General features: G+C 37.4%; 2 protein-coding genes across 8 annotated transcripts; both read right to left on the bottom strand.

Annotated features, from left to right (window-relative positions):
• Positions 1 to 69,674: 69,674 nt before the first annotated feature.
• LOC131054237 (peptide chain release factor 1, mitochondrial) lies at positions 69,675 to 220,334 on the bottom strand. Of its 7 annotated transcripts, XM_057988716.2 has the most exons (12): positions 219,910 to 219,925; positions 219,718 to 219,818; positions 195,156 to 195,396; positions 183,818 to 183,920; positions 145,752 to 145,935; positions 145,569 to 145,617; positions 145,347 to 145,425; positions 144,440 to 144,514; positions 144,251 to 144,328; positions 111,212 to 111,370; positions 70,190 to 70,285; positions 69,675 to 70,051 (listed from the first exon to the last, which is right to left on the bottom strand). In XM_057988716.2, the coding sequence occupies exons 3-12, from the start codon at positions 195,191 to 195,193 to the stop codon at positions 69,857 to 69,859; spliced, it is 1,056 nt and encodes a 351-aa protein (XP_057844699.2). In that variant the 5' UTR covers positions 195,194 to 195,396; positions 219,718 to 219,818; positions 219,910 to 219,925; the 3' UTR covers positions 69,675 to 69,856. The 7 variants fall into 7 exon arrangements, with proteins under 7 accessions (XP_057844699.2, XP_057844689.2, XP_057844708.2 ...); XM_057988706.2 differs by lacking the exon at positions 195,156 to 195,396 and having other exon boundaries at positions 183,818 to 183,916; positions 219,910 to 220,334; XM_057988725.2 differs by lacking the exon at positions 195,156 to 195,396 and having other exon boundaries at positions 219,910 to 220,047.
• Positions 220,335 to 264,721: 44,387 nt separating this feature from the next.
• On the bottom strand, positions 264,722 to 266,339 carry LOC131054230 (geranylgeranyl pyrophosphate synthase, chloroplastic). The gene has a single exon (XM_057988688.2). The coding sequence runs from the start codon at positions 266,155 to 266,157 to the stop codon at positions 264,976 to 264,978; it is 1,182 nt and encodes a 393-aa protein (XP_057844671.1). The 5' UTR covers positions 266,158 to 266,339; the 3' UTR covers positions 264,722 to 264,975.
• Between the last annotated feature and the right edge of the window lie 22,019 nt (positions 266,340 to 288,358).

Genomic DNA, 288,358 nt, shown 5'->3' on the forward strand with positions numbered 1-288,358 from the left:
CAAGTCAAAGTTTATAATTGTGTCACATATTTTTTAAGGAATGATCCACACAAATACTAGTTGATGTTATATTTATTTTATCCATATGGTAGATCATAACTTCCAATACAAATTCCTATTTATTGGGTCAACAATTTTAAGTATGCCACAAGGAACACCAAATCAAAATCAAAAGGAATAATGTAAAGGTGTCAATAATTGGTCATTTAGAGACATCTCATGATAAGTACCCAAGTAAGGGGAAGAGGCTAAAATTATGATTCCAATAAAAATTAATTAGTGCAAAAGGTTAGGGAGTGGGGTTTTAGGGAATTGAGGGTATCACACAAAAGATACCTAGGTAGAGGAAAGTATGAAATACTAACAAGTGAAATGAATGGGTAATGGAGAAAGGGATGATGGGATGTAGAAATAGCATGTATTGGGAAGAAAGAGGGGTCAATAATTTGAGCAAAGTCATAATGGGTACTAAGGGAGAGGGATGGATGAAACTAGTGACAAAAGGAAAATGAATAGGTTTTAGAGATGATAGAAAAGAAGAAAATGGTATAAAGGGAAGCCAAGGTATGAAACTCTAACACACAAAGAACTTAAGGTGCATTGTCAAGGTTTCAAGAATCAAGAGAAAGAAGAAAATTTTACATTGGGGAGTGAATGTATAAAAAATTAACAAACAAAGGATTTAAGGTAAATGGTTGTGGTTTCAACGATCAAGGGTGATGGGAAATGGTACCTAAGTATAAGACCCCACTTTGCATGTGATTAATACAACCCTACATTGATATATGCATTTCTTTTGTAGAGGGATAGGTAGATTGTAGGTGATAAATGAGTTGATTGTATGACAATGTGAAGTATAAGTAAGGTTAGGGTTTGGTAGCCCTTAGCTAGGTTTAAAATTTTGATGGACCTTTTTAAGGGTCTTCAAGGAGCGTTGTTTGTTTGATTTCCTTGGTTATAGTACAAAAATAAACCCCTAGGTTCTATGCCTTTGAGGTAGGGGCCTATTGGGCATACAATAATACACCTAGGACATTATTTAACACCTCAAAAGCTCTCATAAATAAAAGAGACAATATTTTGAAATTGGGGTGAGGGTGTAAGGATGGATGGGGTGTCTAGTTGCATGTTCTCCTCTTAAATAAAGAAAAGACCCTCATAATGGAGTGGTGTAGACTCCAAATGTCCCCATCCAAGGCTTTCAAGTTGGAAAATCCTTTATATCTTTCTTGTGAATGAGGATTTGGGTGTTACCCAATTCTCCTATTGGACAATACTTGTTTTAAGTTTTTTGAAGAGAGGAGGGAGTGGATAGAAGGAAGGAGCCCTTGCATATGGAGATGGAGCTCAAAATTCATAGATTTTAGAGAGATAAATTATCCCTCCCTTTATTGTTATCATGTTAATCCTTTGATAGGAAACTTGTTTACCATGTTATTCTTGGTCTTATTTTGAAATTATGTTGAGGCGAGTTCTTTGGGATTTTTACTTGGAGGCGCTGTAAGAAAAATGAGTTTGAGAAAAAGTGTTGAGTGTTATTTTGAGATATGTTTTTTGTGTTGGAAACAACAATCAGTTTTCACTGGATCTACAAACTTAATCACAAAAAACATATATGATAAACTACAACAATAACATAGATAAACAAATTGATAGCACAACACACAACACCAAGATTTTGATGTAGAAAACCCGGTTAAGGGAAAAACCACGGTGGGAACCTACCCACAATAAGATGTTACTCTGCAGTAGTATGTGAAAATATTACAATGGGGAATGCACATGCATTTACGCACACTTCCTAGAGCTCACTGCTCAAAAGATAATGACCCAGAAGGCTACAACCCTCAGGGAAGTCTCAATGACTTACAACAAGATTCAAACTACAATCTAGAAGGAATCAACTGCAATAATAGCATCTCCAAATGCCTGATGACAGTTCCGGTTAAGCACAATTGTTTTCTCTGCAACACCAATCTCTGCTCAGTCACAATGTCGAAGGATGAATTACTTGATCACACATACACCACTCTCTGATAATACAGACACAACCATGACACCTAATTTATATGACTATATCACCTATTTATACAATTCATCAACCCTGACAACAAGGTCGACTAAACCCTCAACTCACAATTACAAAATTACATCAAACGATACAAAGATTGACAACCAAACCAATATAATGATATACATGACATAACATGGACCTAATTCAAGTCTCCAAACATGCAACACCACCAGAAATCATGCCAAGATCAACTGCAACACGCTACACTACCAGGAAAAACCGCATAACACAAATAACATCACCGGTTCAACAAAGTCACCAACAACTCGCACAATGATTAATTCATATTATCAAAACAAATAGGACATGATTAGGAAATACCAACAAGCATGTTAGAATCATCAGTATCAGTTGCACCAACACCACTTATCAAATCTTCATTTGTCAACGTCTGGAACTTAGGAACACTCACATAGTAGCAACTCTCACGAAGAAAGATAGCTTGTGGAGCACCAAATCATGAACCATATGAAATGAAGATACACAAGACCATCCCAAACAACATCCCAAAATCTTGGCTCAACATTTGATCACATCAGAATTTACCAGAGGAAATATTGAACTCTACAAAGCACTGATCAAAAAAACAAACTGCAAAACCGGATCATTTGATATGATCAATTAAGATTCCTGGATCACCAACACCAATACAGATTAATATAATGATACTAAAGATACTCCATACACCAAACCATGATCACAATAAACCAATTTGCAATCACTGGAGCAGGAATATGTTGACATCAATGACAACAACATATACTAGCAACAACAATGTCCAACAATATCCCCCTTTGGCATTGATGGAAACATATGAATGTGAAAACAATCAAGACAAAGAAAGAAATATCTCCAAAAGACTCCCCCTAAGATCAAGAGAAATATCTCCAATAGACTCCCCCTAAGATCAAGCAGATAAAATAGTTTTTCACATGCATCTCCCCCCCTTTGATAGCAATGCCAAAGATCTCAAATTCACTATCATAGATCGGAAAATCATGATTCTCTCCCCCTAAAACACATAACTAGACTACTCCACCAGAGAAGGATCACCAACTCATCAATCTGGATAAAGAGATAAGACTGTGAAGTCCACCAGATTGATGCAACCCAATGCATCTAGTTCTCATCAAGAGGGGTGGATACCCCTAACTTGTCTCTCAAGTAGACAAATGTATCTGTAGGCAAAGGCTTAGTGAAATATCAACAATCTTTTCCTTTCTAGACACATACTCCAACTTCACTTCCTCTTCACTGATTTTCTCTCTCAAGTAATGATATTTGATTGACACATGTTTAGTCTTTAAATGTTGCACCGGATTCTTTGACATGTTAATAGCACTGGAATTGTCACAATATATGACATTAGGCTCATCATAGATAACTCTGATGTCCTTCAACATTTGTTTCATCCAAACTACCTGAGTACAACTACCAACAACAACAATGTACTCAGCTTCAATAGTAGATAAGGACATTGAATCTTGTTTCTTACTAGCCCATGAAACCAATTTCTTACCCAAAAAGAAAGCACCACCGGATGTAATCTTCTGGTCATCAACATCACCAGCCCAATCAACATCAGTGTAAGAACATAACCTGAAATCATCATTCCTCGGATACCACAAATCATAATCCATAGTTCCCTTCAAGTATCTGAATATTCTCTTAACAACAGTGACATGACTCTTTTGGATCAGCTTGATATCTAGCAGCCATGCACAAAACATGCATAATGTCCGACCTAGTCTGAGTAAGATATAGCAGTCCATCAACCATAGACTTGTATAAACTTTGATTAGCTTTCGAAGATTCATCATTGTTAGATAATTTTCAGCTAGTCACCATAGGAGTTCCAATTGGTTTGGAGTCATCTAACCCAAACTTCTTCAACAATTCCTTCAAATATTTAGTTTGAGATATAAAAATACCTTTTCCAGTTTGTGAAATCTACAAGCCTTAGAAAAATTTCATCTCTCCAATCATAGACATCTCAAATTCTTTATGCCTATCATCATAAAACTTCATGATCAAGTCATCATCACCTCCAAAGATAATATCATCAACAAAGACTTCAACAATTAAGATGTTATCATTTTCAATCTTAAATTACAGATTAGTGTCAATAGTCCCTTTATTAAATCCCAATTTCAACAAATACTTATCCAATATAGCATATCAGGCTCTAAGGGCTTGTTTCAATCCATAAAAAGCTTTCTTCAGTTTACATACCATGTCTCCATCATCTGATAATGAAAATCCACCAGGTTGCTCAATGTAGACTTCCTCCTCAAGATCACCATTCAAAAAGGCAAATTTGACATCCATCTGATATACCTTGAAATCTTTATAAGCAACATATGCAAGAAACAGTCTAACAACTTCAAGTTTGACTATTGGAGCAAAGGTCTCCTCATAATCAATTCCTTCTTTCTGTGAATATCCTTTGCATACCAGTCTTGCTTTATTTCTGACAACTTCACCAACTTCATTCAATTTATTCTTGAATACCCATTTAGTACCAATCGCATTATATCTTTGGGTCTAGGCACAAGCTCCCATGTGTTATTCTTCTCAATCTGATCTAATTCTTCTTCCACAACTCTCATCCAATTTTAATCTTTGCAAGCTTCAACAACATCTTTAGATTCAACTTTAGAAATCAAACACACCTCTTCAACAACTAACCTTCTTCTACTCATCACACATTTATTTTTATCTCCAATAATCTGATTTTCTGAATGATTCAATCTAACATACCTCAAAGTCTTTTGATTGTTCTGATTTTCAGGTTCCTGCACCTCTCCATTGACAATAACAACATCTAAATTAACAGTTTCTACCAGATTAGTCTTCTTCAATTTGAATAAGATTTAGAATGATGTGCTGACCATCATCATATCCACAAGATTTGATCTCTTTCCTAAGGTTCTCATCCACCTTCACATTTGCACTTTCCACTATCTTTCTCAGTCTCTTATTGTAGCACCAGTAGGCTTTTCTCTTTGTTGAATATCCCAAGAAAATTCCTTCATCACTTCTTGCATCAAACTTTCCTATGTCCTCATCTCGCTTGATATAACATTTACTACCAAATACTCTGAAATATCTCATAGTAGGAACATGACCAAACCATAACTCATAAGGAGTCTTACCAGTATCACCTTTGATATAAACTTAGTTGAATGTGTAAACAACAGTGCTAATAGCTTCTCTCCAATAGATCTTCGGAACATTCCCTTCAATCATCATAGTCCTTGTAGCATCCAAAACAACCATGTTCTTCCTTTCAACAACTCCATTCTGCTGAGGGGTTCTAGGAGCAGATAATTGTCTTCTAATCCCATGCTTCTCACATAATGATTCACACTCACCGAAACAAAATTCTCCACCTCTGTCAAATCTCAAACATTTCACCTTCAATCCTGACTCAGTCTCAACCTTTGCTTTGAATATCTTCAAATTTTTCTAATGCTTCATATTTTTCCTTCAAAAAGACAACCCACATCATCCTAAAATAATCATCAATTATCAACATAAAATATCTATCTCCATGCACACTTCTAACATTTGTAGGTCCACATAGGTCAGTATAGACAAGATCTAGCAATCCATTAAATTTATAATGTTTTCTCTTGAAAGAAATCCTTGTTTGCTTACCCAACTAACATTCCTTACATACCGAATTAGCAGGCTTAAAAATTTTAGGCAGATCTCTAACAACTTGAATAGAATTGATCTTAATCAGTGAATCAAAGTTAACATGACACATTATCCCATGCCACTACCAACTTTCATCAATATGAGAAATCAAACAACTTTTCTCACCATCATTCAAATGAAAAATATTACCTTCAGTCTTAGTACCAGATGCAATCTCTATACCAGAGGCATTTAGGATCTTGCATTTACCATTCTTGAATTACAAATCATAACCGTTATCAACCATTTGTCCAACACTCAAAATATTATGCTTCAAACCTTCAACATATAGAGCATCATTAGTATTATGCTTACCATCAAAAGAAATAGAACCTCTACCATGGATCACATAGGCTTTGTCATCTCCAAATCTCACTATTCCACCATCATACCTTTCCATACTCACAAATTTTCTTTTATCACCGGTCGTATGATGTGAACAACCACTATTTATTACCCATTCATCTCTTTCCTCAACTTTAGTAGCTAAAGCTTTCTCCTCAATAGTCTAGCTAGTGGGATCAACAAGTACTGGTCCATCTTCCTTAATGGCAAGAAACACAACTTCATCTCTTTTTGATTCTTCATCTGTAACACCTTCATCAACAACATAATAACAGTTCTTCTGATTCCTATACTTTTGGTTAGACTTGTAAGGCTTATCATACTTCTCATGCTTCTCATATGTATCATTTGTCATGCTTATCAAATTTATCATGTCTGTCATATTTAGCCACTCTCTGGGCACCTAGAAGAAAAATGGCCTACCTTATTGCAAGAGAAACATTTCAAGGGCAATTTTTCATCAGACTTACCAGCTCCTTTATGCAATCTTTGAGAAATCAATGATTCAAGCTCATCCAGTTCTCTTTCTTGCTCTTCCATCTCTCTCCTTTCTCTTTCATATTTGGATATTCTTCATTCTTCAAATTCATACTCCTGCTTACCAGATACAGATGCTCTAAATGTTGTCTTAGACTTTCCATGTGATTCACCAAATTCGCTTAGCTCAAATGGATCAATCTTTCCAACCAACATATCTCTTGTCACTGTAGTCACACTCAGGATCTCATCAATAGGAACTACCTTATGTTTATAAGTAGGAGGCAAAGATCTCAGCACCTTAGCAACAATTTCATCTTCTTCAAGGGTTCCATCAACACATCTGATACCTAGGACAAGGTCATATACCTTAGCCATAAAGGTATTTATGTTCTCATCTTCTCATGTCTTCAGCATCTCATATTTTCATTTCAAACTCTGCAACTTAGCAACTTTGACTTGTTTATCTCCTTCATACAGGGTCTCAATCTTCTTCCAAATCTCATGTGCTGTCTGAAGTCCCATTACATTTGTCATTTCTAAATCAGTTAGGGTACTCAATAATGCTTCCTTTGCTCTAATTTTATGTTCAACTTCCTTGATCTCATCTACAGTAACCGGTCCATTCGGAGGAACATAATAAGCATTCTTTGTAATCTTCCAGTAATCCTCTCCAAGATATCTCAAGTGCACTTCCATCCAGTTCTTCCATATAGAATAGTTACTACCATCAAATATCAAACTCTCCTTCTTAAAGATAACACCTCTAGTTATAGTTGCCATCTTGGATCTCCTCAAGTGGATAAGATTCTTCTAGAGGATCTAGCTCTGATACCAATTGTTGGCAACAAAAATGAGGGAAAACTGAGGGGGGGGGGGGTGAATCAGTTTTCATCGGACCTACAAACTTAATCACAAAAATAGATCTGATAAACTGCAGCAATGACAAAGATAAGCAAATTGATAGCACAACACACAACACCAAGATTTTGATGTGGAAAACTCAGTTAAGGGAAAAACCAAGGTGGGAACCTACCCACAATAAGATGATACTCTACAGTAGTATGTGAAAATATTACAATGGCGAATGCACATGCATTCAAGCACACTGCCTAGAGATCACTGCTCAAAAGATAATGACCCGGAAGGGTATGACCCTTAGGGAAGTCTCAATGATTTACAACAAGATTCGGACTACAATCCAGAAGGAATGAACTGCAATAATAGCATCTCCTAATGCTTGATGATAGTTTCGGTTAAGCACAATTGTCTGCTCTCCAACACCAATCTCTGCTAAGTCACAATGTCGAAGGATGATTCAATTGATCACACATAAACCACTATTTGATAATGCAGACACAACCACGACACCTAATTTACATGACTATATCACCTATTTATAAAATTCATCAACCCTGACAACACAGTCGGCTAAACCCTCAACTCACAATTACAAAATTACATCACACGATACAAAGATCAACCACCAGACCAATATAATAATATACATGACATAATATGGACATAATTGAAGTCTCCAAACACGCAACACCACCGAAAATCATGCCAAGATCAACCACAACATGCTACACTACTAGGAAAAACCACATAACACAAATAACATCACCGGTTCAACAATGCCAAAGATCTCAAATTCACTATCATAGATAGGAAAATCGTGATTCTCTCCCCCTAAAAGACTACTCCACTAGAGGAGCAACACTAACTCATCAATATGGATAAAGAGATAAGATTGTGAAGTCCATCGGATTGATGCAACTAAATGCATCTAGTTCTCATCAGGAGGGGTGGATACCCCTAACTTGTCTCTGAAGTAGACAAATGTATCTGTAGGCAAAGGCTTAGTGAAAATATCAGCAATGTGTTCCTTTGTAGACACATACTCCAACTTCACTTCCTCTTCACTAAATTTCTCTCTCAAGTAATTATATTTTATTGACACATGTTTAGTATTTGAATGTTGCACCAGATTCTTTGACATGTTAACAACACTGGAATCGTCATTGTATATGACAATAGGCTCATCATAGATAACTCTGATATCCTTCAACATTTGTTTCATCCAAACCATCTGAGTGCAAATACCAACAACAATAATCTACTAAACTTCAATAGTAGATAAGGACACTGAATCTTGTTTCTTACTAGCACATGAAACCGATTTCTTACACAAAAAGAAAGCACCACTGGATGTACTCTTCCTGTCATCAACATCACCAACCCAATCAGTATCAGTGTAAGCACATAACATGAAATTATATGTTAAGTGTTTTAGAAGGATTAACATCTTGTTTAAGAAATATTTGACTCATTCATGCAGTTGGCAAGAAGAAGAAAAAAGTTGGCAGTTGTCACAATGAAGCTATTGACTGGAAGTGCAAAAAAAGTCAAAACTCAGTTTTAGTAAAATGGGCATATCTCCCTTGTTTCCTAATAAAATTTAGATGTTCAAAATGATTTGAAAGGATAAAAATGAGGTGCATCAAATTGTTTGAAGATATTCATAGTAATGAAGGAGCACCATTCACTATAAGTTTATAGAGACAGAACTAGCGTGGCAACATGAAAGGCAATAGACATAGTCAAACCTCTTTCATTTATTTTAATTTAAGTTTCAATTTGAAAGGAGGTTGTATATGAATTGTAAAGTATTTATGTACACCAAAATCCCCAGCAAATCAAATTTTCCATAAAAAGAGTCTAAACAAACTCTTCTTCAATCAATCAAAAGACAAGTTGTAATAGGACTTTAATTCTTAGTCATTGTCTTGTTGTCACTTAGAAGAATATGTCTCTACCATGTTTAAAGGAATCAAGGGGCACATATTAGATATTTGTTAGAAATTCAATTAGCTTGTATATTTGAATTTGTAATCAAATAAAAAGTAGTAGATAGTAATTAGGATTAGAGAGTCGTCATTCTGTAGCAACACAGATTTTTATAGAAGCAACAAACTATATTTTCAATTAAGCAAGTTACTTGTGTATGAGTTTTGAGCATTTGTCCAAGAGTGTGAATTATATAGGCAAGGGACACTTAAGATATATTTTTTTACCTTTGATGGTTATAGTAGCGATACCCACAACAATCTATTGTGTTATTACACAGTTTCTTGTAGCCACTACTGTACAATTAGATTTATTTTCAGCATTGTTATAATTTTAGTTTTATTTCTTTCATTTAATTTCCTATACACAGATAGAATAGTTTAGAGAATCCCTTAATGCACGTACAATGTTAACCCATTTTAAGTACACGTTCTTGGGTTGACAACTAAATGTAGCTTCTTGTCTATGAAGGGTTGCTCAAATTGGATAACTATCCCTGAGTTAGGAAAGATATTAGGCTATCATCAAATCTCAAGTGGAATTAGAAGCCTCAACATTTTTGGCACTGTTACCAAGATGGTGTCAACCTATGAGAGTCTCTAAGTTTCTTAGAAGTTATTTGTTATTTTTATAGAATCATAGTTTTCGTTCAAAGCACTTAGGATTATTAGAAAGTTTGTAAAAGTACCACAAGAAACAAAAAAATATGGATTTTGGACCCATGGAGAATAACAACCAAGAGCCAATATCATTTGTAGGAAGTTTGAAAACCTTTGAGGACAAGTTCACTAGAATCATAGAGGAATTTTGTTCATGTATTGATGACAAGGTGCTAGTTTATGAGGAGGCAAATGAAGACCACGTTGTTTTTAAAAATGAAGAAGTTAACATACACAAGGTTGCTAGTCAGATTGAATATGATATCAAATCAGAACTCCTACTTCAAGAAGAGAGCTTCCATAAAGTGAAAATCAATCCTCCCATGTAGAAAAGTAAAGAAGATATTGAAGAAGACCAATTTTGGGATGATTTGGAGGTATTTTACTCAACTTTAGATGCTAAAGCAATATCCTTTATTGAGAAAAAATATGAGCAACATGAAGATGGTGCACAATTTTTTGTACTTCTATCAAATCAGTCACACAAAATGGTGTTTACAAATCAAGAAGAGGACAAAGAGGAAACCCATTAGCACAAAAGAAACAAAGAGGGTTCTAAATTTTTCTTTCACGAGGATATCCTATTAGTCATCTAGATGAGAAGGAGACAAATAATGTGTCACAAGTTATGTTTGCAACAAAGAAAGAAGTTACAATTGAAAATGAAGTTGAATATGTAGTTGTTGTTGAAGGGGAACTATTGTAGCTTACCCATGCAATTCAAAACAATAGTATGTATTGTCAAGATGAAGTAGTATATATGTAGGTCTATTTATGTCTTTCCAAAAGTATTATAGTTGGTTATTAAATTTCTACTTGTGTTGCAAGTCTTTTTGGTTGCTCATAAAGATGTGAAACATTGTAAGTTGTTGAGTAAAGGAAGCTATTTTAAAGAACTAGTCAATGGTTTTGTTTGAGAAATTTATTTTTGCTGGTTAGTGTAGGTTAGGGTAGGTTAGTATAGGTTTTTCATTCAATAAGTTCTCTTGCACAATATCTTAGATGTCTTTTTCTTCATTGTTGAAGCATAGTTAGTTAGATATTGTCTAGTGTAGTTTGCTTCCCTAGTTCTTCTTGTTTAAATGACTTATATTTTTGGAGGTGTGCATAACTAGTTGGACATATTGCATAAATTTGTATTCCAAGTGGTTCATGTTATCATTTTTGAAAGGGAATCTTAGCACGTGTTATCAAAAAAATAAAAAAATATGTAAGATGGTTTTGTCTTTAGAAGATAAAAAATGTCTATCCAAATGCCATTTTCTAGTTAACCACCATCTATGGTTGTATCAAAGGTCATTGGATAAAGAGAATTTCTTATAATAACCACTTACCTATGTTTCTTATTATATCATTGCAGCAAAACAATCAACAATTTCTATAGTTGTTGACTATTCCTACAAATATTGACAAAAAAATTGAGACTGTACCTATAGTTGTTAACAACAATACTTGAGAGAGTTACTGCAGATGTTGACAACAATGCTTGAGATAGTTCCTAAAACTAAAGGAAACAGAATGCAAAGTCCTTTATTACTTTTTGACTTAGGTTAAACTTAGGTGCTTTATTGTTATCTAGATTTTTCTTTTCGAGTTGTAGTTGAGCTTAATTTAGCTCATACTTTTCATTGCTTTAGTTATCCTAATTTTAGCATTAGGATTTTGCACTTAGGGTTTCATTCATCCTTTATAAAGATACACTTATTCATTATAATTGTATCATTATTCATTCTTGTGTGCAATAGTAAAAAATTATGAAGTTGTTATAGAGCATACAATCTTTGCTTGATCTATTTGTTACACATTTGGATGTCACTGTGGTCATTGATGTCAAACCTTTTTCAATCTCATATTGCCCCGATTGTTATTGCTGATTTAGATTTTGGATAGGATCAGTTGGTGGTCCAAATTTTTTTTCTCTTGACATTATGCTAATGAGAAGATATGGAATGATATTCTTCATCTGGTCCGGAAGTACTTCTATTGATTGCTCTCGAGAAACTTATTGTGGACCATAATTAGTATTTGTTTTTGATATATCTTATGAGATTATAAGTTATTGTTTTATTAAGATAAATGTCACGGTTCACTTGAATGAACTGCTTTATTTGTTTTTGGTTAGGGATAAGCATTGCATTGCATAGCACAAATTTTTGATATCGGTTTGTTCTTTTTGGTTCAAGCGGTTGGGTATAAAATATTTTTGATATTAGTTGGAAGGAGTGCTGACTTGGTATGTATTCCTTTTACCTTTCGAATAATATTTTTATGGGTTGATGCTATATACACATTACATACATGCCTGGCCGACCTAGTGATGGTTGTTTTTGGATCTGATTGGTATATATATTGGTTGTAATTGATGCCCTCCTAAATGGCAAAATGTTAGTTCTTGATCAAACAACACAAAACACACAAAACGTTAGAGTTAGTCAATCAAGAACTAAAACATATGAAGGCATTCCAAGAGAGATACTAAAAACACATGCTAATGAATCTAACTAAAGAAGTAAGACAATGAGATATCTCCAACTATCTCTTAACATGATATTAGCTCCTTTCTCCCTTGTTCCTCTCCTCTCCAAGTTCCAAAATAGTGTAGCTCTCAGCAGCTTTTTGCACTATGGATGCTTATGGAGGATTGAGATTTGTAAAATAGCTCCCAAACATGAAATGAAAAGCTATTTTTAATGCTAAAATGATTGATTTTACCAAAAAGACAAGATTTAGTTATGCTATGCTAAATGCTCTCTAAAATGGGTATAGTCTAAATGCTTACAAGTTTTCAGGATCTGGATTATGAAGGAATGGGCTCTATTTATAGGAAAAATGGAGCAATGGATGGCCAGGATTGAAAGGTTTAATCAAGGGTCAAGCTTGAAAGTTGGGGATCCATGTGCATAATTGGCACCAATAAAATAGTGACAAGTGTCAACACAGGATTGAGTTGAAAGAAGAGGTTGGAGGCATTAAAGGCCTGAGAGGACCTCATGGTTATCTAAAGGCTAAGGGTCAAGTCTAAATTAGGATTACCCACTGGATTTAGGAGTTAATGCAAGGATAAACCTTTGTGCAAATGATTAAGAGATAATCATGGTCAAAGCATTAAAGGCTTGATGAGACCTTTGTGGTTGGATAGAGGTTGAGTCAAACAAATGTTTTAACCATGTGGGAGGGTTGAATTAACCATTAATGGTTATTGGAGACTTTGGGGAATTAAGTGGTTGAAAGTTGGAAGCCTTTAATGGTTTTCAAAGACTTTGAGGAATTAAGTGGTTGAAAGTTGGAAGCCTTTAATGGTTATAAAAGACTTTGGGGTCTTTGAGAAGTGACTCCATTTTGCTTAGGAATGTGACAATATTTAGGGGATGGATTAGGCTAATTAGGAAGGGGTTAGAAGAATCTAGAAGGTGATTAGATTTTGCAAGTGGATTTGGTGGGTGAGGGAAAATAGGATTTTATTAAAATGAAAATTCATTTATTTCAAAATGTGTGCAAGTTGCATTTGTAGGAAAATGCAAGTGGGGGGGGGATAATGATTTAAATAAATGTTTTATTTAATTTATTTAAAAGAGGAAAAGGGAATTTAATTAAATAAATATATTTTATTTATTTAATTGATTTGTATTTGATTTAATGAATTAATTAAAATAAATTGAATAATTTATTTAATTAATAGAAGAATGTTTGGGGATGAATTAATTAAATATTAATTTAATTAATTGATGGTTAGTGGATTTTTAATCAAATAAATACGAAATATTCATTTAATTAAAATGGATAGATTTATGTGACTACATTTGCCCCTCTTTGAGACCGTGCAGTTTATCGCATCGTTTCAAAGAAAGAAAAACTGGTGTGAAGAGATGCCCCATAAAATGTAAATTTAATGGGTGGTATGCCCCCTCGAGAGATGGGCCGAAAAATTTCGAAAAATCGGGTGATCTCTCGAAAAAGAATGAAAATTGGCAGGGTGATAGAAGAGAAGAAGTTAGGTATACTGGTGAAAAATAGAAGAAATCGGGGGAAACTGGGAGAAATGGGAGGCTCGGGAAGTTCACGGAGACCACGGCGATGAGCGGGGCGAAGTTACGGTGACGGCGGGGGGTATAAATGGGGTGAAAGGGGTGAAAATAGGATCATTTGTGACCGCGACTAGTTGAAAACGAGAGCTCTGACAGTGACATTTGGAGGAGCAAGGAGGAGCGAAGATGCCGTTTCCGATTATCGAGCACCGATTTGAGCGAGTCCGCCAGTTCCAGCGCCCAGCCGACTATGGACCAGCGGTACGCAAATTCGAAAACTTTCTTTTCATGCATTTTTGATATGTTTTTAGCTGAGTCCAAGTCAAGTCGGAGCAAGAGCGCTGGAACTAGGTTTTTAGCGCTTTTGCGCCATGAATTAGCGCTATTGTGCCGCAATAGCACTTTTGTAAGCTAGTTTGCGCGCTTTGCTATTAATTAGTGCTTTTGCAGGCAAGTTTTAGCGCTTTTGACAAATTAGCGCTATCGTATGGTTAATTGAGCACTTTTGATGTTTAATAGCGCTATTGTATAGCGATTTTAGCGCTTTTGGTTTTTAGTGCTATTGTAGAGTTGTTTGAGCGCTTTTGATGTTGTTGTAGCGCTATTGTGTATAACTAGCACTATTGTAGATAAAATAGCGCGTTTGCCTTAGGATAACGAGATGCCCCAATGTCGAACAAAATAAATCTCCTGATGCCGAACGATTGATGGATGGCGAGGTGAAGTGGGAGTTGTTTTGAACCATAGCAGCCCGATGAGACTTAGGTCATTTGTTAGGATAAATGCCGGTTGAAGTCTAGGCGGCCATGATTGCTTACCTGTTGAGACCCGAAGATACTTGATCAAAGTATCTGATGATAGTCTAGGTTTAAACTTAAGAAAGTTTGATAACAAAACAACTAATGGTGGTTGGATGAATGTCTATGTGCAGGAAGATCTGCGCGTGTTGCAGTTACGCGAGCGCCACCCCGCGACACAGGGATTGCGGGATCGATTGACGTAGATAGAGATTGATTCTATTGCGGCTACTGGCCTCTACGAGGTGATGCATATGCCCGTGATTCGAATGAATCACGGCCTAATCACAGCATTGGCAGAGCGATGGCACAGTGAGACGTGCACGTTCCATCTGGCCCAGGGCGAGATGACGGTGACTTTAGAGGACGTGTGGCGTATCCTTCGGATTTCGATTCGGGGGCAGCTGGTGACATATAATCGATCTTGGGGGACGGTGTCTTGCCAGAGGATATTTGATGAGGACGTATATATTGATGATGGCTCGATCGCATGGGAGGATATAGCGGCACTATATGAGCCCCTTCCAGCAGTTTTGTTAGGGATTGTGGGAGGACTTCTGTGTCCCGACAGGCGGTCACATGGATTGGCGGTGGGATGGGGACAGGTGATAGAGATGATGGTGACTGAGGGGACCCGATATGCCTGGGGGCCGTGCGTGTTAGCGCACATGTATCAGGAGTTACATGAGGTAGTGTACAGAGGGCGGGGGTCTCTAGCAGTGGGCATGACGCTGCTGCATGTGTGGGCATGGGAGCACTTACCAGTGACTCGACCAGTGAGTCTGAGATTCCGAGCCGTGGACCAGCCCTATATGTTTATGTATAGCGGTATGATGAGCCAGCCCCACTTGGGGAAGCTAGAGTGGTGGCGGCGGAGATTAGATGATTTGGATGCAGTGATCTGGCGGCCATACTTGGAGTGTGAGCCATGGGAGGATGATGCGGAGGCACTACCGTATTGCTTCATGACCCGATTCCTCATTGGGAGGACCTCGTATCATGTGGAGAGACAGGTGCCGGGACGGGTGATGAGGCAGTTTGGACGGCAGCAGGGACTGCCGAGTGGATCAGGGGAGTATGCACGAGTGATCCGAGAGCGATATGCATGGGGTCCAGTGCTACCGTATGATCAGGCACTGGCAGAGTTCCGGACACTGCAGGCGAGGCCATGGGACCTACGACCGAGGGTCGTGGATGCAGGGGTTACAGCAGAGTATACACAGTATCGGGCGGCGCACCCGATCCTACGGATATCAGACCCGGCAGAGCCGATCCCAGCTTTTGAGGATGAGAGGGGACGAGGACGAGGACGGAGAGCAGGAGGTCGAGGAGGAGGAGGAGGAGGAGGAGGAGGTGGAGATGGAGGTGACGGAGGAGATGGAGGGGGAGGTGGAGGAGGTGGAGATGGAGGTGGCGGAGGAGATGGAGGGGGAGGTGGAGGAGGTTTGGGGATGCTGAGGCAGCGGAGAGGGAGAGGTGGACTACCTCTTCAGATATCACAGGGACCGTTGATGCAGGGAGGAGTGCAGCTAAGTGGGAGGGGGATGGAGAGAGAGATCCCGACGGCTACAGGTGCAGGGGAGGGTGGTGCAGGGGAGGGACCTAGTGGAGGGGGTGACACAGGTGCGGCAGCCATGGACATGGGGGAGGGAGCTACTGGGGATCTGCGGGAGCATATGATAGGTTATTTGCAGACCCGGGTAGAGAGATTAGAGGCGGAGGTAGCAGCTAGGGATGTGCAGCTATTTGCATGTGAGTCAGAGCTGACAGTGGTGCTGCGGGAGAGAGATACTGCAGTGGAGAGATTGGCGGAGCTGCAGGAGAGAGTCCAAGCTGGAGTAGGAGCACATGGGCCGTCAGGGGATGTTATGAGGCAGTTTGGGCGAGCACAGGATGAGATAGAGTATTGGCGAGGTTTATATGAGTAGGTTGTGCCATTCAGTCAGCGAGCTCTCAGTTATACCCAGATGCGGCATACGAGATCAGAGCGATCTCAGAGGATGCAGAGCAGTGGGGGAGTGATGGGTCCTTTGAGGCGGGAGAGATCAGGAGATGCAGGAGGGAGTGGGGGTTCGATGAGGCCTCCACGGAGAGATGGATCAGGTGGGGCCGATACCAGTGGTGGAGTAGGTAGGGGTGGTGCAGGTACAGCATCTGGCCAGAGTGGCATTTGAGAGAGCATTTTTGCATACATGTATTGTATCATTGTCGATTTTTGGACTGTATCTTGGATGGCTCTTGATAGCCGATTTTGTAGACTTCTTTGTACTCTGATATATGAGATGATATATATGAGGAGATCCCATATTTGTGATGATTATGCATGTGATTATGGATGGATGTTTATGCATGATTATGTTTGCTTGCATAGATGGATATGTGTACATGTATGCATTTGATGAGATGTTTCTTTTATGCATGTTTTTATGATGATTTATGATGTGAGATACTGACATATGAATGCAGGTTTACATATATATGATGTATTTGATTTGTGATGTAATGCTTTATGTATGGAATGCCTTGATGATATATGCTTATGCTATGATGTATGAACAGGATTTTTGATGTTTCCTATTGTGATGCAATGATAAGATGATTTAGGTGATGATGTTTGAATGAATGATGTTATGTATGAATATGCATCTAGATGTGTTTTTAGATGAATGTAATATGGATAAACAAAATGTAAAGTGCACATGTTTATATGATACTGTGGTAAATGAATGTAAATGGATAAACAAATGTAAAGTACAAATGTTCATATGATGATGCCTAAAATGAATGCAGACGGATAAACAAATGTAAAGTACAAATGTTTATATGATGATGCCTAAAATGAATGCATACGGATAAACAAATGTAAAGTACAAATGTTTATATGATGATGCCTAAAATGGATATATGAAATGGTATGAACCAATGTTTTGTAAACAAATGGGCTTATGAATCTAAAATGCGTTTAAAATATGTTTGTAACTACAAATGATAATGGGATGATACTATAACTAATGAGTATAATAACTGCACCTTAATGTAATGATAATGAATGCCATGTGAATGAATCTTACAATGAGCATAAGAAGATACTTAGTAATGAATGAATGCATCTTTTCAACTATAAAGAAATGTATGCAAATGATAAATGGTGAAAAGATTAATAACATGATAATGGATAATTGACACTGGATGAAATGCTTAGTAAATGATTTAAAACAAACAAAGACAATTTGATCTCATGAACGAATCTATTTATTTATGATTGATGCAATGATGAAAATGATTTTTAATGAAAAACTAATGTCAATAATGAACTATATGCAATGTTTTAAGTTTTAAAAAATGACATGAATGGACATAATGCAAGATGCACCTAAATGTAATGATGATATGATCATGAAGAATGCAAGGTTTTTAAGACTTTGCATGATGCATTGATGATGTATCAGAGTACTCGGTAGTGATTTGTATCCAAGACCAGCGTTATTAGTCATTTTTGCATGGAAAAGCCTACATATGAATGAATGGATGGGTGATATGCAATGGAATGCAATATATAAACAGATGAGGTGAAATGACGATCCATAGTGCTCTTTTTTTTTTTTTTTTTCATCATTGAGCTTTAAAATGTTGGAAGAGAATACAAGCATCTTGACACAATAATTCAAGATGACCTGAGTATTTCTTTCATGGATTTTAATATAGAAAGTTAATACAAACGACTTGATATAAGGGTCAAGTCGACCAGAGTATTGCTTGCGGAACAGACAAGGATTATCTCCTTTCGTGCATGACTTGGATCGTCCTCCTTGATCTTAGGCTGATCAGATTCTGAGACAAGTGCATACCGTACTAAGAAAATAAAACCTTTATCCAAATTGGAGGAAGAGGAACCAAAGAATGAGCATTGTACCTGCAACCAAACAGTATATACATAAAGAATAAAGAATATGGATCCTTGGTAATGGTTCATGTCCATATGGTCGAGGTATACGCTGTAGTCAGCAAGCCATAGTGATCTATGACTGCATTTTGCATAAGATCACGTAGCTTGGTGAACTTCCCACGTAGACACCATTAGTATATGCCCCAGAACTTCATCGGAAATAATGCACAAACGATTCAAAACAATGCTGAAAGATCCCGATACAGATAAACAAATGAATTACTCACGAATCAACCAAGCATTTGATAGCTTAACATAATTTTCTTGTCAAAGAAAACGTCACTTTTGTCTTTGTTTTGGTAAGGAAGGATGCATCCTTGTTTTAAAGACAGTTTGGATTTGTTGATGTCGATTGTTTTGGTTTGATTGGTAAATGGTCATTGTGTGAGTATTTTGTCAATGTTTGTTTTGCATCTGCTTGAATGAATATGTACAAGATGTTGCCATGTTTTTGTGTGATTTTCGATGAGTTTTTTGATGTTTTTGGGTTTTGTATAATAGTTTTTGAATGTTTTTGGATTTTGTGAGTCATTTTTGAATGTTTTTGTATTTTGCGAGACATTTTTGAATGTTTTTGCCAATGAATCACCAGTAATGTAGAATCCACTTCCATCATCTAGATTGTAAGGGCATTGCCCCCAAATCGGACATGATTTATGAAAAAGCGGGATGCCAGACGCATGAAGTACTTTCTTGGATTACAGATCAAATAACAAGCCATGGTTAGATGGATGGATGTGTGTATGTATGAATGTGATCGGAACGAGCCTGAAAGATACTGGAGCCATTGCCTTTACGAGTGGCACCTGTTTGCCAGGTTTTCACCACCGTACTTACCCAAGGTGCCACCGAAGTGGTTGTTCACCGTTTGGATGCATGATTTTTTCTTTACTTTTTGGAATGTTTTTGTATTTTTGTCAGGACATTTTCTGAATGTTTTTGGTATTTTTCTGATATGTAGGGGAGCCTGATGCCTTGTACACCTTAGGTATAAAACTGTTTGAGGTGCATGCTGTTGATTGGATCTGCGAGTGGTTCTCCATCTGATGTAGCCAACTGATATGCCTCGGACCCGAACACAGCAGTGACAACATATGGGCCCAGCCAATTTGATTCAAACTTGCCTTGATGTTCTCTATTTGGTTGGTTGCGAGGATTTTCTCGAAGAACAAGATCACCTACCTCAAATGTACGAGATCTAACTCGGTGATTGTAACTTCTACTCATGCGCTGCTGATAGGCTTTGACGTGATTGTATGCAGCTTGTCGCTTCTCATCAAGTAACTCTAAGTCCTGAAGACAGGATACTCTGTATGCTTCATCATCGATGAGATTATGCAATGAAACCCGTAATGATGGTATCTCAACCTCAATGGGTAAGATAGCTTCAGCACCATAGACCAATGAATAAGGAGTTGCACCTGTAGGAGTTCGAATGCTAGTTCGATATGCCCATAATGCTGGATTCAATTGAACATGCCAATCACGACCGGCATCATTGACTGTCTTCTTTAGGATTCTCAGTATGTTTTTATTGGATGCTTCAGCCTGACCATTGCCTTGTGGGTAATAGGGGGTGGAAAAGCGATGTTGGATATGAAATTTCTCACAAAGCTCACGGACATCCTGATTTTTGAAAGGAAGACCATTATCTGTGATGATGGACATGGGTACACCATACCGGCAGATGATGTAGTTGAGGATGAATGAGGCGATCTGCTTGCCGGTGACTTGGGTAAGTGGAACAGCTTCGATCCACTTTGTGAAATATTCGGTGGCGGTAATAATGAATTTATGGCCATTGGATGAAGATGGATGAATCTTACCCACAAGGTCAAGGCCCCATTGACAAAAAGGCCATGGTGTTGTGAATGGTTGCAGTTCCTGTGCTGGTGCATGTATCAGGTCACCATGAACTTGACATTTCTTGCATTTCCTGACAAAGTAGTAGGAATCCTTTTCCATAGATGGCCAATAGTATCCAGCTCGCATGATCTTCTTGGCTAGTGATGGACCACTTGAGTGAGTCCCGCAAATTCCTTCATGTACCTCTTCCAAAACCTTTGTTATCTCATCTTGTTCCAGACATCGAAGGAGAGTACCATCAAGACTACGTCGGTATAGGGTTTCGGCAATAATGGTATATCGAGCAGTTTGGCGAATGAAGGTTTTTCATTGGTTATTTGATTGGTTGTGAGGAAGGGTATGATCGCGGAGATAGGTGTAGAACTCACCATACCATAGGGATTCGGAACCAACAAGGCGACATATCATTTCGGATTCGGGGAGATCATAAGCGGGGATCCAAAGCTGTTCTACCAAGAACTCATAGCGTGTTGAATTATGTGGAAGATCTAAGAGAGATGCGATGGTAGCCATAGCGTCAGCAGCTCGATTCTGATCTCTTGGTATTTGCTCAAAAGTGATAGTAGTAAATGATGTCTTTAGAGTGTCCACCATTTGCTTGTATGGCATGAGTTTATCATCTTTGGTCTGATATTCATCAGTTGCTTGTCGAATGACTAGTTGGGAATCGCCATATACTTGTAGTTCTTGTAATTTCCACTGTACGGCTAACCTGAGTCCTGTGATCAAGGCCTCATACTCTGCTATGTTGTTTGTGCATGGAAATGTGAGCCTGTAAGACTTCGGGATGCTGTCACCTTGAGGTGTGATAAACAGAATACCTGCCCCCGAGCCGTGCCTAGTGTATGAACCATCAAAATATAGTTTCCATGGTTGTACTGTGGTGATCATGAATATCTCTTCATCTGGAAAATTGGAAATAAGAGGATGATCGCCTATGAGTGGTGCATCGGCCAACTGATCTGCAATGACCTTCCCTTTGATAGCTTTACGGTCCACATACTCGATGTCAAATTCACTTAGAATCATTACCCATTTGGCCAAGTGACCTGTCAATGCTGCTTTGCTGAGTAAATACTTGAGTGGATCAATCTTTGCGATGAGTTGTACCTTGTGTGTCAACAGATAGTGTCGCAATTTAGTGGCTGCCAAGATTACTGCTAGGCAAGCTCGCTCAATAGGTGTGTAATTGAGTTCATAGCCAACCAGTGTGCGAGAGATGTAGTAAACAGAACACTCTTTACCTTCTGCATTATGTTGTGCCAGTAGTACACCCAATGCTGTACTTGTCGCTGAGATATAAAGTAACAACGGTCTACTTGGATCTGGTGGCATCAACAATGGTGGATTCATGAGATAGTCTTTAAGCGTCTGAAATGCTTGCTGGCATCTGTCATCCCATTGAAAGCGGATGTTCTTGTGTAGCAGATGTGTGAATGGGTGACACTTATCAGCCAATTGTGCAATGAATCTGCGGATGGATTGAAGCCGTCCTTGTAGTGTTCTTAGCTGACTGATATTCCTTGGAGGTGGCATGTCCATGATTGCCTTTACCTTCGCTGGATCGACCTCAATGCCTTTGCTTGAGACAATATATCCTAGAAGCTTCCCGGAGGTTACTCCAAAGACAAATTTCTTTGGGTTGAGTCGAACATGGTATTGTTCCAGTCTATCAAAGATTTGATCTAAGATGTGAAGATGTCCTTCTCGAGTAAGTGATTTTGCTAGTAAGTCATCCACATAATCTTCCATCATAGTATGCATCATGTCATGGAAGATGGTGGTCATTGCTCGTTGATAGGTCGCTCCTGCATTCTTTAGACCAAAAGGCATTACATTCCAGCAGTATGTGCCCCATGGACATGTGAAGGCTGTCTTATGTTGATCTTCGGGTGAGATCTTTATCTGATTATATCCTGAAAATCCATCCATGAGTGAAAGCATGGCATGTCCTGCTGTCAGATCCACTATGATGTCGATATTTGGTAGGGGAAAGTCATCCTTAGGACATGCCTTATTCAGATCTCTGAAGTCTGTACAAATGCGGATGCCCCCTTTTGGTTTGCCGACAGGCACAATATTGGAGATCCATTCTGCATAATCAATTGGTCTAATGAAACCAACATCTAGGAGTTTCTTGAGTTCTGTTTTGACTAGCACAGCAATCTGAGGATGCATTTTACGAAGCTTTTGCTTGACAGGTTTGGCTCCTTCTGCTACTGTGAGATGATGTATAACTAAATCCGGATCAAGCCCAGGCATGTCTGCATATGACCATGCGAAGTTGATCTGACGCTTCTGGAAGAATTCTATGAATTGAGGCTGTTCCTCTGTAGTGAGAAGAGATGCTAGATGTATGATATGAGGGTTTTCAGGAGTCCCCACATTGTATTCTTTGGTTTCCTCGATAAGAATCGTTGATTGTTCCTGTTGTGTGCTTGCAGGGAGAATGTCAAACCCTTCATCCTCAGGCGCCTCAGAGAGGTTTTCACCATTGGATACGCTCTTTCTTTTTACTGTTGTCGGATCAAACAGTGCCACAGTGTGGTTTTCACTAGAAGATCCATGTTTCAATGTTATATTTTTGCAGCTGAAGGGTTTGGCATCCACCCCGAAGTATGCTGCGCTATTAAGTTGAATGGTGAATCCATCTTTGTGATCCCCGCTTGGTAGATTATCCCTTAATTCCAAAAAGTCAATGATAGCCTCATCGTTCTGGAAGAGGTCAAGACATGGGGGATTTGGTTGGTTCCATTCAATGAGTTCAGGGTGGATAATGGGCATTACTTCATCGATTAGGTTAAGTTCGTTAGAGGTATCAGTGAGGGTTAAGACAATGTGGTGAAGGTCGTTGCTGGTACTCTCCCTGTCAGAATCAGGCATAGGATGAGACGTAGGGTCTGTGGAAGATGTTTCCAGCTCAGGTACCCAAGTGGTCTTTATCTGTGCTTCTCCGTAAACAGGAATGTCTTTGCGTGGTGGAGGTGGTGATGTGTCTTCCTCATCTGAAGTGTTAAGCTGTACAGAATAAAATTCCCACTCATGTGAGTCGGTCTCTGAATCACTCTCCAGCATCCGATTGCTATACCATACTGGGATGTCTTTAGAGTTAAACACGGCAGGTGTGATGGGTTTATGTATCTTTGTAGTGATCGGTGCTACAGGAAGTTTGATGGGGATAAAAGAATCTGGCACAGGAAGTATCGGCAGTGTTGACTCAGTGGCTTCTGCAGGAACTGCTGGTACCATAGATGCTGCTGCGGATTCTGATACAGTTGCTGCTGCTAATGGTACTATGGATGTAATGGCTGTTGCGAATGGGATTACTGGTTTGATTGGTGGGATGATTGGTATTGTAGATGGTGGAGTTGTGAGCCTCGATGGGGCAGTGGGGATAGTGCTTGATGGTGCTTTGATTATGAAAGGTGTCCTCTTTGCAGTAGGTGGGCAAAATGGTTTGCTGGGTTTTCCTTTGAATCTGAGTTTAGGAAGGACCTCTTTTTCAAAACCGAGGCCCGTATTACCTTTGGGCTTGAATTCTGGTAGCAGAGGTTCGTGTCATCCTTGTTTGCAGTATCCCAAAGCACTCTGACCATCATATCCCATTCTTTGCATAATGAGGAGGCCTTTGCCATATTGTTTCGTAGGAAGTGTAACTTGTGGTTTATCAGTGGTGATGGGATCTTTATAGATCCAGTCTGCTAGGTCCTCATCTTGTGTCTCTTCCTCTTGACTCTTTCCAAGGATGAAAGGCGTCAAGGCACATGCTGGTGTGATTAGTGGTTGCTGGAGTAACTGTTGTGGCTTACCATGTGTTCTAGGAGAAGTGGGCATTTGTCCCACACAAAAGAGCTGACTCAAGTTGTATTCTCCAGGACCTTCCTCTGCTACTTTCATCTTAAGCTTTTCTTGCTTGGGTATAGGAGTGTTCGAACTGGCGAGAGAGGCGGGACTTACATATGATGTGGAGGAAATGGCTTCCCTATTATTAGGAACAGTAATTTCTGGTTGATGGCTGATATTATGGCAAAATGCAAAGGGATTTGCATCGCCCAGGATTGTGATCTCTACACCGTTATGTGGGAACTTGATACATTGATGGTAGGTAGATGGAACAGCTTGCATGGCATGTATCCAAGGTCTCCCTAATAATAGATTATATGGCAGAGGAAGGTCCAGAACCTGACAAATTATGTGCTTTACCACAGGGCCCACTCGGATTGGTAGTACCACAGCTCCTTTGGATGAACGCTCTGCATCATCATAGGCCTTGATGGTGATCTTCTTGCGAGGATCCACTGATTCTATTGCATATCCCAATGTTGTGACCAACTGTAGTGTGCAAATGTTTAGGCCTGCTCCATTATCTATCAAGACTCACTTGATCCTGTGTTGGTTGATAAAGCCTTCAATGTGTAGCGAAGCATTATGAGGTTGTTGGAAAGAAGAGTTGTCACTTTCGGAAAAAGTGAGACAAGGTGATTACTTTAGATTTCCAACCATGGCTTGAAATTGGTCCGTGTTCAGGTTTGCAGGGACTGACGCCTCTTAGAGTGCTTGATCCAAGATTGTTTTATGAGAGGGTGACAGGCGCAATAGCTCTAAAATGGATATAAGCGCAGGGGTTTTGTCTAATTGTTCCACAAGATTGTACTGCTTTGGGATGGAGGTGGTGCCTTGTGGAGCTGCCTTTATGGTGACCTTGCCACGACGTGTAACAACATTGCAATTTGAGGTGGGATTTTTGAAGGTGATAGTCGCAATTTGTTCACTGGCATCATACAGGTGATTGACAGTGTAATTATACGCAGCCTGCGTATAATCAGTGGTATCAGGACCTCGTCTGGAAGTGGAAGGACCCCTTTGATCTTGTGATGGAAGTGGATTCTTGAACATCTGATGATCATTATTGGTTGTTTTTGGGTCATGCCCTTCAATTTCAATTTCTCCTCGGTCAATAAGATCCTGAATGAGATCTTTCAATCGGTGACAATTACTTGTCTTGTGTCCTCTTCCTTGATGGAACTCACAATGTTCAGTATCTCTCCACCATGCCGGTTTGACTTGAGGCTCATAATTTGATAACTTAGGTAAAGTGATCAAATTCTGAGAAATGAGTTGTCGCATCACTGTTTCAATGGGTTCCCCTAAGGGAGTGTATGTGCGTTTTTGTTTTTGTGGACGAGGTCTTGGTTCATCATGAGATGTGATGCGACCTTGATTAGGAAGAACATTTGTGTTATTTTGAGGTGGAGGATTTTGTCCTGCAAATCGAACCACAGGTTGTGCATTTTGGATAGTCCGAGCATCCACAACTCCATCGTTAACGATATTCTTATTCTTGTTCCAGAAGTTCGGTTTATCGCTATTGAAGCGCGGGCGAGGACCATCTTTGGGTTCATTAAAGATTTTGATGAGTCCTTTCTTGATGAGTGCCCATTCACATTTTATACCCTTGGTGATCATATCATTAAAAGAATCTGTATCTTTGACATCCAGGTGAAATTCCATTTCTTCGTTTAAGTTGGAAATGAAAATTTCCACTAGTTCTCGTTCAGGTAACTGAAGAGAACGTCTGCTAGACATTTGGCGCCATCGTTGCAGAAATACTGAGAATAATTCACCTGGTTTTTGTTTGGTGTTGCATAGATCAGCCATGGTGATGTCGCGTTCAATATTATAAGAATAATGAGATAGGAACTTCTGGATGAGTTCCTCAAATGTTCTAATGCCACCTGGTAGTCGGGAAAACCATGATGTGGTTGTTCCTCCCAAGCTTTGGGGAAAAAGGCGCATTAAGTATGTGTCTTCATATGCAACTTTGAGACAAGCGGAATGAAATTCTCGGACATGATCGCGGGGATCTCCCTTTCCTCTATATTTTTCGAATTTTGGTGTTTCGAATCCGCGTGGAAAGGGTGGCATATAAAGATTCCTATCAAACGGATAGGGACAGATGTCGTTAAGTGAGAATTGATTGGTCTTAACACCACTATGAAGTTGTTGGGCGAGATTCTCAACTTGTTGCCGCAACATCTCTATTTCATTAGGAGGAGGAGGTGGTGGGTTACCTCGAGGGATGTTATATCTGATGGGATCTCTACGCCTTTCCTCCTCATGGCGGCTTTGTCTTTCTGATGCTTGTCTTAATTGGGCAAGATCAAAGTCTGAGGGGAGTTTGGCTCCTTCTTGAGCGAGTTTTAAGAAGTGAGCATCTGCGTTGCTCCTTAGTATTTCATCAAATAATCTGTTAAAATGAGGGTTATGCTGAACCCTTTCGATTGTTGAAGGAGTGGGTGTACCTGGGTTTTCATCATTCCCATTTCCTCCAAGTGCTTCTTGAAATTCATTGAGGTTGTCCTCTTCTTCCTCAATTTCTATTTCTCGTTGCCTTGATCGTGATCGGGTTTGAGCCATTTTGTTTGCAAGTTTGTTTTGAAGTTGATTGAAGATGATGATGAGTGGTGATGAAATGAAAGATTGATGATTGGTGATTTGTGTTGTATGGGGATCTCTAGCACTTTAAGGTAAATGTAACCGAAATTCCTTCTTTGAATTGCTTGTTTGTTTTGATAAGATTTGATGTGAGAAGGTGTAGAGAAATCTGAGATGTGTTACAGATTTTGACTACCTAGCAATGAGAGGATTCACTCATGAACTAGTTTTAACCTGCGTAGATGTGTCTCTTAGGATGAGCTTATCCTAGATGTAGAAACAATCTAAAAAGTGATGTGATGTGTTTGATTTCAAGCAATATCTAAAAAGGAATCTTGGGACAAGAACCTCTTAATGTTTTGAGAGTTTTGGGATGGATTGATGATGAAGTGATGATGTATGAATGAGATGATGGATGTTTTGTTTCAACTTTAATAAAAACTTTGTGTTACAAATGGAACAAACGCTACCTCTTCCCTTTCAGGCGTTGGTGGCACTTCTCGAGCTGTGTTGTAGGTGATACAGATGTTTGGGAAGAAGTTGGGATTAATCTTTCCTCCTTGATTTTTGTGATAACTCAGAGCTCTATATTGCATAAAAGCTCTGCGGTTCAATGATTCTGAATCAAACTCGTTTGTTTTACCTTGAAGATAGAGATGCATGTGATGTAGAAAGACTCTATGTGAGACAAAGATTTGTCTATTGAGATAGAAGAATTTCCTCCTTTTGATCAAAGCCTTTGAGCTTAGTGGTCTCCTTTTCAAGGTGATATTCTGATGACACTTCTTCTTTCGCAAGATGTGAAGAATGGTCATAAAAGTTATGACTCTGTGTTGTTTGCACTTTGTTTTTGGTATTTTTGGTTGTGTTGACAGAGGTTGGATGAATACTTTGTTTTTGGGATTGATTCTCTGATTTTTCTTTTGACAAGAAAACAAAGCAAGCACACAAACACAAAATTGTAGCCTCAAAAGGCACAAATGAGTATGGGTCTAGATCAACCCAATCCCTGGACTTGTTTTTGACCCTTCTTTTAGATTTATTTTAAGGTGTAATTCCAAAGCCTGAAGTCGGCTCAATTTGCACTAGGTCTGTAAAACGAACACACTTCAAACACTCTTTATCCCTAAGGTCAAATGGCCAGTTGTGATAAATTTAGCCCACATCTTGATATTTCTTCGACTTTGGTACTACATACCTTATGAATCCCGCCATGGCAGGTAAGGATGTGATATACTAAGTCTTGCACGAGCATAACAAATAGATGATCCCTATGATGGGGGAGTCACCACTTTTATCAAGCCACAAGTGACCTTTCAAAAAGCTATGTTTCTACTCAAGGAAATATGTATGGTGAGTATCTTGGGAGCAAAACCTTCTATGCTCTTGCACTAAAATATACCTCAAATATGCTCAATCAATAGAACGGGTGGGCTACTACTTAAAGGTGTTTAGTCATGTTCGATGTTTTTGGACATAAGTTCATTCTGCAGTGACTCACTTAAGAGCCTTGTAACTGGTGGTGGGGCCCATTTCTCCTTTCGGCCAGTTACACTGTAGGAACAGCTATACCCAAGGCTACAGCTTTCGCTCTCACCTGATTTCTATAGCGGCTCGAAGGATTTACCGCTCGAGGTCGTTCCCAAGAGTATCGATCCCTTGGCAGGCCTCTCTTAAAAAGATAAAATTTGAGCGTTACTAACACTTTTCTCTTGCACCTAGGACCACGAGAGCCAAGGGAGAGGATAGTGTGTGTTAGAAGTAGGACCACTCGACTAACTTTTGTGCACAAGCGTGCCAAACACGAAATTCACTTGTTCTTTTTAATCCAACATTTGCAAAGATGATCTAACTATTTGGAGATGTTGCTCCAACAGCCATGGTGTTCATTTTAACTTCAAAGCAATATGTTTTGTAATCTAGAAGTTGAAAATCCCGGTCAACTTAATGAAAAACATGATTGCATGAAGGAAAATTTGTTTTTGCCAAAAAGAAAGACAAGTGGATTGTTCTTTTTACTGCACCAAAAATTTGAAGTGTGGATTGTGATTTTTTTAAGTCCCAATTGATGCAAGAAAGAAAGTTTGTTTTGTTGATTTTAAGCACCAAAACAAAATGTATCCCTAACTAGAAAAGAAACAAGTTCTTTTTAAGTTCTTTTTAAGCACTAAATAAAAAAAAAATTTCGTGATTTTTGTTGTGTTGTTAACCTGCACCAAGAAAAGAAACAAGTTAAGAAAATTAATGCTTAAAGGGGGGGCTTCCACAAGCCTAATTTTTGATTTTTCGGTTACAAGTCCATTTGGGCAACATTCTGTCGCAATAGCGCTATTCTGTGTTTTTGCAGAAGCGCTGATTTATACGATAGCGCTAGTCTGCGTGAGCAGAAGCGCTAATTTAAACGGTAGCGTTGAAACAAAACAGAATCCCGAGTAGACAAACGCGCTGAAAGTATGTCAATAGCACTGAAACGGGGACAATAGCGCTGAAATGTTGTCAATAGCGCTGGAACATTTTCAATAGCGCTATCTTAGTGTCAATAGCGCTAAAAGAAATCGTTGCAACAGCGCTAAAACGCGTTCAATAGCGCCGAAGCGCGACCTATGTGGTAATTTCAACAAGAAAAATGTTAATTTCAAAAAAAATCATCAGAAGGTTGCGTGTTCGATTCACGTCGGGTTCACCAAATGATGCCCTCCTAAATGGCAAAATGTTAGTTCTTGATCAAACAACACAAAACACACAAAACGTTAGAGTTAGTCAATCAAGAACTAAAACATATGAAGGCATTCCAAGAGAGATACTAAAAACACATGCTAATGAATCTAACTAAAGAAGTAAGACAATGAGATATCTCCAACTATCTCTTAACATGATATTAGCTCCTTTCTCCCTTGTTCCTCTCCTCTCCAAGTTCCAAAATAGTGTAGCTCTCAGCAGCTTTTTGCACTATGGATGCTTATGGAGGATTGAGATTTGTAGAATAGCTCCCAAACATGAAATGAAAAGCTATTTTTAATGCTAAAATGATTGATTTTACCAAAAAGACAAGATTTAGTTATGCTATGCTAAATGCTCTCTAAAATGGGTATAGTCTAAATGCTTACAAGTTTTCAGGATCTGGATTATGAAGGAATGGGCTCTATTTATAGGAAAAATGGAGCAATGGATGGCCAGGATTGAAAGGTTTAATCAAGGGTCAAGCTTGAAAGTTGGGGATCCATGTGCATAATTGGCACCAATAAAATAGTGACAAGTGTCAACACAGGATTGAGTTGAAAGAAGAGGTTGGAGGCATTAAAGGCCTGAGAGGACCTCATGGTTATCTAAAGGCTAAGGGTCAAGTCTAAATTAGGATTACCCACTGGATTTAGGAGTTAATGCAAGGATAAACCTTTGTGCAAATGATTAAGAGATAATCATGGTCAAAGCATTAAAGGCTTGATGAGACCTTTGTGGTTGGATAGAGGTTGAGTCAAACAAATGTTTTAACCATGTGGGAGGGTTGAATTAACCATTAATGGTTATTGGAGACTTTGGGGAATTAAGTGGTTGAAAGTTGGAAGCCTTTAATGGTTTTCAAAGACTTTGAGGAATTAAGTGGTTGAAAGTTGGAAGCCTTTAATGGTTATAAAAGACTTTGGGGTCTTTGAGAAGTGACTCCATTTTGCTTAGGAATGTGACAATATTTAGGGGATGGATTAGGCTAATTAGGAAGGGGTTAGAAGAATCTAGAAGGTGATTAGATTTTGCAAGTGGATTTGGTGGGTGAGGGAAAATAGGATTTTATTAAAATAAAAATTCATTTATTTCAAAATGTGTGCAAGTTGCATTTGTAGGAAAATGCAAGTGGGGGGGGATAATGATTTAAATAAATGTTTTATTTAATTTATTTAAAAGAGGAAAAGGGAATTTAATTAAATAAATATATTTTATTTATTTAATTGATTTGTATTTGATTTAATGAATTAATTAAAATAAATTGAATAATTTATTTAATTAATAGAAGAATGTTTGGGGATGAATTAATTAAATATTAATTTAATTAATTGATGGTTAGTGGATTTTTAATCAAATAAATACGAAATATTCATTTAATTAAAATGGACAGATTTATGTGACTACAGTAATAGATGTGAAAAATATACAAAGAAGACATAAAAAAAAAGAAAAAGTGATGTGGTTGCAGGATGGATAGATGGTCATTAGATGAAAAGTGAATCAGAGTTGTGGTTCAGAGGTATATAGAGAAGTAACATGAGTATATTTAGGGAATTGTTATTTGCATTTTAACAAATGCTTTTTGTATATAGTTCAATCTATTTTTCTTATTGCTTTATAAGATCAATTTTGTATCTTGCCCTGAAGAAGTGATTTTCAGTAGAGCAAGTCTCTTTTGTATCTTGCCTGAGGTTGTGCATCTCAATCTGCAAGTCCAGAGTAGTAAGCTATTTTGGAAAGAAACCTTTTCTATTGTAAAATTGTTACTATATATTGTGAGTTTAATCCTCACCGTGGTTTCCAAATAAAAAAACTTACAATTATTTAACTATTAAGTAATTGTTAATTGTGAACAGTTTGAGTTTAATAAATAGTTGCCTATTAAATTAATGTATTGTCCTTTAAAATGCCATCTTAATTCATATAATGGGAGACGTTTTAAATCATTCCATCCTAAAAAAATGTTTTAACAATAATTTTGGATTCCTTTTTAACAAATCGAAAGCTAGTCTAAAATAAATGATTAGTTGGAGTTGAGTGAGTAGTTCTACTTTAGCTGTATTGTTTATGTAAGAAGTGCCTTACCTTGAGAATCTCTAATTATTCCACTTATTCCTACTTTGTCAAAGATGTTTTGTGAAGCTTCATAAAAAATGTATTTGAATTCACCTAGTTGGGTTGGGTCCCAATGTGTTATTCTTGAAATCATAAAAATAAGGCTTTGTTAACGGACACGGACTTGGTAGTTGTTGGCAACCAACCAAAAGATCCTTCACATTAGATAAGGTGTGCCTATGGCCAATATTTTATTGTAGATTAGAGTTGTGTTTTGAATGTGGCCATGAGTTTGTCTAAAGTTTCATTTTATATTTTTGAACACTTTCATTATGGGACCTATATGTTCTGCTGACAAAACGTAGGGTAAGCTAGTGTGGACACTTCTATGGTAATAGTTGATCATTCTTTGAGCATTACCTTGGGGGATGGATCATAGATTGATTTCTTAAAAGTGGTTGGCAATTTTGGTCCACATTATTTTGATCATTGGGCATTGAAAAGATAATATGTCCTCTTACCATCAAGAGTATATATATATATATAAAAGGAATATTTTGGTAGTCAGTTAAATATAAGTATTTTATAGTTGGTTCCAAGCTTCCTATGGGAAACCAAGTGCTCTTAAGAATGTGCAAGCATTGGGAGTAGTGTATTAGCTATGTTAGCGTAAGGTCATATAATTGTATCTTAATCTATTTTGCAATTTACCTAGAGATGTTTATAACATTCTAATTCTCGTTTAAAACCATATCTTAACTTTGCAAGTTGTATGTGGTCTTGGGTAGTTAATACATCCTATATCTAGGTGGGGGTTGGAATTTGAAGAAGATACCTCCAACCCCATGATCTTTAAACAAATGTACTTTGTGTTGTTCTTATTCTTGTTCTTGTTGTCAATAAGTCATGTGAAGCATGTTAGAAGATCTCCCATTTTTATTAGAGGTTGCACAAAGTAAGATTTTTTGTTCTAGCTTTTATTTTATACCAATTTAGGAAGTTTATCCCAATTTTAAAGTGGATAGTTGAATTGTAATGGACCTCTCATAAAACATATTGAATCAAATGGACTCAACCTATCCCCATTTAGGAGGGCATCACATATGGTTATGAGTAGTCAACTTGTGGCTACTTTAACTCTTAATTAAGTCATATTATCATTATTACATTGCTATCTAGTTAGTTGGGTTGGCCTTAGGACTAAATAATCATATTTAGGCTAGACAAGTTGATATACTAGGCAAACATAGGATATATATAGGAGGTATTGAGTCGTATTTTATCATCATATTGTGAAGTGTGTTCTCATTAGAGACATTTGGAGGTCTGCCGCCTCGAAGTGGCTTATTATTTATGATATTATATATCATTCTCAACATATTTCATATTTTATTTATCATTGCGTAAGTTATTTCATTACAAATGGTATCAAAGCATGATCTTGGCACCGTGAAGGCAATGAATTCTTCTTCAAAATTGAAGGTCGTTTTGGAAATCACATATCTCTTAAATTTGTGCGAATTGTTTTTCGATTTTTTAAGGGTTTTTGAAGAATGTATTGAAGCACCTTCACTCTAGTTTTTAGACAAATTGAAGTTTAATTGAAAGATTTAATACAGAATTATTGTTTCTATCCTAATTTTTTCTAAACACCATAGCTCACAAATTGGAGTGAATTTCTTCATAATTTTTGAAGGGTTTTTGAGGAGGTCGTTGAAGATTCTACAATCCAAGTTTTAGAGACATTGAAACATAAATAAGGGATTTATTGAAAATTTTGGGTCTCTAATAATTTTTCTCTCAAGGTTGAAAATCTACCTATTTCATACATTTTTTTCTAGGTAAGTGTTATTTTTACTCTAGAAAGTTACAATAAAAGTTTCACATAATTTAAATTTCATTTCTGAGATTTATTGCAAAATTATTATTTTCTATCATGACGAGGCCTTCTACAAGAGGCAAAAAGAATTTTTCCACATTGGAAAAAACTCTTGATAAGGATGAGGGAACAATTGAGGATGTTATCCCTAATGAAGTAATAAATAAGATTAACGAATAATTATCATCAGTGAAGGGGGATACATATCGACTACAAGGAGATATCCAAAACCCGGGAGCAAATTTATCCGACATAAAGAGCATGTTAACTTCTTATATGAATGGGTCAAGAAAGGATGTCTCAAACAACTAAGTTGAATCATACAAGTCATTGAGTTTTGATTCAAATTATAATACTCATTTGGGATCTAGGAACTAGATACCAAAAGTTGATATGCACAAGTTTGATAGTAATGATCCACTAACATGGATAAATCAAATGGAGAATTTTTTTTATGTGTATCAAATATCAAGTGGACAAAAGGTGACTATGGCATCATTATATCTAGAGCCAAATAAATTTATTTGGTATCAATTGCTATTTACTCAATGACAAAAAAGGGTCTCACAATCTCATGGTTAGTTTTTATAGAGGGGCTACAAGTGAAATATAGCAATAGTGTGACCAACAACTTCTTCAATCAACTTGCTAAACCTCAACAACTGGGATTTATAAAGGATTACATTCAAAATTTTCAAAATCTATCCATGAGAGAGGATACAATCACAGAGGAGAACTTGAATGACTTATTTTTGTGAGGTCTCAAAAAGAACATTGAACGTGAGGTAGGCATGTTTAATCCTACCTCTACAAATGAGTCTTTTGTCTTAACAAACATGGTAGAAGAGAAATGTTCAATTTTTGGAAAGCAAGTGGTTAGTGGTATAAGAAAGGGTTATCAATGCCTCATTATCAACCCACTGGATTAACGCCACAATAAATTAAGGAGAACAAAGAAAAAGGATTATATTTTAATTGTGATAGTAAATGTAGTTGAGGGCATAAATGCATTGAAAATAAGTTGTTCTATATTGAAGGTCCAAGTGAGGAAGAGGAAGAATCAATACTAAAAAGTAACAAGGAATTAGATGAGGAATCACATGATTCCCAAGTGATCATTTCTTGTCATGCACTTGGTAGTTTATTACCCCACAAACACTCAAAATAATGGGTTTCTTAAAGAAGGAGAAAATAACAATGTTAATAGGCTCGGATAGTACTCATAACTTCATCAACAAAAAGTTGGTTACATGTTTGAATTGTTTTATATATCCAGTTCCGATTTTTCAAGCTTTGATTGCAGATGGTGGTACAGTTAGTTGTTCCAAAAAATGCCATAGTATTAAGTTAGCCATGGGAGATTATCATCTTGATTACGCAATGCATGCTATCTCCATGGGTGCAACATATATTGTTTTGGGAATCCAATGGCTTACTACCTTGGGAACAATTTAGATTAACTTTCAAGAACTATTTATGAGATTTAAATCATAAGAAAAGAAAGTGAAGCTAAGGGTTGCGTGCAAAATCTCCACAAATAATGAGCTCTCATCAAATGCAAAAGTTGCTTAAGAAAGGAGCTAATGGATTTGTGGCTCAATTATGTTCATTGGAAGCCTATCAACTAAATGCCCTAATCAAATCCAAATTTATAAGAAATTATAGTATGTCACCTTGTGGTTTTTGGAGAGATGCCTAAAGGACTTCCCCCTATAAGGGATCATGATCATGCCATACATCTAGTGCTAGGATGGAAACCACCCAACATGAAGCCCTATTGGTACCCATATATACAAAAAAAGTGAAATTGAAAAGATTGTTCAAGAGATGTTAGAAGCATGAATTATCAGGCATAGCCAAAGTGCTTACTCCTCCCTAGTTGTAATAGTGCATAATAAGGATGCCACATGATGCATGTGCCCCAACTATAGAATGTTCAACATGTACACCATTAAAAATAAGTTTCCTATGCTATACTTTGATGATTTATTAGATGAATTGAATGAAGCTATGTTTTAAACAAAGTTAGATCTTAGATCAAGTTATCCCTAAATTTGAATCAAAGAAGACATTTTCAAGGCAACATTTAGGACTCATGAGGGTCATTATAAGTTCTTGGTGATGCCTTTTGGTCTTACTAATGTACGATCTACATTTCAAAATTTGTTGTACTCCATCTTTAAGAAATTGTTGAGGAAGTTGCTATTAGTGTTCTTTGAGGATATATTTTAATTTATAATAAGACATGAGAAGAACATTTATATCATGTTGATATAGTACTACAAGCTCTTCAAGATTGCCAACTATATGCTAATCCTTTCAAGTGTTATTTTGGTCTCAAGGAGGTGGAGTACTTGGGGCATAGTTTCACATGAAGGAGTAAAGGTCGATCCTAACAAAATTGAGGCTATCATGGAATGGTTTGTTCCAAAAACCATTAAGAAACCAAGGTTTTTGGGGGGGTTGACTGGGTACCACAAAATATTTGTGAAGAACTATTGTTGTATAGAAACACCACTCACATCTCTATTGAAGAAGGATTCATTTAAATAAAATGAGTTAGCTAATGTAGCATTTGAGACATTGAAAGAGGCTATGTGCAATACTCTAGTCCTCGCTACAACTGACTTTAAGGATTGTATTATGGAATGTGAAGCATTAGGTAATGGTATTGGAGTTGTTCTCATGCAGGATGATCAACCCATTACTTTTGAGAGTCATCAATTAAAGGGTGAGAATTAACTCAAGCCTATTTATGAGGAGATGTTAGCTATTCTTCATGCAATCAAACAATGGAGGCTATATCTAATGGCAAGACACTTGAAAGTTAAGACTGGTCATGATAATGTAAAATATTTTTGGAACAAAGATTATCTTCTAAAGAGAAACAAAAATGGGTAACTAAGATGTTGGGGTATGACTTTGAGATCATATACAAGAAAGAAAAGGAAAATATTGTGGCAAATGCATTATCCATGAAGGATGAAAAAGAATAAACTCTATAGTGTGTCATTTCAATTTTACAAGAAAATTGGGTAGAAGAAGCTAAAGAAGAGTGGAAAAATGATGTTGCTACAAGTAATCTCATTAAAAAATTAAAGTCATCCAAGTAGTTTAGATAAAATTTGTTGGAAGGCAGATGCTTAGCAGTATAAAGATTGATTATACATGTGCAAGAATTCCACTCTTAAACAAAATATTCTCATAGAATTTCATGAGTCTCCAATAGGTGGTCCTTCAAGATTTTCAAAGACATATCATTGAGTCAAGCAAGACTTCTTTTGGGAAGAACTAAAAGGGAATATTCAAAATTTATGGTTAAGTGTTTGGTTTGTCAAAGAATTAAAGGGGAGACAATTAAGACACTAGGCCTTTTGTAACCCTTAGTTATTCCTAGCTAGCCTTGGGAAGAGATTTGCATGTATTTCATTGTTGGTCTCCCAAGATCTATAAGTAAAAGTGTCATCATGCTCGTGGTGGATTGCCTCACTAAATATGCTCATTTTATTGCATTATCACATCCGTTTACAACAAGTACAATGGAAAACACATTTTTGGAGAATATACAAAAGCTACATGGTACAACTAAAGTTATTGTTAGTAACTGTGATCCTATCTTTACTAGTAACTTTTGGATGGATTTATTCTCATGTTTTGGAACTCAATTGGCCAATAGTTCTTCATGTCATCCTCAATCTGATGGACGAATTGAGGTCATTAACAAATGTTTGGAAGGTGTTGGAACCCTAAAATTTGAATTTTTTTAGAGTTATAGATTCATTCCAAAAAGAGGATTTCGCAATGCAATTGTATGCACTACTTATGACCAGCTCTTGAAAACCTATGAACACAAGAGATTGATTTCTAGGTATGTATATGTATTCAAAACTTGAATTTTCAGGTACACTCTTCTGAACCAAAATTCATTTCATTTGAGTGTAATTATGTCAAGTTATTGATTTCTTTGCATTTAGTGTACATTCAAGCACTACCATGTCAAATTTTAGAGCCTTATGATATTATTTACTATATCATTTTTAAGTAAATTTAAATAAGTCCATTATGTATCATTTTGATTTTTTTTTAAATAATGGCATTTGGATATCAACGGTTCTCTTTCTTGCAGGATCATTACACTAAGCCAACCATTTCCTTGAAATGATTATGATTTATTCAACCTAATGCAAAATTTTGGAACCATATGTGTTCATGTCATATGAAAGTCATTTTATTCACATCTTATTTTATTTTTTCCTGCATAAAATTATTAATTTTGATATATTAATTTAGATATTTTTATTTTTTTTGGCAAGGTGGCAATGCCACTTGATATATTTTATTAATAATAAATCATTTTTACAATATATTTCAAAACTGGTTCAAATTGAGCTCCCAGAGAAAAGAACCAGCAAGAAAAACTCTAGTCATTGCTCATCAACATGATTATAGAAGAGAAGTAGTGAACAATCCTCTAGCCGGAGCTAGTTACAAAATAGAGATCAACAAAGGAGCATACAGGCTCTTTTACACATAGGAGCATGCAAGCTCGTTTTACATAATAGGAGCATGCAAGCTTATTTACAAAATAAGTTCCTGTGATACCTTGAATTCCTTGCAACAAAGAACTCTGCAATCAAAATTGACATGCCCCTGCACCAAAAAACAACTGCAACCAAAAAATATATATACTACAATTAACAGAGAATTTACAAGAAACGCAAGGTTCCAAAACATGACTAACACCAACAACATGAGATATGTGGTCTTCCATTATAGACAAATGCCAAAGGAGAAGAGGTGAATGCGGAAATGCTAGAGAGAAATGAAGCCCAAAATTTTTATGTCGTAAATGAAAAGAAAGAGGAGATATATCATAAAAAACTGACAAACCAAAAGAAGCGGTGTACAAAGATAATCATGAAAACAACGCTACGTCAAACTTTAAATGACATATGTAGGATGGATTCCCAATGTGAAAATAAATATCTCCAGATTTTGCACCAAAAGAGAGTACCAAACACACGAACAACATCAATAACAACCAACTCATCATTAATGAGTGCCAAGTGATGATCAAGTAAAGCAAAGTACCTCAAATCAAAACCAAATGGAATTATGAAAATAAATACCTCACCAAGAGAAGAGAATATCAACTCGTATAAACGAGCAATCATATAATAAGAAAGATTAAATCCTTAACTCTCGATAGGCTATAATTAATAGGTTTGGGAAGCTCATCAAATCACCCCCCAATCGAGAGGAATCAATAACAGTTTTGTCACAACCCATATTAGCGAGGCAATCAGCCAATGCATTACCTTCACGATAAACATGTGAGATGATGAGGTGCTCAAACGTATCAAGAAGAGTCCATATTTGTTCAAGAATATACCAGAAATGCCAATTATCAGCTTTTCTTGCCTTGCAAGCATTAATGACAATAGCTAAATCACCTTCAATATGAAGGTATTTGAAATTCAAATCCTTAGCCATAACAAGACCTTCTAAAAGAGCACAAGCCTCAGCCATATTATTTGTGCCAGGAGAAATTGGCATAGCTTTTAATGCTAATAAAGAACCCAAATGATCACGAAAAACTATCCCTATTCCTGAATCACCAAGATTTCCATGGGAGGATCCATCAAAATTCAATTTACAAATAGAGGCATTAGGAGGATGCCATTTTATGGAATTTCTGTCTACAGGTGTTTTCTGAATCCTTGGAAAGGTGGGTGATACAGGAATAATGATACTTTTCCAAGAAGAGATCATAAAATTGTCCCAAGAAGAGAACTCTGAATTCATGTTAAAATATTTCTGGACATGAGCATTAACTTGCTCAATAATACTTCTTTCCAAAATCCCAAGAACAACCGATAAATCCGATGAGTCACATCTAAAAATGTGCTTGTTTCTTTCCCACCAAATGACCCATATGACTGAAGAGGAAATTATAAACCACAAACAAGCAAATAGAGAAGATGAATACAAAACTAGCCAAGACTGAAACATGTCCCATAAAGATAAAGGTAAAAGGAATGAAAGAGATAACTTTTCTAGAACAAAATGCCAACAACTACTCGCAAACTCACAATGAAGAAAAAGATGATTGACATCTTCAAGAGCTTTACCACATAAGACACAAGAAAAGGAGGCTACAATATTAAATTTGACTACACAATCACTAGTCAAAATTCTATTTTGCAGCGCGAGCCAAGAAAAAACACCAGCTTTTACTGAGTTATTCCAATAGAACAAAAAGGCATGATGAGGAGCATTTTGATTGGCCATTTGTTGAACAACAAAATATCCTTCTTTAACAGAGTAGTTTCCCGATTTAGAAGGGCACCAAATAAGTTGATCTTTGATGTTAGAAAGGAAAGCCACTCGATCTTGCAAAACAGATTTAAAATTTTGAATTTCCTACAAGGACAATGGCAGAGTAGAGGGATCCTTCCATGAGACCTTGTGAGAAAACAAATCAACACTATCTACATAATCAACCAATCTAACTCCCCATGATTGAGAAAGAACAACTGAAACAAAAGCAAGAGAATCATGCTACCAAAGAGGGGGAAAGCCATTCCAGGAGTCTTTCCAAAAAAGAATATTCTCCCCCAAATGGACCTGCCAAGAGAGAAAATTAGAGACCACTTCCCTACATGAGATCATAAAGTTCCAAATAGCAGACCCCTGTGGAGGATTAGAAATTGTGAAGATCCTAGCAGGGTTCTGGGAATCCAAATACTTAGCCTGCATAATTTGGCACCACAAAGATTGAGGCTTAGTATACATAGACCAAACTAGTTTGCCCCCAAAAGCCCTATTTCTTTTAGATAAGTCATGAATCCCAACACCACCAACTTGCTTGGAAAGAGACATCTTGGTCAAAGAAATCAGTGGAATCTTTTTATCTTCTGTCATGTTGTTTTTCCAAAGAAAAGATCGAATAATCTTTTCAATTTGGGAGATGACTGATTTGGGAGCTTGAAGAACTGAGATATAGTAATTGGGAATGGCAGATAGGACCATTTTAATGAGAAGTATCCTACCTGAAAGAGACAACCACCTAGCCTTCCAAGCAGAAATACAAGATTTAAGTCTCTCAATAACCGAATTCCAAATAGAAGACTTAGTAGATCCCATAAAGAAAGGAATCCCCAAATAGGTAGAAGGAAGAGAGTCTACTAGGAAACCTAAGATATTCACAAGTCTATTACCCACCAACTGAGGAGTATTAAAAATGAAGATCTTGGATTTATGGGGGCTAATCTGTTGGCCAGATCCAGCAGTATAAGTATCCAGAATAAATTTAATTTGAGTGGCCTCTTATCATCGGCAAAAAGGTTATCAGTGATTGACATATCAGAGTTGGGAATTAATACCCCTTGCCAAAAGCCCAGATCCCTTTGCTTAATAACCAATCGACTAAAAGCTTCTGCCATAATGATAAATAAGAAAGGAGATAAAGGATCTCCTTGTCTAACACCTTGGGTTGAAGAAAAGTATCCAGAGGGAGCTCCATTAATGATGACAGAAAATGAAGCAGTAGAAATACAACTCTTGATCCATTTACACCAGCTTTTAGAGAAACCAAATTTTCTCAAAACTTTGAGCAAAAAAGCCCAACAAACTTTATCATAAGCCTTCATCATATCAAGTTTGACCACAAAAGCTAGGATATTGGACGAATTTATGGAATGTAAAGTTTCATGAGAAACAATTGCTCCCTCATGAGTTTCCCGACCCGGAACAAAACCTCCTTGTTGAGGAGAGATGATATGAGGAAGGAGAATTTTAAGTCTTAAATAAATAGCCTTGGTGAAGATTTTGTAAATAGAGTTGCACAAAGAAATGGGTCTAAATTCAACAAAAGTTTGGGGATTCTTAGATTTCGGGATAAGGGCAATATAAGTGATGTTAAAATTTTTAAGGATATACCCACCCCTCCTAGACTCTTCCAAAGCCATTAATAAGTCAAAATCAATAAAATCCCAACATTTCTGAAAGAACAAGATAGTAAACCCATTAGGACCTGGAGCTTTGTCAGGGGCCATGGAAAAAACAACAGAATGAAGCTCATCTAAAGAAAAAGGCCTCATAAGAAAGTCATTATCCTCATGGAAAACAAGGGAGGAGATAGAATCTAAAAGAAAATCCACATGATGATCCATGGAGGAAGAAGAAAAAGAAGGAGATAACAATTCCTTAAAAAAAGACACCCCCTCCTCTCTAATCTGCTGATTTGAATTAAGGACATAACCAGACTTAGAATCCTTAATACTAAAAATTGTAGAAGCAACTCTTTTAAGCTTGGCTTCATCTTGAAAGAAGGTAGTATTCCTGTCACCTTCTTTAAGCCAAACCTCACGAGACTTTTGCTACCAATAGATTTCAACCCGGGAGCAAAGGATCTCCCAGTAAGCTTGCAATTTCTTTTGAGCATCATTAGTGGAGGAATTAGTGCCATGTCTAATAATCTCCTCATTAACAACCTTCAAATCATTGGCAACTGCCTCTTTTTCATGAAAAATATTCTTAAAGACCAATTTATTCCAAGCCATAATTTGAGATTTCATTAATTTCGGTTTGGAATAAAACTGGAACATCTTGGTCCCTTTGCAAAACGGAGCACTTATCCACCATTTCTTTAAAAAAGAAAGAAAATGAGGATGAGTGAACCACATTTTCTCAAACTTAAAAGAAGGTCTAACAGAGGGAACATGATCCAATTTATCAAAATTGAGCATAATTGGGAAATGGTCAAAATCTGAGGAGGTAAGAATCTCAGAGGAAAAGGAAAAGTTGCTCAAACGTAGGTTTAGGGAAATAAGAAAACTGTCAAGGCAAGAGGCAATCTGGCATTTAGATCTCCTATTAGTCCAAGTGAAAGAACCATTAGAAGGGAAAATATCGAATAACGCACTGTTTTGTACAAAGGAAGAAAACTCATTAATAACCTTATGAGTTGTAGGATTACCCCCTCTTTTTTCATTCGAGGAAAGGAGAGCATTAAAATCACCCCCAAGCACAATAAAAAAAATCATCATATCATAAAAATAATTCAGATAAGGAATCCCCTAAGTCAGTTTTATCTGAAGGAGAAGTCGGACCATAAATATTAAACAGAACAAAAGAGACTTCAAACTAGTCAACCTTTAACAACTGCCAATGAGAAGCAAAAGATAACATCTCAACTTTGACTTATTTAGGATTCCACAAAGTTATAAGACCACCAGAAGCACCCAAAGAAGGAACATGAACAGCTTTCCAAAGGGTTCATTTGGAAATTATGTTATCAAAAGAATCCTGAGAAAGTTTAGACTCTTGCAATAAGATGATGTCCACTTTTGAAGAATCAAGAAATTTCTTGATCCTTCCCCTTTTGTCACGGGCATTTAAGCCCCTGACATTCCAAGATAAAATCCTCATTTATCACAAGGAGAGCAACATGCCCTCCTTATTTTGACATGGGAAGAAAATTTCTCTACAATAGTGGATAGAATACCAGCCGCAATCTCCTCCTTGATTTTAACCAATTTTGGTTTTCGACCCCTCTTCTTAGGAGTTTTAACAATAGGGGGAAATGGAAGGAGATTGGTCCAAGGCTAGCTTCTGAGAAATCAAATCGATACATATTAGAAACAGTTGAAGAAGGACTATCAATAAGATTCGCATCCACACCTTCAACTGAATTTGGCTGAGAAGAGGAAACGTGACAACCATCCTGGACAGGCCTCCAAGAGGCAAAAGCAGAAGAAAAAGAAAATTCAAGAAATTCCTTTGCAACAATCTCATCAAATAGATCAGAAGAAACTGAAAATAAAATATCTGAAGCGATAAGCTGAATCTTCTCTTTAGAAATGGACAGAGAAGAAGGGGACCTTGGAATGGGCAAAAAAGAATCACTATCAAAAATCAAACTATGAACAATTTTGGTATCATCTGCTAGACCCACAAAAGAAGAACAAAGAGAAGAATTAATAGAACAATGGTTTGTGCAACCATTCGAAGGTAACAACAATTTTGGAAACGGAACCAAAGGACAAGAAATTTGAAAAAAACTCGCAAAGGAGAACAGAAAAGGTTTAAAACGAAATTCAGAAGACCAATAATCCTTGAAAGGACTAGGAAGAAACTTAACAGAACAAAACTGATGAATGGCAGACAAGACAGAGAAGAACACAGCCAAAGAGTAGAGAAAAATAAAATCCATCAAAGACACATCACATACTGTATATCCAGAAAAAGGAATGAGAGATGTAACAGAAAGAGGTAAAGGAGAAAAATCCTTAACATTATGATCCTTTAAAGACTGACGATCATTACTTTTAAAAAGGGAACATTGGCGAAAATCAGATGAAAAATCTAAACAAACTTGTACAGGTGCATCAAAATCACCACAACATTGAGAGGTGAAATGGCCAAGTAACAAAGCACAAGAATGAATAGTGATTGAATCTTGAATCACCACAGGCTGAATCCATGCACCATATTTGGAGCAAATAGTAATCTTAGAGGGAATGGGTTTAGACAGATTTAATAACAAGCAAACAGTAACCGAAAGATGAGGTCGTTCGAAAGGAACTAAATCATACCTAATAAAAATGCCCAATTTGTTTGCCAAGATTTCAACCATATACATATCACGATACTCCAAAGGAAGAACTGGGAAAGTTACCCAGAAGGGCATAAACTGTGGCTTCGCCAATTGAATATCAAAATGAGGAGACCAAGCATAGGTAAAAACTCCTATCCCAAAACAAAACCACCCTTTAAATTTATGCACACAATCCCTATACTTTTTTTAGAATCGAAAATCAGAGTGAAATATAGAGAATCTTTATCAAACAGAAATAAATCCTTCATACCATCCCAATTAGACTTTGCCCATGTTAACAGTTTACCAAAAGAAACTAGAGAAAGAAGCTTACCAATGAGGGCAGTAGAATGCAATAATTTCATAGAGTCCTGAATCATGTAATCAGGGAATATAACCTTATACTGCACAGAAGAATGCGGATTACCCCTTATCAAATTTGAAAATGCAAAGGGAGAGTTATGGGAAAGTGGATTTGGATGGAAGGGAGCTCGTTTAGCAACATGAATGTCATTCGGGGAAGAAAGGAAGTGAGGGTTCGAAAGCAAAGTGTTATTTGGCCAAGTGACATAAGATGGGAGGGAAGGATTACAATCCTGGGAGGGAGATCCAGAAGAAGCTAATGGGGAAAAACCATCAAGACGCGGGGAGCCATCATAGATGTCGAATGGCGGTTGAAGCGAAACATATCTATGCTTCCTAGGTTTTTTAGAACCAAAAAAGGAATGAAAATGCTTAAAAGGAGTCTTTGGGTGATCAACAGGATGAGGACCCAAAATGCCCTAAAATATTAATGCCTTGGGAACATAAGATTTATAATAAGAACGCGAAGGTTTTGGAACAAAATTACTTGTAAATTTGCAAAAATATGACTAAGCCGACAGGAATTTGTCATAAGCCAAGTCACCCCAGCGACCATCCTTGACAACCCATTGAGGAGAATGATCAGAAGTTTGTAATTGAGCCAAATCATGATCGTCAAATGGCACATCTGCCTGTTCGCCATTCCTAGAGGTTTCTTTGAATATCCCTGGATGCCATCACCATCCACCATCCTCTGTGTGTCCTTGTGATCCAGATCTTTTATATTGAAAGTGAAGATGTAACCGACCTCAACTTTTGCCTAAAGGTCAAATATTGGCGAAGGAAGTTCCCAAAATCTCTAGATCTCTGCGGCTTCGTTGCTACTTCCTTCCCTTTCCCTGTGTTTAGCCTGTGAGACGTAGAAGACATGCAGCAATTGCTCGGCTTCCAAACTCATGCTTGAGAGACACCCATGCATCTGTGCCCTAGGCTTCCCCACAATCGTCCCCTAGGCTTCCCTTCGACCGCCCCTTTCCTTAAAAAGATGCAGTCTCATGGAATTCAATGATTGCGGGATATGTACAGAATGGAAGCCTTGATGAGGCTCTGCAATTTTCTCATGCAACTCCCCAACGAGATGTGGCTTCATGGAACACCATGATTTCAGCTTATACCAAGCATTGGTTTTTTGAGGCGGCCTTGAAAGTGTATTATAAAATGCACAGTGAGGGAGTAGGCTGTCAATCCAACACTTCTACTTTTGCAAACATTCTTCCACAAATAGTTGTGAATGCCAAATTAATCTATGCGTCTGGTCATTCGGATCCATGCCCTAGGCTTCCCCGCAGTCGTGCATTATCAAATAAATGTTTCTTGGATATGTGACTGTTACGAGCAATGTGTTGAAAATTAGTGTTATATGCAGGGTTACTATAAAAGTTTATAAAATTAGTATTATATGCAGGGTTATTTGTAATTATTTTTCAAACCAAAGGGTGTGTCCTTTCATATTTGCCTTTTGATTCATATATTTAAAGGGAGTCAGTTTTGTAGAAGGGAGGAGATATTTTCATAGAACATGATGCTACTGTAAGGACTGAAAGTCATTTGTACTAGGGAAGTCTATAGGAAGAAGAAGTGTGATTTTGTGCAAGCAATTTGTAATGGAGTATCTACAAGTGCAACTTATGTATGCAATCATTTCCTGAAGGTTAATATACAAGGTTCGTTGTTTCTTTTCCAAATATTGTGTACACTTTTGTGTTGATGAATATCTTTGTCCTCTTGATAAATCTGTGTATAGATTTGCTATGATGTGGATCACATGTTGTTGCATTAAGTGAAAGATTAAGTTCTTATTGTTTGTGTAACACATACTGAACCTTCATAGTTGATGAGAAATTGTCTCTTGAGTTGATAAGATATTTTATCCACAAAGTGTCATATATATCCCTGGATAGAGGCACTGGTTTGTTATTGATTCTTCAAGATTTTGATCCGTATGCATTCAAGGTCCTTGACACAAAACATTCTTCCCAAATCCTATACGATCTTATCTATGCAAATTTCATTCATGTCCTGAAAGCAATTTCATTTTCAATATACATTTACAATCATTTTCTTTTCAAAACATTCAGTTAAAGCACATAATAAAGCATAATTGCAGAACAATTATTTGCCAGTTTTCCATTTGTTAACCATAAAGCTTAAATCCACTTTAAATAACTCTTATTGTGCTTGAGAGGGAGAGGTATACCCACCTAGGTTCAGTGGAGCCTTAAGAGCAGAGAGATTTGGTCTTCGACCACCCCTGTTCGTTGGCCAAAGCTAGTTGGATCAGTTGAGGATTTGGTAAACCCTTAAGTTTTCCAATCTGTGGTTTTGGGCACCAACAAAAGGATATTGTTGTCTCACTTCAGATAAGCAATCACAATGGATATATTGGCTACCACTAGCAGGAATGGTAGTATAACACTTCCATAGCTCATAAAAATTGTCTCCTTTTATAGCACTATATGGATATCGACCTCCTTCCATCACATCATCATTGAATATGTCACCAAAAGTTCAATCTATGGAGGACCACATGTTCCAAAAACAACAAGTACTTTCAAGACTCAAAGAGAATTTGGCCATGGCACAAAATTGAACAAACATGAAACGCATCAACATCGTAGCAAAAGAAGCTTTGGAGTAGGGAATTGGGTGTTTTATCATTGAACCAACAAACAAAGAATAATAAGATGTCACAAAAATATTATGGCCCATAACAAATCATGCAAAAGATAGGTAGTGTGGCCTACAAGCTCGAATTGCTGCCAACAACCAAGATACATCAAGTTTTTCATGTTTCTTGTATGAAGAAAGTAATAAGGAATAACATCCTTGCACAAACAATGTTACTAGAGCTTGATGAAGAAGGAAGATTCATATTAGAACCAGAGGCCATTCTCGAAACATGTACAAAGAAGCTGAGGACTAGAACACTCAATGAATATCTCATTCAACAGAAGAATCTACTAGTTGAAGATGCCACATGGGAAGATGAAGAGTTTGTTGAGAACAATCCACACTTAAAATTACCATTGAGAACAATGCTTATTTCAAGAGGGGGGGCATGTGTTGTGTTTTTTCATAACATGCCCCATTTTAATCAAACTAAAATCAAGTTCCCCTTCTTGTAATTTAAATCGGCCCTTTAAAAAGCTTAGGAAGCTCTACAACCAATAGCACACTTCCATGCTTGAAGAGGCTTGCATAGTCCCTTGAGCGTCATCTTGACAAGTGGCACATTTTGTGCTAAGGTAGATTATAAAGTCCCACAACCTCCTTTATTTCAAACCCCACCTTCACACTTGCCACATGGTGTGCATACACACTTTTTACAGGGGTTGATGGTTCACAATGCTCAGATTTTCCACCATGTTGCCACATCTCTCTCTTTTGATCAAGCTTGCACCTAATACTCTGATTTAATTCTCGCTTGTGCTCTAATTGCCACGCCTTTTGAATGTTGACCCTCCACAACAAGAAATGTAAAACCAAGCCACGATGAAGCTCATGGTGGCCATATTTGTCCAATCCTAACCAAAACTATTGTAGAAGTCCTTTATTCTGCCCAAAAGCTTTCTAGATCACTTTTAATGTTTAAAATAAAAGGAATTTTGGTTCACTTTGTGTAGCATCGTAAATTATACACCTGCATTAGTGTGTGCAATTTCACACTCTCTTAGCACCTATTTTAGTATCTCCCTTTCCTCTATGCATAGGACCTTTATTGTAATTAATCAATATTTAAATTAATATTATGGGTCTTATTCCACTTTATTACATCATCACACTCTTATTTGGGCCCTTAATTCTAAGTGTTCCCTTCATCATTTTATACTGATTTATCCTTAACCTTACCCCAATTTCAACTTTCAAAACGTGTTTTGCATACCTATGCATTGTGGTTTGAGCCATCGACCTGGATTTTACATTATAACCCCATTATCTCGCATCTTTCGAAATTTAAAAAAAAAAGCTAATAGGACTAGGTCGGTGGAGCTACCTGGTCCCACATTTCTTTCCCCAAATTTCAGGAGGATAATTTAGCAGTCTTATCTAATTCAAATCCCACTCCATGTGAAAATATATCAAATCTAAGTTGGCCTAAAGGTGATTTTAATTATGAAATCCTAATATTAGGAATCCCGCTCAATTCATTTTGATCATCTTATCTTATGCTAACATTATCATCCAATTCAAGAGCAATTCTTCTTCTGCAAGAGAAAATCCGATTCAAAGAGCAACAAACTACATCAAGGCATCTTCTATTCATGTTTTATCTATTGTTTCATGATGGATTTTATGTGATTTATCATAAGATCATTGCATCACCTATTGAAGGTATAATCATCTACATTCAAGCATTTCAATTCATTGCCCTCAAAAGACAAGCTTTCCAATTCAAACCAAGTTCAATTTTTATTTCAATTAGGGTTAATTTGAAACCCGGGGTTTGACCTAAGGCAAACCCCTATCCACAACCCCCTTCCTTTCCTCTTGTGTGTTGCTAAAGGTACCCGACGAAGTCAAAAGAACTCAGGAAGCATCAAAATCCTTATACAGATCCAATCCTAGAATTTGGACTTGGTTTTCAGCGACCAAGGACGTTGAGTTGCCATGTCCCAAGACCAAGTCATTGAGAAGCCCTACTTCTCAACATTTTTGAGCAGTTTTAAAGGGTGGATTCCATGCAACTTCAAGTTCTAGATTTTCTAATAGCAAATCAACCTCAAAAGACCAAGGTGTTCTGGTGCCCTGGTCCTGCTAGATCAGCATCAAATTTCAATCACAGGTGCACAATTAGATTTTCTACTCAATTTCGTGTTTTTTACAATATTTTTTTATTATTTGTCAGTTGTTTACAGTAACTTAAGTGTTTACTTTCTTCATACCCTAGCCATAATTTTGCATTACTTCAACATATCTCCATAGTTCATTCACTTTCTATATCAAAGAAGGGATAGAAACCCTAGAACTGTCATTTGACTTTCTTTTACAAGAGTTAATCATTTCTCTCTTTTCTAAGTTTGCTCCCCTGCATTTTGATGTTTATTAGAATTTAAGAGTACTATTAGCACATAATTGAAAATCTAATCTAGAAGATCATCAAGAAATTTGAAATAATTGGAGGCCTAAAATTTGCAAACCAGTACACCCCATTTACCCCTTGTGTGTTACCAACAAATGCACATCAATGGCACTAAGTTATCTAACATTGTCATGACCCGAATTTCAGGAGCCTTGGGATAAATGCTTCTTAGCTCATATGGTACATTTGTCTTTCAAGCTAGATAACATTACTCGACATATTTTTTATCTGCATTGATGGGTGTGTCAAAACTAATCGCTCAACAAATTGGTACTAGAAGGAGGGCTCAAGCTAAAGCAGATTAATCATTTCTTCCCCAAAAAGCTTCAAATAATCCTTAGCTCGACTCCTTAGCTTAGCTCCAGAGTGAGTTAGACTTCCCATCTAGACCAAGGAGAAATATAATAATAAAAGTGTTGAATAAGTCTAGTCCCTCAAATCTTTTCAATCTTTGCAACCCATCATTTAACCAATCCCAACTCAGCAAGTTCTAGTTCAACCTAGAAACCAACTGATGGCTTAGTTCACCATGAACCCTACCCCAGTTAAATTTTTCGTATACAATGTTATCCCAAAGAACTCTCATACATGTTTTTCCAAATTTTATATCAAGGATCCTAATAAAATAGCCAAAGAGCATATCATGATTTTGTAAGATGTGTTGCACTATTGGAGGACAGAGCATCAGGATGTTGCATGTAGGCTTTTCACTTGAGACAGGAAGCCTTCTATTAGTTTACTCATTTTACCTATGAGATTTGTTACTTCGTGGCGGATTTTGAAAGATGCTTCGGTAGCCAAATTTAAGATACCCATTAATTCCTTAGATTTATACAGAAAATTTGTGGAAGTCAAAAGACAAGATAATGAACCAATAGGCTTGTTTAATAACGCTTACACTTTGTTGCAAGATCCATAACTTATAGCAGATGAGCCTGCCCGTTAGATTTACTATTTAGACTTGGATAACCTCACTTCTATATTTGAAAGAGCAAACCCCATGCCCAACGATCTTCTTGCAAATTATGTAGAAGCCATTAAGGTTAATTCAAAATTAGGATGATCAGAAGTTGGTTTGGTTAATCATTTGGGGATGTCTAGAGTATCTAGCCAAGTCCAAGGTATTAACCAAGCCTTACAACATCATACCCCTATAATGAATCCTATTCCTATAGCTTTTGAAGCTATGGTTCTACACCCAAGAATGCCAATATCTCAAGCATTGGCCTCAAAACCCACTTTCCTATAGAATGTCAAGCCAAGCACCTCAAGATCCTAAGAGGATCAAGAGGAATTCAAAATGTTATTAGATCAAATGAGGAAACTCTCTCGCGAGGTAACCCACCTTTGAAATCAAAATCATTATCTATAGAATGCTCACCAGAATCAAGCACCTACTCAGAGTTATCAACAAAGACCTCAAAGGACTTGGAATACTAGAGCTAACAATGGAGGGGTTCCTACTCCTTTTGATAGCAACAATACATTAGATCTACGTCCTCCAAATAATAGTTATCTGGACGAAGCGACATTGTCTAGTTGGTGTAGGTTGCATGACACAGATCAACATTAAAGTTGAATTGCAAAGAGTTCCACGTAGCAACCAATATACTCTAGAGAGAAATGCAAAACATAGAAGTACAAGAGGTTCATGTACCTACTAGTTATGAGTTCGTGTTGAATAGTGGTTATGATACCACTTTGGTTTTGGATAGCTATGTTTTTTCCATGAAAGGAGAAAATTCACCAAAGGAAGAAATTGACGAGGTACAAACCTATCAGCAATACAATGGTAACAGCAGAGCAGAGCCCCATACAACTTAAGGAGTAATATGCAGACGGGCCCATTCACTTCTTCCATTCGTCCAAACAATTATAAGGTGCCTCTCGACCTAAATACAAGCAATAATCCTAGTTTCCCTAAAGCTTATACTCCTTTCCCTGATAGTAACCAACATGAAGTTGTGGGAAAGCAAGGTAGATCTGAGTTGGAAAGAATGGTCAATATGTCATCAAGGAGTTTAAGAAAATTATGGTAAGCGTCTCTATCCTTAAATTAATGAAAGTTCCCCAAGTTAAAAATTCTTTCTTCGAAGTTTCTGGGCAATCATGTAAGCCACATAAGCCTGTCAATTAGGAAGTCCTAAGGAACCCTTAGTAAAGTTTAAAGAAAAGGGCCAGGCATCCCAAATAGATGCTCCCATGTTTACTACGATGGTTGAGTCCCCTCCCTTTTTGTTAACTTTGAGGATTTTTGGCAAAAATTTACACAATTGTTTATTTGACTTTGGTGCTTCAACGAATGTTATGCCTTTGGTAGTATGCAAGGCCTTAGGTATCACCTCTGCTAAGTCTACCTGAAAACTAACTTAGCTAGATAAAATTGAGGTGGTAGTCATACTAGGGGAGTTGAATACTATTCAAATGCAACTAGCCTCTGACCCCCACATTCAACAATACATGGTTATATAGGTAGTGGGTATACCTAAATGATACATGATGTTGCTAATCAAAGATTGGTCTAAAACACCGAACGGGTATGTGCATACTAATTTTTCACATATGTGGCTATCTTGGAGAGGAGTATCAAATCAAATAAGAATTGAGAGTAATCCAAGAGTGAAGCACACTATAATAGAATACAACTAAGATAACGAAATCCTTTACTGAGAAGTGGATTTAGGTGTCTATTGCCCATTAGCTTTCTAAGAAATACTAATGTTGCAAGAAGAATCAATAAAATTGTTGTTGGTATGTAAGGATAAAAAGCCTCACATTGAGCCCTTCCCATAGTTGCTCGTTGAACCAAAAGAAGAAGAATGCTCATAGAGATTTTATGAACATTTGCCAAGATCTATCAAAGAAAGCCTTAAAAGTGAAAAGAAATTTAGGATAGAGGATTTCCTTCTCACCTCATGGTGCTACATACATAATAGCACACATTCAGAAGCCATTTGCCTTTGTTGTAAAATGAAAATTAATCGAGTGATGAAAGAACAACTAGAGTCTTCCAAGTATTTCTAAACGAAGCAAGAGAAAGAATCGAGGAACAAAACTAACCTTGTAGAGAAAAAGATTTAAGAAAATGGAAAAGTTCATGTGGAGGAAAATAAAGAAGAAAAGTGGAATGATGGAGCAAAGTAGATGTAGACCCTCAAGTTCGATGGTTCCAAATCTAAGCAAGGACCAAGAGTCGGTTTTCAATTGGTAATTCCTAGAAATGAAACCCATGTTTCAGCATATAGGCTACAATTTTCTTGCACAAATAATATGGCTAAGTGTGAATCCTTGGTACATGGTCTCCTCACTGCCATAAGAAAAGGAACCAAGCAAATCCTAGCCTATGGTGATTCTGAGTTGGTCATAAAATAGATAAAAAGGCAATATTCTCGTTATGACAAGAGATTAGGAAGCTACTACAATCGAGTATGGGATCTGATTAAAAGCTTTGATGCTTTCAATATTCAAACTATCCCCAAAGCCTAAAATGAAATAGTTAATGGCTTAGCCCAAACTGCTAGTTCCCTTAAACCTTCCTTGCCTGATGAACTACAAAAAATTACAATTGAGTTAGTTTCAATACCTTTTGTCCCTGATAGTGTCACCTATTTTCAAGTCTTCACTAATGATAAGCATATCATTTATTTCCTTACCAGCTCAAAAGGGTTTTCTTCCCAAATCATTGATGAGGGAGACTTGGTGGAAGTTGAAATAGACCTGGAAGGGGTCATAAATCTAAAGACTAATACTATTCCTTGCAGGATGGTCCAATTGGAAATAATTTTTGATTGGGATAATTTGCAGTCCCAGAAGCGGTCCATAGATGTAGAAGGAAAGTGTGACAAGGTAAACCTCGATGGAACTAGAGATATAAAAAAGCGTTTTTATTAGTAAAGCTTCCACCCTAGAGGAAAAAAATAAGATAACTAATAGTATGAAAGTGTATCCCAACATTATTGCTTAGAGTTACGAGGACCTCAAAACTTATGATACCTCTATTATTACCCACACAATCTCGCACAAGCCAGGGGCAAAGGCCTGTGAATGCCTTGATAGAAGCTTTGATCTATCAAGAAGTTAAAAAGTTGTCATTAGCAAGAATAATTTTTCCAATCCAACATTCTTCTTGGGTGGCAAACTTGGTCCCAGTCCAGAAGAAAAATGGAGAAATCAGACTGTGCGTTGATTTGCAAAACTTAATTAAAGTTTTGGAGAAAGACAATTATCCTTTGCCTTCATTGGATGATGTGTTCCAAATAGTCAATGGTTCACAAATGATGTCCTTCCTAGATGGTTATTCACGATATAACCAAGTAATGGTGCAACAAGAGGATCGATTGAAAACAACCTTTACTACCAACTACAAGATTTTTGCTTATAAACGTATGCCCTTTAGGTTGATCAACACTGGTGCCACCTTTTAGTTGTCCATGGATGTAGCTTTCAAGGACTTGATCTAGAAGTGCATTATCATCTACATTGTTGATCTAACAATGTTATCCAAGAAAAGGGAAGACCATGTTTCGAACTTAAGGAAAGTTTTTCAAGGTGTAGAGAATATAATATTTCCTTAAATCCAAAAAAATCATATTTGGAGAAACTAAGGGAAAATTAATCAAACATCATTTCTGAAGAGGGAATTGATGTTGATTTGGGAAGAGTTGAGGAAATCTTAAAGATTCAACCCCCGACAAGTAAGAAACAGATCAAATCTTACTTTGGTAGGATAAATTTTGTAAGAAAAATTGTCACCGAGTTTACCAAAAATTGTCAAACCCCCCAATGCATGCTAAAGCAAGATGCAAAAATTGAATGGACCGAAGAAGCAAAGAAGGCTTTCACGTAAATAAAAAAATCTATTCCAAAGGCACATGTCTTGGCAACTCTAGATTACAATCTTCCTTTTTTGATCTACTCTTTTGCTTCCACCCATACATATGTTGCCATGCTAACTCAAAGGAGAGAACCTAGAGATGAAAGGCCCATTGCCTTTATGACTACCCCATGAAAGAATGTAGATCTTAAGTACCCCAAAGAAGAGAAACAAGCTTATACATTGGTTAACGCAATGCAAATGTTCTAGCATTACATTTTAAGGAGTAAAATTTATGTCGTAGTGCCTAAAGTAGTAGTTAAAATCCTCCTAATGTAGAATGAGTTAGGAGAGAAAAGAGGAAAGTGGGTTACAAGCTTCCAAGAGTATGATATGGAAATCCAACCCATGAGGCCGGTAAGAGGACATAGGCTAACACAATCAATGGGTGATATTGATTTCATGTCAATATAATGTATATGCGGTGTCACCTAATGAATCGTATATTGATGTTGTTTATTACCTAATTCATCAATGATGCCCTTCCCACCTCAATGTAGTTTAGAGAAGGTCCCTAAGATTAAAGAGTGGAAGCTTCATGCTTCAAGGTTTTGTGTTATATAAGAGAAATCACAAAAGAATATACCTTTGCTATTTAGGGAAGGAAGGAGTCAATCAAAATCTATTGCAGTTCCACGAGAAATTTGGGATGGGACATGGTTCAAGATTAGCTACAGATCCTTTGAGCTAGATATTATTGGCCAACATTGTTTCGCAATACTCATACGCACACAAGGAAGTGCCACATTTGCCAAATCACAACGACAAGAGAGAAACATGTGCCCATGCCCGTACAACTAGTGATCAAGGTGCGACCCTTTGCCAAATGGGGTCTAGACTTTATTGGTATGATCAACCCTCCTTCATCATCAGGCCAAAGGTATATTCTTACTGCTACCGACTACTATACTCGATGGACAAAGTCCCTATATTTAAAGAAATAAACTGTAGAGATAGTCATTAAGTTTGTTAAAGAGTACATTTTAACTAGGTTTGGTACTCCTCTATTGGTTTGTGATAATGACCCTACTTTTGCTTCTTTAAAATTGTCTCTTTGATTTTTTGATCAAACAATTATGCTTAAGTTATTGTCTCATTACCATCCCCAAGGTAACAGAGTAGCGAAGTCTACTAACAAGAACCTGTTAATGATGATCAAAAGACTCCTACATAAGAACCCAAAAGAATGACATTCATAACTTAGATTTGCTTTATAGTCTGATAGAACTCGTATTAAGAGTTCCGTAGAAACTTCCTCGTACCATCTAGTGTATGGTTTGAACCCAATTTTTCTTATGAATTTGCGAATACCAACACTCCAATTCATGAAGTATTATCTAGATACTAATGACAAATTAGAAAACAAAATGCACCTATTGATGTCATTAGAAGAAAAATGAGACCAAGCCATAGATAATTTTGCAAAACACCAAGGAGTAGTTAAACGCTAGTTCGATAAGCGAGCTAGGATCAAAACAATTCATATTTTCAATTTAGTCTTTGTTGGGACAAAGCCCATGAGAAACGAGAGCATGGAAATTTTGATAATTATGGTTAGGACCTTTTCAAATTGCAGCAATCTTAGAGAATAACACTTTGTGTTCACGAACGCTAATTGGTGAGGATTTACCATTACAAGTTAATGGTTAGTTCTTAAAACATTATTTGCAAACTTGAATGAAAGACTTGCAATTAAAATTGTAAATTATGTAAATTTGAAAAATCATGTAAATGCGTACATTCATGTATACTCGGTGCTCAAACTTTGCAAAGAATTGGTCGAAATTGCTATAAGCTATATTCATTATATTTGAGAAAAAAATTTACAATATAGTCTTTGACCCTTGAGATAAGTGCAAAATTCTAAATGGGTCTTAATTTTAGTGAAGTTGCATAAGGCAAAAAAAGAGGACTAAGTTCATCACAGGTCTTTGTCACCCTTGAGCATGGTCACTCGCAATTTTTTACTGTCTATTTCTTCTATGGCAATCGCCAGCGGATTCACCATAATAGCTTCGGTAAGATAAATGATTGAATGCGAGATAAATGAAGTCTCTCATTCAATCATTTATCATATCGATAACTATGATAAAACCATCAAGCAATTAATTCATCCTTGATAGCCATTCTATATTTGCATATGGACAAACTATTGATTAATCATACTATGTATCTTCCTCATGTTCATCTAGCTAATGAATCTTGTATTTAGATGAATATCGATTAAACATAATTAATGATGACACTGATTAATATATTATTAGATTGCATATTATATTAGATCGGGTTGCATATTATATCGGGGTGCATATAATATATATCGGAATGCATATCGGGTGGTATTATGTTAGTCACCGATAGTTATCAGTGTGTTAGTCTACACCGATAGTTATCGGTTGTCAAGGCTAACACACTGATAAATATCAGTTGTTAGCATTGACAGTCACCGATATACTATCAGGTGTTAGCACTTGGTAAACACCGATAATCTTCGATCATACTCCACACCGATTGGCATTTATGTAACATGTTGTTTGTTAGTATAAACAAAAAGGCACGATCAAGTAATGTCTTGATCGGTCATGACCGATCAAGGCATTGCTTGACCGTGCCTCATTTGTCATATACTTATAGTAAGTGGCATTCTTGAGATAGGACAAAGAAAAAATTAAATGTTCCTCTCATCTGCCACAAGCAAGAAGATAATTAGATATATACAATAAGAAACTAATAATACCAAATTAGATAATAGAATATAACTTGCATATTGAATGTAAATTGAACATCATTTACAAGGTATCAGAGCTATAGTTAAATCAAACTTGAGGTTGTTCAATTTTACGTAAAATTCAAATCAAGTATATATTCAACATCACAATCCTATCAATGGCCAGCGCTATCAGATTTGAAGACAAACTTGCAGGAGGTGACGATTTCTCCGCATGGAAATTCAGAATTCAGATGATGCTAAAAGATAACAAAGTTGAATTATTCGTAAAGACTGAATCCAAAGAACTTGAGACTGAACCTGATCAAGCAATTTGGAGAGAAGGAAATGATAAGGCTATCAAAATAATAGTTGATGGGGTAAGGAACAATATTATGCCCATTATAAAGAAACACGAATCAGCCTTCAACATGTTCAAAGCACTTGAAGATGCTTTTGAGATATCCAATGCCAGTAGAACCTTGGTTTTAAAAAGAGAGATAAATCATATAACCATGATGAAAGGAGAATCAATCAATGCCTACTTCATGCGGATATCAAACTTAAAGGATGAACTAGCAACCCTTGGATATGAGATCCAAAGCAAAGAATTAACCCTCATTGCTTTAGATGGGTTACCTAGTATCTGGGAAACGTTCGTCCAAGGCATCAGTGCAAAGGACAACTTTCCAAAATTCGATAGACTAAAGGCTGACTGTCTCCAAGAGGAATCAAGGCAAAATAAGAAAGGAATCAAACAAAAGAATATAGATGAAGATCTTCAAGTTTTAACTACGAACTCAGATAGAAAGGGCAAGAAGAAGCAATTCAGGAAGAGAAAGAGTCGTCATGGCAAGAACTCTTTCAAAAAGGACCTCTCTCAAATTCAATGTTACAGATGTGACAAATTTGGGCACTATGTTGTCAAATGTCCAGAAAGAGCTAAACAAGCCACATTTGCCAAATCAGGAAAATCAAAAAGGGAAGAGGACTCTGAGAAGTATGTGTTGTATTCAACACTCACACATCAAACATCAAACAAAGTGAACTCCTGGGTAATCGACAGTGGCTCATCCAGACACATCACAGGATTCAGAGAAGTACTAGACTTTATGAGAGAGGAAAATGATGAAGAGTTAACCATTGGAAATGACTCTACACACCCTGTCAAAGGAGTTGGAAACTGCACCATCAAACTGAAGTCGGGTGTATCATTACAACTTGAAGGAGTACTATATGTTCCAGGCATTAAGAGGAATCTTGTCTCAATATTAGCACTGGAGGACAATGGATATAGAGTGACATTCATGGACAACAAAGTGTTGGCTTGGCCAAAGAACTCATCTATCAAAAAAGCTAGTACAATTGGTCAAAGACAAGGCTACCTATATGAGCTATGCACTGAGCCCAATTTAGCCCTAATTCATGAAACTACAGATGCTAATGAAATATAGCATAGAAGACCAGGCCACCTAAATTTTCGAGCTTTATCATCAATGGGAGACCTTGTCACAGGTCTACCTAAGCTAAAGCAATATCATTCAGGGGCATGCACAGGATGTGCCCTAGGCAAAAATACTAAGGGTGCTTTTCAGAGTAGTACTAGGAAAACAAGTAAAGTCTTAGAATTAATTCATTATGATGTATGTGGACCTATGTCTGTAAATTCATTGGGGGGGTTTTTGTATTATGTGATATTTGTCGATGACTACTCTAGGAAAACCTAGATCTACTTTCTGAAATGCAAAGAATCAGAAGAGATCCTTAATAGGTTTAAAGAATTCAAATCATTAACAGAAAACTACCCAAGAAACAAAATTAAAACCCTTAGAACTAATAGTGGGGGGGAATACACATCAGAATTATTTAAAGAGTTTTGTAAAAATTCAGGGATTAAGAGGGACTTAACAATACCTTACAACCCTCAACAAAATGGGATAGTAGAAAGGAAAAATAGGACAATCGTTGAAGCTGCCAAAGCTATGATCCTTGATCATAATCTAAATATCAATCTTTGGGCAAAAGCAACCAGCACTGCAGTATACATTCAAAACAGATGTCCTCACTCTCATCTTGAAGACAAGACCCCTGAAGAAGTCTTTACAAAATCAAAACCAGATATAAGCCACCTTAGGATTTTTGGATGTCCAGTGTATATTCATGTACCTAAGGAGAAAAGATTAAAATTAGAACCCTCTGGAAAGAGAGGAATCTTTGTAGGATACAGTGAAACCTCCAAAGCCTACATAATATATATACCCGGCCAAAAGAACATTGAACTAAGTAGGGATGTGATCTTTGAGGAAAACTAAGCCTTCAAAAGAGCCCAAAGCTCTCTAGATCCTGAAGTCCATATTCCTAACCCTGGCTTAGATAGAGATCCTACTCCCAAGCTTCAGAGGGAGAATCGTGAGGAAACTATGAGTGAAACTTTAAGTCCACCTAGAGAAAACCTCAAGAAAAGACCACTATGGGCCACCAAAACTGTAGAAGAAGCTCAGAAGTTTGTTGCTCCCTTAGGAACCTTCAGAGAAAGCAAAAGGCCTAATAAATTTGCTAGTTATGTTGCCCTTATGAATGACCTCTCTAAAGCTGAACCAAGCAATGTATCAGATGCACTTCAACATCAAGTATGGAAGGATGCCATGTCTGAAGAGTATCAATCCATTATGAAGAACGATGTTTGGGAGATTGTTCCTAGACCAACCAAGAAATCTGTGGTTTCATCTAAATGGTTGTTCAAAATCAAACATGCTATAGACGACAGTATTGAAAAACACAAGGCCAGATTTGTAGCTAGAGGCTTCTCACAAAGGGAAGGAATAGATTATGAAGAAACCTTTGCACCAGTTGCCAGGTATACCTCAGTAAGAGCTATATTAGCCATTGCAGTAGCAAAGGGATGGAAGGTACACCAAAATGGACGTTAAGACAACTTTCCTAAATGGCGAGATCTGAGAAGAAGTCTACCTAGAGCAACCTGAAGGCTTTGAAATTCATGACACAGAGTCTCATGTGTGTAGACTCAAGAAAGCCCTCTATGGGCTCAAACAGGCTCCCAGGGCATGGTATGAAAGAATAGACACCTATCTCTCAGCACTAGGTTTTTCCAAAAATGATGCAGACCCTAATCTCTACTACAAAAGAAATAGAGATGATATGCCAATGTTGATCTTATATGTTGATGACTTATTAATCACAAGAAGTGATCAACTTATAAAACAATGCAAGAATGATCTATCTAAAGAATTTGATATGAAGGACTTGGGATTCCTTCATTACTTCCTAGGATTAGAAGTATGGCAGAATTTTGACAACATCATACTAAACCAAGGAAAGTACACTTTGCATATTTTGAAGAGATTCAGAATGCTAAATTGTAGACCCGTGACCTCTTCTACGGAAACCAACTTACATAAACTTAAAGAAGCAGCAGCATAGTCACAACCCACTGATTCTACTCAATAGAGACAGATGATTGGGTCCCTGATGTATCTAGTAAATACAAGACCAGATATATGTTATGCAGTCAATGCTCTAAGTCAGTTTATATGTGAACCAAAGGAGATACACTTGGTTGCAGTGAAGCACATTATGAGGTACCTACAAGGTACTCTAAACCTTGGTCTCAAATACAAGAAGGTTGAGATAGACTTACATGGATTTACAGAATCAAATTGGGCTGGAAGTGTAACAGACAGGAAAAGCACTTCAGGGTGTTGCTTCAGTCTAGGTTCAGCTATGATATCTTGGATCAGCAAGAAGCAGTCTTCTGTAGCTCAAAGTTCCACCAAGGCAGAATACATTGCAGCTTCTATGGCTGCTCGAGAGGCAGTATGGCTTAGGAAGTTGCTTGTAGGATTGTTTGGAGAACCTATGAAACCCACTGTTATACACTGTGACAATCAAAGTTGCATAAAACTTTCAGTAAACCCAATGTTTCATGACAGATCCAAACATATTGAGATTCCATACCACTATGTGCGAGATATGGTAGATAGTAATGCAATCCAACTGGAATATGTTTGTACAGGAGATCAAACTGCAGACATTCTGACCAAACCCCTTTCCAGAGTGAAGGTTGATCACTTCAGAAAAGGTTTAGGTATGACAGAAAGGTAAATTGCTATGTAATCTATATTTGAATACCCATAAGATGTTTAATGTGTAAACCTCTTTGTCATGTTAGGACAAATTTTTGGATTCTATCCCCTGGGTTCACATCTAAGAGATGATGATCTCTCAAGATAGTGAACGCTTGTATGGGGACATTATAAGGTGACAATCTTATAGTGTCCAAACCAGTTATTATGTTGGATCTCTGGTATGTCATGGATGTGCCATGATTGTATTGTGATAAAACATTTGTATAGAAGTGTTAGTGCACTTATCACAACTAGGATAAGGTGAGAAATTAATCTTTCTCATATGATTATCCTTAGGTATTGCGTGTAGGCAATACTAATATCACATGCTTAGGTGATATCCTGTCAATTGCAAGATTGATATAATGAACTCTAGTATCACGTGTTTAGGTGATACTTCATACCAAATGATTAGGTGGTATGATTCCCATGGATGACTAAAACAATCACTATCAATTAAATTATGATGCTTGAATATATTGTCTACATTCATCTTACCTAGCTAGGAGGGAGTGTTAATGCATAATAGCTTTGGTAAGATAAATGATTGAATGAGAGATAAATTAAGTCTCTCATTCAATCATTTATCATATCGATAACTATGATAAAACCATCAAGCAATTAATTCATCCTTGATAGCCATTCTATATTTGCATATGGACAAACTATTGATTAATCATACTATGTATCTTCCCCATGTTCATCTATCTAATAAATCTTGTATTTAGATGAATATCGATTAAACATAATTAATGATGGCACTGATTAATATATTATCAGATTGCATACTATATTAGATCGGGTTGCATATTATATCGGGGTGCATGTAATATATATCGGAATGCATATCGGGTGGTATTATGTTAGTCATCGATAGTTATCAGTGTGTTAGTCTACACCAATAGTTATCGGTTGTCAAGGCTAACACACCGATAACTATTGGTTGTTAGCATTGACAGTCACCGATATACTATCGGGTGTTAGTACTTGGTAAACACTGATAATCTTCGGTCATACTCCACACCGATTGGCATTTACGTAACATGTTGTTTGTTAGTATAAATAAAAAAGGCACGATCAAGTAATGTCTTGATCGGTCATGATCGATCAAGGCATTGCTTGACCGTGCCTCATTTGTCATATACTTATAGTAAGTGGCATTCTTGAGATAGGACATAGAAAAAATTAAATGTTCCTCTCATCTGCCACAAGCAAGAAGATAGTTAGATATATACAATAAGAAAGTAATAATACCAAATTAGATAATAGAATATAACTTGCATATTGAATGTAAATTGAACATCATTTACACTAAGGAATAAGCAAACAGGGGCAAATCTTTCTCGGTGCTCTTCAACCGTGGTGGTTTTGAAATTTGACAAAAAAGGAAGCCACAACATCACAATGTCTTTGTCCACAAAGGCCCTTAGGCATGTAGCACTTGGAATGCTAACCCCTGGTAGAGCTACTTCTAGAATTTCCTCCAGGCTGCCCATGTAATCATTCCAAAAAAAGAGCTTTGGTGAGTTTGGCAATATTGGGATTTGGTTCGCCTAAATATAGGAGAAAGACCAGGAAACGGGAAACAATGTATATGTTTACTCTTACCTATCGTCACAAACTAAAAAATCCTCTCCTAGAACCGATTTAACGGTAGAAATGACTAGGTTATTCCTCATGTTTTTCATGCACTATAGGTGCAAGTCGGAAATTAAACCCAAGAAAGCTAGTTGATGCTTGATTGCGGTGAGCCTAATGGGAGTATCCATCAAGACTAGGGTATCTGTAGTTGAACTTAGACTCTAAATTTGGAATGTCGTGCTTAGCGAAATGCCTTAGCTTTATAGACTATTCAGGCTATTTCCACACGAATGAATAATTAATCGCTTGAAGATTGACCTGGGTAATCATTCTGCAAGATAAAGCTACAAGGTAATAAAATGGCATGCATGATGCATCCATACTTAGCAAGGATTTAATTTGAGAGTCTCATCGAATGATAGCAAGGATTACAGGAGGCAAAATTTGCTTCTCGAGGTAAGAAATTAATGCATCAATACTTCAATTTGTAGTATGAGATTTGGTGTAAGATTAACTTTGATTTTAGTTTTCTTTTTTAGTACACCCCATGTCATGAGTTGCCATGTCATAGCAAGTGAAAGGCCTCTATTAAATTCAATAATTATAGCCAACATTAAATACTTTCCTTAGAGGGAATCTCATAGAGGTGTGCATTTTTGTAAGTGAAAAATCTTAAGGTTGACCTTGCTACCACTATGATTTTTAACTTGGCAACCTAACTTCATTTTCAGTGGATTGAAATGTGAAAACATGAGTACAAAAGACAAAATTTTGAGCAAAAGGAAAGAATAAAAACCGACAAATCACTTATGCTCAGGTGGTACGCACAACTCTACCGAAGCTAAGGATGCTCGACAGGCAGTAGAGCTATGTTTGGTAGAAATCAAAGAGATATTCTTGTCATGGTTATGGATGTCTATCTAGCAACAAAGCACTATCTTGGTTGGCTATAAGGGATGAGCCCAATTATGTAGCTTAATGAGGACTCAACTTTTGCTTTATTCATCTTTGGGAAAGAGTGGAAAACAAATTCATATTGCACACACTAGAATCATTATCTCTGAGAACATTTCTAAAATTCTCATTTCATAAGTCGAAGTAACAAATGCACAAATTTCCTTCTTGGGTGGCAATTTGTTGTGGTTTTTCCACAACACATCCCATTTTAATCAAACTCAAATTGGGACCCCCTTCTTGCAATTTAAATTGGCCATTTAAAAAGCTTAGGAAGCTTTGCAACCAATAGTGCGCTTTTGCGCTTAAAGAGGCTTGCACACTCCCTTGAGTGTGCACCATCTTGACAAGTGACACATTCTATGCTAAGGCGGATTGTAAAACCTTAGGACATCCTTTATTTTGAACCCCAACTCCAAACTTGCCACATGGTGTGCCTGTGCACTTTCTAGAGGGGGTGACAGTTCAAATGCTTAGAATTTTCACCATGCCACTACGCGTCTCCCTTTCGATCAAGCTTGCGCCTGATACTTCAATTTGATTCTCACTCATGCTCTAATCATCATGCCTTTTGAATGTTGACCTTGTGAATGCTACAAAATGTAAAACCAAGCCACAATGAAGCTCATGGAGGACATATATGTCTAATCCTAGCTAAAACCATTGTAGAAGCCCTCTATTTTGCCTAGAAGCCTTTTAGAGCACTTTTAATGTTTGAAATAAAGAAAATTTTGACTTGTGTTGCTATGATTGTTTGAATGTGCAAGAGAGCATATTCACACAAGTAATTTCAACCCGAAATGAATGATGATCATAGTTCTAACAATTGAAATATTTTATCTGTACGAATCAAGGAGGCAGCGAAATGAAGTGACCATATAAAGTCAATGGTGGATTGATGTAAAGAAGACAGTTGTCTTTCATCCACGTCCCTAAGGAGGAAAGGAACTACCACTGAATCGCTTGCTCGATTGGGTAAAGCTTAAAATCAAGTGGGGATTCCAAGAAAAGATGCCAAGTGTCTCCAAGACTATAATCAATTGCAAAGCAAGGATTTCCACTGGACCAAAGAATGAAGAAAAAATGAAGATTCCCCACTACTTCATTCAGATGCGAGTAGTTATGATACTCGTGTACAAGGCCAAATTAATCATGCATATGAAGAAGGCGACACAGTGTTCATGATTAATCATTCCCTCTCCACCAGCCTAATTGTTTCTTTGTAGAAGTAGGGAATGGTGATCGTTTCTCTTGTTGGTTGTTTGAGTCATTGGTGTTGAGATGAAATCTATTGTCAATTGTTTCTAGGGTTTTCGCTAGCTTTCCCTTTAAAAGTCAATCTCTTTCCTTGTTTAGTTGTGATTGAGATATTGTTGAAAAACTTGTAATGAACTAGCAAATGAAACTTAGATGAAGTTTTGTGTCATCTTGTTCTCAGAGTGCTCATTCCAACAATAAAAGTAGTGTTAGAAGTTGATGAATTAAATAATATTTGATGAATTCCTAAGTCATTTCATGTATGTTTCATGATTTGTGAAGTAGATATGGATGTTGATTCAATTTTATGGTGCTTAATATGAAGATCTTTAAGTTTTCCCTTTGAAGCTTGCATCCCTTTGCCTTGAGCTATGAAGTTATTTTCGTTGAAGGCTAAGTGGGTTTTCAAAGAGTTTGTCTATGCAAATGTTTGTTTTATCTGGAGTTAAATCTTTTAGCCTAGTTTCCTTTACAGTCCCTTCTATCATCTCTATTTTTACTCCCTTGCCTTTTGATTTTGATTGGAATGTAAGAGTACTACAAGCACATAATTGAAAATCTAATCTAAAAGATCGACTAAAAGTTTCCAAGTATTGGAGGCTTAAAATTTGTAAACCAGTACACCCCCTTTACCCTTTGTGTGTTACCAACAAATGCACATCAATGTCGCTAAGTTATCTAATGAAGTCACGACCTGACTTTCAAGAGCCTTGGGATAAATGCTTCATAGCTCATAAGGTACATTTATCTTTCAAGAGGGATAACGATACTTGATGTATTCTTTATTTGTGTTGACAGGTGCGTCAAAACTGCTCGATCAACAACATGCTATGCACTTAACCCTAGAGTATACATATGGTTATAAGTACTAGGCTTGTGGCTACCTTAACCCCTAATTAAGTCATATCATCATTATTACACTGCTATTTAGTTAGTTAGGTTGGCCTTAGGCCTATAAAGTCATATTTAGGTTGGTCAAGGTGATATACTAGGCATAAATAGGGTATGTATAGGAAGAGTGAGTCTTATTTTATCATCATATTGTGAAGTGTGTTCTCATTAGAGATATTTGGAGATCTGCCCCCTCGAAGTGACTTATTATTTTTTGATATTATATATCATTCTCAGCATATTTCATATTTTATTTATCGTTTGTGCAAGTTATTTCATTACATCATTGCAAGAACTTTCCCTGTATTTGGGATAGTATTGGGTCCCTTATAGTTATAGCGTATTTCTAGTACAGTGGTTACCCCAAGTGTCAACAGAAGTGTTCCCATGTCAAATCCAATGATATTTTGTATTTTCCTTTGTTTCTAAGTTGTTATATTGACAAGGTAATACTAGATTTGAAGATCTTCGCTGAGGCTAGTTGGTAAAGGTTGAGCAGCTTATCAAGATGTATATGATCTTTGACAATTAATGTGCAGAATACAATGGCATCATCTCCAAATGGAAAGCTCATGCATCATTGGTATCTTATCATTGTTAGAAGCCTGTGGATTTTCACTGCTCCTTGGTTTTACTAGATAAATCTATTAAACGTTCTCCTGTAATGATGAAAAGATTGGAATGTGTAAAGTCATCATTTGCAAACTGAAAGTTCTTGTATTGTTGTTCTCTTTCTAATGTTAGAACCCTACGAATGATTCCCGCTTGTTAGGTTTGCTAAATAAGTTTATTAAGGAGTTCTCCCATTATGATGAAGAGATATGGGTTTGGTAATGACATTGTCTGCAAACTGAATTCTTGTGTGTCATTGTTCTCTTCCCATTGTCAGAAGCACGTGGATATTTCCTGCTCCTTTGTTTTATTGGACAACTCTATTAAGGAGTTCAGAAAAGATAGGTTGAGTAATGACATTGTTTGCAAGCTTAAAGATTGTGTATAATTGTTCTCTTTCCATTGCTAGAAGCCCGAGGATATTTCCAGCTTCTTTGTTTTCCTGGATAGGACTGTTACGGAGTTCTCTTGCTTTGATGAAGAGACATAGGTAAAGCGGGGCTCCCCTTCTCTAAGTCCACATGAGGGAAAAAGACCTGACCTCGTTCAAGGATATGGATGATGGCAAAGTTGAGATGCAAGTGCTAAACCTAACTGATATGGAGTCCCAAAATCAAGAGATAACTATAGTATCTTTTAGTGGGGTCCAATCACCTGTCAAAGACCTTTAAAATGTTATTTTGATGATAACTCCCATCTTGTTTGCTGTTTCAATGGAATGGAAGATTTCATGGAAGCCAATCATGTTGTACAATGCTTGCCTACCCAGGATGAATGTACATTCAGAGTTGGAAATTACTTTAAGCAGAATGCTCTTAATCTTGAGTTCCAGTATTTTGCACTGGATTTTATAAACTCTGTTGCATAGTGCTAGAGAATGCTATGGGTCCACTAATTCAACTTTTGCCTGTTTGGGAACAAAGAATAATGGCATCTCATTTTAATTTTAATCATTCTTTGGTTGTTGTCTGATTCCTCAATAACACCAATGGTATCTTCCTTGAGCAGAGCCTAAAAGTGTTGATGAAAGCAACAACAATTTATGAGAAGCCATTAGGTCCTGAATCTTTATCTCTTTGGAAGGAGATCATGTTTTGAGCTCGATAAATAATAACTGGGTGCATAATATTAGCTTCCTCTGAGGTTCAGGATGATAGGCAAAGGAAGTTATGTAGCTTGTGAATTTGGTAGATTGTTGGGGTTGCTTGAAGAGGAACTTTAAAATATATGTTGGATGTTCAATCTGTTAATGAGCAATGTGTTGTTTTTGATGTTTTGGTCAGTATTTATATATTTCCTATTTTTTGTTATGTGGAAAAAATAGTGTTAAAGATCTCCTTGGGAAATACAGGTTTTGTTTAGACTATTGGTCCTTGTAAGCTTCTGATGGTGTTGCAACGAGTGCTTGGATGGTTTCTTGTTATTGATGTACTAGCTCATTGATGAAAGCCCTCATCATTACCATGGTTGTTTTAGATTTGAGAGAAGAACTCCCAAAGACTTTCAATTTGGACTTCAAATGGGAAATTTAACCTATTAATTTATGCATTTCATGTCCTAATACCGTATGCCTCCTCCCACTACTGCTCCAATTTTGGCAGGAAGCTAGGATTTGTTAGTCTAGTATTTTCCAATCTGAACTATTGTTTTGTTTGTTATGTTGTTGGAGTGATTTCCAATTAAAATGGCCTATCGTCTGATAGCCTGGTATCAATGACTTTATCCTTCAACCGTAGATTGCATATTTGCCAATTGTCTGAAATGGCAACTCTATCCATTTATTCAGCAATGTAATGTTTTCTTCTCTGCTTGCTGGTCCATGTTATAACTATCCCTGAGTGAATTCTATGCTGATTGGTTGCACTACAGAAATTAAATCAATCAAATCACAAGCCTCTATGTGATTAAACATATGCCCATTGTTTTTCCTTTGGGGATTCAATTGCATTGAACTCCCCAAATAGGATGATTTTCCAGTCTAGATTATTGTTTGCCCAATTCTGCAGTTGTAGAGTTCTCTATGGTGGTAACATTCTGAGGATGAAATATATACAATTTTTATATATAGAAGTTCCTGTAACTTTCTGAGAAAATAACTTTGTAGCCATCCTCTAAGAGTGGAAGTTATGATGATGTAAGACATGCCTGATTGGATCCTACTGGATCTTGGGCTTTTTTTAATAGCAGACTGTCATTTGTTCGCTACCCTAAAACCCTCACCATCAAAATTAAAGTGAAAAGGGTGCCCCCTGTGGTTTACTTAAGGAACACCATATCGACCTTCTCCTTGTTTAAAATTTCATAAAAAGGCATTTATTACGAGTGCCGATAACCTTGAACAACTGCTTCAGATTTGTCCATGTTCAGATGTGCTTGCCTTTGTAGTGTTCTGATTCTATGGATTGTTATTATTTTGGTCCAGTTCTGTCTCAGCTTACAATCCCTAGTCTAATTCCATGGTTTAAGCTAAAGGTATACTCTTTTAAAGGGCTTATAGAGAACCTGGGCTCACAGATGCCTGTGAATAAGGACATTGTCCATTTGGGGCCCTCGCCTTGACTTTTTTTTTCCACTTCTATCTGCAGATATAGATGGTTTACAGAAATAAGTGAACAGTATTGAATTCTTTGTGTGTGCTTGAAGGCATCAAATGGATTTCCAGGAGATTTACTTTCTATATTTTCCTGTATATTGGAGACTATTTTCATATCCTCCATTACTGAGTCTGCGAGGGCAGCAAAAGAAATGATAAGATTAAGATGATGCATTTACTAATAATAAAATCAAAAGCTAACTCATTAAAGAGGAAATATTTAGTGATACGGTAAATGCTACAAAAAATTGAAAATACAGCATTGTACAAGCCAGTGCCAAGCAATTGATTTGATCCTCAAAATATTGCTGAATCTATTGATGATTGTAGCTTGGTGATGCAATATCTGAGAAGAATTTACTGTTTGTGTCAAGAGGTATCAGTAAAAGATGCAATTGCATCCATTTCCAGTTTCAACACAAGAGCATCAACAAAATCATCCAAGCCTTCACCCAGCATAATATCTTCAATAGAATGAAGAGTTATCCCAACCCGGTGATCTGTTACACGGCCCTGAGGAAAATTATATGTTCGAATTCTTTCTGACCTGTCTCCACTACCAATCTGTTGACAGGAATGATTTAAAAGTAAATGTGGAGACCTTGTTAAAGGAGGAAAATACCCAGAATAAAGCATAGTGTTTAAGTTAAAGTCATGCCCAATGAAAGATGATGATATAATTAGAAGTAAAAATAAGCTTACTTGATCTGATCGGAGCTTAGACCGGCTTGCATGAAGTCTCTGTCTTTCCCGTTCATACAATTTTGCACATAAAACTTTCAATGCTTTAGCTTTGTTCTGACAAGATCACACCAGAAAAGAGTATCAGCACTTTGGGTTGTTTGTCCTGCAATGGCATGTATCAGATACTATACTTTCCTATATACATACAGAGTGCAAGATGTAAAAAATTAAAATACAAGTTTTTTAGCCTGAACTAAAACCTATTATGTATAATAGCTTTGGTCATATACACTGAAGAATGTAAGACATGAAAATGAAGAAATTGAAAAAAGAGTGAGTGTTGAAATTTTTAGATTTCTCTTTCTTGAGTTAAAAAGAAAGATTGCTAAGTTCATCGTGGGCCAAACAATGCATTTAATCATAATTTTTGTTTGCTTGAGGGTTTTCAAACAGTTTTTCATATATGCTTGTTGCTTTATCCTTGCCATGGCTGGCAAGGATTTCAATAAAAACCAACCTCAACAAAGTAATTCCCAAGCTAGCCAACCATGGCAAAGATCTTCTTGGACAAGTAGTAAAGATAGGAATAACCAAGGTGGGCATGGTCCTTCCCCTCTTTGCTAGTCAAATAACTTGATCTCTAATCAACCTTTCCTTATCAAATAGCTTGTACAAAGCCTTGGGAGTCAAACTCGAGTGTTATTTCACTTCAGAGTCCATCAATCTTGGTTCTGTAAGTTAAAAGATGATGATAAACAAGGGTGGTTCAACCAACCTTTGAGGGCTTACATGTTCCACAAGCTTCTAGTTCTGTTACAAGCCATTACACATGGCCTCCTGATTTGCTTGTAGCCCAAAATGCTGCAAGGGTTCATTTGACACCAGATCCCATCCCTTTGAATGGAGTTGGTCAGAACATTGTTGATAAAAATATTGTTTTGTTGCTAGAAAATTGTTGCTCATACTACTGCATCACCTTCTACTTGTTCCTCTTTCCCATCAAAAAGGGCAGTCTTCCTCATTGTCCGTATCTCCACTAGAATGACAGAAAATTAAAGTAGAAATGGGGAAATGATAGAAATGTATAACACACCAAATTAGACATGGTTCCTTATGTCATGAGAGTGCATAGGATATTTTGTTTGTTGCATTGGTAGATGAGGTAGATAAACACAAATGGTAAAATGGTCAGTGTTTGATGATACTTGTAGAATATCATAAGACATGATGTACTAACATAGACTCCTATGATTTTCAGTTTACATTATGTCTCCGTTTTGATATATTAGAATGCATAGTAATTTTTTTTGGAATAATATCTAAATGTTCATATGTTTGTTTCATCCAAGAGACAGTGTTTGAGATTCAATGGATGGACTACTAGAAATTTTGTTGAACGTTACATCACATTCTCTTCAAAATGGAATAGTTTGAATTTTGAAAGTGGGCATTATCTCTTTGTTTCATCATTTGGAAAACACGATGAATTTCTTATGTACGTGGCTTTATATTTTCCAAAATAGTGTTGAATTTACTATAAAATTATAAATGATTTTTTGTTAAAATAGATAGAGTATATGTGAGTTTCATGTTGTTGTTCTTGGTTTAAAGATATGAAGGTTGCTGATGTGCTTTTCTATCTTGATTCATTGTCTTTGGTGGTTACGTGTTATAGATATTTGGAAATCGAAAAGAGGAAATCAACACCACCTATAAGTCTTTAAACTTTGGCTTTAGCAGCTGACAGTCTTTCATAATTCCTAAGATGTCCCAAGGCTGCAATGTATGTATCTCTGGGTTTTGAAGGCAACATTCCAGTTTGGGAAAGAGATGGGCTCATGCTTACCCTTTATAACACCTACTTTTCTAGTTCACATTGAACTTTGGAAGTGACTAAGTTTGTAGGGGAGAAAAGGGTACCCTTGCCCATTTTCCTCTAAATGTTTTGGACTCACTTTGGTACTCTCCTAAATACAATGTTCTAAATTCTAATGCTTGATCTAGCTCTATTTTAGTAAATTCTGACCCCAGCCAACCTTTCTACCACTTCAAATTACTCTTTCCCAAGCCATAGATTCTGATCAACCCATTTCCTTAGTTTCCCCTTTTCAAGTCAAGATCATCGAGGCAACTTCAACTTCTAACTTCAAATTCCTTTCTCCCATCTATTGAGTAGAGCCTTTCAGATCCAACTCCTTGCAACTTGTATGCAAATCTGCCATTTGGGTCTGATTTGAGAGTTTGGGGATTTGTACATGTTTGCATTTTAATTCATACCAATTTGTGTGACATAAAATAGAACAAATGTGAAATAGAACCACTCTTCAACGTACAAGGCGAAGCTCACTGTAAATAAAAATTCAACTAAAACTAGATGATGTGTACTTGATATTTATAATTTTTTGTTTTACAATGTTTTCTTTGGGTGGTTCATGATCATATAAATAAAATTTAACTGTGTATCTTTATGGGGTATTTCTAGGGTAAAAAAGTTAACATGCTCTTTCAACTCAAGGCAACGGATTTTGAACTTTCTTTTACTGAAAACAAATCCTACAACTACATGCTTACACTGTTCAAAATAGAGACTAAGGCAAGTATACATAGAATGGATAGGTTTAAACACATACACAAGATGTTATAAGCTAAACAGGACAGCTGCACTCAAAGCTACAACTATCAACATAACATTTACTACAATGCAAATTTTATTAATTATTAAATTTCAACTTATACAAACAAAATAGCTCAATAAAACACTTCAACAGTAATTTAGAAGCAAAATAGACATACTAAATTCTATTAAATGACAGATTTTTAATTTGACAATAACACTAGATGAAAATCTATTTCAAAATAGGCAAACTCGAGAATTACTAGTAGTACAACTAAGTACAAAAAGGCACTTATTTATACTATTTACAAAGTATTGGTTGAAAATAAATGAAATAAATTGTGTTGTTGTATGTAACTAGGTCGGATCCCTTCTAGGGCCGACCTAACACACTTAGCATATGTGTGGCCCTACCGTCCTTAGAAGACCTAAATAACTTGTGATTAGCCGAGCCCTAAATTGGGCGGTATATGTAACTTATGACTAAACATGACCTATTCATATTGACGCCAAGCTTAAAGTTTTGTATTGCTCTCATTGTAAAGCCGACCTAAGGTAAATTGAAAGGCTAGAGTCTCCTATATATGTGAAGTCTATCTCATTGTTAAAACACATTCAGCGATTACATTCATACTTCGGTATCCTACAGCAAAGCATCTCTGTGTTTAGCGAATCATATTCAGAAGACAGCGAATCATCATTAGAAGTCAGCAAACTTTAGTAGATGCACAGCGAATTCCCTTGAAAGCACAGCGAACTCTCTTGAACGACTGCGAACTGGTCTAAAGGGGCAGCGAACATCATCCAAGTGGCAGCAATCATCATCTCTGTGACAGCGAGCTAATCTTGAAGACAGCAACCTCACTCTGCCATCCTTCTTGTGACAGCAACATCTGTACCTCAGATAAGTTTATGATTGCGGTCTGCCCTAGGTTACTGTGCATAGTTTGCTGATAGCTTCTAGTGTTGAAGTTCATTGTAAAGATTTAATTGGTTATTGCCTAATAAAGATCTGATATTTGTTGCTGGGTTTTTCCTCCAAGAGGGAGGTTTTCCCAGGGTATATTGTGTTATGTGTGTGTATTTTGTCTCTATCTATGTTTTATGTTAATCTGATCGCTAAAATTAACAAATTGGCTAAACTTTGACTCTAGCTACGACTACTCGCATGGTGTGCAAGTTTTATTACAAATTATCTCATTCACTGAAACCAAAATCTAAAACATTAATCAATCAATCAAACAGGAGGTTAAATTTATTACAAACTAACACTTGAAGCCCGTGTCTCTCGCATGATTGGATAGATGATCTAACAATAGCTAACTCTGAGCTATAAATAAACTTATCCCACAAATACCTCTATATGATTATTCTAATGAAATTCCTCAAATCTTTGAATTGTCCAAACCTTTGATATTTATCAACACCGTTCACAATGACATCAAAAATACTTCACAAATTTGATGCAATCATAACTTGAGGCTACTTGGATAGGCACAATTTATTCATCAAATCACCAATTTTCTTGGGGATGATTTTTACTATTGCAACCTCACCTTGTTTGGGCTGACAAAATTTTCTAAAAAGTGCAACTTATTCAAATTTTACACAAGCACAATCTTTGCTTGTTGACATCACTTTTACAAAAGCTAACATCCTTTAAAAAGTGCACTAGACTAATCTTATCAAACACGACTCTACTCTTTTGACCACCACTTTAGTAAAGATAAACCAATGAGAACAGTATGCTGACTTTTAACTTTTTCCCAAGTGTTATTTTACTTATTCCATTCTCAATTTCGAAAAAATAACACAATAATGAAGTGTGCTTTATTCCTAGCAGAAATCACTTATGCTGGAAATTGTTTTTACTTGTTAATTGGATATCACTTGTCTTTTCCTGATTTGTCTGCCATGGGTTGTCTTTTTATTGCACTCTCTTACATCTAATTCCCACCCTTTGTATGATTTGGCACTTTAAAAGGTTCATTTGATTTGAAGTTTCCTCACAGGTGTGGTTCACTATGCTAATTGATTATTGGACTGCCACCTTACAAATCAAGACAAAATAATTTGTGCACCTTTGTTTCTTTCTACTTTAGGCATGGTTTACTCTAGCTAGACCACCTCTTTGCAAAAGACAAGGTACAATTTTCTTAATCTGGACAAATAAAAACTACACTTAGATGAATCTGTCTTATTGGTATAATTCCTTTTGGTCACTGACCACAAACAAAGACTCCTAACATGTATTAAGTTGAATTTCATATTTGTCCGAGCTATCATCATGCTAAAAAGATGTTCTTATAATTATTTCACTATCATTCTCTCGCCAACATATTCTTCGACAGCTCCAAGTTGCACACATCATAATTGAAAACTTCATTTTTAACTCAGACTATTGCAACCATAATCAATCGGCAAGAACTTTTTAGTAGACATAATAAAATTTGACACGACAATTTGCAACTCAAGTGGAAATACCTATTAATAACTTTCACTTCACACAAACAATTGATAATTTGACAAGTATCATGTAACACGATCATTGAGTTTGGATTAGTTAGAGCAATTGGCTCTATTTGAGGGACATGGCATATACTTATGGCGTAGGACTTCAAAATATTTGGTTTTAAGTAGAACAATGGTTTATCAGATGGGCAATAGAGTCAAACTATTACTAAATCACCTAAAATATGAATAGTTGATGAACAAAAAAATATAACAATTTACCTCGTTGAAAAGGGAAATACTATAATACATAACAAAAAATGTTACAAATTGGGAAACACGATACAAAATAAATCACCTAAAATATGAATAGTTGATGAACAAAAAAATATAACAATTTACCTCGTTGAAAAGGGAAATACTATAATACATAACAAAAAAATGTTACAAATTGGGAAACACGATACAACATAACATAGAAAACAAAAGGAACAAGTTCACTTGTGATAGCATATCGAATGAAAAAACTCTAAAAACATTTTCCAAAGATTTGGGATTCAAGTGGGTAGGAATTATCATGCAATGAAAAATTTAGCATGAATTGATTGATAGGCATCAATCCTACATGATCTTCTTTCATAACAATAAACCTCTCTAAAAAGTGAAAATATTGTGCCTCCTAAACATATATAACAAGATCCTACGGTTGTAGTACATCTATAGGAATAATGACCACCACATATCTGATATGATCCTCTTCACCCATCTCTTGGACATATGCCATCTTGAGCTTAGTCCAAGTATCATCCTTTACGAAGGCCAGGAGCTATTGAAAGAAAAATTTACTAACTAACTCTTTACTATATCCACAATTGATATCAACAAGGCACCTTGTCATGGGAACATTTCTTGACCATCTTCATCAATTGAATCTTTATCTCATATTTACAAGACTCAGACTTGTCTCAAACTTTGCAAGCTGATTTTCAACTCGAACTCCAAATGAAAATACCATGAAACATAAATATTTTTAAAGATTTAACACTTGATTCATGCACTATTTAATAAATAGACTTTAAAGACACAATAAACTAATCAAATAGAAGCTACTTTGACCACATACACAAGTATACATCAATATGTTGATGTTTGTAGCTATGGTCGGAAATTCGGAATTCTTCTATAGCCAACATAGCCAATATAATTGTCTAATTGGCCTATCAGCCTTAGACAATTATAGAGCCGATTTTATATATCAATTATACATTTGGTATATGCCGACTTGCATAACCAATTTACTTATTATTAAATAAATATGATTATAAAAGGGGAGGACTTTTGGCAAAAGTCCACCACCCCTTATTGGAAGGATAAGTTGCATTATGTGAAGTCGAGTCTCCTTGAAGGGAGCCAACTCTTGGAGAATAGCTTCTATCGGTGGATATAAATGAAGACTATACCTCCCTTCCTTGGAATCGATAACTGATATACAATAAGCAGATTGGCATCCTTACATAACAGATCAAATCCTTTTTTGTGGCAGACCGAATACATTCTGTGGCAAATCAAATCACAAGAAGTAGATCGAACATCCTTCAGCAAGAGTGAATTTATATCTCAGCATAGTGAAGTCATCCTACAGCAGATCGGGTCATTGCATCAGCAGATTGCACAGTTCGGACACCCTAGTGCAGTTCGCATTTCACATACAGCCGTGTATAGTGAATTGATGTGTTCATATAGCTTCAAGGAGTGAAGCCATCTTGTAATATCATATCCAGATTTGATAAATATAATCAGAATTTTTGTTGCTGGGTTTTTCACCTTCAAGAGGAAGGTTTTCCCAGGGTATCTTGGTGTATTTATTGTTCACTGTGTTGAATTGTCTAATTGCTATTAATCTGATCACTATAGCTTAAATCATGAGTATAAAAACGAATTTTAATTTGTCGCTACAGAAAACAACAGTTCTAGATATATAAAATTTAAAATTATAAATATTGTCAAATGTATACAGGGCTCATGGATTATGATATCCATGGCATCAAAACAAATATCAAAACTAAAATAATAAGTCCATGACTCAAAGAAACCTACATCATTTGTCCCAACATCAAAGTCCTACATTGGCGTCTAACATAGGTCCTATATGATGATGCAGCCATGATATTTGCATGTGTCTTAGTAACACCAATATCCAAGGGGTGTCCTTGTGCTCTATTTGTTCATGCTCTATCCTCCCTGCCATGGCTACTTCACTGCCTTTGGGTACCACGTTTTATGGCTAACAACAAATAGTAGGTTGTAAATATGAAGACATGGTTTGAATTTATGTGATTTTTATTTCTGCCCCATTATCAAAAGTTGAACATCTAACAATGTATTTATTTGAAATAACATTTCCAAGGAATGACAATGCTACAGAATATTCTAATGCCATATCATTTACTTGCGGTATGTACCTAGTGTTCAACATTGTCGACTGTTAGAAACTAATATTGCCTAACAAACTATCTCAAAAGAAGGAAGGGATGGTACCATTAAGTACTTAATTATTGGTTTTTCAACATCTCCAAACTATATTTTATAAAGATGAGAATTATCAGCTTAAAATTTACTCTTGAACTGAGTTCCTAGTGTTGTGAGTTTGTCCTGGGCATTCTTAATGGTGAATGGTATATGGTATAAATATAGATTAGGATTATCACCTATCCATTATGAAAGAAAGAGTACCTTCATTAGATAGCACTTGGTGAACAGGTGGAGAATATACTGCTTTACAAACTTCAACATTAATGAGTATGAAACTATAGCGAGTACCCATTTATAAATCCTTTGCAATTGGTTTCTTATATTTGAGACCCAAAATTATTGTGTTGTTATGGCTTAACATCACAGTAGGTAACACAAAAACTCTTTATAAAATTCTGAAGAGTATACACAATAATTATACCAGTGTCCCTGTTTGTCTCTCAACTTATTTTAAAATATCATTTGACAATAAAGCAGATGTCAAACTCTCATCTGGTATGTTTGGCACTACATAGTTAACAAATTTAGAAAGATTGAACCCGTCATTCACTCAAGTATTTGATACTGGCTTACAAAAATTATCTGCCTGAGTCTAGCCCGCGGGACTCGTCGGATACCCGAGTCTCAAGCCCCAAGTCACTCGCCTCGAGACTTGCCAAGTTTTGGGAAGTCCAGACGAGTCTTGTAACATTGCTTTATCTATCCAACCCTCAAAGTCTAAATTTGGGAGAGCATCAAAGTCTGAATCTTCAATCGCTAGGTCATTATCAAAATATACATGTTGATAAGTGTCATTTTCTGGTGGCAAATGTTGGCCATCCATCATCTCATAATGGCAGGTCTTTGGTCAAAGTGGATCTTCTTGAGTTTCATCAAAGCAATTGGATTCAATGAATTTGTCATTAGGAGGGAGAAACAATTAGGTTCCTCATTATCAATCATCCAATCAGTTCCTCCTATCAATTGGGTTGGAGAGAGAATAAAAATCTGACAACATTTCTTTTCTTCTTTGGTCCACCATCCTTATTCCATTCATATGCATGGGATATATTGAGGAAGACCCAAGCCTCGACAGAAAAGTCATTGTGTCCTTCACAAAAATCTCACACTCAAGGAGTTGTAGTAAACTCTCCAAATCTGGTGCAAAATCCTTCTCATGAACTTATGATCTGACGAGTGTCTCTAAAGCTAAATTATTGTCAAGAAGAAGAAAGTGTTCTCAATCTAACTATAAAAAACCTAAGTTGCTGGTTCGGGTTCGGGCACCCGTTTGGGTTCGAAGAACTGGTATGCAGGTACGGCAAAATTTTGAAAAGGGGTTTGGGTTTGTTGTACAAAAACATATATATATATATATATATATACAGCCCATAAGCATGAATTAAGATTAGCATGTCACATAGCATCATATAAACAACAAAACCAACATAAACTTGTAATCATAGCATCATGATCATACCTTAACAGCATCATATACATCAAGTTTAATCTCAAAATGACAAAATATTCAAGTCTCATTGTTTCAACTTTCAACAATTATTAGTTTAGTTTATTAATATTTAAGTATCATTGTTTCAACTTTTCCCTTGCTTGTAGTCCTGTTGCTTGTGTAAAATGAGCAAGTTAATGTTTTAAAACTCACTTTTATGGTTATATTTTAATTTTTTATGTGGTGGATTTCAAAAAAAAATTAAATTTTGCCAAAAAAACACCATTTTTGGGCCATCAGACCCTTGGGTTCAACCTGGATCCTCTTGGGTTTGACTTGGTGCGAACTAGGCCTGTGAATCACGGACCGTGTCCGGACTACAGGTGGACTGGACCAAGACCCCGGACCAGTACCAAGGGTCTAGGGGGGCGAACCCTGCAACATAGTTAAAAACCTAGGTTACCGGGTTCGCCTCTGGGCCCCCCTGGTACGGGTCCGGGTTCGACCGGGTCCGTGGTACGGGTCCGGTTCAACCTGGGTTCGACCAGGGTTCGAAAAACCCAGAGTGGGTTCGACCCTGGTCGAACCCAATCGAACCCGGGCGGACCCAGTCAAACCTGGGCGGCTGGGCGGCTCGTAAAATCAAAAAACAATGCAAATTTAATTTTTTTTTCAATTCTGCCTTGTAAAAAGTGAAAGTTATAACCTTAAAAAGCAAAAAATTAGACGTCTTAAAAAAACAGAAAACTGATGCATGCCATGGAGTTCCGTGTGGGTTTGAAGGTTGTGATTTGGTGTTGGCGGCGGGGGCGCTGCCCCTCAACCCCACAAGGGGCTCTGCCCCTTGACCCCGCTGGGGGCACTGCCCCCAGACCCCCGCAAGGGGCGCTGCCCCTTGACCCCGTTGGGGGCGCTACCCCCAAACCCCTGCAAGGGGCGCTGCCCCTTGACCCCGTTGGGGGCGTTGCCGGCAAAATCCAGGTCCTCAGTTTGAAAAATTAAACTTGGATGTTCTTAGTTTGAATCCATTTAATGATCAAACTTTAAATTGTTGAAAGTTGAAACAATGATACTTGAATATTTTATCATTTTGATATTAGACTTGATGTATATGATGCTGTTATGGTATGATCATGATGCTACGATTACAAGTTTATGTTGGTTTTGTTGTTTATATGATGCTATGTGACATGCTAATCTTAATTCATGCTTATAGGTTGCATATATATATATAATTTACATGTTTTTGTACTAACGAACCCAAACGAACCCAAACCCCTTTTCAAAATTTTGCTGTACCAGCGTACCGGGTTCTTCGAACCCGAACCGGTACCCGAACCCGAACCAGTAACTTAGTTAAAAACCAATCCTTGGTGACCAATTCTTGGTCTCTCCAATCGACATTGATTGAGCTTTTTCATCATTAGGTTCTTAGAGACTACTAAACTTGAAGTTGTAAATTATTGAGAAAAAGAAAGAAAAATATCTTGCTCTTCTTCTTTCATTACATCCACTATAAGCTCTTCAAACAACCCTTTGAATGAAGAAAAGAAATTATTGGACTCGTTGTGGTCTCTAGTGCAACTAATTCTTCATTTCAACAACTTGGCTCCTTTAACATTTGCATGCTTACTAATAATCTTGTTCTAATTTTCATTCCTACTTATGTGAACATGTCATCATTCAATATATGATTATGAAAATTATTCCTTCCCTTCTCAAGTTCAAATTGGGTATATCCCATCAAAAAGCTGCCCTCAGATTCATCTAAAAGACATTTAAGATCACCGAACAACAAAGTTGATACAAATACAGATACAATATCGGATACGGATACAGCGATTTTTTAAGAACCCCAATATGGATACAACTGGATATGACATTCATAAAAAACACATACACATATATTTAACAAAATTTTCTAAGTTATTAGAGGACATTTCCATTACTTCAAAAGCAATATAGATACATAATTGTTACATAAATAATTATAAGTTGATTTAACAATTTACAATATGCAAAAATAGTAGAATTGCATTGGAAGATAACCCAAAAAAAAAGGGTTGCTGAATTATGAAAACATTTTATTTGTCTTTCTCATTTGGTGTTGGTTTTGTTTATACCAATTATGAATGAAGTTTTTTTAAATTAAATTTAGGAAGATTTACATCAACAATTAAAAAAATCAAATCACGTCGTATTTGGCATGGTTGAAAAAACAATGTTTTTGGGGCACACATGGGTACAATATCTGACGTGTATCCAAGCTGTATCGGATGTATATCTGTTTTGGATATGCATGCCCAGGGAGGGACAAAGAAGTATCCAGCTACTCTGCTGAAGACCCTTGATTTTTATTTGAAGCTATCAAAATCTATGTAAATCTTTATATCTCTAGGTAATTTCTTTTATGATACTCATTAATTTCATGAAACATGCAATATGTGCATACAAAAGGTATCTTTTGCTACTTGTTTTGTTGTAGAAGTAGGTTAATTAGAGCTATCACTATATAATTCATGAGCAAATCATTTTGCTCAAACGAAGTGGATACTACTAAAGTGATAGGACGTTTAAATAAGTAAATGACCTAATCGAATATTTCTAAATCTTTCCTAAAGTGCTCATACGATCCTCCAATTGAATGGCATGTTCTCGAGCATCCTTCAATTTTGTAGCATCAGCTATCATAAGAAACAAGCCAATTTCACAAGATAGAGCATTGATGATGAAACAAAATCTCAAAAGGATTTAAAGTGGCATCAATCTTGGTAACAAGATAGTTGAATCTTATTTAGTTGAGAATTGTACGAACAAAATACAATCTTATTTAGTTGAGAATTGTACAAACAAAATACAACTATCTTATTTAGTTTGAAGTGTGCAAGAAAGTTCTCACTCATTGACTCTTTACTCATGATCGAACTAGTAGCAAGGTGAATCATTTGTAACATTGCAAGGCACAATAGATGATTGGTTTTATCACCTTGCTACCGTTTCAATCACAAGTTGGAAGTCAACAAGTAAGAATTTCTTGCACACTTCATACTACTTGAAGATAGTCATATTATGTTTGTACAACTCTCAACTTCCAAAAACAATAATGGCAAACCAATAAGGGAGTTTGTTGCAAGATTCAACTACCTTGTTGCCAAGATTGATACTAGATTAAATCCCTCTTTTGAGATTCTTCTATGTTGCTTCATCTATGCTCCATCTTCGGAAATTGTTTCCTTTCTTAAGACAAGTAAATCTACAAAATTGAAGGATGCTCAATAACATGCTTTGTAGTTAGAGTATCATATGATCACTTCAAGAAAGATTTAGAAATATTAAATCAGGTCATTGGTTCCTTTAAATGTCCTACCAGTTCAATAGTATCCACCTCATCTAAGCAAAAATGGTTCATTCATCAATTATATAAGTGATAGCTATAATTTACCTACCTCTCCAACAAAGAAAGTAGCAAGAGATACTTTGTTTGTATGCAGATACTACATGTTGCATGATTTTACTCTTTGACCACTACTTAAGAAAAGATAAACCAATCAGAAAAGTGCAATGACTTCTAACTTTTTTCCCAAGTGTGATTTTACTTATTCCACCATCAATTTCATAAAATAGAAAACAAAATCAAGAAGTGAATTTACTCCTAGAACGAATCACTTATGCTGGAAATTGTTTTGCTTGCTGACTAGATATCACTTGTTTTTTCCTGATTTATCTGTTATGAGTTGTATTCTCATGGCACCTCTCTTACATCTGATTGCCACCTTTCATTTGCTTTCACACTTTAAAAGTTCATTCAGTTTGAAGTTTCCTCATAGGTGTGGCTCACTATGCTAACTAGACTACCACCTTAGAAATCAAGACAAACTAATTTGTGCATCTTCAAGTCTTCGATGTGTTGTGACGTATTCACACATCGCTCCATTGCAAATGGGGACCTCTACTTTGTGCTTTCTAGGGTTTTCTTTTTAGGTCTTTTTAGGTTCTTGTCTATTGACCTTTCACATTTGAAGGGTCGCCAGGGGGGTCATTAGGGTAGCAGGCTCTGCTTGAGACAGGTGGATCTCCTCAAGAGGTCAGGTCAATTGAGTGATTAGGGGTAATTTAGATCATTCCTAAGGTGTTTTTTTGTGTACTATCTGGTCGCACTTCAAGTTGCTAAATCAAACCTTGTTTGAATGCATAATGTCCTCCTAGGTCCTGTTTGCCCTCTCGGGTAAACGGTTAAATGCAGAAAGTAAATGCACAGAACATAATGGAAATATATTAAATAACCAGCCTCTATATTAATTCCACAGTCCATGTACAATAAGTGCTTATAACATTACATCTGACACGACTAACATGATCCTTTCGAAGAAAAGGTACACAATATATAATACCCGAAGGGGTGCGACACAACCGTCGCGACTCCAACTACCTACCTGTCGGCCAGCTAACTGACCGCCGTAACTCATTATTACCGACGACAACATAACATAATATAACAACATAACATAATGATTATTCCCGGCAACATCATCCCCCCCAAGAAAAGAAGTTGACTCCGACAACTTAATACAAAAATAGAGATGAACGGCAGGAACTACTGACGCCTGTCGGGCCCGGATCTTATACACTTCCTGCGTCCTCGCCTGAAAACCCTTTTCTGCTACCATCCGATGCTCAAGTGCGGATTTCACCAATATTGCTTCCTTTGCCATCATAGTCCTCCTGTGCCTAACCCAAACTTGTCTGCAAAACACGTTTTTCAGTCTCAACTTCCACCAACTGCTACTCAAATGATACTGTCTCCCTAGCCAATTTGTCCTCGATAGCCACCCGTGCTGCTCTCCCGGCATCCAACTCCTGGGTACGTTGAACTAAGTCTCACGTGACTATTGCCTCCAACCTGGTGGTCAGCTCCTCCCGAGCCCTCTGTGCATCCACCAAGGCAACCTCACGTCCAGCCGAGACATACTCCGAGTTCCTCAAAGCGTACCAGTCATGCCTGGAGGTGGCCACAATCCGCTAGCACAAATGCTAGGAGACACCTCAAATCCTCCATCACACTCCCCAAAGGCCAAAAACTGAACTGAATAACTCCCTGGTGTCATACAATTGCGCGGACCTGCAATGCCTTCCCTCAAACTCTGTTTGTTCGCAACCTCCAAATCCATCTCCCTCTACGGCTTATGGCTTCCTTGCCAATGTTTAGCTGCGGGCTTCTTTCTCACAATACGAACAACCACAACACTTCCCGTGGTCTTCTGTAGCTCAAAAATAAACTGGGGGTCTGGGGGCAACGCCCCCAGCGGGGTTGAGGGGCAGCGCCCCTCGCGGGGTCTGGGGAAGCGCCCCAGCAGGGTTGAGGGGCAGCACCCCTACCGCCAACACCAATTTACAACCTTCAGAACCCCACGAAAGTCCATGGCGCGCATCATTTCTGTGATATTTTATGATGGCAAAAGCCTTCTTCTACACTCCAATATTTTCAGTGTCTAGGCTCCAGATGTCATCGAATCATTTTTCAATCTGGTCGTCGTCGTTTTTTTTCTTTTTTTTTGGCACTGTAATGTCCCCGATGGCAACCCGGCCAGACAACCGCCCTGTACGGTCAACAACAACACTGGCACCTCCGATCGTGCGGTCAACACCCTCCACTGTACGACTGTGTTTGTTTGTGCGAGGGCTGCGTTTATGTCTTCGTGCTCCGCGACAGCAGTGGTTTCCACCGCACAGTGGTGGACGTGCTACCGTACGATGGTTCCACCGCACGGTGGTCCCACCGTCGGTGTTGCCACCGCATGGTGGTTCCACCGCCGGTGGCCCCACCATCGGTGTTGCCACCACACAGTGGTTCCACCGCCGGTGTTGCCACCGCACGGTGGTGCTACCATATGGTGGTTCCACCGTGGCTTTCTTCTCCTTTTTTTCCGTACGGTCAGTTGACCCGTACGGCCATACGATTTTATTTTTTTTTTTCTTTTTTTTTTTCTTCTAGAGAGTCTTCTGCTGGGGTCCCCTGTCTCTGAGATCGCCCTTCATTCTTCTCAGTTTTCCTTGCCCAAGGGTCTCCTGTTGTGGTCCTGTGCCTCTTGAGTCGCCTGCCTCGCCTCTCAGGTCCCCTTCCATCCGCTCAGGTCCCCCTCCGGGCTCTCGAGTGTCTGTCCGGCCTCTCGGGTCCCCTGCGCGCTTCGCGTGGTAGGGTTTCAATTTGTACCCATTGATAGCCAATCTATTTTCAATGGCCATCGAAAGACCAGGGACCACAAATTCTACAGGGACCATGACCTCCTTCCCGTACATAAGAAGAAGAAGAAGAATAAAGATTTTGAAGACTGCGGTCTTCCACACAGGGTTCCAATCGTTGCCGACACTCTTCGGATTATCTACGTCGCCAGGGTTTGGAGCATCTCCCTTCCAATATTCTTTCTATTCCGGCAGGTACACCTCTGTTGGTTGCTCTGGTTCCTCTACTTCGAGCCTGTAGCTTTGGAACATTTCATAATCCTCCATTCGCCAGTGGAAGAGCCCGTTAAGTGAGCATACCTCATCTTCAGAACATCCCTCCAATTCGAGCACCCCTTCACTATTCGGCTCCATCGCGTTCTTGCCCTTGCTTTCATCGGGACCCCTTCCCCTTTATTAAAGTCCTCTAAGTCTGAGTTGGAAGACGCGAGCTCTTCGCCAACATCTTGGGTGTGTAGGTCAATGGTATATTTCCGCCCTCCCTTCTCCATGGAAAGTGTATTTTTCTTCCAGTTGTGGTTTACCCTCGCGTTGATCAACCACGCTCACCCCAGGATGGCGTCATAGCCTTTCTTCTTCGAGGGAATAACCACGAAATCTAACAAGAATGGTTGCGTACCAATTGTCACTTGCTGGGCCATCAACAGGCCGAGTGGCTTAATGTCGTGTTGGTCCGCTCCCACCAGGTTGAATGTGGGTGGCCACAGGGTGGGCTTCCCCAGCCGCTTCCATGTTTCTTCTAGTAGTACATTCACCCTAGATCCACCGTCCACAATGGTGTCCTTCAGAATGGTCCCATGGATACCCATTTCTACCACAGCTGGGTGTTGTTGTGACCATTTCACACATCGCCCCATCGCAAATGGGGACCCCCTCTTTTTGCTTGTCTTTTGTTCGTTTTCGCTTTCGTCTTTAGGATTTTGTTAGTCAGTTACTTGTCTGGATTTAGGGTCAAGCCTTAGGGTTTTTATTTTTGTCTTTTCAGGCCAAAATCCAGTCGTTTTTGAGAGCTTTTGAGCTTCCTTTTCTAGGATGCAAATTTTGAATGCAATGAGTTCGCCAGAATGGTCTAATGTTCAAATGGAATGTTGATGCAGAGCTTAAATTTGTCTAAGTGTTGAGAGTGAAGTGTGAATTTTTGTCCGATTGAATATTTTGACTAAATTTTGACCTTTTTGATTTTTGATCCTGGGCATTGGAAATGATTTGTTTTCGCCTTGTGAAGTGTTAAAATGTGAAAAATCATGTTATTTTGGCCTGTAGGAGCAAAATCGCTCCTGTCCCTCAGTGAAGGACGGGAGCTCATTTTCAAATATCTCACTATTCCTGCCGAGTCAAGACGAATTTCAAATTGGAAGTGATGGAGAACGGCGAAATCTTTCCATTGAATATAAATTGAAGATTTTCATGAGCACCGAAATGCCTCCAGGAGGAAAATCGCTCCTTTCCCTCAGTGAAGGACCGGAGCTACAAATCAAATTTTGCCTTGTCCTTGTCAAATTTCGACGACTTGATGATTTGAAGAGGTCCAAAGGAAGATGCTTTACCAAATGAATATAATTTGAAGTGCTAACACAAAGGAGAATGGTCCAGAATGCAAAGTTCGCTCCTGTCCCTCTCCAGGGGACCAGGGCGAAGTACCTTATAGCTCCCGTCCCTCTCCCAGGGACCAGAGCGATGTCCTTCATTGGGCAAAATCCAGGCAAAAATCAAGACAAGTTTACGTCCAAAGGCAAGGAAGAGCGTGAGATGAACTCATTGAATACGAATTGAAGATTTTTAAACGTCCACAAGGGTCCCAAAATGTCCAGTTCGCTCCTGTCCCTCAGGAAGGGACCAGAGCGATTTTTGTTATAATTAATTTTCTTGCCAAGTTGCAGACGATATCAAGGCATGGATGAATGGAGTAGAGCATGACGAATCCGTTGAATATAAATTTGGAACCTGACAAAATGAAATGAAGGCCACAAGAGATGGATCGCTCCTGTCCCTCTCCAAGGGACCAGGGCGATACAATGGTTATATTGCCTTTTACTTAAGTCTGAAATCGATCTAAGTCAAGACGAAGGGTGGCAAGAACATCTTAAGGCATCTTCATCGAGCACAAGCACTTAAAGGTCATCACAATGAAGAAATTTGTACCCTAAGACCTAGTTCGCTCCTGTCCCTCAGGAAGGGACCAGGGCGATGTTGGATATATTGGCCATTTCATGCAAGATTTACGTAAGATCAAGGGTTCGCAAGGTCTTAGAGGGTCCATGGTGCCTTTTGAAGGTAATACACAAAGATTTTGAACGTAAAATGATCACCAAGATGTACATAGGGACCATATCGCTCCTGTCCCTCTCCAAGGGACCAGGGCGATTTGCCTTGGACTCTTCGTTTTGTTTCGAGTTCATGCCAAGTCAAATACTCCACAAGATCATACAAGGTTCGAGACATCGTTTGAAGATCACATGCAAGAGTCTTGAACGTCCAAACATCGTCAAACATGCTAAAATGCTCACATCGCTCCTGTCCTTTGAACAAGGACCAAGGCGATCCCATCAAAAGCACTCATAATCCTTCACAGTCAAGGCAAGGCGAAGATGAACAAGGTAAAGGACGGCGTTTGGAAGACATCACAACGAAGATTGAAGTTTAAAGTTGCTAAGATTATGGAGAAAGACATGGATCGCTCCTATCCCTCTCCAAGGGACAAGGGCGATGATCCCTCTAAATGTCCAAACACCGCATGCAAACAAATGGAACGAGCATAGAAAGAACGAACAAAGATGTTATTCGCTCTACAATGAAGGATCGAAGATCAAAAATGCAAGGTCTACGTGAAAACATGGAGATCGCTCCTGTCCTTTGGACAAGGACCAGGGCGATGAACACCCAAAGGCACTTATGCGCACATGCAAGGCAATCAAATTCGAAGGACCCATCAAAATGATCGATATTGAACGTGGAAAGGAAGGAGATGAACGTTGAAAACATGACAAAATCATGGATCGCTCCTGTCCCTCTCCAAGGGACCAGGGCGATGAGGTACGTCCCTTTCGTTTTCATAATTTTGGCGCCAAATAAACATTTCAAATTTTCCTTAAATGCTAAGTTCGATAAAATTGAAAATCCTATTTAAATTAGCATTTAATATGGCATTGATTATTTATTAATTATTTTGCCTTTATTAAAAAATCGAAATTTATAAATTAAAACGAAAGGCATTTAATTAATCATCAATTAATTAATAAAAAAATCGAATTTGAGCGCTCATATATGGAGGTCGGCCTTGCTATTTAATTAAAAAATCATTTTAAAAAATTGTTTTATCTCCACGTCGGCCTAAGGGCATGGAGAGGTGCAAGCGCTATATATGGAGGGTGAAAACTATTGTTTTCACATCATTATTTTTATCCCTCTACATGCGAATTAAGGAGAAGGAAGGAAGTGCGAAGTGTGGGGTGCGAATTCCATTCAAATCCAAGGTGGCACTATTACATCAAAGGTGGTGCGATACTTCATTTGAGCGAATTTGAAGACCACGCCAAAGGTGAACTTGAAGATCACGTTCAATCCAAAGGTGGCGAAGTTGATCTTTTGAGGAGATAACTTTGAAGATCATTTATACATCAATTTTGCCTAGGCGATCTTTTGTCTTTTTGCATTCTAGAGCTAGCTCTCTATTGAGGTATGGCGATTTCATTTTATTGCTTTATTTATTCATCGTCATATTTTAAGTTTTGAAGTTTTGAATTTTGAATTTCATTGCTCAATCTTTTGTTTTTAGGAAATGATAACTCTAGGGACTTATCATGAGGTTTCCTAAAAACTTTATCTCTCTAATCAGCGTTATTCATTGCAAAATATGGTTCTCATAATGAAATGTTGTGTAGGTATGGCGACCCCAAAGGCGGGAGCATCCACCAGTCGCTCAGCTCTCATGAAAGAAGATCAGAAGACCGAAGAAGTGGAGACCAAGATCGTGTCGAAGTGGAGCAACATTGGAGATACAAACTTGGGGAACTTTAGCACGAAGAAGTTTCGAGAGGTCCCCTACATTGGCAAGCCATCACCTGTCGCCCGGAGAATAATAGAGAGTGGCATCATTAAGGCGGTCGGTTTTTCTCCAGCTATTCAGTGCAACGAGTTGATGATCGAGTGTGCCCGTCACTACAATCCACAGTCCAGGACAATTGTGTCCAATGAGGGAAACACTTTGGCGTACCTTTCAGAGGAAGCTATAAGTGAAGCTTTCCATCTTCCAGAGCACAGGGACATGATATATAAGAGCATTGAAGGAGCCAGATCAGTGTACGATGATGATCCAGATGCTTGCCTAAGCATAATCAACAAGAACTGGCTACTCAAGAGTCGTCCCCGTCTAAGCAAGGTACCGAACACACCGCACCGGATTGATTTCCAGGAGGAGTACAGAGATTTGATTACTATGCTCAACCGAGTTACAGGAGCACCTCATGCCTTCTATTTTGAGAAGTGGATGTTTTACTTCATCCAGGTGATTGTTCAAGGAAAGGGTACGATACATTGGGCTAGGATGATTAGCCATTGCTTAGACGTACAGTTGAGGAGACTCAGGGCTACTAAGTCCTTCCACATGAGTTCATACGTCATCTATGCTTTGATCAGGAGTGTTGAGTACGCAGGACTACCTCACAGAGGAATGATTGGAGGAGGACCCGGCGAGGTCAGAGCTTGTGATTCCTATGCCTACTTGCATCATCCGCCAGGGAAAAACTATAAGTTAGTTAATGATACTTTCACGATGAACATCACAAGGACGTTGCAAGGAGGGATTCACAATAGATTATCTCAGGATGCCCAGGAATTCATCAAAAGGTACGGTGCTTGGTTCATTCAGTTTCCCAAGTTCACTTACATTAGAGTGCATGGATGTCCTTTACCTCCATACATGTTGCCGAGGTATCCGACAGACAGAATTGTGTTACTTGAGGTAACAAGGTAGTTGGCAGCATATGTGAAGGCATTCAGACACAGACATCAGAATGGAGTTTAGGTACCTATTATTTTGGGTAATTCAGTTGAGGTATGTCCTAATGTCTTAGCCATGGATGACGCAGAGAAGGAGTTAGCCTTGTATTCTTTTTCATCTTTTGCTTGGAGAAATAGTTTTGATCCACATGGACATTTAGAGGAGACGGTCGGTAGAAGATTTAAACATGAGCACCAAATTGAAGATTTTATGATGAACCTCCTAGATGATCTTGAAGTGAAACGAAAGATACATTCTAGATTGCCTTTGGATTTCATCAGGAAATGCAGGATTTACAGAGTGGCCGACCAAGCTCGGGACAATGGCAGGCACATCCAGTCTTCCTATGATAGAGAAAGCAAAACAATAAGGTTGGATTGGAATGAGCCCGAGGTCGTGGATTTAGATGATTTGATGGCACCAGTCTTGTCTTGTACTCGCAGATGGGTAGACGTTCAGCATCAGAAGTTGAGAGAACAAGGCATAGCTATGTCTTTTACTTTGGAAGAGAAACCAGCCGAAGGTGGAGCAAGTGTGAGTGAAGGCAATCCTAATCCTAGGAATTCAGGTGAAGGTAACCTTCGATGTGCCAGTGAGGGCAATCTCCATCCGAGAGGTTCGAAGAGAAAGGAAAGATCAGAAAAGAAAGAGCCTTCCAAGAAAAAGCAAGGTGCCAACAAAGATCAAACACCAGGTACTTCTTCCAGACCAGAGGATAGAACAATTCGAGTGGAAGAGTCCATGGAGTCGATGGTACAGAATGACAGGCAGGAGGAAGGACAGGCACAGCATGTTTCATCAGATGGATCTCTCCAAGACTATGATTTAGAAGAAGATAATGAAATAACATCTCCTCCCAGACAAGAAGAAATAGTACATAAAGAGATTCAAGTTCAAGAAACAAGATCGATTATCCCAGATTGGTTGAAGGAAAGATTAACTAAGGTGATCGTAGTAGAGGACGAGGACAATGCAATTGATTTAGAGAGCCTTGTTGGACGCTCACATGAAGTAACAGAAAAGAAGAAGGCTACCAAGATGTCCAAGATGATTCGAGATGAGACTGGATCCAGGAAATTGCAGATAGCTACACCGGCAGCAGACAAATATGAAGGTGAGATCCTAGCAGAAGAATATGATATACAGACTTTTGAGTTAGGACCATCTACTGCAGAACAGACTTTAGATGATGCTACCGATTCATTTGAAGCATTGAAAGACAAGCTTAGAGAAGAAATGGAGAAGAATAGGAAGCTTGAGCGAGAGGTCGGTGCATGGAGGACATATTTCAGTCACATCAATGAACCTTTGGGACGTCAGGATCCAGTTAGATCACCAGTACAAGCATTACCGCTTCAATCAATCAATGAAGCAGAAAGATTCAGGAACATGGTCCAGCGTACATGTAGTTGGATGGATAGATCTCATACAGTGGCCATAGAGTTTGTTACAAGGATAACGAAGATTATTCATCAGGCTATCCAAGTTCTTGAGATAATCCACAGATTGATGGTAACAGTAGCTGCATTTGCCCATACCAAGGACGTTATCATCCCTGTCTTGAAAGTAATAAGACATACATCCAGAAGAATTTTAGCGCAGGAGAGGATCTTGGAAGGTGATTCTCACAGTTTATTTCAATGGTCAACCTTACTCCATATAAAGAGTGTTCTCTTCGAGGACATCAGTGTTAGATGTAGTCAAGTTGAGGAGGTGATCAATCCGATCCAGGACAGAGTATTTGAGGTACTTCGTACCATTCTTGGCAGAAGGATCGAGGTCGAGACAGATGTGGATATGCAGGAATTTGAGGATAGAATCAAGATCATCTTTCGCAAGGACGCAGATGTTACAGATGAGCAATATGATCAGATGTTTGCCACCATGCTCCTGATTGATAGAACGAAGGAACTTGAACCTACTTGGGACGCAGCTCTTCTAGATGCATTCGATCAAGTCATCCACTTAGAAGAGAGTATCAAGAATCTTCCCGAGATTCCAATCACAGAAATCGAAGGAATCGTGACAAAATTCATTGCATATGCTAAGAAAGAGAATTGGAAAGGGAATAAGATTCTAGATGAAAGGTTGTTACAGATGACGTGACATCTTATTTCTCATTGGTTTATACCTCCTAGGTTTTTGTGCCAAATTTAATATTTGGCTATGTATTTAATATTGTTCAGTAAAAAGGAGGTCATTTGTAACAAACCCTAATTAGGGTTTAGGTGTCATGATCTTGTCCGTTGATTTACTTTCAATCTGGACCTTTCATTGTAACTGGGGATGCTATTTATACCCCCATTTTTCATTTCATTGGGTAATAGATAATAGAGTAATAGTCAGATAATAGTCAATAGTTGATGTAAGAGAGATTAGAGTTAGAAGCAATTTTATTTTGTAGCAAGATTGAGTCTTGAAGAGAGAAATTCAAGCAATTGTTGTACATGATGACTTGGAAATCAATAAAATATTGAAGTTATGGTGTTTTGTTGCAAATTTCTTGAGTTATCTTCATGGTTGTTTGATACACTTGAATCGGGCTCAATCGAAGTAGTTTGTTAATTTGAAAGACTAAGTGTGAGATTTGATATTTGGTAGGATTCGTAATCCAAACCACTAGCTTCTTGCTGATTGTAGGAACGCCTTGTGTGGTCGACTGGAGAACACTTTGAGTCCTTAATCTTCAATTATCATTGTGTCTTGGATATGTACCTTCGTAGTAGTGTCCTTGATCTTTGATGCATTGAACACCATTATATTACCTTAGAAGATCGCACTAATTTCAATTGAGTTGTTATCTTATGGCAAAATTGAAGTTGGTTGAGTCTTGCCAAATCTCGTCCATACTAAGTCATTCATAGGGTTAGGCTAGATTAGACCTCTTTAAACCCTATCTTTTTGCTATTTTTTTTTTGAAAGTTCCTTTTAGTTTAGTAAAATCTTCGAGCTTTAGAATGCGTAAGACCCCTTGGAGGAAACAGCAAATCACATCATACCACTAAAAAGCTTGTCCACACGTAGAGACCCTACTAAAAGAACCTTGGAGTCTACCTAACTGATCCTTTTTGCAGATCTTCAGCAGTTAGAGACTATTTTCTCAAGAGAGGATAAGATGCCTTTAGGTATTTTATTCTGTGTATGATTGTGTATAAAATACACGTCAACAGGTGTCTACCACTGCTCAAGGCTAGTAACATCGGGTCAGTCGAAGGGCTGACGGAAACCTCCACCTGTGGTGTACTCTTCGAAGCGGTGGCGGGAACCCCTACCTGTGGTGCACTCGACGATGCGGTGGCGGGAACCCCAACCTGTGGTGCACTCGACGATGCGGTGGCGGGAACCCCTACCTGTGGTGCACTCGACACTGCGGTGCTTTGCACATTGGTGAGGATGGCAGTCCTCAATTGTGGCATAGAGTCTAGAAGGTCTTTTACCTTTATCGGCACCTCCATCTGCAAGATTTGCCCAATGATGTTCTTTTCCGCTTCCGTACGGGATGATGTACTCACCACCTCGTTGTCTCGTCGTTCGGTCGTCATCTCACGTTCAATATTGGCCTTTGCCTCCCGTAATCTCTCCTTCTCCGTACGGGGGTCGGGATAAGTGGCTTTTTTCGTCTGGGCGCGGGTGATCGCCAGTACTTCTTTCTCACCAGTCTTCTTAGCCTTCTCAATGTTAAGGAGATAAACCCCTGCCTGCGGGCAATTTGCGTCCTCATGGTCGCCTGGCCCACACCAACGGCAGAGGTGCTGAGGGGTGGCTTCCTTCGTGCAATCACGGGCAAAGTGCCCCCACTGATTACAGGCCCTACATTGGATAATTGGCCGGCCCTTGGCGTCATACTGGATACGGCTTCCGTTATTGTTATGGTTGCTATTCCTTCTGCCACCGCGTCTGTTGTCTTGGTATCCTCCAGATGATGCCGTTGTGTTAGTATGTTGGCCGGTACCCGCTGGTGCAGATGTTGTGGCCTGCTCCATGAACAGCACCTGGTTCATTTGCATACCTCGGGTTTTCATGTTGTATGGGCACTCCTTGGTGGAGTGTCCCATCACTTGGCAAATCTCACAGAATGCCTTCTTTTGGCAAGTACCCTTTGTGTGCCCTTCCTCTTTGCACTCAGTGCACCATATGTCCCCTTCGCTCCGACCAGTGCTTCTCATTATTTTGAATTCCTTTCTCATTCGCTCCATGTCTTTCTGGAGCGCTTGCACCCGTTTGCCAGCCTCGTCGTCGCTGCTTCTTTCCTGTGAAGAGTCATCGTCCTCGGATGAGGATTTATTACTCTTCTTCTTCTTTGATGTTTTGTGTTCGCTCTCCAGGTCCATCGCCCTATTATAAGCGTCGTCATATGACGTCGGGGGTACAATTTTCATCTTCCTCCGTAGGGAGGATTTCAACCCTTCAACGAACCATCGTTTCTTCAACCCATCTGCGGGTTGGCTTTCCATTTTACCCAATAGTTCTTTCAGCCTCTGACTGTATGCCCGTACTGTCTCCCTGGTACCTTGTTTGGTACTGTATATCTCCGTTACAATTTCATTGTCATCACAGAGCAACCGAAACTCCCCCGTGAATTCCTTCTGTAGATTGGCCCACGTGGCCACTTTTTGCTTGTCCACATCAGAGTACCAATCTATGGCAACTCCTCGTAACGTGGCTGGGAACTGCTGTACCCAGTCATCCTGGTCTGTTACTCCGTTGGCGGACCAAATGGTTTCACATGTACGGCAGTGCCGTAAGGGGTCTTCCTTGCCCTCCCCTGTGAACTTAGGCAATTTTTGTTTACTCGCCATCCCACCGCTGGGTCTCGCTCCTCTAATTCCTTGTGTGCTTGTACCTGGAGATCCTCCGCCTCCTGCAACTGAACCTCCACTCGTGGGTCCTCCGGAAAAAGTTGCTGACACCAAACCAAACAAATTGCCTCCCGTACGGTACCCTTGTGCTCCCTCGGCACCTTCGGTCGTACCGTCACCTTCTGTTGTCTCCCTCCAGTTGTCCTCTGAAATGGACAAATTTTTTTTGCAAGTCTCTGGTAGCGTCGATCAGGTTTAGACTTCGCCTTGTTTGTTCCACCAACTCTTCGCGGCTTCTTACCCTACAGTGGTATTCTAGCGAACTGTAGAGTTCTCCTTCGGCACCCTCCGTGACTCCTTCTGGCAGCCCTACAACAGTGTAGACAGTGTAGTTCTCTCCGTCTATCTCTGCCTCCGCAACCTCCGTGACACCTCGTGGGTTCCCTTCGGGCAACCCCTCGGCCAGTCGTCCCTCGACAAGCTGCCTTAGCCTACGCCTTCGTTCTATCTGCTGTCTGAGATTCAACACGGTTTGTGCCACTTACCATTCGTCACTCTGTATCTTTTTATTTTTGTCCTTATTTAGTCTATTGGGCATAAGTCAAAGGTTCAATTTCCTCCTGGCCTGGCGCCATCTCGTTCTGTTTCCCGTCAGCTGTTCTCTTCGTAGCGTTGCAGGATTTGTTGTCGTCGCTCTTCCTAGGCAATCTCCTCCAGGCGGGCCTGTTGTGCCAGCGATGCCTGTGCAAGCAACCGGGGGAGGTGGTTCATCGACCGGTTTACCTCCAGCGCTGTCCACACGGCACTTGGTGGGATTTCTGCCTCCGCCGCTTCTCGTCGAACGTATGTCTGAATGGCTACCTGGAGCAAAATTGAAAATTCTTGCGTTGCCGTGTCTTCTCCTGTATAAAGTTTTGTCCGCGCGTCGTCGGCCTCCGGGTTTACTTCACCAACAGGTAGGCCCATTGTGTCTGTGCGCCATCCGTGTCTTCCGTTCCCGAGTTCGTCTAGGCAGCGGCGCCAAATGTTTGCCCTCTCGGGTAAACGGTTAAATGCAGAAAGTAAATGCACAGAACATAATGGAAATATATTAAATAACCAGCCTCTATATTAATTCCACAATCCATGTACAATAAGTGCTTATAACATTACATCTGACACGACTAACATGATCCTTTCGAAGAAAAGGTACAAAATATATAATACCCGAAGCGGTGCGACACAACCGTCGCGACTCCAACTACCTACCCGTCGGCCAACTAACTGACCGCTGTAACTCATTATTACCGACGACAACATAACATAATATAACAACATAACATAATGATTATTCCCGGCAACAGGTCCCATCCCTTACATCAAGGACAGAGTGAATTCCCCTTGAGAAGTCTAGAATGTCATCCTGATCCTCAAATGTCCTAAAATTTGGCTAAGTCTGGAATGTCATCCCGATCCTGAAATTTGACTAAGTCTGGAAAATTGAAGAATCCTCGAAAAACTAGATTTTGCATTATAAATTCTGGACGTCTGAAACCACTCTCAAACATCCTAACAGTATATATGGAATATAACTTAAAGTATAAGAACTTATACTTAAATGTTATATTCCATATATGAATCCTGATGGAGAGACCAAAATTTCAAATTTCGCTCCTGACCCTTCCAAAGGGTCCAAAGCGAATTTCAATTTGGCCCCTGACCCTTCCAAAGGGTCCAGAGCGAATTCCTCTATAAGACACTCTACATTGCCCAAAGCCATGAACTAGCTCATTCCCAGGCATTTGTGAAGGCAAAACACTTATTTCGAGTGAAGAAATGTGAAAATGAAGTCAAAATTTGAGCCCAAGGAGGAATTTCGCTCCTCACCCTTCCAAAGGGTCCAGAACGATATTCATATAAAACCCTATTTTTCACAAAATCTTGAGCTATGTGTCAACTTAAAGAGCAAATTTGCATGGTCATGATGGAAGGAAGCCTAACAAAGTGTGTTCAAGGCATGAAAAGGAGAAAGGAAGTAAGAAATTAGCTCAAAATGAGAATTTCGCTCCTGACCCTTCCAAAGGGTCTAGAGCGAAATCCTCATTTGACCCTCAATTTTGGCCCAAGGAATTGAAAATGAAGATATTTGAGCCAAGTGGATGGCAAGTGGACTTGAATATGGCGAGAGGAGGGTGAGTTTGATCAATTTTGAAGATGGATTGAATGAAAGAGGTGAGAAATCAATCAAGAATGTGAATTTCGCTCCTGGCCCTTCCAAAGGGTCCAGAGCGAAATTCTTAGAAGACACCTTTTTCTTCCTTGTTTGCACTAAAAGTCTTGTTCTTTGGGCATGGTGGGGGTAGGTTGATATGTTCTTGCCTTAGGAAGTGATTGAAAGTGTTGAAAAGTGAGGATCTTGTCCAAGATTGTGAATTTCGCTCCTAACCCTTCCAAAGGGTCCAAAGTGAAATTCTTCATAAGCCTCATTTGCTTCCTTGTTTAGACTACCAACCTTGTTCCTTTTGCGTGTTTGGAAGGGAAATGACATGTCTTTGCCTTTTGAAGTGATAGAATGTGAAGAAGTGAAGGATTTTGGCCTAAAACTAGAATTTCGCTCCTGACCCTTCCAAAGGGTCCAGAGCGAAATTCCTAAAATCTATCTTTTCCTCTCAATTTTGTGTCTAGCCAAGTGTGGATCAAGATTGAAGAGGTCCTTAGGCATGGTTTTGAGTTGCTTATGATCACCAAACGTGAAGGAATTGAGCTAAAACTAGAATTTTGCTCCTGATCCTTCCAAAGGATCCAGAGTGAAATTCTTGAAGGATACCTATTTTCCCTTGGAGATGGTCAAATCTTTGGTTTTTATGGCATAGATAGGTGTGGAGTAACGTGTCCTTGCCTTTTGAGGTGGTTTGGAGTTGAAAGATTGAAGAAATGTGCTCAAAACTAGAATTTCACTCCTGACCCTACCAAAGGCTCCAGAGTGAAATTCTCAATTTCACCTAATTTACTCATGATGAAGGTCAAGTGGTGGATTCCTAGGCTTTGGTGGAGAGAAGGCTAGCATATGCTTGTCTTGGAGGCATTTTGGAGTAGAGAAATTATAGAATTTGTCCTAGAATGAGAATTTCGCTCCTGACTCTTCCAAAGGGTCCATAGCGAAATCCTTAAAAACTCCATTTTGCTGCAATTTTGCATCAAACTTGGTATGGGTTGAGATTGAGGGCCTCCTTAGACATGCATCTGAGTGAGTATGGTCACAAAGTGAGAAGAATTTGAGCCAAGAATGCAAATTTCGCTCCTGACCCTTCCAAAGGGTCTAGAGCGAAATTCCTAAGTGGTTTAATATTTTGCCTAGGTCTTTGAGCAAAACCTATTCCTTGGCAATTTTGGAGGTTACTGACTTGATCTTGGTGAGGTAATGTTGAGAATGACTTCTGATTGAGCAACTTTGTCAAAATTCGCTCCTGACCCTTCCAAAGGGTCCTGAGCGAAATTCTTATAGGGCCTGTCCCTGGGAAGGATTCTAGGGCAAATTCTATCTCGATGCCTTCTTGTTAATAATTTAAGGTAAGAAATTCTATGAACAGGATAAATATATCATGTGTACTTGATCATCTTTTGGTTTGTGTTGCAGGTGAAAGAAGACCAAGCCAAGACAAAGACGACCTATTCCAATCAATCATCATCAAGGACATTCCAAAGGCATAACGGTGGACTCAAGGTGTTTTGAAGCGTTGGAAGACTACAGGTGTTCAAGAAGTTGCCAGCCATCTCCAAAACCTTCACTTCGCCACACTAAGGAACCACAAGATGACAAAGAAAGGCTTTGCCAGCACTTCAAGGTGAGATATGCTACCGAAGGAAAGAACACTTGACAATGAGGAAGCCTCATCAAGCATATGGGAGTCAAGGAGGTACATCATTCATCGCGTCAAAAGACAAAGGAGGATCAACCAAGACACAGACGTCAGACAAAGTGGCATCCTAGTCATCATTCCTCCAGCCAGATTGGTCCACCTTAGCATGTCCAAATTCAATGTACCTGACTCATCGGAGACGGCACAAACTTCGATGTACCTACCCCCGCTTCCTATTGGTCCTCACTCCTGGAATGTAATTTTCTCATTGGCTAAGGAAGTTTGTTATAACAAACCCTAATTAGGGTTTCTATCTTGTAATCCTAGCCATTGATTCTAAGTCAATCAGAGCCATCAATTTGTAAAGGGCTCTCTATATAAAGCCTTGGCTCCTCATTTGTAATAGTTAATAGTCAGAGAATAATTAGGAGTTAGCAAAAGAGAGATAGTCAATAATTAGTAGCTCAATAGTAGATAGCATTTTAGAGTAGAGTAGAAAGAGAAGGCAAAGATTGTTGCCAAGAGATTGTTGCAAAAGACATGTAAACTTCATTGAAGGAATGGTGAATTCTATGTGTCGATTCTACAATTTGCATGGTCTCTATACCTCTCAAATTTAATTTCACGTTATTAGATGAATGGAAGAAATTTGTATGATCAATGGTGAAATTTGTATATCCATACTACTAGCGGTTTGTTGATTGCAAACTTGCCTTGTGTAGTCAACTGGAATCATTCAACTTAAGCTTAACTTCAATTATCGCTTCTTCATTGATATGCATCAACCTGGCGGTGTCTATGCTTGTAGCGGTGATCTAAACATCATAAAGCCTTCCTTAGAAGATCACACTAACCTTGTGGAGATGATCCTGGCATGTCAAAGCAAGACTAGATTAAAGTTTCATCAAAGGTCATCCATCACTCCTACATTCTTAGTGTTAGAATTAGATCCTTCTCCAACCCTTATCCTTTTCTCTTTTTGAAAAATCAAGGATCAATAAAGACCCACGTTCCAGTGATATCCAAAGCAAATCAGACGCTCAGGTCATCAAATGTAAGTCCCCTTGTGATTCCAACAAAATCACATCATACCACAAGAGCTTATCCACACGTAGAGAACCTACAATCAAAACCTTGAAGCTACTCCGATTGATCCTTCTGCGAGATCTTCAGCATTCGGGGAAGCTTTGTTCAAGAGAGGATAAGATACCTTGGTATTTTATTTTTTGTTCGCATGTGCATGAAAAACACATCAATAGTATGGTAGGCAGGATTTACTCCAGCTAGATTGACTCTTTGCATAAGACAAGGCACATTTTTTTCAATCTAGATGTGTAAAAACTGCAGTTTATTAATCTTTCTTATTGGTACAATTCTTTTTGGTGACTAGCTGCAAACTAAGACTCCAATGCCATGATCTGAGCTGAATTTCATGTTTGTTGGAGCTATCATCATGCTAAAAAGGATGGTTTTATGCTTATTTCACTGCCTTTCACTCACCAATATATCCTTTAACAGGTCCAAGATGCAACCATCATAATTGAAAACTTCATTTTTAACTCAAATGATTGCAACCATGATTTCTCTACAAGAAATCATTAGTAGAAATAATAGACTTTGACATGACAACCTGCAACTTGACTCGAAATGACTATTACTAACTTTGAATTGACACAAACAATTGATAGTTTGACAACAAATAAGTCTCATATAACACAATCATCCAGTTTCAGATTTAAGTACAACACTATATAAAGGTAAGTCCTAGCCTCCTAGGTCATTTTATAGGATGCAAAGTAAAAAAACAATCAAGTCACTTAGCAAGCAATAGCAAAGAGCATAGAGAAAAAAAAGCATTCATGACTGCATTAACACTACATTTAGCATCAGACATCACAGCATGACTGCTGCTTTAAGTGTCTTCAATCTTGTTCAAAATTGTTATATCAAATATTACATGGCTTGACTGCAATTGTGACAGGTTGTAGATTTCCCCACTCAATAACAAGCCCTTAAAGGTGCTTATAAGCACCACATTTTTAAATAACACAGGTATGAAGAAGCAAATCTATTTATAAAAGTTACTGGGACAAGAATCAGGACTGCACACAGACAGATGAATGTCATTGGTATGGTCATGAATCGGATATTCACCATAGTCTAACAGATTAGATTTTGAGCACTAGGATGAGGCCACATTCAAAGGACAAGGCTACACTTTTGTAGTCAAGACTGCCCATGTGGTTGTAATCTAGACAATCATTACAATCAGTTTTCACATCAGCTACAGTCATAGATCTGATATCCAGTAGCAGATTCAGAAACAAGTATCCCAACAGTCAATTGTAGTCATGTCAAAGATCAATATATAGATACACAAATCTCTTATTCCTTCTTTGTCATTTTATATAAATGTTTGATTAAAAATTACCAATCTCAGTTTGGCTCTGAAATCTAGGGATTGATATCGTTTATCATTGAAACAAATTGATTGACACTAGATGCATTGTATAGAAAGAATTTTGATTTACTCAACATAAATCAGTGAACCTCTAAGTTGCACACTTATCCTTTTAGGGTACTGTTGATGAGGAAGTTTGCACTTCTAACAATGCAGAATAAAATATACCAAGTATATCCTATCCTCTCTTGAATAAGGAAATCTCATATGATATCTGAGCTGATCAAATAAGACTACCTCAACGTTCTGAATGTCAGGTCTTTACTGTACTTGGATAACTCGGTGAATGATGTGATTTACTGCTAATCACAAAGGGACTTATGCTTCTGGCAAGCTGGTTAACATCTGATATGGCAATCTGAGTGATGCTTTCTTCCTAAACTAATTGAAAATATAGGTTAAAAGATAGGGTTAAGAGAATATAAACTAACACCTATGGACAATGACAGTATTGGCTGATGCTTCAATTGATAAATTTCATAAACTAATTCCTGATTAACCAGAGACAACTCACAGTGCCACAAAAATAGTGCAATCTTCAAAGGAATGAAAGATTTTTGGATTGTAAACATGCATTCAAGTACCAAATTTTGGTGCAACTCAAATAAATATTCACAATTGAACTAAGATGATAGTCAGGTTCAAACTAACCATGTACTGTAGCTTACAATCAGCAAACAACAAATGGTATGAACCAGAGATCTATCAAATATCCTCACACTTGACCATTAAGATCACTGAACTTTAACTAATATTGATGAAAGGAACCATGCAAACAAGATAAAACAATTGGTAAAACACCACACTTCAATGCTTTTATTTTTATTCATTTGCTTCAAATGTTGGTTCAACAATCCCTGTTCAGCAACAACTACTCTATTCTATCCTACTCTAAGAACTACTGCTGCTAACTTTACATTGAGAGAGGCATTGGCCTTTTATAGATTTTACAATTTCAATCAATGGCCAGGATCAAATCCTTTCAAAGGCCTAGATTTGCCTTCTAGAAGTTGTAACAACTTTTATTCAATGATTTCAACCACCTCTAACCACTTTCTAACCATTCCCACTAAAAGACGAAATTTACATGTCTCTTGCCACAAAAAGACAAAATAACAACTTTTTGTCGCAAGGACAAAATAACTAACTTTTGGCTTTATTGTATTATATTAAATTTAGCCAAAAAGTTGTTATTTTTACAATAAATTAATTCCCATTTTACAATAAATCATTTCCATTTCAAGTCCAGTTATCTTTTTCCTGTTTCTATATGTTCCTATAGCATTGCTCTGGTAATCAGTCATTGTTTTCCCGATTTCTAGAAATGGCATCCCTTGGATTTCAACACTGTGATAGTAGTCCTCAATCTCCATCCCTTATCTCCATCTTTGTAGCACTTTCTTCATTGGCACATGTTTGTTGATATTTCCAGATTTTATAGAATTCTCTATCAGAACACCTCGTAGAGCCATTTTTCTGAGCATGTTACTCTTGATCTTCTTTAGAAAGACATCATCTTCAGAATTTTGATATTGCATTTCCCCATTTCATCTCAGTAACCATGTAGAACATTTGGAAATGATATCTTGAAGTCTTCAAATCATCAGCTGGTTTGGATGATCCTTCAACCTTGGCTCTTCTTCAGTGGCATTCATCATTTGATCACAAGTCAGCCATAATTACCATTATGAAGCTTAAGAGTTTAGTATTTCAAACATTCTCATATCCACTTCACATATTCCACTTGAGCATATGTCATAAGATTCCATCACTCGGCTTCCTCACTCATTGAAGGGTTTGTCTATATTGCTTTGAGGGAAGCTTGGTTTATGGATTTCCTTAAAGAACCTTGGCCTGCATACATAGATTGTGAAAGACAACTCGGGCACATAAGGATCCTAAGGAAACTTGAACTTTGGAAAGTCCTTTGGACACTTAGCATTTGGAATTTGGAATGTCATTGTGTCAAAACTTGGCCTATTTAGCATAATCGAGAGACTTAAGTCATGGTCACGACTTTGAAGTTAGGATCTCGGAAGATCCTTGGGAGACTTGGACTTGGTCTTAGAAAAGATGCTTGGAAATGAGGCACTTATACATAAAGTTCGGCCTTAGGAAAGTCTATTAGATTTTCTGCTTTGGAGCTTGCAGCTTGGAAAGATGCTAGGAAACTCAGTTTTGGCAAGAGTATGTGCACAACTTGGTTCAAGATATGTATTTTGGATTCTGCCCTTTGTTGTTCCATGAACTCAGACTTGAGACAACTATGTAGAAACTCAGCATAAGGATTGCATTTGGATCTTTGGTTCTTAGAAAATTACTTGGAGTTCTTGCCTGGAAACTCAGATTTAGGATTAGAAACTTGATGCTTGGACAGCATTTTGGAACTTGGCCATTAGAAACTCTGGTCTAGGGCTGCTGCAAGGAAATTCAGTTTGAAATCGCCACCTAGAAACTTGGACCTTGACTTGGATTTGGAAGATCTCATGGAACATTGGCTCATTCTCAGCACTATGTACTAAGTCCTTGTGTATTCAAACTCCAACCAAGGATAGCTGTGTGTAAAACTTTGGCTCAAGGACTGTTATGTGGATATTCTGACTTAGGACAGCACTTAGGAAGTTCTACTTATGAAACTCTTGACTTTGGAATGCAAATTGGATATTCTACCTTGGAACCCGATTAAGGGAAGACCTTTTGGATCTTTTCTCATTATCAACACTTTTTGCAAACTCGGAAATAGGAACTTGATTGGGAATTCTGGCATTGGAGAACTGTAACTCGGACCTTGGAGCACAAAATGGAGTGTCTTCCCAAACTCGGATCTCTGACTGTATTTTAGAAATTTTGTCATGAAACTCAGACATAGGACAGCTATGTGGAAACTTGGCCTTAGGAAGGTAAAGTAGAAACTTGAGTCATGGACACCTTTCAAGACTTTAATCTCTGATTTGCACAAAACTCGGCCTTCAGACAACAAAGTGGAATTTCTGCCACTTGAGGACTACTTGGAGAGTTTGATTAGGAATTTGGACTGCAACTTGGTCAAAGGAAGGCTTCAAGGACACTCGGACAGGAGAAGATGATTTCGAATTTGGTGCATTTGAGACAAACTCGGCCCTTGGAAGCTAAATTGGAAACTCCTTTTCAAACTCGGACCTTGGCATATTGCTACGATTTGTTCCCAAACTCAGGTCTAGGAAGGTAAAAAAGGAATCTTGGCTTTAGGAAGGTCTTTAGGACAAAGTCCTGATTCCTTTCCCTTGGCCAAATTTGTGTCTTTCTTGTTGAAGTTTGGCCAAAGGAATATGTTCTAGAATTCGAGCTCAGGAACAAGTTTTAGATGAAATCTGAGTTGCTTTCCCTCAGTCGAGTTTGCTTCTAATCTTGCATTGCTTCTTCGTTCTAAGGCAACTTTCTTAAGCTGAGTTTGATTATGATTTTGCATTTTGCTCAATGATGTTTCAACTCACCAATAATCTGTTGTAGATTTTTTCATTGATGTCAAGGAGATTAGAAAGTTTTCAAGTTGTTTTTTGAGTAAGTTTTTGGTTGAGCTGCTTTGACCTGTAGTTGAGCTAGTTGGTTGTTAGGTTGAGCAGCTTGAGCTACTTGGTTATTTTCTTGAGCTGCTTGGTTGCCTGCTCCAGCTATTGGTTGGTTGAGGTGCTTGGGTACTTGGTTGAGCTGGTTGGTTGTGTGCTCCAGCTTCTTGCTTGCTTCAGCTGCTTGGTTGTGTTGATGGCGAAAGTTTGCACTTTCGGTCAATGCAGAATAAAATACTGAATGTATCCTAGCCTCTCTTGAATAAGGAAATCTCTAATGCTATTCGGATTGCTCATAGGAGATAACCTCAAGGTTTCAATTCTCAAGTCTTGACTTGCTTAGGATAACTCGGTAATTGATGTGATTTGTTGGTAATCACAAGGGTACTTACGCATTTGACAAGCTGGCCTAAATCCGGTAGGGGAATCTGGTGATGCTTTACTTCTCAAACTGGGGAAAATAAAAGGCAAAGGGACAGGGTTTGGAGGTCCTAGGGACAATGATATCAATGGTTGGTGTTGTTTGTAGACAGATTTCAAATAAAACAACTTCCTGCTCAGCCAAAGATAAACTCACAACTCTACAGGAATAGTGCAAGCTCCAAGGGGAAGTAAAATATTTTCAAACCACCAATATTCAGTGGGATACCCAATTCTGGAGCAATCCAAAACAAGCAGTCACAGTTGAACTAAGAGCAACAATAGGCTCAGACTAACCATGCATAGAGACATATAGTCAGCAGGCCTCCAATGGTATGAACCTGAAATCAAATCATATACCGTCACACTTTGCCATTAAGATCACTGAACTTTATCTAACTTGATGAAAAGAAACCATACAAACAAGTTAGGGCAACTGGCAAAAAACCATGAGTCAATGCTTTATTCATTTGTTCTAATTGCTATTACAACAATTTATGTCCAACAATTCCTACTCTTATTCTACTTCTAACTACTGCTACTTCTAACCTACTAAAACTCTAACTGTCTAACCCTTCTAACCCTAAAACTCTAACCGTTTACAACAAGAGAGGCACTGGCCTTTTATAGATTTGACATTCTAAATCAATGGCTAGGATTCAATTCATCCAACGGCCCAAATCTGCCTTCCAGAAACCTTGACAGCTTTTTGGTTAATGATTTCAACAACCATCAACCACTTTTTCAACTACTTTCAACTGTTTTCATTAATCCCACTAGAAGACAAGATTTCACGGAGCTCAAGGCACAAAAGGTAAATTTGGTAGTTGGGAAATAACTAACTTGTGGCCCCTTTTTGAATTGCATTAAATAGGGCCAAAAGTAGTCATTTTACAATAAAATAATTGTTATTACAATAAATCCAAATTCTGTCATTCTTAGCTGTTTATTTTTTGTTTCTGCATACTCCTCTAGCATTCTATGTGTCCTGCCATTGTTTTCCAGAATTCTGGGAATAGCACAAATTGGCCTTGCAACACACTGCTCTATGATCCTTGCTTCAATCTCATACCCTAGCCTTCATCTTGTTGCCTTGCTAGTGGTGGTAGTGGTCTTCGCTCATCCAATCCCTCCTACTTTGTCTTTGGCTCTATTCATTGACATCTTTAGGGTGCTGACATGGAATTCTTTCTCTTTTTAAAGGGTGATCCTTTTGGCATATTTAGGTAAAGCCATGGACCCTTGGCTTCTCCATATGGTCGCTTCCTCTATTCGTGCTTAGATTGTAGTGTTGCAGAGCCTCCCATTGTCCTAGGAATCTACACACGACCTCCTTTGTGCACTTCATCCTGCATGGACACATAAGTTCAAGGATCAATCGTTGTTTCATTTAGTTATCCATTCTCACCATTACATTCCATCATGTGTCATCACTCATTTCTTATTCATCCCCTGAAGGATTTGAACATTACCTTGCCATCGTATCTACAAGGGTCTTTTGTCTTTGAGAATGTGATTCGAGTAGAGAAAAGGATCCAACTTGGCATAAGGAAGTCCTGGAAGGGTAAAGTCAAACCAAGTTCTACACTCCTACCCCAAATTTGGAGATCTTGCGCAAACTCCGGCCTGAACTTAGGCATTTGAAAGGTAAGAGTTGTTTCTTATTTTTGAGTAAATGCCGAACTTCATAAATTTGGGATGAACTTCGGCCTAAACCTCGGCCTACAAAGCACCTTGGGAATGAAGACTATCCCTGATTTTGAGCTTCAATCAACACTGATTTTGAAATACCACTTTGTTTGCCTAGGAAAGGTCCTTGATGTCCCTAAATCCCACCTCTTTTTGACTGCAAAATCCAACTTTGAGAAGCAAACTTGAAAATGAACCTCGACATTTGGAGAGTATTAAGAACATCACTGAATTTTTGGCACAAAATGAGAAAGTTCGGCCTTGGAAGGATCATTGGAAACAAGGTTTATTCCCACCTCTTTGAAAACACTGAAGTTTGGAAAGCTTGGATGAATTTTGGCCTTTTCAAGGGGATTGGAATGCCAAAAATTCTGAAAACACCAAACTTTTCTCATGAATTGGTTAACTTCGGCCTTTTCAAGCATTTTGGGAAAAAGGACTTATTCCTCACTTCATTGCTCACACCGAAGTTTGGAACGTCAAATGAAATTTGGCCTTATCTTAGGCATTTCCAAGCACTTTTTGGGACAAGTTTTATTCCTTGTGCTAGTGAAAATACCGAACTTTTCTCTCCAGATCAGATTTCAAGGAACATCAAAATTCCTTGTCATTACTCTGCTTGGCCTCTAGCCTGGGCTAGCCTATAGTTTAGGGGAGGATTTAGGTCTCGTTCCTTGCCTCTCCTCTTCACTTGCTTTGATCTTTTGATGTCTAAGCCCTCAAGCTCCTACGTTGCAGTACAAATACAAGTCCATGGGGCCAAGTTCACCCCATTTCCTCATGCTTGGACTTCACCTTGACTCCCTATATCCCCAAAGCTCTCTCTCTCTCTCTCTCTCTCTCTCTCGGCTAGCAAGGAAAAAAGGAAGGGGGTCCCTGTCGGAGACCAGGAGTGTGTGCATAGCACAAGTTGCCTGCTTGAGCTGCATGAGTGTCTACTTCAGCTGGTTATGTGTCTACTTAAGCTTGCTGTAAGCTTACTTGTCAATATGTCACTGCTATATTAGATTTTTTGCCATCTCAACATTTGGACTTTCAAAAGTATCAAGTTTTATGTATTTTTTAACATGGTGGCCAAGTTTAATGCATTGAACATCCTTCTATGCCATGGTTTAAATGTTTAGACTTATTTGCAAAGTATGGGTTGAAGTGGCAACAATGTTCTCCATAACGTATTCAGCATTAACTTGTCTCAACTCTATTTGAATGTGTTATGTCGATTGCTGTGTGGATGAACAATGTGATTTAGTTAGGACATATTTATAGCGCAGAGGTATGAAGTTATTAAATAATGCATTCAGAATGAATTCATTTTCAAGGCCAAAATTGGGCTTTGAGCATTCTTGGCAAGCTCCCAAACAGTCCCAACCATCTTTCCCTTCCCTACCTAAAAGTAATTGAAAGACAATTTTACTCCCTTTTCCCCTTTCTTGTCATTTCATTTTTTTATTCATTTTAATTAATTTACTTTCATTTTTATACCATCTAGTTCTCTCTCATTTGTTGTCCTTGTCTGTGTTTTTGGTTGTACAAGTGAATTTGAAATCTAACAGATATTTCCACTTTTGCAATTCTTTCGGACAACGGCAAAATATCATTATGGTGTCCTGGACAAAGAGCTCCATCTTTGGGTCACAGGTTCCTTCCCTTCTGCTCTTTACAATTCTATATTCAATTTTTCAATTTTACGGCTCAGTTTGTTGGTGTTGGAACTAAGCCACACCCGGACCGACGATGGACTGGTCCAAGAGGGGCCAGTAGCTTAGTGGTAGAGCACTCCAGCAGCATATGGAAGGTCCTAGGTTCGAGTCCTAGCTGGTCCATGTCTCAGCTTGGTATCAGAGCCAGGTCCAGGTTAGGAGCCCCAAGCACCAAGGGGTGTGGCTTAAGGGGGGGTTGTTGGTGTTGGAACTAAGCCACACCCGGACAAACGATGGACTGGTCCAAGAGGGGCCAGTAGCTTAGTGGTAGAGCACTCCAGCAGCATATGGAAGGTCCTAGGTTCGAGTCCTAGCTGGTCCATGTCTCAACACAATTTCCTATATTTGAGCATTCTCCAACCCAACTCTATATTTTAGCTTGATAAAAGATGTTTGCAAGTTAAAACTGTTGAAAACCGATAGCTAGATCGGATTATATGAGCATATGCATTTACATTGGGCTGGGCCCAAAATTGTTTTATTGTAACTTGTAAAAGCACTTAACTTGGGCCTCTTCTTGGTGCGCTAAGTTAAAACAAAACGTGGTCATTATGCATTGTAAACCAAGCCCCAAATTTGGGCGCTAAAATAAAATATGAATTGTATCCTAGCCGACTTAAAGGAAATGTAAAAGATGAATCTTGTATATAACAATATTCATCTTAGATCTCAATTCATTCATTCATCACTCAAGCAAAATCTCTTAGATAGCCAATTCCGGTTATGCAACACAGCGACAGACTTTGCTCTTCAAGGTCAGTGAATTGTCTTCAGGTCTTCCAAGTGTAGCGAATTGATCTTCAAACTAGCGATTCAAGTCCTCAAGGTTGGCGATGTGATTCTTAAGGCTAGTGAACTGATTCTCATGCTCATCGAAGCCATCTCCAACCCTTCACTGTTATATCCTGTGTACTGAAGTCTGAAACAGCAACATCACTTGGCAGATGTGCTCCAGCACTTCAGCGATCTGACTTGGTTGAATTGTGCCCTATCTGATTGACTAAATCAGATGAGTGATACTTGTAATCTTGCTCATATAGATAAGGATTTATCTGGATCCTTGATGCTGGGTTTTTCCTCCAAGGGAGATTTTCCCAGGGTTTCCTTTGCGTTTTGTATGTTCATTTCATTTATTTTCTGTTGTTTAAGTTAAATCTGATCACTAAATTAACAAAAACATTCTAAAACAGTAGCAAAAACTTTATTCCAAAGAAAGAAAAAAACTAGTTTTGTCCTAGTCTAATGTTCAAAGACATTAACTTAGATAACAGATTACATTTCTTGGTAAAACGAATTTTCGCCATTACAACGGTGCTTATTGACTTACATTATTGCCAAAGTACATTTCTCTCATATGTCAGTCTTAAAATTTTGGTGACTTTGACGGCCGCATTTTCCCCCAAAATCAATTAACGGGAGAGTGCAATGGGGAGCAGAGCCCCTTTTAAGACCAGTGGGGGTCCGAGGGCAGAGCCAAAGGTAGGGGTCTGGTGCAACGCCCTCGAAGCAAAAATTGTCCATTATTTAATAAAGGATTCAGTTGTTATTTTGGTATGTAAACCTACCTTTGTAAACCACTAAAACGGCTTGATAAATAAGTGGTTGCAGAATGTGAAAAGCCCTGAGCTTGTAATTTGTTTCTTCGCTGGATAATATAAAAAAGAGGTCAGTTGTTTCTTTGTGGATGCAGCCCACATTGGTTGAACCATCTGTGTGTTATTGTGAATTGTTATTTTTGTGTTTTACCCTGCAATGTGCATTATACTTAATATTGTTTATTGTTCTGGTCTGCCTAAACCCTTACAAAAATATATAGGGAGAGGGAGAGGGAGAGAGTGGAAAGAAGCATCACATGAAGAAACCCATGATACAAAGGCAAGAAGCTAATTTAGCATATAAAGAAAAACTAGGACAGAAATATCATGTAAGTTTAGAAGAATATACAGCTTCAAGAGATAAAGATAAGTGAAACGTAAATCCTCAGTTAGCCACATATAAGCTGACATTGTATGGGTAACTATGAGAAATGCAATTTCGCTTTCCATTTTTTGTTTTTCGTGAACAAAAGATGCAAGCTATAGTGTAGCAAATTGAGGTAAACCCTGTAACCAGATTATTTGAAACAGTTTATTCATTCTGACCTCACAGAGAACAATAAAGCTCTATCTCTCTCTCTCTCTCTCTCTCTCTCTCTCTCTCTCTCTCTCTCTCTCTCTGCGTGCTAGGTTTTATAAATGAATGGAGGTCAAAAAGAACCTTATAAAAGATCTGAACTGAAATTTGCAGACTACTTATAAGTAGACAGGATGGACAATTAATTACCTGGTGTTGAGACCGCTCATCTTGAATACTTATCACAATACCTGTAGGAATGTGAGTCACCCGAACAGCACTGCTTGTTGTATTTACACTTTGGCCACCTGCCCCACCTGATCGAAAAGTATCGATTCTCAAGTCCTCATGGCGCAATTTTACATCCACCTGTTCATCCAAGAAATCAACAACTGAGCCTTATGTTGACAAATAATTAAATGAATCACAAAGTCCCTGTTCTAAGCGCTTAAAAATACCAAAGAATTGTGCAGTACAGAAACCATTATATATAAGATACATCAACTCAAATGCATCTGGAGTTTAAGAAGCTTTTGTTAAGTTTGTAATTATAAGTATGATTCTCTCATATTCACCAATGCAATAAATAAAGCCATGGTATAAGGCCCAAAGAGGTCTGTGTAACCTGTCCAGGAACCAAATCCCCACTGTGCCAGTGAAACTTCACTTAGTACACTCCTGCATTTTAACTAGCAATTAACACACTGCAATTCAAGGGTATTAATGAAAATGAGCATTGTCTAATTCTGTCAATGACAACATCAGGTAATTTAGTTCACCATTAACCTATATCCACAGGTCATTATATACAAATCAAGGGGCAACTCAAACTCCTGGGTCGTTATATAAAATGATGTTAGCTATAATTTTTCAATAGCTTAAACATTGAATCTTCCATTTCCACAATCAACTTTAGCTTTTTGAGTGACAACATATCTTAGCCAGTGGCATAACAATCATTTTCATTATTGGTTAAGTCATATTGACACGGTACCACAGGGTGCCTTTGCATCATTATATCATCATTGAAACATTTGATATTTTATTAGGTACAGAAAAGACTCAATGACACCCAACTCCAAAGTTGTGTCCCATTGATAAGAAATGACCTTGAAAGCTATATTATGGTAGTTGAAAAATAAAAAATTATTAGCACTTGAAGTTTGAGCAGTGAACGAAAAATAAAAAAATATTATAATACCTTGAAACAAAAATATCATGACTGCAACACGACAACCAACATGTGAAAATCAGTACATGGTTTAGAAGAGTCTATTTAACAAATTCATGATGTCACATAATTGTTGAATAAAATGTAATGTCTCCTTTTTAAATTCCCTAGATTTTTCCCTAAAATCCTACAAGGGTGATGAACATTAACTTAATCATAAGATATTTCTAATTTATTGGGGAAATTTCAACCATAGGGAAGCTTGAATAAGGTGACTTGATAGGGTACCCTAGAGATCCTCTACCTTGGCCCAAGAGCGGATATACCATCCCTCTTGGCCTCATGTGGCCCTTGTCATCCATATGAGGTGGTGTACCTAGTGAGGTGTCCTATAACCATTCCCCTTCAATGCCATCTTATTCCCCTTCCTATGATTGGACTCCTTGGTATATTGAGCCACCATGATAGAGGGTTTGGGTGCATTTACAATAGGGTGGCATGAAAGCCCTTCCCTTCTAAGCCCAAGGGCAGTACTTGTTGTACCCCCTTAGCCTCATGGGGCCCTTGATCTACCACCATGAGGTCACGTACTTAGAACAGGACCTCATCGCTGTTTCCACTCCTTGTAATCCCTTACTACCCATGTCATGGCTGATTGAATCATTTATACAACATATAGAGAATTTCATATGATGGTGTGTGTGTGTGTGTGAGTAATATATATATATATATATATATGTATGTATGTATGTATGTATGTAAATATATATAATGAACAATCATAATCAAGATCCACTATGCTATATATATCACAAGAAAACCCATACCAAATCACCAATATAATATCAACTGCTGTATGCCTGAATTTATTATCAATATCAGATTCTGATACCTTCATTACTCCCCTCTCATTCAAATCTCCATAGTAATCTTATATTTTCGCAAAGGGAAAATTAATTTAGAGTCATCTCTTTTCATCAACGATCATAACCCAAAGACAGGTTGGGCCCTTTAACTTATGCAATGTTAACATATCTTAACATACTATTACAAAGTCGCATCTCCTCAAGGTTTAATCGTTGTTTTTAGTTTTAACATAAGTCACTTGTAATTAGATATTTCTTTAATCAAACAAACCATTTCTTTTAATTGCTGTTTAAGGGAGCGTTGTCTTGTCAATATAATCACTTCCTTTGTAAATTGCTTGCCCATACTTGTTGTTAATTAAAACTGTAAATTGCTGTGTAATCTTGGGAAAGTCGGCACCTTTATTAATAGTTGTTTGTCTTCAACATGAAATACTGTCATGATTGCTCTTGTGGCTGCAATCGGGTTTAGGGGCAGGACATAAAATCTGTTCGTCATAATAGAATTATGCATACTCATGCTGATTAAAAATAGACATAGAGATTAAAAAAAATGAAAAGGCATAGAAAACAATATGCAAAACATAGAAGAAATATCTCAAGTGATATTGGTTGGTTAAGACATCATTGTTTGGGACTGGGAGTAATCTTTGTGATTAGTTGGTGATTATGACATCATTTTCAAAGATTTTGGAATGTGCTTGATAAGTTGGAAGTGATATTCAAGGCTATGCTCAATTTGGGTGTGTTAAACAAGATGTTAGTGAGATTTTTGGAGCGGTTTGTTTCCTGTTCAGACCTTTAGCAGTGAGTTTCTAGTGCATTTTCAAACCTGTACCAACATATAAAATTCATCATGATTAAGGTATATAGTTGTTACAAGCTGGGTGGGTTTGTTCATGAATTTGGGCACCATTTGGTGTATTACAGCAGTTTGGTTTTAAATAAGCAGCAAATCCTCTTATTTGGTGTTCACAATGCTTCAAATATTTTTATTGCTAAGAGATTTCATTTCTATACACTTTATTTTGTAAGCACTGGATGGTAGTACTACCGATGGGTTTAAATTTGTTGTTGCTGATGTACTTACCCCACCGAACAAGTGGTTTCAAAGTATATTGTTTTCCCACTATATAAGTGGATGTGCCCCTCACGCTCACCACTAAATAAGTGGAAGACACTTGTCTATTATTTTCAGTATTGTATAAGGGGCTTCTTCTCTTTGTGGGGGAGGGGAATTCTTTGTACATGGGTACCTAATATGGCCTCACTTGCCGGGACTCATTGTCTTTTACCCACCTAAGTTGCGCTTAAGGGGAGGTGTTAGTGTAGGTTTTTATTTCCTAGTTGGTTATTTATTTTCTTATTCCTAGGTTTTTCCTACACTTTTAATTAAGCCTGCTTAGGATTAATTAAATATTAGTGAATGTGTGCAAGGTGCCGTCATTTTCCATGGAAGTTACACTTGCCTTTTTTTAGGCTATTGTGGTGGTCTTTAACAATTGGTCATATTTGCCACCTCTCCCCTATATCATTTCCTATATATACTCACTCCTAGCTAGTCTTTGCATTCCATTCTATTGCATTGTAATTGCATTCTGCAACTTTTTGCTCTTGCATTCTCCTAATGCTATTTTGTTTTTGCAGCATTTGCATTTCTCTCTTGGACACTAACTTTGTGTTGTTATTTTGATATTGTATCATTTACATTCACAATTTTGTTTGCACTAGTTATTCTAGGTTATTCATCTTTTCAAATTCTAACATTCTTTTACCATGTTCACAATAAGGGGGAGAATGTTAGGATATATATTGTTACTGTGATAGTTACGAGTTGTTTTAACCAAAGAAGCATTAATCGTTTGGGGAATTAATCGGCAAACCAAAAGTATAAGATTTTTTGAAAAAATTAGGAAAAAATCGAGAAAAAATCAGATCTATATAAAAAGTAAAAAATTTGAACAAAAATAATAAAAAAATTAATTATTTTTTTTGTATCCAGGGGTATTTCCATAGTATAGAGATATTATAAGCAAATAAAACTAAGTTGCCAGTTGAGATACGACAATTTTTTTTTCTATTAATGATAATACGACAATGTTTTGGAGGTTGGGTACACCGGTACAAAAAACATATAAAAATAATAAATATATACATTTTACAACCTAAAAGCAAGAATTGAAAAAATGTAATTATAATATAATTACTTTATATAATTTAATAAATTAATAATCTAATAAGAAATAATAAATATAAATCAAAACATTATATATTATATAATATTAGTATATCTTAATTTGAATGAACAATATGATATTAATAATGACTTATTATACTATAAATATAATCCATTCTGAACATGTATAATAATCATATATTATTAAACATTTATATTTGTAAATTTAAATTATAAAATATTAAATATTAAACTATTATATTTATATTAAACATCTATATTTATTATAATTTAAATTATAAATTATAAAATATTAAACTATTAATCTATTAAAATGTATATTTAATATTTTAAACATTATAAATTAAATTATGTATATTATTATAATTACAATAATAAATTAAAATTATCTATATAATAAGAATTAATAAAAATAAATTAAAATATTATGTATTAAATAATATTAACATATGTTAATTTGACAATATAATATTAATAATTAGTTATTATACTATTAATATAATCTATTTGAACATATATAATTATCATATATTATTAAACATTTATATTTATTATAATTTACATTATAAACTATAAAACATTAATCTATTACAATGTATATTAATATTTTAAACATTCATTAAACATTATAAATTAAATTATTATAATATATAATAATTATATTAATAAATTAAAGAAAAGATGCAAGAAGGGCAGAGGCGGAAAGACTTTTTTAGACAAGAGGAGGATGGACGGGGAGGCAGAAGGGCAAGTAAAGATAACCACTCTCCTTTGCTCGGGGAAAGAGAATCTCCCCCCCCGTAGAGCAGTAAACATTCTAACTTGGAATGTTAGGGTGCCCCTAATAAGCAACGCTTGATCAAGCGCAGCATCATGAAATCTTAGGTTGACATAGTGATGTTGCAAGAAACTAAACTATGTTTAAGCGAGTTATCCAATTTTGGGAGGAAACTCACTAATTGGCAAATGGAGGATGTTGATTCTATTGGGGCTTCTGGGGGTCTAGCTATATTATGGACGAAAGGCACAATCTCCTACACTAGTAGCGTCAAAATGCAACACTGGATGGTTGGCTCAGTTAGATCCCTCACTCATAAATTGGAATTCACCCTTTTGAATGTTTATGGGCCAATCCCTATGAATAAAAAGAGATTGGTATGGCAAGAAATCAGTCAATATCTGTGTGGTCAGCCCTCCCAATACTGCATAATCGGGGGGGATTTCAACACTATCCTTTATCAATCCGATAAACGTGGGGGAATTAAAACCATACAACAACCTCAAATTGAATTTATAAACTGGGTTTGTGACAATAACTTGCTGGAAATAAAAACAGAGGAAGGGGGTCACACTTGGAACAACAGAAGACTTGGATTCTGCAACATTGCAGAGACACTAGACAATTTTTTCTTCAAAGGTGACGTTTCCACCTTTTCATCTGGAATGAAACCCTCTGTTCTGCCATGGTCTGGATCTAAGCATTACCCAGTATTCCGGGAAATAATGGGAGAAGTTAAAACAATTGGCCGCCCCTTTAAGTTTGAATTAATGTGGCTTAAACATGAGGACTTCTTCCCTAACATTTAGAATTGGTGGACGGCTCGGCATTTCTCTAGATCTAAGATGTATTGCCTAGCATCAAAATTGAAAATGATCAAACATAGATTATTGGATTGGAACAAGGAGATATTTACAGACATTTTCAAGGAAAAAGCCAGAATTAAAATGAAATTAGAAGGTGTGAATCAGGAGGTGATGCTCAATGGTATGGTTCAAGAGACTTATATGGCGGAAGACAAACAGTTATCTGAATATGAAAATATCCTAAACTTATAAAAAACATTCCTAAACTTATGGACAAGGAGGATAATGAACTGCTGAATGTCAAGTTTATAAAGGCTGAGGTGGAGTTTGCCCTGTCACAATTTCATGCTGATAGGGCACCCGAGCCAGACGGTTTCCATGTGGGCTTTATCAGAAATGTTGACACATAATTGGTGATGAGGTAACAGTGGCCCTTGAATCTGCCCAGAACACAAGGACATTCCTGAAAGAAATAAATAATACATTTATCGCGTTATTGCCCAAAAAGGAAAACCCTTCAAAATGGGATGATTTCGGACCCATAGCCTTATACAACATCCTATATAAACTACTAGCCAAAGTTATGGCAAATAGATTAAAAAAACTACTCCCTAATATAATCTCAGAAGAACAAACACGATCCATTCGAAATAGATCGATATTGGATGGGATTGTCATAGTCCAAGAAGCTATACACTCCATACAATCCTAGAGGAAGCCCAGCATGTTGATCAAATTAGATATCAAGAAGGCCTATGATAAAGTCGATTGGCACTTCTTATGCAGCTTCCTGAGAGCCTTTGGTTTTGACAAACAATGGGTGGGGTGGGTATTCTACTGCATCTCAAGCCCCAGATTCTCAATTTTAATCAATGGGAAACCTGAGGGACTCTTTGAGATATCAAGAGGTTTACGGCAGGGCGATCCTCTATCTCCCTTCCTATTCATAATTATGTCTGAAGCCTTGGGAAGGAGCTTAAAAGCACTTTGTAGGCTAGGGAAACTGGATGGTATTAGAATCACCAACGGGGTGGATCCCTACATACACCAACAATTCGCAGATGACACAATGCTCTTAGGGAAAGGGGATGTTAAAGAGGCACATGAGCTAAAAAATGTGCTGAATCAATATGGTCAGGCTTCAAGTGAGATTGTCAACGCTGAAAAATCTGAGATATTCTTCTTCAACACAAAGCCAATTGAGGAGACACGAATTGCTTCGACCCTTGGCATTAGGATTGGACACCTTCCCAGCATTTATCTTGGTATGCCTATTGACAATGGAACCAGGACAAGCAAACTTTAGGACCCTCTGACTGAGAAATTGCTAAAAAAGTTATCTACTTGGAAGGGGTGTTGGTTGTCCAATGCAGGAAGAGTTACACTAATTAAATCAGTCCTAGCTGCCATGCCCATATATCTTCTATCTTGCATCCCACTCTCTTCAAGGGAACACATAAGGTCGATTAAGATTATTAGGAATTTTTATTGGCAAGGTTCAGTAGAGAAGAAGAAGATGGCTTCAATTTCTTGGGATAAAATTTGTAGAGACAGGCAAGATGGAGGTACGGGGATTAGAAACCTTCTTTGGCAAAAAAGGGCTCTCGGGGCAAAACTGGTTTGGAGGGCCTACATTCACTCAGAGGCCAAATGGGCAAAGATCCTTAGACACAAATATGTTATGAGCAATTGTAGAGAATCGTTTTTTAGACTCTCTAACCCCCCTAGAGGGTCTAGAATATGGAACTTTATGCTAGATTGCAGAAGGCACATAACTCAATACCTGTCCTCTAAGTCACCGGGTTCGACCGAATTTGAACCTTGAAGTTCGAAATTCAGCGAACTTGAAAAACTATGCAAAAAATCGATTAAATTCGAAAAAAAAATTAGGGTTTGTTAAAGTGTTTTTTATTTTTTGGGTTTGCATTTTAGGGTTTTTTCTTGAATTTTATAAAAGGGCGGCCGCAGGAGTTGCAATCACACCCACGCGAGTTGCTAATGGAGCCCACTCTGCTCGACCGCCACGCAAGTTGCCAAAGGAGCCTTGTCTGCTCGGCCGCAGGAGTTGCTCGGCCGCCACCAGTCCGCGACACCACTAGCTCGCGTCGCCACCAGTCCGCGACGCCACCTGCAGTCCGCGACGCCACCAGCTCGCGTCACCACCAATCCGCGACGCCACCGTCAAGCATTGACACGTCCGCGACCAGTCCGCAACCTGCACAGGTAGGCCGCCATTTTTTTTAAGTTTATTATATTTTTTTTTTGTTTATAATGTTAATGTTTAAAAAATTATGATTTTATATTAATAGTTTGTAATATTATATTATATATTTTTATATTTTTTTAATTTTTTTTAGGTTTAATATTTTTATAAACAATTTAATAATGCTTATTATAAATTTTATTATTATTTATTTAATATTTTTTTAGGTTTATTATTTATTTATAATGTTTATAATATTGTTTATTAAATGTTTATAAATTTATAATGTTGTTTATTTAATATTTTTTTAGGTTTATTATTATTTAATAATGTTGTTTATTTAATATTTTTTTAGGTTAATTAATAGTTTATAATTTATAATGTTTATTTTTTATAATGTTGTTTAATATTGTTATTATATAATTTATAAATTTATATTAATGGTTTTTTATTATATTGTTTAATATTATATATTTTTATTATATATTTTTAAAAGGTTGAAATAAAAGTAGTGTGTTTTTTAATTTTTCTTTCCAAACATGCAGATTTTCATTTAATGGCTCCTCCCAAATCAACTTCTGAGGCATGGAAGCATGTGACTCGAAATGGAACTCACATCAAATGTAACATATGTCAGGCAAATATTATTGGAACTTTAACAAGGCTTAGGGACCACTTCCTTGCTAATACAGGGGGTCCAGGTGGAGGTGTTCAAGCATGCATAGGTGCGACTCTAGAACTTAAAGCTATTCTAGAGAAAGAGTTGGCTGCTTCAACGGTAGGTAAAATGAAGAAGGCACAAAAGAAATAGAGAATTGAAGGAGATATATCTAGATTCACATCTGCCATGTCTTCCTCTTCTGTGCAATCCAAAGCGGCGAGTGTACCAAAACAGAGTGGAACACTGAACAACTTTTGGAAACCAATAGAGAAACAACAGGTGGATGATGCAGTTGCTGATTTGTTTTACACAAGTGCTATTCCATTCAATGTTGCGAGAAATCCTCATTTCCGTAATGCAATTCAGAAAATTGCAGAGTTTGGCAAAGGGTACACACCCCCAGGTTCAGAGGCTATCAGGACAACTCTTTTGCAGAGGTCAAAAGACAGAGTGACTGAAAAATTAGCTAATGTCAAAGCCACTTGGAAGGAAACAGGTTGCACTATATTGAGTGATGGATGGTCAAATATGTGTCAAAGGCCATTGATTAATGTTTTGGTGTCTTGTCTTGAAGGTGTTGTGTTTTTGAAAGTCATTGACACCATGAACCACAAAAAAACTTCAGAGTATATTTTTCAAATATTAGAGGAAGCCATTCTTGAAGTAGGGATGGAAAATGTGGTTCAAGTGGTAACTGATAGTGCAGCAAATTGTGTGGGAGCTGGGAGGCTGATTGTAGAGAAGTACCCACAGATATATTGGAGCCCATGTGCAGCCCATTGTCTCGATTTGTTGCTTCATGACTTAGCTAAATTCCCATGGGTAAATGAAGCTATTCATAGAGGGAGAGCAATTGCAAATTTCATACGGAATCATCGTCTCACATTGAGTATTTATAGGCAACATGCATCAAAGGAATTGTTGAGGCCTTGTGAAACAAGATTTGCTTCATATTATATCACTTTGAAAAGAGTGGTTGAAGAAAAAGCAGCTTTGAGGTCTGTTATATGTTCCAATCAGTGGGAAAGTTCAGTGCTTTCTAAATGCCCCAAGGGGAAGAACATAGAGCAAATCATCCTAAACAGCAATTTCTGGGAAAGTGCAGCAAAAGTCTTGCTTGTATGTGAACCAATTGTTGACGTGCTTCGTATGGTTGATGGTGACACTCCTTGCCTTGGCATGCTTTACGAAAGCATGGACCGGTGTAAGGAATCTATTCAAAAAGCACTAAATAATGAAGAAGCAGAATATATGCAAATATGGGAGACAGTTGATTGCAAATGGAAAATGATGCACACACCTTTACATGCAGCAGCTTGCTTTTTGGAGCCTAAATTGTTTTCTATTGATAGAAGGGGTGATAATGAAATCATGGCAAGGCTTTAACAAGCCATTGGTAGGTATGTACCAAATCCAAAAATGGCAGCACTAATCAGAGATCAAAGTTGGCAATACAAGAGAGGAGAAGGGATGTTTGGAGGGGCAGAAGCCAAATATGACTCGCCACGTATGTCTGGATATAGATGGTGGATCTCTTATGGATCATCAGCTCCTGAATTGCAAGAGTTTGCTATTCGAATTTTGAGTCAAGGAGCAAGTTCATCAGCTTCTGAGAGGAACTAGAGTTGCTTTGACCACATCCATTCCAAAAAGAGGAACAAATTGCTGACTGGAAAGTTGGGAGATCTTGTCTATGTTCGCAGCAATTTGAAATTGCTGATGAACAAATCAGCAAAGAACACTTCTTTACAACAAACTCTTGAAGGCATAGCAATGCCAGATGCAGATGAGCCTGACTTTGCAGATGATGAACTGAGTAGTGATACAGATGATGATGATTTGGCATCCCAGCCAAGTGCTCTTGATGACTTAGAGTTATTTTAAAGTTCTAAAGTTTTTTACTGTTATTGTACCTTTTTGACAAAAGAACATCTTTGCAATAGTGAAAGCATATGTTTCCTACGGTTTATATTTTATAAATGTGTCATCTTTTTGTAATGATTTCAAATCTATTTATCAATGTTAAACTATTTACGCAAATTTATAGATATATTACATATATTTATTAAAAAAAAAATTTAAAATTACATATGGCGAATTTAATTCGAATTTTATACATTTCGAATTTTTTCCGCATCGAACTTCATTCGAATTTCAAAGCTGTCGAACTTCGAATTCGAACCTGAATTCGAACCTGGTGACTTAGCCTGTCCTGGGATATTCATGATGGCAGGTTTGCCCTATTCTGGGAGGACTCATTGGGGAGGCATCCACCAATAGAAAAATTAATGGACACCAGAGGTATCAAAGATCACCTTATCCAACTTTGGGGCAAGTATGTCAGGGATTATGTTGTATTTGACCCTAATCTAATCGTTGGAAGGAAATGAAAAGTACTGAGCAATCACATGGATGATAGCAGAGCTTTGAAACTACAACAAATTTTGAGGAACAGGTTAATCATATTTAGGCAAGAGTCAGACAAACTTGTATGGTTGAAGGCCAAAGGCAGGCAATACAATTGCAAAGATGGCTTTAAAATAGTATATAATGAAGCAAGGATAGTCAAAGACAGCATTCCATTCAGACTCTGCTGGGACAAATATTGCCTTCCTAAGGCTGGGGTCATATTGTCTTCCTATGGCTGGAGTCTTCGCTTGGACTGCCATTCAAGGAAGGGTTCTGGCAGTAGAACAATTCAGGAAAAGAGGATTTGAAGGTCCCTCAATCTGCCTTCTATGCAAACAAGATAAAGAAACAAACTCACATCTATTCATGACTTGCAATTACACCCAAAAATGTTGGAAATGGTTAATGGGGCAATTGGGTTGGTCTAGTGCCCTTCTCCCCAATCTGATCAGAAAACAAATCATCAAAACTATGATAAAGTCTTCACGGATTGGGACAATCTGATCAGAAAACAGTGGTGAGGGATCAAGATTCCCCCTTTCTCAGGTAGAGATGACATTGATAAAAGGGCATTAAGATTGGCATGCAAATGGATACCTCCAAAATATGGTTGGCATAAATTGAATTTTGATGGGGCTTCTCATGGGAATCCAGGCAAGGCTGGTGTTGGATGCATTATTCATGAGGATAATGGGGTATGGATTGGATCCAAAACAATTCACTTAGGCCACTGCACCAACAATATGGTTGAGCTCTTTGGATTAATCAAAGGTTTGAATCTATGCATAATACTCAAAATTAACAGTTTAGAAGTGGAAGGGGACTCTGCAATCATAATTAATGCCCTGAGATCTAATCATATGCCAAACTGGGAGTTGAGATGCTTGTTGGACAGAGCTTTATCTTTGTTAACAAATTTCAACGATTATAATGTGAATCATATATATAGGGAGGCTAACACTATGGCAGACTAACTGGCAAACGATGGTGCGGATGGGGCAAATAGGGCCTTATTCAATCAGTCTCTTTGAGGAGATCGAGCTTAGGATGAACTAGAGGTAGTGATAATCATATTCGCCTACAAATCTATATCAACACTTACACATATTTGGCGTATATACACCTTCAGACAGTTAAGTATTCATTTGCATCTTAGACATTAGGTGCTTCTCAGACTAACTAAGGCACTTTGCATCATATATCCTTGTATCTATTTTCTTTAGACCTTTCTGGATTTATACTGGCATCATTTATATGTAATTTGAACTGGGATGCATATAGAGTATATATAGACTAAATACACCTGGCACACACACTTTAATTGGTTGATTATGGCATTTGTTGATGATTGTACAGTTCTTATTTATACTATATATATATAGTTTGCAATTCGAATTGGCAGATATAAATATAGTATACATATATAGACTGTATATTTGTTGATTTACACATTTATTCAGACTAATGTCAATATACAGTATATATATCAACTATATATAGCATTGGCATACTCTGCCCTTGGTTACTTACTTCTCAGTATCCGATTTGTCATGGTGACCTGTCATTGTATAGTGGCATACAGTTATAGTAACATGGTCGTATCAGAAAAGGCATATTGTATGTTATGACAATGTTAGCATTTTACTAATGTTTTAATATTCTAGTGATTCTAGCTATCTCAATCTTGCCTATCATATGTATAATCAAATTACAAAAAGCGCTTGTGAAATTTTCATAGGGACAGACTAACATATCATGGAAGATTGGTTTAGATTGCATTGTGAGTGCAGGTGAAATTTGGACTAGCCTAGGGCTGAGATGGTGAGCAGGCTCTATAATTCAGAGCAATTAATTCAAGCAGCAGATCCAGAAAATGAACAGTACCAATGGGTTAGTGGTATAGGATGACAAATGTCTATAACAAATGTATGTAATTAATTTGGTCAAATGTATAATATGGGACAATGTATGTCACCTCAATGCAATGTAATCCGTATGATTAGTAAGGAATTTGTAACATATATTCTGGCATGGCCAACTCCTTTGTAAACCCGTGACTTGACGGGTCTAGATTGTATCTTATTTTTCTTTTCTCTTCATGAGGCTGGACAGGAGGTTTTCTTTGCCCGACACTTTCCTACATGTGCCCCTAGTGAGTCGAGTTGTAATAGGTTTAAAATTATTTCAATAAATTTTCGGTTATGGCCCATTATCGAGCAAAAAAAATAAAATTAAATATTCTAATTAACAAATAAAAATTTTAAAACCTAAAACTATTAAAAAAATCTATTTAAAACAATTAAATCTAATGTTAAAATCAGTCAAGTAAATTAAAAAAAAACTATTGCTCGAGGAATTTACAAGGGGCAACATTGAAAGTGGTGACCGGAAAAAATGAAAACCATGCTCAAACCGTCGAATCATGGAAACCCCATCCCACGTCTTAAAAAAAAACAGTCGATTTTTCATTCTTTCTCCTCTGCAATGAATCAAATGGTCTATCTCTTGCCGCGCGACATGATAAGTAGCAGATTCATGGCCTAAATCTGCAACTTTACAAGCATTTTAGGGTTTTCGCGAGCTATTTAGGGATACCTTGCATGTTCACGATTTTTTTCCAATTAGACACGTGATTTTTTCGCGAGTAAAACATGGTAAAATCATTGACAATCGTTGACCCAATTTTGGCGATTTTTTGGGGGAAAAAATCCAGACTAGTGATGATTCCCGATTAATCACGTCTAATCGCGATTTTTTCCAGATTTATGATTCTTTGGTTTTAACAATTCACCAATCTTAGAATAGTAGAATTGATCTTAGAATAGTAGAATTGTATCGGAGAAATTTAAGGAAGACTCCTTCCTTTATAAATGTATTATCTCAAACAATCAATATTTAAGCAATATTGTTATTTGTGTGTAGCTCTCTGTACCATCATAAATTGTAATCGATACAATTTACACCTCATGTTTGGGCTCCCACTTTAGTGTGTCCTATCCCCTCTCCTCTCTAGGTCCGTTTAGGTCCTATTCTCCAGCTTTGAGGCCATGAACACCCATTGGTGGATCCCATCGTGAGGTACCCTTTCCCTAAGCACCTTATTTTGGTCTTGTTTGCAGAGGAAATGCCCTGGTTTGGACCATGGCACCCTAAAACGCCATGGATGCTCTCAAAGGGGCCCCAATTTGAATTAGGGCAGGTGTTATATCTCCTCGATGGTTTTTGATCCTCGTGGCTATACATGACCGTTGGAGGTAGGCCTAATCAGTAATTAACCTAGGGAACCTCATATAAAGACATCCTATCAATTCATTTAAACCTAGAACATCAATCATATCATTCGTGCATCCGTGAAGCATTCATATTCAAGCATATTCAAAGATTCAAGGCTGCATATTCATCCTTCAAAAGTATTGTGGAGCAAAGTTACATCAATCTTCATGCAAGCATGTGTGTGTGATTAGGGTTTTTCATGTTCATGTGTTTGTCATGCGATTACATTCAACATCTGTGATTACATTAAAAGAGCATTGTGTCATCATCAACAATTGCATATATGAGGTATATCTCCCTAACATTTATTTCTATTTGTATTATTTCATTCATGGTTAATTCCAAAATTGGGGTTTGACCTAAGGCAATATTACTGAGAAGTAATTGGTAAAATTTTAGATTGTATTTACAAATGATCACATGATCATTAAATAATGTAGAAGGGGACGATGTTTCTAAATAAGAAACAATTGTTATTAGAAAGAATCTAAAAATTACAATATTTCATTATTGACCATTAATTAACAATAAAGAATATTATTCTAATACCCTCCCTTAATGGTCAATCTATCAACAACACCAAGCTGCCATCTGAATTTAGCAAACTTATCTGGATTGAGCAACTTGGTGAGAATATTTGTTGTCTGCTCCGTTGTTGGAACATACAACAACTGAACTAAACCGTCTTCAACAAGCTTTCTGATGAAATGACAGTGAGTTTCCACGTGCTTGGTTCTTTCATGGAAGACAGGATTCTTGGCAAGTTTGAGCACTCACTGATTATCACAGAACAAGGGAGTTGAACCTGCTTGAGATATCTGCATATCCGACGAAGCCAAACTGTCTCACATGCTGCCTTAACTACTCCTCGATACTCTAATTATGTCGAGGAGAGAGCCACTACCTGCTCCTTTTTACTAGTCCATGTGATTGCACCAGATCCCAAATTGAACACATATCCAGAGGTTGACTTCCTGTCATCAACCGAACCTACCCAATCTGAATATGTGAACCCACTGAGTCTAGGATCATGACTCCTAGTATAAAGAAGTCCATAATCAGAGGTGCCCTTCACATAACGTAGCACACACTTCATTGCTACCCAATGATCAGCCTTTGGGGCTGTCATGAAGCATTAAATGTAGCTCACTGCAAAACTGAGATTAGGTCTAGTAGCAGTAAGATAGATGAGACTGCCCACTAGTTGCCTGAATTGTGCTTCATCCATAGAAACAAGACTCGGACTCGGCAAGGCCGACCCGTTCTCGGACTCGGGACTTAGAGTCAGACTCAGCTGGACTCGGGAAAGTGAGAAAGTCAAGAAATTTAGAGATTTTTAAAGATTTAAAACTTGTTTCATGCACCCTTTATTGAATACACCTTAAAGACACAATAACATAATCAAACTCGGCTCATTTGATTACATACACAAGTATACATCAATCACATAAGCATAAACGCAAATTGTAGCTGAAGGAAATAACAAACATAGATATATAAATATTGTCAAATGTATACGATATTACAAAACTCATGAAATAAAAAATCCATGTCAACATATGATCATCATCAAATGTTCCATACAAATACAAAAGGTAAATACAACTACAAGCATATGGCTCAAAGGAGCCTGCACCCTCCGGCCCCGACCCCGGCTCCCTGCAAAGGCGTCTAAGGTAGGTCCTAGATGATTTGACAACCATAGCTGCCCCCCGTGACACCATGTTATGCTCACCAACATCAGGAACATCTATGTCACTGTCTACCTTTGAATCTCAAGTCTATGCTCGTGCTCTCCGCTCCTCCTTTGCCATGGCTACAGTCTTAGCCTCTATATCTACTTGGTCGATCCAATTAGTGTCAGACTCGGAGGTTAAATTTTCCCAACTTCTATCGATGCAATTTCCCCCCATAGTTTTTGACGGGGGTTTGGGGGCAGTGCCCCCAAGGTGGGGTCAAGGGGCAGCGCCAAAAAGACTTATTATTTAATAAAGGCGTCTGGTGTTATTTTTCTATTGGTCAGTATGTTGTAACCCTAATTTTTCTCATTCTCAGGCGGAGGTTGTAGTGAACAAAGACAAGATCATTCATTTAAAAAAACTTTTTAAAATGTATTTTTTTGTCATTTTATTTAACCAAGCTAGCGGCCGAGTTTCAAGCACTGGACTCGCCGAGTTTGGCGATTTTAGGCCAAACTCGCCAACTCGGAAAGTCTGGCGAGTTCGCCCCCTGGACTCGAACGAGTCCGAGTCCGAGCTCTCCAGACTCGGGGGCATAAATCGTACTCGGGCTCGCCGAGTTTGGCGAGTCCTGGGCAATTTTCTGATCTTTGGTTTCATCTACAGGAGGAGAATCAAACTTGGCTGACAACTTCAGTCATGTCTCCATAGGCGTGGAAGCAGGTTTACAATCTTGCATTCGGAACCTGTCAAGCAAGTTCCTTGCATACTTAGACTGAGAAATAAAAATACTACCATCAATCTGCCAAACCTCAACACCTAAACAATAATGGAGAAGCCCCAAATCTGTAATCATCAACAGAAAGAAAGAAATAACTGCACCCAGTAATAGGAGTATTCATTGGACCACATACATCAACGTGGGCCAACTACAGTACTTTAGATGCTCGCCATGAATCACCATCCTTGAACGGTTTCCTGTGCTGCTTCCCAACCTGACAAGCTTCACAAACTCACTGATTATGAGTTTGAATTTTAGGTAGGCTACGTACTAAATCTTCTTGAACAAGTTGAGCAAGGTAATGAATGTTTAGGTGACCATATCGTTGATGCCATAGTCTAGTAATAGAAGAGGATTTTGCTTCGAAGGCATGCTCAAGAGAATCACCCGTATCCACAAGTCGGTAAAGACCATGATCCTCAATGCCAACAGCTACAGTAGTGTGATAGACTTATAAAGCACTGAGAGGGGGGGTGAATCAGTGACAGTAAAAACAATACCACATTAAACACTGACCGGTTGAGATACTTAACAAGTTTACTAAACACTATGCATGCAATCCAAAATGATATTAAAGCATCCACAATAAGTAAAACATCCACCATAACACAAGTGTTTATACGTGAATAACCCAAATGGGAAAAACCACGGTGAGATGAGACTCACAAGTTAACTATCTGCAGTAATAGATAACTGACCGGTTAGGGTCTACAAAAATGCTCTACTAGGAGTGATTCCTGTTAAAGATCCCAAAGCTCTGTTAGGAGCTATACCCTGTTAAAGGTAGTACCCTGTTAGGAGTAACCTCGGTAGAGGATTTCTGAATCCAAACTAATGGATCACCTTGTTAGAGGATTTGTACATTGAAGCTTGTTAGAGCTTACCCGGTTAGAGGATTTGACTGTTCTAGTGATTAGAAAACAACAAGTGGTGTGATCTAGAAGTAGCACAACTTGCTTGAATAGATCCTCTTCTGCTCGCTCAAAACTGTATCACCAACTTCATCACCAACATATTTTGCAATGCCTTCAATAACTTAGCAGTTAGCACTTCTATATTGCATCATACCATGTCTCAAAACAGTTCAGCATAATGTCATTATATAGACATTTAGATTTCACGTAGGCTTAGAAATCATATCACAATTTCCTAGGTGCAATGTATCTGGACAATCAAACATAACTCATCACAAATTGCCACTAAATTTGTCAATTAGGGGTAGCTCATCACGACCGATGATAACTCATCACACAATCAATGAATACCGGTTGGAACATGGATACCGGTTAGGAGTTGACCACTATCAACATATAAATCAATTCTCCTCCATTTGCTTCTTTGATGGTTTCCACTAAAACTCCAAGTTGGTGTCAAGTCATTTCTGCATGTACCGGTTGTCTATATATACCAGTTAGACACCCTTTGAAACCATCATAAACTAAACATCAATACCAGTTGCAATACAAGTAACTTTAGAAGTAATACCGGTTTGTCTTAACAAAGATGACAATGAGAACATGTGTGTGTGTGTATACATGTTCCATCAATGACAACACATGAAATCATCCATTACAATCATCATCAAGCCAACATAGTGCGTGTCGCACGATCAACAATCAAACACTTATGTGCACTGAAGATGACATCAAGCTGAGGAGAATGCCGCATAATCTGACTCAAAGAGAGAAGATTTAGTTCCATGCCAGGAACGTAGTATACATTGATGAATATGAGATTCCTCCCACCGGACTGTATCTGAACGTTGCCCTTGCCGACAACAATATACTCTTCACCTCCTCCAAAAATAACTGAATCGGTATACGGAGTGAATTCTATAAACCAATCACGCTTGTGAGTGAAATGCCGAGAAGCACCAAAATCTATATACCAAGCAGAAGATTTCACGTGGTCTACAGGTCTTTTAGCCATGAAGGTGTAAAGGCAGACTCTTTCTGCTCTGTGTGCTCAACAACATTAGCTTTAGGCTGAGATCCCCCCTGCTTCCGTTGTTCGAAAGTTATCCGATTGCGACAATCCTTGATCATATGGCCATATTTGTGACAATACTTGCATTGAACCTTCTTCTTCGAACCTTCCTGTGACTGATTAGAGCCCTTTTGCTAAGATGATGAGATGACTGAGCTTTGCCTTTATCCTTGTGAAAGGATTTGGCTGTCAAGCCTTGTTCTGAGGAGGATGAAGTGGCACCGCTACCAAACTGTTGTTTCCAACGATCCTACTACAGACGTTTGGTGCACAACTCCGGAAATTTCAAATCAACATTCATAGATGTAATGTTGAGAGTCTCTATTAAGTGCTCGTAGGATTTTGGCAGACTCTTCAAGGTTATGACTACCATATCCTCTTCCTCCATTTTTTGACCAATAGCTTCAAGTTGATCTCGAATGTCCTTAATCTTTGTGAGATGCTCCTGTAAGGACATGCGTTCATCCATCATGATGGAGAACAACTGGTTCTTTAAGAAAGCTCGACTTTTGTCAGATGTCTCATGCAACTCCTTCAGATGCTTCCAAATTTCTAAGGCCGACTTGCCAGAAGGAATCTGAGGTAACTGGTCATCTATGATAGAGAGCTTGAGAAGCATAACAGCTTCCCTATTGCGGTCATCAAATTTGTCCTGATCTACTTCGGTTGCGGAAGGACGAGATTATTTTCCCAAAACTAGATCATCTAGGCGGCGATATTCAAATATAGTCAGCATGCGCTACTTCCAAGTGTTTAATTTTTGCCATTGAATCGTTGACTTTCTTCCAACATCAAGTTGGTCAACGACGCCATTGTGCACGCTTCCCAATGCACATAAAATGAGAAATTTTTAAGGGCATGAGTCTAAAATAAAGGCAAAATAAGGTACAGACTTCAAAAAATACGTATGGCTAGCACGGAATTCGAGAAAAAAATTATGGCTCACCCAGAAAAATCCAACAGACCCAAAAAAGAGAATAAAAAACCCAAAAGGAATCTGGTATCTGATTTTCAAAAGCAGCAATAAACAAAGGGTTTTCTATAAAACCCTAGCCACAAGTCAAAAAAATCATCTACCAACAAAAGGTATGAGCATACAATCTTCTCCTTAGAACACTACAATCAACTTTGTTCGCCTAAGAACGAGAAATAAATCTATGCTAAGTGAGAAAAGTGAAACCATGCAAACTAAGAAATAACACAAGTGTAGACCATCAGAGATCAATGTATCACAGTTTATTACTTCAATAGCTTATCGCAACAATTTCACACAATCTCCTTTGTTTACAAATGAAGGGGTCACCTCCTTCTATAGGCCTCCAACCTTAATTACATGCAAACCCTAATTAGGGTTTAACCAAAAGATTCCACATGCATGATGCAACAAGGTGGGAATAAACATTAATGACCCATTATGTCCACTATCAATAAATTCCTTTCTGCCAAGAATGGCGTCCATTGTGCATTAAATGCACCACTTCTTTCAAATTCGCCCAATATGTAATAAATGCTCCATCATGCTAAAAACTGACCATTAAGCAATAAATGCACCATCACCTCCAAAAACGGTTGCATGCAAAAGATTCTCCACTATCTCATTAAGTATGATGGCTGCCATACATTCTACCGCCACTTGGTCAAATATTCTAGCAATGAATGCACCACTACCTCATGCGGTCAAAAGATTCTCTTCCATAATTGGTTGACCATTATCTCGCTCATTAATGGCAATTGCAATGGATCTCGTAATGACAGCCTCTAATTCTCCTATGGAGACACTTTGCAGATTCTCCATCTTGAACCGCAGCAAGGAAATATCCTCTTTGCACTAGGAGAAAAACTTCTCCCAATCCGCTGCTACCTTCTAAGTCTTTCGCACCGTGCTGGAGAATAACGAAACAATTTCCAAATGTGCCTTGAAAAATGATTCCACAAAGAAATATTCATGTAACTTGTCCTTCAAGAAATCAACTATCAACTCCTACTCAATCAACCTTCTGGCAAATAATGTTTCAACTGCATTGAGGACTTCTCCTTGTATCTTCCTGATTGAGTCCTTCAAAGATGTAGACTCCTTGCTGAATCTTTCAAAAGATTCCTTTCCAGTGCAAACGGCATAAAACCACCGCGAGAAGTCAAATTTCATTCACCTAAACAACCTTCCCATCAATCAATGTTTGCCTAGGAATTCTCATTATTGCTCTAAGTCGCGGAATAGTCAAGCCTTGGTAAATGTGCACATCCTTGCATGAACTATCCGCATTCTCCAACATGTTCAAATAGAAAGAATTCTACAGTGAAGGCGAGTTGGGCCTTCAATGAATTTCTTGGCTGAAGTGAAAACCTCTTCTACCCACTCCTTAGAGCATTGAGCTCTTTTCCTGACTTCTTCAGCACCATTAATAGATTCCTTAGGAAGAGAGGAGGGGCGTACAAAGAATAGATCTTCCTCTCTTAGTGGATGTTTAACACACTGCACCTATTCACACAAGGCCCTATTTTCACTTTTCAACCTCTTATTCTTTTCCTTCATCCTTTTCATTTTCTCCTTCATTGCAAAGGAAGATTCATCAAAATCTTCCACCACCTGTGCTATGGAAGCACACCCTAAATTGACTTCTTTGATTACATACTCATCGGGCGTGATTTCACTTCTATCTTTATCTACTCTAGGTTCAGCCAAATGCAATTTTCTGGATCCTGACTCGTCCCTTGTAATCTTTGAAAACTTCCCAACTGTCGTCTTCTCTGCTGGTTTGTCCATTTTGCTTTTAAGTTTTTTCAATTTCTGCACAAGATCCATTTCTTCTTCTGACTCTCTTCTCATCCTTTCATTCAACCAGTTTGGAGCGATTGCTGGCTTATCCTAAACTTCCATGTGCACCTATTCCTATGAAACTTCCTCCAAGTCTTCCAGAATTGTTTCTATGAAACCATCCTGCTCTTGCTGCTTTGGACTCGGTTGCAATTCCTGTCTTTGGATTTCCAGCTGAACCGTTCTATGAGATGCACTGATGTTAAGCATGTATTGTGCTTTCACATTATCAGGAACATTGTCTTGTGGCTGATTCCTTGGGACTTCATGTGTGAAAATTTCAACTTCTTGCAGATTGGAGGAACTAGCTAGCGATTGTGCCTCCTCCACACTTGGCCTTTTCTGTCGAGGCTCTTCTAGCTAGGCTTCTTTTTTCTTCTTCGTTCGAGCCTTCTTAGGAGCATTCTGAAAAATAATTGAATGAATGATTCAATAATCGGATAATTAGATTGAACGATATACACACGTATATAAAGAGTCTACAAGACGATGTTCTATAAATAGAACAAAACCTTAAAGTAAAAGACTAAAGAGCTAAACGCTAATTTAAGCGTAAAAGCTAAATTAAGCTTAAAAGCTAATTACATTAAAAAAGTAAATGACCATTAAACAAAGAACTAAAAATAGGTGACTAACGTAGAATTAAATATTCTAATACCCTCCCTTAATGGTCATGCTATCTATCACACCAAGTTGCCCTCTAAACTTGAGAAACTTTGTCGGGCTCAAGGACTTGGTGAGGATGTCTGCAGTCTGATCTTCCATAGGAATGTACTGCAATATCATTGATCCATCTTCAACATGCTGGCGGATGAAATGACAATGAAGCTCCACATGCTTTGTCCGCTCATGGAAGACTAGATTTTTGGCTAATTTCAAAACCCCTTGATTATCATAAAACAAGGGAGTAGGTCCTGGTTGAGACATTTGCATGTCTGGAAGCATCCTACGTAGCCAAATTGCCTCACATGTTGCCTTAACAGTTCCCCGATACTCTGCTTCGGTCGAGGAAAGAGCTATTGCCTGTTGCTTCTTGCTGGTCCAAGTGACTACACCTGTACCCAAGCTGAAAACATACCCAGAAGTTGACTTTCTGTCATCAACACAACCTGCCCAATCTGAGTCTGTGAAACCAACCAGCCTAGGATCTTTGCTTCTGCTATACAGAATGCCAAAATCAGGAGTGCCCTTCACATATCTAAGCACGCGCTTTGCTGCATCTCAACAAAACGTATATAAAGAGTCTGCAAGACAATGTTCTATAAATAGAACAAAACGTTAAGGTAAAAGACTAAAGAGCTAAACGCTAAATTAAGCGTAAAAGCTAAATTAAGCTTAAAAGCTAATTACATAAAAAAAGTAAATGACCATTAAACAAGGAACTAAAAATAGGTGACTAACATTGAATTAAATATTCTAATACATTCTTCTCTATACTTTGCCCATCTCCTTCCTACAGAATTCTTCAGCTTGGGCTTGTGATGACCCCTTTGTGGCTTCTCTATGGGAATCAAGGTTTCCCATCAATTGGTAACATAAGCGAATATTTCCTGCCTTCATCCTCGTGATGTGTTGATCAACCCAATGCTTGATGAATTTTAGGACTGGTCTAGTTAAAACATCCAGATCATTAACTTCTTGTTCCAACCAATCTAGAGGCTGAATAGGCCTATCCTTCAAATTTTCAAATTCTCGTTGAACTACATTCCCATCCCCCTTGATCTGATTCGAAAGCTGAATTACTTCACAAAGTTTGATCATGTCAAGGGGCAACCTGAAGAACATCCTCTTTCTGATTTCAAGATCATCCCTAGCATTAGCCCAGGAGTCCTCCAGGTGGAATTTGTGCTTGAACTTCACTCAAACAACCATCCTTATTTTGTTGTATGAATCAAAGTAGTATCTGGTTGTATGGGGTGTCGGGTGATAAAATGCCAATTCATCTATGGAATTCTTAGCTACTGCCAATGTTGGACACATTTCTATATAATCACCTACGACAACAAGAAATTCAACAGACAACTTCTAAATTTTGTCGCAGGCGGTCAATTGTCTGGTGAGCTCCAACAGCACCATTTTGTTCGTTGGATACCTCGGTAGCTTATGCGGCTGAAAAGAAAACCCTTGGACCCAAAAGTAGGTAAACTTTGGAAATTGAATATACCAGGCTCCGTATTTCTGTATCAACGTTTTGGTTGCCTACAACAACCTTGTGTGGGGTTCTGTTGTGACGTTTTCACACATCGCCCCATTTAAATGGGGACCCCCTCTTGTTCGCTTTTGTTTTGCCTGTTCTTCTCCTGCTTTTAGGGTTTTGAGTGAGTGAGTGAGTTGTCTGGGCTAAGGCTAAACCTTAAGGGTTTCTTTTATATATTTTTCAAGCTGAGTCCAGTCAAATTTTGAAAGTTATTAAGCGTCCTTCCGAGGGTTGATTATTGAAGTAAGATAACTCTGTCAGGAAGTCAGATATGTCTCAAGTTAGGTCTAGTTAGGGTTTTTTGAGGGAAAATTCAAATTTTGTCTAAGTGTTAGCTAGCATTTTGAAGATGAAATTGTGTATTCTTGCCTAGGTAAATTTTGATCATTTTTCGGAGGCAAGATGATACCTGAAACAGCAAAAGTGCTCCTGTCCCTCTCCAAGGGACCAGGGCGAATTTCATTCTAAGTGCAATTTCATATTTTGCGAGGGCTTGCCAACTAATTCCTAGCCTTGAAGATGACCTAACTCTGCCTTGTGAAATGATTGGAGACCTAAATTTTGAATATTTTAGCCAGAAAGGACAAAAGTGCTCCCGTCCCTCTCCAAGGGACTAGAGCACAAATGTTATTTTATGCATATTTGTCACTAACTTTTCTATTTTGTTTTGTGCAGGATCTTCCGGAATGATAATTGGACATGACTAGATACTTCTGAAGATTTTGAAGGCACAAAAAATGGTGAATTTTGAAGGTTAAAGGAAAAAGTGCTCCCGTCCCTCACCAAGGGACCAGGGCGAAATTTTGAATTCCCTCATCTCGCAGTGAAAATAGGCTAAGTGTTGGATATGAATGGAAAACAAGTGATTTTCTCCACCTGCCTGAAGAGGTTTTAGCTTGGAAAGGTGAAAGATTTTGTTTGAATCATCAAAAGTGCTCCCGTCCCTCTCCAAGGGACCAAGGCAAAGTGCTCCCGTCCCTCACTGAAGGACAAAGGCGAAAAGACTTATTGGAGCCATTCCTGACCTTGTTTGGTTAAATTGAGACATCAAAGGCATGGTGGAGGACGAAATGAACATGATAAAGCATCTAGACTTGATCGAAAACGATGAAATGATGAAGTTTTGGCCTAGAAGGTCAAAAAGTGCTCCCATCCCTCATTGAAGGACCAGAGCACTTTTCTTTATATGCACAATCTTAGACCTTTATTGGACATTAACTTCTATTCATAGCATCAAGTAAGATGAAATCTTCCCTAGCAAAGGAATTTCAAGAAGGAAAGTGAGAAAATTTGGCTTAGAACGCAAAAAGTGCTCCCATCCCTCACTAAAGGACCGTGCCACTTTTTTCAAAATTGCACTATCTTTGCAAGGTTAAGGTATTTTATGATTTGAAGAGGTTAAGGGAAGCATGTTTTGTCCATTGAATATAATTTAAGTAGTCTACAAAGGAGAAAATCAACCCAAATGACAAAAAGTGCTCCCGTCCCTCACTGAAGGACCGTGCCACTTTTTCAAATTTCTCTTCACTGTTTGATATTTCATGATAAAACTTGACTTGGATGGGAAAGACGAATGATGTTTTATGCCTTGGACGCAATTGAGAGGTTTAAAGAGCAAAGAGTATGCCAAAATGACAAAAAGTGCTCCCGTCCCTCACCAAGGGACCAAGACAAAGTGCTCCCGTCCCTCACTGAAGGACCATCCCACTTTTCTAAAAATACAAATTTCTTGCAAAGGCAAGGCAAGTTGCGTGATTGAAATGAATGAGAGAAGGCAAGATTCATCCATTGAAGATAATTTCAAAGGCTAGCAAAGGACAGATAAGCTTGTAATTGCAAAAGTGGTCTCGTCCCTCACTGAAGGACCATGCCACTTTTTCAAAGTGCTCCTGTCCCTCACTGAAGGACCATGCCACTTAATGTGTTATCTTCCCTTTCTCACCAATTTTGGACAAATTGAGACCAAGGCGCAAGTTTGAAAAACTGTTTAAAATGCCTTGAAGTTGAATTGAGATGCGAGAGTTGCAAATTTTGACGACAACTGGCAAAAGTGCTCCCATCCCTCACTGAAGGACCGTGCCACTTTTTCCAAATATGACCTTTTACCTTGCATTTTGAAAGGATATTTTTATTACCAAGGCTCAAGATGGAGTGAAATGTGATATTCTACGCCTTGAGGGTAAATTGAAGATTAATGTGATCAAGAATTTGCACATGGACTCAAAAGTGCTCCCATCCCTCACTGAAGGACCAGAGCACTTTTTATGAAAACAACTAATTCCCTCCGAGATTATGCTAAGGCAAAGTTGTGTGAGATAGGAAAGAACTTCTAAAGCATGGTGAACAAAGGTTTGACTTTAAAAAATTGAGAATCCTAGCCTAAAAATGAAAAAGTGCTGCTGTCCCTCTCCAAGGGACCAGAGCGCTTAACATGTGCATTCTTTATTTTTTTGCCATATCCCAACATTACTATCCTCCAAATCGCATGAAATGCCAAAATCACCAATTTCAAAATATTTGAAAAAATTTAAATTAAATTGGCATTTAATAAAGGCGCATGGCATTTAATAAATTAATTTTCAGCCTCAAAAAATCGATTTTTTTATTATTAAGGCATTTAAAATTAATTTTTATTAAATTAAAATTGAAAATGGGGCGCTTGAGGTATCATGTTTTATTATTTTATTAGGTCGGCCTCTTGTTTTTGCAAATTTATTTATTTTTTGGCCTATTTTGCCAAGTCGGCCTATGAGGAGATGAAATGGTGAGCGCCCTATATAATGGGGGGTATTTTGAGCAATTTTAATCATTCATTCATTATTTCAAGTGCGATTTGAGGAGCAAGGAAGGAGGTGCGAAAGCTAGCCTATTTGGAGCGAATTATCTTAAGTGTTGAAGACTAAAGGTGGTGGAATTGATGCTTGAGAAGATTAAAGGAGGCGCATTTTGCTAAAGGACGGACTTCAATCTACATTTCGCCTAGCCAAAATTCACCTTATTTTTGCATCATTTTTTAGAATTAATTCTCAAGTGGAGGTATGGCGAGATCATCCTAGTCCCAATGTTGAGATTTTGAATTTTGAACTTCAAGTTTTTGAAAATTACATGGTTAATTAGGAAATGATAACTCAAGATTTATCATGAAGTTTCCTAATTAAAATCTTAAATCTTCCTTTTGAATCCTAATTTCTACACTTCAAGATATATTACTAATTTTGAAATGTTGTGTAGGTATCAAGATGGCGACTCCAAAGCCCGGAGGATCTACAAGTCGGCAGGTTCTCATCAAGGACAATCAAGCAAGGACAAGGGCGACCTCCTCCAGTCAACCATCGACAAGGACGGCCTTTTTCGGACTAACATCATCAAGGGTGACCTCTTCCAATCCAGCATTCCAAGGCGAGGTACATCATCATCCTGCAAATCAGAGACAAAAGAAGTCAGAGCAAAGGGTTCGTTGAAGAAGCAGATAATTTCAGAAGAGTTAATTAAAGATAGCTTCTCAACAACATCAAATTGAATATCTACCAAGCTACAAGTGTCAGACGAGGTGGCATCCTAGTCATCACTTCTCCAGTCAGTGTGGTCCACCTCAGCATGTCCAGATTCAATGTACCTAACTCATGGAAGGTGGCACAAACTTCGATGTACCTACCTCGGCTATCCATTGGTCGATTTTTCCAAAGAGGACATGTGTCCAAGCAATACAATTTTATCATTGGTCGAGCATTAAATGTTATGTAATGGTTGTAACAAACCCTAATTAGGGTTTTCATTGTAAAATCTTGGCCATTGATCTCAAATTGATCTCAGCCATCGAATTGTATTATGGGCACTATATAAACCCCGACTCTTCATTTTGTAAAGGAGAGAAATAGATAAGAGATATAGTTGGAAGCAGTTAGAAGATAGATAGAGAGTAGTTAGAAGGTGATTAGCTAGTTGATAGAATAGCAATTAAAGTAGAGTAGAGAGAGAAGGCAAAGATTGTTGCCAAGATGTTGTTGTAAAAGACTTGTAACTTCATTGAAGAAATGGTGAAATTTATGGGTCGATTCGACAATTTGCATGGTCTTTATACTTCTCATATTTGATTTCATGTTATTAGATGAGTGGAAGAAATGTGCTTGATTGATGGTGAAATTCGTATATCCATACTACTAGCAGTTTGTTGATTGCAGACTTGCCTTGCGTAGTCAACTGGAATCATTCAGCTTAAGCTTAACTTCAATTGTCGCTTCTTCATTGATATGCATCAACCTGATGGTGTCTATGCCTGCAGTGATGATTTGAACATCATAAAGCTTTCCTTCGAAGATCGCACTAACCTTGTGGAGATGGTCCTGGGATGTCAAAACAAGACTTAGTTAGAATTTCATCAAAGATCATTCATTGCTCTTACATTCTTAGTGTTAGGATTAGATCTTTTCCTCGCCCTCATCTTTTTTCCTTTTTTCAAGTCAAAGCTAGTAAGAGCCTGTGTTCCAACAATATTCAAAGCAAATCAGAAGTTCAATCATCAAGTGTGAGTCCCCTTGTGATTCCAGCAAATCACATCATACCACAGAGAGCTTATCCACACGTAGAGATCCTACATCGAAGAACCTTGGAGTCATCCTGATTGATCCTTTTTCGCGACATCTTCAGCAATCAGAGGCTTTATTCAAGAGAGGATAAGGTACCCTTGGGTATTTTATTCTGTGTTTGATAGTGTACAAAATACACGTCAACAGGTTCATCTAGTAATAATCTGGTTAAATGCATGGTGAGGGTGTCACTAACTAACTTGAAAGATGCAATGTTGTACAGGTGTAATTGTGGATAACATTAGTGAACCTTCAATTGACCTAGTCCACATCCCATGGGTCTCTTTCTTGGCAAGCCATTGAATTTGTCCATTCTTGCCAACGGATAGATGACATATGAACTCATGTAAAAAGATTGGGTACACTTCTGCTTTAAATTCTTCAGTTGCTCATGCAAGTAGTGGCTGATCAATCTTGCCCAATCTACTATCCCATTGCCTTCCATTACTTCACTGATGAAAAAAAACATCCATGTTCTGAACATGAAGGCATGTGGACATCCCATAATCCTACTTAACATCATCATGAGGTCAGCATACTCCCACTTGAAGTCAAAACTGGTGATTAGTTTGGGCATCTTGGAAAAATATGTGGCCTTGACTTTTGCATCCAGACTTTGTTGATTATTTCAACACATTTTTCCACACCAGCATCATATATCATCGCAGCTCTATCCTTGGTTCGGTTAGTCATGGATTGGTATGTTGGAATCCCGAATGTCTGCTCAATAGCTTTAGCTGTCAGGTTAGCTAGAAGCTTTCCATCTAATGCCGAAATTGCTCTTCTTTAAGGATTAAAATGCTTTGCACACTCCAAAATCAGCTCTGGGCATCGAATGGCTAGAGGGAAGCTGACAGTTGAGACAATTCCGCTCTTGACAAATTTGATAGCAATGGCTAACGAAGCACATCTAGCTGTTCCAAAAATTCTATTCCGGAATGCTTCCTGCTGGAAAGTTCCTAAGTTGGTGTCACTAATATCCTTCTACTTTGAAATAATCTTGGACTCTAGAAGGAATCCTTTCATTTCATTATTGATCTATTGCTGCCGAGAAGTGCTTGCAACCTTGTTGGATTCTGCCATTCCTACAAAACAACATAAATTAACATTAAAATCATCATAAGGAATTTAATAAATTGATGAAGGAATTCCAACGTGTAAATTCCAAATTTGGAATAAAATAGAACCTCCGCGAACAACTTCTTAGAAATAAATAAATTCTTCGCTTCTGATTATTCTCCACCTCTCTCTAACTTCAAATTTCTCCAAAAACCTACATGACAAATGAATTCCAATCTATTGTTTAAATAAAATTTCCTTACCAAGTTGCTCAGTTGGTGAAAGTTTAAAATTGGCAGTTGCATTCAAAATGTGTCATGTTTCTCTTGACAACTTGCCATGCAAACAGGCCCCATCACCAACATTGAGTTCAAAAATGGAAATTTCCATAAATTCTTAAGTTATGTGCCATAAATGTGGAATATTCTCTTTGCATGATGCCAACTCACTAATTGTGAAAAAATTTCTATTTTGGATTCAAAAGGACATCTTGAAAGATTTTCCTTCCTTGAAAGAATTTTGACAAATTTATCCACTTCGGCAGGAATCCTGGTCATCTCGATTTTTGGAGAGAGAAAATTCTTGTAGAGAGAATTTTTTATCTTGAAGGAACTTTTTTGTGCTTTTAAGTTCATCTTGTCCTAAAGGAGATTTTTGATCAATCAATCACTTTTCCTATTTTTAAGAAACTTTTTCCATTCTGACTCTGGAATTCAGGAGAGAAAATTCTCTTTTGGCCAATTTTTTCCTGTGCCAATTCAAGAGAGGAAATACAAGAGCAAGGAAAGAAAAACAAAATCTAAGTAAGTTTATTGATGAAGTAAATGTTACCAAGAGAAATGCAGAAGCCTTGGAGCAATCACCCAAATGTGAAGGAGGCACAAGAACTTTTGAAAGGGGAAAAGCAAAGAAAAACCCCTTGTGATATTATGAATGAGGCAATGCCTAAAATGAGAGAGAGAGAGAGAGAGAGAAGCTCTTTTCAATAACATCATTAAGAAGAAATAAGAAAGGAGACATCTCTTTAATAGAGATGAGGAGGGGAGTTACAAAGTAACTCCCAAATCTATGAATGCCACCATTCATAAAATATGTGTGCCATGTGTCCACATCCTCTTAAGGAGGAAATCTAAAATTCCTTAATAAAGGAAAATAAAAGAAATGACTTGTACTCACACATGTACAAGAGGACAAATTACATGTAGGGATTCCAAAGGAATATCCCAAATTAAATACAAATAAACCTAAGCCAAGTAAAGATTAAATATTCTAACACCTGGACATAATTCTTCCCCTTGTGGAGGAATTTTGAATTTCTTCCTTGCTTTGAATTTTGTTTTCAATTTTATCCTTGGGAAAAAAAAAATTGGGAACTTTGAATTTTTCCTTCTACACCACTTCCTAGCGCTCCATCCCTGACCTTGAGCATTGTTTTAACCCTATGGAAGAATTTGTCTTTGGAAGGAAATTTCCTCCTCCACCTACGTTTGGCACCCATTCACTGACTTGGGCGCAATTTAGACCCTATGGAGGATTTTTGACATTTCACGCTTTTCCTCCTTGACTCTCATTTGGTGCTCCTAGCTTTACCTTGGGCGCAAATTTCCTATGGAGGAGGAATTTATCCTTGGGAGAAAATTCCTCCATAACCCTTGCCTGGCGCCATGACTCCAAGTCGGGCGCTAAAACCACTATGTGCAGGATTTTTGTGCTTGGGAGGAAAATCCTCCATCACCTAATTCTGGCACTCTCTTCCTGATTTGGGCGGATTGATAGATTTAGAATGAAAACTAGTGGATCCTTTAGTGTATAGGCAATTGATAGGTTCCCTCATGTATTTGGTGAACAACTAACATGATATTTGCTTTGCAAGAATACAATGAGCTAGTTCATCGTTGAGCCAAGGCAGATTCACTAGATTGCTACAAAGCACATGCTCTGATACTTTAGGGGCACAATTTGTTATGGGTTGAGGCATGTCGAAGATGGAGAGATGATGTTGCATGGCTTTGTGGATTCAAACTAGGTACATGATGCTAGTGCTAAAATGAGCACTTTAGGATTTTTGTTTCAACTTGGGATAAGGTATTATATCTTGGTTCAACAAGAAGCAAGCAACAATGAAATTGAATTCAACAGAGGTAGAGCACATGGTAGTTTCTTCTACTAGTTGCAACACTATCTAGCTTTGCAAATTAATAGCTAAAGTTATTGATGAGATGTTGGAGTTACCAGTTGTGTACAGTTATCAAAGTTGAATCATGCTCTCTAAGAATCTAGTGTTTCACAAATGCTCCAAGCATATAAACATTTGATACCATTTTCCCAAAGATAAGTTGAAAAAGGAGTAGTGGTTCTCAAGTATATTCCCTTAGATTCTCTAGGTTGCGGATATTTTGGCAAAGCCATTGGCAAAAGGTAAGTTTGAGATACTAGGAGAGAGAATGGGTGTAATGGAGAACGCTTTCCTCTCAATGAAGGAGTGTTAGTTTTCTGTAGTTGTTGCTTGGCATCTGTTCTCCTTTAACAGGGCACACAACTTTTTCCAGCCTTTCCTATATTTAGCTGGGTGCAAATATCTTTATTTCTTTGTAAAAGCATGTTGTTTGCTTTTCTTATTTTAGATTAGATTATGTCAATTAGCTGCTGTTCTTATTTTAAAACAAAGTGTTTCTTTTTTAAACTTTAGTTTTTTTAAGTTAAGATTCCTCTCTTCTAGCCTAGGCACTCCACTGAGATTAAGATTTATTCATTATAGACCCTAATGTTCTCTTGTTCTTAAAAAAGGAACTAGGGCACACCACTGAAATATATACGAAGAGCAAATTTGGATGTTGAGCTAGTGCAATGTCATTCTTCTTTCAGTTTTACTAGAAGGTTGAAGCAGCTTTGCGAGTTCAGATCTGCAAGTATGTACAGTTCATATTTTCAGCAGTATGTATTTCTAGAGTACTCAGATTTGTTGTTTTGATTAGATCTTTTGTTTAAAGCTACTTAGAAGTCAAGGTTTAAATTTCTAAATGCTAAATCTGCTTACCATGTTCTGAAATTTTAAAAGTACTATCAGCATTTTTTCTTCAATTACTGGAGAGTAATGATGATCTATGAAGCTATTCTACCCCTTAAGGAATCATCTTTTTTATTGTGTGATTTTTGTTTTAATTTTGTTTCACTTGTCCAACTATTATATTTGTATTGTAGTTGCATTACTACAGTTTGGAATTCCAATTCTCAGTTCCAATGCTTTACACTAATTCTTTTATAAAATCCCAACTGACCGTTCTTTTGATCATTAGAAAATACTAAGTATTAATAAATATTTTTTATAGTGGCCTTTCCTACCACAGCACAACATTCTTTTAACCACAATTATTCATTTATGTTTGTTTACAATTGAATTTACGTTCCAAACCCCTATTTGTCAGAGAGGCCCCATCAATTAAAAAATACCAAAGTACCCAGGTACAAGTCTTAAAGTTCAAAGTTCTGATATGTTCTTTGCCAAAAGTCTTAAAGTTGAAAGTTCTGATATGTTCTTTGCCAAAATATCATTTTATAACTGGGAAACATTAGTTCTGAATTCCTTTGAAAAAAACATAAAAGGTATAAATTCTTTTAAGAGCTTCTTCATTCTTGATAAGCTGCTATCAAAGCATTTCATCAACCAAGATTTAGTTCTGAGAAAGGCCATTCACATTGCAATTTGTTCCAGGAAATTTGTATAACAGTACAATCATTGCAATAGTGTAAGTAATATTGGAGTCTCACTATAGAAAACGCACATCATCAGCCTGAGGGAGAATGGCAACAGATGCAGCACTAGTGTGGATACGACCTGCTTTTTCTGTCACTGGAATGCGCTGCAAAATTAATCATGACAAATATTATTAGTTCGTTATTACCAAAACCAATGTCTGTGAAATCAGGAATTCTTCACCGAACATAATGGCAAGACATATATCCATGCAAACCTGGACACGGTGCACTCCACTTTCAAATTTGAGTTTTCCATAAACTCCAGCCCCAGATATTGCTGCACATGCTTCCTGTAATATAGAGTATTCAATATGAAATTATTTCACCAATTACTTGTAAACTTTTGCAGTTTTTAACTTTTAAGTACAACATGTGAACAATATTTGTAATAAACTTTGTAAATATAGGATGCCAGTTTCAATTTTCCTTATAGGTATGTCATAGATTACACAAGAAAATCAAAGTGGGTTCAACTTTGCAAGAAAATCAAAGTGGGTTCAACTTTGCAGTGATCCATGCAAGTTCTTAATCATCAATAAACTGTAAAAGTTTCATACTGGGCCGTAACAACAAAATGAGTGTATAAAGTGAACACATACAAGCCATTTCTAAGTTCCAAATTGTAGAATTCAGTACCCAACATTAATTGGAGCAAACAAGGATGAGCATAATCTTGATGATGGGTCATTGTAATCCAAAATGTCAGTGCAAAAAATCTTCTACAGTATCTAAGAAAATTTTTGTTCTATTACTTTCATGGACTGTTAAAACCTTATATTCTTAATTAGTATAATCATGCTTCTTGAACCATGCTGGGGCTTGATCAGGCATATATGTAAAGCTCAAAATTAGATATCTCTGTTTGTTGAATAGAAAACGTTGAGCTAGAATTGGTGTAAGCGATTTTGTACGAGAAAAATGAAGCAAAATATTTTGAAGCTATCACTGTGACAATAAGCTGGTTACCCTAAAGAACATGGTTATAGTACATAAAAAAAATGTACTTAAGCTTTCCATATCTCCCATTTCGAGTTTAATCCTGCTTTCTATCCCAGATCTATCTGGTAAGTATTGGATTACATGCCTCAAAAAATTCAACTCAAATTTGAATAGTAATTGTACCTTGTACCCTCGAAGATCTGACTCAGTCACATCAACAACTTCAAACTTCCATCGCCTTTTCTGGGCATATCGTTCATACCTGTATCTCTTCACCTCATTATCATCTGAACTATTTGTGCTAAAAAATAACTATAAGAAATGGACTGATGCTTAAAAATTAAGTAAACCTAGAATATGAATACAGAAAACAATGGATAGCATATTACATACGCAGATACACACATTTTAAATAAATCCATAGCAAACAATGATGCTTCCTCCCCTCCCGTGCCTGTTCAATACAAGCTCAATATAAACACTAAAATCAGTGACACACACAACAATATGAATGTCTTCAAATTTGTTTTTTTCAGAACAAATGTGCTTGTCCTATTCATGGATGGATATCAACTTGGGTAGTCTTACCTGCTCTGACCTCCAGGATGCAATCTCTTCCATCTGCATCATCTTTTGGAAGCAAACACTGAAGCAGCTTATACTGAAGATTTCTTTCCTCTTCTAACATCACTGGAAGTTCTGCAACTGCTAGATCACGCATTTCTTTTTCTTCAAGAGAGTCACTTGCCATTACTCTCAAACCATCAATCTCCTGCATAAGAAAAACAAAATTCTTAGATAATGTCAAAGTTAAAGTTGATAAAAGCACATTAAAATCAACTAAAGGTTATATTTTAGTAGCCTGCCAATTTAACGCTCTTGGATAGAGGCTAGAAAGAGTCAGTTTACAAAACATCTTTTAGCAAGTATCATGAAGAGCCAGATAATTGAATGTACTGTTTACCAGCTACAGCATAGGTGAACTATTAACTAATCATGACTCATGTACAACAGAATAAGGTATTCTTATAAATCTACTTAAGGAAGGTGTAATGTTCCCAACAATAATTTTATGTAAAAAATACTTCAGACTTGAAAATGTTACAAATATGTTGCCAAGACTCAATCTACCTTCCCAATTTTTTCACGAAATATGTACCCAAAATTGACAATTTTACTCCTTGTCAACTAGAATCTTTATGTATATTCAAGGACAATTTCTTCACAAACTATGTACCCAGAATTGGCAATTTTACTCCTTATCAATTGGAATCTTTTTTTATATTCAGGAGCTAATCAATAAGCATGAATTACACAACAAAATACAAAGCAACTTGCTGGAAAATAACAGTCTCACAACTGAGCATAAACTCTAGAAATTAATCCTTAGAGCATACAAACAACATTGACTATTTTTGTACCAAATAACTTAGGAAACTCCCCATATGCAAGCTGTTATTAAAAATATGAAAGAAATTACTAATGGTAGACTGCCACCTGATCCTCCAGATTATAAATCTCCAGGTAAGAAATCTCAATGCCATTTTGGGATTCAAACACCAAAAATTAATTAAATATTTAATATTCAATTTGGCCCCTGAATATAACATAATTTTTTTGCAAGTCCAAAATAATGAAATATTAAATAAAAAAGTTCCCTTTCACCTTCCCTAAGTCCAAACCCCCACAAGGGTTGCTGCCACCAAACCCCCATGAGGGGCACTACCCCTCAACCTCATTGGGGTCTCCACTCCCAAATCCCCATTACTTATAGGAATCTGTAAATAAAAAACTTGATTACAATGAGGGGGTGATGGGGAATCAAGATATAACTCTTGAGTATACCTACTTAAATGTTATCATTGCAAAACTTGCTAAAAACCTCTTTACATGAGGCAACTTCTACATATGACATGGCTAGTGTTGCATTTAAAGTTGAACTTGTTTTTTGGTCTATGGTATGTATTAAATTCTAAATTTGATTTATATATGATAAAATTTAGTAATATGCTCAACAAATTTATTAATATGTGTGTTTTTGAAGAATATTTTTAAACATCTATCTACATAAAATGTTCAGTAAAATTGTTGAGTTATTGCCGAGTTTCTGGCGAGTCCTGAGTTCTAAAAAAATTTGGGCCTACCAAGTTTTTCAACTATGGATGATAGCTTGAACTCATGAAGCTCCAAAATCAAATTGCTTTTGTCATCAAGTTATGGCAGCTCCAAAATGGGAGAAATATGTTGTCCGAGCACCCTTTTAAGGTATGATACATGAAACACATTGTGAATTCTGTAAAGTTATTTCAATTTTAATTAAAGAACAAGTTATGAACTATGAATGCTATATATGGATATGAGGAATTATGTCAATGTCTAATAGTTCTGATTTTTATCTGCAGGTCTGAAGGAGAGAGATCATTTAATATTTTCTATGTCTTCTCCAAATGAATTCAATTGGCATATATATCATTTAGGCAACCGGTCAATTGGTGTATTGACCGGTCATGCCTTTTAGGCATGACCGATCAATGCACCCATTGATCGGTGCCTTTACAAATATACCATTAACACAATGCTGATTATCGGTTCAAAAACCCCCGATAGCATATTGTAATATCATAATATAATGACTGATCAATTTAATGAATCGGTTCATATAAACACCGATGATTCAAAGTGCACGATGAATATAATCCAACCGGTGCATTTGTTAACCAATGTTAATGCCAAATGAAGCGGTGTATTCATTAAACCCGATAACAAATATGCTCAATATAATTAAGCCCGATAACAGATGTGAATCGGTGCCAATGTTTATGCATCCGATAGCAAGTATGTATCGGCGAATTTAACCCGATAACTTATAGCATTTAATATGCTATTGGGTTAATACCCCGATAGCATATTAATGCCAATTAACAATTGACATTAATATGCTATCGGGTTGTTAGCCCGATAGCATAATGATAAGCAATGTTTGTACAATCCAATAATCATATGCAATATAAATCAAACATGAAGCATGTAGATAAATAACAGAACAAGGAAGGTTAGGAAGATCTTATCTTGCATAAGCTACCATGCATTAACACTCCCTCTTAGCTTTGGAAGATAGATAAGGCAACCTGCATCACATTTCCTTTTCATAACTAAGATAATGTCAGTCAGCAAAAATCATTTATACATGAGAAGTACCATCAAGACATATGATACAAAATAGAAGAACATCACTTGAGCATGTGACATAAAGTATTATTTTAACATGTGATAAAAGTAAGAGAATCATCACCTGATCATGTGAGAAATCACCAAAACATGTGATCTGTAAGATTCATCAAGATATCACCTAACACATGATATCAATATTGCCTAACACGCAATACTTAAGGATAAGTCTATGAGAAAGGTTAGTTTCTCATCATATCCAAGTTGTGATAAGTGCAATAACATTTATAAATGTTTATCACAACATAGTCATGGCACATCCATGACTTACTAGAGATCCAACATGATCAATGGTTGAGATATCACCTACACGTGATATCAGTATTGCCTAACACGCAATAAAAGGATAACCATATGAGAAGTGCTTAAGTTTTCATCATATCCAAGTTGTGATAATGCAATAACATTTGTACAAATGTTGTATCACAACATAGTCATGGCACATCCATGACTTACCAATGATCCAACATGATTACTGGTTTGACTATCATAAGATCGTCACCTTATGATGTCTACATACAAGTGTTCAGTATCTGAGAGATCGTCACCTCTTAGATATGAACACAGGTGGCAACAAGCCAAGAGATAGTCCAAACATGACAAAGAAGTTTACACCTTAAACATCTTAAATATATGTAAGTATAGATTACAAAGCAGATTACCTTTCTATCATACCTAAACCCTTTCTGAAGTGATCAACCTTCACTCTGGAAAGTGGTTTGGTCAGAATACCTACAGTCTAATATCCTGTACACACATATTCTAACTTTATCACATTCCTGTCAACCATATCTCGTACATAGTGATATGGAATCTCAATATGTTTGGACCTGTCATGAAATACTGGATTTACAGAGAGTTTTATACAGCTTTGATTATCACACTGAATGACTGTAGGTTTCATAGGTTCTCCAAATAATCCCATGAGCAATTTCCTTAGCCATACTGCTTCTCGGGCAGCCATTGAAGCTGCAATATATTCAGCCTCTGTGGAACTCTGAGATACTGAAGATTGTTTTCTGCCGATCCAGGATATCATGGCTGACCCTAAACTGAAGCAGCACCTTGAAGTGCTCTTTCTGTCAGTCACACTACAAGCCCAATCTGAATCTGTAAATCCATGTAGATCTATGTCAACCTTTTCATATTTAAGACCAAGCTTTAGGGTACCTTGTAGATATCTCATTATATGCTTTACTGCAACCAGGTGTATCTCCTTAGGTTCACACATGAACTGACTTAAGGCATTAACAACATAGCAGATATCTGGCCTTGTATTTACTAGATACATCAGGGACCCAATCATCTGCCTGTATTGAGTGGGGTCAGTAGGTCTTGATTCTGTTGTTGCTTCTTTAAGTTTATGGAAGTTGGTTTCCATAGGAGAGGTCATGGGTCTGCAGTTTAGCATTCCAAATCTTGTCAATATGTCCAAGGTGTACTTCCCTTGGTTCAGTACAATATTATCAGAATTCTGCCATACTTCCAATCCTAGGAAGTAATGAAGAAGCCCCAAGTCTTTCATATCAAATTCTGTGGATAGATCTTTCTTGCATTGATCTATTAGGTGATCATCTCCTGTAATTAATAAGTCATCAACATATAAAATTAATATTAACATATCACCTTTATTTCTTTTGAGGTAGAGATTAGGATCTGCATCATTCTTAGAGAAACTTAGCTTTGAGAGATAGGTGTCAATTCTTTCATACCAAACTCTAGGAGCCTGTTTGAGCCCATAAAGAGCTTTCTTGAGTCTACACACATGAGACTTTGCATCATGAATTTCAAACCCTTCAGGTTGCTCTAAGTAGACTTCTTCCACGATCTCGCCATTTAGGAATGTTGTCTTAACATCCATCTGATGTACCTTCCACCCCTTTGCTGCTGTAATGGCTAGGACAGCTCTTACTGATGTGTACCTGGCAACAGGTGCAAATGTTTCTTCGTAATCTATTCCTTCCTTCTGTGAGAACCCTCTAGCTACAAATCTGGCCTTGTATTTTTCAATACTGCCATCTGCAGCATGCTTGATTTTAAGCAACCATTTAGAAGACACGATAGACTTCTTGGTTGGCCTAGGAACAATCTCCCAAACATCATTCTTCATAATGGACTGATATTCTTCAGTCATGGCATCTATCCATACTTGATGTTTGAGTGCATCTGAAACATTGTTAGGTTCAGCTTTAGAGAGATCATTCATAAGTGCAACATAGTTGATGAATTTATTAGGCCTCTTGCTTTCCCTGAAGGTTCTTGAAGGAGCAGCGAACTTCTGAGCTTCTGCTATAGTTTTGGTGGCCCATAGTGGTCTTTTCTTGCGATTATCTGTAGGTGGGTCTTGTGTTTCACTTATAGTTTCCTCAAGATACTCCCTCTGAAGCTCAGGAGTAGGTTCTTCTTCTAGGTTAGGAGTAGGATTATGAATTTCAGGTTCTATTGTATTTTGGGCCCTTTTGAAAGCTAAATCTTCTTCGAAGATTACATCCCTACTGAGTTCAATATTTCTCTGCCCTTGTACATAGATTTTGTAGGCTTTAGAAGTTTCACTGTATCGTACAAGTATTCCCCTTTTTCCAGAGGGTTCTAGTTTTAGTCTTTTCTCTTTAGGTACATGAATATAGACCGGACACCCAAATATCCTAAGATGGCTGATATCTGGTTTTGTCTTGGTAAAGACTTCCTCGGGAGTTTTATCTTCAAGGTGTGAATGAGGACATCTATTTTGTATGTACACAATAGTGTTAGTTGCTTCTGCCCAAAGGTTCAAGTTTAGATTTTGATCTAGTATCATGGCTTTGGTAGCTTCTACTATGGTCCTATTTTTCCTTTCAGCTACTCCATTTTGTTGTGGATTATAAGGTATTGTCAACTCCCTCTTAATCCCAGAATTTTTACAAAAGTCTTTAAATAGTCCTGATGTGTATTCCCCCCCATTGTTAGTTCTTAAGGTTTTAATTTTGTTTTCAGAGAGATTTTTTGTTAATGTTTTAAACTCTTTAAACCTACTTAGGATCTCTTCTGATTCTTTACATTTCAGAAAGTAGATCCACGTCTTCCTAGAGTAGTCATCAACAAAAGTTACATAGTACCAAAATCCCCCTAGCGAGGGTACGGACATAGGTCCACATACATCAGAATGAATTAACTCCAAAACTTTGCTAGTTTTCCTAGTACTATTCTTAAATGCATTTTTGGTATTTTTACCTAAGACACACCCTATGCATGCCTCTGAATGATATTGCTTCAACTTAGGTAGACCTGTGACAAGGTTTCCCATGGTTGACAAAGCTCTATAATTCAGATGGCCTAATCTCCTGTGCCATACTTCATTTGCATTAGTTGCTTCATGGATCAATGCTAGATTGGGCTCTGTACATAGCTCATACAAATAGCCTTGTCTTCGACCAATGACCTTAGCGTCTTTGATGGAGGATCTCTTTGGCCAAGCCAACACCTTGTTTTCCATGAAGGTCACTCTGTATCCTTGATCTTCTAATGCTGATATGGAGATTAGATTTCTTTTGATGCCTGAAACATATAGTACTTCTTCAAGTCGTAGTGACATGCCTGTCTTCAGTTTGATGGTGCAGGTTCCAATTCCTCTGACTGGATGTGAAGAATCGTCTCCGATGGTTACTTCCTCATCATCTTTCTCTATCATGGAGTCTAGTATTTCTCTAAAACCGGTGATGTGTCTGGATGAACCACTGTCGATCACCCATGAGTTAGATTTGTTTGAAGCATGGCTTGTAAGTGCTGAGTAGAGGACATAGTTCTCGGAGTCATTTTCTAGTTGTGCACTTTCAGTTTGGACATATGAATCAACTTTGATTTCTCTTAAAATCATTTTGATTCTAAACTTCCAAGCTGAAAAATCTTCGCTACCTCCGAGTCTATCTTCGAATCTGATAGCGTTGGCCATTATGGAAATGTGATGTAGTTTGTAACTTAGTCCTTGAATTTTATCAAAATTGAATAGCCTTAGGTTCGATTACCTTGGCTCTGACACCATGTAAAGTTATTTCAATTTTAATTAAAGAACAAGTTATGAACTATGAATGCTATATATGGATATGAGGAATTATGTCAATGTCTAATAATTCTGATTTTTATCTGCAGGTTTGAAGAAGAGAGATCATTTAATATTTTCTATGTCTTCTCCAAATGAATTCAATTGGCATATATATCATTTAGGCAACCGGTCAATTGGTGTATTGACCGGTCATGCCTTTTAGGCATGACCGATCAATGCACCCATTGATCGGTGCCTTTACAATTATACCATTAACACAATGCTGATTATCGGTTCAAAAACCCCCGATAGCATATTGTAATATCATAATATAATGACTGATCAATTTAATGAATCGGTTCATATAAACACCGATGATTCAAAGTGCACAATGAATATAATCCAACCGGTGCATTTGTTAACCAATGTTAATGCCAAATGAAGCGGTGTATTCATTAAACCTGATAACAAATATGCTCGATATAATTAAGCCCGATAACAGATGTGAATCGGTGCCAATGTTTATGCATCCGATAGCAAGTATGTATTGGCGAATTTAACCCGATAACTTATAGCATTTAATATGCTATTGGGTTAATACCCCGATAGCATACTAATGCCAATTAACAATTGACATTAATATGCTATCGGGTTGTTAGCCCGATAGCATAATGATAAGCAATGTTTGTACAATCCGATAATCATATGCAATATAAATCAGACATGAAGCATGTAGATAAATAACAGAACAAGGAAGGTTAGGAAAATCTTATCTTGCATAAGCTACCATGCATTAACAAATTCTACTATTCTCTGGTAGTTCTAATTTGTATGCAAATTCTATTCTCCTTAAGACCTTGTAAGGTCAATAAATTGTGGCTTAATATTTTTCACTCCACTCCCCTTACAAGAAGATTGCCTATAGGGTTGTAAGTGTAACATTGAAAATACCATGTCTCCCACCTCAAATGTCCTCTTTAAATAGTGGCAGTTAGCATACATACTTTGCTAAGTTTGAGCCTCATGTAGGCTCTCCTTGAGTGCATTCAAAATGTCCAAACTTTGTTGAAGCAAATCCCTAGCTCCTAATACTCTATTGTCCAAAATAATCAAATCCACAAAAGAAAATGCATCATATCTATAAAGTGCCTTGACAGGAGTCATACCTGTAGACATATTATATGTGGAATTGTAGCAATTCTTCCCAAGATAAAGCGACTTAATCCATGTTGTTTGCTGCCCTATAATATAATTCCTCAAATAACCTTCAATCCATTTATTCACAATCTCCATTTGTCCATCTATTTGAGGGTGATAACTAGTACTTGAAGCAAAGTTGCATGGACATGTATACGCATACAAATATGGATACGGTATCGGATACGAATATGGCCATTTTTTAAGACCCCCAATATGGATACGGCTGGATAGGACATTCATAAAAAAACACATACACATATATTTAACAAAAATTTCTCTGCTATTAGAGGACATTTCCATTACTTTAAAAGCAATATAGACACATAATTGCTACATAAATAATTATAAGTTGAGTTAACAATTTAAAATATGCAAAAATCGTAGAATTGCATTGGAAGATAACCCAAAAAAATGGGTCGCTGAACTATGAAAACATTTCATTTGTCTTTCTCATTTGGTGTTGATTTTGTTTATACCATCTTTTTTTTTTAAAATTGCATGAAGTTTTTTTAAATTAAATTTAGGAAGATTTACATCAAAAATTAAAAAAAATCAAATCACATAGTATTTGGCACGGTTGAAAAATCAATGTTTTTTGGGCACACATGGGTACAGTATCTGACGTGTTTCCAAGCCGTATCGGATATGTATCTGTTTGGGATACAGGGATACGTGTGCCCAAGGAGGGATAGAGGAGTATCCGGCTACTTTGGCTTGGAGTCAACTATGTCCCTATCAACCATAAAAACTCTTGCTAAAACAAATTAATGAACTTGTCATTGTTACTCAATGTTTGTAGGCAGCCCGTGTGGTCTAAACACCTCTCTAAAAAAAAATCAGCCACTTGTGGAGCCTTAAATTCTGAAGATATAGCATAAAAATGAGCATACTTAGTGATTTGTCCACAATCACCAAAATTCAAACCTTACTGTGTACCCACGAAAGACCCATGACAAAATCCATAGAAAAGCTCTCCCATTTCTGATTTGGAATGGGTAAAGTCTGCAACTGTCCAACTATAAAAGTCTCTTTTGCTGACAAGCCAAACACTCCTAACATGCTTCAACACATCTATCCTGAGTCCCTTCCATGAAAAGCGCTCACTTGCTTGTAGATCTTGTAGTATCCCAAATGACTTGCTAATGGTGTCATGACATGCCCTCAATATCTTCTACTTTGTGATCAATTTTGGAACAAGATACACCCAATCCTTATAGAGAGTGAGTTCAATAGCCACCTTGTACATGTCATCTTGTAGTTTACCATCCAATATGTCAGTAGCAATTGTGTTTTCAGCATACTCAGCTATTATGGAAACCCTCAAATCAACAAATATATCAATCATGGAACACAAATAGCGCTTCCTAGATAATGCACCAGCCACAACATTATTCTTCACCTTAACAAACTCAATATCAAAATCGTAAGCCCATAACTTAGCCACTTCTGTTGTCTATCATTCAAATCCTTCTAATTGAGGAAGAACTTCAATCTATTATGATTTGTCTTCACCACAAACCAAATACTACCTCAACTTGGCCAATGCATGCATTATGACTGACAATTCAATATCATAGATACAGAAGCTCCTTTCTATCTCCTTGAGCTTCCTCCTCTTAAATGCAATGGGATGTTTGTTTTTCTTCAAATTGCTCCAGTTCCCTCTCCTGAAGCATCACACTCCAAAATAAAAGTTGAAAATCTAAAACAACCAAAACAAGACATTAGCTCGTTACCTCCTTGAGCCAGTCAAAAACGTTTTGTGTTAAACCACCCCAAGAGAAGTCCTTTTCTTCGTCAAATTTGTCTCACCAATCTCACCACATGAAAATCATCCCGCACTTTATGTCTCCTTAAAATCATATCAAGATGCTAAATCCTCTTGTTGCACAAAATCATAAACCCATCAGCCACAATAACATTGAATCCCTCAAAATCCTTTGTCCACAATCCCAACCTAATTACCAAACCCTGATCAATGAAGCTGTGAGTAGCCCCACTATCAATCAATAGTAATACTATTAGTCTATGACCCTACAAGATCATACTTGAAAAGGACGAGACCTAGGTGGGTTTGAAAGAGTGGCAAGTGCACCTCCTACAAAACCTCCTTCCATGCCCTCTTGCTCTCTCAATAGCTCCAACCTCAAGCTCTAGTTCTTCTACCTCAAAATCCTCATCAGAAACCACTTCTATGTGGTGTACCTATCCCTTTCTTAAGCATTTGTGCCTTGACTCCATGGCTCTCTAAATGAAAAGCATATTTTTTTCCTTTTGAAGTTTTTCTTGGTTTTGGTAGTAGTGCCTTAGGTTGAAGACCGACCTTTTGAAAAGACTTTTTATGCCATCCTATTGGTGGGACCTTAAAGTAGATTTTGTTCTTGCCCATTGAGTCCTACAAATTCAGCATTCTCTTGATGGCCACCTGTACAAATACTAGATGAAAAGCCTTGACCAAATTCTTGAGTGGTTCGGTTAGTTCCTCCACATCTAAGACAATGAGTCTCCTCTCTATCACATCGTGAACCATAACTAATACTTGCTAAAATTTTGCTACATAATCATCCACTATGTCATGCTATCTCCACTAGGCCAACTCCATGAAATGTATCTTAGGGTCCATCCTATCAAATCTATCCATGAGTTTCTACTCAAAATCAACATAGTTAGCAATATAATTATGCCCTTTTGTAATAAACCGATGATGCCAACACTAATGACCTATGCCCGATTGAAAATTCGATGGCTTCCCCCTCCAATATAGGGCTGAGTGAAAGATATGTCTCCAACTTTGGACCCAAGAACATGTAGTACGTTTTCCTGAACCATCAAAAGCAGGGAGAGTCAACTTGCTCAATCTTTACTACAAATCTCTATGGGGTTGTTGTGTAGGAAATTTTCTTTCTGTTCTTGATCCATTCCTTTATCTAAAATTATAGTAGTTTGCAAATGAAATATGATTTCTGATATCTGGGTCAAGGACCCGTATTCATCCATGAGAGCATTGATGACATAAGTTACTATTTTTTGCTCCTCTTCTTCCAATGGTGAATCCACTCCAGTTGAAAAGGTAGGCTGAAAAGACGTAGCTACTGACTCAATTGAGACTCAGTTATTATTTGTGTGATTTGCAAGACCATTCTAATTTGAATTGCTCACCTCATGCAGCATACACCCCTGAATTTTCATTTTTATTTTGGTATGTTTTGCCAAACAACTTAGCAACAATCAACATGTGATATGATGTCACTTCTGTAGCAATAGTTATATCATTTGATAAGGCAAACAAGGGGTCCCTACCGATGCAATTTTCTGATTTTGATGTTTATTCAATTGCTCATGCAATATGCTGACTATAAAGCTCTTAAAAAAAGAGAAGTTTTCTCAATCATTCATTGCAACTTGAAAGGGTCATACATCAATCAACAATACTAACAAAAATACCTTGAAAATGCGAGCTATTACAACCATTCAAACCCGTTGCAGTGACTCTGGGAAGTGGAAAGTCATCAGCTCTGATATATCAGTCTTCCATGATTAATTTGCAAGGTCTCCAAGGCGGCAACAAGGTTATAAGGCCTCCTCACACATAAACCAACACTCTTGAAGTGCTCAGATTTGCACTTTTACCACCTACCAGTCTGAAATCTGCTCAGAAAACTCCTGCAATAGGAACTGAGCACTGATAGAAGTCTGCTACAGCTGCTACAGTCTTGAAATAATGAAAATCTGCACAACGCTTTGACTGGTAACTTATTTAATGCTCACCCAACAGGAATACACTTTCCAAGCAGCAGTTTAAATTTTAAACCACTGCAATGAAAGATATGAAATCCCCAAGCAGATATGACCACACTTCACAAGGCATAGACTGTCTTCCTAAACCTGTAACAGGGACAGCAAGGCATTAAAATCTCCAAACTCAATCCAGATTTTCCAAAACACCCTTAGAAAGGATCTTCAGTAGGCCAAAGCTTCTGATCGGCCTCATATATGGCAGAAATCATCACCCCAAACACCTTATGATGCAACAAACAGTCCATACATGTGACCTCTGATACAGGATGGCTTGCAAACTGGGCGACTTCACCTAGAAATCCAGAAACACCTGAAACCCTTCAAAAAAACACATGGAAGTATTTGCCTAGCCTGGGAAAATACTTTGGAGCAATACCCATAAACATGGGATCAATTCACCAACCAGGGCATCAAAATTGGAGGTGTACAGCCACCCTGAATAAAGGGTTTGACCAGCCCAACTTAGCCTGCAAAACCTTAAACCAAACACACAAAAAAAATGCCATAAGCAGAAGATTTACCAAAATATGATTCCAAAAAGCTATCAAAAACCCATGAAGATTTCATCTTTCTGAAACCTTGAATCACCAAAAACTCTGTGAAACTCAACATATTTCATGAATGAAAATACCAGACCAGCTAGGGTGGGCCTCTCACCACCAAAACTAGCAAGATTGAAGAGTGTTTACATCCTCTACAACACCAAGAAAAATTCCAAAGCTCATTCCAACATCATCTCTATGTGTGCAAACTCTAAATGAAGAAATGAGAGACAAAACTCCAATTTATAGAGTTTGGAGGGAATTAAAGCACTTTTGAAATTCAAATATTTTATTTTCCCTCAAAAAGCTCTCAATATGTTTTAAACAACTTAAGTCTTGTTATGCCCTACATACACACCCCCATGTTTTGCTGGCTAAAGTGGGGTCCCCCTCTGTCTTTTTGTTCCTTTTTTCCTTTCCTCTTTCTTTTTCATTGCATTTCCTTTCTTTCGTTTCCTTTGTTTTCTGCTTCTCCTTTGTTGCCCTACGGGATTTTGCATCCCACAGGGATCTTAGGACTCTGCCCTAAGATCCTTGCTAACCCCAAAGCCCCGCTTCTCTGCTCTTTCCTTCTTTTTTTCCTTGCCTTCTCTTCGAGATTTTGGGGCGAAGAGGCTCTTAGGACTTTGTCCTAAATTTTCCCTTGTTCCGAAGTTCCTCCCTTTTGACCTTTTTCTTGTTTTTCTTTGTCGACCTTGTGGGACTAGGAGACCCACAAGAATCTTAGGATTTTTATCCTAAGATCATTGTCCGTCCTAGGTTCCTGCCCCCCACTCCTAGTGGCTAGCTCTTTCAAGATTTTGGGGTTTCTAGGAAAGGATGGATGTTTGGACTCTGTTTGAACACTTGGTCTTTTTTGCAACCCCAATCTCATCTACTGCATTAATGGTGATCTGACAAATTGGAAAACAATACCATTTAACAGATTTTGTTTTGCATTTTGATCACTTTGCATTCGATAGAGACCAAAAAGCTTAGAGGTGATCAAATTCTAAAAACCTCGGGCTTTGGAGATTACAAACATCGACTTCCCATGCCCTAGTTGCTTCCTCTTCCACTCTTGATGTCTTTCGTGCACATCATCATTGTGTGTTTCCTTCATGTTTTCGAGCTCTGACAGCAAGTAGGGTTTCTTGCTTGCTTCCCACACTCTCCTATTTTAATCATTGTTTAATGTTTTGCTCATTGTTTCTGTTTGTTTCCTGCTTTTCCTATTTAGGTTTACTTTGATTTGCTTCTTGCTCATAGCTTAGTCAATAAATTGGACCTCTTGCTGAAATGTATGTGCCCTAGCTTAGAATTGGCACTAGTACCTAAAAATTTGCCTCGTGGGAGTTCGGACCCCACATTACCCATAGAATTGACATGAAAACCAGAAGAATTGTGACCTAAATGTCAAAATGGATAAGTATGAAAAGCCTAAAGAACACCCCTTCCACACTTTGGATCATTTTAGTGCTCTCTCCTCGGGACTTTGAGCCCTGCAAGAGCTTTAAACTCTTTAAGATGCATTTAACTCACACACAAAACATCCATGCGGAACTTTTAGTCCCAAAGGGATCTAAGGATAAAACCCCAAGAACCATAAGTCTTCCGTGAACCCAACATCTGAAGTAATTCATTCAAAAGAGCATCCTTGTGTGACTTAGGTCCCAAAGGGATCTAGGAACTTAGACTGAAAAACCCTAAGGCTCCCAACAATCCATTTTACAAATTAAAACATGAACTTTCATAGTACATCCTTACAGCCTACAGGACTTCAAGTCTTGAAGGGATACAAGGATCTAACCTTAAAACCATCAACTACCTAAGAACCGGTTTCCGAGGCAAAACACAACAAACTTCAATGCATCCCTGCAAAACTTTGAGTCCCGAAGGGATTCACAAATAAAACCTTCAAACCTTAACCCTCTAAAGACTTGCTTCTCGAGTAAGATATATGCAAGAAGAGACTATCTTTGCGGGATTTTGGGTCCCGCAAGGATCTTTCAACCAGATCCCAAGAACCTTGATCCACATGCAATACCGGTCCTTGAACCTCTTGTCTCCCAAAACCCAAAATTGCACAATTGATTAGAAATGATAGTGAACACCAAGTTAATAGATTTTAATGGTTTTTCTTGGTATATAACAATAGCCTTTGACCCTATAGGTGTCTTCATTGTCTCAGGAAGAGGATATTGTTGTAGAAGCGACACAAGATATTTCTCAAGTCACAAAGAAAGGAAAGGCTTCCAAAGTTGACAAAATCCCCCCTACAATGAAGTATAAGTTCCAAGATATGCAGAAAGCATCAAAGTTCAATTTTGAGGTTCAAAACATTACAAATGCAGAGATTAACATATAGACATTGAGGCCCTCAAAAAAGACATCTTTGGAGATAATGCTTCCTCCAAGTACTAGAAGACCGCCAATTCAGACTTGGCACATGTAACAAATTTTCCTATGGCAATCCGGAGTCCTCAATTGATCCTCAGCTTTGCCCAACAATATGACCAAAGAGAAAATGCATTGATCCCAATGGCACAATCGTAGTAGACCTCACCCCTAAGATCATCTCCTTGACCTTTAATCTGCCTCCATACCAACAAATGATCATGATCTCTGAGAATATGGCTCAAATAACCTTTGAGAAAGACGAGACCAATAATGTTAGGCATTTGAATAGACACTAGCTGAAAATAGAGAGGAAGTCAGTGGCCAAAATTCACACCAAGTTGCAAAGGTCAGAATTTATCCCTGAAGTGGCAGATTTGATCACCATGCTAAACAAAGCAATGAGCAAGGAGTAGTCCACACCTAGATGTTCCATTATATCCATACTATTTTCAAGGAGAAGGATCACATTGATTGGGAAAGGTAGTCTAAAATAACAATCATAAGCAATTGATCAATGTGGAGGAGACAAAGAAGTTTTATATGACCTCTTCAGTGGTTTACCTACCAGCCAAAATGGGGAACTTCCCTGTCTTGCCTATAGAAGGAATCAGAGGAGGACCTGGGATGAATAAAGTATGGATTTCTATTCCCAAATTGGAGCATAAGGCAATTGAAATCCATGTCAAGAGACTAAATGATGCATTCCTGCATGCCATCATTAACCAGCTAACAGGGGGCACTAGATATGGAATGTCAAAGGATACTATGGATCTAATCAAAGGATGGGGATATTGGTTCATCCAATTTCCCAAGTCTACCTACATTAGATTTTTTGGATTCCATAAAGCACCATCTCTACTTCACTAGGAAAACCAAGGTACATGCAATCCTCACTACCAAGCACAAGCCAAGGGTCACATTCCCTTTCAAGTTGGGATATTATGAATGCCACTCACTACAGGTGGCAAGGACAGCAATAGATGAGCTACAGGCATTGAATCTCAAAACATTTGATGCCAAAGATAACTTTGATCCTGCTGAAAAGTTAAAAGGAATAATGTCTAACACTTTCTCTGACCATAAGCATGCCCTAGAAGACTTTTGGGCTAATTTGCAGGATGATTTTGAAATCAAACAGAGAAGATACTGCAAATTAATAACATATCAGATGCCAAGCTATGGGCTTAGGGATGATATTCCCAAGAAATTCTCAGATGATGGGGAAATTCTTGATCTTGTGTATGAACAGAAGAAGATGGCTGGTAGACCTCTTAGCCCAATTAAATGGTCTCCAAAAGAAGATGTGCCAATAGACACAATCTCAAAGAAAGTCATTGATAGGAACATGGCCTAGATAGACCTGAGGCAGCCAACTCATCCAAATCTACATCACGAGGTGACCATTATCAGTCACACCAAAGGGAATAACCGCTACACAGCCTCCAAGGGTACAATGCCCTTGATGTGTTAGAGAGTGCACCATAAATTTTATTTATATATCCACATTCCTTTATTATCTTTAATGCAATGCAATCTCTTACGAAAGTCTAAGCAAGTTGCCAATCCTCCTAATAGGGTTAAACTGAAGTCAAAGGACCCATCTGAAACTTCTCCCACAAGAGAATGTAAAAGACAGAGGACCAAAGGTAAAGGGGAGAAGAAACTTGAGGAAGAAATACAGGACAAGCCACTGCCAGATCTCATGTCACAATTAAAAGACAAACTGAAACATTCTAAATATTTGGCTAAGGCAGCAAGTGCAAGGGTAACATTTGGTTTGCACGCAAACCCATTGGCAAAAGTGATTCCTGCAAAAATAGCAATTAGAATGACTCGTAGAGAAGGGGAAAAAGATCGGTTGCTCAGGATACCTCAGTACCCTACCCCCCTCATCAAACACTAGTGCAGGTTTCTGCTTTCAGCTTGAGTTCTCCTAAGCATGCAAGGCACAATATCCACATTTCTAGTATGAACTAGAGTTTCCTTCCTGGTGGCGTCATGTTTCCTTTGTTCAAACTGAAGTATTGTTGACACACATCTTCCAAATTTGAATTGTTAATGCTAAAATGAGATGTCAAGGGCATGGCAGCTTGCATGTTGACCACAACCTGTAAACTAGTTTTAGGAAGGAATTCTTCCCTCTCTTTTCATACAATTGCCTATAAATGTAAAATTCAAACTCTTTTCAAGAGTTCGAAGGTTGAAGTTTGGTTCGATGTCTTGGCATAATTTATTTTTCCAAGCATTTTCTCGCATTCCTAGATAGGTAGATAAAATTCTGAAGTTGTAAACTTTGAGACAAAGAAATGGGACTCGGACTCGGCTCGGCAAGGCCGACCCGGACTCGGACTCGGCTTCAAACTCGGCTGGACTCAGGAAAGTGAAAAACTCAAGAAATTTAGAGATTTTTAAAGATTTAAAACTTGTTTCATGCACCCTTTATTGAATACACCTTAAAGACACAATAACATCATCAAACTCGGCTCATTTGATTACATACACAAATATACATCAATCACATAAGCATAAACGCAAATTGTAGCTAAAAGAAATAACAAACATAGATATATAAATATTGTAAAATGTATACAATATTACAAAACTCATGGAATAAAAAATCCATGTCATCATATGATCATCATCAAATGTTCCATACAAATACCAAAGGTAAATACAACTACATGCCTATGGCTCAGAGGAGCCTGCACCCTCCGGCCCCAGCCCCGGCCCCCTGCGAAGGCATCTAAGGCAGGTCTTGGATGATTCAACAGCCATAGCCGCTCCCCGTGACACCATGCCATGCTCACCAACATTAGGAACATCTGTGTCACTATATGCCTCTGAATCTCCTGTCTCTGCTCGTTCTCTCTGCTCCTCCTCTGCCATGGCTACAGTCTCAACCTCTATATCTACTTGGTCGATCCAATCAGTGTCAGACTCTGAGGTTAAATTTTCCCTACTTCTATCGACGCAGTTTCCCCCCATATTTTTCGACGGGGGTTTGGGGGCAGCGCCCCCAAGGTGGGGTCAAGGGGCACCGCCCCTTGCGTGCTCCCTGTTTTTCTCATTCTCAGGCGAAGGTTGTAGTGAACAAAGACGAGATCATTCATTTTAAAAAAACTTTTTAAATGCTTTTTTCTTGTCATTTTATTTAACCCAACTGGCGGCCGAGTTTCAGGCACTAGACTCGCCGAGTTTAGCGATTTTAGGCCAAACTCGCCAACCTGACGAGTCTGGCGATTTTTCCTCCTGGACTTGGCCGAGTCCGAGTCCAAGTCCGAGCTCTACAGACTCGGGAGGCATGACTCTGACCCAAACTCGCCGAGTTTGGGTGAGTCCAGGCAATTCTCGTTTCTCTGCTTGAGATATCAATGAATTTATGTTGGTATTCATCCCATTTTGAAGAATTAATGAAGAAAAGCAGTTGTTGAAGAAATGTTGTTTAGTTTTGGTGAATGCATCTATTTCTGGAAGTATCCCATAGAATCTTACATCATCAATAATTCAAATTGGATTGTTAATTGATCTAAATGTTAATGGTAAAATTGTTTTACATTTCTATCTCTGGATTTGGTAAATTTAATTGATGAAAGTTTGGTATTAATCATTCACTTTCTTGCATCCCTGATCTATCTTTTTTCGTTTCTTTTAAAACCCAGTTAAAATAGGAGTAGGTTTAAACATGTTCTTAGTTTGTCGATCGTAAAACCAACATGCCCCTTGAACAAATAGACCTCATTGACCACCTAGCTACACAATATCGTTGTGACCCGACTCTCAAGACCTCGAGAAGTCATAAGATTCTACAAGTTGTTTCTTTCAAGAGAGGTTAGGTAGAAATACTTAGCCTGTATTGCACTGTGTCACTTAGGCCATCAACATGTCTTCCCCCCACACACCAAGGCATCCAATTCAGGGGTCAAAACACAACATTGTAATATTCAAACACTAAAGTGAATAATTAAATATCACTTTGTTACTTTAGTGCAAATATTAAAAAAATATCCATCACCTTACAAAAACTTGCCAAGACATTGAAAACAAAAAGTTGATCATGTTGAAACATAACTGATACTGAAAGATGATAATTGGTGCCAACGTGGGCACTTAATATAAATACCAGTGTTCTCCAAGGACTAGTGAGAACAAACCCAGAAAAACCCAGAACTATCGGTGCCAAATGAGAAATTACTATGAATAGCAGTGTTCTTTGAGGACTGAGAACAAACACAAAAACCCCAAAAAGAGCAATGTAAGATGAGTACTTAATATAGATAGCAGTGTTTTCTAAGGACTAAAGAGAACAAACCCAAAACCTAGAAAGATCTAGAAAAACCTAAAATGCTACAAAGAGTGTTTTCACCAACACCCAAACTATTGTCAAAAACCAAGGAATCGTAACATGAGCTCTCCAAGAACATTACACTTCCCACAGACCTAGGAACTTAAGGAACTTAAGGAAAACCCCGAAAAACTAGCCAACACTTGTAGAACAAGATGGCGTAAACATGGAGACATTACACTTCACTTGTGAAATTCTTTGTATACCTAGTGGAATCCAAAGTGGCATTCAAATTCTACATTTGTTGCATCATCTAGATGAGCAACTAATTTATTTACTCCTCTTTCTGGATGAAAATACCAAGTTTATCTCCCTGATCTACCATATTTCTCTCAACTTTGCCTCCTATTCCAACACTAATTTCTATTTGTGCTAATTCCACCTTTTTCCTTTCCCTTTCTAAAGATCTCAAGTCTCTTTGACTCAACTACATGCATTCATTAATTGCACCCATATGCTAGCAGGATTGATGGCTCTAATACCAATGTAATGTCCCCAATCAGGGGTTTTACAATCTTCTAATTTTTATTTTTATTTTTCCTGAATTTTGAAAACTGAAATCAACTGGAACAAGAATGGAAAGCTTTGAATAGCTATCTAGAATTAATTTTTGAACCCTTAAATGCAATGTCACAACCACATATGCCAAATCTGAATCAAATCTCATTATCTAATACAAACCCTAGATAATCAAAATGAACTCATCTAAATCAACATCAATGCGCAAACTCTTAAATACTGAATCTATTTATTGAAACTGCTGTTTACATTTTAAAAGATAAAAAAAGTGGTATTTATGATGAACAAATGCATTCACCAATATGCAAATCTAAATTTATTTGTAAAATCTAAATTTTATGGCCCTGCACTTGATTGGTACGACTGGTAAATGACTGGTACAGCGACTATATGGCTGCTGCAGACTTCAAGAAAGCAAATTTAATATTTTTTTTGTCCACCTGCTGATGGCATATGCAAGCCTAAACCTGGAACTAATCCTCCAACATGTACAGCCATCCAGAATGCTATTTCAGACCTATACTGCTTCAATAAATGTTGGTACAGCTGGTATGAGTGTGTTGTACGGCTGGATCTGGGGTTAGGTGTCTGGACATGATCCCAAATTCTCCTCAATGCTAGTGCCCAGCTCCAGTTTGATTTCCGAAACAGCATCAGGGTGTGAAGATGGCAGTGGATTTGGGGTTAGTTGTACTGTTAACTTCGCTCCAGATTTGTTAAGAATGGTCTATATACTACAGCGATCAATGAACTCTTATCCCACAGCTAAGGCAATCCCTCTCCTTAATGAATAGAAATCACAATTGTCGGCACCACACCTCAAATACTAGTTGATGCCTCATAGATGGCACACCCAACAGTGTTGAGACTTAATGAGCACAATCTAACTGATTATCCTCTAGCACCCCCCAAAAAAAACCATATAAATTTGAACAAGTTACCAATCAGTGCAAACTACAATCACTTATAGAATTGCCAAGTGAGAGGTATGGGGTTTTCGTCCTAACCTCAATGGTTTGCAGTCAAGGGGATATCGTCCCTAAATGCACACTTAAAGTGGAACTCAAAACTGAATGTCAGAAAAATGAGGATTCGGATGCTCAAACTTGAAAATATACCTGGCCTATTTAGGACCCATGGACCCAAGGTTGGCACCAGGATTTGAATTTGATTTTATTATTATATATTTTATATTTTATTTTAATATGTGTGTGTATATATATTTTTAAATTTTCTGTTGAAAAACACTCTTAATTAATAAATTAATGGAGTTAAGGTCAGTGGTAGAAAAGGGATATGAAAGTATTTTTTGAAGTAAAAATTCTGCAGAGTCGCAAGGAATGCAGCCAAAATTCTACGTTGTTGAGTTTTAGCTTGACCTCTATATTGTAATAACTTTGCCAGAGAAATCCCCCCGTTTATGGGGTCAGATAGGGTAATCTGTCTTCGAATGTGCAAAAGGACATTAAGCAGAATCCACCTGATGTCGATGGATCAAGGTTAATTTTGACAGGGCTGCTCGGGGCTACCCAAAGCCTATCGGACCCAGATGTGTAGTAAGGAACCACAAGGGATGGGTATTGCGAACTTTCAGAGGTAGAATAGGGTTAGCAATGAACAACGAAACAGAGTTCCATGCAGCCTTATTAGGCCTATGAGCAAGACGAATGTAATGTCCCCACTTTGAAATGGAATTTCATAATAAATAATAATAATGAAATTAAAATATTAAAAATTAAATTGTAATATAAAGAATATAATTAAATATAATTAATTAAAATTTAATTAAGTTAATGAATGGTTAAAAGACATGGAAGGAAAAGTTGTGACTCCCTCAACAATAAGATATAAAAGGGAGAAGAGAACCTGATCTGATTTAAATAAGTGCAGGTCTGATTATGAAAGGCTGTGTCCCTTTCAAAGGGCAGAAATAATGAAGAGTTGCACACTTTTAAAGGGTGTTAATGGTGAAAGGGTTTGTCTCTTGCTAAAGGGCATACATGATGGAGAGGTATGACCTCTCCCTCACATTGAGAGATATAAAGAAAAAGGAATCAAAGCATCCAGTAACATCACTATGGATCAGATCAGATCAGAACTGCTATTAAGTTAAAGGCAATAACATCCTTGTTCTTGGTGGTATGCATGGAATTTGTTTAAAGAAACAAAAAAAAAAAAAAAAAGGGGCAACAGCAGGCTGCGGACTGCGACAGGTAAGTGAGGTCCACAATTCACAGAGTATATATATGTGTGTGGACGTGTGTGCCACACACACACATATATAGTAATGAATATTTTTAATATAGTTAATGAATAGTTCTAGATATATGTTAATGCATAGTTCTGAAAATATGTTAATGAATATTTGTGAATATATGATAATGAATAGTTTTTGAATATATGTTACCGAATACATGTTAATATTGGAATATGTAAATGTAGATTATGGAATGAAAAATAATAATGAATTGTAGATGGTAATATGAATGATGTAGCTATATGATGGAGGCTATTGGGAGGAAATTCCCTTAGCCTAATGAAGGGATTATGATAATCCCTAGTAGGCAGTATATACTAAATATATATATGCATATATGTTATGGCTTGGGTGACAAAGGGTCATCCAAGAAGAAACGGATCTGGCTGTTCCTCTCTGGTAGACTTGGATGATGAGATGCATCATCCAAGGCAAAGAATTGATCATATATGATGGTCTTCCTTGGTATGGCTTGGGTGTAAGAAATTACATCCAAGACAGGAATCGGATTAACCTTCGATTTCCTGGTATGGCTTGGGTGTAAGAAATTACACCCAAGATAGGAATCGATTTAACCTTCGATTTCCTGGTATGGCTTGGAACCAAGATGGGTTCCAAGAAGGCGAGCTTCACAACCGCCTAAGGACATGTCCCAGTACTGCACTCGTATCCTTTTTATTAAATAAGAATTGAGATTAGTGTTAATTAAGTAATTGAAGTTTAATTGCAAATTAGACTAGTTATATATATATATATATATTTGTTGTATTCTAACAATCTGTTTTACAGGGGAGTGATCTCTAACTAGTAGGGACATTACAGTGGTTTGTCTCTTTCGAAGGGCAGAAATAATGAAGAGTTGCACACTTTCAAAGGGTGTTAATAGTGAAAGGGTTTGTCTGGGAACTGCTATTAAGTTACAGGAAGTAACATCCTTGTTCTTGGTGGTATGCATGGAATGTGTTTAATAAGTATGCTTAATATATGAAGCCCAATATTGTTCTTTTGTGGAATTGATAGTAATTTTAATATGGACTGCAATATGTATGACAGTCATACATAATTTCACATAACATATATATTCATAATACATAAGAAAAATTAAAACTTAGTCTAAATCATGTTATTACTGTCCGTATTTAAGAAGATGGGAATGAGATGTTCCAAAGAGGGGCAGTCTAAATCCAAGCAATAGATTAAGTCCCAAGATAGGGTGGGGATCAGTGACCCATAAGCCTTGAGGGTATAGACCCAAGATAGGTAAGGGCTTGGATCTGTAAACTTTGAGGGAACCTATTGTAGTTGGTCTCTAAGCACTTTGGTAACATACGTAAACCCTTCTCCCTTTAAAACTGAAGTAGTAGCAAGGTTTGATATCTATATTAAGAACTATGAATAATGAGATTAATCATCTAATGAGGAAAATAGATAAGCACTTGATAATAACTAATTGAAGAATAACAATCAATTTTAATATATTGAAATAGATCAGGTAGGGGACATTACAAAGAATTATCCAATGTGATAAAATCCACCTAGAGGGTGATTCTTAGATTGTGGTGAATGTTATCCATACTGGAAAAATGCCATATTGGAAATTAATGAAGAGGTTGCATCAAAGTTGGAGGAGATCAAACAATACAATGAGTTCACGGTATTGCATGTGTATTGTGAGGGCAATGACATCGTGGGAGACACTGCCGAGTCTATGGTTGCTTTGACAACAGAGGTCTAGACAGTCACTTCAATGGAAGATCGGCACACTCAGGTGCCACCTAAACCACCCTTAAGCATCATCACACACATGAACTTTCAGATCAAGACGGCTTCGAATTATGTGGGAGCATTACAAAGTTAGAAGGGTATGTAGGCATTAATTCACTTGATATGAGGTGGCTTTTTTAAACCGAATGCAAGTGGCTATCGCCGCATTGTAACAAGTGGTAGGTAAGAATGTACACTAGTACTTGCTTGCTAGTAAAGAAGAGGTGGATGGCATTTTTGGAGACATCTTGCAAAGGCGACTAATGGAAGTCTTCAAGTCGCGAGCTAGGGTGGTTTTGCTTTCACTTTGAATGGTGTTCGAGTACAAATACTTGTGCGAGAATGGATGCTACCACATCAACTCAGTTGTAGCATCCATATTTGTGGCTATGCTCCTACAAGCTAGGGAGTTGAAGAGAATGGTGGAGGTGCTTATGGCGAAGCGCTATGGAAACAATGGTGCAGCAGGCTGAAAGGATATCTCCAAAGGGTTATCTCGAGACAAGGCTTAATTCTGAACGAAAATATGCGGATCAAGCTTGGGCAAGGAGACAATGACCCGCTGCAAGTACTTGTCTAGGGTGTGGACATGGATGTCACGGCAAGGAGGAGAAAGGCCAAGACAAGCATTAACTTCCTCAAGGGTTGCATTGAAGGGGTGCCAGTCGCGGACATCAGATGGGCATTCTCTTTGGTTGAGGATGTCGAGGATGAAACGAAGGGTGACAAGGCTGGGCAATGTTTGGAATCCACGCAATGTTTTTGGCTGCAATGGTATTTTTTGTAGTTTCAGCATGCTAGTATAGTAGTTGGGCATGGGTCTATAACTAGTATTTTGGACTCCAAAATTCGTCCGTTAATCGTTAATGTTGAACCGGTTTTGTTATGTTGGCTCGCTCTGTGAAGGGGATCTCTGCTCTATCTTTTTGCCTAATCAAGGTCTGCAATGTATAAACTTTTTTGATATTAATATTCGAGTGTGGCCCTATGGTACCACATTAACTTATCAAAAAAAAAAAATTACCAGAGAAATTTTGTCAGGCTTTTAAATGAGAAGAAACATAAAAGCTTTGCCAAAGTTCCAACTACCATATATCATTTAACAATGCCAGCATGTGTGAACATATAGAAGTTCCTAAGGATTTTATCTCTAATATCAATTGCAATATGCATCTACCATAACAAATAACCATAGCACATGGTAGAGATGCAAATACTCACAGAAAAAGAATTAGTTGCATTGCAAAAAATAAAAATATCTTCATGAAAATCAACAAAAGGAATAAAGTTCAACAACAAGTAATTAAGAAAATCAAGGGTTTACGCCTATATTCCACAGATTTCATGGACAAGGTGGTACCAAATCACACATCGCCCCATTAAAAATGGGGACCCCTCTCTTTCGCTCTAGTAGTTGTAGAATAGGATGTCTTAGTTTAGCATAGTATAAATTTAGAGTCTTTAAATTCAAAAATGCAAATAAATTCAAAAAATCAAAATTTCAAACAAAAAAATCAAAAAATTAGAAAATATAAAAAAAAATTCAAAAATTCAAAAATTTAGAAAATTGAAAAATCAATAAATTTGACTAAGGCATGGAGAAGCACATGTTGCGCATTGCTTTCGCACTTGTCACGCATTGCCTTCGCGCATTGCTTCCGCACTTAGCTTTCGCATTTGTCATGCATTGCCTTCGCACATTGCCTTCGCACATTGCTTTCGCACTCGTCATGCGTTGCTTTCGCACTCGTCATACGAAGCTCTCGCGCGTATCATTGATTTTTATATACATCGTGCAAATCTCTCACATAAAGCGTTAGCTTTGCACTCGTCATGCCTTACTTGCGCACATGTCACGCGTAAAGCTTTGATCAATATTGATTGCAACAAAGAGGAAGTCACGTCATGAACGTAGAATGAAGAAGCATATAAGGTATGGAAATCAAACGAGGAGGCTCCACACAATGCAAGTCGTTGAGTCAGCGCGATGAATCAAGAGATGATTGTGATTTGCGAGCGCTTCACGAACACTATCCCCACACTTGTATTACATGACGTATCCTTCACATCACAACTCAAAGAGTCGATGAAGAAACATTTAATGAGACACATTTGGTGTTTGAGTTTGATGCGGGGCTCACAAAGTGCAAAGCGGCAAACCCATAAAGTTTTGAACTAAGTGATTTTCGAAGCATCTTAAATGGTGATCGATTTAAGGATATTTAACAAAGGTGGTGAACTATGCAACGTGAGCGTTCAACGATTCAACTTATCAAATTGACACAGCAAACTAAGGGATAGGCGTAAGCACTCAATGACGTCGCCACAACACGAGCTCCCATGATGAAATCACTATGCCATATTCAAAAGCGAGTTCAAAATTCAAAGAAGACATTAAATAAGAGTGATCACGTGAATGCAAGCATTTAAAATCAATGCCTCTGGTGCTGTTAAGTTCGATGTATATCATTCAATTTAAGGCAGGTCAGTGCTATCACAATGCTAAGGGACATTTAAATATGGTAAGCTTTGCAAACTCGATGAAGATGAAGGATTGTATTCAACGATGTGGTATCAATTGCACTAAAGTGGTTCGATTTATGAAATCGAAATCTTACACAAGAGAATCAATCAATCGTATTTTCATCAATCAATTATAAGATGATATGATTTAAGGAGCAAAGCTCGATGTTCTGATGAAGTGCATTTAAAAAATGATGCCTCTCATTTAAAATCAATATCAACACATTGAATGAAGTTCTCCAACAGCTGTGATGAGGTACTCATTTTTTTTATAAACGATCATAACTTTTGATTTGATCATTCCATTTGATCAAATTGTAATCAACGTTGCTTATATGCTTGTGAATCGATCAAAGAAATCACCAGGCAATAGCGATTCATCTTTAGCTCATGCGATCTTGTTGTAAATGTCACCATATTTGTCCTGCAAACTAATTTCATTATTAGGGAATCTGCCTTCAACGAATTGAGGAAGGTGATCTAATAAATGTCATTTTATTTGTCACAGCGAATTCACCTCAGAACACAGTAATTTCATTTTCTGGTGATTATGTTCATGGCATCGAATCTCTTATACACGCTGCAACTCTTTGACATTAGCAACTTCAATTTGACATTGGCAGATTGATATCAGCGAATTCCCAAGTTGTATGATCTGCGATTCACATCTGTAGGAGGGTGTTGATGCTGTTCAAACTTTGTACGCACAAGTGATTTTGGCACCAATATTGCACAGCGCATTCATCTCCATATACAACGAATTTAACAAAGGCGATTTTCAGTGATAGATTTGTAGAGGAAGGCAATTCTCATTCAGGACGCGGCTATTCATACTGAACATAGAGGCAGATTCGATCTCATCAAATCATTAAGACAAAATGCCTTATCATTAGCGAGTCCTTCTGTCAAGAGTGGTGATATTATTTATTTCAGATCAGCAAAGTTGGTGAGTTGTACAGTGATACTCAAATGATTAATATGTCCAAATCTGATCATAACATACAGTAATTCATATTTGAGTGTGACTGCAGGTCATCATTGGGGTAGTGAAATTAACTTTATTAATAAAACTCCCCTAATAGGTTGTTGATTATCAGAGATCTTAATCAGAAAAAAAAGGAAGACAGTGAATTCGTATAGAGTGGACAGCACTGTTTGTTCAATGGCAGTGAAGTTTCATCTATTTTGATCACTGCGTTTGATCAAAATAAGTGATTAGATCAGTATATCAGTAATCTCGGGTCTGAAATAAGTTTGTTCGAACATCTTTTGATCAGATTGCGTCTTAGGTGGATGTGGTTTGTCTCATTCGATTATTGCATTGTCTTGATTGCAATGTCTTTCTTTATGTCACTATGGTCATCTTAGAATTTTTGAAAGGATAGTTGTTAGCTTTAGATGATTATGTTCAATCAATCGTTGAAGGCGTAACTTAGAATGACAAGATTTTCATTAAGGTTTTCATGCCTAGATAATCAATTACATATTCGCAAGCAAATGCCATTACGTGACACTAACTTAGCCAATTTCTCACAGGTGCATAATGGTGGGATCGCGACAAGCGCTTATCAAGGAAGACTCGAAGAACGTCTGTGTAGTCAAGGACCACATCATATTGGGGCACTATAGGCGACACCAACCATGGACGCATTGACATGAAGAAATTTCAAGGCACGCTTTACACCACCAAACCAACAAGATGCGCAAGAGCGATGATTGAAAGTGGCATTGTCAAGGCAGTCGGCTTCCCTTTAGCAGTGCAATGCAACAAGCTCATCATTGAGTGTGCAAGACATTATGATCCCAATAGAAAAGTGATTACCACACCAAGTGGGAGAGGGATAGCTTATCTCTCCAAGGAAGCAATCAGCGAAGCATTTCACATACCTCAATTCACGAACATGATATACAAAAGTCGTGACAACACGATAGCAGTTGACAACAACAATCTAGATAAATGTCTTGGCATAGTCAACAAGTATTGGTTATCGAAGAGCAAGGAGAGCTCTCATCAAGAAGGAAGATATTGTATCACATCACGTCCAAGCCAAGAACAAGGCATCCAAGGCAATGATAGGGTCTAATGCACTTCAAGGCACGATGAAGAGCAACTATTAACATCAAGGCAAAAGCAAAGTCATCAACACATCAAGCACTTGCAAAAGTTGAGTATCAAGAGATATGCCTTATTCAATTACAACTTGTGATGAGTTATAGAGATCGAGCAAGCTAAGGTGGCGCCTAGTCATCACTCATCCAATCACATCTAATCAAGATAAGGCGTTCGGGTTCAATGTATCTAGCCAATTCAAAAAATAAGATAACTACCACATGGGCACAGAGTTTGATGTACCATCCGTCATCATCTATTGATTGAATTTTCTAGAAAAGACGTGCCCCATCAAATGTAATTTTGTCATTGGTCAAGCATTAAATGCTTTGCAATAGGGTTTCTATCTTGTAATCTTGGCCATTGATCTCAAATCAATCTGAGCTAATGAATTGTAAGGAGAGCACTATATAAGACTCCACTTCTTCATTTGTAAGGTTAATAGTGAATAGCGAATAGTGGATAGTTAGTAGTTCAAGAACAGTTAGTAGCTAGAGTAGAATAGGAAGAGAAGACAGAAATTGTTACCAAAGTTGTAAATAAACTTCCTTTTCATTGAAGTTATGGTGGAATGTGTTGTTTCTTCTACAATTATATGATTTCTTGTTGGGTCTTCATGTTGGATATTGATAATTAGATGAATGGAAGAAATTTGTATGATCAATGGTGAAATTCGTATATCCATACTACTAAAACTTTGTCGATGGTAAAGTGCCTTGCATGGTCAACTGGAATCATTCAGCTAAAGCTTGACTTCAATTATTGCTTCTTCATTGATATGCATCAACTTGATGGTGTCTATGCTTGTGGTGATGATTTGAAAATCACAAAGCTATCCTTTGAAGATTGTACTAGCCTTGTGGAGATGTTCGTTGCATGTCAAAGCAAGACTTAGAGTTTCATCAAAGATCATCCATTGCTCTTACATTCTTAGAGTTAGACTAGCCTTCTCAACCCTTATCCTTTTTTCCTTTTTTTAATCAAGTCAAGTGGATTCCACGTTCCAGCATCATTCGAGCATTCAAGCATTCAACATAAGTCCACCTTGTGATACCAACAAAATCACATCATACACCATTGAAGCTATCCAACAAGTCAAGACTTGACATAAAAGAACCTTGAAGTCATCTCAAGTGATCCTTATGCGAATCTTTAGCATTTGAGAGTTTTTACTCAAGAGAGGATAGAGTATTCAATACTTTATTCTATGTTCAATAGTGCATCAAAACACCATCAACACTTTCTAGGGGGATGGCTAAGGGATGGCAATGTATAAAGATATATGTAGGATTTTTTTTAATATATATATGTATACTCACATTTTTACAAGTATATAAGGATACTAAATCAAAAAGATGCATTAAAAATATTAATGTGTCTTTCTGATTTATTATCCCTACACACTTGGATTTTTTTTATGTGTCTTTATGATTTAGTATCCTCTGTGTGTGTGGGGTGGTTGGGCAAGGCCAGTGGGGGGATTTTAATGTGTCCTTTTTATTTTCGAATGATGATAATTAGGGTATAGCCTGCTACTCTTCCCACTCAAGTACCTGTTGGTGTTTGTTTTATCATCTACCAAACATTAGAATAAAGTGCCCAAAGAGAATTTTTCCTCTCTTGAAAAATCACCGCGTATGCAAAGATTGCAAGAAGATCATATGGCGATTCCAAGGTTTCTTTTGTCAGGTCTTGACGTGTGGATAAGCTCAATGGGCGTTGTGATTTGCTAGTAATACACAAAGGGACTTACACTTGAATTGTTCAATTCACAATGAAGGTTTAGACAATGAAGCTCTATCATTTGGTACTTGGATCATGGAAAACTAGAAAAAGAGACGAGAGTTTAGAAATTCTAATCTATTCCTAGGAATTCAAGAGACAGTATTGATTAGGTGATCTCAATAACCACACTTTGCTTCGCCTCACTTAGGACAACTACACAAAGTGGATGCAATCTTCAAGGGATGCGCTTATGATCGGAAGTTAAGCATACACAAAGGAAAGCTCATACTAACTTTACACAATGAACAAAAATCATCTGTCCATCAAAAGTATGAGCAGAGATACACCACAAATCAATACGTATCAAATCTTGCATTCAATCAAACAACATGAAATAAAATCTAAACTATTGTGTTGAGGAAATTGAAAACCTTGCTAATCATTCAAATAAAAGAGATTACAAGGCCTTAAGAGAAAGCACACAAGCAATGTATTATCCAAAAATGACCTCCTTGAAACAATATTTCAAAAAAACCTCACCACATTCTCCAAATGAGAGGAGGCAACCTTATATAGGAGTCCAGAAATTTTGAATGGACGAGATTGAACAGTGATCAAGGGCCCAGATTGAAAGATCAAAACCCTAATTAGGGTTTCCTAAAACTAACTACCCTCGACCAATGAGAAGATTACATTTGGGGACACCTATTCTTCTTTCTAAATATGAACCAACAATAAAAATAGAAGGTTGTTGCATTGTGAAGTGTGCCCTCTAGAAGCTTATGTGGATAAGTCAGGTTCATTGAACCTGAACATGTTGACTTGGAACAATCTGATTGGTTGGAAGATGACGAGGCACCACCTCAACGTGTTGGATGTCCTCTCTGAATTCTCCAATGTGTCAAGAAATTGTCTAAGTATGGAAATTTGTTTCTGCTTGTCACCATCAATTTTGATTGGGCGCTTGTCTTTAATTCTTAAGGAGAGGAAATTTATTTAATTTTTTCATATCTTCACCAAGTCTGAGAACCCTTCTTTCTTGATATCTTGAAATTCTTTCGAGTGCCTTGAATTTGGAGAAGAACTCCTCTATGCCTTCGCCATAATGGAGGAATTTGGAATTTTTCCTATAAAATAGTTTTTCCCATACTTAGCCAAATTTTGGCCATCTCTATGCTTGGATGAACCTTGCTCGTGGACTTATCTTCAATTATGAATTTGGCTTGAAACTCCATTTGTGCTTTCTGTGATGATCCCGCCTTAGCTCTCATCCAAAACCTACAAAACCAAAAGAAATTAAGTTAGAGTCCTCACTTTGAGCGTGAATTTCGAAGGTTAGCAGCCAAGTGTATCACAATTTTACTCTTTCTCCCACACTAAGCACTTTAAAGGGGATTTTTCAGCACTTGGATATTTTGAAAATCTCAAGAAAATCCCTTGATTATAACCAAACTCAGGAAGCTGCATGTCTGATTTCAATTGAAAATCAGAACTAAGTCCAAGACAACTTGATTGAGATCATACTGACTTGCTCACAAGGCAGAAAATGAGAAAGAAAAGAAGGAAAATCTGTTGGATTCATTCTTTCTTTTTAAAACTTTGAAGAAAAACCAGGTTGAGAACCCAATACTCTGCGCATAGAATCCATTTTCACCTTTGGAAGAATGAGGAAGAAGGGAAAAGAAGCTGCCAAGGAGGTAAAATCAGAAGTTTAACTCAGAAAATCAATGAATTTGCCCCCCAATCAATCAACGTGCAAACTCGTGAAAAATGGTTGAAAACTCAGACTTATACTTGAAATTTTCTTGAAATCTTCTTTCAACCTGCAAAACTCTTTAAAAATTCTCTCAAAATGTCCTTCGCCTGCATAAAACTTCTTAGAAACTCTCTCCACTTGCTCCAGAAAGTTTGAAATTCAAATGAAGAAATGAAGAATGAAGAAGGTATTTGTGTTAGAGTTTGAATTCTCAATTAAGAAACTCAAAAATCTCTTTAAAATTTGTTTCTATTTAGATCTCAGTCCTTCGAATCTGCAAAGAAAGTTTCCAATTTGATCTTTAGTTGACTTGTCATCTCTATCAAGTTTGAACTCTTCATCTTAGCTCAACAATGCAGCTTTCTAAATCCTTTCCAGTTGTGGCTCGAAGTTGATCCGCAATATTCTCTTTTTTTTTTTAAACTTTCTATTCTTCCTTAGTTCGAACTTGGATGGTGAATCTTTGCTGACATCACTTCTTCTCTTCCATTTTAGCAAGTACCCTTGACTGATTTTGTTCTCCAAACTTGGGTGGACTTTGCTTGAGTTAGTTTCCACTTCAACTAGGATAGGGCAGCCTTTCCTTGAGTTAGGATTAGGAACCATGATGTGCTGATGTAGGGCAGACTTGGTAGCACTTAGTAACCTCAAGTTGCGAGGTAGGGCGGACTTTAATGATGTGCTGCACCATTACTCTTCTCTTGGGCGGACTTTGCTCAAGTCATGACCCATCACCTTCATGATGCGATGTCTTCTAGGGCAAATTTTGCTTAGCCCATGCACCATCACCTTGCAGATTGGGCGGACTTAGAGAGACTTAGGCACCAAAATTCATGTCTTTGGGCGGACTTTGCTGAGTTCATGCCCCTTGACTTAGCCATATTTCTTCATCCTCAAGGTAAACTTCACTTGATTCTTTTCTCAACACCTCCAAGGCGGACTTTACATGTTTCAAGTACCTTGTAATCACTTCCCTAGGATGGACTTCACCAAGGTTGTGCACCAAAACTCATGGCGGACTTTACTGATCTTAAGCTTCATGAAGGCAGACTTTGTTCTTTATGTGACCAAGGAGGGAGGACTTCCTTGTGTTTGTGCACTCAACCTCTTGATAGGGCGGACTTTGTCAAATTCATGATCTTAGGAGGGCAGACTTTACTTACTTCATGCCACATTGCTTCATAACCTAAGGCGGACTTCATGATGTTTAGGAACCAAGGAGAGCAGACCTCAAGAAATCCACGTACCATGAGATCAAAACTTCGAATCTTCATAACTTGAACAATACTCCTCGGATTGCCTTGAAATTTGAAAACCATACTTCAATCATGTTGATTTTATGATCAGACTAATAACAAAGAACATAAAACAATAAACGCAATACACATAACACAGTAGTACCCTGGGAAAACCTCCCTCTTTGAGGTGAAAAACCCAGCAACAATTATCTCAATTCATATTAGATCAAACACAGTAGCACAATTACAACATTCCCATGCTAGGGCAGACTTATCTGAAATGCTATGACCTTGACAATCCTTCAAATTCAGATCGCTATCAGTGTAACTTCATTCGGCAACACTGAAGGATGTTCACTCAGCTTGGAATACAAGTTCGCTAGCCTTTAGACAAATTCAAGAACCCTTGGTGATTTGCTGATTGCAGAGATAGGAAATTCGCTGATTGTGTTGATGTTAGAATGATTGTATATATATGAATTAATGCCTCCAATAGATCATAGTCGGCCTTGTAGTTTTGGCGCCAAGAATAGGATCAGACCTTTAATTACAAGTTACATATAGGTCGGCCCTAATTACAAGTTACATAATTGCACGAGGGGCTCACCCATTTAGGGTCAGACCTAAATGCTTTACAAGTTACACAAATTACATGTTGCCGCCCATAATTACATAAATAACTTAAACTAGAATCCGATTCTAGCTACATATTTCAACACTCCCTCTTAGCTAGAGAGGATTTTATGAATAATCAAGTCACATAGAGGCTACTACCATGGATGAAACACATGATACGTTCACCATAGCTACTCCCAGAGGGTGAACGAACTCATCATGGAATTTCTTCCATGATACCCACCACACCTACTCGTAGAGGGTGGGACCACCATGCCTACTCGCAGAGGGTGGAACGAGGGCTTTCACCTCAAACTTCTCCCAGAGAAGAACGCATCACCACCATGCCTACTTGCAGAGGGTGGATCCACCATGCCTACTCGCAGAGGGTGGAACGAAAACTATTACACAAAAGATGAGTCTTCCTCTGAAGCTGAAAGAAACTGGCTCCCTCTGAGCCTAACAAGCTCCCTCTGAATGTTATAGCCTTCTTTTTCTGAGAAAACATCTTCAGCCACCAACTTAGTCTCATGGCAGCAAGCTCCATCTCCATTCTTCAGCCTACGTGACTTTCCCACAAGATGTATAAAGCTCATCCACCCTAGAATGCAATCTCCGTCCTAAAAACATTCGAGAGAGGTTACCAATAGTTTAAGACTATCATACATGATTCGCTCTCCAATGAATTGATAATAGCATGAAAAAATCAAAAATATACTTAACTCTTTATAAGTTAGTTTTCAACATAACCATCCACTTAGATCACACTGAATCATCTGATGATGGTTGCATGGCCTTCGGCCCTCGCCATCACTCAGAATCCATTCTTATCTATAAGCACTTCATAAATACCCTCGCCACATGAGTGTGAATTTAGTTTGAAGTTTGGACACTGCTCTGATCTCTCGGTCTGCAAAAAGGATACGGGATCTACCTTCAAGCTGTTAGGCTTTATAGAAGGAACCCGCTCTGATACCATGTTGATTTTATGATCAGACTGATAACAAAGAACATAAAACAATATACGCAATACACATAACACAGTAGTACCCTGGGAAAACCTCCCTCTTGGAGGTGAAAAACCCCAGCAACAATTATCTCAGTTTATATTAGATCAAACACAGCAGCACAATTACAGCATTCCCATGCTAGGGTAGACTTATCTGAAATGCTATGACCTTGACAATCCTTCAAATGTAGATCGTTGTCACTGTAACTCATTCGGCAGCACTGAAGGATGTTCGCTCAGCTTGGAATACAAGTTCGCCAGCCTTTAGACAGATTCAGGAACCCTCGGTGATTTGCTGATTGCAGAGATAGGAAATTCGCTGATTGTGTTGATGTTAGAATGATCACAAATCATCTTGTATATATATGAATTAATGCCTCCAATAGATCATAGTCAGCCTTTTAGTTTTGGCACCAAGAATAGGATCAGATCTTTAATTACAAGTTACATATAGGTTGGCCCTAATTACAAGTTACACATAGGTCAGCCCTAATTACAAGTTACATAATTGCACAAGGGGTTCACCCATTTAGGGTCTGACCTAAATGCTTTACAAGTTACACAAATTACATGTTGCCGCCCATAATTACATAAATAACTTAAACTAGAATCGGATTCTAGCTACATATTTCAACAAATCATCCCTTGAGTTCCTCATGATCCCTAAAATTTAGGAATTTAGCTTTTTCAGACAAACTTGAATTTTGAAGGAATTCTCAATCATTTTCAATGTAACTTAGAGTCGACAATGCAAACACTAGATCCCCCTTCCAAAAATAAAAAAAGCAAGCATCCCTAAAAAATAGGAAAAACTTTCTAAAAATAGCCAAGTCGGAGATCATGCTTAAAGTGCCAAAAACGAAACTTCCTAAAAAATAGGAAAAGGCAAAAAAAGCAAACTTTTCAAAAATAGAAAGTTGTCCAAATCCACTCAAATCAATTGCGATCTTCGTCCTTCGGTCTTTCTAGGCACTCTGACGGTGTCTAGACTCTGTTATAACCATGGCTTGCACAAACTGACTGATGACTTCCAAAACTCAAACCTTTCAAAACTGACAAAATTGGCAATATTGATGCCAGAAGGTCACAAGGCTCTAATAAAAACCTTAGAAAGCAGGAAAAAGGGAGGGTCCCCATTCTCAATGGGGTGATGTGTGAAAAAGGTCACAACAGTACCAAACACCAAGATGCACATCATGGAGCAGGTACCCCACACCACTACCTCCATAATCTCTTTCAAAGTCAACTCCAACATTTTGCTTGACAGCCAAGAGTTTTTGCAAGCATATACCAAGATTGAGACTACATAAATATTCATGTCACGCCCCACTAGTCCACATCTTTGCACTCCATCTCACAGGAGCTTGCCTCACTGCCCTTGCTCACACCACAACCTTCCAAACTCACTGGAGTGGAAATATACCCACTCAACCCTATGCTACATAGCTTCAACTTCAATCACAATGATGGAGGGGAGCTGCAAGATGGGCAGCCTGCACCAGTCCAACTTTAGACCATCCAATGCCTAATGCTGCAGCCCTCATAGGGGAATATGCCACTCTTCTCAATTTTTTTTAAACAGCCGCCCAAAAAATCTGTCCAAGATGCTTGACATCACCAAGACAATCAAAAGACATCTCAGATGTCCCCAACCATCTCAAGAATCACCTAATGTCCCACAGACATTCCACAAAGTTTTTTCAACATCCCAAGGGTGTTCTAGGGTTTTGTTAAAAATTGGGGACCGCAAAGGTGTTAATTTTGGATCAGACTGTAGCAATATAGATAGCAATAACAGATAATCAAATCAATGCACACAAAGAACACCAAAATACCCTGGGAAAAACCTCCCTCTTGGAGGTGAAAAACCCAACTATAAATCTTAGATCTTATTATGCAATAATCAATAAGTATCTTTACAATTTGGCTTCAACACTTGAAGCATTTAGAACCAGCAAACTATGCACAGTAGTATTATGTCTTCAAACTAGGGCGAACACAACAATGAAGAACTTATCTGCAATACACAAGATGTTTGCTGCCACAAGGAAGTTTGCTGTCTCTTAAATGGAGTTCGCTGTTTCTAGGATGAAGTTCGCTGTCCCCAAAAGTAGTTCGCTGACTCTAGAAGATGATTCACTGAACACTGCTGAAAAGATCGCTGAATGAAGATATTGGCTGATCATAGGATGTATTCGCTGTATGAATGATTGTGTTGATCCAATGATTGATGCCTTGTATATATAGGAGACTTAGCCTTCTAATTCACCTAAGTCGGCTTGCAAGGAGAGCACATTTAATTACAATTCAATGCATTAAGATTGGCACCAAAACAGAATGAGCCCCACACGTTACAAGTGACCTCAACATAGGTCAGCCCCAACACGTTTTGATACAAATTATGATTATGCATATGAGACGTGACTAAGGCCAAGGGCCAATTAGTCACTTAAACGTGCTAAGTCGGCCCTAGAAGGGATCTGACCTAGCTATAACATCAACAAAAGGAACATCCACTTCCATCCTACCATTTTGGAAACACAGTCAGTAATGGGGACACCGATGAGGATGTAGGTTTCAAAGGAAAGGACACATCCCTATGTAATCTTGGTTTAAGCAGATTATCCACAAGCATGTTTTAACTATTGAATGCCACCTATGAACTTGTAGTGACTTATGGTAGTATGTAGCACAATCTGAGTGCACTAACCGTATAGATAGAGCCTTCAGCTTTGTAGGTAGGATCTTTTTACAATTCTCTTAGGACTAGTTTTAGCCTTGCAATTTTCTTTTATAAAAGCTCCTACCCTTTGAAGCTAAATGTGATTGTGTATATCTTGAAGTGTTTCATAAAATGCGTTGTGGCTTGTTTGAGCTCTAAGCATGATGTTATAAGTGAATATTCAATCTGAAGCAGTGTTGAAATTTTTACCTCTTGCATTTGTGGTGATTGCATTAGTTTAAAGTTATTTCAAAAGCAATTTTCTTTAAACTAATTTGTTAAGGTTGATTTGAAGGATCAGACTAGTCCAGCCCATCACCCCCTTTTTTCTGCATTACTGCATTTAGTCTCTCCCTTTCCTCCCCTTCCCCCCCATTATTAGTTAATGTTACAATAGGGAAGCCATCCTGATTCAGAAGTTGATCTGAGCTCAAAACATTTAAGATATTCTCCACTGTCACGATCTGACTATGGATACAATATAAATCAGATGGCCAGAACTTAGAATCATAAATACTAAGCAAAAATATTAAACTTCTTGCTGGCTTGCATCTCAGAGTGCTTGATTTCTAAGTAGTGAGAGAAAATACAAAATAGGTCATCTATCTGATTCTTCCATGATTATTCTATGATTGTTAGCAAACAGTGAAGAATAAATACGTTTAATACCACAGTTTTCTTGTAAAAAAAACTGATTCTGGATAAGTCGATAAAAATGTCTTTTGCTTTCCTAGAATTTATCTTTTACTGAATCCAAAATAAAGGTTTCACTTTCTAACACAGTATATTGCAAAAATGAGGAAAAAAAACATCTCTCCTACATGCTCACATTTAAGATTTTAACAATCTGGAAATATTGTTCCCAAAGTCTAAATCCAACTACAGAACACTTTAATATCAATCCAATACCTTCTTCTTTACCCTCAAATTTTTGATCAAAGAAATGCAATCTTCCAACTTTTTGAACTCTTTGTTAGCTCTGGCAAACTCTTCTGGCATTACTGCTGGCTGTCTTCAAGTGAAGAAGAAACAATCAGAATCATGACATATAGCATTAAGCTTCTTTGATAAGCAACAAGAGACATCTGAGATAGAATTCACACAAATGCATGATTGCAAAAAATTTGAACTTTTTGGCCAGTTAAATGGCTTTAAGAGCTCATATATATCATAATTTCCAGTCTTTTATTAATATAAGATGGCCCAATAAAGCAGTTTCTGTTTTTTACCAATAAGGAAGAAGTAATGGGAGGACAAATAAGTACATGAAAATCAATAGGTATCAAGAAACACTTTTGCAAAGTAATTTTAATCAAATAGGAATATCAATGTCCAAACCTATAAGATTATATCTACAACTTAACCTTAAATTATAGAGATAGGTAAAACAAAAGATATGGTACGGAAATCGAAACATGTCAGTGTAACAACGGAACATGTCAGAACTAACCTAACCCAAAGCTGTAAAGTTTAAAAACAGAGTTTAGAAACAACTGTTGAACCAAAACAAAGTTTACAAACAACTGTTGAACTAATTAGAAAGCATCAGCATAGTGATTTCTTTTGCAATTTTATCCTGCTGTTCAGAGTCATTTACAGATGCAAAATATTCTGTAAGTTGAATGCCCTAAGAATTGTTTGATTTGGAGTGTTACAGTAGCATTTTAAATGACATTTTATTCAAAATGAGGAAATTTGTGCCTCTTGGTTTCAACTTAATTTTAAAGATATATTGATGATCATTATAGTTTTCAAGTATTCTGTATTTCAAATGATTCTATGGATGGAACTCCAATAGAATATCAATAATCAAAACAACTCCCTGCAATCTAAGGAAACGTAAGCTCAATGTTGCAACTGATGTCATGGGTACCCATATAAGTTAGCAACAATACATGCCCAATAAAGAAAAGGGTAAAGAAAAATCACTACCAAATATCAAGAAACAACCAGCTTTTTAAAACAGAGCATCAAGCAATAGTAATCTTGAGAAACTAATGGCAGAAAACTTTTAATATAACCAGAATCTGATTTAGCAATTATTCTACAGAACATAACCAAAATTTGGTTTACCAATATTATACAAAAAATAATCAAAATCTGATTTAGAAATTATTCTACAAAAAAAAGGCTTGCTACAAGAGTAAGAAATGTGGAGTTTGAAAGCATTCAGAGAAGATTTGAGATAAATGGATTTAATATATCATTTTCTCAATTGTACCATTGAAATTATAGCTTCAAGAACAATTAATTAGCCGGCCACAAACCACAGTCCCATAACTTGGACTTGGCCATGCAGAAAGTCAAAAGGTCAGGCTTCAGGAAAAACATGCCAATAACTCCAGCTAGTACTATATTTATACATATCAGCCCACACATATAGATATATATTAAAATAATTCAAATCCTTTTACATTTTCTGATTTTTCATGCCCTGAAATATTGCCAATCTAGACAAGTCTTTTTGAGTTTTTAAAAATTCATCCAAGTCAAATCATGTCTTTGTTCATTTAAATCTTTATTAGAAAAAAATTGTGATTCAAATTTTCACCAAATTTTCTAATTTTTTTTGTGCTTGGCATGAATTTTCCATGAGAAGTTTGAGTAGCAAGCAAAAATTGCAAGTCAAACTCAAGTAATGTTACTATATATGCTCTAAAAATGTTTTACTAACTCTTTCTATTGTCAAGGACTTGTTGGTTCATCAACATCCCACTAGTATTTAAGGTGCACTGACTGAATAATAATCTCACAAAAATCACACCAAGGTTCACCTTCCTTCCTGCCTTCCTTTATGCCTTAGCACATCCTGCCATCATCCTTTAGCCACTCTCATAGGTCCTCGTGTATTCTACTTTAGGCATCCACGCAAGATCTTCCACCCGTCAGAGTTTAGCAAATATATTCAGCCAGGGTAAGGCTTGTCCACTTGCATTTTTCGCCTTGAATCAAGCCAATACACTTGGCCCAGCCAAGTGTATTAGCATTATTGGAATATAGACTTGAACTCGAAATATGTTATGCACATATATATATATAGTTAATCCCTATTCTAATTCCCAAAAACCACCAAATAATTTGTATTCCTCTATGCACTTATAGTAGATTCCTCCATGGACACTATAAAGAGAAATATGGAAAAGAAGCTTACAAAGGAATATTGTTTGTCAAGTTAGGACTTAAAACCAAGTGTAGAGGAACACCAACGACATATACCAACTCTTAGGCAACCCCTGCCATGGACTAGTATGTCTTCTCTATACTTTGGCTTATGTTGTCAAAGGTAGTAAATGCACCAAGAAGTTGCCTTGGGTAGCTAGTGTTGTGACGTTTTCACACATCGCCCCATTGCAAATGGGGACCCCCCAACTTTTTTTTTCTTTCTAGGTTACTTGTAGAGTCGTTAGCTATTAGCCTTTCACTTGAAAGAGGTGTAATATCTTAGGTGGCCAAGAGGTAATCAAGTCAAGTCTCTCTCTTTAGGATGAAATGAGATCAGTTAGTTTTCAACGCTTAGGAAGTGAACGATTCATGATGATCATTCCATTTGATCCATAGTTACAAGTGTAGGATTTGAGAAATACAAATCCACAGAACCCAAAGAAACCTGCATGCAAGAAACCTGTCACAGAGAAAGAGAGAGAACGAATACAAGGGTTTTGGCTCTGACAAAGTGAAAAGATTTCTTATCAGAGAAAAATGAATCAAGAGTATCACAATAATACAAGAGATCAATCCTTATAAAGGAGATCAACACCGAAAGGAAAACCTAACCCTAAGGTGTGAGCATTTAATAATTAAATATTAATTATTTAATGACTAATGTATGCATAAAGAGAAATCTTAAGAGGAGAGTAAAGTTAATTAATTACTTTACTCTAACACCCCCCCTTAAGATGAGCTACAATGCAGCTACAAACAATGCAGAAGAAAGCAAAGGAACTACAATGCAAAAGAGGGTCCCGGCAACAAGGCCTGATCAGGTACCCGAATACAAGAAAATCTCTATAAAGCGGAGTAAAGGAGAAAACCCAGTGGGAAAAAACTCCTCTCCAAAAAGAGATAAGAAACATGCTGAAAAGAAAACATGAAGGAAGGAAGGAAGGCCTCACTGAGACCCCCCAAGGACAACTTCCTTCACCCCAAGCATGGAGCGCAACTGAAGATAGCACGGAGATGCCAAAGGTTTAGTGAAGATGTCAGCAACCTGCTCCTCTGTAGGAATGTACTCCAAGATGAGAGAACCATCCTGAATCAACTGCCTGATGAAGTGCATGTGGATTTCAATATGCTTTGTCCGCTGATGCTCCACTGGGTTGCAAGAAATGTGAATGGCACTCTGATTGTTGCACCAAAGAGTAGTGGGACAATCTGGAGGAAACCCAAACTCTGTCATCGACTGCCGAAGCCATAAAACCTCCTGACTGGCTAACACTGCTGCACGGTACTCAGCCTCTGTAGATGATCATGCAATAGCAAACTGCTTCTTGCAAGACCATGTAATAGGACCAGAACCAAGGCAAAAAACGAAGCCAGAAGTAGACTTCCGATCATTGACATCACCAGCCCAATCGGAGTCAGTGAAGCCAATGATGTGAGGGGATCCTGAAGTGTAGTGAATGCCATAATGAGTGGTGCCCCGAATGTACCTTAAAATACGTTTGGCTGCTTGCCAATGGCTCTCATGAGGATCATGGGAGAACCGAGAGACAAGGCCAACCGCAAAGGAAAGATCCGGACGAGAATGTGTCAGGTACAACAAACTACCAACCAACTGCCTGTATAAAGTGGGGTCTACTGAAGGAGTAGATCAAGTGGAAGACAAAACAACACCTGACTGAAATGGAGTGGGAGCAGACTTGCAATCAAGCATGCCAAATCGCTGAAGCATATCAAGAGCATACTTCTCCTGAAATATGGAAATCCCATCTGAAGACTGAATAACCTGTAGACCCAGAAAGAAGTGCAAGAGACCAAGATCTGTCATCTCAAACTGCTCAATCAAAGCTCTCTGAACACTCTGAATCATGGAGGATGAGCTACCTGTAAGAATGAGATCATCTACATATAGCACAAGAATCAAAAGATCACCCTCCTGACGCTGAATATACACAGTGTGATCGGAATGACAGTGTGTGAAGTGAGAGGAAAGCAGGAAAGAGTCCATCTTCTCATACCAAGCCCTGGGGGCTTGTTTGAGACCATACAATGAACGACGAAGTCTGCAAACCAAAGAAGTGTCCTGCACAAATCCCTGAGGCTGCTCCATATAGATCTCCTCATGTAGGTCTCCATGCAAGAAGGCACTCTTCACATCCATCTGAAACACTGTCCATCCCTGTGAAGCTGCAAGTGAAAGTACCAGGCGTATAGAATTCATCTTGGCGACAGGAGCAAAGGTCTCAGAGTAGTCAATACCCTCTACCTGAAAAAACCCCTTCGCAACAAGACGGGCCTTATACTTATCAATAGAACCATCTGCAGCATACTTGGTACGATACACCCACTTGCACCGAACCAACTTTCTTCCCTTAGGAAGAGGACAAAGATCCCAAGTATGATTCTTCATCAAAGAAGAATACTCCTCATCCATGGCCCTATCCCACTCAAGGTGTCCTGTCGCCTCTGAAAACTTTTGAGGATCATCTGAAAGGGCATGACTCAAAAGACTAGAACCAGATGTCTGAGCACGAGTGCGACGAGTATCTGAAGGATCACCTGCCAAAGAACCAGCTGCATCAACAGTATCACGGGCCCACTTCAGCAAAGACGGAGCAACTAGTGGTGGTGGAGATGGTGGATCATCATCTACATCATCCTCAAGAGATAAGTAATCCTCAAGAGATGAAGAGGAAGGAGTAGGCAATGAGGGAGAAGCTGGTGATGGAGAATCCATCTGAGGATAGCACTCATCAAACTGGACATCCCGCCGAAACAAGACCCCTCTGGAATCAGGATCAAACAACCTGTATGCCTTAACATCCTCACAGTAGCCAACAAATATGAGTGGTCGGCTCTTCCTCTCCATGGCGTTCCGCTGAGCATCAGGAATAAATGACCAAGCCTCACTACCAAAAACTCGGAATGTAGAAACATCAGGCTTGACATGGGTCCAAGCCTCCTCAGGAGTCATATGTCGCAATGCCTTATGAGGCATCCGATTCTAAATATAATTGGCACAATTGACTGCCTCAGCCCAAAATGAAGAACTCATAGCTCGAGACTATATCATACAATTTGCCACTACCGTAAGGTTCTGTTCTTTCTCTCAGCAACACCATTCTGCTGAGGGGTGTAAGGAACTGTAAACTGATGCTATAAACCATGCTCAGTGCAAAAATCTCTAAAAGCCTGATTTACATACTCCCCCCCATTATCTGTGCGTATCCGCCTGATAGAAAGTCTAGATTGCTTCTCCACAAATGTCTTAAAAATCCTGAATGAATCAAAGACATCAGACTTGTACTTAAGAAAGTACACCCATGTACGTCTGGAGAAGTCATCAATAAAAGTGAGTACATTACGGGCCCCTGAAAAGGAAGGAGTCGGAAAGGACATAAGATCACTGTGTACCAACTCTAGGGCTGCCCTAGCACGAGAGGCTCGACCCTTAGGAAAAGGATCTCGATGATGTTTGCCAAGGACACAACCACGACATACACCATCCGTACAAGAAATCTGTGGAAGCCCAATCACAAGTGCCTGTGTACTCATCTGCTGTAGATATTTGTAATTGACATGGCCAAAACGCTCATGCCAAAGCCTGCTCACTGAATCTGCATGTGCTATAAGAGAGGAACCAACAGTGTCTGAACTCTCAAAGCCATCAAAACTATATAAGTGAGATGCAGAATCCACACTCCCAGTAGCCACAACCAAGTCAGGATCATGAAGATCTCGAAGAACCACATCATGAGGTGAGAACTCAACTGTCTTACCAGAGCCAGAGTGGCAAATCTGATAAACGGATAGAAGGTTTGTCGAAATGTCAGGAACCAAAAGCACATCCTGAAGACAACCACCATCCAATGAAACAGTACCAGAACCCTGAACGGAAAGTTGTGCTAAGTCACCAACTGCAATATGTCTAGTGTCGGTAGGGGCAAGAGCGATGACCAAATCCTCTGTGTGTGTCATATGGTGAGAGGCACCAGAATCTAGAATCCAAGTGGATGCGGAGGACAATGCTCGTGCAGAAAGAGCATGACCTTTCCCTGTGGGCTGTGAAGGAGGCTATGGTGCACTGATATTATGTTGTTGCATGGCTTCCTCCAAAGCCTCTAAACGTTTCCAACACCTGGAAACGGGATGTCCTTCCTTGCCACAAAAACTGCAAGGATCACCTGATTTCTTCTTAGTCTTGGAGGAAGACTCACCAGACTTTGAGCCCAAACGGACCTCACCTGATAGCTCAACGGTGAGGTCCGTTTGGGCTCAAAGTGCACCGAAAAAAAAATACCCCCCTATTCCAAAATAAAAAACAAAAGACAAACACAGATCTGATGCAACCAAAACCTGGATCTCAAAATCTTTCAAAAGTCTGAACAAGCTGCAGCAGATCTGGCTCTGATACCATGTAGGATTTGAGAAATACAAATCCACAGAACCCAAAGAAACCTGCATGCAAGAAACCTGTCACAGAGAAAGAGAGAGAACGAATACAAGGGTTTTGGCTCTGACAAAGTGAAAAGATTTCTTATCAGAGAAAAATGAATCAAGAGTATCACAATAATACAAGAGATCAATCCTTATAAAGGAGATCAAAACCGAAAGGAAAACCTAACCCTAAGGTGTGAGCATTTAATAATTAAATATTAATTATTAAATGACTAATGTATGCATAAAGAGAAATCTTAAGAGGAGAGTAAAGTTAATTAATTACTTTACTCTAACAACAAGACTCGAACTTGGCAAGCTGATTTTTGACTCGGACTCAAACTTGGCGCCCAGACTCAGCCAAGACCCGACAAATTGAAAAACCCAACAAATTCAATTTTTTTTGAGGATTTAAAACCTGTTTCATGCATCCTTTAAGAAATAAACATTAAAGACACAATAATCTCATCAAATAGCACATACACAAGTTTACATTGATCACATAAGTATAAATGAAAAATTTTAGGCTTGAGCTGAAGGAAATAAGCTAAACTAAATAACACATTAGAAATATGGATAGTGTCAAATGTCTACAAAATTCATGGGATATGAAATCCATGTCATCAAAAGTTCAAAACATATATCAAGTTCAACATAAAAGCTAGATCCTAGAAGTCTAAGGCTTGGAGGAGCCAATATCAATGATCACTCGACTCCACAACTATCCTACGTGTGTGCCTAAGATAGGTCCTAGAATGTTCCATAGCCATGATCTTTGCCTGTGTCTCAGGCTCATGCTCAGCCTCAGTGACATCCACATCCTCATCCACATCATCCTCGGTCTCGAGGTCCTCCAATGGGTCTCCTCGTGCTCTAGCCTCCTCTACCGTCTCTACTACCTCTGCCTCTCAATCCACCTCATCAACCCGTTCCAAGTCTTCATCACTGAAGACAAGATCGTCAACCTCAGTGTTCCACTCTACTTGTGGATCAACCTCCTCTAAAGTGATAGATGTGTCAATGCCCAAAATCCGTCTGTGATGGAAGCGAAGGTTGTAATGAACAAACACAAGATCATTAAACCTTTGCACTACCAACCTATTGCGCTTTTTGGAGTAAATGTGCTCGAACATGCTCCAATAGCACTCACATCCTAAAGCACTACATGGCTGGCAGAAGATACAAGCTACAATCTTCTGTAGATTTGGCACCTTATTACCAAACATCTCCCACCATGCATCTAAAACAAAAAATAGTAAGAATAATTTATATTCTATAACTTTGTGTTTATGATAATGGTAATAGAATCATAGATAGAAAAGTTTAAGATTTAAATTTTAAACTATGCCCTGATTAGATTTTTACCTGGCATCATTTGTGTCCGGTTTTGCTTGCATATGTCTCGTGAGAAGAAGTCTCCTTGTGCATTCCTAAACATCTCTATCTCACAGACTATGTGTACTCCAATTGATGAATTAGGTGACACTCGCTCTACAACTTCGTAGAGCCCACTCCACACCTCATCATCGGCCTTAAAATCTAGGTGAAATTGGAACGCCGGATTAAGGTAGTAGGCAACTACATGTATAGGCCTATGAAGCAAATTGTGCCGTCATCGATCAATGACCTCCCATATGGGACCATACTTAGCATGATTCCCTAAATAAATGGCTCTAATGGCCTCCTTCACCCTATCCATGCCCTCATAAATGTATCCCATTGCAAGCTTCTCTCCATCAACAACTCGTAGAACAACAAGAGGCTCTATGAACTGTGATCACAAGTTGAAAGTTGCAACATTAAGCTTTAAGTTTTAAGTTTTACATAAACAAGTGTGAATAAAACTAAGGAAATGAAATGGACATGAGAACAAAAATGAAAAATATAATAGATAATTACCCGCACAATCTCCTTCGTCAGTTGCCAAAAGCTATGCTCATCAAAAACTTAATCAGTCGCCTCAATCCTTGCAATAGTCTTTGCATATGATGATGCGGTCCATTCCTCACTTACAAACATGCATTTCAATCTGGCCTTGGACTGAAGCCAGGATTGCAAAGTGATAAAATTTAATGCAAATCAGGTAATTCCTGGACGAGACAACTTTTTCTTATTTGTGAAATTTCTCATGAGGTTGAGGACCCAAGCATGATTATATATGTATTTACAAATATTCCTTCCAGTCTCTACACATATTTTAATCCGTGGAATTTTACCAAGATCCTCCAATATGAGGTCAATGCAATGAGCAGCACAAGGGGTCCAAAACAAGGTGGGCTGCTTCTCCATATGAAGTTTACCTGCAGCAACATAATTTGCTGCATTATCTGTCACTATTTGCACCACATTCTCCTCACTCACATCCTCCAACACTTTCTCCAACACCCCACCGAGATACTCAACATTCTTTATATTCTCTAAAGCATCAATTGACTTCAAGAACACTGTGCTACCTAAGAAAGAAAAAAAAAGAGATTCAGTAAAATAAAAATCAAAAAACTTAAACAGTAAATCAATAATAAATATACTTTACTCAATACAAAGTACAATATACCTAATGAGGAGACAAGAAAATTCAGTAGTGCTCTATTTCTTCTGTTGATCCAACCATCAGTCATGATGGTGCAACCCTTCCTTCTCCATATGTCACACTGCTCAACAATTTTGGCTTTAACATCAGCCACCTTTTGACTCAAAATAGGGCCTTTTATCTCCTCATCATTAGAGGCTTTAAAGCCCTGACCGCAAACAATAATGGCATCTACCATAATTTTCTAGTATGGAGACCTAAAACAAACTAAATAAACGGAATAAGTATTTACTATTAACAATTAAGTTTCATTTGTAACTTTAAAAATTTAAATAATGAATGTGGCATACTCTTAAATTCTCAATTTCTGAAAAGAAAAAAAAATTAAGACATAGAAATCAAAATACTAATGAATACCTCGCTACATGAAATGGAACGATGTTGTAGAACCAAAAGTCTCCTATTGCAATTTTTGTAACATCATGCTTCTCCTTATTCCAACCCATGCTCTCAAACGATGGTTGGGCACCCGGAGTCGTGCATGGAACAAAAAGTGAATCTAATGTGGATTTATTTTTACGAATCTGAGGCCCAATGCTCACACTCGCACTAACACTACTTGTAGATGTAGGAAATGGAGGCCGAGGATTTGAAGAAGCCTCTCCACCAATGGGTGTCATTTCTTCCATTTGCTTCCTTTTTAATTCTTTTTTCTCTTCAAATTCTTCTAGTTGAGCTTGTACTTCACATATAGCCTCAGGAGGTGCTAATTTGCATGGTTTGGCATCATGGCATTCTATTTGTGCAATGTGATATTTCAGCCGTTTAATACCTCCCCCATTATATTTTGTTTTGAAATGAATACATGTTACTTCTCCTTTTTTTGAACCAACGATGCCATGTTTCCAAGCCTTATCCTTTCTAATTAGGGCTGCCTTTGGGGCACCACTTCCACTAGGCTAAGACATTATGCTGTAATATTTTATAAATGAAAAAAATCAATAATGACTCTTATTCTAATTAAGTTAAAACTTAAAATTAAATAATAGAAAGAAAAAACAAAACTAGGGTTTCAACTTTCATATTATTTCCATCAATATAAAATAAAACAAAAAAATGTAACTTACCTCGTTAAATTTGCTAAAAACCTTTTCTGAATCCTTCTTTAACACCTTTAAATGCTTGAATGCAAGCTACTACCTTGCACAAACAATCAACAATTGCAATCTCCTCTTCAATATATCTGCTGGTCTGCTCTTCAGTGCCTCTATTTTTTGGCTCAAAACCCTCTTTTTCTCTCCTCCTTGTGTTTGCAAACAAAAAAAAGATTTTTTAGGGTAGGAGAGAAAATATATTGACCTTCTCTTTCACTTTAAACACTAACTTTTTAATTTTTTTTTGCCCTTTTCTTACTTGCTGGGCGGCAGAGTCTGGGGCTCAGAACTCGCCAAGTCTGCCAAGTCTGACAGACTCGCGAGTTTGCACAGACCCGACCAGACTCAGCCGAGTCCGAATACAGGGTCCTCTGGCCTCAGCAGAGGTCACCCGCCTCAGGAATCACCGAGTCTGGGCCAAACTCTGCGAGTCCTATAACTCTGATTTGATCATCATCTACTTGCTGAATCAGGTATAAAGTGCTAAATTTGGCTAAGACAAATCGTTTTAGAGTCAATGCTTGGAAGAAGGGTAGGCTGGAGTTCAAATCATCATGAAATGGCTCAAGGCAAAGTGATTAAGCTAGTAAAGTTGACATTTGAGATCACTTCCAGTTGAACCTAAAATCAGCGAACTTCCAGTTGGGCTCCAAATGTGTGAACTTTGCTTTGTCACTTCCAGTTGGACCTGAAATGTGTGAACTTTACCTTGTACATTTCCGGTGCTTGAGGATGGTCATAATCTTGCTAGAATGTTGCTAAGAGGTTATCAAAGGCTTGATCCATGGTAAGATAAGAGAGGGAATGAAGTAGCAAGTCAATAAACCAATGAAGAAATCACTTCCGGTACCCCTCCAAATGTGCAAACTTCTTGTGGCAGTCTAAAAGCGCGATCTTCTACTTGCAACTTCCAATGTCCATGCAAAAGTGCGAACTTCTAGTATCCCCCCTAAAGCGCAAACTTTACCTTAGCATTTCCAGTTGCCTCCTCAAAACGTGACCCATCACTTCTAGTGCTCAAGCAAAAGTGTGACCCATCACTTCCAATGCTCAAGCAAATGCACAACCTGTCACTTCCAATACCCTTGCAAATCAGCGAACTTCCAGTACGGGTCCAAAAGTGCAACCTTTCACTTTAGCATTTCCTTTGATGCTCCAAAAGAACAAACTTCATGTGCCTCCCAAAATGTGCAAACTTCCTTTGCCACCTGAAACCAACACAATTCAGGCTTGTCACAGATCTGAAACCTATCAAATCAGGCACATATAAAAGTGAGAAATCAGACATAAAGCAGGCCTGAGACACAAAATCAGACTCAAAATGATGAAGAATTAAGTCAAAAGAAAGGAAATCAGACCTTTTGGAAAAATATTTACAACATTTTTTCAAATATTACAAGCAAACAGAGGGTGAATCAAGTGCAGAAATTGAACCAGACCTGAAAGAGGATAGTTCACATCAAGAGCAGAGATGAAATCAGACCTGGAAAGGAACACAAATTCAAACCTAAAGATCAAATTTTCAGATCTGATCTTTTATTTCATACTTAACAGTTTAAGATGGAAGATTTACTATGAGTTCTTTCTTTTTCCATTTCCTAATGTTTTGATTCAATATCTATTTGATAGTAGGTCTAAGACAAGAAGTGCAACATCAATTCAGACCAGCGTCAAGACCGCATTGCATGAGGAGGTGGATTTCAATCGAATCAAGAGTCTTCAAAATGGGAAGCAGATTGTTCCCTACAATGAACATGAAGACAACATTGTACAAGGAAGGAAATCTTCACAATGTTGAATTTCCTGAAATTCTAGAATCATTGTCAGTATAGCAAGATAGAAGCTCTAGGGCAGAGGTAATCAAAGTCAAAAGATAATACAAATTGGGAATATCTCCTACCTTCATCTCATTCATGGTTGAGCTTGGAAATGTTGATTATCAAGAGATATGCCTTATTCATTTACAACTTCATGATGAGTTACAAGGATCAGCTAGCTAAGGCGGCATCTAGTCATCTTATCCAATCACATTATTTCAAGCTAAGACGTCCAAATTCAATGTACCTGACTCATCCATCAAAGAGGATAACTACCACATGTGGGCACAAAGTTCGATACACCTACCGTCGTCATCTATTGGTCAAAATTCAAGGAAGGACATGTGTCCCATAAAATGTAATTTTATCATTGGTCAAGCATTAAAGGCTTTGTAATGGGTGTAAAAAACCCTAATTAGGGTTTCTATCTTTCAATCTTGGCCATTGATGAGGATTTCAATCTAAGCCACTCAATTGTAATGAGAGCACTATATAAGGCTCCACTCTTTCATTTGTAAAGGTTAGTAGTTCAGCAATAGTGAATAGTTAGTAGAAAGTAGCAAATAGCTAGAATAGAGTAGGAAGAGAAGGCAAAGATTGTTGCCAAGACATTGTTGGAAGAAGCATGTAAACTTCATTGAAGATATGGTGAAATTCATATGTTGATTAAGCAATTTGCATGGTCTCAACTTGTTTAATTTTCATGTTGTTTAGATGAATGGAAGAACTTTGTGCATGATGAATGGTGAAATTTGTATATCCATACTACTAACACTTTATTGATTGTAAAGTGTCTTGCGTAGTCGACTAGATCCATCTTAGCCAAGCTCAACTTCAATTATCACTCCTTCATTGATATGCTTCACCTTGAGGGTATACATGCTTGTAGTGGTGATTTGAAAATCATTAGCTATCCCTAGAAGATTGCACTAGCCTTGTGGAGATGTTCGCTTAGTTGATTTTCACCAAAGATTGTCCATTGTTCTTACACTCCTAGGATTATATTAGCTCTCTCAACCCTCATCCCTTTTCCTTTATTATAAGTTGAGTCCCACATTCCAGCGACATCCAACTTTGTGCCCACGTGTGGTAGTTATCCTATTTGATGGATGAGTCAAGTACATTGAATCTAGACATAAGAATGAAGTGATTGGATAGGTGATTACTTGGCGCCACCTCCGCTTGCCTTTGTAACTCATCACAAGTGTTGTAGGTGATTGAGGCATATCTCTTGATACTCAACATTATCCAAGCGCCTACAGTGAAGAATAGGGTGATGGTGGGAGATACTCCTAAATCACATCATCTTCCTCAATCACCTCCACCCTAGAGCTTCCATCTTGCTATATTGGCAATGATTCTTGGATTTCTGGAGGAAATTCAAGATTGTGAAAATTTTCTTCCTTTAGCACGTTTCACTCTCATGCTCGAATTTTGTGATTCCTTGATCTCTTCTCCTTGCCTTGTATTGCTTTGTGTTTGATCCTTCGAGCCTTGAAGATGCTGAAGACGATCCTATCTTTGTGTTGCCCTTGTTGCTTGCTCGTCATCCATGCCTTGATTCGCCCTCTTGCAAGTAAGTGTGATATTCCTTCCATGCCCTGAAGTCTTGACTTTCTCACATTCCTTTGTATGTTCATCACACTTGCATCAAACCTGAAACAAACATAATTTGAATCAAAACACTGTAGAAAGTACTACTATCAATTCACAAATCAAGCCTCCCACTACCCTTCCTAAATCTGGAAATGAATTTTCTGATCATGGAAACATCTGATTTTAAGTCTGATTTCCCTTCTTTTTTGTCTTAATTCTCATCAATTTGAGTCTGATTTTGTGTCTCGGGCCTGATTTATGTCTGATTTCTCACTTTTATATGACTGATTTGATAGGTTTCAGGTCTGAGACATGCCTGATTTGCATTGGTCTCAGGTCTGAATCTGCTACCACTCATGGATTTGGGAAGTAACCTCTCAGGAAGTTTGGGCTTTTCAACACCCATTGACAATCAGCATGAGCAGGTCGGACTTTTCGGGTGGCAAAGGAAGTTTGTGGATTTCATAGGGCAAAGGAAGTTCGTGGATTTCATGGGGCAAAGGAAGTGACATCTTCCTTTCTCCTTTGCATCCTTTTCATCATTTGATCACTTGCATGGTATGCTTGATCTACAAAATCATTCACCTTTCAACAGCATGAAAGATCATTTAAGTGTTCACTAGAAGTCTCTAAAGAAGTTCAGGGTTTTGTGAGGGCATTTGCACTGATCGGGCTTTTGAGGGAGCATTGACACTGATCGGGCTTTACATAGTCATAGGAAGTGCATCAACTTGACTGGGGTTTTGACTAGGCAAAGGAAGTGCCTATGAGCAAGTCAGAGATTTAGGAGGGCAAAGGAAGTGCCTATAAGATGTCAGCTTCTCTAGCTCAATTAGCTGGTTCAAGGCATTCCCATTAATTGCAGGAAGATTTGACTTATCCCAATCATCATCTCCTCACTCAAAGTTCATCTTGCTGAATATAAAGATCTCATCACCTTGATCGGGCTTTCAAGGGGTCAAAAGAAGTTGATTGAGAACTGGTCGGACTTTCAAGTGGGCAATGACAATGACCTCAAGCCTGATCGGGCTTTCAAGGGGTCAAAGGAAGTGACATCAAATGTTCAATTCCGCTCCTTCAATTACCATGTTTTAAGCCAATTCACGATTGTTTAGGCCTTAACTTATCCTTTCAAGCATTCCATTCTCCTTTGACGATTCTCCATATTCTAACTCAGCACTTCATCTCTGACTTTGCAAGCCAATGATGATGATCAAATGGAATAATCATTATATATCGTTCATTTCTAAGGTATTGAAAAGCTATATTGACTCAATTCCACTTAAAGGGAGAGAAATGACCTGATCACCTCTTGTCAACCTGAGACACTATACTTCCTCGAGTGAAATTTTAACAGCTAAAGACACTACAACTAGCCTAGAAAGCAGAAAAAGTGGGGGTCTCCATTTGCAATGGGGCGATGTGTGGAAACGTCACAACATGTGTGAAGAAGAAGGTGAATTTGCATCAGGTTTCAAGGCAAATTCTAAGGATCAAGTGTGAGTTCCAGCAGGTTGAAGACGATCCGAATCCAAAGAAATCAGGTTTCAAAGTGAATTTCCTAAGAGCAAGTTTTATGAAAAGGCAATCAAATTCCAAGCAAATGTTAAAGGAGAATGAAGGAAATGTTGCAGATTTGAGCTCATTTTCAGAATTTTCAATTTCTAGAAATGACATTTCCAGGTTGTAAAGGAGAAATCAGAAGATCTTAACATTCATTTTTTTTGTGGAAATGGGGTCAAAGTGAGGGTTTGTAAGTTATTTTGTGAGGTATTGTTTGATGGTGTTGTGCAAATCCAAGGAGGTTTGAGATACAATTCATTTCACAAAGTTTTGAAAGATAATGATGCATTATTTGAAATTTTGTTTCCTTATCCAAATTTCTTGCATTTCACTAACATAGGATTTAATTTATAATCATGATTCAAAGTGTTTTCTTTGTCTAATCAGGTTTGATGCAAAGAATGATGCAAGGGAACACATGGAATGAACATGTGGAGTGATGAAGATCAATGCGAGGAAGGATAAGATCAAAACTTCAAGATGAGGAAAATGAACATTACTTTATGATGAAGGATTCTACAACGACCTTCGATTTCCTTTGGAAATCCAAGATTAAAGGAAGGAACTCAACAATGCGAAGGAGGAAAACCACATGGAATATATTACAACAAGAGGGAGATCCAGATCAGAGTCATTGAATAAGTGATGGACTCAACAAGATCAATGCAAGACGACAAGAAGATACAACTACAACAAGAAGATCAAGGTCAAAGATTTCCAAGGAGAAGATAGCCAAAGATAAAGATGGAGGAGAAATGCAAAGCATCACAAAAAATTCCAAACATGAAGGAGGAGTATGACGAAAGATGAAAAAGAAAAATGCATAATGAAGCCTAAGGACAAGATAGTTTCAAAAGAGTTAATCAAAGTTAGAACTCATCCGGTGGGAGACATGTTGAGTATCAAGAGGTATTGTTGAAAATGAAGGATGAAAAGATTACAAGGCAAATGCAAGCTGAGGTGGTGCTCATTCATCATCAACCAATCAAACAGTGAGAAGTCAAAATATCCGAATTCATTGAGCTCAACTAATCTTATGAAGAAGAAGTGGACATGTGATTGCATTGAATGAAATGTCATCATCTACTCCTTGTAGATTGTGCCATTGAGGCTATATGTTAATTTTAATTGGTCCTTTTCTTTAAAAGGATGTACATTCAAAGCTTGTAATTTTCTCATTAGTAGACATTAAATGTAAGGAGGTGGTTGTTGTAACTACCTCACTTTGGGATTTCTTTGAGTTATCTTTGCCATTGATTTAGAATCAATCTAGGCCCCCCACTTTGTAACTCAAGGTCTATATAAAGGCTTAGCCTTCTCATTTGTAAGGTTAATAATCAGAAGTTAGGAGAAGCAATTAGCAAGTAGAAGTATTAAGAGGAGGAGGAGGAGATCAGAAATTGTTGCCAAGACTATGATGGAATAAATGCATGATTTTCATTGAAGATATGGTGGATCTTTGTGTGTTGTTTCAACATTTTGCATTGTTTATGCTTCTCAATTTTAGTTGAAGTTCATTGATTGTAATGGAGAAATGCAATGATATTTGATGGAATTCCTTGGTTCATACCATTTGCACTTTGTTGATTGCAAATTGCAGTGTATGGTTAGTCTGACTATAAAAATAATATTGTAATGGTTCTATAATGGTCATCTTAACCTTAGTTGTTTTGTTTCTTTTTAGAATGTTTCTTTCGTGTTTCTATTCTCAATCATTTCTTGATGGAAGAATCGTCATGTATTCTCTATTTAAGGAGCCTATCGTCACCTTTTGTAATTATCAATTTAATCAATAATATTTACATGTGTAATGTCCCCATTCTTAAACCAATCATACTAAAGCAGTCAAGTACTTTTGTGATCAAAGAGTGGCAGTCCTTGAACACCAATAGCTAATAAAAGTTAGTAGGAATAGTTAGAAGTAGCTGTGCTTATATGTTAGCAGAAGAATAAGATATTGGGAAACTGTGAAGTCTTATAAATAAGACAGTTTCCTAGTTACATTAGGTGGAATAAGGGTTGGTTCCAGTTGATGATCACCTTCAAGAAGGATGATGAACATCTTCATTATCATAGAGTACTCTATGTTGTATTGATCAATCGTTGAAGAGGGACAGTCAGCATGACATCTTCAAGTTAGCCATCAAGTAAAGCAATAACAAAGATCATCCATGATCACTTGACAAAGGATTCCCAGCATAGATAGAGGAAAGTAATAATAACAGAGAAACAGAGAACTATAATCAATTACAAGATCAGGATTGGTCCAAGAGATCAAAGAAAACAAGCATCACTAATCATTAATGAACCAATAACTATAAGGCAAGACCATCATGATATGGAAATCAATAAATAAGGAATTAGTAATGAAGAACGATAGCTCCTAGAAAATACGAAGGTCAAGCTGTAAGTAATCAATGATCCCCGGTCATAATGATTAATATGCAACAAGACACTATGTGGATCAGTAAATCAAGAAAGAAGTATAACCATTCATATATTGTTAATAATCATAGACAACATCAATATCAATCTGATTGATAATTGATTAGTTAATCAATAATTGATTGTTTGTCAATAAAGAGACACGATGATAAACTAATTATCATTGGTTGGAATAACAAAGGAGTGCATTGCCTTATCATGTGATTATCATAAGATATCCAATTAAATTATAAGCAAACAAACCACTAATCAAGAAATGCGATGAAAAGGCACGATTAAGGAAAGAAAGAGATAAACGATTTCAAGAGACAAGAGACGTGTCTCTTGTGACTCCTCCTTCAACATATATAATGATCATCCCATACATTTGGAATGCATTGATTGAGTTTTATTATTTATTGCCTCATCCATTATTGGATCGGCTCTTCAAGAGCAATTGCCGTGGGCATTTTGGTTGCAAGATTAATATTGCAGATCAGAAACAGCACCGTGGTTGCATGTATAGAAAGTATAATCAGAAATAGCATCAATATTGGAGTTGCAAGCACATAAATTCGAATCTGAAAGAGCAACATATCGTTCATAAGTGATAACACCATATTTTGCATGACTGCATTGTCATATCAGATAGAGCAAATGTATTGCTGCTAGCAATACCTTCAGTACTGCATATCTTGTTGATTATATCAGACATAGCAGAAACAACAGAGTTCATTGCATAGTTCTACCATTATAATTGGAAGGGCAGTTGAATCAAGTTGCAGATTGGAATATTACAAATAGCATATTCTTCAAAGATCAGATTAGAAACAACTTCTATCCAATCAACCCATCCCTAATCAGCATTGGTGAAAGGGAAAGTTTAAAGACATTATTCACTTAGCATTGGTTATAATAGAAAGAGCAAGTGACATTGAAAGTGTCAATATCTCTATATATTTGTATTCAGACTATTGATCGTACAATTCATAATCTTAACTTGATATTATAATCTATAGTAAGCTAAGGATTTGAAATAATTGTCTCTTACTAGCCAATAATCATAGAAGGGACATTACAAGTGGTATCAAAGCATTACATTTTGTGGTTATATTGCTTTGTTCCTAAAAAGGGGCATTACAACATGGTATCAAAGCCAGCTATAATTTTTTGGTGAATTTTTTTTAATAAGATTAGTGGTTTCATTACCTAGAATTTATTTCCAAAAGTTTTTTGAGACATTTTTTTAATGAAAAATCATGGTTTTCTCAGACCGAGGGTTTTAGGCTTGGTTTTTTTTATAAAATCATGGTGAGTTTTTTTGTTTTTTTTCCACAAAAAATCATGGAAAGGTTTTGCTTTATTTTTTCCACAAAACTCAGGGAATTTTATTTCTGTTTACTACTCATGATGGCCGCAAGTAAAAAAATTTGGACAAACTGGGGGGTTTTGTACACTTTTCTCCTTGAAAACCGGGGCTGGGTTTTCTAATTTTTCTCCACAAAAAAAATCATTGAGGGTTTTGCATGATTTTCTCTTCAAAAATCGTGGTTTCTCTATTGTTTTTTGCACGATTTTTTCACACAAAAATTGTGGGTTCTTTCTCTGCTGGAGGGTTTTCTGATTTTTTCCACAAAAAATCATGAAGGGTGTTGTTTTCTGGGTTTTCTGATTGTTTTCCACAAAAAATCATGATGGGTTTTTTGCGTGAGTTTTGAGAAGCCGATCTCGATGTCTCTAGATAAAGGGAGGGATGGCTTTGTTACCTATTGTGACCTTTTCACACATCACCCCATTGAGAATGGGGACCCTTTTAGGGTTTTTGTTAGAGCCTCGCAACCTTCTCGATGCCCATTTTTGTCAATTTTGAAAGATCGGAGTTTTGGAAGTTAGAAGGCAGTTTGTGCAACCATGGTCAGAACAAAGTCAAGACATCATCAATGTGCTTAGAATGTCCGAAAGACGAAGATTGCAATTAATTTGGGTCAATTTGGACAGCTGTCTATTTTTTGTAAAGTGTTGGTTTTTCTCTTTTTCCTATTTTTTAGGAAGTTTCGTTTTGGGCACTTTAAGCACGATCACCGAAATGGCTATTTTTAGAAAGTTTTTCCTATTTTTTAGGGAACCTTGCTTTTTCTATTTTTGGAAAGGGGGTCTAGGGTTCACATTGTTGGCTCTGAGTTAAATTGGAAATGATTGAGAATTTCACCCAAAATTCAATTTTTTGTCTAGAAAAGCTAAGTTCCTAAATTTTAGAGATCCAGAGGGATTCAAGAGTAAAATGGTGTGTGATTTTCAAATTTCAAGATGATCCGAGTAAAATTGCACAAGTTATGAAGGTTTTGAATCTGGTTATCATGGGGATCAACTCTCTTCAAGTCCGCCTAGCAAGGATGTTCTTGATGTTCACATGGTCAAAAATTTATCAAGTCTGCCTTGGATTGGTCATGAAGTCAAGGAAGTCCGCCCATACAAAGGGTAACAAGTCCTATGAACTTCGCCAAGAAAGAGTGCACAGAATGAAGGAAGTCTACCCATGCATAAAGGTGCAGAACTCCCCTCAAGTCCGCCATGTAGTTGTTGGCATTTTTGATGATTATGTTGTGATTGTCATTGATGGACACACACTTGCTATGAGATCACTTTTTGTATGTATGAGCTATGCTCAACCGGTATTTGTTTCAAACCGGTATTATGTTATAGTCTTTAGACTATAGGTGTCTTGCAGAAAGCGTTTACCGATCTCAAGCGGCATGAGGACCTCAAGCGGTTCGAGGATCTCAAGCGGAACGGAGCAAAGGAACTAGAAGCGACAGTTATCATTTTCCCAGTCTTCATTTCTGTCAACCGGTAATCTGTTTAATAGTTAAACCGGTAATCGGTAAAGTTGTATAAACCGGTAATACTCTGTGATGAGTTATCAACCGGTATATCTTTGTGATGAGTTACCATCCACCGACACTTTGACGATGATTTTGTGTCGTGTTACCAAATGTGTCTAGATACAATGAACCTAGGAACTTGCAATGTAATCCTATTGGACCGACATGAAATCAGATTCCTTTTAAGGACATCATGTCTAGGGTTTTAATGTGTGCATGTGTGTAGCTATTAGGGTTTGTGGTGGTTGAAGAGTTCTTGTATGTGCGATCTTAACAAAAAAGATCAAGTCTGTATGCTGTAACAGAGTGTGGATTTACTGAAGATTGAAGTAATGCTGAAATGCATTAGCAATGAGCTATCATGGATCTAACCAAGCAGACTGTGCTATTTGCTAGATCATTCACTTGATGATTACTCACATCTTTGACAAGTTAGAAACCCTTAACCGGGTAGGCCCAGAAAAGCCTTTGTAAACCCTCTAACAAGGTGATTCACATCTGTGGATCTAAAATCCTCTCACAAGGTAGTCTTTAATCGGACTTATCTCCTAACAGAGATTGAGATTCCTAACAGGATCTGTTCTGGTAAAGAACATTGTATGACCTTAACCGGTATGGTTACTATTCTGCAGATAGTTACTTGTGAGTTTCATCTCACCGTGGTTTTTCCCATTTGGGTTTCCACGTCAAAATCTCGTGTTATGGTGATTGTGCTTCTGTGGGTGAATGCCTTACTTGCTGTTTGGTTTGCATTTGTGTTAACCGGTTTGTTAGTTAAACTGTTATACCGGTTTACTACTAGACTGATAAAGTGTTTAAGTTCAGTATTTTTTGGTATACTAATTCACCCCCCCCTCTTAGTATTCATCAATAGTAAGAGCAAAGATATGTCTAAGTCTGCCTTAAAGTATAGTAGGAGGGAATGAAACAAACCAAATCCGCCCTAGGGAGAGGGTGTGGTGAAGTCCGCCCTAGAATGAAAGAAGCAGCAAGTTAGGAGGTGTAAAGAGTCAAGGAAGTCTGCCCAAGGGTTGAGGAAACAATAAGTTAAGGAAGCAAGCCACGTGAAGTCCGACTTACCTAAAGGGCATGAAGCCACATGAAGTCCGACTTACCTAAAGGGCATGAAGCCTATGAAGTCCGCTCTCATTGGGAGGAGAATCAACCAAGTCCGCCCTACAACTTGCAAATGGAAACAACACTCATGAAGTCCGCCTAGATACAAAGGCAAGAACCTCCTCAAGTCCGCCTTCATGAACTTAAGAAACTTGCTAAATTGGGAGTGAAAGAATATTCTCATGGCTGTCAACGAGATATTTTATCAAAGTACGAACTAAGGATCGATTTTAGAACGTTTTTAAAATTGAAAGATTGAAGATTAAGTTCGATCCATGAGCTTGGAATCAAAATAGAAACTTTCTTTTGGACTGAAACTCACAGTTCGAACCTGCCCAAAGGATTCCAACTCAACTAAAATCAAAATAGAAACTTTCTTTTGGAACTCAAAAGACTAAAGAGCAATTAGAAGCAAATCAAGAAAGAATTTATGTGTTTCTAACTTGGAAGTTCGAACTTCATGAGGTTTTTATACAAATAGACTTTCATTCTCTCATTCATTCACAATAGAGTTCAAACTTGAGAGACATTTGAGAAGGTTTTTGAAGGGTTTTATGCAGGTTTGAAGGATTTCAACAAGATTTCGAAGATTTTAACACAGTTTGGAAAAGGATTTTGACACTTTTGAGGATTATTTACACAATATTTCAAAGTGCAACCTCTGATTTTTCATCACAAGCAGCATTTTCCCTTCTTTCTTATCTTTTCTGAAGGTGAAATTTGGTTTCAAGGACAGATTATCAGGTTTCCTAACTTGATTTTTTTTCAAGATTTTTCAAGAGAAAGAACTAATATTCTACGAATTCCTTCCATTCTTTCTTATTTTCTTCCCCTTGAACTAGATATTGATACATACTTAGTCAAGTTTTGGACTTACTTTCTCATTCTCAGGTCTGATTTTGATGTTCCTAAATTTGGTTGTATTTCAGGGTTTTCGTAAGATTTTTAACATCTGAGTATTGAAAACCTCTTCAAGATGCTAAGTGTTGGGAAAAAGTGAAAAAAACAGAATTTACTTAGCTGCTAAAACTTCCAAATTCACACCCAAAATGAAGGTTTTGATTTAATCTTCTTTAATTTTTGCAGATTTGGATGACCTCAGAAGCCGGATCATCACGAAAAGATCAAATGAAGTTTCAGGTAGACAAGGATTCCCCTCTGGAATCCAAGATGAACTCAAAGTGGAAGCAGGTTGGAGACACCAACCTTGGACACATCAATCTTCATGAGTTCAAGAAGAGAATGCATGGCACAGACACACAACTACCCACTCCAATTGCTCAGAGAATGATGAGAAACAGAATTGTGCAGGCTGCTGGTTTCCTTCCGGCAGTCTACTGTAATGAGCTGATCACTGAGTGTTCCGAACACTACAACCCTATGGATAGAGAGATTGTAGCCCCTGATGGTAGAGTGCTCGCCAATATAGGAGAACTGGCAATAAGAGAGGCCTTTCGTATTCCCAAATAACACAACACGGTCTATATGACCAAAGAGGAGGCAACCAAACTATATGAAGACAACACAGAAGAGTATGAAGCTAACATCAACCACTCCTGGTTGGAGAAGCCAAGGAAGAGTGTGTCAACGATGCCTAAGACCCTTCTCAAATCGTATTTTAAGGAGGATTATCGCGAAATTATTGTCTTGTTGAACAGAGTTATGGGTAGCCAGCAAGGTGCTCCCTTCGAGCCATGGATGTACTACTTTATCCATAAAGTTACAGCTAGCATGATGATGATCAACTGGGCTAGGATCATCAATGATAACTTGGATTATCAACTTAGTAACCTAGAGAAGAATGGAACATTTTACATGAGTTCCTACTTGATCTATTCCTTGGCTAGAACATATAGATACGGAGGCTTAGTGTGTAGAGGAGCAGTGGGAAACAAGGAGAACCAATTCGTTGTTTATGATTACTACCCACAGTTGCACCTAAAGGAGAAATTTCATTTTAAGAGGGTTAATGATGCATTCCTTATGCATATCACAAGAACCCTTCAAGGAGGCCTTCATCAGCGACTCTCTCAGGAGTCGAAGGATTTGATTAGCAGATTTGGATATTGATATATCCAATACCCCAGGTACACATATTTGCGAATCCAAGGATTCGCCGGATCCCCGTACAAGTTGCCCATGTTTCCCACAAACAGGATGGTTTTACTCGAGGTAATAAGGCAATTGGAGACTTTTATAATTGTGCAGAGAGGAAAGCAAAACACAGGAGCGTTTTTTCCTCTTAATGTTGGAAAAGGATTAGAATCTTGTCCATCATCCCAAGCTGCCACACATGCCGACAAAGAGATTCAATGCTACCCATTCCTGCAGTATCAAGCAAGGAGTCATTTTGATCCTTTTCATCAGATGGGAATGGTTGATGGAGTGAAGTTTGAGCATAGGCCAAACCTTGAAGATTATTGGCCCAACGCTGCTGACAACTTTGAGATAAGGAAGAGATTCTAGTCTAGAATCCCATTGAATTTGATCAAGTCATCTGAAGTCTTTCGAGTGGCAGATCAACTTGAGGAAGAAAATGAATACGAGCAGCCACAATATGCCAACCTGAAGAACAAGCCTCTCACCCTGGTTGACTGGACAGATTCTAAGAGATCCAATTTGGGTGATCTCATGAGACCCGTGATTGAATACTCTAAGTGGTGGGCAGCTCAAAGAACAAAAGAGCTCAAAGCAAGGAATATCACCCTCACTTATGATCTCATGGGGACTGATGAGTCCATGTCTTCTAATCACGGTGTGACATCTAGCAGTCCAAGGAATCTAAAAAGTGTTGGATCAAGGAAGAGGAAGGAGCCCACTGAAAATTCAGTAAGAGCAAAGGGAAAGAAAGTTGTTGGAGAAGAGGATGTGAACAAGTGGCAGAAGTCTAATGAAGGCCATTCAACTATCAACGCCTCATCCACAGCTCCAATCAGAATTTTGATTGATGAATAAGAGCTAGACAATGAAATGGGAGGCAATGAGATGGAGATTTCTTCTCCCATCATTGAGGAACCAATTCAAGAGCCCATTCCCACAAAAGTTGTACAAGCAGAGAACCCTGAACCTGAAGGAGAATTCCTAGATGGCATAATCTTTGTATCGAAAGGAGTTGAAGATAATTTTAATGATAGTGGCATGGAACAACCAACCATCCCTGATTGGTTGAAGGAGCCAAGGTTCCTCAGGAAGTTCATCAAGAAGATAATGCAGCAGCACTCTTCGCTGAGTTGAATAAGCCAGATGAAAAGAGACTATTTAAGCCAGCCAAGAAGTTTTCTTTGATCCATAGGGGCAGTGTGGGATTTAAATCCATTCAGGTGGCAGTGCCAACAGTAGATAAAGCTCAAGACAGTATCACTCCTGAGGAATATGAGATCACTACCATAAGTCTGGGTAAAACCACCAAAATCCAAGAAGTCCAAGAGTTTGATGATTCTTGCAACACCCTCAAGATGAGATTGAACAAGGAAGTTGATAAGAGAAAAGCTAGAGCCTGAAAATGAGTAGTGTAAGAAGTACGTTCAGCACTTGACAAACCCTATTAATCGAGAGGGGGTGCTAGTTACTCCACCCATGCCCCTTCCACAAGAATCAATGAAAGACTATGAGGATATGAGAACAACTTTCAGAGAAGTTAAAGGATGGACTTTTGATGCCTCAAAGCGTGTTGATATACTTGTTGAGAATTTAGTATCAGCATATGACTCCACCTCATCCCTCTTAAGCAGAATCCAGGATATATCCGAAACTTGGGAAGATATTGAAGACATTCAAAACAAAATAATCCCATGTTTGAAGACCATTAGAGGGCTTCCCCAGCAAGATTTAATTGATAGGAAGGTTATTCAACCTGGTGACATATATGACTTCAGCACTTGGTACTTTGCTTTGACTACCAGAGTTGAATCCCTGAAGAAATCAGAGCTAAGTGTGTGGAGATAGAGAAGATCATCAGGGGTATTTAGGAAAAGGTTTTCCTTGTGGCGACTAAAGTACTGCGGCAAGATGAGGTGCACGAGAAGCATTTACGTGCAGAGAATCTAAAGGCCAAGATTCAGAGAAATTTCTTTAATTTCACAGGTTCAATTCTTAAAGATGATATCACCAAAGTCTAGAGCTTCTTGCTCATTGATGAGAACTCTTTAGCATAGGTTGTTGACTGGGAGAGTACTCTCGCCACATGTACCGATGACGTGGACATGATTGATTACCAAATTAGCAGCTTGCCACATGTCACCATGGAGGAGATTAAACTGCTAGAATCCAGATACATTGAATTTGCAGCTTCCAAAAAGGAAATTGGATGCCCACTTCAATAAAAATAGCAACTGTGCCACTTGTCTTGATCTCTTTTGTCTAAACTAGTTGAGTTTTGGGAAACCCTAATTAGGGTTTTGATCTTTCAATCTAGGCCCTTGATCACTGTTTGATCTCGGTCGTTCAAAACTTTTGTGTTCCTATATAAGGTTTCCTCCTCTCATTTGAAGAGTGTGAGGTTTTTGATAAATTGTTGTGAGAGGTCATTTTGGATAATACATTGCTTGTGTGCTTCTAGGCCTTGTAATCTCTTTTATCTGAATGATTGGCATGGTTTACAGTTTCTTCAACACAATAGATTACAATTTGCTTTTAAGTAGTTAAATGGAATGCGAGATTTGATAAGTGTTGATTCAAGATGAGGTTATTTGCTCATACTTTTGATGAGTGGATGATTTTCATTCATCGTGCAAAGTTATCCTGAGCTATTTTATGTGGATGCTCAAATTTTGTCTAAGTCTATATCAATGGTATTTACTTCAGGCGTGAAAACTACAAACGCATTCCCCTTGAAGATTGCACCCTACTTTGTCTAGTTGATTTGGCGAACCAAAGTGAGGTTTCCCTTTGCCTTGGTCAACACCGTCTCTCAAGTTTCCTAGGAGTAGAATAGACCTCCTGAACCCTTATCCCTTTTATCATTTTTTTTTAAAGTCTAAATCCGAAAATCCAAAAAAAAAAGAGAAGAAAAGAGCATTTATTGACAAATTTGTCTAAGTCCTAAACTTGTGAACCATTCTACATAAGTCCCCCTTGTATTTCAGCAATACATAACCAAGGTAGCTACCCAACACAAATTCGCTTGTTCGCATATATAAACCTTGGAGTCGTCTTGTGGTCTTTCTTGTGCAATCTTGGCATACGTCGCGATTTTGATTAAGAGAGGGTAGAGTGTCCTTGACATTTTATTCTAATGTTCGGTGAATGATAAACATCAACATTACCCAACATCATGTTGGAAGGATTGTGGTAGAAGGATTATAGTAAACTTGGTCATATCCAGAAGTTTTACAGAACTAGGGAGGGTCTCAACAGCAAACTCATGTCATAGAGCGTTTTGAGGAGAAGGGGGCAGCCTTCTATGCATTTGTGGCCAAATGACATAGAGATTATACATCACATCTTTTGTAGGGTAGTTAGTAGAATGACCATTAAGGGAGGGTATTAAAATAATATTGTAATGTTTCTATAATGGTCATCTTAGCCTTAGTTGTTTTGTTTCATTTTAGAAGGTGTCTTCCGTCTTGTATTCTCTACTTAAGGAGCCTATCATATTCTTTTGTAATTATCAATTTAATCAATAATATTTACATGAACCTAATTTAGCACTAGTTCGATTGTGGATGCTCATTTGGATTGCACCAGTGTTGGGTGTTTGGATGAATATTTAAAATTTGAAAATTCTTCGTTACCATTGAAGATTGCATCAGTTTTGTGTAGTTGTTTCCTCATGGCGAAGCAAAGCTTGATTTGTGGGATCCATCTATCAAAGCACTATCCATTTTCATCCTTGTCCTTAGGTTTTAGATTAGATTTCTCTAACCACAACAACTGCATGGATGCACTGATTGCAGCAACTTCTATAGCAGAGTTTGCCATAATATTGGGTATGCCAAGGATATATCCTATTAGAGAGTTCACCATGGAGTTCAACCTCGAGGCAGATAGGAATGAGGTGATACTTCTAGGAATATTGAATGGAAAACCCAAGCATGCTAGAAGTTAAAAAAGTGAAGGTGAGTGCTCGGGCAAGATCACTCAATGCATAGAGATAATCAAGAAACCACTCCAAGGATGGAATTCATCCATTATAAATTTTGCTTTGGCTTCTTGGAGTTGTTCTTTCTCCATACGAGGATCTAGGTGTATGGCCTTCTTCGTTTGTGCTCTAGTGATCCACAAAATTGCCTCATCTTGTTCTTTCACATCCAACAAATTAATACCCTTTTCCTTCCAAGAGTCAATGTCTTCATGGTCACGCAGTCCACACCATTTGCAAAACATCTCTACTTTATTCAGGTTGCTTTGGCACTCCCTAGTAAGTGTCCCCATTAGTTACATTTATGACATTGGATCATTGGCTTTCCTTTGGCATCATATTGGATTATACTCCTTGGTCCACTATTGTTGAACCAAGTATTGTTTCCCCGTCTATTACGATACCCACCAAGAGATGCATTTTCCTTATTATTTTGTGGTTTTGGTGGTGTGGTTGGTGGCGTTGATTGTTCTCCCTAAGTAGAGAGCACTTGTGTGCTTCTTGTCTTAAGGTTGTATGGGCATTCTTTGATAAAATGCCCCACCACTTGGCAGATGTCACAGAACAAATTTTTCGACAATTTACTTAAGTGTGTCCTTCCTTTGTAGTCGGTACACCATAATTACTTACTCTCCTTTGTAATTTTTTTCTCAACTTTGAGCTCTTTCTTCACTCTCATCATATCTCTTCTTGAATTGTCTTTGCTTCACTATCACAATTGTCTTTTGTACTCTCATCATCATTCATATTCTACTTCCCTCAAGAGGATGTCTCGTCTTCACTCTCAATGTCCATCACAAGATTATTGGCATTAGCATACGAGGACAGAGAGACGACTTTCGTTTTCTTACACAATGAAGGGAGTGATCCTTAATGAACCATCTTTTCTTCAATACGTCTGCCAGTTGATTCTCCAACTTCACCAATAGTTTTGTGAGCCTACATAAGCTCTTACAATCTCATGTTTTCCCTACTTAGTGTTGTAAATTTTTGTTATGATCTCATTATCATCTCGTAACAATTTAAATTCTACCACAAACACTTTCTTCAATGCCTCCCATGAGGTTGTGGATTGTGCATCAAGTTCCATGAACTAATCTATAGCTATGCCCCATAGTGTTGTTGGGAACACTCTCAGCCAATAATATTTCTCCTCGCAACCACTCACTATCCATATAGTCACATGTTTTACATTCTCAAACAGGATCCTCAAACCCATTCCATGTAAACTTTGAGATTTTTTGTCTTTCAATACTTGGACTCGCTAGGGGAGTCACCACTCTCCTTATTGTCTGGTGCTTGACTTGCACTCTTGGCCACATATGAGTCCTCTACATTTCCTCCTTCAACATTCTTTGCACTCTAATTATCTTCATAATTGTTTATGTACTCCTATCGTCCAGGGTTCTTCAACTCACTTCCTCCAATTCTTAGTTCTTCCGAAATGAATAGCTCTTTGATACGACATATGTTATTCAATAAGTTGTTGGTTCAGGTTCAGGTTTTGCAAATTGAGTTCCAATTCGGATAAATTTTTTTTAGGGGTTTCAATTTGTTTCATATACATATACATATATATCACATAATTAAATCTAAATAAAATAATATAAATATTAAATTTAAAATTAATATAAATATTTCACTTATTAAATTTAAATTATTAAAAATAAAACAATATTATTAAAATTAATATATATGTTTCCTAGTCCAAACATCTAGTCAAAAACTCTGTAATGCTCTAGTGGAGATAGATGAGCTTCTGAAGATGAAAGATTCACATTTTCCTAAGAATGGAGACCTAGGAGAGCCTCCAGAAACACTGCTGCAGCCAATAGGGAAGGAGCTAAATCAGCTAATTGATACATTTGTTCAGGAGAAGTTGTCAGAGCTACAAACATGGGTGTTGGAAGATGACTCTAATCTTGTCATTGGTGTCTATGGAATGCGCAGAGGATGCAAGCTAAAAGGGAAAAGGCACATGAGAGAAAAAAAGCACACAGTACAAAGCTGGCAAACCCAAACGCATATTGAACCGATAAGTGGATCCGGTGTGAACCGAACCCAAATCCGACCAAGTAACTAGCAAACCCAATAACTTACATTATTCTCAAATGTTTCGGTTAATTCATATTTGGGGTCTCCTCCCTCCTCTTCATCCAATATTGACTCTACAAACAAATTTCCCACTTGGTCAACGAGCTCTTTGTATGTTTCGTCAAGGAGTGGTAGATGTCTAGCTATCTCCTCCCACTCTCCCTTCATATAATCTTCAATGAAAGTTTTCCTCTCCTCCCAACTACAACTTTGGTTGACATTTCGACTTTTGCTCCTAGGTGGACTTGAACTTTTTGTCAGAAATCCTTTAGTTTCTTTGGTAATTCTCTTTAATCTCCTTCGTCATTCTCCTTGCTCTCTAAGCTAAAGGGATCTTCTCACCCTTCCGTCGTTTGCTTTGTGACTCCTTGGAATATGTTTCTTGTCTTTGTTGGGCTGCACAAGCATTAATTCTCAGAAGTATGTCTCCGGCTGGTGTCATATTTAAAGCTATCAAATTTCCACAATCCATACTATAAATTTCTTGATGCTTCTGGATTAGATTGTGTGCAATTTTTTATCATCAACGTTTCGAATCACACTCCGTGTGAAATTTTGGTGTCACATTCCTCACCCTCCCTTCGGTTCCTCTCTTCATAACGCTACAATATTTGTTGTGTGCACAATTCTTGATCCCTCTCAAACCAAAGGTCTTGCAAAATGATGAAATGGCATAAAATGATCCTTGGTAGTTTGTGCAATAGACGATCAACCTCTTTGTTGACAATTAAGTTGTCCTAAATGGCATCCTGAGGGGCGTTCCTCCTAAGAACTTCCCTCCGAACATGTTCTTTTAACAAAATATCCCACAACTTCACAAGTATTGTGTAAGCTGGTATTCCCTTTCTTTGATGGCTTGCACAGACTCATCTATGGGCTATCCCATTACATCACCATGATTCTTGTCAATAAGTTATATTTGCCAAGGTTCGAAGAGGTAATTATGTCAAATGTTTACTTGATAACTTTACTTGAATGAGTAACAAGAAGTAAACAGATAATAGAATAACAAAATATGGTAATCGTTCACAACAATGTTTCCAAAAAGATATGTCATTCCATTCACTCATTCATAAAATATGCAATTGACATAGGGGTTCATACATGCTGTCCCAACTAAGTGTACAATGAGAAATATATATAGAATAGCAAACGATGGTTGAGAATGCCAACCATCAATAGCTACCAACAACAGTTTGTCAGGAACTAACTTTCTAATTACAAAGCAACTTATTTTATTATTTACGAACTACAATGACTTGGTGTTTGTTCACCACAACCTCTACCTATGGCTCAAGAAAATTTGAGTTTAGAAAAAAACAAGTTAAACTATTATATTTTGATTGTTGCAACTTGCACATTTAATATCATTTTGAATTTCATGAACAACATACACATCATCTTCTTCCCGTTGAGTGTCTATCAAACGCTAACCTCCATGCACATCTCCAGGAGCTAATATAACAAAGAGTTGTATGAAGTTCCTTGGTAATTCTTATTGATTCCCTATGCAATTCAAGATAGGAACAAACATATTCTAATCATGGTGCATCCCCATCCTTTCATTTTCTGCGATTTTCTCTTCCTTTTTCCCCCTGCAAATTAAAAGAATAGAGTTAGTTCTAGAGTTGCATCTAGGTTAGAAAGGAAGCAGCCTTCCCTGAAAGTTTGATCTCATCTGCAAGGTCCCACACCTTGAGATCATTCCCATGGTTCTGTTGGGTCTCAAATCAACAGATTGGATAAGTTCTAAGGAAATGCCAACTCCTATGATCAAACCCTCCAATTGACTAGGCCAACTTATAGAGTGAACCTATTTGGTTACTAACTCTCTCACTTTAGGCTCTGCAGGACCTAGGCGGGTATACCTACTCACTAGTTGTTCCTTCAACCAATGCTTTTTATAGCAGATTTAGTGTCTTAATCTGATATCTCCTAGTCTCAGAATGGCATAAGTTTCTTAAACAGACTGATTTCAGATGTGTGTATTGATCTATGTATCTTACAAAAGTATATATATTACACTTTGGCTAAATTACCTACTATACCTACTCTACTAATCCTAATGCTTAAAATTAAAGGGTAACTAGTATGGTTAAAGGGTTTGTTTACAAATGATCAGTGTCTTTCCTCTTATTTGGGCTACAGAGTCTTATATTTCGTCAGGACTTATTGTGTAAATTTATGAGACAGTTTTTAAACCCACCCCTCTCGGCGAGTCTGTCAGTTACTATTTCTTATGAGCTCTACTTCAATGTCTATATTGTAAACCGCTTGAATGAATTTAACCCTAATTTTAAGAGACCATCCAAGGAAGAAATACATGGAACAATTACAATTCACAAGTAAATCTTTTTTTATCCAAATCTACAATATGAAACACAAAATTTCACTGGAAGAACACAATAACCTTATCTCCTTTAGATAATATCACAAGCAACTGCCTTCTAAAAATATGTTAACTCTCAACACATATGAGAAAGAAAATGCAACTGGTTATTTCTGATAAAAAGTTTAAAAGTACAAAATTGCCTCCACCTCTTGTATCTCTATTCCCCCTCCTCTCTCTTTACATTTTACATCACACATATATATGTGTTTGAATGGTTTTCATACCCCTTTGGGTGAAAAGACACCCCCTTTTTAAATAAAAATAATTCAAAATCCCGAAATTGCCTTAGTTTATGTAATTAATTGTCACTTTACAAGTTGTTTAGGCATATTAGAGGTATTTTAAGGCTATTTTATGGGTATATAATGGATAAATGGTCTTTAAATGATGTAAATACCCCCTTTGGTGCTTCACACTCCATTTTTTATGCCCATTATTGTGTTTATGTTATGGTTTCATATTGTGCAACAAATATAAAATATATTACTTGTACCTATTCAATATATATATATATATATATGTATATATATATTTAGAATTTTTCTTGCTCCTTGTCTTGGAATTTGGAATTCTAAAAATTGCAAATTTTAGGGTTCCAACAGGTTCATTGGAGTGTTCAACAAGAAGTTCAGCGGGGATGAAATCCCAAGTGACAACAATTTTTGGCATATGGTGTTGTTCTCAACATATTCAAGCTTGAAGAGGCATTCGACAAGTACCTTGCGACCATACTAGCAAATCCAGCAATCTTTACACACTCTGGTTTAGATAAGACCTGCAAATTTCATGCCAAGAATTCATACCAGTGTGTCTTCAAGAGGTAATTTCCAATTTATTGAAATGTCCTTTATCACTTCAAGAAGAAGCAGACATTCCATATCTATGGTCAGAGGAACTAGAGATTCTACATCACCATCCTTTCATTTTTTGCAATCCTCTCTTCCTTCTTAGCTGCAAATTGATATTATAGGGTTAGTTCTATTGTTATTCGGTTTGGGTTGGACCAACACTGCTGCATCTAGGTTAGAAAGGAATCCAACCTTCTCCAAAGGTTTGATCTCATCTGCAAGGTCCCACACCTTGAAATCATTCTCATGTTTCACTAGAGTGCTGAACAGCAATTTCAGGAGGGATGCAATTCCAAAAGACAACAATAAACATGAGCGCCAACCTATGTGCAAGAATCAAAACATGTTTAATTAACTATATGCCCACTTCCCAAGGCTGGAGGCATGCAAAACAATTCATAGAAGTGGAAATGAACAGAAAAAACCCTTTGAATTACTATTTTTAAACACACATGAACAAATTTGCCAATCCTTAGAGATGAGATCACCACTTCATAGTGCATTTGTGATGACCAATGGCCTATTTACCAAGGCGTTTTGCCTGTTTTCTGTCATAACTGACATATTTACACTGTCCAATCAGCATATCCACTAAAAATGAAAAAAAACACTCAATTATGTCACTTGCACTCAAACTCATTTTCTTAGCCATGATGCTCTAGATCATCCCAAGTCTTTAAAACTGATGAAAACCAATTCTCTCTGTGAACTCCTTGTCACTTTGACAAGCTTTCCTTTTAATGAGAAGATGAAAAAAAAAACAACTAAACAATCATGACCAAGACCAAATTTTTGGATCAAATTTGTTAAGTTAAGCAACAGAATTTTAGCAAATACCAGTCTTTACACGTGCCAGAAGCGCAAAGGTAGTCTTTTCCTGTGCCAGATGCACTAAGGTAGCACATAAGCATGGATTTTGTGTTGGATTTTGTGTTGGGGTTACCTTTAACTTTAAGAGATTATGGTAATTTTTTTGTTGTTGTTGATAGATTTTAGTTTTTTGAAGATGATGTATTTCATTTCTTACAATAAACATGGAGACACCTCACATGTTGCAAAATTATTTTTCAAAGAAGTAGTGTAATTGCATGGCCTGCCATTTTCTCACTTCTGATGGAGATACCAAAGTTTTGCGTCATTTCTGGAATACATTTTAAAAGATGTTGGAAACAAAACTGTAGTATAGCCCTGCATACCTTCCTCAAATAGATGGGTAGATGGAAGTGGTGAATTATTCTCTTGGGAAGTTACTGCAATGCTTGGCACAAGATGAGCCAAAGCAATGGGATTTGGGACTTCTTAAGCTGAAATTGCTCTTAATTATTTTGCATATTGAACTTATTGGCACACACATTTCATCAGATACAAAACAATTTGTTGAGTGAATGATGGATTCCCTTAGGCACATTAAAAGGAATATTGAGCAACATAATGCAGAATTAAAGAACAAAAGAAACTCTAAAAAGAGAAATTTTGGGGACACAGTGGTGATATAATTGCAAACAGATTGTTTTCCAAAGAGGGAGCATAACAAATTGAAGATGAAGAAATTTGGCCCTTGCCCAATCTTGAATAAGTTGGATGATAATGCTTATCTATTGGGATGGTCTCCAAAATTGGATATTTCACCAATCTTCACTGTTGCTGATATAGAGGATTTTAAAGGTGAAGATTCAGAACAAGCAGACAGGCAAACACAACTTCTAAGCTGGGCAACAGGGTTGCCAAGAAAGGCCTCTGAAAATATCAAGAAAATTTGGTAGATGAACGTGAGCACACTATGATCTTGGCACAGGTCTAAAGAATGGTAGATCGTGATATAAAATATCCAACAATCAACTGAGGCCGCTTAAATATCTGAATCAGAATTGAAGAGAATGGCGCCTGAATTGTTAGGCTAAATTGCCAACAAAACCTTCTTTGTGTTGAACATGGAATCAGGGGGATCAATTATTTTCTGCTACGAGGGTTTTTATGCAGGAGCATCATATGACAATTGACAAATTTATTTAATGTAGCTCGTTAGGTGTCTAGGGTTTTGTGTTAGGTCAAAGGAAGGTAGGTGTCAAATATTAAATATGTGGTGAGTGATTTTAGAGTTCCAGATTTTATAGAGCATAATTTTGTAAACCAGCAATGTTAGTAGACCTGGGACCATGCTTTTAGTCGTAAAATTATATATTAAGGGAAGATGTTTGGTGTGGAGGCGGGAAGGTAGATGTAAACTAATATAGTAAGAATAGCAAATTAAATATTCTAGTAATCTAATTAAGCAAACTGAACATGCCCAAAACTAAATGTTCACTTCTTACAGTCTATTGAAATCTGATCTGTTTTTAACCTTTTCCATATGCATTCCGACTTCTGTTTTCTCTGTTGTACCTTTGTCCGGCTCAAGAAGAAGTTACCAAATAGCGAAAAAAATCATAATCGGGATTTAGAGTGCATACAGCATTTAGAGCTTTTAGCTTATGCAGGGTTTAGGGTTTAGATGGTATACATAATAAATCATAAAAATCGCAGCTAAAAATAACATGCGAGAGCTGAAAGAAGTACACAACTGCAGCGTGCACATGCTTCATTAGGGTTTCCAAGATATGATACAGAATCAAGAGCATTGTGTTCCAGGAACCAGAAAAAATGCTCAAATATGCAAACGTTTATTGCATGCTCCCAAGAAAAAAGAAGGGTAAATAAATAGATGTATAAATTGGGTACCTTTGAAAGAGTTTGCTCAAGATGGGCATAGCGTGCTTCGATTCCGCTCATCCTTTTCTCCATTACATTTATGAGGCTTGGTGTCAGAACAGATTCACTGTCTGCCAATGGCATTCCAAGGTGTATAAATTAGCTTACCAGTACACACAGAAAAAAATCATAGATGGAGTTGATGAGTATTTGGAAAATTACCAGTAGAAAATGAATGCTTTGCATAATAAAAGCAATGTGGGTGGGTCTTGAAAAGTGAAAAGTTCAGTTGATTTTGCTGTTTTCCGCTGTCTATACGAGAATGGTTAAGTATAACATTCCTCAAGCGCCTCAATGGGTGCAAATGGGAGGAAATCTTCATCATTGCAGATCTTGATACAATCATTTTAGTCTCTCTCTGTAATTTATATACAGATGTTTTGGATGCTGGACATTGCGTTTGATATTATATTAAAAATGGGATCTTCTCTGATATTTACATAACATATTCAATTTTCAAACCATGTAAAATGGAATTAGTTGCAATTCAATATCAGCCCATGAGAGGCAGTGGCGGAAGTTCTTGCCGTGATTTTAAAGTCAAGTTTCTGGATGTTGTAGGCATTGCGGATTTGATCGGGTGTTCTCGGCGCTGCTGTTTAACGCAATTTATTTTATTTTATTTTTTGAATATTATTTATACAATTGTTAAAAAATGTAATTTCTATATACATTTCTAGTATATTAGTAAAAGTATTTAAAAATAGGGCATGTTAATGGGCTTCTTAGGATTGATCCTCCTCAATGTTTAAGAAAGTGTGACTTGGATGTGTTGGCATTTTTGATGTTCATGTTGTGATTGTCATTGATGGACACACACTTGCATTAAGATCCTCTTCATATGTGTGAGGTAGAGCACAACCGGTATTTGTTCCAACCGGTATGTTGTATTATTGTCTTTAGACTATTGATGTTTTGCAGAGTGTGTTTACCGGTCTGAAGCGGCATGTCGACCCCAAGCGGTTCGTGGATACCAAGCGGTACGAGGGATTAAAGCGGCATAACACATTTTTACCAGTCTTCATTTTGACAAACTGGCAACCGGTATTTTGTATGAACCGGTAATACTCTGTAATGAGTTACCAATCGGCATTTTGTGATGAGTTACCATCCATCGATCATTTGACAGTGCCGACTCTCTGCCGGTGTTTTTTGTGTCGTGTTACCAAATATGTCCAGATGCATTGAACCTAGGAAATTGTATTGTAATCCTATTGGATGAAATCAGATTCCTTTATAAGGACATCATGTCTAGGGTTCTAAGGTTGTTGTTGTTAAGGTTGATGTTATTGCTAGGGTTCAAGGTAACTGAAGAGTTAGAGAGAGTATGAATGTGTAGAAGACTGAAGTAATGTTGTAATGCATTAAGATCGAGCTATTAAGGATCTAACCAAGCAATTTGTGCTATTTTCTAGATCACTCACTTGTTGATTACTCACATCTTCGACAAGTCTATAGCCCTTAACTAGGCAGGCCCAAAAGCCTCTTGTAAATCCTCTAACAAGGTGGTTCACATCTTTGGATCTAAAATCCTCTAGCAAGGTAGTCTTCAATCGGACTTATCTCCTAACAGAGATTGAGATTCCTAATAGGATCGGTTCTGGTAAAGAACGTTGTAAGACCTTAACCGGTCTGACCTTAACCAGTCTGGTTTCTATTCTGCAGATAGTTACTTGTGAGTTCCATCTCACCATGGTTTTTCCCATTTGGGTTTCCACGTCAAAATCTCTTGTGTTATGGTGTTTGTGCTTCTGTGGGTGAATGCATTATTAGCTATTTGGTTTGCATGTTTGTTAACCGGTTTGTTTGCTAAATTGTTTTACCGGTTTACTGTCAGTCTTACAAAGTGTTTAAGTGCAAAGATTTTTGGCATACTAATTCACACCCGCCCCCCCCCCCTCTTAGTATTCATCAATTGGTATCAGAGCCTACCTTTCTATAAGTTTAACCACTTGGAAAGAGATATGGGGGAATACACCTTGAGGGAACTTACTCAACGGCTCACTCAGTCTAAGCAAGTCTATGATGATCTTATGGTCAAATACAAGGCATCTCAAGCAAAAAGGAGAGAACATGCAGAAAAGCTGATGGAGCTATCTGAAAATAGTTCTGCAGATGAAGCAGACATGGAAGCCCTAATTGCAAAAGTAAACAAGTTGAATGAATCAAACTCCAACCTGAGAAAGGAGTTGGAAGGACTGACTATCCAAATGTGTCAAGAGCTTGAGAACCGAAGGAAAGCTGAAGATCTGGTGAAAGAAATAGATCATGAGATCTCCAAGCTGAAACAAGAGATCAGTGCCCTAACTGCTCAACTCCATGCTAGCAAAGTGGAAAAGGATGACATGCAAGGTGAACTGAACAGTGCCATCTCTGAGAATGAAAACCTGATGGAAGCAAATGTTGTTATTTCCAAAGAACTCTCTGAGTCAAAGGAAATACTTGCTAAGTTCAACAAGAGTACTGTCAAGCTTGAGCAAAAGCTTGAATCTATCAAACCGGTCAAGAATACCAATGGACTTGGTTATTCCAGTCATGAGGAAGGTGAGACCTCTGGTACAAATGTTGGAGCATCAAAGAAACAACCGGCATCAAAGGATAAAGGTAAGCAAAAGTTTAAACCTGTTTGCTTTAACTGTCTTAAAGAAGGACATACTGCAAATGTGTGTAAGAGTAAGGCTTACAACAATTTTCCTTATTTCCTAAATGATAAGCCTGGATCCTATAGATTCAGTGGTAACTGTTATGCATGCAACAAGTATGGGTATAGAGCATTTGAATGTAGGTCTGTCATGAATGACACTGGAAGACATCCTGAGAGGACCCAAGGAGTTGGTCCTGAACCTTTTGTGAACTGGAATCACAACCGGTTTAATGTCTTCAATCATCAGCCAAGAAGTGGTGGCTATCAAGCAGCAACCGGATGGATAGCAAATTGTATGATCTGTCATGGTCATGGTCACACTGCTGCAACATGCAGAAGGAAGAATAGAAACATGAACAATGGACCTTGGAGAGCACTTGGATTGGTCTGCTATCACTGCAACAAACTAGGTCACATTGCCAGATTTTGTAGATCAAGAAAGAACATATCTGATGATATATCGGTCACTCCGGAAGGAGACATTGATGTTGACACCATTCAAGCGAATATGAACAAAACCTGGAAGAAGAAACCAGTGGTGTTGCAAGAGGAACCAGTTTCTGCACCTAGTGTGGAAATATCAGAACCGGCAAACTAAGCCTCAGAAAAGCTTAGGGGGAGCAAACGGCGAAATGTTTCGAACCCCCGGTTTACACCGGTAAAAGACCTTAACCGGTATGTGATACATGTCACTTGATAGAAGACCGGAAATGGTAAAAAGGCAAATTAAGGTTTACACCCTAATTGAGGAGCATTAAAGAGATATGTTTAAAGGCATTTTTCAAATCATTTCTCACTATCTGTTTTCGAGCGAAGAAAAGTTTTTCAAAGAGCAGAGCGACGAAAAGGCGATTTGAGCTGAGATCTTGAGAAATTGACAAACCGCGAAGGAGATTCCAATTCAAACTGCAAATGGTCAAGTGGAGAACATAAAGCGGTGATTCAGCAACCAACGGAGTGTGGAGTGAAGGAGAATCGGAAAGCCCTAAATTCACGTGTTTTAAAAAGGTATTTCTCGAAGTTCTTAAAGTTTCTATCATGGCTTCCACATCTCATACCAGTTCTAATGCATCTATTGAATCTGAAAGTTTTATTCAACAAAATTCCAAGTATAATGCTCTATCACAAGTTCCAGCTAGTGTGATAGTAGAAGAGGGAATTTCTGACTACATAGACTGCAAGATTGAAGACCTAGGGTCTCTAGCTATCCACTCCTAGTTAGGTTTGTTTTGTGGCAAGGATAAGAAAATCAAACCAGGGTATAATATCTTGGAGAAGAAGAAACTCCACAATGTTGTCTACTTCCTGGAAGATTTTGCAGAAGATCACATAAGGATCATTTTGAGCAGAGTCCATGGTGACAAGATGTACCTAGAGAGGACGCATGATATTACGTCGCAGGCAATTCATGCAGTCACCGATTTCTGCAACACAGGGGAAGTGTCAGCCCTAAAGACAATAAGCAAAACTGAAACGACAAGGCTCACTGGTTCAGTGAGCGACTCACGAGGCATGACAATCAACTCCATCAAGGATGATCTGGTTAAGTATGCCTGCATGGTGATAGGCTACAAGGCATTCTCTGCTAGTAGAATTAACTTTGTATCTGCTGCAGCAGTAAATGCCGCTTACCGGATGATTAAAGAGGACACATCATTTGACATGTGCACCGGTATGCAAAGGCAACTCCTATCAAACCTGAAGTCAATCAAACAGGATAATGCACAAAGGTTTAAGTTCAGACAACTACTGATCAGGTTGTTCTTTTACTTTCAAGGATATTTTCCAAGAGTAGGAGATGTCCAGTGGTCTCCTGACCAACCGATAACCAAGCAAATCAAGGAGAGCATTCAATCAATTGGAACCGGTTACCCTGATGTTCTGAACAAATATTTTGATGAGTTCAGACAAAAAATGAGTCAAAGGATGAGGATTTCAGGTGATATCGTCAAGAAATATGAAGATGACATCTACTTCACCATCCAAGTAGATAAATGTATAATGGAGGTTGTTGAGCCTAGATAGGAAGAAGTAGAGCCAATGGGCTATGAGGTGATGTACGATATGCTGGAAGGGTATGCCTCTACCCTTATTGCCTCACCGCTTGATCCTAAGGCGAAGAGAACCGACACCTACCTAGAGAGGATAGCACCGGTTGAGGAACCACCAACAAAGAAAGGAAAAGAACCTGCAGTAAAGAAGGCAAAGACAGTGCCTGCAGCATCCACACCAGTTACTACTGCAACTCCAAAAGTGACCAAGCGGTCACCAGCCAAAAAGAAACCGGAAGTAGCACCGGCTAAAGTCTTCGAGAGGAAAAGGAAGACAAAAAGCAACTCTCTGGACTCAGAGGAAACTGTGTCTAAGGAGCAGTCCAAGAAGGCAAGACAGACAAGTAAGAAAACAAGAATGAACCAACAGCGTCTGCACCAGTAAATATTGATATCTCCTCATATAAACCTTTGACACATTGTCAAAGAACAATAAAGAATATTAGGAGAAAATTATTACATGATTTAGTAGACTACTATGATGATTTTAGTGATGAGGAGAAAGAAGAAGTACTATAGGAGATTATTGTTTATTTGTGTACAAATGACCGGTTGCCATCAAAGATTAAATCTCAGACACCGGATTCTTTGTATAAGGCATTAGATAATAAATGGTGCATTGCCATGGAAAAGGAATAGGAAATTAAGGAGAAAGTTTTTACTCAGTACTTTCTCGACCTGTCAAATTCTGAATTATTTGATGTTATTGACCAAAATAAAGGTCTCTTCTTCACTAGAAGAAGAAGACTCTGGCTGTTAGAAGGAAGAGTTGATGATGTCAAAAAGGATACTCATCAGTATATGGTAACCATTGTCCAGACTCACAAAGCGCGTCTAGCCAACCGGCAAGCTGAGAAAGAACCGGTTATATCCAAACCGGATGAAGCATTTGATGATGAAGGAAATCTGGTTGTTGAACCAATCTACACCATTGATGTCGATGCTTTGGATGCTGAGGATGTTACCCAAGAGATACCATCTGAGGCAATAGGACATGAGCATTAGGCTGAACAGGAGAAGAAATCCGAGGACAAAAAGGAAGCGGTGAAGGAAGAGGCCGAGCAGAGGAAGAAGGATGAAGAAGAGAAGCGGAAAAAGGAAGAAGAAGAGAAGCGGAAAAAGGATGAAGAGGAGAAAAAGAAGAAAGATGAAGAGGAGAAGAAGAAGAAGGAAGAAGAAGAAAAGAAGAAAAAGGATGAAGAGGAGAAGGAAGAAGAAGAAAAGAAGAAAAAGGATGAAGAGGAGAAGGAAGAAGAAGAAAAGAAGAAAAAGAAGGAAGAAGAAGATAAGAAACAGGAGAAGAAAAAGGAAGCTAAAAAGAAAAAGGCCGAGGAAGACAAGGAAGGAGAGAAGAGGATAGAAGCGGAGAAGAAGAAAGCGGAAGAGGACAAGGCAGGAGAAGCAGTGAAGAGCACCCAGATGGAGTCTTCGAAGGCAACCGGGAGTCAAGCTAAACCAACTGATCTCACCAGTCCTATAGATCTCCAATCTGCAAGTGAAACAGAGCTAATGCAGAGCATCAAGGTAGCTCAAGAGCGCATTGAAATTATTCGACGGAAGAAGGAGCAGGATGTAATCCAAGCAGCTGTGGATACGCTTACTGGTTTGATACCCAGTACAAATCTTCCAAACACCGATTCATCACTAGCTAGACTTAAGCTCCTATGCACAGTAGTAGATGATCAGGTGCAGAGCCTTGAAGAGGCAACAGAGGCTAATGTCAAAAAGGAGCATCAAAAAGCTCTTAATATAGCTCTGGTGAAGAAGTTGAATGAGCTCCGGACTGAACTGAAGAAAGAACAAAAGGATATAAGGGATGCTTTGGATGAGGGAAATCTGCTACTTAGCAAAATCTGTCAACCCCATCTATTCTATGATGATGTGCTAGCTCAGAAGCAAAAGCTTCAAACATACTTACAGTCCTACATGAGCACATTCAAGACGCCTTATGATTCTTTTGCAACTTATGGGCAAACTGTTCACCGGTTTCACATCCAGTTAGCCAAAATGGAGCAAGAGATCAGCACACGGTCTAGAGATTTGCAGGAGCTACAACTGGTTCTACTCCCACATCTGCAAATTCTTCAGAAGTGTTATCTCAACCTGGATGCCTTGATAGTTACACAGGAGATGAGCACAGTTGATGCCATGGAAGAACAGGTCTCCCAGATGCAAACAAAGAAAGAAGTAGCCACATCCCTACTTGGGTCCTGGTCTCTATCGATGAAACAATTCTTGCAGGACTAACTTTTATTATTTTAATATCAAATGGAAATAGGGTTGTTCAGCGGTACTTTGTCATTGTTGGCAAAGGGGGAGAATTACTCTATCTATTTTGGAGAAGTATAGGGGAGAAGTATCTAGATTTAAAATTTTGCTATATGCTTTGATATATGCTCTGATATCTCAATGTTTATGCTCTATATGCAAAATTGTTATACATCATATTGTTAAAGGGATAGTGTATATGCTTAGGGGGAGCAATTTTGCTAATGGCATGTTTTTGTTGTAAAACACTTAGATTTCAAAATTTTATTTTCCTAAGTGTTGCCATCAATGCCAAAGGGGGAGATTGTTGGCATTTTTGTTGTTCATGCTATGATTGTCATTGATGGACACACACTTGCATTAAGATCCTCTTCATATGTGTGAGGTAGAGCACAACCGGTATTTGTTCCAACCGGTATGTTGTATTATAGTCTTTAGACTATTGATGTTTTGCAGAGTGTGTTTACCCGTCTGAAGCGGCATGTCGACCCCAAGCGGTTCGTGGATACCAAGCGGTACGAGGGATTAAAGCGGCATAACACATTTTTACCAGTCTTCATTTTGACAAACTGGCAACCGGTATTTTGTATGAACCGGTAATACTCTATAATGAGTTACCAATCGGCATTTTGTGATGAGTTACCATCCATCGATCGTTTGACAGTGCCGACTCTCTGCCGGTGTTTTTTGTGTCATGTTATTAGATATGTCCAGATGCATTGAACCTAGGAAATTGTATTGTAATCCTATTGGACCTACATGAAATCAGATTCCTTTGCAAGGACATCATGTCTAGGGTTCTAAGGTTATTGTTGTTAAGGTTGATGTTGTTGCTAGGGTTCAAGGTAACCGAAGAGTTAGAGAGAGTATGAATGTGTAGAAGACTGAAGTAATGCTGTAATGCATTAAGATCGAGCTTTTAAGGATCTAACCAAGCAGTCTGTGCTATTTTCTAGATCACTCACTTGTTGATTCTCACATCTTCGACAAGTCTGTAGCTCTTAACCGTGTAGGCCCAAAAGCCTCTTGTAAATCCTCTAACAAGGTGGTTCACATCTGTGGATCTAAAATCCTCTAGCAAGGTAATCTTTAATCGGACTTATCTCCTAACACAGATTGAGATTCCTAACAAGATCTGTTCTGGTAAAGAATGTTGTAAGACCTTAACCGGTCTGGTTTCTATTCTGCAGATAGTTACTTGTGAGTTCCATCTCACCATGGTTTTTCCCATTTGGGTTTCCACGTCAAAATCTCTTGTGTTATGGTGTTTGTGCTTCTGTGGGTGAATGCATTATTAGCTATTTGGTTTGCATGTTTGTTAACTGGTTTGTCTGCTAAATTGTTTTACTGGTTTACTGTCAGACTTGCAAAGTGTTTAAGTGCAAAGATTTTTGGCATACTAATTCACCCCCCCTCTTAGTATTCATCAGGATGAAACTGGAAGCAGGATGGATTAAGATCAATTTTGACAGGGCCTTTAAAGGAAATCTAAGATCCTCAAGTGCAAGTTTTATTGCGAGAAATGACTCTAGATAAGTTTTGGTAATGGAAACACAAAAATTGAATGACATAATTAATAATGAAGCGGAGGTTCAAGCGACACTCCTTACAATCTCTTTGGAGGGTAGATTATTTGTTTCTAGACTTCATCTAGAAGGAGATTCTAAAATTGTGATTGATGCCATTTCAAAAGGGGAAGCACAAAGTTGGAAGCTAAAAAAAATCATCAATATCATTATGCAAAAACTTAATACCTTTCAAAATTTCAAAGTCTCTCATACATGGAGAGAAGGTAACAAGGAAGTGGGTTTCTTCTCTAATCGAGGGTGTGAGATGGTAGGAAGGTATACGTGGAGGACAAAAGATTGAGGATGTGGTGTATGATCTTCTTTACTGATTATTCTTTCTATAATCTGATTCCTATTGTCTGCTAAACTATCCTTCCTTCTAATTCCTACTTATATCTCCTACTAACATAAAAAAGAAACTGGAAATGTGGATAAGTGATTTGGATTGAATTTTTTGTGTAATTAGACGAGTGCCTTATTTCTTTTGGGAATAGAGTCATTCACTTGCAAGACCTATGTATAACTCTGAAAGACAATTTTTAAATCCTCCCTTGGATGGATATGTCAATCGCCTTACCCTCAATGTTATAATTAGATGCCTTCAATTACAATTAGTTTGATTGAATTTAACTCTCACAGAAAGACCAATCAAAATAGAATGCAAATAGCTGCCTTTTGTCTTTGGTGCATATTTTTCTAACTTGCAATTACAACATACAATCTTCACACAAGGATTTAAGATAACAACCACTTGCTTCAAATGGTTATAACAGATAATTGATCTAAATAGAAATTCACTACAGCACAATAGAGAAGAAGGAACATTGACTGTATTTTTTTTTTCTATCTGATGATATTTTACAAATTCTTTTTTTTATATCTTACAATACAATTGGTAAGTGCACCAAGATGGTGAACAAAAAGGGGGGTATAAGTGGCCACTTTTTTTTTTTTTTTTAAAATCTGAAAACAGGTAAACCTGAACTTCAAAGAGCTATTTGAAGGTCATGCACTCAAAACTAAGAGTTGAGAAAAGAATAAGAATTGTAGTACTCTAAATCTAATTTCTAAACTACTAATTTTTAAAAAAATTGGATAAGATTAAGAGGATCAAACCTTTCACGCACAAAAAACTGTTCTTGATTTTTTCAGAAAAATATAATATAGTTGTTTTTGTGCGCTGCACAAAATATATAGTTAGATTTAGTATTTTTCAAAACCCTCTGGTAGGATGATAGGTAAGAGAGAGATCTAGAAGTTGTGTATTTTTTTGTAATTTTTCGTTGAGTATTTTTTTTTTATGATTTTTGGAAGTGACCGCGTCCTGAAAATTTGGTACCTATTCGAGCACTCGGCATAACTTGCATCAAAATAATAAAAATGCAATTTTTTTTTTTTAAGTCTATAGAATCTATTTTAGAACAATAATATGTAATTTATTTGAATTTGGTCAATTATATCAAAATTTATTAAAAAATGATAGACATATGTCTGTGAGGACTGTCAAGGCACTGATAAAGAAAATTAAAGTTTACTATGCTAATGTTGTCCAAAAATAGAAAAATTTATATGGTCAGAAAACTAAGAAGATGTGTGAGATTATGGTGGTAATTTTAGAGATACCCACTTGATCATTTGTAAACTTGATGATGTTGAAGTCAAGAAATCATGTTGGAGGATGAAAAAATGTGTAAAGAGACAAAAATGGGGGGGAAATGGGCTTGCAAGCCTTAGGGTCATTTTCCAACCCTCTTACCAAGCCAAAACCTGCACGGGTTTTGAAAAACAAAAAGTACTATTCACAGTTTTAAATAACCCGTACGGGTTATGTAAAACTAAAAACACTTTTTTTTGTTTCACAAAACCCGTACGGGTTATGAAGAACTAAAAACAGTTTTTTTTGTTTCACAAAACTCGTATGGGTTATGAAGACATAATAATGTATGCTTGTAAACTTAGCATTTACTACACATGTTTTAGACATACCTAGATAATATGTGTTTATGTATGTTTGTATACATGCATGTACCTCTTGTTTTCCTCTCTCTCTCGTCTTTCTTCCCCCATCGTTGTCTTTGTCTATTTTGAGCCCTAATTATCTTCCTTGAGTTCTATCTCATCTCTCTCCCCCTCACACTTCTCTCTTTTTCAATTCTCTCACCCTTTTCTCCTTCTTGTTCTCTCTCTACCTCATGTCTCTCACCCTCTCCTCCTCCTACTCTCTCTTCCTATCCCATTCTCTCTCTCTCTTCCTATCCCATTCTCTCTCTCTCTCTCTCTCTCTCTCTCTCTCTCTCTCTCTCTCTCTCTCTCACATTATCCTATCATATTCTCACCCTCTCCCCCCTCTCCCTCCCTCTCTCATTATCTTATCTCTCTTTCTCTCCCTCTCTCTCTCTCTCTCCCCCTCTCTTTATCTTATTCTCCCCATCTCTGCCATCTCTCTCCCTCTCCCTCTCTCCCAATTTCTCCTCTATCTCTCCCCTCTCTCCCTCCCCCTCTCCTTATCCTATTCTCTCTCTCTCTCTCTCTCTCTCTCTCTCTCTCTCTCTCTCTCTCTCTCTCTCTCTCTCTCTCCTTTTCCCAATCTCCCTCTCTCCTTCTCTCTTTCTCCTTCTCTCTTTCTCCTTTTCCCAATCTCTCTCTCTCTCTCTCTCTCCTCTCTCTCTCTCTCTCTCTCTCTCTCTCTCTCTCTCTCTCTCTCTCTCTCTCTCTCTCTCTCTCTCTCTCTCCCAATCTCCCTCTCTCCCTCTCTCCCTCTCCTTTTCCCAATCTCCCTCTCTCTCTCGTTTTCCCAATCTCCCTCTCTCCCTCTCTCCCTCTCCTTTTCCCAATCTCCCTCTCTCCCTCCCCCTCTCCTTCTCTCCCTCTCCTTTTCCCAATCTCCCTCTCTTCCTATCCCCTATTATCCCTTTTTCCCAATCTCCCTCTCTCTCCCTCTCCCCCCTCTCCTTTTCCCAATCTCTCTCTCTCTCTCTCTCTCTCTCTCTCTCTCTCTCTCTCTCTCTCTCTCTCTCTCTCTCTCTCTCTCTCTCTCTCTCTCTCTCCTTTTCCCAATCTCCCTCCCTCTTTCCCTCTCCCTCTCTCCTTTTCCTAGTTCTACATAACCCATACGGGTTATGTAGATCTAAGGCCAAAACTTCTAGTTCTGCATAACCCGTACGGGTTATGAGAAATTGTGAATGTTGACATAAAAGGTTTCCATAACTCGTACGGATTATGAGAAAATCTTAATATATTTTAGTCCCAACGGCCTAAAAACCAGCATTGCAAGTTTTTTGAAGGCCCCACTGCTTCTACACATGATTTTCTAGGACAGTAATAGTCAGGTTTTCATATTCTTTTGTCACTTTTTCTTTGGAATGATTGATTTGTCTCATATATTGGATTTTTTAAAAGTTATTTTATCATTTTTACTTTAGATTATAACAAAATCATGATCATTTGTTATTTTTTTTCTTTGATCATGATTGATTTATCTTGTATTTTGGTTTTTTTTGAAGTTATTTTATTATTGTTACTTTAGATTATAACAAAATGATGATCATTTGTTGTTTTTTTGCTATTTGATTGTGGATTGTCATCATGATGTTATGTGTAGGACAATGGGAAAGAAGAAGAGAGGAACAAATGAACAAAGAGAGGTAGCAAAGGAAAGACAAAGGGAGCGTATGACGAGATTACATGAAGGTACGTCATCTAATGCACCTAATGAAAGTGATGAACATTCAACAATTACAATTGATATGATGAATGCACCAAATCAAAATGATCAAAATACACCAATTCAAATACATATGATGAATGAACCTAATGAATCCAATGAACATACACCATTTGAAAATGATTCGGTGAATGCACATGTTAATTAAATTGAAGAAGATATACCATTTGAATTTGATGTGATAAATGCACATAATGCACCTAATGAAAATGAAGAGCATGCACCAATCTTAACACCTCTTAGAATAATTCGTAGAAAACCAAAGTTCCTAATAGATATTGATGAAAATATTGTGAAGCCAATACATGATAAAATATCCGAAATAACTTGTAGAAGAACGGTTACAAGAATTTGGAATAACCATTTTGAAAACTTAAATCAAAGTGGAAGATGCCAATTAGTTGTTGAAATGATTAAAAATCTGAAATTTAGAGAGACAATGAAAATTTTGGGGTTAAGAACATCTGAAAATAATAGTGAAAGAACCATTGTGAGAAATATTTTTGATGCATACCAAGCCATTGGTTCGAAATCACACACTAAAGATGCTAATATTACTCGTCGTGTCCTCACATCAACCATAATGGGAAAGGAAATGAAAAAATCTTGTTTAATAAGCAAAACAAGAAAGTCATTAAGGATAAGTAGAACCACATTAACTATGCCTTAGAGAGGCGAGACAAAATCGAGGATCCTAACAATAATTCTCTTTGGGAATTTTCGGTTAGACTCCCACGCAAGGACAATGTTGTTGTTGATGCACTAAGAACATTAATTGAGAAATATTGGCATGACAACACAAGGGTTTCACCCAACCAAAGAGATGTTAGAAGGTGAATTGGAATTAGTAATCGCGAGCCACATCCAAAACACTATTTAGATACCACTCAAACACAATTTTATGAAAGGTTTCTTCAAAGCTTTCCTCAGATTAAAATTAGTCAAATATTTTTTGAGATAACAAAACCATTTTATGTTAAGATTAATCATGCACATACTACATGTTGTTGTAGGGTCCATGTTGAATTTTCCATGCATTATGATATTTATCGCTATATCCATTGTACTTTGCACACTAACAATGTTTTGCAGGAATATGGTCTACAAGCACCTCCTAAGTCACCAAGATAATTTATTTCAAGTGTACTATGTAGAGGAGATGACGGGTGCATTTACTATAAGATGATGTATTTAAGAGGTTTTTGTCCTACATGTGGCAGTTGCATAGATGCCTACATCTGGATAGCACACATGAAATTGGTAAGGAACTAGTTTCTATTGGAAAATATAAGTCAGTCACATATGGTGTTAAAGGTGAAAAGAATTAAAGAGGTGTGTGTTAGTGAAAACGGATATATGCGTAGCTGATTTTATGAAGATGTTTTAAGAGAAATTGGTGTATGAGTACATAGGTCACACACATAGAGCTAGGTGGTTAGATGAGCAATTCAAGTTGTGTAAGGACACTTTCCCCCTCGACACTATTGTCTCTATCATTGATTTTGCTGAGAATTATACACTAAAGCATCAAAATGAAGTACAATCTATGTATTACCACTCTACACAAGTTACAATTTTTGTACACATAGCATTCATGCATGTACATGATAGTACCAAAGAGAACATAAAGGTTATAAGAGAATATCACCTCTATATCAGCGATGATCGTACTCATTCCTCAGAGTTTGTGCAAGGATGCTTTACAGTCTTCTATGATAGTTTAAGGGAAAGAGATATAAGATACAACCAACACTTAATATGGTCGGACAATTGCACCGGACAATTCAAGAATGCAAGGATGTTCTATTGGTTGACTAGGATGCATGTGACAAGTGGTGTGCAACATTTTTGGAATTCCATTGAGGTAGGGCATGGAAAGGGAGAGCATGATGGTGTAGGAGCATGTGTGAAAATAGATCTTACCAGAGAGGAATTGAAGTATGAAGGTGGTGCAATGTTAATAGATGCAAAAACAATTATGCAATGGTGTAACTCTACGATGGGACCAGGTAATGCATGTAATTCTATGGTTTCTAGATATTTTTGGTTAATAAGTGAATCTAACATTGAAAACTATCTAGATTGTTCTACACTTACTGGATCAAGTGACATGCATTCATTTAGAAGTCCAAATGCAACATCACTAGTTATTTATACTAGATAGATTGCATGCTTTTGCTCTTCGTGTATGCATTTTTTGTGGGATGAATGTGAATAAAAAGAGTGGGTTGACCAATAGTCTTATAGACCTTTGCAAACCCTAGATACATATGAACTTCCTAGAGAACTACAAATAAACCAGATTGAAGCATCAGTGGATTTTGACCATGTATCAGACATAGTTGAACCAGGTAAAGGGTTGCAATTTGCTACAATTTTAAGCTTAATTTATTAGTATTAACTTATGCTAATTTTGGTATTAACTTATATCCTTCTATTAAATGCAGGTCATGTATATGCAGTTATTGCGGATGAGAACAACGAAGAAGGAATAGATTACTTTTTGTGTCGTTGTATTCAGGCCAAAAAGAAATTGACTTCTACAGTGGTTGACGGAGAGGGTATTGAGTACCTAATAGGATCCGTTGTTGTGACAGGGACATGGCTTAGAAGGTACTGTTGTTGTGTCGAGTTATATTGAGACCTCTTAAACTCATTTATTTAGCAATCATTGTATTCATTTGGCATTAACTTATCCTTCTATAAAATGCAGGTAACCTATGAAAAATTCTAATGCCTAGTTGTTTGAGGACTTTGAGACATAGACATATTCTTCATCACTTGAACCTTCTTGTTGCAACAAATATTCATTTGATTGAATATCGTGGTAGACCTCTTAACAAGTATTTGTGGAAAGTTCATGAATTAGACCACGAGGCAATACTTGAGACACTAATGGTTAGAGCTGATCCAGAAGGTTCACTTGATTGATTTTGGGCCATCTAGAAGAATAATTCTACGATATGGTAGAATAATTTTGACAATTTTGTATATATCTTTTGTGAAACGTTGTAACTTCGCTTTTTTGAATGTGCTCTACATGCATATGAGTTGTAATATGCATATGAGTTGCAATGTCCATATGTAGATGCCAAATTTTGTATATAAACACATCAATGAGTTGTAATGTGCATATCTAGATGCTAAATTTTGTATAAAAAAACAACAATGAGTTGTAATGTGCATATCTAGATGCTATTTTTTGTATAAAAAAACAACAATGAGTTGTAATTTGCATATTTAGATGCAAAATTTTGTAAATATAAATAGTAATGAGTTTGATCGTTTATATAAGATGCCAAATTTTATATATGAAAGTGTCCATGGGGCTGATTTGTAAATTTTGAGAGCCCAAATTTGTACCATTTGATTATAAATACATTTGTAATAAACTTGTACCATTTGATTATAAATTTATACTATTTGATTATAAATAACTGAGTCTGATTTTGACATATTTTAAATAACTTGCAAATGGGTATTTGAATATGCAAAAAAAATTCCAAGTGTTTTGGGAAAGTTTTGAGTTATTGTTGAATTACCCGATTTGAAGGGCTAGTAGGAATAGTCCGAAACTGAGAGAGTCCTTTTAGGCAGAAACAACATGACCCCATAGGTTCAAATGGATCGTTCATAAGTGCCATGGTCTCCGAGTTATGCTATGTCAAAGTTTGACCATTTTTCCACTTTGAGCACTCAAGGGAAAACGTCGCTACAAGGTGGCTCGTAATGATCAAACATCTTGGGGAGCAAGACAAGGGCACACTTAGCATAAAACCAGCCACTTGAACGTGCTCACGCTGACGGTTCATTCCCACAACAAGAAGAATGAAAGATGCACTATTTTGCAACCTCTCACTGACAGTTTTTGATGTGACAGAAAAAATCTCACCACAAGAAAATGGAATTGAGTTGGCTGAAACTGAGAGAGTATGTTTTAGGCAATGACAACACCACCCCATAGGTTCAAATAGATCATCCATAAGTGCCAAGGTCTCTGAGTTACGTGACATCAAAGTTTGACCATTTTTTCTAGATTGAGCGCTCAAGGGAAAACATCGCTACGAGGTGGCTCGTAACGATCAGACATCTTGGGGAGAGAGACAGGGCACACCTAGCGTAAAATCAACCACCCAGATGTGCTTGCGGTGATGGTTTGTTCCCACGACAAGAAGAATGAAAGATGCAGTATTTTGCCACCTCTCACTAATGGTTTTTGATGCGACACAAAAATCTCACCACAAGAAAATGGAATTGAGTTGGCTGAAATAGAGAGAGGATGTTTTAGGCAGCAAAAACATGACCCCATAGGTTCAAACAGATCATCCATAAGTACCACGGTCTCCGAGTTACGTGACGTCAAAGTTTGACCATTTTTTCCACTTTGAGCACTCAAGGGAAAACGTCGCGACGAGGTGGCTCATAACGATTGGACGTCTTGGCGAGAGAGACAAGGGAACACTTAGTGTAAAAATGGCCAGCCAGACATGCTTGCACTGACGATTCGTTCCCATGACAAGCAGAATGAAAGATGCAGTATTTTGCCACCTCTCACTGACGGTTTTTTATGGTTTTTTATGCGACAAAAAAATATCACGACAAGAAAATGGAATCGAGTTGGCCAAAATCGAGAGAGGATGTTTTAGGAAGCAACAACACAACCCCATAGGTTCAAATGGACTGTCCATAAGTGCCACGGTCTTCAAGTTACACAACATCAAAGTTTGACCTTTTTCCCACTTTGAGCGCTCAAGGGAAAATGTCGTTACGAGGTGGCTCGTAACAATCGAGCATCTTGGAAAGTAAGACAAGGAAATGCCTAGCATTAACTCAGCCACCCAGACACACTTGCACTGACGATTTGTTCCCATGACAAGTAGAATGAAAGATGCACTATTTTGCCACCTCTCACTGATAGTTTTTGATGATTTTTGATGCGACAGAAAAAATATCACCACAAGAAAACAAAATCGATTTGCCTGAAACCAAGAGATCATTTTTTAGGCAGTGACAACATAACCCCATTGGTTCACATAGATCATCCATAAGTACCACAGTCTCCGAGTTACGTGACGTCAAAGTTTGACCATTTTTTCCACTTTCAGCCCTCAAGGGAAAATGTCACTACAAGGTGGCTGGTAATGATCGGACGCCTTGGGGAGAAAGACAAGGGCACACCTAGCATAAACTTAGATACCCAGATGCGCTCACATTGACAGTTCATTCCCATGACAAGCACAATGAAAGATGCAGTATTTTGCCACCTCTCACTAACGGTTTTTTACGGTTTTTGATGCGACAGAAAAATATCACCACAAGAAAATGGAATCGAGTTGGCTGAAACCGAGAGAGGATGTTTTAGGCAGCAACAACATGACCCCATAGGTTCAAACGGATTGTCCATAAGCACCACGGTCTTCGAGTTACACGACATCAAAGTTTGATCATTTTTCCCACTTTTAGCGCTCAAGGGAAAACGTCACTACGTGGTGGCTCGTAATGATCAGACGTCTTGGGGAGAAAGACAAGGGCACACCTAGCGTAAACACAGCCACCTAGATGCACTCGCACTGGCAATTCATTGCCATGACAAGTAGAATGAAAGATGCACTATTTTGCCACCTCTCACTGATGGTTTTTGACGGTTTTTGATGCAACAGAAAAAATCTCACCACGAGAAAATGGCATCGGGTCGCCCGAAATCGAGAGAGGATTTTTTAGGCAGTGACAACATGACCCCATTGGTTCACACGGATCATCAATAAGTGCTTCAACTCTTCTTTTATAGGTAATTTGGATGAATAGGTGTGTCTCTTACCCTAAGGCCAACTTGTTATGGAACAAAATTTAAATGAAAACCTTACCTAAGCCAACTCATCCTTAGATAAATTCACTCCAATCTCTTCATGCACGAAGGACTCAAAGCAAATTAACTCAATCAAAATACACAATATCAACATTACTAGTATCGGTACTTGGGTATACACAATATGAGCAATAGATAGTTTAAAAGTATACGCCATATGAGTTACAAGTAATGAAAAAATTGGATCACATTTCAAGACATATACACAATGAAGAAATTTGATCACATTTCAATAGAAAATAACTAAGTTTCAGGAATATCACGTTTCATATATATCAATGAACAAATTGGACTGAATATCAAGTTTCATATATATCAAAATGAACAATAATTGTGTACATATCAAAAAATGACATAGATGCCAAATCAATAATAGTTACAAAAATGTGGCATGTGCCATGTCTGTCAAAGTCGATATATACATATACAAATGTCAAATATATAAAAAAGTTGGTCCTTCAATGACCACAACTATAACTATATGTCTCTATTGGTATCTATGACTGTGGCAGATCATCAAAGTCGAGCCTCTTCGAAGTAGTATGTGGCTCTGCAGGTGGCTGCACAAGGACAATTCAAATGTCGAATCAGATATATTTTCTCAATATAACATCAAAATAACTAAATATTGAACTCTAAATTGTTTGAAGTTGAAATGTTGATTACCTCATCTTTGTCTTCTACAATTGGGTGAGGCCGAGGATCCGTGGGATGTCCTGAAGGAGGTTGTAACTAGTAAAACAACATTAATACATGTTAATAACATATATGTCAAATAAAACATAATAACTAAAAATAAATAGACTAAAAAACTAAAGCATACCGTAGCCTCAGATGAATGTGTTGTGGTCATAGGAGGCAAAGTCACAAATGAATCAATTACGACCATTTCCTATATCCATAGCAAGTGATCCAAAAGGAGTTAACTAGACAGTTTCAACTCCATGGTGAACTTAGTGAAAAGGAGTTGATCTAAGACAAACATATCTTTTCCCTTCATCGTGTTGGATCCCATAATATATGTGTAGGACTTCTACTGAAATGGAATGGTAGAATAACAGTAGGAAGTTTGGAAGGGGCCTATAATAGTTTAAAGACAAACATACAAGTTAATAACCCAAAGTTGTTGACAAACTAGATAACACAAATATTTTTAACATATGTAGAAAAAATGCACACCGAAGCCTCGTATAGTTCTCTTGTAACCTCAGGAGGCCCAGTCAAATCTGATGCAACTATTACCATTTCCTGTATGAAAAATGATAACATATGATATAGACATAAAATGATTTAGTTATTTCGAACAAGCAATAATGCAATCCAAAGTGAATATGAAGATATCACCTCTTCCCTCTGTTGAACCTCATTGACATTAGGTGCATTCATTAATTCCATAAACCCCATATGTTTCTATATATAGAACAAATAAATTAAGTGCATTTATCAATATCTACATATACATGTTTAATCATAATACATTTCAACAATTAATTTTAAATTGTAGTGAATTACCTTCTGTCGTTTGGGTGTCCAAGAGGATATCTTTTTCTGCCTCAGAGTGCTAGAGGATGGCTTTCTCAGACGAGATGTCCTCAAGGTAGGTGGGGTAAACTAATAGAAAAAAATTAACATAAGGGAAAAGGGAATGTATTTAATATATCACTTAAGTCAAAAATATATAAATCTAAATGGTACCGCATAACTATCTTGGCCAAAGTCAATGGCCAAAAGCATGATATCATCAAGTTGGGACATCTCAGCCACTGATAAGCCCTACAAAATACCAAGTAATGATACATATAATTAACAAAAGATATTTTGAAACCAATGTATTATTATATTTTTAACAAATTTACAAATCTTTACCTTTGGTGGCAAAACTACTCGTGACCATGGAGTCGACTGAACAATATGTGGTGTACTCCCACCACTTTCTGCACCCTGCAATGCATTTTATTTATATGTCACTTTAAAATGTTCTAAAAATAAAAATTCATTTCTTTTATAAGATTTAGTCACTTTATTGATAACATGTCATAAACAGAATTAAACGCACATGTGTCTGATAGAGAGGGTACAACATATTGAGCAGTTTGTCAGTCAAGACCACATCCTCTGCAGTGGAAGCATGGCATCTACTCCCGCAACATGTACACGAATGAGATGTCAAACCATCCTCATCCGCATTAGTGTCTACACCAGAACATACACCCTGGAAGGTGGGGCACATATGCTGAATGGGCTGGCTCATGCCAAATGATGCATGAGGTGTTGCTAATGAAGGAGGTGCTGCTGAGGAAGGAGGTGTTGCTGATGAAGGGGGTGACGCTGATGAAGGAGGTGCTACAGGTGTTGGTACATTCTCTTCTCCAACCAGCTGTGTGTCATGTTGAACAATGACATCAATCAATGATGCAGCTGCCTGAAGAGTCTGTAATTCCATAGACTCCTTCAAGGATATAGGGACAGTGACATGAAACATGGGTTTAGGAGCTTTATGCCTCCTATGTTGTGGCTCTACCACCCTATGGGCCCCAACTCTATCCTGCGCAAAGCCTCTCCCTCTACCCTGAAATTGTTGAATGTCAAAGTAATTTGCCTTCTCGCCAAGGATAAACTCACAATACAACTTTCTCAAAACATATAGAGGAACCTCCCAATTATTACAAGGTGGTTGGTCAAAGACCATATACCACCTATCCCAAAAAGCTTCTTTCAACCTAGTATGAACACACCAATGTATAAGAAACCGAGTCATATTTAGTTCTACGTTGTTACTGGTAATAGGATCGGTGAAAAGAGCACATATGTCAGCTTTATCTATGCCCTTTTCCTTCACTTGATCATATGACAACCCATCCGCATAAAATGTTCGACATCTATCCCTCCATGAACCCCATTTTGTAACCTCCCAAGATACCTCATTTATACTATTAGTCATTGTTTCTAGTGTTCTGGTGAGGGTTGAGTGGTGCTCAAGCCTAGAGGTCCTCAACCTATTCACCAATATAGAAATTCGGGCACTATTTTGTGTAAAGCGATTGATGAGATCCTCTTGTGTGGCATCTACATGATCTAATGGAGGACGTGGAGTGTTTCGGGGTGGTGGTGGTTGTTGAGGAGCAACATTTTTAGGATTTTGAGGGTTTTCTTGTTTCTCTTGTGCAATGTTAATAGGGTTTTCTTGTGTTGCTTGTGCAGGAGGAGGTCTTTGTTGTCTATTTCATTTTTGCGGATTGCTTGAAGAATCTGACATCAAATTAATAAAAACAAAACTTAAATCAATTAAAAAATCCTATTTTAATTAAAATACAAACAAAAACAATCAAACAAATCAAATCTTACCTGTTCGACAGGGTGCCATTGTTGAAAATTGCTCTCGATGTTGGGAAAACCCAAAATAGTCGGAAACCCGTGAGGGTTCTATGTTTTTTTTGCTTCTCCTTGTTGTTGTTCCATGGGTTTTGGCATTGAAAATGGCCAAAACCCATGGCCTACACAAAAGAAATATGTTTCTGAAACTTTTAATTTTTTATTAAAAAAAAAATTGTTCCTCAAAACCCGTACGGGTTTTGAGGAACTTTTGGTTTTTTAAATTGTTTTTTTATCTAGGCTTGGTGTTACCAAGCCTAGCACATTTTTGAATTTTTAGAACCCGCACAAGTTATGAAAAATGTGGTTTTTTTTGGCATGTGGCCACTTTTCTATTCACCATCTTGGTGCACTTACCCCAATTGATTATAATTCCCCCTAAAATCTTCTAATGTTTTACATATAAATATTATACATTAGGGTTACATCACTTCACTTCATCCTTCATGCCTCTTAGGTTGGCACATTTCTGACAATTTAGTCGCTGCTGGAAATTGTTTGTAATTCATGTCATTTTGGCATAGGTTATACCAATAAGTAACCATGAGCTTGATTTTGATCTTTGGGTTACCTACGTTGAAAACATATTGGATGGTGCTTATCGGGATTGTTTCAACTATCGACATACCTAAAAACTATCTTCTCGACTTAATAACTTATCCCGATGAAGATCTTCACCTTTGATTCAACCTTTCATTATAAGTTATCCCAATAGAGGTATTCAGTTGAGAGTGCATTGTCAGAGTAGTTATTCCGATGTTACTTCATATACTCCTTTTTATAATAAGTTGTTCTATCGGGTCATAGATGATCCATTACTTCGATCTCACTAGTTATACCAATAAGGTATCACCTTCATTTTCTTTTGTCGCCGTAGGTTTTATCAATGTTGATTCCTCGGTTATAAGTACATAATCAAGATAATTCCCCTGATGTCATTCTATTTATTCACCATCAAGATAGTTTTAGTAATCAAAATCTTGTTGACATGCTATTCTGACTTCACAAGTTATTCTGATGGACCTGCATAATGCATCCTCTTGTATTTTCTTTCTTCGGGATAACCTACATCATTTGGATAACTTTTTGAACTTACCCCGATTTCATATTTTATTTCAACAAGACTTGTATTGGCATGATGTATCCTGGAATATGTGGGTCGGGATAGTTTACTCTATCGGTATTGCAAAATATTGTTTGTGGATGCCTTTGATAACTATTCTAATAGACATCCACATGTTGGGTTCAGTATAGCTATACCGAAATAGCGATATCAAGATAGTTAGTTATATCAGAATCACATAGAATTGATATTCTTCTTTTGTTAGTCATTCCAACGGGTATTCAAACTTCATGTTTGGCATTGCTATCCCGTTGTCCATGTTTAGCACTGATTATTGGAACGGGTTAGCTATCCTGATATAAGTAACCAACATTGATTTATCAGATTAGAATAGCTATTCCAATATAGTCATGAAATGTTTACTTAGTGAGGTTATCTTACTGATCTTTCTTGGGTTTATTAGGAATTTTTCACATATTATTAGACCATAATGGTTACAATATGTGGGATTCTATGTTAGGTAAAATAAAACTTATGTAGCTTCAACATTAAACACAAAAGCTTGGTGATCATGTTAGGGGTATTGTTATGAAATTTAGGGTTCCGACAGTTGCAATGTGTAATTCTACAATTTATTAACAGTGAATTTGTTTCCTATAAAATATTAAATGTAATGTATGATTGAAAGAATGAATTTTATATTAAAAATTGTAGATGTCATCGAGTTGAAGAAAAATGTAAGATATACATAGAAACTTACCTTTGACTACTACTTCTCTATTTTGATGGTTGACTCCTCTACTACAATATGTAAGTCTACAATTTTGTGAAAGTGAATTTCTTTTTGCAGAATATTGAATGTAATGTATGAATGCAATGAATGAATGTTATATAGAGAATTGAAGATGGAATTATAATTAGAAAGTTGCAACTTTAAAATTCATTCATTTATTTTAATTTTTTTAAAATAGAAAGATGTAGATAGTTACAACTATTAAAAGTATTCATTTATTTTAATTTACTTTTTTATTTTTAAAATTTGCACCTATTTACTTTAGGATTATTTTAAAGTTGTAACTATTAAAAGTAGTTAATATACTTTTTATCTTGAAACTTGCAACTCTTTGTAACTCTTTGTACTTGATGATTATTTTAAAAGTTGTAACTATTTCAATCACTTTCTATTTTATCCATCCATTTATTTTATTTTTAAAGAAAAAAAAACATGTGGAAAGTTATAGATCTTTTTTAGAAATAAAAAGTAAGACAAATGTTGATTTATTTTATTTTAATGAGATCTTATTTTATAGAAATGAAATTCTATTTTTCTATTTTATCCTATAAAATAGTTAAGAAATGGTAATAAAATTATTTTCACATTATAATGAGATCTTGTTTTATAAAAATATTGTTTTTTTTCATATTATAATGAAACAAGTGTTCACATAGAGTTTTTATTGATCAACATTTTTCAATCCATTATGAGAGTATAAAATTGCAACAATTAAAAGTAATTAATATATTTTTATAGAGTTTTTATTGATCAACATTTTTCAATCCATTATGAGAGTATAAAATTGCAACAATTAAAAGTAATTAATATATTTTTTGTTTTAAAACTTGCAACTATTTACTTTAGGATTACTTTAAAAGTTGGAACTGTTTCAATCACTCCCTATTTTATTAATCTATTTATTTAATTTTTAATAAATAAAAAGATATAGAAGTTATAGATCTTTTTTCAAAATAATAAGCAAGACAAATGTTAGTTTACTTTATTATAATAAGATCTTGTATTATAGAAATAAAATTTTAATTTCTTTTATTTTATCTTATAAAATAATTAAGAAACATTAATAAAATTATATATCTTAAACATTATATATTACAATAGGCTTTAAGCGCTATGTTGACGTACAAATTGTTGGCTAAACGTCATTTTTCAAGCATCTGAATCGGAATGTCGGTGCTTTTGAGGGTTTTGATGGCTTTTCCATTGAGGTCCTGCACGTGGTCTTTCAAGCTCACGACCACTCTTGAGAGCCCTGCTTCACATAGCTCTATTAGGGCGTCATTTGTAAAGGGCTCCAAATTCACTTAGGGAGTACTCACTAGCCTTACTTTCAAACTCTAGTTATAATTAAAAATCTTATAGAATATAGAAATTGAAAATGGAAATGGGTCTTTTTATAGTCTATGATACGAAGAAATATGTTTTATAATCTCTAGTGGCTTATAGTATATGGGAATATCGTGTATTCCATTCAAGAGGCATCGAACTATGGTACAAATTAAGTGTACATATCCTAGATGATTGATTGTATATGGGACTACCTTATACTCCATGTGGGAGGCACCTAGTTGTGCTACAAATTACCACGTGCTCCATGTAAGAGGCACCTAAAAATACTACAAACGCCTTAGATGGCTAATAGTATATGGGACTATCTTGTACCCCTTTCAAGAGGCACTTAAATTTGCTACAAATGAGGCATTCATATGTTAGATTACTTATGGTATATGGGACTACCATGTACTCCATACAAGAGGCACCTAATTGTGCTACAAGTGAGGGCTACATACCCTAGATGGCTTATAGTATATAAGACTACCATGTACTCCATGTAGGAGATACCTAATTTTGCTACAAAAACCTAAGATGGCTTAAAGAGTATATGGGACTACCTTGTACTCTATGCAAGAAGCACTCCATGCAAGAAGCACCTAAGTTTGCTACAAAGGAAGCATATATATTGTACCCCATGAAGGATTTGAAAGGGTGACCTCTCATTTGAAGATAAAAATAGAGGATCAAGATTAGTTGTTGGAAGTGTGTATAAATAGTGATAGATACATGTTAGGTTCTATTGAGTTGAATCTAGGATAGTAGTACATGGGTTATTATATAAAGGTGTCATAATTGAAGTGGATTCAAAAGTTAAGAGAAAGGGATGTGTTTTTTGTAAAACAAGTTTAAATAGTAGTAGATAAAAGTTATATTATATTGAGGAAAGAAAAGGTGTAAAATTGAGGATCAAGATTAGTTGGTAGAAATGGGTTTAAATAGTAACAAATAAAGGCTAGGTTCTATTGATTTGAATTGAGAGAATTTTATAAAATGGGTTATTATATAAAAGTCATTGTAATTGAAGTGGGTTTAAGAAAAAAAGGTTTGTGTATTTGTAAAATGGGTTTATATAGTAGTAGATAAAGGTTGGGTTTTAGTGAGGAAAGAAAATGAGTAAAATTGAGGATCAAGATTAGATGGTGGAAATGGATTTAAATAGTAATAGATAAAGGTTAGGTTTTATTGAGTTGAATTTAAAATATTATATAAAATGGGTTATTCAATAAAGGTCAAATTTGTAATATAAGTGGGTTCAAAAGTTAAGAAAAAATGACTTGTTTATAACTAAAATGGGTTTATATACTAATAGATATATGCTAGGTTTTATTGATTAAAGAAAATGTGTAAAATTGAGGATCAAGATTAGCTGATGAAAATATAATAGATAAAGGTTATGTTCTATTTTGTTGAATCAAAGATATTAGTATGCATTATTTTATAAATATCATCACAATTGAAGTGAGTTCCAAACTTAGAGAAAATGACATGTTTATGTAAAATGAGTTTAAATAGTTATAGATTAAGTATAGGTTTTATTGAGTTGCATCAAGGATATTAGTACATGCTATTATTTTAGGTTATCATAATTGAAGTGAGCTTAAAAGTTAAGGGAAAATAACATGTTTATGAAAAAGGGGCTTAAATAGTAATATATAAAGGTTAGATTTTATTGAGGAAAGAAAATGAGTAAAATTGAGGATCAAGAATAATTGGTGGAAATGGATTTAAATAGTAATAGATAAAGGTTAAGTTTTATTGAGTTGAATCGATTACATATGTGTATATGTTTTATTTTATAAATATCATCATAATCAAAGTGGATTCAAAGGTTAATAGAAAATGACATGTTTATGTAAAATGTATTTAAAGAGTAATAGATAAAGGCTATGTTCTATCGAGTTGAATTGAGGATATTAGTTTGTGTTATTATATAAAGGTTATCATAATTGAAGTGGATTCTGTAGACACCTAAAATTGTCATGTCTAATTAAATAAATATCTTTATTTATTTAATTATTTTAACCTAATTCTTCTATTAATTAAATAAATCTTTATTTATTTAATTAATTCATTTATCCTCTTCTAGCCTTATTTCTCATTTAAATAAATACATTTATTTATTTAAATTATCCTTTTCTTAAATTAAATAAATATCTTATTTATTTAATTGATCCCACTTCTTCTATTAATTAAATAAATCTTTATTTATTTAATTAATTCATTAGCCTTTTCTACCTATGACACATGTCATTCATCTCTTAATTCATACACTACCTACCCTCTCATTATTTTATTATTTCCTTTACCTACCCTCTAATCATAGCCGACCTCTTTTACACCTCTCCATCTTATCCCTCCATTTCTTATATTGTCTTCTATATAAGGAGATGCTTCCTTCATTATCAAATGCTGGCTAATTCAATTATGCATTTGACTACGCTATGCCTTTTACATGTGATCCTACTTGCAACCACATTTCCGTTCTTTGTTGAGCTCTTGTGCACATAAAATCTGAGAGCAAATATATCAAGCAAGATCAATGGAGATAGGAAGAATGGAGATTTAAACCCTATTGGACATGTGATGGTATAATCTTTGTGATTTCATTTGATTTGCATTGTCTTAGGTAATCTTCATATGTTATGGTGGATCTTTGTTGTTGTTAGGCTAGGGTTTTATGGTTGAATTCATTTAGTCTTTCAATATTGTTGTTTGCATTTTCACCATATACATTTTGGCACGCCCGGTGGGACTCTTGTCCCTTTTGCATTTAACATCCTTGTTGCAAATTTTGTGTTTTGAAGTTGCAGATTTGACATTTTTGATAGTATTTTGGTATTTTCATGTCTGCGTACTTTCGGATCGTGCTTTTGGTTTTTTGTCGCGTCTGCGACATCTAGGATCGCATCCACACCCTCGACAGTATTTTATTTTTTTGCAGATTCCGAAAATCGCGTCTGTGTTCCCTAATCGCGTCTGTGGGGTTTTCAGGCGCGTCTGCGTCCAGAAGCCGCGTCTGCGTTTTGGAGCCGTGTCTATGTGTCACAGAAGCATGTCTGCATCCAGAAGCCGTGTTTGTGTTTATGGTAACCCCATCTGTGTACACTGATTTCATTTTGGGGGTTTTCATTGATTTAGTTTTTAGTCATTCGATTTTTTTTGATTTTTTTTATTTTTTTTATCTGGTTTATTTTGAGCTAACATTTTCAGATCTAGCTAATGAAATTGGTGCAGCTTGTCTTGAAAGAAAAATCGTTTTGTTGAATGCCCCTATTTTCACAAAGTCTTTTGGATCTAAAATTTACCTAACTTATGTGCTTGCAGGAAGGGGTGATTATTTCAAACAATCCAAACTACTAATAACTCTTTGTTGCAGGTCCTTGGCAAGGGTTTTTGGATTTTTATTGTGTGCCTTATTTTCATAGACTAGCAAACACTTCAATTGGTACACTAAAATTGAATCATTGTCTTTTGTGTCTTGAGCAATAGGCTCTTTTTGTTTAATCTTTAGAGGGCCTGTCTCCCCGTGTGGTCATTAGGACTACTAGTGAGGAGAGAACAACCCAAGTGGTAGCAAAAGAAAAGCCATCTTCTTCCAAACCACTATAAATAACTGTATTCATGGTGAAAACTATGAATAACGTGTACTGATTAGTTCATACCGACACTATGTCTCCCCATAAACCCGTTTGATCAAATTTATTTGATCATTTGTAGGACGTAACCCCTACCGACTGGGAGCCTTCTGTATTTACAGAGCTGAAAGTGCGACATGTATGGCCACACGAGCGGATGCCCTTACTAGCACCTTTTTGTTTTAGAAGCCCAAATCCTTCTAGTTGTTGGGGCAGGAGGTCAAACCTCTGGTAGCAGCCCGCACACATATGGTTCTTAGTAGAGATACAAAGTTCACCACAAGGAGTTTTTGTGGGGACTGATGCTTGGCTGCCCCAAGAAGTGAGTGTCGAGGGTGGAGCCAATGGGGTCAAGCATCTAAGTATCCACTTTGAATAGTGTAGCCTCGGGGGAAACCCCATGTGGGATCAACAACTATTGTCTTGGCCAGCCATAAGAATTGTGCTTGACTCATTTTAAACATTCAAACATTCAAGACCAAACATCAAAACATTGTGTCTTTTGTGTCTTCAAGTGTATGCAAAACAATTTTACATCAGACATCGCACTTTCTTTGAGTCATTTTGAGTCTAAACACTTGTAAATATTGAGTCCTCATCAACACTATGTCCTCTTGTCATGAAAAATGGTCAAACATTCAGATTTGGTCACAACAAAGCAACTTCATAGATTGGAAAAAAATTGCACAAATTTTGTAGAAACGCGTCTGTGTCTGACAGAATAGCGTCTGTGTCATATAACCGCGTCTGTGAAGGGCATAAACGCGTCTGTGTTCTCAGAATCAACATTGCATTTACAAAATCTCAGACTCGCGTCTGTGTTTAACAGAACCACGTCTATGTCAGGAAATTGCGTCTGTGCAGTATACAAGCACGTCTGTGTTCAGAATTAAAAAAAACTTTTACAGTCCAGCAAACAAACACAGTCAGTTTCAGAATTCATGAGCTTCCTAGGTTATTTCTCCAGGGTTTCATCAAGAATTCAACCTATCTTTGGGTCTCACAAAGTCCATCATTGCTTTACACCTTACATTATATTCACATTTGTCCAAAACTTGAGTCAAAAGGTCACTTGCTTGTCCTCATCTTACTTTGTCAACACACTACATACAACAACATTTTGCTAAGTGGTCCCTCATCAAGGTCTATCACCTTTGGGTCTCATTTGGTCTTACTTAGAGTCAAGGTCAACTTACCTCATCAAGAGAAACTATCATCTCTTTGGAAGTCACACCTACTCTACTACATACATACTTGGTCTTACACTTTGGACATTGCAAGTACACCTCATATTCATTTGCATTCCATCCAACTCTTGGTCTTCCATACTCTTTCCATTTTCATCTAGTCTCACACATCTTGGTAAATACCTAGTTCATGGTTGAAACCCGTTCCCAAAAATCTAGGAGAGAAACTAAAGAGGCTCAAGAGTCCGCAAACATGAGTTCCTATGAATATGACAATGATATCTTTTTCAATTCTAATCATACTACATTACCTGACATGGATGCCTATAGAAACATTCCAAATGTTGAAAACATTGACACTACAAACAACAATGATACACACAATAACAATATGGACAACTTTTCTATACATTCAGCAGAAGTGGAAGACACCATTATGAATCCTCATTTTAATTGATTGGTTGAGGAAATAATGAGGAGAGATATACAATACTTTCTACAAGTGATGGCACAAAGTGGAGCCAAGATACCTCATGATTTTGACATGTCTCAAATAATGGAAAATCGACCTTTACAACAAACTCACTCCAACATGGATCAAAGGAGGCCTAATAGTGGAGGCAATAGAGGACCACATATGGTGCCTGAATCACCATCGTCTTTGTTTCAAAAACCAGAGGTCCCTTATGGTCAAGCATATTATACTCACCTTCGCAGACCATTATGGAAGTCTTATGCAGAAAAATATGCTCGAACACATACCAATGCTAAGGATCAACCACCAAAGCAATTGGATACTCAAAGGCATGCTCAAAATTTGGACACAAGGAAACCCCGCGTCAAATTTGGGGGCAACACACTAGAATAAACTCATGACATGCCTGTAGAGTATGCTATACATGGACAAAGCAGATATTTCATTCCTCAACATGACGCTATACCAAGTGGTCCATATACGCAACATCATTATAGACCTCCTCCACATGAACATGTGTATGATCAATATCATCCATATATGCAACATGCTCCTCCTCCAATTGGTGCCTCAAGCATGGGGTATGGTCCAAGAAGTCGATCTCCACCTAAGAACAATTTGGAGCAACAAATCAAGGATTTACAAAAGAAAATGGAGGACATAAATACACTGAAGCCAACTTACACAATAAGAGACATATGTCCTTATCCATTTGACAAGAGCATTCCAATGCCTCCATTTCCTACACACTTTGTGACACCTAAGTTTGATAAGTATAGAGGAAAAGGGGATCCTAAGGCACACATAAGACAGTTTTTCACAGCTTGCATTGAGGTAGCAGCAGAAGAGACATATTTGATGAGATTATTCCCACAAAGCTTAGGTGATCAAGCTATGGAATGGTTCTCCCAACTTCCACCTGGAATTAATTCTTGGGGTGATCTAGCAGAGGCATTTATCCAACATTTCTCATACAACATAGAGACAGACATATCAGTCACTACCTTGTGCAACACCAAGCAAAAAGAGGGAGAGTCTTTTGCATCATTTTTACAAAGATGGAGAAATCTAGCCAGCAGATGCTCTTGTGAAATTCCACACAAACAAATGGTAGAAATGTTCACCCAGAATGTTAACAAAGACATTGGCTATGATCTAAGGAAAGCTTGTTTGTCCACCTTCAAGGACGTCATTGAAAAAGGCTTAGCGACAGAAAAGGTCCTAATTGAACAAGGAGTCATTAAGATATTCAAGGGAAACAAAGATGACTTTAATGGAAAAGATAAGCCAAGATTTTGGAATAAAAGCAAGGACATAGTCAATGATGGTGTTGTTGATGCCAATACAGTGCGACCCAAAATCATTTTTTTAGGATCAAGCTCTACAAACAATCAAGTGAATACTCAAACAACTTCTAGATCATGAAGGAAGTACACCCCATTGGGAGAACCACTTGAGTCAGTTTTCAAGAAGCTAGTGGCAAACAAAGTAATCACAATTCCAAATTTTTCGCCATATGAGCCAAAGGTCAAACCAAATTGGTGGAATGATGATGAGTATTGTGAATTCCATAAGAGAAAGGGTCATAAAACAGGAAATTGTCATCGATTGAAGAACATTATACAAGATCTTATTGATAGAGGTGACATTGAGATTGAAGGGCATTCATCCAATCAAGAACATGAAATGTTTAAGGAACCATTCCCAAAGCATGACAAGGGAAAAGCTGCAGCCACAGATGACTAGACCAACTATACTAGAGCATCCTATAACTATGATTCAACTATAAATCACATTTCAATGGATAATTATGTCTCTACTATTATCATCAAGGACAAAACGCCTAAAAATTCTACCCAAAGACCTAAGATTGTCCTAAAAGGCGTTGGATCTTCTTACGAACCTACCTCTGAATGTAATGTCACAACTCGTCGAGGTAAATTTACTTTGCAAGGTGCTCTAGCTAAAAACACCACTTCCTCATCAACCAAGCCTGAGTACGACCTTGTAGAATAGTTGGGGAAGACACCCGCACTCATATCCATCGTTGAGCTCTTACACATATCCTCTGCACATAAAGTTATTCTTGACAAAATTTTGAGAGACACTTCTGTTCCTACTGATCTAAACGTGGACCAGTTTCAAGCCATGGTGGGATACCTTTCCATTCCACACTCCCTTACATTCACAGAAGCCGATGACGCCTCCATAAGTCAGCCAAATAATGCACCTTTACACATTGAAGCCTTCATACACAAACATCAAATAAAACGAGTCCTGATAGATGGAGGAGCAGGTCTAAACATTTGTACATTGAGCACTACTAAACAATTGGGATATTCTGATAAAGCTGTGAATTCTACAAACAAAATTACCATCAAAGCATATGATGATGAAGAACGTTCATCCAAGGGCACAGTCACCTTACCTCTCAGAGTTGGGCCAGTTACAAAGGATGTGGTTTGTCAAGTACTAGATCTTGATCTCACATACAACATATTGCTAGGACATCCTTGGATTCATGAAATGAGCGCAGTCCCATTTACATATCATCGATGTATCAAGTTTCCACACAATGGAGTGGAAGTGACCGTCAAAGCTGACCCAAATCCATTGATATACTGCAACAATTTGTGACCTAGATAAGAACTAACAATCCCAGTCAATCGAGAAGTTGTTCCTTCATCAACATATGTGGATCCAGAATCATTGAAAGCTTCTACATCAAAGAAAGCAGAGCTCAAAGAATAATTCAAGTTTAAAGACCTGGGATGTGGTGAGTATATCTTTCATGTTGATCAACTCCCACTATCTCCTAAGGTATTCAGTCTACAAGAACAATCTATAAACAATTTGCAAGGAATTGGGTGTGAACCACCTAGTGTTGTGGCTACTAAGTCTAAATGCAAATCTCCTCTAGTGGTGCAAGCATCTCTTGATATCAATAGTCCTAAGAGTGGTTCCAGAGAAGAATCTATTGAGCATATTTCCAGCCCTCTTGAGAAATCACATAGCTTTACCATTTCATCCACTTATTCTATTTCCACTCCACTTGAAGACTTGGATCAACAAGAATTACAAAAGCCCTTACTCGTCGGGGATCAAAAATCAAGCTATGAAAAGAAAAATCTAAAAGTCAGAAAAAAAGAAAAGTCCTTTAGTCCAAATCAAAATCAAAAGCTATTGGACTCTGCAAAAATCAAAGTCAAGGATAAAAATCCTATGAACAAAAAAGAGCAAGAGATGATCTCCCCTAATACCAAAATAACTGGGGGCAAAAGTTCTAAAATTTCAAGTCAAAAAGCATACTTGTTGATCCTAAGTCTCCATCATGCTATCTTACTTTCACTAATTTTTGCAGTCATAAGCCTTCATCACTCATCCACTTGTTCCACACATCATTTCCCTTTTGGTGATACATCACGGTCCTTTAATGGAGCTTCCTCGAAGGACTTTGTTATCAGGGATGGCCAAACTTCTTCAGGTGACACGCATACGAGCCTGTGTAGTCCACACACTAGTAATTCTATCTCAGTTCCTTCATCAAGGAATACAGTCACTCAAGCTTCACATAATTCAGTCAAGGAACAATGCAACTACAATCATAAGATCAAGCCTCAGACACTTGAGGTAGGTGACTTAGTTCTCAGAGAAAATCCTAAAAATCAGCAAGACAGAGAGAAAAAGGGTAAGTTCGAACCAAACTAGCTTGGTCCTTACATCATCAGAGCAGCATATGGATCTAGTGCATATCATCTCTCAACCACAGAGGGTGAACATTTGGAGGATCCTATCAACAACATGCACCTTCGCAGGTTTTACACATAGCCCTTCAGAGTATCCTAATTCAAAATACAAAAAAATCAAAAAAATTCAAATTACAAAAAAAATCATAAAACATAAAAATCGTTACTTGGTGAAAACCTGGCAAACATGTGCCTTGTGACAACAAAAAAATCAAAAAATAAAAAAAAGTAAAGAAAAACATTTCATCCAACGGTGAAAACCACTTCGGTGGCGCCCTGGGCAAGTACCATGGTGAAAACTGGGTCACCAGCGCCATGCATAGAGACCTTGCTCCTCCCTCCTTCAGGATTCCATTTCATCCTTCACTTTGCACACACTCACAACCTATCCATCCACAATAAAACTTACCCATTCCCATCATGGCTTGTTATTGATCTACCTAAGATTGGTTCGCCATTCATAATAAACATTCCTTTTTCACCCATTTTCCATCCATAATAAATCAGCTCCTATCTGTGGCTAAGGCAAATCCTACGTCTAGTGATGGGTGCGGAACTAAGAGCATCACACATTCTGAGGAGTACAGATTGTTCCAGTTTTCTTCAGTCTATCCGCGCACAATCCGCAATAAAGCAACATTTGCATCACAGATCCGCAATAAAGTTTCATCTTCTCCGCAATAAAGTATCAATTTCATGGATTCAATCAGTTTCAGATGAGACACAGCAATAAAAAAAAATGGACTTCAACAAATCAAATCTTTCAATAGATTCAGACAACATTATGGTTTAGTGCTATCTATCCTTTTGTGAAAGTAAACATTGTGACCACAATCAAATAAGACACATACAAGTGACAAGAGACACTAAATTTGAGGACTACAGTGGATGTTGGTGTCAAGTCTTGGTTTTCTTATTTGATTTTATCTTTCTGGTGACATGTCTTTTAGCTTTTCCAGGATGTCTCTGACTAGAGATTCTATCTCCAAGATGTCTTTGACTAGAAAGGCGAGGATGGGGTATCATCACCTATTTTCTTTTGATGTCTGTGGATTGTCTCCTAGTAATGCTATGACTTGTCCAAGGATATGAGGACACTGAGAGTCTAGTGTGAACTGGGGCATTCCTTGTTTGAGACTATCTTATCTCCATGCAAACAGGTACAATGACTTTCTGGGTCAAACATATGCCTCGATTGTCATAACCTACTTGCCATAATAAAGTTCAATGACGATAATGCACAAGAAGCTCTTTCACTTTCATATCTTCTATCTTCCATCCCCCTTTCTTGACTGACTTCCATCATCCTTCTTGAGTCCGTGTAGCCTGCTATAACACGACTGAGTATAATGACACACCAAAAATATTTGCATTTCATGTAGTTGCACCTGCATTATCACATATTAATTATTTCATACATACATATAGATATCACAATTGCATCACATCCTGCACACAACACATGTTAGCACATTTTATATTCCCATCATGTAAATAATTATTTGCATTGACATATCCATTTGCATTTCATACATTCACATTTGCATTGGCATAACATATTAAAAACATAAAAGAACAAAAATATTGCATTTCATCATGTATATATTTGCATCCATGTCATAACCATCACATAAAAACATACATCATGAAACATCTCATCACATAGGTACACATGCATATAGCTATCACAAAGATGAATCATCTCATATATATATATAAAGTGTCATGATACAATGATGTCAAAATCATATGGCTACAAAATCACTCGAAGGTGTCTACATCATAATACAAAACGATACAACACACTGATACATAGGGAGCCCTCTACGGCTATGATGAACTCCCTCCCTCGGAGCCGCCTGGCCTCGATGGAGTTTGAGCCCTAGAAGGACCCACCCTAGGATCATCTCTCATGTCCCCTCTATCTGGTGGTGGTGGAGGACCCATAACCCCACTGCTGGACACCTATCTCCTCTGGCTTCTTCCCGTAGCTATCGCTGTTCGCAATGGTCTGCGGAAGCTCCTCGCCCGCTGCTCTAGTGGCATTGCCCTGTAATATAGGTCTCGCCAGTAACCTATCTCCTCCCCTACCCATAGAACATAGGCATATCCAGCCCCTGTATCCTCTGTCGCCTGCCTCCCAGCCCTCAGCGCTGTCTCAGCCTCAGTATAACACTGGATAGCCTGATCCCGCTCATGCTTTGTCTCCCTCAGTCACCTCCTGAGCCTAGCTGTCTCCCTCTCTAGGTCCTGAATCTCATCTTCTTGTCCCTGGTAGATCTCCCTCAGCTCAAGCAACTCATCCTCCTCCTCCTCAGCCCCCTGTGCTTTTGCCTGTGGCTCCCCCTGAACTAGTGCCTGTGCCTGTACCTGTACCTGCCTCTGCCCCTGTCCCTGCACTTGTCTAGGACCTTGTGCTGCTGGCACCTGTAGTGGCACTCCATCGCGACCCCTCACCACCCAAGCCTGTCTCTCCTCCCCACCCTCTCTCCGTGGAGCCACCCTCCGCTCTTCAACTGCACCCCGCCTCCTTCGTCGACCTCTACCTCCACCATCTCCATCATCATCTTCATCCCCTCCACCATCTCCATCTATCGCCTCCCCTGGGTCTATCAATTGTGGGAATGGATACTCAGCCCAATATGTAGTGTACCCTGCATCCATACCTACATCCTCAATATTCGGCCACATATCCCACGGTAAGGGAACCATCTCCACTAGCTGCATCACGGCCTGATCATATGACAACAATGGCCCAAAGTGTGCCTGATCCTTGACTGTCCGAGCATACATCCCGGAACCCCATGGCATCCGCTGAATATGGCCAAACTGCCTGCATACCCTGTTAATCAGCTATCTCTCTAATACATAGGGTGTCCACCCAATCAAATATCTACTCTAGAAAGTATAAGGTAGATCCACTGCGTCCTCCTCCCACTGCTCGCACCCAAGGTACGACCTCCATATCACAGTGTCAATCTCATCCAAGACTCGACGCCAATGCTCCAACTTGCCAATCAGTGGCTGTGATGTAATCATATCATATAAATGCACAAAACTGCGTCCATAACCCCTGCCCCTGAAGTGTATCAATTGGGTAACCGATAGATGCTCATAGGCCTATACCTGCAGCAATGTAACTTCGTAGCCCAATCCTATGGATCCATGATACACAAACTGATGCAACTCATAGTACAAGTGTGCTAGCACACATGGTCCCTAGGCATATCTGGTGTGTTGTGTAACCAGTGTCTCCAAGGTGCTCCCCCAGCCCACAGTCAACCCTTGTGTCGCCCTGTCTGGACACAGGAACCCACTGATCACTCTTCCTAGCACTGCTAGTAGTGCCAATTCTGTCACTGTCATCGTGTCCCATGCCACGTGTCCAACTCTCATCTCTAGTCTGAGATCCTAAAACACTCGTCTCAGGGCCTCCCTATCTCCCTCTTGATCATAAGGAATTAGCTCCCCATCGATCGGTACCTGCAGAATCTTGTAAACATTCTCTAAGGTGACTATCATCTCACCCATTGGCAAATGAAACGTACAAGTCTCTGAGTGCCATCTCTCAGCCAGCGCAGTCAACAACCCCATGTTCGCCCGAAACTCAGGCACATACATAATATATCTCAAACCCATACCCTCAATGGCAGCTCTGTCCTCGAACGTCAACTTTGGTTGCAACCTCTGAGTCGATGGGAATCTCTCTCGCGACTCCAGCATAGGCTAATACTCCTGCAGTCAAGCAAATCAATCATGTAAGTCATAGTGGCATTCACTGTTCATCACAAAATGCTACTTTTTATCTAAGTACATATGGTACTCTATTCTAGTGACACTCCCTGTTCATCATAAAGTGTTGCTAATTATCCTAGTGGTACTCCCTGTTCATCACAAAGTACTACGTGTTTTGCACTCCCTGCTCATCACAAAGTGCTGCTCACATTTGCACTCCCTGTTCATCACAAAGTGCTGCTCACATTTGTACTCCCTGTTCATCACAAAGTACCTTGATCTATCCTATCCTAGGGCCTATGCTTGAGTGAATACTCTTGAGGAGTTTCCTAATTGGCAACGTATGTTCTATCACAAAATTGTCAATCCTAGCCCTATTTGCTACCCTCGTCTTCCCTAGAGGACCTACTTGAGTGTATCCTCTCAGCAGCTTATCCAATCGACAACGTATGTCCATCATAGAACTGCCGATTTGACCTTGAAGACATAAACGCGCCTTCATGACATAAACACGCTTATAGACTGCATAAACACGCCTTCTCTACACAGACACGCTTGAAATACACAGACGTGCCTATGCTATGCACAGACGCACCTATCCTGCATAAACGTGCCCACATTTCACAAACATGCCTGAACAACGCAGACGCGCTCGTATTTGGCACAGATGCTTTTCTTAGCGTAGACGCGCCTGACACAAACACAGACGTGCCTAGCCAGCATAGATGCGCCTGGCACCAACACACACGCGCCTCGACGTTTTGACATTTTTTGGACATTATTCTAGAATGCATTTAATTCACTACCTAACATGCATTTATGACATCATTTATTACAACAAAGTACAAGGAGGTTTTGCGGTACTTACCAGCTCTCCTGCATCAGCTGGCCTCTGAAATCGGCGAACGCGATCGAATTTGTGAACCAATGCCATCGCTGTTGACTGTTGCTACTCTATTCTCTCTCTGTACTTTGATTTCTTGGATGTGTGGATGACAATGAGGATGTTTTCCCCTCGTGGTCTATTTTATAGACTACCCTAGCCCTAGCTCTCGTTTCCCGAGTCAGTCTTCATTATCCCGTGACTTTGTCACTCTATCCTATTCGGTCAGTCCATTCTAGCCTTCCTTTCTTATCGAGAGATTGTCTGTGATCTTTTCAAATATTTTCATCCAATCTCTCAAGGGGGCATATCATTCCCATCTTGGGGCAACTTTGTATCAGTTCATCTTATCTTCTTTGAAACAACGCGACAAGTTGCATTGTCTCAAAGAGGGGCAAAGTGTAGACACCTAAAATTGTCATGTCTAATTAAATAAATATCTTTATTTATTTAATTATTTTAGCCTAATTCTTCTATTAATTAAATAAATCTTTATTTATTTAATTAATTCATTTATCCTCTTCTAGCCTTATTTCTTATTTAAATAAATACATTTATTTATTTAAATTATCCTTTTCTTAAATTAAATAAATATCTTATTTATTTAATTGATCCCACTTCTTCTATCAATTAAATAAATCTTTATTTATTTAATTAATTCATTAGCCTTTTCTACATATGACACATGTCATTCATCTCTTAATTCATACACTACCTACCCTCTCATTATTTTATTATTTCCTTTACCTACCCTCTAATCATAGCCGACCTCTTTTACACCTCTCAATCTTATCCCTCCATTTCTTACAGTGTCTTCTATATAAGGAGATGCTTCCTTCATTATCAAACACTGACTAATTCAATTATGCATTTGACTACACTACGCCTTTTACATGTGATCCTACTTGCAACCACATTTCCGTTCTTTGTTGAGCTCTCGTGCACATAAAATCTGAGAGCAAATATATCAAGCAAGATCAATGGAGATAGGAAGAATGGAGATTCAAACCCTATTGGACATGTGATGGTATAATCTTTGTGATTTCATTTGATTTACATTGTCTTAGGTAATCTTCATATGTTATGGTGGATCTTTGTTGTTGTTAGGCTAGGGTTTTGTGGTTGAATTCATTTAGTCTTTCAATATTGTTGTTTCTATTTTCACCATATACAGATTCCATTAAAATAAAAGGATGTATTTATGTAAAATGGATTTAAATAGTAATAGATAAAGTTTAGGCTTGATTGAAGAAAACAAAGGACTAAATTTGAGGATCAATTTTAGTTGGTGAAAATGGTTTGAGTATTAATGGATAAAGGTTAGGTTCTATTGAATCAAATTGAGGAAATTAGTACATGTGTTATTATATAAAGGTTGTCATAATTGAAGTGGGTTCAAAAGTAAAGAGAAAAGGGTATATTTATATAAAATAGATTTAAATAGTAATAGATAAAGGTTAGGTTTTATTGAGTAAAGAAAAGGAGTTGAATCTAGGGTATTGGTACATGTGTTATTATATATAGGTCATCATAATTGAAGTGGGTTCAAAAGTTAAGAGAAAAAGTTGTGTCTAGGTAAAATGGGTTTAAATAGTAATATATAAAGGTTATATTGAGTTGAATAGGTAGGATATTAATACATGTGTTATTATATAAAGCTTTCCATAATTAGAGTGGGTTCAAAAGTTAAGAGAAATGGACGTGTTTTGTAAAATGGATTTATATATTAATAGGTAAAGGTTCAATTCTTTGAGTTGAATCTAGGATATTAGTTCATGTGTAATTATATAAAGGTCATTGTAATTGAAATGCATTAGAAAGTTAAGAGAAAAGGGTGTGTTTATAGGTGTTAGGCGATATCCAACAGTCTTGAGTCAAACTCCATTTATAATTGGACCTCAAAAATAGTGTAGGAAATGGAAACTAATTTTTCTGTAGTCTGTGATATTGGTCAATCTATTTCTGAGTCATTGGATATCTTATAGTATATATGGTACTACCCTACACTCCATGTAGGAGTCACCTAACTATGCTACAAATGAAAGGTACATACCATATCATTGTTGAATTTGACCTTATAACCTCTCTTTCAAAAATTAAGATTAGTTACTAAGAATAAATTTAAATAATAATAGCTAAATATAAAGTTTAATTTTATTTTTTAAAAGGAATAAAATAAAACATCAAGATTAATTCATGGAAAAGAGTTTAAGTAGTAAAAGATAAAAGTACAAGCTGAAGGACTTTAGCTACCCCTATTCCTTGATCTCCTGTTTGAATTTTTAAACCTTGAAAGTAAATGATAAAAAGCTTGATGAGATTAACTTCAAATATATATTTTTTCGATCGGTAAAGGCAAAGCCAGATTTGTATTAATTTGTTTAAATACATAGGTTAATCACTGAATTCCAAGACAATCAAAAAATGCCTTCTCTTAGAGAGCACAAAGATCCCACCAAGAGCTGAAGACCTTTAAGTTTATGGTTTAGTCATTTTTTCTAAGCCATCAAAAGTTTAATAGTCTAGGAAAAGCAAATAGACTATTAACGATAACGACAAGTTTCCAACTGCCTAGATCCAGAGTTTTTAAACATGAAAATTAAAACCTAATAGAAATATACAGATATAATTGAGTATCCAGTAATCAAAATGAAATATCAACAGAAAGCCTAGCTTGAAGAGGGGAGGTCGGGTTGTGGCGGCTGCTTCCTAGGACGACCTCGACCTCTGCTTGCTGATATGCCCTAGCCACGACCAATGCTCCTTTGACCTCTACTCAAGCCACCTTTGCAACTCTGCTCTGGTTTTGGCTCTGCTTCTGCAACATTCGTAGGCAAGATTTCATTCAGCCTTGCAAATTGGAAAAGAACCTCCTCTTTTCCTTGAGCCTCTGGGTCGTCTCCTAAGAATCTCCACTTGAGGTAGCTCAGTCCTGCACTAGCAAACACTCTATGCCTATCCAATTCTTTACCCTTCAGGTCTAGTAGGAATGGGTAGAAATTGATAAGTTCTCCATGGGCATTAAAGAGAATTCGGTCGCTTGGTCTGGGCACACCAGAGTCATGGAGGGCCTTATTCAATACTTCTTGAAATTCTTGAAGAATTTCCACTGGAAAGAGTTCCTTGGTGAGATTCCAAACCAATTGTTTGGGTAGCTTCTGGTCCAGCAAAGACGCCATGAATCTGGAGGAGATACTGGTGTTATCCCCGCTCAAATGAGTGCTACCCATAATCAATTTGACTGCGAGTAGAACTGGAGGGTCCGCATGGATAAGGAGACATTTGAGTCTCAAATCTGATATCCTTTTGAAAGAAACCTGGCGAGTAGAGGCACTTCATGAGATAGGAGTGTCTGCACCGAAGCAAGAGACAGGCCTAGGGTAGACACTCATAATGAAACTGAACGGGGGCTCAGAAGACATGGTAACCGAGATAGAGGATAGGCGAGAAGGGAAACCAAAGATGAAAACCAGAGGTTGCCAGAAGAAAATAAGGAAGCGAGAAGAGGATGCTTCTACAAGAAGACGGGCACACGACTCGACAAGCAATAATGGGGATTAGAGGGCAATAAAGGCTCGCGCGAAGGTGGTGGAGATTAAATGCCCAAATCAATCCAAATCTACTCAAGTGTAGAGGGAAAGATTAACCTGCGGACAACTCATGCAAAGGACTAAGTGGCGACGCTCGCGAGTTGGAGCTTCGTGACTCCCATTTTTGTGTAGACGATTTGTTAGCTAAGCTAAACCGGGCCCACCTTGCACCCCAAGTTTAACTGAGTGCTTTATTTGAAAAGAAAAATAGTCGTTGGGGTCAAACACCAAAAGGAGAGCGGATAAAAAATGTTTAAATTTGATTTTTGCAAACCGCCAATCTGCTAGCAAGAAGCATCCCGAACCTTGTCTGAGCAAGTCTTGTTAGCTTGCCCATTCTAGATTAACAATAGGCTAAAAGCCCTGAGACCACCAGTGAACAAAAGTGCCTTGAGCTGTTGTTTTTGATGAGGCATCTGCCACTTCATTTGCTTCTCTGTAGATATGTTTTGCCTCGAAGTGTTCAAGACTGTTCAAGTTTTCTAGGATTCTTTCCAATAAGGCTTGAAGCCTCCAGTTGGGGGTTTTCTTCTTCCTTATAGCATTAATTGCTATCTCCAAGTCTCTTTCCACTGAAACATTTTTGAGGCCATGGTTGATGCAGTCTTTCAAGCCTAGTAGTAGAGCAGTAAACTTTGCTATGTTATTGGTGTCTGGAGGGATTGGTTTTGTCATTTTCCCGATAATTGCTCCTGTTTGGTCTCTGATAACATAGCCTATTCTAGAAGGGCCAGGATTGCCTTTGGAAGCCCCATCAAAGTTCAATTTCACCCAATCTGGCTTTGGAGGGGACCAGACAACATCTTTTCTTTCATTGGTTTTAAGGCGAGAAAAGGAGGGAATAATGATTCCTTGCCATTTTTGACTAATTTTCTTATCCCATGAAGAGAAAACTTTAGGCTGATCTAAAGAGAAGGTTGTTTTGCTATTGATTGAGTCCACTATTGCCGATTCTATTGAATTTAGAATTGATTCCTGATTTCTAGCTTTACCTTCAAATAGCCTGTGGTTCCTTTCTTTCCATATTTCCCAAATTAAGCATGATGGAGACACTTCCATAATTTGGCTCAGCGAGCTCTCCTTTGTATGCAGGGGCCAACTTTGGAATAGAGGCTTGATTTCATTCGGTAAGGCTAGGATCAACTCCAATTTTGCACAGAGCCATCTCCAACATTTGAAAGCAAAAGGGCAATTCAAGAGGAGATGGTCCACTGACTCTAATTGGGCTTTACACAGTATGCATCTTGAAGGTCCTTCATAACCCATTCTTGTGAACTTATCTGCAGTTAGAATTTTTTTTTTGACTGCCAACCATGCAAAGATGCCCGCTTTCGATATGACTTTGGAGCTCCAAAATATCTTCAGAGGGATATTGTGATTGTTGTGCTCTACAAGGCTGACAAGAATTCTGTATCCATCTTTTGAGTTATACTGTCTTGTTTTGGAAGGCGCCCAAATGAGAGAATCTTCTCCTCTTCTGGGGCTCATGTTTCTCGCCTCTAAGTGACCTAAGAGTTCATCTAGATCCTCCCTAGGAATCGGCAGGCCCTCCATTGATTTCCACTTCTAGCTTTGTGGATTCGATATATCAACCATTTCCAGATAGTCTCTAACTCTGGAGCCCCAATTCTGTTTGAACCAGTTTTCAATGGCAGGGATATGAATTAGATTTGCCAGGGGTGGATAACCACCCCAGGAGTCTTCCCAGAATAAGCTTGCTGAGCCCTCATGAATATCCCAAGAAATCGAGTTTGAGATCAAATTTCTGCAAGAGATGATGAAGTTCCATATTCTTGATCCTTTAGGGAAAGTACCTGTTCAGAGGATGTTAAGATGATTCTGATCTGGGAGATACTTTGTTGCCAGCATTCTGACCCAACAGGCACTTGGGTTTTTGATGAATTTCCATACTAGTTTAGCCCCCAAGGCTATGTTTTGTAAGTTAAAGTCCTTGATGCCTAAGCCGCCCATTGGTCTAGGCTTAATAATTTTATCCCAGGCTATTAGTGCGATCTTATGCTTCTCTTCAGTGTTTTGCCAAAAGAAACTTCTCATCTTCTTGATAATGAAGGAATTGGCACTAGATGTTAAGGATAGAATAGATAATAGATAAGTTGGCAAGGCTGGGATCACTGCTTGAATCATGACTAGTCTTCCCACCCAAGACAACCATTTTCCCTTCCAGGCATTTGCACTTCTTTCAACTTTGATTTTTAGGGGATCTCAGAGTTTAGAGTTCCTTAGGCCTCTGTCTATTGGAATGCCCAAATAGGTACATGGGAGATTTCCTTCTTTGCAATTTAAAATTCTCAGAATTTTGGTCTGTAATGAATTTGAGGTTGTGAAGAAGAAAACTTTAGTTTTATCCTTGTTTCTTAATTGACCTGAAGCCCTACCATACATCTCTAGAATCTGATTAAGGTGTTTGGCTTCCTTAACATTTGCTACCCCCAAGATGAAATTGTCATCTACAAACTGCTGATGGGTAACTAAAAAGTATTTAGTTATTTTGACTCCCTCTAACTTTTGGTTGGCATGACTAGCTTTGATGGCCCTTCCCAGAGCCTCCCCCATTATTATATACAAGAAAGGAGAGAGGGGGTCCCCATGCCTAATACCCCTTGAAGAAGAGAAAAAACCCGCTGGTTTTCCATTAACCAGTATTGAGAATTTGGCCGTTGAGATGCACTCAAATACCCAATTTATCCATTGCGTATTAACTTCAAATATATTACTTAAACTAAAAGCCTGTTGAGATTTACTCATCGCCGTACCTGTGTGAATTGTCATCGGCCTCTAGAGAAAAGGTGTATCATAAAAGAGATTTTGCGATTGGCGAACTCCGACAGAAGCTCAAATCACCAAATCTGTCCTCCAAACATCTTTTCTTTAGCACCTTCTTTCTTTTGTGTTGAAGAATTATACAAAAACAAAAACACTTTGAGCCATCTTTTTGCCAGTCAAAGACAGCGTTATGGAGACTAAAAACAAGCTGGCCAGATATAATATGACTAAAACTGTCATCATTAAAACATAATCTTTATCAAACTGATCCAAAAGAAGCCATAGAAATGTATTGCAAAGGATTATGGGTCAGGGACATTTACAATAAAAAACCAGAAGCAGTTTAGATCAACCACAAGGGACTACAATAACCAACATTCTTCCATTGTTATTGAAGCCATTTTTACTTTGTTATATCGAGCATCAGCTGTTACAAACTTAAAATACTTTATTTCCTAATATTTAGACTATTTAAAAAGAAAAATAGCACATTTTCACAGTTTTGTTGATCAGTTTTGCCTGAATGCAATGTAATCTGCAAGACCCAACAAAGGTGCAGCCTTTAATGGGTCAAAACAAGATAGCTCTTTTTTGGCTCTGCTGGCCAATTCGGCAGCAAATTCTTTTGCTTTCTCCAGACCCATCAACTTGGGATAAGTAGCCTTATCAGTAATCAAATCCTTCCCTGCAGTCTTACCCAATTCTTCTGAAGATTTACTGACATCAAGTATGTCATCCACAACCTGAAACAGAAGCCCCACGCATACAGCATACCTCTCAATTCTCTCGATCTCCTCCTCTGTAGCACCACCAAGAATCCCTCCACTCACAACTGAACATTCCAAGAGCATACCAGTCTTGTGTATATGAATCCATTCCAGAGTCTTAATGTCAATTGAAGAATCTCCCGCACAAGTAATATCAGCAACTTGCCCCCCTACAAGCCCTTGAGAGCCTATTGACTTACCCAATTTAGATATCACCCTCAAAATCCTATCACCAGGAACAGTCTTGCTTGTAGCCACTGCAATATGCTCAAATGCAAATGAAAGCAGAGCATCCCCTGCAAGAACAGCAATGTTCTCACCAAAGACTTTATGGTTTGTGGGCTTCCCTCTTCTGAAATCATCATTGTCCATGCAAGGCAAGTCATCATGGATAAGAGACATGGTATGAATCATCTCCATTGCACAGGCAGTTGGCATGGCCAGATCTTGAGTCCCTCCTACAAGTTCACATACTGCAATGCAAAGAGCAGGCCTGACACGCTTACCTCCTGCTAGAAGAGAATACCTCATTGATTCATGTAATTTTTTAGGATATTCAAGTGGTATTGCCGTATCCAGTGCCTTGTCCACTGCCTCAGCCTTTGACTGCATGTAATTTTTGAAATCAAACCCAACACTCTGCCCCTTCTCCTCCTCTGTAACCAACTGGGTCACTGTCCTTGTGGATCCAGATGAAACTGAATATTTTTTATATGGCAATAACCCAAGTTTCAGATGGCAATAAATCTCACCGTTAGATGTACCCACTGAGGGCAACTTCAAATTTGCTCCATGACAATTGTTAAAAGGTGTCAATTTGAAACAACTCCTCACACTCCTCCATTCTTGAGAAGAAGAAGAAGCAAAATTAAAGAAATGCAGGCTCTGGCTACTTGCTGCCATTGTCATGTAACTGTAAGCCATTCTATTGCCTATAGCTTACTATCTACCAGCTCTTACGAAAGCTCTGAGAAACAAAATCTATACCTACGAGAAATTACCAAGAGATTTTTTCGGGTGTGAAGTCCGATTCAAACTGAAAGCTAATTGTAATAAGATGGATCTCACAAACGACAAGCTTTCGAGATACCTCTTGAAGATGGTCGAATGGTAATTTGCTGCACAATATATGAGGATAATCCATAGCTTATTCGATATGCCATTGCTTGGCCGGTTTCGCCTTCAAAATTTCAAACGACTGTTGACTCGTTATCATATATACATTTTCGATATCAATGTTTCTGGAATACATTGAGAATTTTGGATAAATATTTTTATATTAATATTTGGGATCATATTGTATGATCTATTATTGTATTCTGAAAAGAGAAATAATAGATTATGAAATGTGATTCAAATTATTATATAAAATAAGTTACTTAATCAAATCCAAAATATTTAAATCTATTAAATTGTAAGATTTTTATAAAATAAAATAATATTCAAGCACTCTTCATTATCATATATTAGATATATTTTTTTATATATTATATATAAAAGTTCAAATTTTATAAACTTATATATTTACATAATTCTATTATTCATTTAAGTATTTATAGTAAATATATATATTTAAAATTTTATTTATTTTATTATTAACAAATATTCTATTCTTTAGTTGATATATTATTTAAGAATATAGTAATAAGAATATACAATTAATAACTAGCAAATCAATATGGCTATCGTGTGAAGGGAACAAGATAAAAGAAAAAGGTGTTAGAGCTTCTCATGGCTCCTAACCATGGGAACCTTGGACATGGTCTTGATTCTAACTTGGGAATCAATAAGGAAAATGAAACATGGCCAAAGCATGGTGAGATGAATGAAGAGATGATAAACATGAAGAAAAGGGAAGCCAAGGAAGATACATAAATTATTGGAGCTTCTAGTGATTCTTAAAACCACTAAAACCTCCAACATGGTTATTGGTTCATGCCCCACCTTTAACCACTAAAAAAGAGCATACGAAACCAAAAAAGAAAAAAAGAAAGAAAAAGAAAAATGGCACCAAAGAAGATATCATACAAAAGAGAAGACATGTACTATTTTTGGAAATTTAATGAGTGCTTGACCATATCCTTGTCTCAATTGGATTTCCACGATAATAAACATATACATCAAATAATTGTAAAGGATAGAAAAGGGAGGTAAAAATATATTGCAAAGATTTTGGGAATGTCTTGATATCTTCCATTAGAAATTGATATCTTGAATGAATGGTTTTGTGGGGGCCCGAGGTCTACTAGAGGTTGTGGGGATAGCAATGGCATTTGGATATATCCACCAAGGGTCGAAACTTCTACCAGAGCTACATCATGTCGATTTTGTACCCAATGCTAATGAGATCTACCACATGGGCCTAATTCTTATGTTGCATCTAGACTAAGGCCAACAACCTACTATATCTTGATGAATATCAATCTTTCACAACAACGTATTTTTGAGAATTTGAAGTTTCCAAAATTTGTGGAGATCCCAACAATGATGGATATATCACTTCCCACTCTAAATTTTCATCTTTCTATAGAAGTGATAAACAAAATGTCATGCATCCTATTGAAGGTCAATGTTGTGCAATTTTATATTAATTTATCAAATATAATCATTGTTAAATATATCCAAGTCTAGCTAATTCTCTATCAACTCCAAAACTAAGAAAAAAATGGTAATCCTTGTTGAAATATAATTTTTATGGTGTAACAAGGAATAACATAGGCTTGTCAATTGGTAGATGTATAATTTAGAGTGATAAATTAAGTTTAATACTGGCTACCTTGAAGAGATTGAAAAGTGACACTAATAATGAACTAAAAGTGTGTGCTCTTTTGCTTCATTTGCAACTCTATAAGAAATATGAAATATATAGGATTTAAATTTAAGGTGATTTGATATTACTAATAAATGTGATAATGATTAAATCATCTACAAAATAGAAAGTTGAAAACATTCTACAAGAGATGTAGCTATTATTGGATTCCCTAGCTAACTAGTCTACATAAATTTATGCATATAGTGAGGTTAACAAGGAGGTATAATCTCTTGCAAACTATAAAATAAATCACGAATATGGATACATAACTAAATTCAAATAAGATACATAACTAAATTCAAATAAGATACATTAGCCTCTTTTATTCATTATTTATTGTCTAACATTAACTTTAATGACTATCTATGATTTTCCAATCATTTAGGTCACCTCCATACGTCAAATTATTTTCCAATCATTTAGGATATTAGACTTTACCATATTATTTTTTTAATACTTGATAAATTTTAGCTAAAATAATCTACAATTTTATTCACTTCTCTAATTTGTTGACCCTTTCCTAGAGCTTCTAAATGTCATATTTACTATAGGCTCCACTTTCTTCCTTTAGTATCTTCAATGTGATTTCATTCAACTTCTCTTCATCCCATCCTCTCATGCTATCTCTATAACTCTCCAAAAAGTAACATTATTCACTTTTCATTTTCTTTTGTATCAAGCAATATGACCTACTAAAATATCCTAACTTCTAAATGATCAAAATGTCCAAGCAAAACATTCCAAATCCACATTGCCTTCAAATTGTTGAAAGGGAGCAAAATGGTTGCTAGAAAATAATAATTGTGATTAGGAAGATGAAGCGTCATAGCTCAAATGGAAAAATAGTTGTCATAAAAGAAAATGTTTTTTTATTAGCCAAAACAATCTATTGAAACTTGATGAGAGGCTAAGAAAAAAATAAAATCTATGTAATCATGTGATAATTGAAACTAGAAATTCTTATGAATATTTTTGAATTAGTCAATAAAGAAAAAAATTATTAAATATCCTCTTAACAAATGGTAAATCAATAGCTACAAGTTCCTATAGCTAATTTGGTGCAGCCCAAATGTATAAAAGATAAGGTTGAAAATAAATTTAGATTGATTAAAGAAACACACATTTGAATTCTCAACATAAACTATTATATTTTGAAACACTATGAACCCTAAGAACTTCCTAAATCTTAGCACAAAATGGGTTTGACACCACAAACAACAAAGAAAAAAATCCTAAACCAAAAAATAACTTTTTTTTTGGTTGTGCATGATTGCTCACGAGTCTAGATGCTCCCATATTAGATCTTCCATCCAATCTTATCCAACTCATTTTCAAACCTTAACAAATGAATAATATTAGCTCATGGGATCACAGTTAAGAGTATTTATTATCCTAAGTTATGGTAGTGCATATGGATTTGGAATTTGACCTCACATATCAAATTAATCATGGAAAGTACCTAGGGTGATGACTTATAATGATTTGGCACAAAAAAAAATTATTTATTTATGAGAGGTTAGGATATAATACCTAGCATTTTCTTCCATAATAATAAAAATATTGATTCTAGCATGTGTTTAGTCTAATGTAAGCATCAAATAGCTTTCCTTCAATTTGCCATGGATAATTGTTTTGAGAAAAGTTTATGAGCCCAAAATAGGAATCATCATTTTTACCATTATTTTGGGAGATGATTTTTTTTTTATTGGTCATAGGTATAGGGTATAATGAACCATCAAGCATTGTATGAACAATCTAGTGTACACTAAATTTTTTCAAAAGCTAATGATAAAATGGGGAAAGAATGAGTAGTGGCCAAGTAAAACCATGGCCAAGTAGCATCTCATAAAAAATGAACAAAATCTTTCAGATTAATGACAAAAATTACAAAATAAAGGAGTACCATTTAATCAATGATTGATTAGTCATAAAGAAGATAAATGTATAAGATAGAAGTGTGTCCCATTATTATTCCTTAGTTTATTGGATTTGGGATAAAACACAATAGTTACTAACATGGTTTGAAAAGATTTTGCACCTTGTTTGTAAGAATACAAGTAATGTGGCTAAATTATTTTGTGCAAAAACATACATAATTGATCAACATTGAAGACAATGTGTTGGAGTGAAAAATGTTTTTAATTAATTATTAGTAGGTCTCTATCAACACTAACATGTTCAAGCTTAATACTCTTTTATAATCCATATTTCAACATAATATAAGTGATACAAATATAAACCTTAAATATAAATCTAAAATCAGTGTATCTTATTATTTTTCTTTTCTAGTTTGTCAAATTTGGAACAAATATATTTTTTATTGATATGGTATGAGAGTATTTTGCATTGTGTTTGTAAGCATATAAATGTTGTAGATAAATTATTTTGTGCAAGAGCATTCATAATTGATTAATATTAAAAACAAAATGTTAGAGTAAAAAAAAGTAATCAATTAATTATTATCAGGTCTCTGTTCACACAAACATGCTTAAACTTAATAATATTTCATGATCCATATTTAAACATAATCTAAGGGATAGAAATATAAAGTTAAAATTTAAATCTAAAATCAATGTATCTCATTCTTTTTCTTCTCTAAAAAATACTCAATTCATATATATGAAAATGAAATAAAGTTTGAAAATAATAGACTACAATAGTAAAACTAAAGCCAAACAAAAAGTGCATAGGCAAAAGGACAACCCATACAATGAGCCACTAAGCATCAAGTGTCAACAATCCTTTACAAACTAGAAATAGTGAATATCAGTAATAAAACATGGACAAAAATGAATAGTGACAGGATAAAAACCATGGTAAAAAAGAATCTAGTCAAAAAGAAAAAAAAGGCCTCAATCAAATGATAGAAAACCACAAAAAAGAAGTATGAGAGAATCATGAGTAATCACTGACAAAGAAGATAATAGCTAGCAAGATATAAATACATCCCATTCTTGTTCTTTAGTTTATCTATTTTTCAATAAAATATCATGGTTAAAGACATGATATGTGGGAATTTAATACTAAAGAAGTGGAGTAGCATAGTTCATTGCATTTTATACTATGAAGTACATTGTTTTTTTGTTTTTGTTTTTAATGTTATATGAAGAAAAAATCAGCAAGATGACTATCTCTCCCATCAAGATCCATGGTAAGAGAAGTTCCCATATTTTTTCTAACTACTGTATGATTACATTTTTTAACATGAAGTATGATTTTATATACTAAATAATATTAACTACAGAAGGAAGAGGAGGAAGAATAAAAGTCCTCAATCCAATGACAAAATAACACAATAGAAAGAAGTACGAGAGAATCATGATTAGTTAGTTACAAAGAAGATAATAGCTGGCAATATAGAAATGCATCCCATTCTTGTTCTTTAGTTTATCTAATTTGGAATAAAATATCATGGTTAAAGACATGATATGCGGGAATTCAGTATTGTGGTTGTAAGCTTATAAAAGAAGTGGAATAACATAGTTCATTACATTTTCTAACGTGAAATACATCATTTTTTGTATTCATCGTAGGAGTTCTCACAATTTTTATAACTAATACTAGCTATATGAGGAAGCAAAAATCAACAAGATGGCTTGTTCATTGCATTTCCTAAAGTGAAGTACCTTGTTCTTTTTCTAATAAATGTTATCCATAAGGAGCGTCCTAAAATTGCGACACTTGCAATTTCGACTGCATTTGGGTCTTCACAATGGCGACGCAACGTTGAACCTGAATGGAGACCCCGAAACCTGTTTACGACACCAAAAACTGCATTTTTCTGCACCCTGGCCTGATCCCTCCTTGCACCCTGCTGTCCCGGGAGGTGGGACCATGGCGCCCAGCGCCCTGGTCCTTCAGGAATAGGGCGCCCAACGCCCTGGTCCCCTAGGACCATGGCACCCAGCGCCCTGGTCCCTGGTCCTATTTTGGGCCCGGTCTCTTTTGGGCATCGGGTCTTTAAGTTTGCAATTCGGGAAATAATGTTTCCTGGTCGGCCTAAGGTCGGAAAAATCAGTCTATCAACCCTAATTGACAAGTATATAAACTACTTTTCCTCTCCTAAAAAGGGGGAGGAAGAAAATAAGCAAGAACAAGACGCGGAAGCGATATTCAAACATTCAAGCATTCCTTCAAGCAATTGAACATTCTAAGTCTCCATTCAAGGCTAGGTGTTGCATTCAAGACAAGGATTCAACCATTGAAGAGGAGATCACTTACAACACATAACATACAACATACATTACGCCTTCGCATGTAAGGATACAAACATTCTTACAACAAGGTATCAGTACTTGTTTACATTACAAACATTTACATTTACAACATTCTCATTTCTTGGTTAATTCCAAAACTGGGGTTTGACCTAAAGGCAAACCCCTCATCCCTAACCCCCCAATCGTCCTCTCTTTTCTGTGTGTAGGTTGTAGGCACGCGGCTGTAATTGAAGATCTGGAATCCTTGTGCAGAGACGAATAGATCCCCCTTCGTTTCGCGGATTTTTCGGAGGACCGTGTGTACGCCGGGCGCCATCATCCCGTCAACTTTCGCTCAAATTTGCAGAACAGCACCGTCTCGACATTTTACTGCTAATTCCAGGTCCGCAGCTTCATCCCATATCCCTACCTCTATTTATCAACGAATCTTTCCTACTTTACATGCATTCCTAGTTTTTCTATCTACATTCTTTACAAAAGAGGGTATCCTTGATGTCTTAACCCTTGAAACTCATTTAGAATCCAATCCTGCATTGTGTGGGATTGGATCTTGTGGGTTTCAACCCCTCTTTTGAATGTAAAGTCTCCCCTAAGTGAAAACCATCAACCCTAGTGACTCTCCCTTCTCTCTCGTTGGAGATTGGGGAGGGGAGAACAACTAGGGTTCGATTTTTCCGCTTTACATTTTGGTGAACCTGACGTGAACATCCTCATTCTGATTATTCATGGTTAGATCTGAAAATTTTGCTTTCCTAATTATATTTCCATGTTTGATCTTTTGCAAATTTTAGAGGTTGATTGCATAAAAACCCTAAAATTTTCTTTTTAAGTAATTAAACTTGTGAAATGTTTAATTGTTAATGCTTGTTTCAGATCTACCCTTCTATTGCAAATTGTCAATTCATATTTGTGCTTTAATTCTGAAAATTAAGTGGTTAAATGTCAAAACCCTAATTTTTAAGACCTTCTTGATTCAACCTTTGACTGATAATTTCACTAATCAAAACACCTCCAAATCGGCTGTAACTTTGGATTCTGCAACAAAATCACAATATCTTTCATCCCTGAAAATTTGGAAAAAAGTTGCGAGGACCGTGTGCACCTCGAGCGCCATCGTCCCCGACATTTTTTCCGAAATTTCGGGAGCTAGATCTTACTGTATTTTTCTGCTAAAATCCAGAATTTTGGCTGATTTTATCAATTTTAACACTTTCAAAATTAAAGTCAAAGTTGGTCTAGCGATTGCTTGGATTGAGGCTTCTAATCATTCAAAAATTGTTGAAATTGAAATTCATATCAAAATTGTGTTTCTTACAGTCCTAAATCTGAAAAGTGTGTTGGCATTCATTCGAAATTTCAGTACTTTATTCAAATCTTTACAATTTGTGACTTTTGAAATTAAGTGTTTAATTGCAACAACTTTGATTTCCACTTTCAAATTGAATTTTGCGTGAAATTGAGTCAATTTTTAGAATTTCAAAACTTGCATTGCTTTTAGTATTCCCTCTAAAATCATAAAATTCAAAATTTCAGTTTCCCCCTCTTTTTCAAAATTCAAATTTTACATTTTTCAACAATCTTGGTAGGGTTCAATTTTGAGATTGCAACTTTAATTTGGCCTATATACAGATCATAAAATCACTCAATTTTTTCAGATTAGCTTTAAAATCATCATAACTTTCATCCCTGAAAATTTCAAAAAAAGTTGCGAGGACCGTGTGCACTCCGTTCGCCACGGTCCCGGACATTTTTTCTAAAATTTCGGGAGATTGTCTTGATTGCATTTAACAGCTTAAATCTAGGAGATTGGCTGGTTTTATTGAAATTTGCTACCTCTAAAATTCAAAATCTTCTCTCTCTCTTTAGTGCATGAGTTTTACAACAATAAGCCCTACTTACACTATTCCCGTTAGACGAAGCCTTAGAATTAAGTCTTTCCAAGGTTTAATTACTGAGGAGATGGAACCTAATTTGAATGGCCTTTTTAACGAGGACATGGGTAATTCCTCTAATCCTCTTAATGATGAAGAAGCTCTCCATGAGGTTTCTGTAGAACAACTTTCAAAATGGGATAACCAATTTGATGATTTTCGACAATGGATGTCTCAAGAATACCCTGATAGTGAAGATCTTTCATTAATTGAGGGTCTAAAACGTATGGTTCAAAGTGATAAGAATGGAATTGATATTTTGCATGGTATTGCACACATTGTGGATTCGAATGTGATGCCGATGAAAAGTTGTGCCGAAACCTTAGGTTATACACAACCTCCTACTCAAGTTAATCATTCTATTCCTTTGACAACTCCTATTGCTAGTATACCTACTTTTACATCAAACATAATGACTACTTCAATACAAGGCATTCCTCCTATGATCACTAGTCATGGGGGCAATCCCTCTTCTTCAATCAACCCTCTTCCTTCATTCAATCCAACTTCTTCATTCATTCCTTCAATGATTGTTCCTATTTCATCTCCACAAATGAACATGACACAAGGGGGCAATTCATTTAACCACTCCATTCCTCCCTGTAGTGTTCCTCCTTTCCAATCATCTCCTATGAATAACTATCATAGTGTCCCACCACCTTACTCTCAATCAATACCTTCTTTCAATAACATAATACCTCCATCACAATCTAACACGTCTAATATGAACTCTTCGACTGAAGCGACCATTAACAATCTTGCACAAACTGTCCCTTCTTTACAGCAACAAATTGCCTCTATGAATCAATCTAAGTTTAGTGTGCCCACATTTGATGTTGCGAGCCCACTTTCTCTTGACATTGTTCAATCTATCCCCCCTAAACATGTTGAAATTCCGCATTTGGAGCTTTATAATGGTAAGGGCGATCCTCTAACACATGTTAAGACCTTTCAAACAATATGTACTGATTTTGCTTATGACCAAAGGTTGCTTGCAAAACTGTTTACTAGAACATTAAGAGATAAAGCCCTACAATGGTATTGCTCGTTGCCTTCTTATTCTATTACTTCTTTCGAACAATTGGCAAATGCTTTTATTCAACAATTTCAAAACAATATAAGTCCTAAAGTTACTTTGATTGATTTAATGCATTGTAAACAAGGTGTTAAAGAAAAAGTGACTAATTTCATTGGTAGATATAAGCATTTGTATGCTCAAATTTCTTTTCCAATACCTGACAATGATATTCAAAGAATCTTTATTTCTAATTTACAAAAAGATATTAGAGAAAAACTTCTGTTTTCTGAGTTTACTTCTTTCCAACAGTTGTGCGCAACTCTTCACAATTATCAACTGACTATGAGTCAAATGGAACAAGCAAATCCTATGGCTCCGAGTGATAAGGGTGATAGTAGTCAACAACCATTTGGGAAGTTTAAACCGAATAGAGAGTCCATTAAATTCAATGAAAACATCATCAACAACAATGTGAATGCAGCATCAGGTGTGCCTCCTATTTCTAAGTTTTTCAAGAAAGAAAGAAAGTTTACTCCTTTGAATGAATCATTGCATAGTATTATGAATAAGTTATTGGAACAAAATGTGCTTACTCTTCCTCCTATAAAGAAAATAGATCCTACAAAGATTAATTCACCCTATTTTGATAACAAATCTTTTTGTCAATTTCATCGTCATCCGGGGCATGATACTGAAAAATGTTTTGCTTTAAAGGGTAAAATTCAAGATTTGATTGATAATAATACTATCTCTGTTTCTGGTGTGAATGATAAAGGCAACACATCTGTAGCTCCTCCTAACCAAAATCTTCAGATTTTTACTGATCCATTACCTTCTCATACCTCTAATGCGATTGATACTAATGATTCCTCTGTCTCACCTAATGATCTTGTGTCTATGACTCCAAATGTGATTAACTTTGTAGAGCACCATAAAATCCCTAAAGAACCTTCTATCACATTTGATTCCAGTGAAACTATCAGGGCACCTACTGGTCCTTTATATATAGTTGCAAAAGTCAAGAATACACCTTGCCGTGGAGTGCTTATTGATCCTTCTTGTATGGTTAATATCATTACTGAAGAATTTCTTTTTATTTTGCAATTGAATCAAGTGATCTATGATGAAACAAATGTGGTTGTGAAACTATTTGATGCATTTTCTTCTCCTGCAATTGGTTCTATTACATTACCTATTGAGGTCCATAACAAATCCCTTGATGTGGACTTTGCTATTATTCCATCGTCCGAACAATTTCGTGTGAAGCTAGGCTATCCTTGGCTATCTTCCATGAAAGCTATTGCTTCTCCTATTCACAAGTGTTTGAAATTTCCCCATAATGGTGAAGTTGTTACTGTCAATCATAGTCTCTTTAAACCAGTTGAAAGAACTTCTAGCGTTCCTATTGATTACTTTTGGCCCAAACAATTCCAGTCTCTTCCTCCGTGAAGTGATCATCTTTTTAAATCTTATCAAAAGTGGAAAAAAGATATGATCCTATCTCTAAGTGAACCTAGAACACCCAAACTTGATATTCCTATCATTCTTGAGAAGGAAGTTCTTCCTTTGAAAGATAAAACTAATGTCTTTCCTCAAGAAGATTCCCAACCCATCCCTATGAATGTGACTATGCCTATATCTAATAAACTTCCTAAAAGTAGACCTATACCTCCTCGTCATGATGGGCTTGGTCTCCTTCCTAAACCAAATATTCTTCCTTTATATGGAGCAGTTCCTCCTCCTTCCTCTTATGGAGAGAAGAGACCTTCCTCTTCTCCTATTATTCAACCTAAGAGACCACAACCTAAACACCCAAGTGAAAAGGATGAGAACATTCCTCCTCCTCAATCTTCTCAACTTCCTACTAAGACTAGATGAAATCATTCTGCACGTGAACGCCGACGAAAGCGTCGTCTTAGAGCTCAGGCAGCTGCTTCTCAAACTTTGCAATCCCCCAAAACACCTTCAGCTAGTATTATTCCATTTTCTCCTCAGCCGACGATTGAGCTGAAATCTCCTAAATATAAGATGCATGATGGTCTTGATCCTGTGTGAATTAAAGATCCTATTTTTATAAATCTTGATGATGATATAGATGAAAATGTTATTCATGATGAAAATGTTACTCCTGTTCATTCTGATAGTGAGTATGAATATGTTGATGTTGATAACCATTTATCTAACGAATTTTCTAAAGCACTTATCCTAGCTCCTAGACAAGAACAACGTGGCTCGGAACATGAATATAGCCCTTGTTTGGATCTTGTGATAGCTCCATCTGCTGTGTTGGATGTTCCTCCTCTAGCGTGTTTCCTGCCTTCCCGAAATATTGATCAGCAAGATCGGGGGGTAGATGACGTGCTGGACTAGTTTCATTAGCATAGCAGACTCTCTCCTCCTCTCTTGATCTCTTTTGTTACTTCTTCTATGTGTTATTCTCATTCTTCTATTTTTTGTCCTTAGTGTTGTCTACTTGAGGACAATGCAAAGCATTGAGATCTCTTTTGGTCTCTCTCATGTTGACTCAAAAGACACATGTGTTCCCTTCTTCTAGGCAACCTTACTTGATTGGGGAATGAAGAACAATTATGCATACATACATATGATATACATGAATTATCATACAGCATACTGACCCTGAGGAAAGCAAAGTCACCTTGTGCTTTGTGTTTTGTGTCTATTATCCTTGGGCTTATCTCACACTTGGGGGCTAAATCCTTGTGATAACGTGCTCCTTTCTCATTTCTTATATGTATCACTACCTTAAAGCAATCACTCCCAGTGAGGCGTGTGCGATCGCTTTAACGTAGGGGGGCATACATCCTGTTCATATCTTTTCAAGATACTTGAAAATTTCTTGACAAATTTAACTTTGCCTTGAAAATTTTTGATATCTTTCTTGCATGACTCATAGTGAGGGAACCTTACTACTGATAGTCATGGTTCTCCCTCGTGATCTTCCCTTTTACTTTGTCAATTGAAGTCGTAAGATCCTTAGTCCACTGGGGGCTTGGTGTATCTTGCCTCCTTGACGTGGTGAAAGTCTTTCAATGTTGTTTCCTTGTACTTTACCGGAAGTATGAGCGTACGCTTATACTCCCGCTAAAGTGGGGGCTAAATGTAGCGTCCTAAAATTGCGAAACTTGCAATTTTGACTGCATTTGGGTCTTCACGATGGTGGCGCAATGTTGAACCTGAATGGAGACCCCGAAACCTGTTTACGACACCAAAAACTGCATTTTTCTGCACCCTGGCCTGATCCCTCCTTGCACCCTGCTGTCCCGGGAGGTGGGACCATGGCGCCCAGCGCCCTGGTACTTCAAGACTAGGGCGCCCAACGCCCTGGTCCCCCAGGACCATGGTGCCCAGCGCCCTGGTCCTTGGCCCTATTTTGGGCCCGGTCTCTTTTGGGCATTGGGTCTTTAAGTTTGCAATTCGGGAAATAATGTTTCCTGGTCAGCCTAAGGTCGGAAAAATCAATCTATCAACCCTAATTGACAAGTATATAAACTACTTTTCCTCTCCTAAAAAGGGGGAGGAAGAAAATAAGCAAGAACAAGATGCGGAAGCGATATTCAAACATTCAAGCATTCAAGCATTCCTTCAAGCAATTGAGCATTCTAAGTCTCCATTCAAGGCTAGGTGTTGCATTCAAGACAAGGATTCAACCATTAAAGAGGAGATCACTTACAACACATAACATACAACATACATCACACCTTCGCATGTAAGGATACAAACATTCTTACAACAAGGTATCAGTACTTGTTTACATTACAAACATTTACATTTACAACATTCTCATTTCTTGGTTAATTCCAAAACTGGGGTTTGACCTAAAGGCAAACCCCTCATCCCTAACCCCCTAATCATCCTCTCTTTTCTGTGTGTAGGTTGCAGGCACGCGGCTGTAATTGAAGATCTGGAATCCCTGTGCAGAGATGAATAGATCCCCCTTCGTTTCACGGATTTTTCGGAGGACCGTGTGCACGCCGGGCGCCATCATCCCGTCAACTTTAGCTCAAATTTGCAGAACAGCACCGTCTCGACATTTTACTGCTAATTCCAGGTCCGCAGCTTCATCCCATATCCCTATCTCTGTTTATCAGCGAATCTTTCCTACTTTACATGCATTCCTAGTTTTTCTATCTACATTCTTTACAAAAGAGGGTATCCTTGATGTCTTAACCCTTGAAACTCATTTAGAATCCAATCCTGCATTGTGTGGGATTGGATCTTGTGGGTTTCAACCCCTCTTTTGAATGTAAAGTCTCCCCCAAGTGAAAACCATCAACCCTAGTGACTCTCCCTTCTCTCTCGTTGGAGATTGGGGAGGGGAGAACAACTAGGGTTCGATTTTTCCGCTTTACACCATATAAGGAAGGAAAAACCAGCAAGAAGGCTAGCTTCCTGATCAAGATGTATATAAGAGAAGTTTCCACGTTCAAAAGAGTTCAAGAATAACTTAAAAATATGATTTTCCAATCTTTAGACTGTTTGATCTTGTGGATGTCATTACAATCTTTCATTCATTCTGTGAGTTAGTCGTTAAATTCTTTGATAGAGCGCCCTTAGAGCATCGTTTGTAATGGGCTCCACATTCAAATATGCCGTGGCTCCCTTCTTCAGGGCCTGTAGCTCTGCGCTCTGGCTCCCTCTGGCGCGCAAGAAACTTTCAGCTATAATTTTGGGCCCCCATGAAATAACGCAGGGAGAGTTGGGGTGCGGTGCAGTTATTGCCTGTTGATTTGTCTGCAATCACTGCGGCTTTGAGCATGTGATCAACGTCTGTAACCACATACCAAAATCCTCCGAATCCAAGGGTGCACTCACTGGCCTTGCTCAACCTTTCATTTATGGTTGAAACTCTTAAAAAATGTAGGAAAGGAAACAAGAGGAGAGGAGAGGAGTAAAATTGAGAATCAAGATGAGTTGTGGAAATGGGTTTAAATGGTAATAGATAAAGGTGAAGTTCTATTGAGTTGAATTTAGTATATTATAAAGGTCTTCTTAATTAAAGTGGGTTCAGAAGTTAGGAGAAAAGAGTGTTTATACAATTTTCATAAATAGATGGTTTATAGTATATGGAAATATCTTGTCTTTCTGAGGTATCTAATTGTACTACAAATAAGGCATATATATCTTACATTGTACAAGGTTTGAACTTGTGACCTCTCTTTCAATGATTAAGATTTTTCATCAAGATTAGTTGGTGAAAATGGGAATAAATAGTAATAGAGAAAGGTTAGGTTCAATTGAGTCAAATAGAGGATATTAGTACACGTGTTATTATATAAAAGTTTTCATAATTGAAGTGGGTTCAAAAGTCAAGAGAAAATCACATGTTTATGTAAAATGGGTCTACATAGTAATAGATAAAGGTTAGGTTTTATTGAGGAAAGAAAATAAGTAAAATCAAGGATCAAGATTAGTTGGTGGAAATGGGTTTAAATAGTATTAGATAAAGGTTAGGCTCTATTGAGTTGAATTGTGGATATTATTGCATGTATTATTATAGCATATGAGACAACTACTTGATGTAGGTTGTACCTAACTATGTTACAAATGAGGCATACATACCTTACCCTTTGGAGGATTTGAAAAGGCCGGCCTCTCTTTTAGAAATTAAAATTGAGGATCAACATTCCTTGGTGAAAATGATTTAAAAGGTGATTGATAAAGGTTAGGTTCTATCAACTTATATTAATACACGTGATAAAAAAGAAAATATTTTTTTATTAGCCAAAACAATCTATTGAAATGTGATTAGTGACTAGGAACAAAATAAAATCTATGCAATCATGTGATAATTGAAACTAGAAACTCTTATGAATATTTTTAAATTACTCAATATAGAAAAAAATTATTATATCCTCTTAACAAATGGTAAATCAATAGTTACATGTTCCTATAATTAATTTAGTGCAGCCCAAATGTATGAAAGTTAAGGTTGAAAATAAATTCAGATTGATTACAATAGTACACATTTGAATCCTCAACATAATTTATTATATTTTGAAACACTATGAACCTTGTAGCACAAAATGAGCTTGATACCACAAACAACAAAGAAAAAATCATTAACCAAAAAATATAATAAAACCAAAAAGTAACCTTTTTCTTGTTGTCCATTATTGCTCAGGAGTCTAGATGCTCCTATATTAGATCTTCCATCCAATCCTATCCAACTCATTTTCAAACCTTAACAAATGAATTATATTAGCTCATGGGATGACAGTTAAGAGTATTTATTATCCTAAGTGATGGTAGTGCATATGGATTTGGAATTTGAACTCACACATCAAAGTAATCATGAAAAGTACCTAGGGTGGTGACTTATAATGATTTGGCACCAAAAAAATTATTTTTTATTTGATGAGGTTAGGAATTCATATAATACCTAGCATTTTCTTCCATAGTGATACTAAAAATATTGAATCTAGCATGTGTTTAGTCTCATGTAAGCAACAAATAGCTTTCCTTTGACCTGCCATGGATAATTGTGTTGAGAAAAGTCTATGAGCCCAAAGTAGGAATCATCATTTTTGTTTGTAATGCTTCTGGAATTGATTGTGTGAGCTTTTGAACATCAAGGTTTTGGATCACACTTTGTGATCCATCATCGAGATGATATTAGAGAGCACAAAGAGAAGAAAATAGATAATGTTGCAGAACTTGACACATTAAAAAGAGTGAGAGAGGTGGAAAGAGAGAATGAGGGTATCAAGATAGGCCAAGTGGAAGCTTAGGATAGGGAGATTAAAATAAATGAATAAAATAAGATATTAAAAACAAGAAACAAAGAAGAAGAAAAACAACAAGTAGAAAATAAAAAGATCACATTAGTAAATAATAAAATAATAAGTAACAAGAAGGATCAAAAGAGAAATCAACATAACAAAGAAAACCAAATTAAATACATCACCCAAAAAGGAAATAAAGAAAATAGAAATAGAAAGGACAAGAAGCCTAAAAATAATAGCAAAATAAAAATAAAATAAATAAATAAATAAAAGTTAAATTAAATTAAAAATAAAGGTAAGAAAATAAACTAAATGAACAAGGAAAGTAAAGAGAAAAACATAAAACTAATAAACAATTCAAAAGCTCAAAAATAAGACTACAATGAAAAGAATATAAAAACTAACAAATATATATATATATATATATATATATATATATATATATATATATATATATATATATATAACCTACATATATGTATACATGTATATATTCCCCCCCCCCCCCCCCACACACACAAGAGAATAAAACCAATTCAAAGAGAAACAATAAAATCACACTCAAGCAAAGTCCAATAAAAAGAAACAAAGGAATAAAAAGGCCAAAAAACACACAAAGAAATAAAAGAGGCTACAAAGAGCCAACAATATTAAAAAGAACATATATATATATATATATAGAGAGAGAGAGAGAGAGAGAGAGAGAGAGAGAGAGAGAGAGAGAGAGAGGAGAGAGAGAGAGAGAGAGAGAGAGAGAGAGAGAGAGAGAGAGAGAGGGAGAGAGAGAGAGAGAGAGAGAGAGAGAGAGAGAGAGAGAGAGAGAGACCTATGATAAAAGAGAGGACAAGCCAAGAAACCGAGGAAGGAGAATGACCACAAGGCAAAAAGAAAAAGTAAGAGAAAGGAAGAAATGCAGAGGGGGACTACAAAGGACATGAAGAACAAGAACACAAGAAAGAAAGCAAGAACACAAATGAAGGGCAAGTCGAGGATATCAACCTAAATACTAGGAGATATGGACAACCAAGGGAGAGGGGAAGTCAGGAACTTAAGGGGTAGAGACAAGGAAAATACTATCATCTTGATGATGGATCATACAGTGTGATCCAAAATGGTGATGCAAAAAATCTCACATAATCAAATCCCAAAGAATTACAGACAAACTAATGGATTGTGGAAATCTACTGACATTGATCATCATTTTTACAATTTAATGGATGTTGGGAAATGGGTTTTTTTTATTGGTCATAGGTATAGGGCATAGTGAACCATCAAGCATTGTATGAACAATCTACTGCATACTAAATTTTTTGAAGGCTAATGATACAATAGGGAAAGAATGAATAGTGGCCAAGTAAAACCATGGCCAAATAACATCTTATAAATAACAAACAAAATTCTTCAATCCAATGACAAAAAATTACAACATAAAGGAGTACTATTTAATCATGATTGATTAGTCATAAAGAAGATAAATGTACAAGATAGAAGTGTGTCCTATTCTTATTCCTTAGTTTATCGAATTTGGAATAAAACATAATAGTTATAACATGGTTTGAAAAGATTTTGCACCATGTTTGTAAGCATACAAATGATGTGGCTAAATTGCTTTGTGCAAAAACATTCATAATTGATCAACATTGAAGACAATGTCTTAGAGTAAAAAATGTTTTTAATTAATTATTTGTAGGTATCTATTGACACTAACATGCTTAAGCTTAATAATATTTTATAATCCACATTTCAACATAATATGTGATAAAATTGTAAAGTTTAAATTTAAATCTAAAATCAGTGTCTCATTATTTTTCTTTTCCAATTTATCAAATTTGGGTTAAATATATTAGTTATTGACATGATATAAGAGTATTTTGCATCGTGTTTGTAAGCATATAAATGATGTGGATAAAAAAAATTGTGCAAGAGCATTCATAATTGATTAATATTAAAGACAAAGTGTTAGAGTAAAAAAAGGTATTCAATTAATTATTATCATGTCTTTATTCACACTAACATGCTTAAACTTAATAATCTTTCATGATCCATATTTAAACATAATCTAAGGGGTAGAAATATAAAGTTAAAATTTAAATCTAAAATCAATGTATCTCATTCTTTTTCTTCTCTGAAAAATACTCAATTTATATGTGTGAAAATGAAATAAAGTTAGAAAATAATAGTCTACAATAGCAAAACTAAAAGCAAACAAAAAGTGCATAGCCACCATATAATGCGCCACTAAGCATTCTGTCAACAATCCATTACAAACTAAAAATAGTGAAGACTAGTAATAAAACATGGACAATAATGAATAATGACTGGATAAAAACCATGCTCAAAAAGCATCTAGTCATAAAGCAACAAAAGCCCTCAATCAAATGACACAAAACCACAATAGAAAGAAGGATGAGAGAATCATGAGTAATCAGTGACAAAGAAGATAATAGCTAGTAAGATAGAAATACATCCGATTCTTGTTCTTTATCTTATCTAATTTTGAATAAAATATCATGGTTAAAGACATGATATATTGGAATTTAGTACTAAAGAAGTGGACTAGCCTAGTTCATTGTATTTTATACTATGAAAAAAGTATATTGTTTTTTTTGTTTCTAACTAATATTAATTATATGAGGAAGAAAAAATCAGCAAGATGACTATCCATCCCATCAAGATCCATGGTATCCCATATTTTTTCTAACTACTATTAATTATATGAGGAAGTAAAAATCAGCAAGATGATTTGTTCATTGAATTTTCTAAAGTGAACTACAAATTTCTTTTTCTAATTATTATTAGTTCTCAATTCACAATAACATGCTTAAACTTAATACGAATTAATTTAATCATCACATAAGATTTTATGGTTACATTTTTTAACATGAAGGATAATTTTATATACTAAATAATATTAACTACAGGAGGAGGAGGAGGAGGAATAAAAGTCCTCAATCCAATGAAAAAATAACAAAATAGAAAGAAGTACCAAAGAATCATGATTAGTTAGTTACAAAGAAGATAATAGACCGCAATATAGAAATGCACCCCATTCGTGTTCTTTAGTTAATCTAATTTGGAATAAAATATCATGGTTAAAGACATGATATGCGGGAATTCAGTATTGTGCTTCTAAGCTTATAAAAGAAGTGGAATAACATAGTTAAATTACATTTTCTAATGTGAAATACATCGTTTTTTGTTTCTAACTAATATTAATCATATGAAGAAAAAAAACCAGCAAGATGATTTGGCTTTTTGATCAAATTCATAAGAGAAGGAGTTCCCACAATTTTTGTAACTAATATTAACTAAAATGACTAGTTCATTGTATTTTCTAAAGTGAAGTATATTTTCCTTTTTTTCCATACAAGGAAGGAAAAATCAGCAAGAAGGCTAGCTCCCTGATCAAGATGCATATAAGAGGAGTTTCGACATCGAAAAGAATCTACGTTCAGCACAATAGCCTTACTAGGAAGAAATATTACTACTCTTGAGATCCCTTCTTCGTAGAGTGCCCTTAGGGCATATGGCATAAAAAATTACTCAATTCCAGCACTGAAGTAAGCTTTTTTAGATACAAAATTTCTTCGTGAATACAAAATGTATGAAGATTTATGATATATTCTGATTTTGATATTAGGTGTTGTTAGAGCGGTGCTATGTTGGATCTCGACATACATCTGAATGGTTTAACACAGCTAGTAGAAATGTCAAAACAGGGCTCATAGCCAGTGTAATTGTATCCCAGGTAATTTTGGAGCATTTATTTCATTTTCTCAATTATGTAGTGATTGTGTCCACTTTCAGCCCTTTATTTAATCTTGAAACCAAATTTGGTGCAATCGACATGGACTGCAACTATTTTACAGACTTCAAATGTTGCTTGGGAATATGGGGTTAGTGGGCCTTTTTGGTATGCAAGCGGTGCTACAATTCAAGTATTGTAATCAATCTTGCATCAAATTTAATAATGTCCAGAACACAAAATTCCATTGCTTTACAAAATTGAATTGCAACGCTATCAATTATGAGTGGGCCATTAATATACTACAGTAAAAATCAATTTCTTGTTTGATTTCACTAAAATAACTATGAATGAATTCAAATATAGGTTCTCTTGTTTGGAATCATGGCTATTGAAATCAAAAGGAAGGCTCCATATGCACACACTGTTTGTGAGATTGTACGTGCTAGGTATTTGAGCCATAGTTGAGTTATTTCAAAACACCTTAGATAGTTAACATGCAATATAGACATATTTATGTTAGATTGGGTAGCTCGGACAAGTGTTTCCATACTCAGATTTAGAAATAATTTGATTTCCCTAGGGACTTCTAGAAAATTCTTAATTAGAATTTTTTAGAAATCTATTAATTAGAAATTTCTAGAAAGTTGTTAATTATAGACTTCTGAAAAGTTGTTAATTAGAGTCCAGAATAATCTTAGTCATTGATTAATATTAATCATGGCATTGGTTGCACAATGAGAAGGTTATAAAAGGGGATCAAAGGGTATTTGAAAAACACAATTTTCATAAATAGATTTGCAATGATAGCAAACATATTTGCAGTGGCCGAGTAGAAATTGAGGGAAGAATTTCAAGAGACAAAATATTGCTTCATTAAGAAGCAAGAAGTATATGTATCTATTGATTTGTTGAAGTTTAATATAATTTCTCTCCTGCTGAACCGGTTTTATCTTCGGGGTTTTTCCAAGGACAATTTGTCCAAAAATATCGTGTTTATTGTTTTGCAGATTTTCTTTCTTGTTCCTATGTTTTTATTTATGAAATTGCAGTTGAGTTATTTTCGATATTAATTGTGAATTAATTTTTCAGCAGTCAAATAATCTATTTAGATAGGAGATTGATAATTAGTATTTGCAATAGGATTTTCACAATTCCAACATCAATTGTCATCTAATCACAAATAGACATATGTAACTTGGACTGTATATGTTGCTAGTTTTCTGATTCAACCTTGTGTCGTCGTTTACACAATTGCAAGAGGACTGAAAGTTACTCTCTTAGCTAGCTATATACATTCAGTTATTCGTATGCATTTCAAACTACATTGAATACATGTGTTTTGTGTAGGAAGTGGAAATACTCTGAGAGAGGGGGGGTGAATCAGAGTAGGTAGATACACACTCTAGACCTTGAAAAAATGGATGTAACTTGTAAATACAAAGTGAATAATGAACCTTAGAGCAGTATGATATGCAATGTGAGTGATTTACAACTCATCTTAAAAGCATGATGTAGTATTGTTCAATTATACTAACGAACAACCTTTTGATGCTTCCTTGAACACAAAAGTATGAGCCAACAAATGACAGATTTCTTAATCATTCATGCATTTAGCATTACATGGCAAAATTGAACAATTGTACTTTGACCCTTTAGACAACTTGAACAGTGAGAAAAAGTATCAGAGCATTGCATGAACAAAATGAAAGACTTGAACTATTAGGCACAAAAACTAAGAACAAATAGCATCACATAACACATGAATTTCCTGAGTGGAAAAAACCCTCATGGGGTATAAAAAAACCACTTGAAACCTATCTCTTTATTCAATCCAAAATTGCAACTTTTTACAACAGTGGAGTATCAACTCAACACCTTATCCAAAATTCCAACTTCATGGGAGCACCAACTCCTCAAACTACAAAGTCACTTTCAAAGTTTGTAATCACTACTGACTTTACAACTGCACTAATCTTGCAATCCCAAAATCATTAATGAATACAAATGCAAATTATGATTTTCAATGTTGCCAATTACAATATGTATTGTATGAAATTCTCTGTTGTGAAAACCAAAGATAGCAAAATCCTCACTAAAATCTTTCATAATGCTTTATTTCCTTTTTACAATCATCGAACTGAGCAATAGCTAGAAGCCATGATTATATAGAGCAAAACAAATGAAACCCTTACAACAAACTAAAAGCTCAAGTCAAGAACAAACCCTCAAATTAAGGTTTCCAAACAAACAAAATCTCACATACAGTTGCAAACTCGAGTCAAGAACAAACCTTCAAGTTAGGGTTTCCAAATAAACTGAAGCTCACATACAATTGCAAAAATACTTTCTTCTTTTTCAAAAATTAAACAATTGTAACTACTTTTTACAAAAAAAAAACTTGAATCTTTTCCCTTTTACTGTTCATAAGCAACTGAAATTTTTCCTTTCTTTTTCAAAGAGATGAAATTGCTGAAACAAGATAAGTAAATAACACTTTTCCATTTTCAATGCTTATCAAATGTCTAACTGATTTCATCTTTTTGCAACACGAACTGAATCTCTTAACTGATTATTTTTCAAAACAAAAATCAAAACTGCGTTCATTTAATCGGAAACTTTCTTTGGCCAACTTCTCTCACTAAAAAAGAAGAGAATC

The sequence above is a fragment of the Cryptomeria japonica genome, chromosome 4, assembly GCF_030272615.1.
Source record: "Cryptomeria japonica chromosome 4, Sugi_1.0, whole genome shotgun sequence".
NCBI lineage: Eukaryota > Viridiplantae > Streptophyta > Pinopsida > Cupressales > Cupressaceae > Cryptomeria > Cryptomeria japonica.

Excerpts from the sequence above, each read along its gene's own strand:
- LOC131054237 (XM_057988697.2), bottom strand. The coding sequence starts at position 220,093 with ATGATTGTATCAAGATCTGCAATGATGAAGATTTCCTCCCATTTGCAC. Across the intron at positions 183,917-219,717 it reads TTGAGCAAACTCTTTCAAAG|CCAGCAGTAATGCCAGAAGA; the intron begins GTACCCAATTTA and ends ACTTGAAGACAG. Across the intron at positions 70,286-111,211 it reads ATGAGCGGTCTCAACACCAG|AACAAAGCTAAAGCATTGAA; the intron begins GTAATTAATTGT and ends TGATCTTGTCAG.
- LOC131054230 (XM_057988688.2), bottom strand. The coding sequence starts at position 266,157 with ATGGCTTACAGTTACATGACAATGGCAGCAAGTAGCCAGAGCCTGCAT.